We start from the raw sequence: 278,356 nt of genomic DNA, 5'->3' as shown, positions 1-278,356 counted from the left end.
AGTTCTTGTACTAATCATTAACGAGACAATAAAATCAAATGGCATTCCATCCACTGTAATCAAATGGCATTCCATGCAGAAGGCACCGAAGGAAGGAAAGAGACAGCATATGAAGCAATCAAACCAAACTGCCAACCGTAACCATCTTTCTCTCTCTCTTTCTCTCTGTGAAAGAGTGAAAGTACTGTGCAGTTATAATGTCAAGTCGTATCTAGCGAGCTTGCTTGCGAGTTGCTGCTGCTACTGGCAAATCATCGCATCTCAATTCTCAAGTGGACAACACAAAGTAAGCTCGATCCTCCTAACTGCGCGCGAACTTCAATGGCGATGCTGATGCATGATGGCCACCTCTCTCTCTCTCTCTCTCTCTCTCTCTCTCTCTCTGTCCTAGCAGGTAGCAGTACTGTTGGAACAGGAGCCGGAGACCAGGAGGCCTGGCCCCGTGACGCCACTCATCCGCTATCTGTGATTCTGCCGTCCTGACGCCGTTGGGAGGATCATATCACAGTGGCTAGCAGTACTTTTTTTTAAAATAGCATGATGAAAGAAGATTAAAAAATTAAATTTATTAATTTTGGACATCTCAATATTTATTCATAACATATTCACTTAATTATAGAAAAAATAGTAATACTTTCATATTTACACATAATTTTAACATGTAAACCACATTAATATGAACGTAACAAAATTTGTAATGCATCGAGTGAGTTACTGATAAATAGGTATTACAAAGTAACTCACTTTTCAATTTATAGCCTAGAGTGAAAGATAATTTTATAAATTATTACATCATATTAGAGGAATATTAGTGAATTTTTCAGATTTTTGGAATTATTGTGAGGATTTAAAAATTACTAGAAGTTGCAAAAGCAGCACTTTTTAAAGAATTTTAGTTTGAATTCTACACAAGATTTTTAGTGAATATAGTTAAAATGGGTTGCTTATGAATTATAGAGCATGTATAAAAATGCACATATTTTTTGCGTCTTTTTTAAGCTTATGGTTATGTTTACAACGAAAAGTTACTGTACATAACAGAAAATCGGGTTCAATCAGTGTTTGGATGGCAAATAGGTGAGAAACTCCGGTGGCATTTGGGCGTACGCCATTAGATAGGATGGGAAAAAATTCAATTGCCCCTGCTCCGAAGTAGTATTTCTCTTCTCCTACATTTTACCATAGTCAAGTCAGATTTTGATGCTAAAATACATTATAAACAGTAAAAGGCGATGTAATGGCTACAGTAGGCTACAGAGGTGGGGAGGACGTAACACCTCAGCACCAAATAGGCTTAACTATATCCACGCATCAGATAAACAATACTCTCGCACCAACCACTATTATGTTTTCATCCTTGTTTCACGTAAAAAGGTTTATATTTGTCAATGGAGTTTGTGTCTATGAACCTCACAACAAACTAGTAATCTAAATCTGTTTCCCTAACTCTTACACTCGTACTCATACATGTGCCATATGTGGGCTCAATTCATACGGTTCAGATGGCGGTTGCATTCGAAATCAATTCTTAGTCCGTTCCATGTATCAACAAAAGATTAATCAACTTGTTATGGTTTCTAATAAATGGTTGTGGCAACTAAGTCTTCCTCTCAAAATAGTGATTGTCTTGTGGTATCCAGGTAGAGTAGTTATTTTGACCAAAGATAATTTAGTCAAAAGAATCTGAAATAATAGGAGTCATCTGAAATGTAACTTTTGCAACCACAACAAAAGTATTAAATTTTAGAGCAACTTTGCTAGCTCAGTGTGGTGCATTGCTAGAATTGCTCTAGGTATAAATAAACCTAGAAGTAGGCTGACTTGATCTATTAAAATCTTGGACCCTATGAAAAGTTTGTGAGGAGCTTTACATATCTTCACTAAAATCTTGAGCTCAAACCCGTATGATAAATTTTGAATTCATGGGATAAGTTCAATTCATTCTTATCTTTTCCCCAGCTTCAGTTATTCGATGTGCTGGGTCTTCCTTTGACCTAGTGTGTATCACCTACTAGGTAACTAGCCTAAATACATGAGATCAAGTTACTAAATCTAAACCCGCTTTATATTACGGTTAAATAAAACAAATATATCTACACAAGTGATGATCTCAATACTACGATCACTTATCTAAACAATATATCCTTATATTTTCATAAAGCTCTTTTTTGGTCTTGATGTTTAATCCTTTGAGGTATTTGGAACCCCAAGTCCATCTTCTTCATCCACAAGACTAAACCTTTGCACACTAGCAAACCCTATTGGTTCCATTGATCATGTTGATATTAATTACCAAAATATATGTTGACACATTAAACAACATAATTCACCCCCGAATGTTGATAAATACATAGGGCAAGAACTTTGTTCTATTCATTTCCATCGCACTAACACTCACTTTTTCATTAGTTTTGATGTGTCAACTTATTTTACAGAAAAGACCAAAAATACGAATAAATGGGTGCCATAGAAGATTTGGGCAAAACAAGCCTTTCACATATGATTCAGGTAGCCGTATATCCCCGGTAGGGTAGGCTAAGAGCTTTCAACTGTTCGGTCGGCAAAACCCTCGGTCAAACTGCCAAATGACTTTGTCACATTTAGACGACAGATTTTAGTTGTTCGGACGAGAAAACCCACTACCAAATGACAAGATGGCATGGAGGCCAACTGACATCCACCTCTAAGCCGCTCGTCCCTAACCCAGGCTGACCAATGGGAGGCCACGACCATCTTGGCCAACTAGGTTGCCCAGCCCAAGGAGACAAGTTGGTCGGCCCAATGCCAGGCCTACTGAGGGGAAGCCTCATCCACTTAGATCGCTCGGCCCCGAGGCCCAGGTCAACCAAATTTGCACGTGACACCGCCTTCCCGTTAAAACCCTAGGTAGGAACCACCTTTGGTACTTGGCCACCTGGTGGAATTAGGCAAGCCAACCAGCCTTCTTGCTAAGTCAAGGAGATGTTGGCCGCCTGATCCACCACCTCGAGGGATCAAGGGCCGGCCAGCCTCCATGCTTGGTAAAATTGGAAAGATTGTTCTTAAACATTGATCACAACCTAATAATTTTATTGAGTTTTTTTGGTCTAAGTCTTTCTCTAGTTAAACCGCTCTCTCTAAACCATTGTTTTAATTAGTAATAGGAAGTTAATAGAGACAACTGAGGGGAGGCCTCAGCCACTTAGGCCACCCAGCCTCGAGACCTAAGTTGACCAAATTTGCGGGTGACACCGCCTTCCTATCAAACCTAGGCAGGAACCACCTTTGGTACTTAGCCCCTGGTGGAATTGGGCAGGTCGACCGGCCTTCTTGCCAAGGCAAGGAGACGCTGGCCACCCGATCCACCACCTCGAGGGATCAAGGGCTGGCCGGCCTCCACGTTTGGTGGAATTGGGAAGATTGTTCTTAAACACTGATCACAACCTAATAATTTATTGTGTTTTTTTGTCCAAGTCTTTCTCTAGTTAAACCCCTCCCTTTCAACCATTGTTTTAATTAATAATAGGAAGTTAATAGCTTTTTAATTGATCCGTTTGTTTCATGAGATCGATATGGAAAGGCTACAAACGACATGTGCACTTGCGGTTATAATTTAGGTGCATGGATAACGTCAACGTTGGTTGTGTCTATGGATTTCTTCGTCAAGAATATGTGCAGCTTAGGGCCTGTTTGTTTCGGCTTCGGATTATGGCTTTCAGCTTTTACAATCTGAAACTGAAACAAATAAATAATTTTTTATCATAGCTTTTTTACAATTCGCTTGTTGGATTGCAGCAATCTAAGAAGCTGGTTTCCCTCAGCTTTTCATAGATTGTAAAAGTTCATTGTAATGAACTGCCCATCAAAAATTTTTAAATCCAAAATCTAAAAGCTTTTTACAATCCGCGATCTACAAGCTATTTTTTAAAATCCTCAGGTGAAATAATAGGCACTTAGTAATAGGCTATATGTTGTATGATTTTTACTATTTATTTGGTTATTTTAACTTTCAATATAGAGTTCGGATGATATAATATTGAACAAAGATTGTATGCATCTCACAGTGCGTCGGCTGGAACATTTTTCCATTTTGTAAAAAAGACTAGTCTCACATAGAAGAGGAGGAGAAAGAAGATGTCCACGTAAGAAGGCTTGGAGGACGTAACCAAATAGGGGGTGTTCACTTACATATTGTTTCAATGAACAGTCCGCTGTTGGATATGAATATTCCGCACTTTGTGACGAACCTTTGTTCTTACAATTGATCGGCATCGATTTGATCTCTCATGTCGTCACATACGATGTCATTGTCGGCGTGCCATTCGAGATAGGTTGGCTGTTTGCCCGACGCGCGGACACGGGCAAACATGCAAATGCAATGCAACACCCTTTGCTCGTACCTCAACTCTCTCTTGCCAGCCTCGATCGCCTCCTCTCCCCCTCTCTCCAGCGCGCGAGCGACAGCACCCCCGCGCATGATGATGAGCGCTGGCGCGGCTGCCGGATTTGCCGACCACGTTGCGCAGAGAAGCCGACGCGACAAGCTCCGCTTTCCACCACCCACCCACCACGCCATGGCCTTGCTCCCGCCGCCCCCTCCTGACCACGATATCAATGCTCCAAATCAACTCGCCTACCTTCACGCGCCCACGTGGCCGCGCGCCAAGCTGGAGCACCACGACGACGCTGCCCAGTTCACGACCCTGCTGCAGCAGCAGGCTGCGCTCGCCCTCACGCTGTCGCCGGCGTACCAGGGCTCGTTGCAGAGCGTCGTGGTCCTCACGGGGTCCCGCTTCCTGAGGCCCGCGCAGCAGCTGCTCGACGACATCTGCGCCGCCCTGCTGCCGGAGGGTACTATTGAGGGTGCCAGTGGGGGTGTTGGCTCCTTCTCGTTGCTCCAACCGGCCGCGGAGAGACTGGATGGCCACGGACGAGAGCATCGGCGGCCGGAGTTCCGGGAGGAGAAGGCTAAGCTGCTCTACATGCAGGAGGAGGTGAGTGAGTTACGTCATTCGGGGTCCAATCATACCAGTACCACAAAGCACTCTCGGAATTTTGCACACTAGTAACATTTCGGCGCTTGCCTGACTCAGATCAAATGGCTTCCTGTCCTAGAAATTGCTAGTACCATATTTTTGCAATTGGCTCACTAAAAGTCTCTTGCTAGGTTTGTCTGTATCCTCTCTTTTTTTGTTTGAAAATTACCTCTTTTATTGAGCTGACATTTTTAGTACTTGAAGTCAGTAGCACTATATATAGAGGCACGAATTTTCGCTTGTGTTGAGCACCTATTATTTGTGTATAGGAGTAGTCACTTGTTCATGACAAAACTTATGCGGCTTGTAAGAGAATCTGTCAATCACCCATTTGTCTTCATCGAAACTACACCATGGATCATCAGCCTTTCAACTGTCGGTTGCACTTTATTCTTTGAGTCAAATAAGTGCCTGTTTCAAATTGACGTGACTAGCCGCTGTCATTGATAATTTGCTACTCATTCAGTTCAGTTTACTCATGCTTAAAAAATTGTAACAAGTGACAATATAAACAAGGCAACATTGTCAAGTGACTGGAATTTTCTTTCTGTTCCAGTCATGTTTATGTCCTCTGCATTCTGGTTCGACTTCCATCCTAGTTTTGTCGTTTTTTTCTCACTAATTTCGATATAGTAACAAGTTATCGTAAAGCTTCACTAAAATTGCATATTTCTTGGCACACAATTAACAATTTAGGCTAGTATTGTGTAATTTTAGCTGACTGGAATATAAGAATACTGCAGGTGGTAGCAAAATCATTGAAGTAACATATCCAACAAGATGACAATTTCAATCGTCGTAATAAATATCATATACCTGTACATTTGGTTAAGATTTTTCGTTTGTACATTAATTTGTTTGAGTCTTTAGAGCTTTCAGATTTTTCAGTCACCCTTTCCAGGTCTAAATCCACACAGAAGTAATTTTCACCGACAGTAGGATGCATGTTTCGGATTCGGATATAACAATATAAATTGGGAAAAAATGTACCAAACTATAATTTATTATGTATAGCAAAAAACGACAACTGTAGCCATCTGAAACTTGGAAGTATTGTAGGAGAGACGAGGCAATACAAGTAGTTAACGAGTGAGTGGAGGTAAATTTTTATCATACATTTCCTATTTTTTGTAGTATATTTTTGAAGCCCTAAGACAGTAGACGATGCCCTTGGACTCAAAATCTAAACTGGCCAGTCAAATCTGGATTTAACAATATAAAGTTCCTATTATGGTCTACCTTTAAGGTTTTTGACTGATTTGACCCTCACCCCTCTCTCTTTGCTGTAATCATTTGGGCTGAACTAGCTTTATTTACTCCTTTTCATTTCTTGAAAACACATGCGCACAATACTCATGGTGTGTGTGGGGAGGGGGGGAGGGGTAATTCTTACTAGTTATATAGCTAACAATTTTGAATTGGCCCAAGCACCAAAATATTGTGGTGGTCTCGGACTGAACATGATGATATTTATTATCTACATGTTACTCTTTGCTTGAGTTTTATAATTGATAATACTAAACTAATTGGTCCTTTTCAGTGGATCAAGATGTACTAAAGTCATGAATTGCAAAATAAGGTTGCCTTGTATTCTTTCTGATGCATGTTACATATTGCTACCATTGCATATAGATCGTAAAGTTGAAATTAGTTCTACGAATAAATATATACTTTGTTAAATTGGATATCCGCATCAAGCAGTGCTGATGAGAATGTATACAAGTACCATCTATTTTGTTGATAGTCTTATTTCTGCTTATGACATTTTAAGGAGTGTGAATTAGCTAGATGTGCTGACGAACCTAGCTTGCCCCGATTTCATTTTCATGATAACGTGTAGAACTTTAGGAAACTTTTCTGTACAATTAATCCCATTGTATTGCAGGTATGCAAAAGGTACAGGCATTATCGCCAACAAATGCAGACAGTGGTGTCCTCGTTTGAATCGATTCCTGGGCTGAGTTCTGCTACCCCTTACGCATCGTCAGTGCTCAAGGCCATATACAGGCACTTCCGATGCTTAAGGATGGTTATATCAAGGCAGATACAGTACATGAACAGGCTCCTGGGAGAGGAGCTCCTGTCGCTGCCGGGCTCAATCACGGAGCACCACCAGAAGAGCCAGCAGCCAGCAGTGTGGAAGCCGCACAGGGGCCACTCTGAGCGAGCCGTCACTGTGCTGAGGGCCTGGCTCTTCGACAATTTTCTTCAGCCGTAAGCTTGCCCTTCCTCCAGGGCGTGGATGAAATCAAGTGACAAAAGCGAATATTTATCGACTGTGACCTGTGCTTTACGTAGAAAGCATCATGTCAGGTGGTATAATTTGGACATATATGTTGACGATTTCAGGTACCCCTCGGATGAAGATAAGCAGATGCTAGCTACTCGCACCGGCCTGTCTCGGAACCAGGTATACATACTTGCTTATATGGGTTAGTTACTCTTTGCGATGTGGATGTGGTGGGCATGCGTCTCTTATATATTGATCACTTGTTGCTCGATCGAATGGAATCTAATTTTAAGTGGAAGCGCGTGCAGGTGTCCAACTGGTTCATCAACGCGCGCGTCCGGCTGTGGAAGCCCATGGTGGAGGAGATGTACAAGCTGGAGACCCGCTCCTCGGCGGCGGCTGCTGGGAGCACCAACTGCACCCCGTTGGACACCTCTGGAGCGGCCATGTCCAGCGACACCGCACGCACGCTGCCTCCTCCCCCGGCCATGGCCGGAGGCCACCACCAGATGATGGAAGAAGAGTGCATGGATCATGCTCCTCCACCGACTACTTGTCTGTCTGGTTACTAAGCAGTGCTCTGCTTTGGTGGTACTAGGTTCACGTCTGGACTAACAGAGTAATTTTTGGGGATTTAATGGCACCTTGGAGTATATGGCCTTTTTTTTCCGATACAAGGATGACGCATGCATACACGCGCGCGCACCATCATTCAGAGCACATCACACGCACCAACGAGTGCACACCCTATCATAAAAGAAACAGCGAAAGCATCATCATCTGTAAATGCATGAGCAATACAAGTATGAACTTGATGAATGACCGAGGTGGGTGCAAACATGTTGATTTGGAACCTTCTGCCTGTCAGTAAGTGTCATGGACATTACATGATACATGGAGGTGAGCAAGCAGCAAAGGTCCTCCTTCCTTTCTGCCTGAAGCTTGACCTAGAAGAGAAAGAATACCTTTCTGCAGATAAAGGGGATAGGTGAGTCGTAGCTTCCCGGCATGGCATATTCCGGAGGAGCAAGCATGATACTAGTACCTTCCAGATCTTTGATTTTTCCCTCTGCCTTTTGTGTTCAGTAAGTGGAAGCACATCACAAAAGAAGTCATAAAGGCCGAGCTTTGCATCTTGGCAGCACTGCACAATCATGATGGTTAAGGCTGTCCCAGCTGGGCTCTGCAATCTGCAGTTCTGCATTCCACTGACCCTCTCTCTGAAAATTCCATCCGTCCATTCCATATGCATGCTGCCTTGTCAACAACAATTGACAACAGATGTGGCAGCCCTTGTCAGTCTCACATAGACGATGGCTGTAGCAGTGTACTCTACGTAAGCAGCAGATACGAATGAATCACTTTCATGCATGAGACGGTCAATTTTAGCCTCGACACATAAAAATGGCGGCAATATTGTAACTGAAAACAGATCATTTCGGTTCCTTGCAGGAGTGAAGGGAGCTGATATATAAAAGATCTTCTTGGTGCAGAGCATTAGGATTACTGTACATGTAATATGTGCATGCAATGCATTGCTGTCACCGTGCACGGCCAGTTATTAGTGACTTAGATGGCCGGGCCTCATAATTCTAGCTCGGGACACTTTGAGAACCATCACATCTGCAGCCAGTCACAAACAACTGCGAAGTGCAAGCGCATCGAAATGATCAGTTTTCAGTTTCTACTAGCGTCTTCAGAGCTCCTGCCAACGAAGGCATTGTGCACGTACGTTAAAAAGTCGCAGACTTGCAGTATGTATCCACTGGTATGTATTTTCTTCCGCATATGGAGTGGGTTATTTGGAAATTTCAGGATATTTTGTCCAGAAAAGCCATTCATCAAACCTAGCTTAAACTTTTCAGACGCAAATGCAACTCCAAACTTCGTATGAAGAGAATAGCAAAACAATAACGTTTAATGAAGAGAAGTAGAGAACAGTACCGATATATAAAGCATGTGTATTCAGAAATTGTTTTCTGAATTCTGACGGTTGTCATTTCACTCCACACAGTACCACACAAACAATCATATTAGACATCTTGTCTTCGATGTTTTCTTTAGAACCGTGTAAGATAAATTATTTTAAACAATCCTTGTTGAAAGTCATTTGAGAAAGTACATACCGTTGAAGCTACCAGAGATAATCAAGTATCTCATATGGCTTTGTTTCGGATAATATCACAAATGGGCCCACACTAGAATAATGTGGAATATTTTGAGACCGTGCGGGATACTGATGGTCAAGTTTTTCTTGCACAGTTTCTCACAACTACCCGTTAGAAATAAATGTCATGCTTCGTCTCCCGCACGGTTCCTTCTGTATTTGCTATTTCTCCCATGTCGGCTCCTCCACCCCTGTCGCCGCCGGCGCCAGCTCCACTCTCTCTTCAGCACGCAAGTCCACCATGATCACCAATTTTTTGGCCCTCGTTGGAGTCGGTGGTGGAGGAAGAGGCAACCATGGAGGTCTCCTTAGATGAGGCCTTCTTCGACTTCTCCTTCGACGAGGAGGAAGCCAGAGGCGACAACCTTGAGTACCTCATGTGCGAGGGCTCTCCACCGCCATTAAGGTCAGAGGAGGAGACGGATGCTAACAAGGAGGAGGAAGAGAAAGAGGAAGAGGAGGGTGAAGAGTAGGGCGGCCTCCATGAGGAGGTCGGCAGCAACTCAACCTCAGAGGAGGAGGCTGGTGACAGCGATGACAGCGAGGTCAGGGGTGGCGGCATGGCAAGGGCGACAACAGCGGTGACTCCAACAACAGCAGTGCAGTTGGCTCCTTGTTCACCATCAGCCACTCTACCGCCCTAGGTGATGGGTCAAGTAAGTGGCGTAAGCTGTTTTAGGAGTAGTTAGGTGTATGTGACGCATCCTAATCCGAATATAGCCATTCGGATTTAGCATCCTGCTTTTGCAATCTAGATGGGAGGATTTTGTGTCGACCTGAATCTTTTGTAGTGACTAGGGGTGGGCAAAAATACCTAAGACCAAAAACCGAGCCCGAACTACCCGAGACCAAACCCGAATTACCCGAAGACTGAAATTTCGGGTATGAGTCCCAAATGACCGATTTTTTTTCAGGTATGTTCCTCGGGTACCCGAAATATCATTACGTTCTTTTCATTTAGTGTTTCTGGAGAGAAAAAATGTTCTTTTTTATTTGATGTTATACTGTTTTGAGAAGAGACATACACATATATGTTCCTATAGAGCATGTTCCCTCATTTAGTATGTGAATTGTGATACATTATACAAGATTATGAGACTCAATTTTATTATCCATCAGTCAATATGGGTAGTTTAAGACAAACAAATTTGATAAGGTAGTAAGCGATAACTTTACTAAGGGCATGTGGTAAGCTTTTATTTTTTTCCTTTTCTTAATAACTGTTCATAAATATAAAACATCAAACAAAAATAACAAAATAAGTACCATGTAAGAAATTTGAGTATTTTCGGTACCCGAACCAAAATTTTGGATACCCGAATTTTTGAACCATATTTTGGGTACTAGTTTCAGAAGACCGGAATTTAAAATACCCGAAATACCCGGACTGAAAATTCGGGTATATGGGACAACAATGCCAAAGAAGACTAGGATAGCGTAGAAAGCTAAAATGTAGTAATAATGTACAGGTCTTATTTTGTTTATAATGAAAAGATCAGCTTTTAAATTAAATCATCATGTGTTTCAATTCATTCTTGTGTTTAAGTTTAATTCTGTGTTTAAATACACTTCATATGTAGACATGCACCTATATACCTCGTACCTACTTCCAAAGCATTGTTATGTTAAATTTATCTTTTGATTGTGCAGTTAGGTCTTTGTGTTTAAATTTGTAAGTGAGCGTATGATTTAAATTTGTTCTTGTGTTTACATTATCTTGTGCTTAAATTTGTAAGTGAGCGTATGATTTAAATTTGTTCTTGTGTCAACTGAATGCAGTAATAATAGGTTAAAGGGAATATATCCTAGAATCCTGTCATGAACAGGGTTCACAAATTCATCAAAAACCGTTTGAAATTCATAGTTTTTAACGAATTCGGTCCGCACCACATTCAGAATACGACCGCATTTCGGTCTAATTCAAATTCAAAATAAAAAAAAAATTGACAACATTCGTCCATTTTCTACTGAATTTCACCAAATTTGTAATGATATTTGAGAATTTCGGGGAATTCACTGGTCACTGCATTTCGGTGGCTAAATGAATTTGTAAACCCTGATTATGAAACACAAGCTAGTTCAGTCGATAAGAGGGCTCGGTTCTTGAGGGCAACCAAATGATGATATAAAAATAGGAGGTGACAGGGGCCATATTGCCCAATTTTTTTAAGCATATTTTTTTATTTTTCATCTTTATTCAACCTATGGAACCAATTATCACTGACGTCTTGTGTTTGACGGTTCTAGAGTCGAACTGTAGAAGATAACGTTTATCTCCTATTTATATATGTCGGAAATAACTGATCATTATCACTGATGCTATAATTGTGACGGTTTAGAAAACTTCTCGGATGAGGATTTTTGAGCCATAGGAGATGAGCCTATGTGTCACAGTGACATTACTAAAAACAAATTGCACCGACAAAATTAACAGGACTAAAAACTGATGGAAATGGGCCTACAACACTTCGAAATTCACGTGACAATCAAGTCGTTTCATTTCATCAGATCGGGCTGCACATTAGTACGCACATTGGCCTGACCTCCGATTATTTAGGTGTACTTAATTAAGAGCGAAAGCTACGTTACAACACCGATCGGTCGATCGATCGATATCACGGCAAGCTCCACGGTACAAGACAAGAGGACGAATCACGGACGACGACGACGGCTCAACAACCTCGGCAGGATCGAAGGGCACGACGCATTACTGGCTGCTCATGCTAGCTTAATTCTTGCTTGCATGGCTACACGGGCACTGTCCTGTTGTACCCCGCCGATGCCTCGCCGGCGCAGTCGTTCTCGCCGGACATCTCCTCCAGGGACTTGCCCTTGGACTCGGGCACCAGGAACGTGAAGAGCAGTCCCAGCAGGTTGCACCCGGCGAGGAGGAAGAGCGAGTTGCGCACGCCGATGCCCGCAGGGTAGCCGTGGTCTGTCCTGGCCGGGTCCCGGTTCTGCGCCAGGTACAGGAACCCGAACGACCCCACGATGGCGCCCAGCTTCCCCGACGCCGCCGAGATGCCGTGGCAAGTCGACCGCAGCCTCGCCGGGAAGATCTCCGCGGGCACGATGAAAGTGGTGGCGTTGGGCCCGAAGTTGGCGAAGAAGAAGGTGAAGCCGTACATGACGATGAAGCCGATGTGGTTCCCCGGCGTCGTCCAGTGGTGATACGGCACGGCCAGCCCGAGCATGAACGCCGTCATCATCAGGAACCCCGTCACCTGGATGGCGAACCGCCCCACCACGTCGATCAGCGCAACCGTGAACCAGTACCCCGGCACCGTGCCGCACAGCGCGATCAGAGACTGCGCGCGCGCGATGCGGAACAGCTCGTCCAGTGCGCCCATCGTCGCCGCCTTGGGGATCCACCCCACGGCGCTGAAGATATCCTTCTGGAACAGGTTCTGCGAATAGAAGGCGATGTCCAGAAGGAACCACGTCGCGGACGTGCCCAGGAGGTGCAGCCCGTGCCGCTGGAGGAACTCGCCGGAGAAGAGCCCGAAGGAGTTTCTAGCATCCTTGTTGCTGGTGGCCTGCTCCTCGTCAGCAGAGATCTCTACCTGCAGCACCTTGGACATGTCGGCCGCGGCCTGCTTGGCGTTCTTGGCGACCAGCGCCGTGTACCGCGCCGTCTCGGGCATCTTGGTGCGCCAGTAGTAGGTGAGCGCCGCCGGCATCGCGCCCAGCATCAGGATGATCCTCCACACGAAGTCGGCCTGCGGCGGCGTGGAGCCGACGGGATCGACGGCGTAGGCCGGGGCAGGGAAGCGGGTCTTGAACGCCGCGGACACAACGATGGCGACGAGGCCGCCGGCCATGATGCCGAAGCCCTGCATGGCGAAGACGGCGGCGATGAACGCTCCTCGCGTCTTCTTGTTGGCGTACTCGGACATGATGGTGGCGGAAAGCGGGTAGTCGCCGCCGATGCCGAAGCCGAGCCAGAAGCGGAAGAAGCAGAGCGTGGCCATGACGGATGCAGGGGTGTGGCCGAAGGAGAGGCCCGATGCGACGGAACAGAGGACCATGAGCATGAGCGTCATGCCATAGACCTTCTTACGGCCGAGCTTGTCGCCCAGCCAGCCGAAGAAGAGCTGCCCTGAGAGCGTGCCGACGAAGGCGACGCCGTTGACCGCGGCGGATACGTGCGGCGGGAGGGTGCCGGGGGTGGGGGAGCCGTCGACGTGGTAGTAGATGCGGCCGAGGAGCTTGGTAACGAGGGAGATGCAGAAGAGGTCGTAGGCGTCGGTGAAGAAGCCCATTCCGGCGACGACGATGGCGGTGAAGTGGTACCATTGCGTCTTGGCGGCGTCGAGCGCGCCGAGCACCTGCAGCTCGCCCGCAGCCATTGCCGACTCGCCTCGACCTGTCTGGTCCGGCGGCGGCGCGCAGGACACAGGACAGGACAGGAGAAGGCAAGGCTTGATCGATGCTTGCTTGGTTGGTCTGGGCTGGGCGACAAGCGAGGGAGGAGGATGGCCACTATTTATACGATGCGGCGAGAATCTTTGTGTGGCGGCCGAATATTCCACGGTTGCACTCGTCGTTCCCGTTTGACCGTCGGCGCTATTGGTGGCCTGTGGGGTCCACGCCACAGACAGGCTGTTGACTGTTGTTGTAGTTGACACTAGACAGGCCGCGTTTTCTTAGTTTCTTCCATATGCATACAAGAGCTGTTTTACAGTTTACACACGCTTTCTTTATTATATATATTCTTGCTTCTACATACTACTAGTACTTGCCAGGGATGATTTAGGGGTGGCAACAGGTATGCCCCCATTAGGTTTGATCTGCCCACATCATATATCACCTGGCCTTTTAAAGCCTATCTTCTAATCCACACTCTGACCGATTTTAAATTGACTCAATTTCAATAATTCAATGATAGATTCGGTTTGAGCCACTCGAAACATTCTTATCTTCTTACAATAATTACTAAGAACATTAACAATCATCACCCTCTTAAGCAACAGCAACAAGAGTTAATTTGAAGTTGATAAGCAAAACAGTAAATATAATAAACTGAAGGAGACTTATCCGTAATAAGTTTCATGGAACCATCAATGTGACCTTTCATGTTACTAGCTTTATCATATTTTTAACCACAGACTATAGAAAAACTCAACTGATGATCCATAAGCTGCTTTGATTTCAATAGATATCTCTTTTGACTTTGCTGTTTTATTGCACATAGTTTTCAAATCAATTTCCTTTCTCTTAATAGGCTGCTCGCATTTGTCGGAGGGTGAACTCCTCAAGCAGGGATCCAGAGGGACCCCCTTTGAGATTCGGCCGGGGGATAATTCTGAATCCGTTTTGCGGGTGAAATAAATATGAATAAATGAGATGCAAGTGGAATGGAATGATCGGATGCAGAAATGAGTAAATACTCAGGGGATTTTTAGACAGGTTCCGACCGCACTGAGCGTAACACCCTACTCCTGTGTGTATGATATAAATGCTCTGAGAATATTTCTCTGAGTATCTGCTGTGTACAAGAATATTTGTCTAAGTCTAGAGCTTCATGCTCCTTGTTCTTCGGCCGATCTAAGCTTCTGTGCTTATTGCCGGTTGTCGAGAGTTCGATCTCATCCGAACTGGTCCTTTTTCTCCGGGGAGCCCGCCCCGCCTTTATACCTGCCGGGGCGGTAGCGTGCCCAGAAAGGATGGCGTGAGTTTCAAGACGCCATAAATGGAAATCAACCATCATGGGCTGCTGCGCGAGGTGACGGGGAGGGTTGAAAACGCGCCCTGTCCGATCTTGTTCGTCATCATGCTGTTCTTCAACGGACGCCGCGGGGAGGGCCCACTGGGCAGCCACTAAGCAGCCCAGTGTGCCCGCCCGGTCAGAGCAAGTCTGACACAGCACGGCGGCAGGCGAGGCGCCTTGGGCTTCGCGATGCTATCCCGAGGCGCGCTAGATGACGCGCGATGAGACCCGTGCATTAAATGTCCACACGCCTCCCTGCCAGGCCGTGGCAGGGACTGGCAGCAAGCGTGGGGGGAGCAGTTGGAAGTGACAGACCATGCGTCCTCTTAAATGCAGCATCGGGCCTCTCACCAGCTGACACCTCACCACTGGGCCTCTGTGGGGGCCACCGACGAAGGATTTCTCAGGCCCTCGGGGAATCGAGTGCTCGGGGGCCACTGTTCACGGTCCGAGCACTCTCTCCTGGAACTAGCTGTTCGGGTCCTCGGGGAACTGAATGTTGGTGATATGCCCTAGAGGCGATCGAGTTTGCGGATTGGATCTGCTAATGGGCTTTAATGTTGATTAAAGGACCATTAGGGTTTAAAGTCATAATGGGCTTTAATGTTGATTAAATGCCCATTAGCGTGCTCTATATAAGAATAGGCAGGGGCCAAGGAGCATTGAGTTTTTCTGGAAAACAGATCTTGCCACCAAAAACCCTGGCCGCCTCCTATTCCCGAACTCCCTTTGAAACCCTAGCCGAGCGCGCGGTGCTAGCACACCGGCGTACGGCGATTCCATCCTTGTACGTGTGGATACCGTAGAGGCGCTGATCTGCTCGGGGTACTCGGGACGTGCTCAGGGTACTCGGGACGTGCTCGGGGGTGCTCGGGACGTAATCGGGGTACTCGGGACGTGCTCGGGGGTGCTCGGGTCGTGCTCGGGGGTACTCGGGACGTGCTCGGAGGTACTCGGGTTGCGCTCGGGAGTACTCAGGACGTACTCACGAGTACTCGGAAGGTGCTCGGGACGTGCTCGGGATGAGGTTGACGATCGACTACTTGACGCGCACGACGTTGGATTAGTCTGCTCCAACTCTTCTTCCGCTGCACTGCTCGTCAAGTGGTAACGATTCATGATCCCCTACTCGCATGGCTTCCTGGTTGAATGCGGTAGAGAAAATTTATTTTGTGCTAGCGTAGCCTACCCGTTCCCCAACACTGAATGCTTGGGGGTCACTGTTCACGGCCCCGAGCACTCTCTCCCGGAACTGACTTCCCTTGGGTGCTCGGGGGACTCGGGTGCTCGGGGGCCACTGTTCGCAGCCCCGAGCACCCTCTTCTCGGTACTTGGTTTTTCTTGTCGTCAAGGGACTTGAGTGCTCGGGGGGCCACTGTTCGTAGCCCCGAGCACTCTCTTCCTGGTACTTGATCTTCTCGGGTCATCGGGGAACTCAGGTACTCGGGGGCCACTGTTCATGGCCCCGAGCACCCTCTCCCGGAATTTGGTATTCTCGTACCTCGGGGAGATAACCCCCGCGGGATGGCACCACGTGACAATCTATTGTTCTGTTCTGACCTTGGGACTCGGGGACCCCTGGTTCCTGTGTCACCGACACATTGTTTCATAGTCCCCTCTAGAGGGAAAAAAGAGTGAGCATATGAGCAATTGAGTTCATAATAAATGATGGACACAAACAACCTTCTTTTCACCTAATTAACTAAAGGATACTGTCGGTGACATAGGAACCAGGAGTCCCCGAGCCCCGAGGTCAGGACAGCAAAATGCCACGTGGTGCCTTCCCTCGGGGACTATCTCCCCGAGGTCCGAGAAGACTCAGTTCCGGGAGGGGTGCTCGGGGCCATGAATAGTGGTCCCCGAGTACCCAAGTTCCCCGAGGACCGAGAAGAGACATGTCCGGGAGAGGGCGCTCGGGGGTATGAACAGTAGTCCCCGAGCACCCAGAGTTCCCCGAGGACCTGAGAAGCCCATTGCCGGTGGACCCTACAAGGGCTCAGCGGTGAGGTGTCAATTGGTGAGAGGCCCGATACTGCATTTAAGAGGGAGCGTGGCCTATCACTTCCAACCACTCCCTCCACGCCTGTTGTCAGTCCCTGCCACCGCCCGTTAGGGAGGCGTGGGGGCATTTAATGCGATGGGTCCCATCGCATGTCATCCTGCGCGGCTTGGAGATATCGTCGCTGGGCTTGAGGCTTATTGCCTGCCTCCCCTGCTGTGTCAGGTCCGCTCTGACCGAGCGGGCATGCAGGGTGGTTCGGCGGCTGCCCGGTGGGCCCCCCTCCTGCAAACGGCTAAAGCCGTGCGTAATGGGCGACAAGACCGGTCGGGGATGCACTTTTCAACCCCTGTAACGCCGAGCTGCAACCCATGATGGTTGCTTTCAATTTATGGCTCATAGGGACTCATGCCCTCCTTTCTGGGCACGCCAAGCCTCCCTGACGGTATAAGAAGGGGGTGGACACCCGGAGAAGAACAGGTTGACGAAGACAAGCAGACAAGCTAATGAAGATAGGACACACAAAGCTCGAAGCCGAGCAGAGGTTCTCCAAGATCGGAGCTCTAAACTTAGACAGAAAACCTTGTAACACAAGAGATCCACAGAGAGGTATTCCCAGAGCATTTATAGCATATACACAGGAGTATGGTATTACGCTCCGTGCGACCCAAATCTGTCTAAAAATTCCTTGAGCATTTACTCCCATTAGCATCCGGTCATCCGTCCCGCCTACATCCCACATACTCTCATTTAATTCACGTACGAGGTAGATTCAGAATCATTCCCCCAGCCGAATCTCAAAGGGGTCCCTCGGGATCCCCGCTTGAGAAGTTCATCCTCTGACAGATACATATATGGAATACATGACATCATGAAAATAATGGGAGACATACAGACACATAATGAAACTCCACTTCTATTTTGCAAATAAATAAAACGTCCATCAGCCCATCCACAAATACAAGTAACAGCTTCTTATTGCTGACTTCAAGCTACAACTTGAAAATCAACTATATCTTATCTAACTCCAATTTCGATTTCTAACAGCCGAAAGTTAGCGACCAAATCAAGGAGCTAGTTGGCAGACTAGCAGTTGATTGCAAAACGTATGTGCAAATAGGGTGAGGTGAGCCACTCACACTCACCAATGGAGACAGGGGGCCCGCGCACGATGGCCTCGGCACCGGCAGCGCCTAGGCCCACCACCGCCCTGCTACTAGTGCCCATGCTGTTGCCACCCACGCCACCGCCATAGCCCGCGCTGCTGCCTCCCGCTCCGCCGTCGCCACCGCCGTGTCCAACGGTCCCGCCCTCCATATCGATGTTGAGCTACTTCTAGGTTTGGTAGCCGCCAAGACTGGGAGTGAGAGATGTGGAGCCGTCGTGTTCGTTCCTGGGCTTGGGAATGGGAACCGGCATGGGCCTGGGGCCGGTGGGGTGCAGGGGTGGCCAAGTGGGACATTTTCATGCGGGCAGTTGGGCCACATCTCGCCGGTGGGGTGGCTTGTTAGGTTATTTTCAGCAGCATACATCTTGAGATTGATACATACAGACATACTAGTATATATACCAATTTTTTCACAAAAATTTAGTATACATATGAACACCCATGACCCTAAGTGGGCCCGCCCTTATATGCACCGCATAATTGGCCTATAATTGTTGTATTTGGAATACGTTCCACAAGAAAAAAGGATTATTGGACAACAATAGTGTCAATTGAGCTACTGATTGCTTGAGAGCGGAGAAATATGAAATGAATTACTCTATCTAATCACAAATATAAGTCTATTAGAATATTGACGCGGTCTCGAATATGATATTTTGACTAGCAATATTTATGGAAATATATCATCTTAAGTAGAAATAGTTACATATTTTGACTAGCATTCCAACTGATGTTGACTTAGGAGATTCTTAATTTTCCGAAAGTAATGTTGAACTCAAGTAATAGAACAGAAAGGGCCAGCGGCAATATAATGGAACGAAAGATTGAGCTCGAAGCAAAGCATTAATCTAGTGACGGACACATTCGCGCAGTATCTAAGTAGTATCGAAGAGCACTGTCAGTAATTAACAATGATCGATCGATCATAATAAAGTGGCAACGAAAGGGCCGGCTAGCTACTTGGAGATATATGGAGAATGATGTAGATGCATAGCACAAGCATAGGGTTGGAGTACTTGGGAGGGAGCTGTCGTTGCTGTTGCCCCCATGGTGCTGCACGCTTTAGTTTCTGTCCTCACAATGTGCTGCCCTCCAGCGGCCACTTCACCGAGACGCCACGTTCGATGGTTTTCCCTTGCCCCCTTTAATTAATTTTACCTCGCCGATATTTTTATTAATTTCCCCAATCGATCTTGATTAATGATTATTCTCAGCCCGCCTCTTCATTTCCGTAGAGGTAGATGCTGTGATGTTAAACAATGCAACTGATCATTATGTTGTCGATTGCAATGGACTATATATTGCTTCAATTCATTCTCTATTTTATTGTTTTTTTAAACGAATAAGTAAGAGATATGCCTATTATATTAAAAAGGACTTAGGCTCAGACGGGCAATACGTTGACATCACCGTTTACAACACCACCTAAAAACACTCTCGGAGAGAACATCAATAATGAGCTACCATTATCCCAAATGAGCTACCATTATCCCAAATCTCAAGCAAGTTAGCTAGAGTACCAGTAGTAGTTTGCATTGGTTTGTCAGAGGAGTGATGCCGTGTGCAACTGAACCCTTGAGGTTGATGAAGAGCCGGTTGACGGTTCCTTACTGTTTCATATATATTCTATATATGTGCCGATGGCAAGGGCATTTAACTATACGTACATATTTACTTATATTCCGGAGTATCTGTATTGCAGCATAAAGCTGAGAGAGCGCACTTGGCCAGATTCTGCATATAGCATATGTGGATCGGCTTTATATGGAGGGAGAAGGCTATGGCAAGCAAGCAGGACCATTTTCATAGCAACGTACGTACATAGATCTAATTAAGTCGCCATCTGTCAGCAACCTTTCGTTTCAGCCATAATCAATCGTCTCAGAGATCTCTTTGGTCGTCTCGAGCTTACTCGATGGATCCATGAAACGTATTCGTGTGCTTCAGCCTGGCTAGCTGTGCAATCAACGGCCACGTTCACTGCTACACAAACACTCAAGACAGATGGCTTTTAAGCCGTATTCTAGACGGTTTCCTCTCCGTTTGCCCCAAAGTGTCTGTCATGACCCCTCTAATCACAGTCACTTTATATTAGGGTTTGGGAGGCTTCTTATATTACGGTTTAGTAGGAATTATATTGTAGACGATTTCTAAGAAAGTTCGTCTTTGATATATAAGATACGGTAGACGGTTTGAACGTCAACCATCTCTGCTATCAATATATCGCAAACGGTTCTGAAGCCAAATTTATATTACGGTTTGGTAGGAATAGTATTTTGGAATTTTGGAATTTGCAAATACATGCGACCGCTTTCAAAATTGAAAGATCTACACTCCTGTCGCTTGTCATGACAGGAGGAGTCAGACGCATGGCATGTCCCTATCGCCCTTGGGATGGGCGACAACAGTCTGTCGTCCTTCCAACATGTGACATGTTTTTGGTATAAAAGGCTGCGTCGGCCTCCCACCGATCCCTATTCTCATTTGCTTCTTGCCCACCGACACGAGAGAGAGAGAGAGAGAGAGAGAGAGAGAGAGAGAGAGAGAGAGAGAGAGAGAGAGAGAGAGAGAGAGAGAGGAGGGGGGAGGGGAGGGGAGGGGAGGGGAGGGGAGAGCGGCAAAGCCCTGCCAAAATCCATCCATGTTTGAGGTAAGGATTCTAATCTTAGTATTTTTTTTTTTTTTACAAACCAGTTACCTTAGCCATTAGATCTAGTTTCGGATATAGGTTAGGCATCGAATCTAGGATTTGGTGATATTAGAGCAATGTTAGCATATCTACTTTAGGGGTAGTTATACTGTTATTAGATCTAGATTTTTAGAGCAAGGTAGAGTAATTGTTAGATCTAGGATTTGATAGTCAAGCTTAATTAGTTGAGTATTTAGGGAGTACAACATTTGAAGTATGTTTTATTATGTTCTGTTGTTGTAGATGTAGTACATATAGTTGTTGTAAGCTAAAATAATAGCATAGTTTTTTGTCAATTATGGGCAGGTATGTCGGATAATGGGATAAGTGGTATTTTAAGATTTTTTTTAGAAGGGGAGATTGTTTATAGTCTGTAAGGGGTAGATCTATTGGTGTTTCACTCAGTGGACAAGGGTATAGCTAGACCAATGAAAAATAGTTTTGGGGCATTGTACAGCTGGTTAATATAGTATTTTAAAATAGATCGCGAGAAACAAGAACTAACCATTAGTGTTGTAGTGAGCCGTGGAAGTGAAGGTGTTTACTGGGATCTTTTCCGATAACTGTTACCTCATATTGGAGGAGGTGCCTGGAGCGGGCAACTGAGAATGGTTGATCACTTATGTTGCTTGTTCAATGGAGGTACAGAGAGAGGGTTGGGGAGTTGCAAGCTCGAGGTACTATGGAGGAGGATGACAAAATGGTGGTGCATGAGGTGGAAGAATCGGAAGTTGGGTAGTCCTCGGCTGATCTGATGGAACCAATGAGTGAGGCAAATGAGGGGGAACTCATCTCAGATATAGTTGAAGTGATGGAGTGAGAGGATCAGGAGTACGAGGAAGCTCCTGAAGATGACATCTCAGATGATGAGGATGATGTTCATATCCCTGCGAACTAGAACAATCCTAATTTTGCAAACCTAGTGGTCAATGAAGTTGATCATGTGTCGTATGATGGGGACTGGATCAGAGAGGTCGAAACCAAAGGGGAGTATAGACTCAGGATAGAAGAAGCACGCTAGAGGCAGAAGGCACGTCTGGTGCAGCACGAGGAATGTTAGCGGTGAGCACAGTAACGCAAGCAGCAGACTGAGGAGCTTCAAAGGCAGGAGGAGGAATGTCGTCTCCAGGAGGACATTTTAAGGAGGCAGGAGACCAAACTTCAGAGGTGTGAGGAACTACTTTAGAGACGTGAAGCTCTTCAGTGTCATAAAGAAGAAAAGAAGTGTGAAGCGACACGTGAGAGAAGGGGGAAATATCATTTCTCCACGCAGTAGAATCCTTGTTATATCCCCAGCATTATAATATTTAAAACCATGCACCACAAACTTTGTAATAATTGTAGACATTTACTTTTGCGAATAAAAATATTGGCTTCTACTCTCCTCTTCATACAACTTAAATTTTTTGAAGTAGTTCAATTTCTCAGAAAACACGCAATCTTTGTAGAACTGCAGTTGCATAAATGTAGGGCCAATACTTGTCGTCCATTGAACAAACGACAGGTTCTTGTCATCCGTTGAACGGGCGACAGGTATGTGTTGCCCATTGAAAAGACGATAGGTACGACCTGTTGCCCGTTGAACGGATAACAAATTCTTGTTGCCGTTGGACGGGCAGCATGAGTATAAATTTGTTAATTTTGAAAACGGGTGCATATATTTTAAAATTCTAAAATTTAAAAATATATAAATAAAAAAAATCAGAAGTAGCATGTGCACAGAGTAGTAGAATTGAGCACTTCTCGGGCCGGGGCCCTGCTTTTATCTTGGCTCTAACTAGGCCAAGCCCATATATTGAAGTTGTGGTACTGTGATATGATGGGCTTTCTAACTGTTTTTACACATCTAATACCTGTCCGGCCCTAACTTTGCTAAAGCTATGATCATGCCAGTTGGGCCAAGCCAAAATTAGGAGCTTTTGTTTCTTTTAGGACTGTGATGCAATGTAGGTAGTAGGTTCTAACATGATGTGGTATATCTATCTCTCGCGATAAACCAAATTCCTCGATTGGAAGAAGCATATATTGTCGAATGAAGGTATACATATGCAGTATCGACACGATCGATGACACCTAATTTTACGGAGGAGGGCGAATTTACCGGCTGATAAGAAAGAGAGAAAGGCAGGGCCATCCAGCTTTATGCACGCGCACGCTACTCCGCGTACACACCACTTGTATCACCAATTTTATTTAACAGCGTGATGAGTGTGCACTTTACTTTGTGGGCTTACCTACCTGTCGAAATTAACGGCGTTCAGTGAGAGCCAGTGATCGATTTAATTTGCTAAGAACAGTAATCTAGCTAGAGGCTGGAGGTAGCAGCTTGCTAATTACACTAGCTATAGCTGTATGACTGGAGAAATTTCATCTACACTACGGTTGAACTGATCGATGCTGAAGGGTAGGCGCGCAGCAATTAATCAATGAATGACGATCCGTCAAGCTCACTTGAAACAACAATTATATTAGTGAATATATTACTCATCACGTCGTGTGGGAAAGTGTGTGTGTGTGTCTATATATATATATATATATATATAGGAAAACTAGTATGTACTCCTGGGTGTATGTACTCCCACCTCTCATATACCACTTTTACACGTGTGTCCTATATATATATATTGTGAATTACTCATGTCATGTACGTGTGGGATAGTATTATATTGTTGCATGCACGCTGGAAAATAATTCTATGAGACCAGATTGCTGACTTGTAATTAGTACTTCACTGGCCGGATCGATGCATGCTCTTGTGTTATTTTGTCATATGAATGCTTAATGAGTGGTGTCGCGGGAAATGAAGCTGGAAACTTTATCTTCCTTAATTTGCTGTGAGAATATCTGAATATGCATGCATGCATGCTTGTGCAACCCGGCCGGCCGGCCCCAGGTCAGCATGTATGCATCAGTAACGTGTCACAAATATAATGGACTGTTCCAGAGCACTGAAACATAATATTTACATGACAGCGATTTAACACAAACGCAAGTCGTTGTTTTAGGAGCCAGGTGCCCGATCCTTTACGACCCTCTTTTGATCCAACCAGCAGAATACATATTGTCTGCTGCCTGCTGGCGGTGGATGCGGAAAAGATGATATCGCAAATCGGCCTAGAAAATGATGTCGCAAATCTTCATTCTACATGCACTACTCTAAGTCAGTCAATTAATGGGAAAACACACACCAGGTGTCCAAACACCGGTTGGCTGAGCCTGGCTATAAATCTCCTCGTCCTTACCCGCCATTTCTGCACACGAACAGAGAGCTGTGGAACATCCTATACAACGTACGTCGCAGAGAGTGAGGGAGTTTGCAAGGCAGGCAACCAAGGATGAGGTGCGTCCTGTTGATGTGGTTGTGTCTTGTCCTCATGGCTGTGGCCGCTGCCGACGACGGGACGGCGACGGACCCGGCGGGTGCTGACAAGCCGGAGCCGAAGCCGGTTATTGCTCCAAAGCCAAAGCCAGAACAGCCAAAACCAACGCCTCAGCCCTACCAACCCAAACCATCGCCGAAGCCAGAGCACCCGAAGCCCACGCCCCACCCCAACCCAACTCCAGAGCCCACGCCGCATCCCGAGCCGAAGAAGCCGAGGCCGCCGCCGTACTCGCCGGGCACGCCTGGCAACTGACCAAATCGATCGATCGATCAGCTGCCTGCCTCGTGCATGCATCTCCATCACAAAGCGGATGAACCTACTAGCTGCATGCAGACACCTTCGAATAATATATAAGCGGTTTGTGTTACGCATGTATGTTATGCACGTGTACGTGCGTGACTACGTACCCGCGCACGTACGTATGTATTGTCCATCACAGTGTGTAAGCGTGCTTGTATATATATATTGTGTGGTCACCTATCAATAAAAAGAAACATGAATACATGTTTGTCTACTTAATTTTGTCGCTGTGTGCTTTCTGGTTGATATGATGCGACTGTTGCCCATATCTCGACATGTACATCGACGCGGACCGAATCTCTACAAGATGTTTAATAATTTATGAGAGTGAAGAAACTGTCGGCCGCCTTTGCTCACCGCCGGGAAATCCAGAGGCCGAGAGTATCCCGTAGGTAACGCGTGTTAGAAATATATTACATGTGTTATCAGTATAGGGAAGAGCTGAGAACTGAGCATACTCGGTTAGCATCCTGTAGTGGTTTTGTCTATCCTGTGGTTGTGTTGGAGGAGCAGCGACGGGGCTTGGTGGGCCGCCGAGCTGGACGCCGCGGTGGGCTCGTTCGACGGCGGCAACAACCTTGGCGACGACAGCGGCAACCACGACCTCCTCGGCGGCACAGACGGCGTCCGCGACCTCCTGGGCAGTGGAGACGGCGGTCACGACCTCCATGGAGACAGCGGCAACGGCCACGACCTCCTCAGAGACTCCGACGTACTCATGTGGGCGTGGGTGTGCGTGTGTGTATGCAAGTGAGTGTGTAAGTTCCATTTGTATTTAAAAACAAAGCATAGGCAAGGGCAACTGAGTTCATTTCTGTTATGGGCCTATTTTATTTCTTTGTTCGTCAAGGCTGCAAGATATATGGGCCTTCCCTCTTAGAATGGGCCCATATGATGATGCATAGCACTAGCACTCATCTCTCTTTCAAAGAGAGAGAGAGAGAGAGAGAGTACTGATCTTTCCAATTTGCATCTGGATCTACAGTGTACTCTCAACAGAAAAAAAAAAAAAGAGACAAAGTACTGTCAAGTAAAGCTTGCTTGCAAAAGACTCCGACAACCACGGTCGTTTGGCGGTGGCACAGACGTGCAAAAATTGCAGAAAAATGAAGAGAGATGGCCGGGTACTGGATCTCGCGACTCAGCATCGTGTAAAATTTCTCTCTCATTCGATCGATCCTATTTTTTAAGTATTTGGTTGGATAGATAGGTAGATGAGTGGAGTCCGAATACGTCCCGTCCCACTACGTATTGCTGCTGCTAGCTAGAGTGATACTGTACTTTATACGAGTGCGGTAGTGGGGCCTAGCCCTTGCTGCAAAAGTTGCGACTGTACCTACCTAGTGCTCCGCATGGCGATAATCTGGACACGCGTCCAACGATGGTTGGCTTGCCGTGCCTATAAATGACCCATGCCATCCGTCCACAAGTTACCACGCACGGCTGCCATTGCGTTCGCGTGAGATCAAGCTCAGAGTGCCAACGATGAGGTCCCTCCTCTCTCTGTGTTTCCACTTGGCCCTAGTCCTTACACTGGTCGTCAGTGTTCCTGCTCTGGTTGATGGAAGGGTGATTCGCCCTAAGCCTAGACCAAACCCAAAACCGGAACCCATACCTACACCACAACCAAACCCAAAGCCAAAACCTGAACCAGCACCGCAACCAGATCCAAAACCCGCACCGCAACCTGACCCAACGCCAAACCCTGAACCAAATCCACAACCCACGCCTCAACCGGACCCAAGCCCAGAACCTATCCCTGAACCTGAGCCCCAACCAGAACCACCCAAACCGGACCTGCAACCAAACCCAGAACCTATTCCTGAACCCGAGCCCCAACCGAAACCGTTAAACCCGAAGCCAGAGCCCCAACCTGAACCACCCAAACCGGACCCACAACCAAACCCAGAACCTATCCCTGAACCCGAGCCACAACCGAAACCGTTAAACCCGGAGCCAGAGCCCCAACCTGAACCACCCAAACCGGACCCACAACCAAACCCAGAACCTATCCCTGAACCCGAGCCCCAACCTGAACCACCCAAGCCGGACCCGCAGCCAAACCCAGAACCTATCCCTAAACCCGAGCCCCAACCGAAACCGTTAAACCCGGAGCCAGAGCCCCAACCTGAACCACCCAAGCCGGACCCGCAGCCAAGCCCAGAACCTATCCCTGAACCCGAGCCCCAACCGGAACCACCCAAGCCGGACCCGCAACCAAACCCAGAACCTATTCCTGAACCCGAACCCCAACCGAAACCGTTAAATCCGGAGCCAGAGCCCCAACCTGAACCACCCAAACTGGACCCACAACCAAACCCAGAACCTATCCCTGAACCCGAGCCCCAACCGAAACCGTTAAACCCGGAGCCAGAGCCCCAACCTGAACCACCCAAACCGGACCCGCAGCCAAACCCTGAACCTATCCCTGAACCCGAGCCCCAACCAGAACCGTTAAACCCGAAACCAGAACCCCAACCTGAACCACCCAAACCAAACTCACAGCCAAACCTAGAATCTATCCCTAAACCTAGGTCCCAACCGAAACAGTCAAAGCCAGAGCCACCACCTCATTTGCCGCCCCTTGGCACGGCCATGGAAGCGAACTGAGAGTAGAATGTATGCGACCTATCTAACTCGCTCTTGACTATGACCAAGTAATAATATTTGTGCGTGCGCGCTATATATGTAGTACTACTCTCTGTGCACCTGCGTGTGCTCGTGTTTTCCGTGTGTCTTCATCACCGTGCATGTGTGTATGCATGTATGTTGTGCTAAGTTTGTGTATCATTAATGAATAAAAAGGAACAAGTCTTACATGTGTTGTTGACTTGTTTATGTATCTGCAACTGTTGCTTTTTGGCGAGACTGATATTTTTTTTATTATTATGATGATGGGAACTACAAAACTACCGTATATAAATTTTATATCTGATTATGATACCATATCTATATATCTATGGACCTTCTTGATATTCAGAAATCTATTCATATCAGGAAGAGAATATCTAGAAATATGAAAACTCTCGATACGTATTTAGATATCTCTTAAACGAGGAGATCTATCTTTATATTTAAAAATGACAGGATCCTATTAGTAGAGGAGTCCAGATTGTACATGAGTACCTCGCTAGCCAGCGCATGCACAAGATCGATCGATTGATCGTTCAATATCCAATCAGCAGGCCAGTGATCATCTTGTATATATATAGAGAGAGAGTTACGCCACTAGTTGTTTTCCGTCGGCGCCCTTGAGCATCTCCTGCAACACCTGATCATCGAGGTACTCTAGCTCGATCACTGCCGGCCGCTTCCTCCTCCTCCTGCTGCTGCTGCCAGGAAGACGACGACCCTCGCCGGGGAAGTTGAGCAGGGCGAGGTGCCCGCGCATGGCGTAGACCGCACGGTCGTACGCCCGCGCGGCCTCCTCGGCCGTGTTGAACGTGCCGAGCCAGACGCGCACGCTCTGCCATCTGGAGTCGCGAATCTCCGCCGCGAACTTGCCCGACGGGCGGCGCCGCACGCCGCGGTACTTGGTGGTCTCGCCTCCGTCCTTCCCTGATCGTCCCATCCGCCACCCCCTCCATCAAATCTTTTATATATATATATGAGTGCGCAGTGATTAAGAACAACAATATAACGAATATGAAATTAGTTGTTAATTAGTACTGCGCGCGTGCTCTATGTTTGCTGAATTAATATGTTCAGGTCTTGAATGCGTTGTCTTAATATGGTCTAGGTTTTCTTTAGAGGTTGAAATATTTTCCCTTCGTACATCGAGAATCCTTTTGATAGTTACATCAGGGATGTAAACTAAATTAAGCATATATAGCTGATGTGGTGATGGATAGAATCATATACCGTGTAATAAGTAATTAATAGCCAATGTATCTATGGTTAGTCTCGTGCTCGAATTGCTAGATTGAATAGTTTAGTACAAAGATTGTGTTTGGTTCGGTTTCTGGTGGCTTATGCTTATGAGAAGTCAGAAACTGAATCAAACAATCCAGTTGTTGAGCTGGTCAGCTGGTTTCTAAGCAAATGAATTGAAGAACTGAGCTTTGTTGTATGCCGATGATTTCGTGACCTTCCTCTCGCCATGCGTCCAGGATATGGTGCTCATCAAAGCCATTCTTGATGCTTTTGCGGCTACATCTGGTCTTCACACCAATTTGAACAAATGTCAGTTATCGCTAATTCGATGCTGAGGCGAAGATTTCATGACTGCCAACAGCTTGTTCCCATGCCAGGTCACCGAGTTCCAAGTTAAATATCTTGGAATCCCTCTGGACTTGTCCAAGCTGCAGAAATGTGACATTCAACCGCTTGTGGATGCAGTGGCCAACAGGCTCCCCACTTGGAAGTCGGGCATGCTTACAACAACTGGTCATCTTGTGCTCACCAAGGTGACCCTTACGGCGATCCCTATTTACATATCCATTGTGACTGCCTTCCGCCATGGGCGCTCCAAGCTATAGACAAACTCCGACGAACATTCCTTTGGCGCGGTACCGATATGGTGTCTGGAGGTCAATGCTTGGTATCTTGGCCGCGTGTCTGCCGTCCGATGTCCCTCGGTGGGCTAGGGATTCTCAATCTCTCATACTTAGGCTTTGCTTTCCGCCTGCGTTGGGAATGGTTGCGCTGACTGGATGACTTGAGGACATGGGTTTCTCTGCCTTCCAAAACTAAGCGCGTTGTGCATGATATGTTTGATGCTTCTCTCTCAGTCGAGCTTGGCAAAGCTCCAAGTCCTTGTTTTGGACTGATAGATGGCTCTCTAGCTCTTCTATCCAACATATGGCACCTAATTTGTTCAAGGTTGTTCAAGGCTGTGGGTAAACGTATTGCACACACACGCTTGGTGGCCGACGCCTTGAGCAATCGGCGGTGGGTGAGGGACATCAAAGGATCCCTCACAGTGGCCATTCTCGTCGAGTATATCTAGGTTTGGGATGTCGTGGATCATATCCATTTGTCCGATGCTCTAGGCCAATTCATTTGGAAATGGTCGTCCAATCAGCGGTACTCTTCCTCCTCAACTTACAGTGCTTTCTTCCAGGGACAAATGGTACTCCCATGGGCCAAACAGCTTAGGAAGACAAAGACACCTGCTAAATGCAAGTTTTTCTTTTGGCTCGCGCTCTTTGGTCGTTGTTGGACAAATGACCGTCTTTAGAGGCACGACTTGAGAAACAGAGGCCCTTGCTACATTTGTCACCAGGTGCCGAAAACAATTCAACATCTCATTCTCGGTTGTGTGTATAGTCAAGAAGTCTAGTTTCATCTTCTGAGGTCGGCAAACCTCCATTGTTTCACTCCGCAGGCCGATATGGAGCTTGTGGATTGGTGGCTCCTGAATTGCAAGTGCCTCCCTAAGGAAACTAGGTACGGATTTGAATCACTCATCGTTCTTGGCAGCTAGTGCATCTGGAAGGAGCGAAATCGACAAGTCTTCAACCAAATGGCGATCTTGCTGGGTGCCTTATGTAGGTCGATCATGGACGAGGACCGTTGCTGGGCACGCGCTGGCAACAGACGTTTGTTGGAGCTTCTGCAGTCTTAGTCTCGTTTTCTGTTGATCGTGCTTCTTGCTTCATGTAATTGCTAAGTGTTTCCATCGGCCACACCGAACGGCTTGTCCGCGGCTCTGCTGTACCTTATACTCGTTCTCATTCTAACTTTTCTCTTAATAAAATAACACGCTAAGACGTGACCTTGAATAAAAAGGAAATGAACTAAAAGTTGAGAAGCTGATTGAGATAATCTTTTCTAGTTTTTAGTCTGTTGAGAAGCTAAAAAGTTATTGCAACTAGCAAAAATCCAACAGCCAAAAACCAGAGAAAAAAAACCATAAAGTCACATCCCAGCCAAACATATTCAAATTGTGGGAGATGACCGATGGCCGGGGTATGTATACAGATAGCTGTAGGTTAAATATAAGATAATAATGTAATGGAATTGAAATGGGATGTGGCCCTTGTCGCTACGTTGACTACTAGTACAGATATATATATGCACGTTTGGTTTGACGAATCTAATACGTTTGTGACCCAACAGCAACAAACGATGTTAGTGATTCCGTGCTGCATGCTCTCCGTCTAGCTCAGCTTCAATTTTGAGCCAGAGCAATGCACCAGAAAAGTTTTCGTTTCGGATTCGATTCGATTCAAGTACAGTATATAATATGTGCAGACTGCAGAGAAATGGAAGCTCAACTCCTTTTTTTTTCCTTTTTGGTTGGGCTCTTGATTTTTCTCTTGTAGAATGTGCATGGCAAAGAGCTTCACTCCGTAGGGCTTGCGATGTTTGTGCCGGAAAATATTTCAATTAGGTCTGATACTGGGCCGGGCCGAAGTGGCCGGAAACTATTCCAAATCTGTTTAGAACCTGGATCTGGATATTCCATATCATTCTTTGCAAGTCCCAGCAGGCAAATAGTCCAGCGCCATGTGAGTTGAAGGATCCTGTCCTGGAGCAAGGGGCAGATCTCGACAGGACAGGAGGGCGGCGGCGGAATCCGGCCACCGGACGGGGAGACAGGGAAGGGAATCGGGTGGGGATTGGAAAGGGACCAACGACGTCGTAGGAAGAGGATAAGTTATGATTTATAAAAATTATTTGATTCAAATCAACGAGATAAATCTAAACTAATTTATATCTAAATATGTTCAAATCTTATTTAGTGTGACTACTCTGGTGTAACCAAGTTTTTTCGTCCTAAGTTCTAATCCTAATAGCTATACATATAATTTTAAGAAAGATAAATATGAAAGATAAAATGACGTAATATAAAAGTGCGAAATATAAATGAGATAGAGAGTATAAATCTAGCACGATAACTTTTTTCTGTGGTAAGGGTGATTTGTCTCTCACTGCTAATCCACGTTTGAGCCTCTCACAAAGACTAAAGTCCATGATCGGATAACTCTGCAACTCTTAATGTTAGAGCTCCTCATACACCAATGGATATCCTACTAACCCCACCTAGATGCTCACCGTCGTCTTCATTAAGGTAGTAGTTTTACCAGTTTCGTATAGGACATTGCTCCCACTCATAATGCTTGTCGGTGCTTCACAAACTTAGTTTGAGGGTTCCGCAAGACTCACCAGCGTCAAGCTGTCTAGATGTAGCAAATACCAAAAATAAAATTGTGGATTACTCACTTGATATAACTCTAGACTAATCACCTAACTAGATGCACACTATACCTAAACTAGCACTAATCAAGTATTTAATCTTATACTAATTGCCTTGATCTTCAACTTCAACACAAAGGTGGTTATGAATCTCTCCAAGATAAGTATGTGTCTTCCTAGAGCTTCAACAACCTCAAATAGCCGGTGGTGGAGGTATTTATACAACTAGCCCCAATAACTAGCCATTTGAGAAAATACGTCAAAATCCCTACTCACAGCATCATTGCGGTCACCACTGTCGGAGGATGAACTCCACAAGCGGGGATTCGGAGGGATCCCCTTTGAGATTCGGCCGAGGAATGATTTTGAATCTACCTCGTACGTGAATTAAATGAGAGTAAATGAAATGCAAGCATGATGGATGATCGAATGCTTGAGGAAATAAATGCTCAGGGGATTTTAGACAGGTTCGGGCCGCACAGAGCGTAATATCCTACTCCTGTGTGTATGCTATAAATGCTCTGGGAATGCCTTTATCTGGATCTCTTGTGTTACAAGGGTTGCTGTCTAAGTTTAGAGCTTCGTTAGCTTGTTTGCATCTGTTGTGCTTTTTGAACTTGTCTCGGTCTTCTCCAGCTTGTAAGACTTGGTCGACTTGTTCTTCTCCGGGGTGCACCCCCTATCTTTTTTATATCCCATCGGGGAGGCCTGGCGTGCCAGAAAGGATGGTGCGAGTCCCAAGATGCCATAAATATAAAGCAACCATTATGGACTGCAGCTTGACGTTACGGGGAGGTTGAAAATGCGTCCTCGTCCGGTCTTGTCGTCATCATGTCGCTTTTTAGCGGGTGCAGCAGGGAGGGCCCACCGGGCAGCCACCGAGCAACCCCACGTGCCCGCCCGTTCAGAACAAACCTGACACAGTAGGGCGACATGCGATATGCCTCGAGCCCAGCGACGATATCCCGAGGCGCACCGGATGACGCGCGATGGGACCTGCCGCATTAAATGTCCCCACGCCTCCCTGCTAAGCAGTGGCAGGGACTGACAGCAGCAGTGGGGGGAGTGGTTGGAAGTGACAGGCCACGCTCTCTCTTAAATGCAGCATCAGGCCTCTCACCAATTGACACCTCATCGCTGAGCCCTTGTGGGGTCCACCGGGTGATCGGGGAACTCTGGGTGATCGGGGACTACGGTTCATAGCCCCGAGCGCCCTCTCCCGGATATGCCTTTTCTCGGTTCTGGGGGAACTCGGGTACTCGGGGACCACTGTCCATGGCCCCGAGCGCCCTCTCCCGAAACTGTGTCTACTCTGGTCCTCGGGGAACTCGGGTACTCAGGGACCACTGTTCATGGCCCCGAGCGTCCTCTCCCGTAACTTGCACTTCTCGGATCATCGGGGAACTCAGGTACTCGGGGGCCATTGTTCATAGCCCCGAGCGCTCTCTCCCGAAACCACCTTCTCGGGTCCTCAAGGAACTCGGGTACTCAGGGACCACTGTTCATGGCCCCGAGCGTCCTCTCCCGGAACTTGGACTTCTCAAACCTCAGGGAGATAGTCCCCGAAGGATGATGCCACGTGGCACTCTGTTGTACTGGTCTCGGGACTCGGGGACCCCTGGTTCCCATGCCACCGACAACCACCATTTCTAACAGTCAGAAAGTAGACCGTTGGAACCTATCAGAAATTCATTGCATCACGTGGTGACCCCACCGCATCATGCGGTGGCCTTCTCTTCTGAAGCCTGAAACCTTTTGGAAATAAAGTATGTTGCACTATCTTATAGTCACTGCATCATGTGGTAACTTAACTTTGGATCTCCTTGACTTGCAACCTCTCTGCAACTGATATACGGTGTACCATCATATGGTCCACCGTATCATATAGTGCAACCGCATCATGCGGTGAATTCATCTCCAAAATCTAGAAATCTTTCTGCTCAATTCGCCCATATTCAGTGTATCATGCGGTGAGTAGAATTCCAGGAGGGGCTTGTCCAATTCAATCTTTCTCACATCCTAATTTTTGCCGCTTCCCTTTCTTAATATTTTGGATCTTCATTCTAGTCTATTAGAGCTAGTCAAGTCTAGTGTGTATTACCTATTAGATAACTAACCTAAAGACACTAGACAAGCTACTAAACTCAAACCTCTCTTCATAGTATGATCAAAGAAAATAATTCTATTAACACAAATCATATAATCAACACTATGATCACTTATCTAAACAATAGATTCTTATATGTTCGTGAAATTCTTTTTTTACCTCGATGATTATCCCTTTGAGGTGTTCGAAACCACAAGTCCATCACATAAGATCTAAGGGATTGAACCGTACATATTAGCAAATAATGTTAGTTCTATTAACTATATTGATATTAATCACTAAAATCATATTGATCAAATATTAAAGTCATTGATGTTTCAAAGACAATGGGGAGGAGATAAGAGCGATGGTGGGAGAGAGAAAGCATGTGGGGTTAGTGGCTAATTAAAAATTTTGACATACGGGTCTTACTTAATATTGTAGTTTGTGCTAATAGTTATACTATTTTAGAGGTGATCTTTTATGCTATCTTTAGATAAGATGGAGGTAGGATGGCAGTTACCCATATCGGATTTCACACCAGATGGAGGCGGGTTCAGGTGGGAAAATAGTCCCGCAGGGGCATCGGATTGGGCCTTGAATTGAATCGGGTTTGGGATCGAGGGATCGAGGCTGTGTTTGCCTCTATGGGCCCCAAAACACGTCGACGGGCCCAGGAGCGGAGAAGCCCAGTCGGGCAGCATGCGCATGCTGCCCCACGCAGACGCGTCTCGTGCGGCCACCATCTGTCCGTCGCCTGGCCGCCCGTCGTCCGTTCGTCTGGCCAGCTGGTGCCCTCGTCGCTCCCTGGCCGCTAGCCATCGTTGCGCCCCACCCGTCCGCTCCACCTCGCCTGCCCGACCTTCGTTGCCACGCCTCGTCGCCCGCACGCCCTCAGCCCTCTCCCCCCGCACTGCTCGCGTTCGCAGTGGCTGTCGAGCCCGTGCGCAGGTCCCCTCTGGGGCCGGAGGTTATTTTGCACCTGGTATCCAATTCGGAGCCAGATAGGATTTAAAAAATTAGATTCCAGATCGGGTCTGTTCTAGTCAAAACCGATAGAAACATACCCGGTACCAACCTTAGATGGAGATGACACGAAAGCATTATAGCTAACACTTAGCTATAACCGTTGAAGATACCCTTATTTAGCTCCCTAGTCTGTCTCACCTGGCCGTAAAATCCGAGCAAGCATCATCACCTCTCTTATTTACACTCCATCCAAGGATGGAATCGAGAGCAGTCCGGTCAACAAATGGTCGAAATGAGTGGACTTGTAAACGCGTCGCTGCTGTGCTCTCACATGGAGGCGCTGGAACGAATGGAGGACCAGATTTGCTCAAGTCAAGCCGCGTCTCCAGTACTCCACTCCACCGCACCGGCCGGCCCGTCTGTCTGAAAGGACCGCGTGCGTTTGGGGTCCCAGCAGAGCATCCATTGCATTCCCAAGCTGCAAAGTCTCCGCCGCCTTCGTCTTCCTGCAGCTGCTGGTCGTCTTCCTGCAGCTACATGTACACACGCGCGCTGACCGACACTCCACTCATGCCTGCAGTGCAGTGCAGTGCAGAGCATCCTTTGTCAATGCCAGTCCCCTGCCCATTCACACGCCCGCCCGCGTTCCACAACCACAACAATATAATTTCTAATCGATTCAACGCAACCACCGGCACCATCCATCTCTTGCTTCACTCGCAAGCACAGCAACCACCTTCCATTCCATTGCTGTTGCTGGCTCATCGCCTGCTTCATCCATGGACGCAACGGCAACGACGTCTTCTCCTTCGTCCTCCTCTCCCGGCACGAGCTTCCTCATCCTGTCCGTCTCCATCGTCGGCATTCTCGGCACCTCCCTCCTCCTCCTCGCCTACTACCTCTTCCTCACCCGCTGCGGCCTCCTCTTCTTCTGGCGCTGGCGCCCCGACCACCACATTACTGCTGTCTCCTCCGTCACCGTGCAAGAACCCGAACTAGTGCCGCGCAGCCGCGGCCTCGAGGAGGCGGCCATACGCCGGATACCCACCTTCCGGTACCGCAACAAGTGCCCTGAGGTGAAGGCCAGCGACTGCGCCGTGTGCCTGGCCGAGTTCCGCGACGGCGAGAGGCTCCGTCTGCTGCCGCCCTGCCTCCACGCCTTCCACATCGACTGCATCGACGCATGGCTCCAAGCCAGCGCCAACTGCCCGCTCTGTAGGGCAGCCCTCTCCTCAGGCTGCCTGCCTCTCCACCACCTCGTCGTACCAAGCGCCGCCTCCACCTCCGCAGGGCAGGACCGGCGTGGCACCCACGACATAGTGATAGATATCATTTCCTCGGCCGCCGTGGACGAAACCGCTGATGTGCCTCCTGAGACTGCACAACGGAGGAATGAGCGCAACAATTGCTGCAGCAGCAGCACCAGCTTGGGTGGAGATGGGTGCTTCTTGGGCGTGCAGCAGCCGATGCGGCGGTCGCTGTCCATGGACTCTTGCAGCGACAAGCGCTTCTACCTCGCTCTGCAGAGGATCCTGCAGCAGCAGCAGCAGCAGCTGGCCTCGCCGGTTTTCCGAGAAGAAGAAGAGGACGGCAAAGCAGGAGGGGAGAGCAGCACCGCGGGCAGCGGCAGGTCGAGGAGGCTGCGGCGGTCCTTCTTCTCCTTTAGCCAGAGCCGGGGCTCCTGAAGTGCCACTCTGGCTCTTCAACTCTTCATTAGTGCTCCATTTCTCCTTTTCTTTTCCCTTGATCGATTGGTCCGTTTTGGACTGAACAAGAGTATACGTAAATTATCAGCTGTGATGTTTAGCATTTGTAAATGTTCCTAAAACAACGATATTATTTGAACACCATCTTGTAAGCAAACATCAATAAGACCAAAAGGCACATCCGATTCCTTACTCATTGGATAATCAAAGAGAATTGGTAGCTAGGTACCTATGCGGAAACACATGCCAATTTGGCCACTCTGCTCCTAAACAAACACTGAACAACCCGTGAGGAGGAGGAGGAAGCTCGCCACATACATGATTTTTTTTATTTATATATTTCTTTTCAAAATTTGCAATATTTATATGTCTATTTTAAAAATTTATATATCTAGACATCTGTCGCCGTTGGATGGGCAGCAAGAACATGTCGCCCGTTGTCCACGTAGCACGAGGTGAGCCTAGTTGGACAACTTTTTAAAGGCACACCGATAGTAATGCTCGGATGCCATATGAACTGTCACCCGTTCAACAAGCGCATATATTTACAAATTTCAGAAAAAAATATAAATAAAAAGGTCAGACATACATCAGGCCAAGGATGGCACAGTGTGAAAAACAGACCTATTCAGTTGAGTGGGCTGCACTAAAAAGGGCATATACAAGGCCTGCTTGGTTTTGTACCTATCTTAAAATTAAAACACGTGATGGGCTTGGATGGGCTGAGGTCTCCTTTGCCATTTAGATCGGCAAATAATAAAACCGTCCCGATCCATTCCATGCTATGTTAGGCCTGATTAACGTTAAAAGTTTGATCTTGTGGTTGGTTGGTTGCAGTCCATTCTTCTTCTTCACGCAGCTATACAGACTTGTACATTCTTCAGAGAAGAGGTGTTCCACTACACATGGAGATGGAGTATATTTATTCATCCCACAATGCATCAGAGATTCAAAGATCACACAATCACTTACAACGACGACCGGACGGACGGCAGGCAGCTAGGGTAGGGAGGTCACAGCTGCTGCTGCTGCTGTCGATACAGCAAAGTGGACGAGCTTTTTGTCATGCCCGTTCCGGCGCGTTTCTTGAGCCGCTAAGCAAACTCCCCCAAGACAAGATTTCAGTCAGTCAAAGAGGCCTGCTCTTGTCTTCCGGCACGGCTTAATACTTAATACAAGTAGCTTTCTTCACCTGCCTGCCTGTGGTCAGATGACCAAAGCAACCTCCTTGGCTCTACTTCAATCCATCGCCATCATCAACATGGACTAAGATTACGCGTTTGAAATTAAGTTTCTTGAGATTTGCCTCCATCCAAATAAGCCAAGCATGCTGTCTCTGTCCTACGCTAGCTCACCAGTCTGTTTCCTCTACGTACTGATGGCAACAAAACAAACAACCGTGTAAAAGCCAGCAACTCACCGGCCGGCCAAGAGAAGGAACGACCTGACCTTGCTGCGACGTGCGTACCTCCGGCAATGGCAGTCGTGGGGGGCCTGACATGTTCCCTGCACCAAGCTCAGTCGGCCCTGTGACGACGTGCTCCAACGGTTGGCAAGGGAGTAGCTGGAGAACTGGTTCCTGGATTTCAGCAATCTTTCTTGCAAGACTTGCCTCACAGTGCATCAGCATGCATATATGTCGAGAATTTCCTTCTAACTTTTAAGCAAGGAGATGACCAGAATCGCTTGTCTGCCAGTGAAGCTTCTTAATATAGACTGAATAGTACTCATATCAGCAATATTTAACAGCTAAACGGATGCTTAGCCTCGAATGGGTTAATCAAATGAAAGGCATTGATGAGCAAGACAAAGAGAATTCCCTATGTTGGAATTGATCTCGATCTTATCTCCTAATGTCCCTAATGTGCACCCTAACTGATCGAGAAATAAGGGGAGACCGATCCCCCACATGCGTTCTAATCGGGAGCGCAACCAACTCTTAGTTGTGGTCCCATCCCGCGCTGTGCAACATAAATAGAAGGAGGGTGACAACGCATGTGCAAGGTGCATACGTGCTAGGTTAATAGGTTTGACACCTCCATATTCGCAACCCGATCTTGATGTGCGTAGCAGCGGGGTGAAGGCCGCCACCGCATCATCATTGTGGTCAACGACTCCATCATACCGGCACCGCATCGACACGTCTACACCGACTACTTCCGCACCAGCTAACATCGTCGACAACCTCAGGCTTCACCGATCAACACATCTTCGCCGACGCTCATCACCTCACCGTCAATACCCATCAAGATGACGTCACCGAATTTGGGTAACCAATCATGCTTCCGCTCTAATGTTTCATGTTTGATCCTAGGGCTGATATCATATTAATTAGATATTAGACGAGAATTAAGTATAACACCCTACCCTATCCTCCTGAGATACAGGATGTCTACCAATCATGCATACACGTGCACTGTGGGGCTGTAATCTGTCAATCATCTTGACCAGTCTCCCAGTAGGCACAAACAATCTGCTACACTCCACTCCAGGCAACTAATTTGGTGCATGCGTGCAGTTAACTCTAGCTTAAATTCTTTATAGCCACTGCTTACTCTAGTGCATCCTAATACTGACAAATTTGACCACCCAATCAAAACCCCATGCAATCAGTTGCATCTGATGTTCACATTTCAACCCAGGCGACAATATTCAATCACAATGATATTGTTAACTTCTTGGCCTGTTAGTGGTGGTTTTCTGCTCTTTCTTCTATAACCATTACATTGTCAGTTCTATAACCATTACATTTTTTTCTGCTCTTTCTTCTATAACCATTACATTGTCAGTTCCACTATGTGCTTATACTACTGCTGCAGTCAGAAATGTATTCTACCTTTTTTTTCACGAATACGCAGGAGGATTGCGTATCATTGAATTAAGAGGAAGAAAAGGTTTTGAATACAAACACAAGCGGTAGAACATACACGCTCTGCGGCAAAAAGAGGCCGCAATACAAAACAGATTACTCGCAAAATAAGCAACCTAAATGGCGTGCGCCCGCTGCAATCCATAGGTCCACATCCACCTTGATGCGCTCGAGAACCTGCAGCACCGTTGAAGAACAACGATCAAAGAGTTTGGCATTGCGCTCCTTCCATAGATACCAAGCTACCAGCATAAAGATGTTGTTGGTGCCTTTCTTCGTCGCCGTCGACTGCAGGGAGGAGATGAGAGACCACCAGTCTTGCAAAGAAGAATCCTGACGGAAAATGCAAGAACGCCGAGCCCACGAGAGGGACTCCCACCAGATGGATTTAGTGAAGGAGCACTCGACCAAAATGTGATCCGCAGTCTCGAGGGCTTGATCACAGAGCCAGCAGGAAGACTGAGCATCAAGACCATGCTTGAGACGTATGTCCGTTGTCCAAATACGCTGACGGATCACAAGCCAGATGAAGAATTTTACTTTCAGGGGCGCCCAGGATTTCCAAATCCGATCTGCGCCTTCAAGAGGAACAACGCCTTAGTGCATGGCATTGTACGCCGACCGCGCAGAGTAGGACCCATCTGCAGTCCAGCGCCATATGTACTTGTCTTCCCTTTGCTCATCCAAATGGACCTCCAAGAGACGCGACCAGAGTACAACATATTCAACAAGAGCCTGAGCTGATAACGCCCCTTGGATGTCACAGATCCACTGCCGGTCGTGGAGAGCCTGCGCGACCATCTGTGAGTGGGCAACACGGCTGGTGACCATTGCGCAGAGCACCGATGCCAAGGATTGAACAGACTTCCTGTCAAGCCAGTTATCCATCCAGAAAAGATCACGATCACCATTGCCAAGTTCCACTTTGATTGATGCGTTGAAGAGGGCACGGACCTCCGGCTTGACGTGCAATTGCAGCGCGGATCAAGCGCAATTCGAATCAACCTTCTGCAACCATAGCCAACGAATACATAGCGCATAGCCAGCCAGCTTAAGATCGAGCACGCCGAGGCCACCAAACTTCAAAGGCCTGCACACCGTGCCCCAAGCAATTGCGCACTTGCCCTGCACCGAGTCATCATTCCCTGCCCAAAGGAATCTGCGACGAATGTCATCAATTTCCTCAATCATCCAAGTAGGCAGATGAGCGGCCATGATGATATAGATTGGCATAGAGGAGAGGACGGATTTCACAAGAATTAGATGCCCACTTTCCTTAAATAAAGGCCCTTTCCAAGACGGAAGCTTGGCGGCGAGGCTATCCACTAGGGGGCGAAGCTGAGATCTCGACAATTTCCTGATGGACAACGGAAGGCCGAGGTATTTGATTGGGAAATTCATAATTTGGCACCGGAGGATGCCCTTAATACCTTGCAGAGCGGCCTCACAACCATAGATTGGAGTAATAGAACACTTATCTAGATTTTTCCTAAGGCCGGACGTTGCCCCAAAGATGTCCAAGATATGCTTGATCGCCGAGGCCTCATAGAGCAACGGCGAGACGAAGATGATCACATCGTCTGCATACAAGCTGCATTGATGCTGAATTGCATGAATTACATGATGACCAATCAGTTGAAGAAGACCATCAGCGCTGGAGATAGAAACTCTTGAAGATCCCGCATAATGCAGTGGTCAGTTGAAAGTTGAAATCACCAACATGGCAATCTTCGAGAATCACAGGGCAACAAAATTCTATGCTTAATTCATGCCAAATAGATCATTTCCTAATGTCAGCTTGCACTAGGAAACATGAAAAGACATATGAGTTCATATTATGTGTTCAGTGTGTTCTTCTGCAGTAAACCAGATACAATGCACCCATTTATGCTGATAATGTATAGATGGAGACATTACAAACATTTTTCAATATGTTGAGCTCATCCAAAACAAGTGGCAACAGAGCCATGCACAACACAATTACTCTGATTTTGACTCGGAAAACTGATAGTTGAGGTTATATATGCTTCGCGTATTAACAAAATCGGCACAAAGTTTGGCTACATGAGCAAAACAAATGGCCACTAAAAATTTCAGGGCTTGCAAAATTAATAGTTCCATTGTGATGAAAATTTGTAGATTTTTAAGCAATATTTTTTAGTAAGAAAAATTAATAGAATGTACAAATATCCTTGCAGCACCCATGAGCTCCTAGAGAAAAATAGAGGAGGGGGACATACTAAGTGAGTATATGAGCTACTCACTCTCATTCTCAAGCAACCGTAATTTGTTATCTTTTCTCAGATTAGTTGCCACTAGTATACACAAGTTATCCTGACAGCACAATTGCAAGCAAGTCAGAGTATCTAGCTTGCTTGTTATGAAAAATAAACTTGTTCCTCTCAGATCAAAGATTCCGCACTGTTAGAATAAGGCTAATCGGCTTAATTGGTGTCACAGGAAAAGAATGAAACCAGATAATGTTAACACTAGTTTTTCATCATATGTTCAATCTCATGAAATGGTTTATATAGTTAATAATTCTAGCTAATCCAATTTATCATGTATTTGTTAAAAAAAGTTATCATGTATTAGACGCTCCTCCATTGCCAATTAACAGCTCATGAAAATAGTCAAATGGACAGTTCATCAAAGTTATGGACTCGAATTCCTTTGCTGTATGAGAAAAGTGATGCATATGATGATACTAATAATACTAATCATCAGTAGCAAAGTAATTGCAAATGATGGCACGCAATCATAAAGCTCTGAGAACAATATTGCTTTAGGATGGTTCCATCCTTTAAGCCCCAACTCACCGACCACTTCAACTGGTTCCCTCTCCAGACTCCAAAGATTAGGCAATAATGCTTGCATTACTAACTTACAATCTGGGGGAAAAGAGTTGCACGTGGGTCTTTTCACTAAAAATTTGGTATCTAAGATGAATTAGACAATGGAATTTTTGCATAGAACAGAACATATATTGATGATTGTTTCTCCATGCATCATTTCCCCTTAGGTGGTTTGCTTGCCCATGGACAACAAGGGTTGTAGACTTGTAGTGATGTAGTACCATACTATTCCAAGAAGAATGAACACAAAAGATAAGATTCCGCATTGTTGAGGTTTGAAACTGTAGCTTGTAATGCCAACCTAGTAGACTAACAAGTTCTTGTTGCCTAGTTTTGAATGATGTGCTGTAATCATTTATTTGGTTCACTTTGCGTATTGTTCTTAATTTTTGGATTTCGCAGGTCTGGCTACTGACGTACAGCATAATGAGTAAAAAACAAGTACCTAGGAAGTAGAAAGATGTACTTTAATCAAACCAAACCGAAAGAAAGTTGTGCTTATGGACCCTGAAGGCCAATCCACAAACAAGTGTTCTCTCCGTTTAAAAATAGTAAACCTATTTATTTTAGTTTAGTCTTCGAAGTTAAATTTTAACTAAGATTTTCTCACAAAATATATTATTTATAGCTACAAAACCTATATAATGTGAAATCATTTTAAATTATGAACCTAGTTGTATAATTTTTGTACACTAGTGTCGGAGAGTGAACTCCTGTCGCAGGGATCCCGAGAGACCCCTTTTTAGAGATTCGGCCGGGGGATGATCCTGGAAAAGCTTGTGTGGGAAATAATCGGGAACGGAAATAAATGCGATGGCTGGTGGGAGACGATCACCCTAATGCAAGGAAAAGTGGGTACGCCGGGTTTTAGACAGGTTCGGGCCGCACGGAGGCGTAACACCCTACTCCTGTATGAGCGCTATATTTATCCTTGAAGGGGATTCTTCAAGGAGATATCTGGTTCTAAGGGGAGAACTGTTTACAAAGAGCTTGAGGCTCTTCTGTTCTAGCTTAACTTGAGCTGGTTCGAGTGTCTGTCGATCTATCTTTGGCCTGGTTCGTTAGAGATTGTTGGTTGTCTGGTCTCTTGGTCGTCTTGTGGTCGGGGGCTCTTGCTCTCTCCTCCCTTCTTTAGTGTTCTCCATCCTTTCCTTTTATAGGCGCGCCGACCTCAACATATCCTGAATGGGAAAGAGGGGACGTGAATGCCAAGGTGCCACGGAGAAAGGCGTAATCATTTCATCTTGGCGAAGTGACAGGGGCGGTGGAGAGATGCGGCGCGCATTCGACCACCAGCCGCTGCGGGAGCCTCGGGGCGCCATGAAAGGGGCCCACCGGGCAGCCTCAGAGGTGCCCGGTGCGCCCACCCTGTCTTGTTCTTCTGCCAGGGCAGGGTGGCAGGCCGAGCGCTTCGATTTTGGCAACGTTATCCCGAGGCACCTGGATGAAACGGAACGGGACCCGTGCATTTAATGGACCCACGCCCCCCTGCCAGTGTATGGCAGGGTCTGACACTGGGGCGTGGGCAGTTGAGAATATCAGGATGTCAGGATGTCAGACCGCGCGTGCCTATTAAATGCGGCATTGGGCCTTTGACTGGATGACACCCTGACGACGGGACCCTTCGGGTCGTTGAATGATCTTGCGCGAACCTTCGGGGCACCGAGTCCTCGGGGGCTGCCACGTGCAGCCCCGAGCACTCTCTCCCGAGCACTTCGGTGGGACCTTCGGGGCACCGAGTCCTCGGGGGCTGCCACGTGCAGCCCCGAGCACTCTCTCCCGAGCACTTCGGTGGGACCTTCGGGGCACCGAGTCCTCGGGGGCTGCCACGTGCAGCCCCGAGCACTCTCTCCCGAGCACTTCGGTGGGACCTTCGGGGCACCGAGTCCTCGAGGGCTGCCACGTGCAGCCCCGAGCACTCTCTCCAGAGCACTTCGGTGGGACCTTTGGGGCACCGAGTCCTCGGGGGCTGCCACGTGCAGCCCCGAGCACTCTCTCCCGAGCACTTTGATGGGACCTTCGGGGCACCGAGTCCTCGGGAGCTGCCACGTGCAGCCCCGAGCACTCTCTCCCGAGCACTTCCTTCTTAGTATTTGGGCTCTGCGGATCATCGGGGAACTAGGGTGCTCGGGAACCAGAAGCGGCGGCCCCGAGCACCTTCTCCCGGGACTTAGCTTCTACCTACCTTGCAGGGTGGTGATATGTGGTGGATAGCCGGCCTGGCCTCGGGACTTAGGGACCCCTGGTTCTAAATACACCGACAGTAGCCCCCGGGCCCGTTGGTAGCCGATGGGACGGAGACTGCGAATGGGCCATTCGTCGTGACCGAGGCCAAGGCTGGCGCGGATGCCATGTGGCAAGCTTTCGAGGGGTGGCCCTTGCGGACCTAGACCTCAAGTATGTTCCAACCGGAAAATGAGTGGACGCGTGTCCACACAATTTCCGAAGGGTATGATATCCATCCGGGCGGCACGCGCGGTTGCCGCGCAGATCGAGGAAAATACGCCTGGCAATCGCTGACATCGCGCGATCGGCGGGAGATTCGCCTGACAGTTGCGCCGATCGAGGCGACGCTTCGCCGAGCGAACCGTTCGGGCGGCAGTTTTCGAATTTTGAGATATAAAAGGGGGAACGGATCTGTCCGTTCCCCTTTTTACGCTCTCTTGCACTTGCCTTCTTCGTGCTCCGAAGCCCTCAGGAAACTCCCAGGCGACCGGAGCATTCTCCCTTCTCTCTCTTTTCATCACCAAAAAACATCCCCCATCTTGCCGAGATGACGAGGGTTGGAGGAGGACGACGGGACAAAACTTCGGACAGCATCTTGCCGGAGTCTCGTCTGAGGAACGAGGAGGCGGCGGATAAGATTAGGAAGCTGCTGGTGCCGGAGGGTCAGGAGGGTGCTGTGGCGGTGAGGCCGGCGACTCTGACGCCGGCGACGACTGTTCCTGGGCGGACCGTCCTCTTCACCTCCTTCGTGGCGGCGGGGCTAGTGCCGTCGTTCTCCGCCTTCTTTCTGCAAGTGCTGGAGACGTACGGCATTCAACTGGTGCATCTAAGCCCCAATTCCGTCGTGGCGTTGGCGGTCTTCGCGCATCTCTGCGAAATGTTCGTGGGGGTGATGCCGTCGGCGACGCTGCTTCGCCACTTCTTCGTCCTTCGGCCGGTGAGGAAGAAGAGGGGGCACTCCACGGCGGACGTCGCGGGGTGCTGCAACCTTCGGCTCCGGGAAGGCCTGGGGGACCATTACATTCCCCAGGTGATGCGCAGCAAGTGGGAGGAATGGCGACGGGACTGGTTCTTCGTCGACATCGACCCCCACGAGCGCCTCGAATTGCCAGAGAAGGCGGCGGAACCTCGGCGATCAACGTGGGAGGCGCCGCCACCAGAAGATGCGAGACTGAAGCCGGTGCTGGAGCGCATTCTGGAACTGCGCGAGGGCGGGCTGACCTCAGTCATGGTGGTGGCGGATTTTCTGCGTCGTCGGTTGGCGCCTCTGCGAGAACGGGCCCGGCCGAGCTGGTTCTACACCGGGCCGGAGGACATCACCAGGACCCAGATTGGCGCGAGCTGGGATCTGGGGGCGGCGGAACTGCGGGGGATGACAAGGGTGATCACCGGAACGGAGGATATGAGCTGGGCGGAACTCCCGTGGCCGGAGATGGAGCTCTGTGCCAACCCCAGCCGGGTGGCCATTATGGCGGGGCTGCCGGAGTTCGATGCCCAGGGGCCCGTGGACCGGCCAAGAAGCCGGAGTCCTGAGGCCTCCGAACTCCCCGGGCTGGAGGAACTACTTGGCGATGAGGTCGCTGGTAGCTCGGCGCAGGCTGGTGAAGGGGTCGCCGCAAGCGGCAGCCGCCGTACCAGAGAGGAGGGCGCCACTGAAGTTGTTGAGGAGTTGGCGCCGGGAGATCGGGGAAAGCGTCCCCGGGCCTTGATCCTAGTGCCGGATTCTCCGCCGTCACCGACGGCAGCGGCGGCATTTTCGGTGCTGGAGCCGCGCCTGGTGCGGATGGGGCCTGCATCGGCACCCGCGACCCGCACGGCGGAGACCGAGACCCGTGCGGCGGCACCCGTGGCCCGCACGACGGCGCCCGTACCCCGCGCAGCGGCTCAGCCGAGCCCCCAACGGAAGAGGCGGCGGGAGGAGTCAGGACCGACAGCGCCGGACCCGGACATCAGGCTCCCAGCGACCAAATGGCGGTATCGGTGAGTCTTCTTGCTTGCTTTTCCATGGGCATTTCCGGCCCGAACTGAGTTTTGACAACTTTCACTCGTCTCCCGTAGGCCGGCTGCAGGCGCTGCTGTGACGGAGAGAGAGCAGGCGCCGGGGCCAGAGCCGAGCCTGCCCGCTGCAACAGCGGAGGCCGGCATAGGAACGGCGGAGATGCCAATTGACGTGGCGGCCCCTGGGAGAGAGGCGGAGGCGGCGGCTGAGAGAAGGGCGTCGGCGGAACCTACCCCGGGCGCGGAGAGCCCGGGGCGGATAATGGTGGAGGTGGATGTTCTGCCGGGGCCGGCGGACAGGGCGGCCGATGCGGGAATGCGGCCGCTGTCCGAAACCTTGGCTCCGGCGGAGCCTACCCCGGTCAGGCAGAGCCCGGGGCGGATGGCGGCGCAAGGCCCGGCGGAGAGCTTGGCCCCCCTGGAGGCATCCTGCGGAGAAGCCTGGGCCCCCCCAGTGCCCGGCCGGCCTGTCGATCCCTTCCTGGCCGCCATTAAAGGCGTCCAAGTAGCAGTCGGGCAGCTGGGCGCAGTGGTGAGGGCCAAGGAGGGGGAGCTCGAAGCCGAGTGCGCCCGCCTGGCACTGGAGAAGGCGCAGCTGGCGGGCGCCCAGGAGGAGACCCGTGCGGCAGCCGCGCGGGAGCAGAAACTCCTAGAAGACATCCGCGCGGAAGCCGCGCGGGAACGAGAAACTCTGAAGACCGCGCGGGCAGAGGCCGCGCGGGAACGAGAAGACACCGCCCGCTTGGCCGAGGCGTCGAGGCAGCAAGCTGCCGAGGCCCTTGCCAGGATGGGGCAGGTGCAGGAGAGGGAGGTGGCTGTCGCAGCCCGGGAGCAGGCCGCGGAGGAGCGGCAAGCCGAGCTGGCCCGCCGGGAGGGTGCGGCCGAGAAGACGCGCGCCGATCTCCAGCGCTGGGAAGACGATCTCCAGAAGATCAGAGAAGAAATCAAGCGCTGGGAGGAGGACGTCTCCGTCCGGGAAGTGGACAACGAGCTATCGGCGTCGGATCTTGGTGCCCGGGAGGATTCGGTGGCCCAGCAGGAGGATGTGTTGGCCCGGCGGGAGAATGAGTTGAGTCGCCGAGAGGGCGAAGCTGCTGCTGTGACGGCCGCCGCGGCTACCAGGGCGGAGGAGAATGCGAAGCACGAGGCGGAACTGGCCGAGCGCGAACGCGCTTTGTCCGAGATGGTGGCCAAGACGAAGCAGGCTGCCGTCCCCACCGCGGCTGGCGGTGCTCCCGGTCCGGCCGGGGACCAGGGACTCGAGGCACAGCTGCGGGCCGCCAAGGAGAAAATCGAGACTGCCTTTGTCTCGCGGGTCAACCTCGAGCATATGCTGGAGGACATACTCCGGCGGATGCGACGGGCCGTGGAGAAGGGTGGTCTTGGACGGCTTGTCGACGACAAGAAGGGCGACGGCCCCGCACGACAAGTGTTGGGGCTGCAGCAGGTCTGCGAGCGCCTCGAGACCCTGCCCTGGGCAGTCCAGGAACTTGCTGCCCGGGAGGGACGTGGCTTGGCACGTGCCGTGGCCGAGCACGTCCTGGCCTGCTACCGAAGCAGGGACCCGAACTTCCCACTGGAGCCGGCGCGGGAGGGAGTGGTCGAGGCTGAGGGGGAGGTCGCCCGGGCAGCGGTCCGGAGCACCGCCGCTGAGGTGGCGGCCGGCTTCAGGCGAGAGGTGCCGCCGCCGCCAGCCCCCGGGGATGACTCAGAGGATTCAGCCGACGCTTCTGCCGCCGACTAGATCTTTTGTAGCCTCTTTCCTTTTGTTTGTAGATGTAGGAGTGAACCCTTAGAAAATGCCTTGGGAGTATCCTGTGAATATTAAATGGCTGTTTTTCCCTGGGCTCGCAACTCCAGTTTCTCTATGTGTTCGATGCTTCTTCCGATGTTTTACTTCGAAGTCCCGGGGAGTACTCAGTCGGGCCGTTCCCGACCTTCCCGTCCCCGAGGATGAAGTTGTCTTTGATCGCTGTTACTGGCACAGTCGGCCTTCAAGCTCTCACGAATCCGTATTGCCTAAGTTAAGAACAAAAACAGAGACTTCCTTGTCCGGGAGATGGATTGATCCCGCGCGGAACACGCCGTGCCTGATGAACACTTTTTCACTTTGCGACCACTCAGTTAGTAGAAGGGAGACGCGTGCGGGCGAGAATGTGACCAAGAGTCCTCGCGGTCCGGTGGTGCCCGGGCTTTAAACGGGCCAGGCCGAGCACTGACAGCCCGCCCCCGAGACCTGAGCTCCGGACTACCCGAGTAGCTCGAGCGATAGGATTACCCAGGGCACCCGAGGACTCGGTAGTGCTCGGGGTCCTTAAAAGCGGACCGAACACCACGACCACCACGAAGGGCTTCGGTCAGACGTTATCGCGAGCACGCTACTCTTTTCTGCAAACCGTTCTGTCGTTCTGGGAAAAAATAGTCACGCGGCAGGGTTTTGCGTGCGAGGAGGCCACCTCGCCGAACAGATTAAACCGCGAGAGCCCCCGAGAGTGACTCGAGGACATAAATTTACTTAAAGCAGACTTGTCTGAATATAACCACTCACCGGACAGCTGTCGGCCTTCCAGCTCATCGATCCAGGAGGGATGTGCTTCCGAGCTCGGGTGCCCGGGGACTCGATTCTTTCAACGGAGTGCCCGAGTGCCCAGAGGCATACGAGGCTCCTAGTGTCGGGTGATCTCGACCACCCGAGCCTAAGTGGTAGGACCACCCGAGGACCCTTGGGGCCGACCAAAGGCCGGGGCATTAAAGCCCTCGCGGCCGAGCTGCTTACGATCGCCAGCCTGTGACTTAAGAGAAAAAATAGGATTTCTTTGTCTGGTGCGCTCTGCCAGTGCGGTACTTGTTATAGACTGCTCTCGTTTTCGACCCGAGACCTCTCGAACACCCAAACCGGCGGACAAGAGCGGGCAGAGGCATAACCCAGAGGTCCTATGGTTTGGTGGCGCCCGGGTATGACAGACCAGACCGAGCACCGACAGCCCGCTCCGGGGGCCCGAGCTCCGGACTACTCGAGCAGCTCGAGCGATGGGATTACCTGGAGCACCCCGAAACTCGGTAGTGCCCGGGAGCCTGTCATGACACCGAACACCACAGCCTACCATGGCGGACGTAAGTCAGCGGCGACTGCTCGCATGCATACCGATCGGGATTCTTTTGTCAGCGGGGAAAAAAAAGAGAGAGCGAACTTTTTCTCGCACAACCGAGCTCCTCACCAGACAGATTAAACATACGGAATCCAGAAAAAGTATTTTGACATAGCGATTGCTTATTGAAAAACTTAATGTGCAATATTTACAAGGTTGGGTGACAGCGACTTACCCCACGGGGCGAAGCCTTCATACTGCTCGGGCAGGGAGAAGCCCCCGGCCTTCATACTGCTCGGGCAAGCAACGCGCTCCCTGGGCTGGCCTCACTGAAAGCGAGCCTGCGCCGAGGCGGCACCCGACGTGGTCCAGAGGCAGACCTGGCGGCCGGGGTCCCGACCACCTGCTGGGGGTCGGAAAGTACGTCGGCAGCGGCGGCGGCGCTGATGGGCCCATCGCCTTGATCCCCTTGGGCGGGAAAAACCGCACGCGTGGATGGCGGCTGCCGCGGGTACGCAGCAGCGACGGGGCTTTCTTCGTGGGGCAGCGTTCCGTTACTGGAAGTGGAGCCGGAACGCTGGAGACGGTGCCCACCGGCCATCTTTTCCTGTGGAGAAAAAAGTGAAACAAACAATCCAGGGATATTCCCCCCTACCTGGCGCGCCAGCTGTCGGAGAGTGAACTCCTGTCGCAGGGATCCCGAGAGACCCCTTTTTAGAGATTCGGCCGGGGGGATGATCCTGGAAAAGCTTGTGTGGGAAATAATCGGGAACGGAAATAAATGCGATGGCTGGTGGGAGACGATCACCCTAATGCAAGGAAAAGTGGGTACGCCGGGTTTTAGACAGGTTCGGGCCGCACGGAGGCGTAACACCCTACTCCTGTATGAGCGCTATATTTATCCTTGAAGGGGATTCTTCAAGGAGATATCTGGTTCTAAGGGGAGAACTGTTTACAAAGAGCTTGAGGCTCTTCTGTTCTAGCTTAACTTGAGCTGGTTCGAGTGTCTGTCGATCTATCTTTGGCCTGGTTCGTTAGAGATTGTTGGTTGTCTGGTCTCTTGGTCGTCTTGTGGTCGGGGGCTCTTGCTCTCTCCTCCCTTCTTTAGTGTTCTCCATCCTTTCCTTTTATAGGCGCGCCGACCTCAACATATCCTGAATGGGAAAGAGGGGACGTGAATGCCAAGGTGCCACGGAGAAAGGCGTAATCATTTCATCTTGGCGAAGTGACAGGGGCGGTGGAGAGATGCGGCACGCATTCGACCACCAGCCGCTGCGGGAGCCTCGGGGCGCCATGAAAGGGGCCCACCGGGCAGCCTCAGAGGTGCCCGGTGCGCCCACCCTGTCTTGTTCTTCTGCCAGGGCAGGGTGGCAGGCCGAGCGCTTCGATTTTGGCAACGTTATCCCGAGGCACCTGGATGAAACGGAACGGGACCCGTGCATTTAATGGACCCACGCCCCCCTGCCAGTGTATGGCAGGGTCTGACACTGGGGCATGGGCAGTTGAGAATATCAGGATGTCAGGATGTCAGACCGCGCGTGCCTATTAAATGCGGCATTGGGCCTTTGACTGGATGACACCCTGACGACGGGATCCTTTGGGTCGTTGAATGATCTTGCGCGAACCTTCGGGGAACCGAGTCCTCGGGGGCTGCCACGTGCAGCCCCGAGCACTCTCTCCCGAGCACTTCGGTGGGACCTTCGGGGCACCGAGTCCTCGGGGGCTGCTACGTGCAGCCCCGAGCACTCTCTCCCGAGCACTTCGGTGGGACCTTCGGGGCACCGAGTCCTCGGGGGCTGCCACGTGCAGCCCCGAGCACTCTCTCCCGAGCACTTCGGTGGGACCTTCGGGGCACCGAGTCCTCGAGGGCTGCCACGTGCAGCCCCGAGCACTCTCTCCCGAGCACTTCGGTGGGACCTTTGGGGCACCGAGTCCTCGGGGGCTGCCACGTGCAGCCCCGAGCACTCTCTCCCGAGCACTTTGATGGGACCTTCGGGGCACCGAGTCCTCGGGAGCTGCCACGTGCAGCCCCGAGCACTCTCTCCCGAGCACTTCCTTCTTGGTATTTGGGCTCTGCGGATCATCGGGGAACTAGGTTGCTCGGGAACCAGAAGCGGCGGCCCCGAGCACCTTCTCCCGGGACTTAGCTTCTACCTACCTTGCAGGGTGGTGATATGTGGTGGATGGCCGGCCTGGCCTCGGGACTTAGGGACCCCTGGTTCTAAATACACCGACAACTAGATATTCATATAATTTGATTAAATGTTAGTCAAAGTACACAAAGTTTGACTTTTTCAAAAAAAAAAAATACGCCTACTATTTCTGAACGAAGGGAGTATGTGTCAAATCAACCATCATTAAAGGTGATTTATGAGCTGTACATTGAGCTTTCAAATGATGAGAAAGAGTTAAATAGTAAAGTCATTTTCGTGACTATTGATCCAAAAAATAAAAAAAAAGAGCATATTTATAATGCTCTCTTATAAGGGAAGAAAAGAAACTTTCATTTATAAGCGAAATACATAGGCAACTAGAATAACCAGTAGTTTAACAATGATAATTGGAACCAGCTAAGAGAAAGGATTGGCATTGGAGAGGGGAAAAGGCATCATTAATTATACTTTGTTGGGCCTAAAGCACAGTTTAGTTGGCAAGAAGATAATGATAGTAAAGGCTAAATACATGCCACTGGTGTGGCAGGTAGTGACTACTTATTATTTCCTTTCCTTTATATACTTCCATTAGTATCCGGAAAGTGGCATCCTGGGTGTGGGGAAGCTTATTATTATTGTTTTAATTTGCCAATATCAAAGTACTACAAATTCGGATGGAAGAACTGCACCAATATTAAACATCAAGAATAACAGAAGCACCTCAAATTACATAATCAGCCGTGTAGCCTCCATGAGAGAAATACTAAATAAAGTAACTGATGTTAGTACTATGATAGTTCCAAGAAAGAAAAAAAAACAATGCCAAGGTCATGAAGCTAACATTTGTGGTAAGGTTTAGGGAGTAGGCAGCCTAGTAGAGTAGAACGAACATCATTAGAGGTCCACCTGTTTGGTCACATAGGTGGCTCGTAAAGTTGATGGAAAGTGATTATCTAATTAAATCATGTGATATATCTCACAAACTAAATCAATAATTTTGTTTGCCACGTTCTTTTTTAACATAATATCTGGCATATTGTGCCTTTTGGTTCATTCATTTATGAAATTTATGTCCTTCTCATTGAACTAGCAAAAGGGGATAAGATTAAGACACAACTTGCATAAGAGTAAAGTTTAACAATTGCGTATGCATATAACAATCAATAACAAATGTTCAGTTCAGTGTTATGTCATCTGTCATTTAACCACTTTGGAAGGAATCTGAAGGAGCATATAGAGTTGGAAATGAACATGAAAGGAGTGGAACAACCATGCTTAAAATAATGAAACTTGTAGTCCACTAGGGAGACCATGAAGAATTAATTATTCAACAAACCAAGCTGATCACAGTATTAGTTAGTTTCTATAAATAGGATAGAATGATGACCTGATGATTCATAGCATAACATCAAGGAGTAATAATAAGACCAAAATCAGCATCAACAAGAAGACCCAAGATGGCAGGCCTTGGTTCACCATGTGGCGCGTGCAAGTTTCTACGCAGGAAGTGTGTGAAGGGGTGTGTATTTGCCCCATACTTCTGCCATGAGCAAGGGGCTGCACACTTCGCCGCTATCCATAAGGTCTTTGGGGCGAGCAATGCCTCAAAGCTCCTAATGCATCTCCCTATAAGTGACCGCTGTGAGGCTGCAGTCACCATGTCATACGAGGCACAGGCCAGGCTTCAAGATCCCATATATGGTTGTGTTGCGCACATCTTTTCTCTGCAACAGCAGGTAAGCAGATTCTACATTATTACTCGTTTCAAAAAAGAAAGTTCTACAAACATGAGGTGCTTGGTTCACATTTGTTGGAGAAAGGGAGAAAACTCACTCTGGATGCACCCTCATAAAAATGTGATATTGTTTGGCAAATAATGAAAATTCTAAGTCTCACAATGAAATAACACATGGAGAAAATTTAACTAGCTCGCATGAAAAAGTATGGAAGTATCATAAGAAGAACAATTATGAATCGATAATTTCATGGATGCAGCTAAACATTAAAGTGTGATGTGTTATCAAAGACACATCTTGCTGTCTTATGGGCCTTCTTCTTTGCTTCTTTGATAATGCATAGTCTTCATAGTTCTTTAAAAAGCTCTCTATCAAATTAGATCACTGCATACACTTCAAGGAAATCAAGACTGACATTGTGTATTTCCTGTGACATTTCATAGGTGGTCAATCTGCAAGCACAACTGGAGTCCTTCAAAGCTCAAGCAACACAAGGGTACGGAGATGGATCTTTAACCTCAAACCCTCAAAAAGAAAACTGCGAAAGATTAACACCTTATATGCAAGACGGGCAGCTCTTTTTCCACCCAACAATGCTAAGCAATTCTTCAGTAAAGAGTGAGAACCAATTATACTTTGCAAATGACTGCTTCACTTCTGCATCAACTCGATATTCTGAAGGCTATGAACCAGATTTATGCATGCCTGACTACAAAAACAGAAATCCTTCTAGCACCGTGCAAGGGACTGGGTATCATGACATGGACGACCTTCAGTCAGTAGCCTTTGCCTATCTCAACCAGGCATGACAAGATGTGCATGTCGTAGTTATTCTACAGGCTGGAACAGTTTTGGTTAAAATAACTTACAGATGTGGATCAAGTTTTATAGCATGGGCATTGAATTACTAAAACAAGCAGAGTGATGATGTAGCTATTCTTCTCTCAAAATAGCTAAACTGTCAAGCTGCATTATCATAGTTTAGTATTCCTAGTTTCTGCAATGCTGAAGTTCTGCAGAGGCATCAAATTGGAGTTTCTTTGTTCTCTATTCATTTACAATAGAAATTTCTACAGTAGGGGTTCCCCTACTGTATTCCCCTGGAAAAAAAATGGAGTTGGTTTTTTTATTTAAAAATCTCATTTACTGCGAGCTAAATACAACATGTAAGGAAATGGATGATAAAGGTGCTGCATTTTGGTTTGTTACGTAGAAATCAGATGGTAGATTCACTTGAAATGAAGAAAAGTAAGTTTGCTGCTTGTAAAACCCACTAAATTGAACGTTGTTGGACTCTGGAACCAAGCATCTTCAGCCATTTCTTATCATTTTCCATAAGATAATAATGGTAGCGATAAAGTATTGTTATGAGGACCAAAAATCAAACACATTATCTCCAACAAAATAATGGGCAACTGAAGGTGGACTCAAGTTTTTTTTTTTTTCTGAACAAGGGCATCAACTGAAGCTATAACACCCCCTATGCTTGTGCTAGCATGATCAGCGAGATTCATGGTTACATGTTGATCTCGTTCATCACATTATCCTGCAGTAAAGCTATGTGTCTTCTTTCCCCAGTCTGTTTAGACTTTACACCCTTTATCACCTTACAATCGTATATGTCATCCAAGTTAGTTACTGGATGTTCAAAATCAAGAGCTGGGAGTTAGGTCTTCTGAGTCTCTTCTTCAGAGGATGAGGAAGAAAAGGGCCCATAACAACGACAGTGCACAAATTACTTTGGCACTCATTTCATATGCCATATGTTGTCGCACCTTTTCTTCCCCCGAGAACACACTCCTCTCTCCTTTCGGAAGAGCAAATTCACAGCTATGGATTAGCATTTGCTCTTTTCTAATCGAGATCAAGCACGGCACGATAAAGGGAGTAAAGCCCAAGGCACTAAAGGCAGCTTCAGGTGACGCGATAACCAATATCCTGAACTAAAACTAAAAGAACGCACCTTGTCCGTCGGATCCCAGCCAGTACATCCTTGAAAGCAACGCATGGAACCCTCAAGAGTTTAGAGTCCAAGCCTGCAAGTGCGACAGATTGACGCACTGTTCTATTGCTTTGTAGCATATCATCGAGCAGGTGTTGGGCATTAGCCGGTGTGTTAGTGGCGGTACGGCAAATGCGGCACCATAGGATAGCATTGTGGTCGAAGGTGTTGGCTGGCGCAAGTCTCTTTTGGGCTTAGGGGGTGTAGGCTGCTTTGCATTGCCGCCGGCGCCGTCGATCGCTGGAGGGAGGGAGGGAAGGATGGATTGGCATTGGCTGCTCAGAATTCAGAAAGCTTCTTCTTCGTCCCGCATAGAAATGGGCCGCCCGCAAGTGATGGGCCCACCGAGCCCAGCCCAGCCCATACCAGCCCAAATCGGTTACGTCTGAGCCCACTGACCAGATACCCTTCGTCTTGCTGCGGAAGGATCTCATCTCACCACCCACCCACCACCACCTGCACCGGCCAGCAAGGCAGGCAGGCTCCATCGGCTTCTTCTCGCTCGCTTCCGAGTTCCGATGAAGAACTTGAGGAGGTGAGTGCGGATCTCTAACCCTAGATAGCAATCTCCATGCTATATGTCTGTTTGTCCGTTGAGCTCTCGGCTGTTATTAGCGATCTGCCTAATCCAACCTCCCAACCCTTATGCATTTTACTCGGCTGCGATGCGCGTGATTGATGTAATAATTTTTGTGAGCCTGCGAATGCGGTATTTGGTGCCAAATAATTCTGTCCCTGCTAATCTGTGTATGTACCCGATGCTGTTTGCTTCAGCATTTGGTGCCAAATATACCTTTCCACTTGCTTCCCCGGGATCCGATTCCCAACCTGCTTAGTACTTCCTTTTGTGCTTCCCTTTTCTCTTTCTGCCTTCCCAATCAATCTGATTGTTCTTGTGAGGCACCGAACAATTCCCCAATATCATGCCTAGTGGCTGGTGTGTTGGAATTGGTAATGCTTTTTACCCAGCTGTAGGCCCAATGCTAGCGCTGAATTTATCTAAGTGAAATGTGTTACGAAATTGCCATATCCATGTCTTCTTTGTGCACCTTGTATGCTCCTTCTCCACGCTACAGTTTGGCCGCAGGACTCATTTTTCATTAAACAAGTTGAAAAATAAATGCTGCCTTTTTTCCGCTCCTGGCGGAGCATAGGCAGCTATGTTGAATATGATAATCATCCGTTTTGTCCCCTCCCTTGGTTTAGCTTGCGTGTTCCTGCTGTTTTATTTTATTAGATTGGAATGCATATATTCAGGAATCTGGCTGAGTAGTGTCATTGTGTATAACTGTTTTCGTTAGTTTCGCATAACTTTCCCAACATATGTCATTTTTCAAGTCTGCAGTGATATCAACTAATTGCACATGCATACTCATTCAGACTGTCATTGCCAGTGGTCTACTGGTTGTTTAGCTTCCCTACTGAAAATTTTCGTTTGTGTTCCTTCAGTTTGACTATTAAATTACGATCTAAATCTATTTCAAGCAAATCAACAGAGTACCAACTAGCAAGTGGCCAAGTGCATACAGCATGCCACTTTTTTTCTAGAGTAACTTGCATTTTTTGCTCTTCGTTCTTTTCTCAATTTACCATATGATTTCTCCTCCTCTTAATTTCGTTAGTGGGCTTCGCGATAATGGCTTTGCACAAAAAATCCCCTTTTGCCATTAACAATCAAAGGAAAAGGTTTGCTTACATGTTATTCGACAAGATCCACAAGATATGAGATTATGGGATTAGGCAGTCTATAAAAATATTGTATTTATACAAAAGTGAGAAAAGAAGAGACATATACGGTAAAGAAAAACTACTCCGTTGTTCTATATCACTTATGTGGTCATTGGAAGTAATTTCTGATCCGACTAAAATAGTAGATAATTCCAATACTTTGGTTGTTAGCAAAATGGTAATAATGCCTATTTATCCATTTTGTTCTTTGCAGGGACTTTCGCAGCCACAGGGCTGCTTTATTCGATGGCATTGAAGAAGGTGGGATAAGAGCTCCAGCTTACTCTTCTCGTGAAATTCATGAGCATGAGAATGACCAAGCTATGGACAGTTTGCATGATAGGGTCAGCATTCTCAAAAGAGTATGTATGCTGTACTTCATATATTTGGCAGACCAATTCAACATTGAGCAAAGGGACAAATTGTTGAGTATGATTGATGGATCGCATTCTATCATACGATAACAATTGGAGATGTTTGAAAAAGTTTTAGTGTTTTACTCGATGTTGATAATAAATCATTTTATGTTATATCCATAAGTAAAATTGGAACTTTTGTCAAGCTGATAGAAAGATGTTGGACTGAATTGGCAATTGGTAACAAATTACTAAATATTTATGATGACTTATCAGTTCTATAGCTTGGCTGAAGCAATTAGTTTGGCAATTGGCATTTTCCTATAGATATACTAGTACAGATTTCGAGACCACCCAGCTGGTATATGGCTTGTTTACAGTGTTACTGCCATGGAGATTGACATGGAATTAATATTAGTACATGAAATTGCATCAGTAAGATATCATGTTCTCATCTGGGATTTATGCATGCAGATCTTAGAAAACTGCATTTTTGTGTGTGTTCTACTACCTCGTGTTTACACATTTTATTGATGTTGTTCTAATCTGTAGTACATTGTTCAGTTTCGAGTATATTGTGAATGTGCTAGATCTTCACTGTGATTTGTCTGAATCTGTTGTATCTTCAGTTAACTGGTGATATACATGAAGAAGTGGAGAATCATAACCGTATGCTGGACCGAATGGTACTAGTCTCCTTCCTGCCACACACAATTTTCTTGTCAACAGAACTCTGAGAAATTAATTTGCGGTTCAGGGTAATGATATGGATGCTTCCAGAGGATTCCTTTCTGGAACAGTGGATAAGTTCAAGATGGTAAGGATTTCCTTATTTGCACATGACTTACACCTTCCAGTGTTGTGTTATTCTCACAGCAACCTTAATTGACAGGTTTTTGAGACCAAATCTAGCCGCAAGATGGCTACCATGGTTGCATCCTTTATTGCCGTCTTCTTGCTCATATATTACCTTACCAAGTAGCAGCATGTTTGGTTTTGCATGTGATGATGTATATTGCCTGATTGTAAGATGCAATTTTCTGCACTTAATGACCAGAGCACTGGTAGACGATTGTCAAAAGAAGAAAGGGCACTGGTGGATTTCACAGTTTTCCTGCATTGGTGTACTGTCTCAAATAGGTGATTGTGAGGTGATGTTCTGTTGTGATCTCACACAGTTTTTCTGATACATGGATGTTATTTTTTTTTCGTGTCCTTGCTGGGAGTTCGGATTAACTTGTCAGTGCTGTCTGATGGTGGTTGCGAGTTTTTTTTTTTTTTCAAATGTGAGTTGGTCGTGGTGAGTGAATCGAACTTAGCTGGTTGTCTATCCGGCACGATGATGATTTGTTGCTTTGCGTTTACTGGGATTGCGACTCGACGATCGCTGTTGCTGTGCATGCGCCTATTTTACCTCACGACTCCAGGTGCAGGCTGCATGAGATTACCTAGGCAGATTGGTGTGCTACGCTATGCCTATGGAGGTTTAATTGAATATCAAAACATTGTTACTCAGAGCAAACCTATTATCAAGGAGAATGAGATCAGGTCTTCAAACTTTCTCGGTTTTTCAATACATACACATTCAGACAGGATTATCATTTTGATGCAAACACGGCATTTATGAGAGTCTTGTGTGACATCTTTCAACAAAGTATAGTCTATCTACACATATCGGGAATTGGTCCCATGTAATATCAGGTTGTTAGCATTGCTGGGCAGTTAAGGCATCGCTACATATCGAGCAAAGAGTGATAGAAATATTTCTTTGAGAAGCGAGGAGCTTTAAAATGGAAATAAAGCCTATGAGAACGTTGTATTTGACCACTCAATATTCACGATGCTTCATGCATTTTCGTACGACAAAATACACCTACACATGAATCTTAGAAATAGATAAACTATTATACTTTATGCAAGTCAATTTTAAAAAATAAGAAGCCTAACATCCTTTAAGTAATCACTATTAATCCGTAATGACAAACTAAAGATGGAAGATGGCGAACAGCTCATAAAGATGGAGGAGATCGACATCCATAATGACAAATTAAAATACTATCCTTTTTAGGACTAAATACTACCTAGGACTCATGTTCTGAGAATGAACCACACGGTAACCTATCTATAGAAAGTCCTACATGCGTTTAAATGATTTTAAAACATGAACACAACTATGTGGCAACTAAATTCCTATAAGAAGGTGAGGGCTAGGGCCCGGACGGAAGGCACGACCCACCAATCGATAGGGGCCACACGTGGTGCACCGTAGAAGCACAAGGGTACAATGATTCGCTGGCGCACGGGTCCCATTGGATCTTAATCAGATGGCGGGGCTACTGTGCTACAGTGACCTGGGCGCTCGAGAGGCTGCTGGTTCTTGGCCAGAAAGAATATGTAATAGATAGATGATGACTCCACAAGTTGTAGTGTGTGTTAGACCTCAAATAGTGAGCATCCACGGGACGGGAGTAGATAGATTACGTTTCTTTTGACGTGTCATGCTAACCGAACTTATTTATCTTCTTAATCCGATGGAGCTGATCAAAGAAAAGGAAGCGTGAATTAGGACATGTTTGGTAGAGCTCTAGCTCTAAGAATTTTTGGAGCTAGAGTCGAAGGTACACCCGCGTTGTTTAAGTAAGCTATATTCTTTTCATTTTAAACTAAAATAAAGACTTGCACTATTTTATTTTAGCCTATAAACTTTAGATATGAAGCTGAGAGCGGAAGCATGTCAAACAGAGACTTATTAGTTGATGATGGAGCTTGGCTTGTACTGTTTGTTGTGTGCTTGCCACCAATAGGACTGGACTGGACCGGACCACCACCATTATATTATTAGCTAGCCACTGGAATCTGTGCCCTTTTATTTATTTATATTAATTAGCAGCTGTCATTAAAGATAACCAAGATACTCCTCTTTCATCTCCTTTATACGGGCCGTCCACAGTTGAGTAAACTAATCACCTTATCACCCCTCCCTTTTGGTGTTGGGTGCTCCATGCATGTATCGCAACCTAGCTATACTTCTAAACTCACCAACAAAGTTTTATCCAAATCCACCTCGTCCGTAAGCTATTTTGGTAGTGCATTTTCCATTAACTCACCCTCTTTACACATTTATTTAGCTATTAAACATATTTACGACCTTTCTTGATTACTTCGCACAATCTATTAATCGTACATTTGTTCAGCTGATCTGTTACACAAATTTGTCCTTTAATTTTCCTTTGTGTTCACAAGTAGAATTGGAACTAATTCAGTTTAGCCGTCGAGGTTGATTAAAAAAGCTCTTTAGTTAAAGAAATTAAGATTCTCGGAAGTGATTGGACGGTAATGAATGCTTGGGTGTATGCAAGTAAACAGCCTCTCCCTTCTGCTGTTAAGCAAGTTGAATGAAATATAATCTAGAGGACTTTGAGGTTTCATCAATGGTGAACATGCAAAGCATATGTCTCTGAATTTTTCTCATATGTATTTCACATATGTGGCATTTACTTTTTATCCTGCTAGGCTTTAGGTGACAAAAGGAACGTTGAACTGATCCGAACTTAAAAGCGAGATAAATCTTCCATATTACTTTTACATGATAAAGAACACTACAAATCTAGCATATAGTAGGAGTTAGAGAAATGCAAGACCACCTGCAAACATACCTATATCTACCATTTTCTGCCCTCCAAATTAAGTGCCTCAAGTTTTATGGGAAGGATATATATTCTTCAATGATCACAAGATGGGGGCGTGGCAGTTTGAATTTTAAAAATGAATTTGTGTTAATCCCGAGATACATTTGCTGGTGCAAGTGAAAAATGCATATAGTATTGTAGATGTTTGTATATATGAGATTTACATGTTTCCGTATATGGACTCGTTCCGTATATATATATGTCTCACTGGGATACTTGATCTTTTGAATTGTGAGAAATTAGGTCCCATGCGACACATGCATGCAGGTAGCAAAGGAACGCTGGTCTCCAACATACTAACCTCCTAATTCCTACCTAGAGCCAGGTAAAAAGTATGCCTCACCAACAACACATCAAAACATCTTAATTATTCTTAGCATTCTGAAGCAGCTAGAGATCAGTGACTCCTACACACTACCTAAAACAAACAAGGGCCTAAATGGTTGCTTTAGATTTTCACCGAGACAACATTAAGATTTTTCCTTAAACCTGATCTGATAAGCACGACTCAGGAATTGCATCTCTCTTTGGTCACGAAAGTATAAGGCAAAAGTATATTTTTATAGTCGAGTTAGGTGGTATGTAACTATGTGCATACGGATGTATATATGACAGCAGATGGTTGGACAGGTAAAAAGTCTTCTCTAGTGCGATCTTAGCGTATCATACGCACTAAATGTTGCGCTGGAGCTAAGAAAACAATTGTTGAAACTACATTTGTGGTCCATGTGTATATACAAACACATGATAGGTTGTATTTTTCTCATGGGTTCACCAATCATGTTGCTACAACGGTAAAATCATGTGTAGCCTCCAAGGGTGTCCATAGGCTCTTCGTCTTCTTGTCCTGCTCAAGTCTTCTTCGTCTTCTTGTCCTAGCTCCCTCTCTTTTAAATAGTGTTTCATGCTTGTACACATACATACATATTCCATGTCTACCAACTTGTAATAATATAACAAGTGAAATACAATATAATCCACCCCAGCCCTTACATCACCCTAGCTACCAGCTGCAATAAGTCTTCTCCTCCATATATAGCACAGGGAAACACCAAACCACAAGAAAAAGGAGCCGCAAAAGCAAAATTACAAGAGGATCGAGGAGAGGGTGGCAACTCTCCTTTGATTTCTTTGCACCTCTCGAGGTCAGATCTTCGATTATTCAAGACAGCAGCGCCCTATGATGGTACAAAGTTTCTCAATATATAGTCTTTAATTTCTCTTTGCTGCTTAATTCTTCCATCCAATCGTCAAACACTAGTGTGCTAGCTCGTGTACTACTTGCTGCTCGGATCTTTTGAGCAAAACATGCTTGGATCGATCTTGACATGGAGGTCGATCGGATAGCTAAGAAGCTTCTCTTATTTGTCATCTGCAAATTAAAAGGCGTCGAGCGGAGAGATCAGGGACACGCATGTAAGCCGCTGATGTATCGATCAATTGCCTCCAAGAATAATCAAGGGGTAGATCGAGCTGAGTCCACCGCTGCCAACAAGCTAAAAAACCCTAGCTAGCTAGAAGAGAAGCTGGCGAGCAGGTGGTGGGACGAGGGGCGGCTCGACCTGCCGGAGCCATCCCTCGGTAGGAACCAACAACAAGACATGGCGGCTTCTTCTAAGGTCGACGGCACTGACCAGCCGACGAGCGGCGGGAGTGGCGACGACCGCGAGAACGGCACCGGCGAGCCCCGAGAAGGCGCGGTGGTGACTGGCAACCGGCGCCCCCGCGGCCGGCCACCGGGCTCCAAGAACAAGCCGAAGCCGCCCATCTTCGTGACGCGGGACAGCCCCAACGCGCTGCGCAGCCACGTGATGGAGGTGGCCGGCGGCGCCGACGTCGCCGAGTCCATCGCCCACTTCGCGCGCCGCAGGCAGCGCGGCGTCTGCGTGCTCAGCGGGGCGGGCACCGTCACGGACGTCGCCCTCCGCCAGCCGGCCGCGCCCGGCGCCGTGGTGGCCCTCCGCGGCCGCTTCGAGATCCTCTCACTCACCGGCACGTTCCTCCCGGGCCCCGCCCCGCCAGGCTCCACGGGGCTGACCGTGTACCTCGCAGGCGGGCAGGGGCAGGTCGTGGGCGGCAGCGTGGTCGGCACGCTCACCGCGGCGGGGCCGGTCATGGTGATCGCGTCCACGTTCGCGAACGCCACCTACGAGAGGCTGCCGCTGGACGAGGCCGAGGAGGAGGCTGGGCAAGCGCAGATACCTCCCGGCCCCGGCGGCGGGCCGCCACTGATGGGCGGGATGGCCGAACACTTGGCGATGCCAATGTTCGGCGGCGTGCCGCCAAACCTCATGCCGGGGGGTGGCACTGCCTCCGGTGCGGGCCTGCAGCTCGGGCACGAGGGGCTTGCATGGGCTCATGCACGGCCGCCGCCGTACTAGGAGGATCCATGATCGATCGAGTAGGATGGAAGAAGGGAACGATCATCATGCCGGCAAGGCAACGGTTGAATTCATATATGTAGAAAATAATCGGAGGAAGTGAAGCATATATTGAGCTTGAGCATGCAAGAATCGGAGCTGATTAATAAAAGGCAGCCATGCCATGCCATGCTCTTATAATCTACTAAGAAGGTAAAGTATACTAGCTAGTACTGCATGTGGCTGTGCCAAATGTCAGTTCATCGAGATCGATGAACTGTGATGTTTTCTTTAATTAATTATATGCATGAAAAATAGATGGATGCTTAATTATGTCTCTTTGATCCTCATCTCTATGCACGTGAGGTTTCGCTTCAATTCGTTGTTATTAGTTACCTCCAACGTAAGTTATTATAACACTGTTTATCTAATTGCGGTATGATGCCAAGATAACTAACCTCGAGTGAATTAAGGCTTAATAATTTTGCTAAGGAGACGAGCTTCATCTAGCCAATTAATTATACCCAGCATTTTGTGTGTATCCTCTTATGGAACCTGATTTCATGTATTGATATGTTACAACAAAAAGATCGATATTTAGGGCTCGCATGCATTTCTTTTCTAGAGGATATGCCACATTATGCCTTCTTATCTGACCAAAGATCATCACGCTATAATGCACAGTAGATGCTTTTAGTTCCAAAGTTAGTTGAGAAAACATCTTGCTACATATAATATTTAATATATGCAGCCGGTAACTAATTGGTTTGAATAAACTCGATCGATCAGAAAGAGTATCTCTTGTAAAACCATGGAATGGAAGCGTAAATAGTTGCTGATGAAGCATCTAGGACTGATCATTTTGGAAGACATCATTTTCAATTGAGCAATATAATGGAATGAACAAGTGCATGCACGCGGCCGGCCATGCAGGACAGGACACAATGCAATGCAATGCTTGATCTTTGGGATAAATTAGGGCAATAACTTAACGAAAGTTTGTTTATTAAACTACACTGGTCATGTGGGTCACATGACAATCACATAATAAGCTGCTGGTAAACTGCTTTTGAGTTATCTACTCCTACTTGTGTACTTAATTTTCACTGTATGCACTGCACGCTGCCGCGGTTTAATTGGCGGACTTGGTTTTACATGATCTCCATCATCTGAACGTACGGCACAAATATAATCAGAGTGGGTCAAGTAAAATAATTAAGGTACCACCGGAGTTGAGACCTATTAGTATTTATATATACGATGGAGTACGTGCAGTCAAAGAAATTAACCGTATGTGCCGCGCCAAGTTATTAAACTCTGCAGCTAGCTAGCTAAATAAGAGATCATATCCATAGCGGACTAGCGGTAGTACTTCTGTAACACCCCGGAACCACCAATATTCGAAGTGCTTCTATCCATCCAGATGTTTATCAGCTCTAGGCAAACCTGTGGATATAGGTAAAACAGTGAGATAGAAATTTTAAATACGGATTGGTTCTATTATCATTATGATCATCATGTTAACCTCAAGTTAAAAATAACAGCACCTACTCAAGTATCACGCTAAGCGTTGTCATGATTCAAAAATAAGCATAAGTAAAAAATTTATAGATTGCATGCTGCAATTACACAAAACTAATTCTACAATGAAAAACGTGGGTATCAACATCATCAAAATTATAAAACTTACCACACAATTAAACTGGACATCATCTTAACACATCCTAGATCATAAAACATCTTGAACTATATTAGAATCATCGTCAGACCATATGAACAATATTTAGCCACATATAACATGGGTATCACCACAAGGCTAAACAATATTTAGACACATATCTTCAGAGAAAATGAAACTATTCAAACAATTTACATGCAATTTCTTATCATAATCAGATAACTTCTGAGACATCAATAAATGACTTCCTTGCGTATAAAGGAAACATTCAAGCCACTAAATTATTTACTTACATATAAATGCATATATCATGATCTTCTTCATCCTTACCTCTTCTCAGGTAACATAAGGGTACGTATCATATCCCTTCTCGAGTAACATAAAGTGTTATACCGGTATGGCCGTGAACAATGCGCGACATAACTTTCAATGCATGAGATGCATATGACATGCTTCATACATAAATAAGAAAATATAGCTTCTAGCATACGTAAATTACATACTTTGTGGATTTGCAATGAATGCAATAAGTCGACAGGTGCATAATTATGAAGTACCTCCAAAACATAATTAGCATAGTCATATAAAAGAGTAAAATTGAAAGGACAATGATGTCGTCTAGAGGGGGTGTATAGGTGTTTTTGCAAAATTTTGTCCCCTTTTGATATATGGTCTAAATTTGCAGCGAAAATAAACTACTGGTTTTTCACAAGCGAAAAACCTAAATATGCTAGACTCAACTAATGCACAATCACCCTAAACAATTGTGAATATTACAATCATAAGATACGACAAAGATTATTTAAATCTAGTAACATATGCAACATAATCTAATTGGAAATTCTGAAAGTACTTGTCACTGGATGTTACAATTTTACTGTTCACCATATATTTCGACGTTGTTCATCGAAACTTCCGATCAGTGCAAAACAACGGATTTGAATATTATGAAATTAACTTAATGCACATACAATATAAGCATACAAGTATGGATATCAAGTTAATGCACAAGAGTAAGAAAATACAGAGACAAATGATTTGTTACCAAAGTTCGGATATTCACCGATACCCTACGTCTCTATTGAGGAAACTCGATCACACTTGAGACGGGTCTTTTTCAACATTTTCCTCATGAGATTGCACACATGCACTCCTCGCCTCTACTATAGCCAACTCTTCCTCTACTCCGAAGATGGTGAGTTCTGCAACCACTTCCGGGCCTCCTCATAATCTTCACTTGAGAAGATCACCGGTAATTCACCATCGAGCCATCTAGGAGACTATTGTCTCCAAGAGTAAAAAAATTCTGAACTCGCCACGATCAACGCCAAGTGCTCAAATACACGTAATTAATACGACACGTGCAAGCAACACAAGCTCCACAAACCTCACACACCTCACCCGAACATCAAGTTCTAACACCTCTCACAAGCACCACAAAGGCAGCCAAGCAACCAGCCCCACGCAAGGAGGCCAAGGGGTATTTATACCCCCACTCTAAAAAACTAGCCGTTGGACTCAAATTGCACATACCAGAACTTTCGATCCCAAGAATCCCAACGGTCGAATTCGGGCGAAACTCACTCCTAGATCTGCTAAAAACCACACATCGAAACTTCCGATCCCCATATCAGAACTTTTGATTAAAAACCATCCGAACCCGAGAGCACCAAATTTCTAAAAAATCGGACTTTCTGACTCACATTGGAACTTCCGATCCCCAGATCGAAAGTTTTGAAATTAGCACAACAGATCCTCTGAAAAACACTGATAACTTTTGATCCCAATGTCCGATTTTGACAAACTCTACGAAAAGTTTATTCAGAGGGCTACACACCGATATCAATAGCACTTGAATCTTCCTTTCAAAACTCTCACCAAAGATTGAATCACTTATAAGAGAGAGAGGAGAGGTGAAAAGTTGCTCTAAATATTTTTCACAAGACAAAGGGAGTAGCAGCCGACTTAGGAGAGGTGGAGGGGTATTTACAGAGTACCCCAAAAAACTAGCCATTAAGTGCTTTTTCAGCCCCACATTGGAACTTTCGATATACAGATCGTAACTTCTGATCTATGCAAAGTAACAGCATTGACCTACTCCATCCAAACCAAAACTAGAAGAATACACATATCGGAACTTCTAACTTAACATATCGAAACTTCCGATTAGCAAAATACTTCCATCCTGAAAACCCAAGGTTTTGACAAAACCGTTCAGTTCTATCTACATCAGAACTTCCAATCACAGAATCGAAACTTCCAACTAACAAAAGAATTCTAACCCGAGAACTCGAGGATTGAGACAACCCGGACATTCTGATCTACATCGAAACTTTTGATCACAAAATCGGAACTTTTGATTAAATTGAAACCAGAAATCCAAGAGCCTTGAGAACCCAAAATATCGAACATTCTGACTATGATCGAAACTTCTGATTGAACCAATCAGAACTTCTGATCTTTCCAGAACTTTTTCAACTCAAGTGTCCATATTGTGAAAAGTGTCTCTCATTCTAAGGATAAACTTTGAGCACTAAGTTCATGACAAAGCCTTCAACGTTGCATCCTTCTTAGTAGTACGACATTCATATACTGAATATAAAATAAAATTCTTATAACCATAGGAATATCAAAGCGTTGTATTTTTGGCGATCACCAACGTTGTTTAGCTTTTATCATTTGTAATTTTACCTATTCAAATACTCATTGAATATATTAGTCCCTTAATTGCTTGTCGTCAATCATCAAAACCCATATAGGGCCTTGATGCACTTTCACGAAAACTTCTATTTTCATATCATCTTCATTTGGTTCACCACCAAGACATGAATCGTAAACATCAAGTGTATATGTTATCCACTAAGCTTATCTTGATCTTGTTCTACCAACTTGACATATTGAATATCTCAATTCAACTCATGCCTTCTAATAGAATATAACTCCAACTCACTCTCAAACACAAAACATATGGGTTAGTCCATAAAATCAAATTGACAACTTTATACCTTAAGTCACTTAATCTTTACAAGTGACTTAGCCTTCATTATTTATTGCTAATCTTCATATGGAGCCTAACCTCACTCACTCTTAAGCACATATCACATGGGTTAGTTTATAAAACTCAATCGACAATCTCATACATTTAGTCACTTAATCTTCACAAGTGACTTGGCCTTTACGCTTATCGTCAGTTTTCTTGAGCTTCTCCTTCATCTCATGAGCATCACTTAGAGCTCATTTATCTTAATGAATTTATATTGATCACATGGCATTCCTCAGTGAATCCGTACTCAATCTTCAATGCATCACCTATGGAACAATATACTAATAAATCTCAACACAATTGTTAGTCCATATATACTATCATTAATTAGTAAAACCATACTTAGAGACTAGATAAACATTAAAAAATATCCCCTTATATCAAATCATCACCTCAAAGCAATCAAAGAGAATGCATAACAAAGGGTCATCAAGTGACCATCACCATAAATCATACATACGCCATCACAATGCATTAAACATAAACCCATGATAATTTAGAACATTATTATTTAAGGTGTGGGTTTCATTTTATTGTGGAAATCTTAAAAGAATATAAAGGATTCACCTCCTTCCAAACTACATCAACCGCGTGCATAAAGATGCAATTGCTATGCATGTGCTATGGCATGCTCATTTTAACGATACTCAGCACTACAAATTATGAACATCATCTCTTTCATGACAATGGAAAACATGCAACCATCCTAATCTATGTAAGATATCATGAAAGTATAGATCTCAAATGTAAATGGTATGCATGTGGTATGTTGTATATGCCACCCATAACTATCGCATAACTTAAACTTCAATTTCATATGTGAGACAAAAAAGTAAATGTCATCTTTTGTGCAAAGACGTGCTAATGAGAAGTATCTCACCCACATTTAACTATAAGAACATCATTTAACTTAGTAATCATGCTAGAGTAGAAATAAACTCATAATTTTCCATTTATGAAGGTCATCATGCATGCTTCATTTTAAAAGTGGAGGTAGTAAGAATAATAAGTCATAGCCATAGCAACCACCTGTATGTTTACTTGGCTTTTTACCAAAGATGATGAAAAAGCCTCATCTAAGCACGATCGAAGGCACTATCACCTGTACAAGCATACTATCAGCACCAAAACATACTAACACCGCACGAAACAAATACAAGCTTCCTACGTCCAAAACCCCCGCATATAGGGCAATACCGAAGCTATGAAAACATTATCTACCACTTTACTTGCATGATGTTGGATGGGAACTTCCTCTAGCTAGGTCGAAGACCGACCAACAGAGAATTTCACTAACTAAAGTTCATCAGACAACAAGATTGTTTTATCAATTACTCCTAATATGCTCATAAAAAACAAAATAAAACCAGTGTCATTGAAAAGATATCAACGGGACCTACGACTTCCATTTTAAGCTTATGGATGAATTTGACACAAATTAAACCTTAATTTCAGTTAAGTTACTACATGCCAAACAGATCACAAATCCCAAACTCCGGTGGCAAATTCTTCAATCTAACTTAATTCACCATCAACTAGGGACTAATTAGATATCACCTTCGTAGCGAGATCATGAATAGACGACGAATTCAATCAAATTTTATGGAAATTCCACTTCTCCCCATCTTCTCTTCTTCCTCAACCTCCTTCCTCCTCCTTCCTTTCAATCCGATCCAACCCAAATACGGCGAGAACATCGGCCCAAGGCTGCATCTTGGGCTATATCTTGGCAAAGGCCCAACATCGGCCCATCCATCCAATCCAATCCGATCCGATCGCTGGCGTGGGGTGGGGATGGGATGGATCTGAGCGCACCAATCTACCAAACCAAGCACGGACGGCTCCGATCCATGGAGAGCGACGTGATGGCGGGACTTAAAAGGTGCAAGGATTGCCGCTGTCCATGGAATCCATCCTCTCCCCCTCTCCCTCCACGCAGCTGCAGCTGCAGCTAGAGTGAGCTAGACCAGATCACGAGCGGAGGCAAGAAGATAGGAGAGCCCAGGTGGGTAGTTGCTACCTAACCTGCCAAGCAACAGGCCCGGCGCGCCAACCGCAGCTCTGCCTCTGGCTTCCGCGCAAGCAATAAAAACGCAGCGAGGGAAGGCCGACACGCCTGCAGCACCACCACGCACGCGACCTGCTGCACCCTAAATACGCCCAGGAGGATGGGCGAGGTCCACGACACGGAGGCGGCGACCCCGCTCCTCCCCGCCGCCCACCATGACGACGACGAGCCGGCGGTGCGCACGGCGCGTGACGCGGCGCGGATGCTCTGGGAGGAGTCCAAGCGCCTCTGGGGCATCGGCACGCCCATCGCCGTCGGCACGCTCAGCATGTACGCCGTCAGCTCCATCACCCAGATGTTCATCGGCCACCTCGGCAACCTGCCCCTCGCCGCCGCCTCCATCGGCCTCTCCGTCTTCGCCACCTTCGCCCTCGGCTTCCTCCTCGGCATGGGCAGCGCGCTCGAGACGCTCTGCGGCCAGGCCTTCGGCGCCGGCCAGGTCGCCATGCTCGGCGTCTACCTGCAGCGCTCCTGGATCATCCTCATCGCCTCCACGCTGCTCATGACGCCCTTCTTCGTATTTGCCGAGCCCCTTCTCCTGCTCGTCGGCCAGGACCCCGACGTCGCGCGCGAGGCCGGCAGGTTCGCCCTCTACATCCTCCCCTCCGTCTTCGCCATGGCCATCAACTTCCCCACCGCCAAGTTCCTCCAGGCGCAGAGCAAGGTCACCGTGCTCGCGTGGATCGGTGTCGCGGGCCTCCTCTCCTGCGTCGTCCTCAACTACCTCCTCGTCGTCGTCCTAGGCTGGGGCCTCGCTGCAGCCGCAGCCGCCTACGACATCTCGCACTGGGTCATCGCGCTGGGCCAGGCAGCCTACATCATCGGCTGGTGCAAGGACGGATGGAGGGGATGGTCCATGGCCGCCTTCCAACACATCTGGGCCTTCGTCAAGCTCTCGCTCGAGTCGGCTGTCATGCTCTGCCTCGAGATATGGTATATGGGCATGATCACCGTCGTCACCGGCGACCTCCAAGACGCGCAGATTGCCGTCGATTCGCTTGGCATCTGGTAACTTCTTTAATGCTGTTCGTTGCTTGCAACTCCCTTTTTCTGTTTCGCTCCATCTGGATTTGGTTGTTAGTACCAACTACCAACTAACTAGCTAGTCGCTGACATAGATTGTCTCCCTCTTCTGTTTTTGTGCGAATTTTCAGCATGAACATAAACGGATGGGAGGGTATGATCTTCATCGGCCTCAATGCTGCTATCAGGTTTAAATTAATTGCTTCAACTCCTGTTTAAGTTTGTTTTCTTGCTTTGTTCAGCAGGGAGGAAGTTAAAGTAATCTACTAATCTACTGGCAGAAAAGAACCTGAACCACTGAAACCAACCTGATTGCCAATTTGGATTCCTCAAATTTTGATGTGGAAACTTGCCAATTTGGATGCCTCCATTGCAGACTATAATAGCACAACGGAAAACCTTGCTTCTTGCTTTGTTCAGGGACGAAAGTAATCTACTTAAAAATGCATGAGAGTCTGAACCACCGAAAAAAAAAACCCAAACTAGTCGTGTAGTGTTGCCAATTTGGATTCTGTTGTCAAATTTCAGCATGGAAACTTGCTAATTGTTGCTAATCATACAGTCTGGAGTAGCAAAGGGCCCTGTGGTGCAGTCGTTGCGCCTTACCCGGCTACTTGCAGCGTTAAACTCTGCTCTGTTCTTTCAGTGTCCGGGTCTCCAATGAGCTTGGTTCTGGGCGTCCAAGGGCAGCAATGTACGCTGTCATAGTCGTCGTCGGCGAGGCGTTGTTGATTGGGATTCTGTGCATGGTCTTGATACTGATCTTCAGAGATCACTTATCCATCATATTCACTAGTGATGTCAACCTGCAGCATGCCGTCTCCAAGATTGCAGGCCTGCTTGGTTTAACCATGGTGCTCAATAGCGTGCAGCCTGTGCTTTCAGGTACGGTCCTCCATTTACAACGATCCCGTTCATCTATGGAACAAAGAATTTTAGATGCTGTCATACTAATCGAATTTTTTTGTGTGTTTTTCGATCTCGTTTGCCTCTAAGTGTTTAATATCTTATAACTGATAACCTACTGATAAGTAATTCTTGCTGCAACCGATTATTATTGTGCACGTCTAAAACTGATGCCATGTATGCATTGCTGATTCAGGGGTTGCTATTGGAGGTGGATGGCAAGGCTTTGTTGCTTACATCAACCTAGGCTGCTACTACGTTTTTGGATTGCCCTTAGGCTACCTTCTTGGCTACCAGTTCAACTTTGGAGTTGGGGTAATGATGCCAATTTTAGCAACTGCATGTTGCAATCAGAATTTAATTTGTTTGTCCAACATTGGATCAAATTGGTGCGACACACACATGAATCTTTGTAATACAGTTTTCATGACATTTTTTATTTCCAATAATCGCAGGGGATTTGGTCTGGCATGCTTTGTGGTATTGCGCTTCAGACGCTGATTTTGCTAGTTGTGGTCTGGAGAACAGATTGGAAAACAGAGGTAAGAACTTTCAGGCCCTGTTTGGTTCTCAGATTTGGGGCCGGTTCAGAATTGGTTCTCAGATTTGATCACTGTTTCCTGCAAACAACAACTTTCAAAATTTTCTTGAAACGTGTTGAAGACACTCCTTAAGACTTTTTGAGGGAGAACGTTAGTTCTACTTTAGCCGCCTGACAAATGCATACAACGCTATCCCTGCAAAATATTTGAAAGAAATATTTGGGGTTAATAGATTGGTTGTTCGGTAGGCAGCAAACTTAACAATATTTAACAGGTTTCTATATTCGAGAAAATATTTAACAGCTTTGAGTATAGATACACGAGTGACATAAATTATTCACAATCTCAAGCAAATAAGCAACAAATTCAAGATCCACACCATAATGACTTTTCCAGCACTTCATCTTTCCGAAGCACTATGTTTTAGCTACAGCATATTTCCTTTTATGTTTTCTTTTTTTCTTTCAGGAATTCCTCGTATGATTTTAGATAATGTAATTAAAATGTCAACCTTTTTTGTTATTTTTTATGAAGTAGTGTCTTTTAGAAAGAAAAATATGTTTTCTTAAGGAGAAGTGTTGTGTTTTCCACGTTGCTCATCTTCATTTTGACAAATTGCAGGCTGCACAAGCTTCAAGTCGTGTGCAAAAGTGGGGCGGCGCTGGCGCTGTGGCTGATGAAATCAAGCCTCTCCTGGAAGAGAACTAGCATAGAGTTGATGAAAAAAAAATCCCCTGTTGCCCCATGACACTCTGCCCACCTTAGTACAGAGATGTTCTTTGAGGCTTATTTGAATAAGCATGAGCATTGAGTAACTCTTGTAATTGAAATTGTTTAGATGTAGTTATGATTTCTTAGTTCACCTTATATGGACATGAATAGCCTATGCACTGTTAAGAAAATAAGAGAGAATGGCAAGAAAAAGAGAGAGACGCATCAAGTTGATTTTATTTTCCCGGTAATTTCGATTCACCAATGATTTTGGAATGGACTGATATTTCTTCCCTTTTTTCTCCATGAGGTGTATACTGTGCACAATGCTAACTAGGTTGAATTACTGTGTGTTCATGAACATACTTGAAATACCATGTTGTCTGACCCCTGAACTAGATATATCAATGGTTTTTTTTTTCATTGTCTTCCTGACTTGAACTAGTGCAGCTGTGAGTTACTTGCAATGTTTTGTTGGCAGTTAGCACAATGGTGCCAGGTATTGTTCATGCTCAGTTGGCAGTTAGCACAATGGTGCCAGGTAGCACAATAGTCAGCTGAGAATTACTTGCAATGTTTTACTGGCTCCAAGAATTCTTGTTAAAAAATAGAGATTTAAATTACTTTATCTTAACTTATAAATATGGAGCTATAGACTGGAGCTCTACCGAATAATATATTTGAAAAGAGAGTAGAGAAGAGATAATGTATATATAGTTATGATTGAGTAATATCTTTGAAAACTTATCTTTGTATTTTTGTGCTTGTATCTACAATTTTCTGTGTTGATCGTGAGAGCCGCATGCAACTTAATTTTATAACTTACACATCACACAAGTGATTCACCAGCCTGGAAACTCATGACGAACACACAAGGATAAGTTTTCTGTTTTTTCTTTCCTCGAAAAGATATCTTCTTTTCCTTGGATCCGGAAAGAAAAAGAAAAGAGAGATAAGATATCTCCAGTCAGTACTCTCACCGACGCGTGGGCCCATCCCATCGCCAACTTGTGAAATAGAAATAGTCGACGTTCTGCTTGGCTGCCTCGCTGCCGTCCCCAACCACTTCCGTTCTATCTTCGCCGCCACCGGCAAGCTCTCTGCCCTCCTCCACTCCACTCCGTTGGTACTGGGAGTGCAGATCCATCCGGTGACTTGGATTGATTTCTTCGCTCGTCGGTAAGGATCCCCTGACCTCGCTGCTCACTCGGATGGATCGATCGATTCCCCCCTGTTCTAAGAGTTAGTGATTTTCTTCTGCAGAATCCCACTTTCTTGGCTGCACCGTGAGCAATCAAAATCCAATCTTTTTCCTCCCCTCTAATCCGCCCGCTCTGTTCTGTTGCGATTCGATTTGTTTTGCTTGCTGCGTGTCAAGGAGGAGTACTAACTGATACCTGCCAGTTTAGGATTCGACGTGTGGGATTTGATTGAGTTGGGATGGCTCGTCGTCTCATTAGCCCCGCAGCGGCGTGCCGAGGCTGCGGTTTCGTTAAGGCCGGGTTTCTGGGCGCGTTCTCCTCCTTCCATGTGATTCCACTCTCCCTCTCTAAGCTCTAGTCCCTACCTTCCTCTTTCTCTCCAGTGTTCTCCTTCCACTCCTCAAAATTTGATTGTTTGGATTCTAGTTGTCAGACGAAGCTGGCATCATGTAATATTAGATACACCATGGATGGAAATGTCGTCGCCAGCTTTTTGCAGTGTAGATTTCAAGTTAGATTAGATTGCTGCTCTTGGTCGCTGTGGATTCTTAATCCATGTGTGCTATTAATAGTAGTCTTAAATAATGTCTCCGTGTACATGCCTCTGACATAAAAAAGATAAACTTATTGTGTTCTGGGCGTCCAATTAAGTTTTATATGTTGCAACACACTCCTTGTAGTTAGTGATTGGCTAGTAATTTCCGTCCCTTTTTGGCAGTATCAAAGCTTGCCATCGTGCTCATCAAAGAAGAGTTCTTCGGTGAAGAATTGCTCTAGCTACCGTGCTAATTTAAGGAAAGAGGTAGGATCCCTCTTTCCCTGTTGTTTTTAGATTATTGTTAAAACTTGTTGCATGGCATTACACGTGTTTAATTATACCTTTTTTGTGTGGTATGACTGGCATTGCTTATAGATTTCATTTTTCCCTGTTGTAGGGTTCACGTTGGATAAGATCCGACCCTTCCTTGTCAGTAAATGTTAGTATCATCTCGCATGCCCAACGATTTATCATTAAATATATACCACCTCCAGTCAAGTTTACTTGATGTCTCATGCAGGAAAACAGCCTGTTTTCCTGCTTGAAACGTCAAGTAAACTTGACCAGAGGGAGTACATTTCTGTGTACAGAGTACATGGTGGGCTGTTGGGTTGGAAAAAACTTTGTGTTACTCTGTGCTAATAAAATATTCATGAGTTCTATCTTTTGACTAGTAGATTGAAATGTAGTACACAATAGTGTGTTTCTTTAATTAAGTTAACTCTTGGCATACAATGCGCCCTGATGTCTCTTCCATCTGTATTCTCCTTACTATTTCCCTTATCCATAACTCAGAGTGTAAAGATTGTTGGCAAGAGGACATCTTGTTCTGTTGCAACAGAGCCGCCTCTTGCTGCAACTGAAGAACCAGAGATGGATGCTCCAAAGGAGATATTCTTGAAAGATTACAAGAAACCTGATTTTTTGTTTGACACGGTAACTATGTGCCTTTTCTAATTGCTCCCCTGCACAGATTCCAGTATCTGAACTTTTGTTGTTGAAATTCTCCAACTGTTATGGCCTATGTGTGGTTAGCGGTTTGGAATCCATTTCTATTGAAATATATTTGTTTTAGACATCGACGCAGTTTCCAAAATACACCTTTGACCACTATTTTTTAGTAATGTATTAATACAAGTCGCAGGTAGTAATATTTTGGAAATACTTTCGATGACAAATCTACCAATATTTTCTCATATGGCTGATCTAGATACTTTGTGTACATAAGTGTTCAGAGTCATGCATCCTAGAACAGCATTTTTTGAAATGGGGCTAGTGACTAGATTGATATGCTAACCTGTATATCTTGATACCCATTGATTTTAAGTTCTTTCTGTCTTGCTGGGTTGATACTATCACGAACAATAAACATCTGGATTTTATGTTTCTTCCAAATTGACTGTTGATTCCTTTATATTTGTTATCTTATCTGTATTATGTTTTTAACTTTTTACTGTCACCTGATTCAACTGCAGGTGGATTTGCAGTTTCAACTTGGTGAAGAAAAGACCATAGTTACATCTAAAATAGTTGTATCTCCTGGTGCTGAAGGTCAAATCTATCCTTGCAACTACACTCTCTTAAGTTAGAAAATTAGATCAACTCTTCTGTACTTTTTTTGGCAATATATTATAATATCACTAGAGTGTTAAGTATATATCTAGGCTCGTATACTTTTGTTTTGCCATTATTTTTCTCACTTACACCATGGGAAGGAACTTTGCAATGTCTTAGATGAGCTTCTGGACTCCCTAGCTAATTTTCGTAGTAATATTTTGTTGCAGGCATCTCATCTCCGCTAGTTCTTCACGGGAGTGACCTAAAGCTGTTATCAATCAAAGTCAATGGCAATGAGTTAAAGGTGATAATTAGTTCACATAAACTTTTCTTGCGTGTTTAGATGTTGCAAATTGCAAGATAGTCACAGAGCATTCCGACCTCTTTTTCATCCCTGTTATGTTACGACCATCTCTCCAATCATGAGTTTTGGTGAACTTCGAAATTTGATAATCATCTCCCGACCTTTGATTTTTTTACCTTTTCTTGACTCTTATTTGTAGAAGGACATATAGCATCTGTTTGGGGAATGTGTTGATGGGAATATTACAAGATTATTCAATAAACAGTGGGCAGAAACCCTTTTTATTTGTTCAACTATAGAATAATTGTAAATTTGATAGTCATAATTCTCTTATTTCTGACCCAAAAAAGTAGATCAGAAGCAGGCTTGCACCTGATAGAATTTTGTTGGGATTGTGATGAGATGACAGAGGCACTTCCAGAGATATAGTTGTTATATAGTAACATTCAACAATAGCCAAAAGATTGCTTGTGCGTTGTGGCGTCCAAATTGCTTGCTTCAATCTATGTTTTCCTGTCACACATGGATAGTTATAACTGAAAATCTACCTGTGAATAATTGCAGTGAGTCAATGAGGTAGCATCTATTTACTGCTGATCTCTACTCTGAAAACGGTTCTAGTCTGGTGGGGGACAAATCCTGGTACCCCCACAGTGACTAGAACCCCGCTGACTTGATACATGTAGTCTTAAAAAGGTTTAATGGTTCTGTAGTTTTATTTTACTATTTTGTTTATCACCTGCCTGCATCTACTGAATGCTAGAGTGAAGATTATACCGTCAATTCACGCCATCTGATGCTCTCAACACCACCTGCTGGTGTGTTCAACTTGGAAATTGTTACGGAAATATGTCCTCAGCTAAACACATCTTTGGAGGTACTGACTGCTTTTCATAGGGCTACAGACTTTAATCTACTAGTTATAGTCTGGACTAAAGGCTGTGGTGTTTTCTATTTTAATTTCTTGTAAAATTTACAGGGCCTGTACAAGTCGACTGGTAATTTTTGCACACAGTGTGAAGCAGAAGGGTTCCGGAAAATTACCTACTTTCAGGTATTGTGTCCTCTACTTTCAGTAAAATTACTCTATAGATTGATGCTTTGGCTGTCTCCATTGTTTATGAATCTCAGATATCATATATTGAACAATTATATGTTTGTGTTCTGATATATGACATCTGCATTAAATATCATGTTTTGTATCTATTAAAGACTATCTTTTACCTTCTGTTGGTGTTTAATCAGTACATGACTTGTATTTGGAAATGTTGAATGTTATCACAGGATCGCCCAGATGTCATGGCAAAATATACTTGTCGTATTGAAGCTGATAAAACTCTGTATCCAGTATTGTTGTCCAACGGGAATCTTATCGAGCAGGGAGATCTTGCGGTACACTAGCTTCGTAACGCAATCATCAGAGCTAAGAAAGGGATAATCACTGTATGCCACTATTTTTATTTTCATTTATGTTTTTGGAACTGTAGGGTGGAAAGCATTATGCATTGTGGGAGGATCCCTTCAAGAAACCAAGCTACTTGTTTGCTCTAGTTGCTGGTCAGTTGGAATGCCGGGAGGACTCATTTGTTACATGCTCTGGCCGCAAAGTAACACTTCGAATTTGGACTCCTGCCCAAGATTTACCAAAAACAACACATGCTATGTATTCTCTTAAAGCAGCTATGAAGTGGGATGAGGAGGTTGGTCCAGATTCATCTGTCCCATATTTTGTCTACAGTTTCTTTAGTTAATCAGATAGCTGATGCAATTTTGCCTTTTGGTTTGTGCCAACTGCCAGGTCTTTGGTCTTGAGTACGATCTTGATTTATTCAACATTGTTGTTGTTCCTGATTTCAATATGTAAGTTCTTTTTTCTTATCTGCACCAGCATGTTGCAGTATTTTTTGTGGAATGCCGTTGCCTTTCCTCTGTAGGAGTGTAGGGTGATCTTGTTGAACCTTTCTTTTTTGCGATGGATGATCTTGTTGAACCTCCTGTTTTAATTAAATGTTAACAAGCCAGTTGCCAAATTCTAATCTAGCATGAGTCCTAAACTGTCTGTACTGATAAAATAACTCTTTTAATTGTAGGGGAGCGATGGAGAACAAGAGCTTGAACGTAAGATTTTATCTTTGCTTAGCAAATATTTGCACACTGATAAATTTCTGATACTCTGGTTTTTCAATAATAAACAGGTATTTCAATCTAGACTTGTGTTGGCATCACCAGAGACTGCCACTGATGGTGATTATGCTGCAATTTTGGGTGTCATTGGTCATGAGGTACATACATTTGTAGATATCCTTGATTTTTCTTGATGTGATTACCCAATATTTAGTGGATTCAGTTGTACTTACTGCTTGTTAATTTTGCAGTATTTCCACAACTGGACTGGGAATAGGTAACTGTGTACACAATATCACCACTCTGGATGTATCTTTTATTTAATTTGTATCCTCAAAGTTGTATTCAATTCCTTCATACCTGATTGAACATTTTTCCATCCTTTTTGCTCCTTTATTTATAATTTTTTTGGAACCCATTAATTAGTTCTTTGCCTGATTGGATTGCAGTCATCATATCCTTATCTCTATAATATTGCAGAGTAACTTGTCGTGATTGGTTCCAGCTAACCCTGAAAGAAGGACTGACTGTCTTCAGGGATCAGGTACTCATGCAGTATGTAGGCCTAGCTCTCTCGCTCTCTCACAGAGAAGGAAGCTAACACTCGAACACAGGCTGAAACTCAATGCTATGTAGCACTTGGAAACACAGACACTGTAGAGAAGCTAGCAAAACATTGGCACTAAACAAGCACGAGAGAACACAGGCACAGCCGGGGGTTTTATGGCTCTGTACTCCAGAGCTTTCACTTGTATTTCACTTCACCAACACACACACACTCCTTAACACGAATACATGGACCCGTATTTAAAGACTAGCACACACACCTGGTGATCACCCTGGCCGTTCGGCTGATTGCGCACTTGCCGCATGAACCGGACAGAGCCGAACTGATCAGCTGCATGCTAGACACGTACACACACGGTGAGCCACAACACCCACCTCTTGACTCGCCCATCTCTCCTGGACTCCAGGCCATGTGTGCATGAAACTCCACGATCTGACGTGCATGTAGGATCACTCCACTCTTTCCTGCATGCCCGTGCTGACCTCTTCCACACACCTGACTTCAAGCAGTGCGTGCACACATCTGCCGACGCGCCGATCCGCGGACTACGCACGCGCTCCGTGCTACACTTCAGTTGATCGACTCTACGCCATGCAACCACACCCTAACTATCCTGGACACGACTAAACATGATAGACAAAAACATAAAACAACAAGATTAACTCTAACACAGTAGACCATGTTTTACCTGCTGCAAGTTTAGTTTTTCATCTTATTTGGCTAACTAAATTAGTTGTGCAGGAGTTCTCGTCAGATCTCGGGTGTCGTACAGTAAAACGCATTGCTGATGTCTCCAAACTCAGAATCTATCAATTCCCTCAGGTTTTCTCCATCTGCATTCTGTCACTGCATTCCAGTTTAATTGTTGTGGAAATTGAAATAAACTGCAGCTGTATGATTTATTTTGATCACCCTGTGACTTTTCCCCTGATATCTAGGATGCTGGGCCTATGGCACATCCTATCCGCCCCCATTCATATATCAAGGTGATAATACTCAATTATTCAGTTATTTGAATATATTTATTGATTCTGTAACTTGTAACTACCATAAAGGTCTGGCGTGTAATTTATTTAATTTGACTGACAGATGGATAACTTCTATACTGGTGAGTTTCTTTGTCTATAAAGTTTGCTGCATACTGTGAGATGTACAACCTCATCAACTGAATATCTTCAATCCCCCGTTGAACCACGAAACCTTATCTGATGAATCATCTCCATGACTATGTTTGTGAACAACTTTGCAGTGACGGTACGTATTTTTCATGCTGTTTCTTGTTAATCAAACACTGATAATGTAATGATCGTAACACTCTTAACATTCTTTTTTGTTGTTGTCTACTTCTTCATTCAATCGCTCTGGGATTTCATCACAGGTTTACGAGAAGGTTCGTTTATATAATATTTTTCGTTTACAGTTTCCGCGCCTTTATAGAAAATCACAATGAGATGTGACTTGGACATGTACTTGTTATAGGGTGCTGAAGTTGTCAGAATGTACAAGACCTTGTTCGGAGCATCAGGGTTCCGAAAGGTAAAATTCATGGAAACAATGCTGATGATCATACTCTAGTATACATACCAGTCGTTTTGGACAGTGGCACGATCTCCAATACACACTATTGACCGTTTTTTCTAATTATATGCTAGTAAAAATCATAAATGATATGGAATTACTTTTTATGGTAAGTCTAGAGATATCTTGTACAAGCTAAATCACTTTTTCTGTATATAAGTGGTCAAAGTTTAAGATTTTTTATTGCACTTATTTTGTGAATCTCCTGCATATGTATTTCAAAAATAAGAGGTGTTGTTGCTTACGTATACAGAAAAAGATCGAGACACTGCCCTATATTGTTAAATCCCCTGCATATTATATTTTCCATGGGATATATGTCCTTTTTCCAGTTTTTTATTGTACCAGTTCGTCTTTTGTTGCAGGGCATGGATCTTTATTTCCAAAGGCATGATGGGCAAGCTGTTACCTGTGAAGACTTCTACGCAGCGATGTGTGATGCAAATAATGCCCAGCTGCCAAACTTTTTACAATGGTAGTAGATATCACATCTATCTTCAGTCATGTTACAAGTTGCAAACAAAATCTTATTGTGAAAGAGCCATCCAATAGGTACTCCCAAGCAGGTACACCTACAGTCAAGGTAGCATCTTCATATGATGCAAATTCTCGGACATTTTCTTTGAAATTTAGGTGAGCCTCCATACTCTCCAGTTTTGAATTGCTTATTTAACTCTAAAACTTAGGAATAGTTCAATGCTGAGATTGATCTTCCATATCTCTCGGTTTTATTCTTTTTGTTCATGATAGTGGTACATGGACTTTGCATGCCTTGATACTTCCTTTTCTTCCTTTAGTCGCAATTTCTGAAAGTGGTACATTTCTAACTAAATCCATCTGCTTTTTTTTCCAAAAAAAAAGTCAAGAAGTGCCATCCACCCCTGGGCAGCCGGTGAAAGAACCAATGTTCATACCTGTGGCGGTTGGGCTTGTTGATTCCAGCGGAAAAGATATGCCCCTAACTTCCGTTTACAGTGATGGAATGCTCCAAACACTCTCTAGTGATGGCCAGGCAGTCTTCACTACTGTGCTTCAATTTAAAAAGGTAAAAGTAAATTGTGATTCTCTTTCTTCAAGATTTCCCCTAAGTAATGATCACTCCATAGCATATTGTGTGGTTAGTTTTGGTGTCCGTTCCTTCATTCAATCCTACGCTATACTTCGCTACAATTGCCACCTTAAACTCTTTTTTTTGGGTGGGGGGGGGGGGAGCCATTTTGTAGGACTGCAAGTTTTGTGTATAGGTTAAGATTTGAATCCTAGTCAAGATATGACCTGTGGTTGACACTCACATTGGCACCTAGTTGTAATTTTCTGTTTGCATCAGGTATTAATTGTTTCTTGATATTCTTTTCTGATATTCAAACTTGCTTTCATTATTCAGAAGGAGGAAGAGTTCATATTTAACAATGTAGCCGAGAGGCCAGTTCCTTCCTTGTTGAGGGGATACAGTGCTCCTGTCCGTCTTGATTCTGATCTGAGTGAGAGCGACTTATTTTTCTTACTTGCCAATGATTCGGATGAATTTAACAGGTTTGTTCTGGATTACCCTGCCAAAGATATTGCTATTTTTATTAAAGAGTTTAATCTAACGATTTGTTCATTCCCTAGATGGGAAGCTGGCCAAATTTTGGCACGAAAGTTGATGCTCAGTCTCGTAGCCGACTTCCAGCAGCAGAAAACACTGGTCCTAAATCCAAAATTTGTTGATGGACTTAGATCAATCCTGTGCAACACAAGCTTGGATAAAGTAATTATTCTTTTGGGCCTTATTATGATTCTTTTTTTCCTCGAACACACATGAGAGCTGCATGTCATTGTATTAAGAAGGGGAATAAAATGGTCCGGTTACAACACATAAGAACAGAACAAAACAACAAGAAGACGCTAATTACTCACTAGGCCCTATTATGATTTACGGCACCAATTCCAATTACAAAATGGCAATTTTGATTTCCACAGGAATTCATTGCGAAAGCAATAACTTTGCCTGGTCAAGGGGAGATTATGGACATGATGGCAGTTGCAGATCCTGATGCAGTTCATGCTGTGCGTACTTTCATTAAGAAGGATCTTGCCTTCCAACTCAAAGACGATCTTCTTGCAGCTGTAAGTGGCACCATCCAACAACTAAATTGTCTGAGAATGTGGCCAACTTTGCATTCCTTTCCCTTTCTTTTTTGCACATTTGCGTTTTTCGTTACTACTGTTATCCATAATACCCTTTTCTTGTAACAGCATGGTTTTACTTGTTCTTCTTAGGTGACAAGCAACAGAAGTTCCGATGCTTACACATTTAACCATGATTGTATGGCTCGCCGTGCATTGAAAAATACATGTCTTGGTATGTTTCTCTCTTTTTCTAGTGTGCTCCAACTTGGGAATTACATTCCGGACAATGTGGCCTTACATATATTTCCTGTTGTTCCTTGTAGCGTACCTTGCATCTCTGGATGAGCTGGATGTCACTGAACTTGCATTGCATGAGTACAAGTCTGCGACTAACATGACAGAGCAGTTTGCTGCACTAGCAGCATTGTCACAAAATCCTGGCCAAGTTCGCGATGATGCCCTTTTGGATTTCTATAACAAGTGGCAGCACGACTATTTGGTAAGATAGATGCTGCTCATATAAGTGCTGATTCTTACTAATAATGCAATAGCCTTAATATGCACCAATGTAGCACACTAGTTTTTATATTAAGTGGTTATTTGAATACTTGTGTTTGTTTTTATGCTTTGATAGGTTGTAAGCAAGTGGTTTGCTCTTCAAGCTACCTCGGACATTCCTGGGAACGTTGTTAATGTTCAAAAGTTGCTGGCTCACCCCGCTTTTGACATGAGGAATCCCAACAAGGTACAGGGGGGGATGCTGTTAGCTGTAGCTTATCTCACATTAAAATTTGAGTATGAAGTTTGAGGACCTGACTGAAGATTTGCTCGAGATTCAGGTATACTCGTTAATCGGGGGATTTTGTGGGTCACCGGTGAATTTCCACGCAAAAGATGGATCTGGGTACAAGTTCTTGGGTGAGGTTGTTTTGCAGCTTGACAAGATAAACCCTCAGGTTAATTGGGCTTAATGCATAAAAACATTTTTTTCTCCGGTCATCTTGTTTCCGCGTAATGTTTGATTTGAGCTAACACATGATATTCTTTGCTGGATCTGAAAACAGGTGGCCTCACGCATGGTTTCAGCGTTTTCTCGGTGGAGGCGATACGACGAGACAAGACAAGCTCTTGCTAAGGTCTGTGTCTCTCTTCGTGCAATAGGGCAATAGCTATGTGATAGGTTGTTGGTCTAATAACACCTTCCTTTGTGAATTGTGATGCATTGCAGGCCCAGCTGGAGATGATCATCTCGGCCAATGGACTCTCTGAAAACGTGTACGAGATAGCTTCAAAAAGTCTGGCAGATTAGTTGCCTTGTCATTTGATGAACATGGCTTATCAAAGTCAGTCCTACTTTGATGAACGGTTTCAGGGTACTTAACTGAATACAGTAGGTTCATGTGGTGGCAAAATAAAGTGGCCTAATTATGTTGGTGGGGTTTGCATAAAGCTGTTTTTCTCGATTGCTCGTTACCCAGGCTGATGATTGTTCGCGTCAAAACAATCAAATAAATAGTAAGCATAATTATTGAGCAGGCAGGATGGTTCCCTTCTCTGACGTTTGAAATCTCCGTGACAATTCTGGAGTTTTCCAGACTCGGTTAGGTTCTAGCAGTGTCTCGGTGGTGCTACTACTCTCTCATTCTCAGGGTTAGGAGCAGAGAAGAGAAGACTGCACTGCACTGCACTGTACCTCAGGAAGCTTTCTGGTTTTGCCACCAGATGTCTAAATAAACTTTTGTTGAATTTGGAACCTGAACAATTAATTGACTGACCTCGCACCGAACTTGTCTTCGTAAATTGATTTCTTTCGGACAGCTTTAAACGCATGTGGACTACAATAAGCTCTTTGCGGAGCTTAGATCTCTCTAATAGGTGTATGTATAAGATACAGTGTGTAGGAGTGTGTATAGAGTGTAACGTCAGTTCAAATACTACCGTTTGTAACTCGTTGAGGCTAAAAAAAATTAATTTGTGATGTTTACAAAAAAAAATTCTGGTGGTGGGAGGCGCAATTCTCGCCGTGGTCCGACCAGGCTCCGTGGGGTCAAAAGTGTGATCCCTCTCTTTTCTGAACTCGTATGGCGTGGGTGGGGTGCAGTGCAGACGCGGCTTCGCGTGAAAAGCGTGTGGTGTGGTGTGGTGCCCACCACAGACAGCATCTCTCTCGGGAATGGATTGGTACCATCATTGATCCGATCATCTCATCTATATTCTCTTTATTTTATTCTTATTCTAATTTCTTTCTCAGTTCTCATTTTTTTATTTATTTTTAACGGCTTCTTTTTAAAAGGATTTATAAAAAAATCACATTAAAGAAAATAACCTTAAAATTTCTTTATAATAAAAAGCTGTTAAAACACTGAAGAAAAAAAAATTATAAAGAGATTCTAGTCAGAAAAAAAATCCGTAGCATTTCCTAAGATACTTCCCCCTCTAATCTAGAAACTAACGACGAGCAATAAATGAGTACTCTGCTCGATGCCTCGATTCATGGGATGGAACAGCATCTATCTATCTATCTATCTGCTGCATTAATCTGGTTTAAGATAAGCAAGAATTAAAATTTTGCTAGCTAGCAGCAGGATAACCGATAATAAGTACGTAATTAATTTCAGAGTCCCTTAACCCGTAAGGAAAAAAAAGAAGAAGATACTGTACTCCAGCAAGAATAGAAGAAGAAACAGACAGGAGTCGGGTCCATTCAAAGGCAACGGCGGGAGGAAGAAGAAACCGATGACACTCACCCAAGTGGCCCACCACCCATTTATATATTATTATTATTATTATTATTAGCACTAGAGCAGTAGGCCCCGCCCCGCCCCGCTCCCTATTAAACACCTCCTCCCACTCTCTCCCCATCATCATCCACAACTCCACAAGGGCAAAAGCACAAGAGAAAAGAGGATCGAGAGCGAGAGACAAGCACGCAGCGCAAGCAAGGAAGCATGGCCTCCCGCTACGAGGTTGAGGTCACGGTGGGCTCCGCGCGCGACCTCAAGAACGTCAACTGGCGCAACGGCGACCTCAAGCCCTACGCCGTCCTCTGGGTCGACGACGGGCCCAAGGTCTCCACCCGCGTCGACCTCGACAACGGCGACAACCCCGTCTGGGACGACAAGCTCCTCGTCCCGCTCCCGCCCTCCGCCACCCGCCTCGAGGACGCCGTCCTCTACATCGACGTCGTCCACGCCAACGCCGCCGAGGGCGTCAAGCCGCTCGTCGGATCCGCGCGCCTACCGCTCCGCGACGTCCTCGACGACGCCGGCCTCGGGGGAAAAGCCTCGCGCTCGCTCCGCCTCAAGCGTCCCTCGGGCCGCCCGCATGGACGCCTCGACGTCCGCGTCGCCGTCCGCGAGGCCGCGCGGTACTACCCCACCCCGTACCCGGCGCCCTACGGCAACCCCGCCGGCGGCTCGCGCGATCCCTACTACGCGGCCCCGCCGCCCTACGCCCCTGCCGCCGCCGGGTACGGCCAGCCGGCGTACGCTGCGCCGCCGTCCGGGTACCCTGCCGCTGCTGCGGACGCCTATGGCTACGGAGGAGGCGCTGCGCCGGCGTACGGCGCTGCTCCGGCTGTGGGCGCCGCTGCTCCTCAGAAGGGCACTGGGAAGATGGGGATGGGGACGGGGCTGGCGGTGGGTGCGGCGGCGGGGGTGCTGGGCGGGCTGGCGCTGGCGGGAGGGGCGAGCTACCTCGAGGACAAGTTCGAGGAGAGAGTGGCGGAGCGGGTGGAGGACCAAGAGGAAGCCTACGGCGGCGGAGGGTACGACGACGACTACTAGGATCAAGTCCAGTCGGGACTGAATAATCAAGATTGTGATTTCCTTGTTTATTTGGCAACATTAATTTCCGGTTGAGTAATCTCGTGCTGCTTTCTGTTCTGGAGCTGCACTTTCCTAAATAATCTCGTGTTTGAGGCATTCAAATTTAGAGTTTTATATTTTCTAAAATATTGTTGTTTTTTTATAGCTCTTAGTATATAACGGTGGTATGCGTATTTTTTACTATACTAGTTGAATGCAGGTGCGTTATAATAGGAGTCGAAAATTTGCACACGATAATATTGCTGATTAAGTATAGCGAACAGTTACTGTAGATCTAATAGCAGCTATTGATCAGATGGTGTATATCATGTTTACCTAGAGTCCAAATCTAATTGTGATCGAATTTTGTAGAGCACATAACTTAGAGCCCTCAGCTGCACACTTTGTTTCCTCTGGTCTAGCTTTATAATCTGTCAACCATCACCATAATCACGAATAAACCACAACAAGCATCAACAATTGCAGGCATAAACAGAGGGATTTCAGGCATAAACAGAGGGATTGCAGGCATAAACAGAGGGAAGGCACTCTCATATGGGCACATAAAATACAATCTGCAAACAAAATATGCTTAGGCACAAGCAGAGGGAAGACACCACCTCACCTTGAGGAAATCTGTGAGCGACTGGAACAGCCATGCGGTAGCATTTCTGACCTTCCTAACCTGCTCGTCCTCTAGGCCTCCCTCACCCCTATCATATGCATGATCAGCCTGAATACCACATCCTTCCACTCCAGCGTCTCAACCTCCTCGAACCTCCGCACCACCTCCCTGAGAGATATTCACCTTTTCAAGGATTTTTCAACTTCCGAGAGATTGTCTAACTTATCCAGAGCCTTTCTTTGTCCGTACTGCTAACTGCTTTAAATACCTGCCGGCAGTAGCGTGCCCCGAATGGGATGGCACGAGTTCCAAGGCACCATAAATGGAAAGGACGTCATCATAGCCTCTGTGCGAAGTGACTGGGGGTTGAAAATGCGTCCCGCGCCCGGTCATCTGTCGCCATAATAGCACTGGCAATGGGCGTCGTGGAGCGGGCCCACCGGGCAGCCGCAGAGTGGCCCGGCGTGCTCGTCCTGTCTTGTTCTCCTACCACAGCAGCGCTGCGGCAGATTGAAAGCCTCGGCCCTTGCGACGTTATCCCGAGACGTGCCGGATGGCACGGGATGGGACCCGTGCATTTAATGTCCCCACGCCCTTCTGTCAGAATATGGCAGGAACTGACACCGAGCGTGGCGGGAGCAGTTGGAGCTGACAAGCCACGCGCGCTCTTAAATGCGGTCTCGGGCCTTTCGCTGGCTGACACCTCATCGCTGGACCCCTGTGGGGGCCACTGTCAGGGGGCTTCCTGGGTCGTCGGGGAACCGAGTGCTCGGGGGGTCACTGTTCACCTCCCCGAGCACTCTCTCCCGAGAATGTCCTCCCTCGGTCCTCGGGGAACCGAGTGCTCGGGGGCTACTGTTCACCTCCCCGAGCACTCTCTCCCGGGCATGCTTGTACGGATCCTCGGGGAACCGAGTGCTCGGAGGCCGCTGAGCGCAGCCCCGAGCACTCTCTCCCGGAACTTCCTTCAGTGGACCCTCGGGGTACTCGGGTGCCCGGGGGGCTACTGCTCGCAGCCCCGGGCACACTCCTTCCGGTACTTAGTCTTCACAGATCATCGGGGAACCTGGGTACTCGGGGACCACTGACTGTGGCCCCGAGCGCCCTCTCCCGAAACTTAGTCTTTTTTACCTCGCGGAGGTGACCCAGCGGGATGACGCCACATGGCGGATTGGTGGCCTGACCTTGGGATTCGGGGATCCCTGGTTCCTGATTCATCGACAATAGTAACAGTAACAAATCAGGTAGTGGTGGATGAAGCACACGCAACATCTATGAGAGACGAGCAAGACGTTGAGGATGTGTAGGAGATACAATCGAGGCGTGTAGCCAATGTGGGGGAGCACATCTCTAGCAAATTGAAGAGATGTAGAGGGAGGATCAGAAGCTCGAGGAAGCTATTACCAATGAAGAATCATCTAACGAGGAGGAAAATGTTCTTGTTCCTGTATAGTGGAGTAATCATAAAATTTCAAAGATAGTGGTTAGTGAGGGTCATTAGACACTGTGGGAATATCATGAGAACAAGGTGTTATAGGGTACTATATACCTTACTAAGGAGATTGTTATTGATGCAATAAAATTTTGGTCGTTGTCTTTTCGGAGGCAGTTAAATGTTGTGAAGTCAAGCAAAAGAGAGTACGACGTTAAGTGTTTGGTGTCCGATTGTTCGTGACGGTTGCACGTATTCAGGGGGAAATGGGTTGACCACTGGGTGTGCTCAATAATTAGGAAGCATAATTATCATATCCAGGAGGAGACCTCGACTCCCTTATTGCTACGAGGCCTATCAGGCAGGTTGTTCCATCGGACAATCTGACCTACTCTAGAGGCCATGTGAGGGCGAACCAGCGGCGGTGGCGACGGGACCATGATGATAGGAACAATCGACGACAGTAGGGGAGATAATAGTAGGATTTTATCTTTGTTTTTTTTAACTTAGATATTTGTTTCATGATGCATGTTTGATTCACAAACTAGTCTAGTATATTCGAACGTGTCTAATTTTTATGTATTACATGTGACGACTAGTATCTTTTTAATTAAAGAAACCATCTTTTATGACCGTATATCTACTTTCTATGTATTACAAATTTAAATATTACACTTACATATTAATATATTTTTTAATCTCATATGACATCACTCTAGTAGCTTCTGGTAGTGAAGTCATATCATGCTGCCATCTTTTCAAGAGATCCGACGAAGACAGATCATGTATTTAGCCGATACGAGTTTTGGGGACGGAGACAAGGGCAGTCGGGCCCCGTTGGCATCCCTAGTCCAACCCAATGTACTCTCTCTCCCTGCTGTGGTACATGTTAGATGGGCAGCCCATATAGGTGGCCTGGGAAGGAAAAAGTGGGCCCAAGGAGAAGGAGAACGAAGGCCCGTCAATTTCTGTTGGGCCAATTTCTGTTGGGCCATGCAAAAACGAAAGTGCGTGGGCTGAGGTGGGTGAGCCGATGAGCAGAACATATGCGTCCAAGGTAATTAATGGCATATTTAAGGTGGTCACATGCACACCGGCCGTGACTAGTCCTGCAGTCCTGCTGCTGCTGCTGCAACTGCAATCCAGCCCGACCGGCCTTGCACTTGCTCCGATCCGACCCGATCCATACATTAATATACTCCAAGAGTATGTACTTTTATATACATCTATATAGTTTTTCTATATATATATATATATATATATCTTCTTCCCTCCAACTTCATCACTCCGCCAATTCCATCAATGAATTAATTCAGCTGATATTGTATGATCGGTCGTCTTCTCTAGCTTTATGGAAAAGAAGACAACAAGGCTAATTAAACTTGGTTGGTTTGCTTTCTTCTTCCTGATCGGTTGTACGTACATCAATTCCGCACGATCATATCGGAGGCTAATTAAACTTGGTTGATTTGCTTTCTTCTTCCCGATCGGTTGTACGTACATCAATTCCGCCCGATCATATCGGAGGCTAATTAAGCTACCTCATCGCAAGGTACAGTACTAGGCTCTTCACTGCATTCTGCGTGGTTGCTGTCGACCGATCGCTATCCATCGGTCTTAATAAGCCGCGGCGCTAGTACCGTCCATCTCCTCTATCTCCTCATTCTTTGGAGTGAATTACATAAAATTATAAGTATTAGGTTATATTTGCTTTCTATATATTTATCACTGGTTTTCTCCTATAATGTTAGATTTCTCCAGAGGTTGCATCGCCCCTCACACTTCACCTACAGTATCCTATTTCTCTTAAGGGTGCATCACCTCTCACACTTCGTCTACAGTGTCGCATTTCTCTTGAGGATGCACTACCTCTCGCACTTCACCTACAGTACCAGGTTTCTTCGGAGGGTGTGTCGCCTCCAGTATTTCGCCTACAGTGCCAGGTTCTATAGAGTGTACCATCTCCCGTATTTTATCTACAATGCCAACTTTCTAGCGGTTGCGGCCACCCATACATCGCCTCTACCGCTATCTACCATGGAGGTTTCCTTTGTTGCGCTATCTTCATACCAATGTATTATGCGAGAAATGTTTTTATAAAAAATCGGTCACCATCTTGGTCCTCCTTACAGCGTTGCTACGGGCAGTCAACTCTGGACGATACCAGTCCTCTCTACCCTCCTATCTAGGTGCTCGTCATTCTCCTCCCTCCTGAAATTACATGATCATATTGTGAATTTCATATATTTAAATATCCCTTTTGTTATACTATATTTTTTTAATTCTTCTGATTACTATATGCCAAATTGATTTTATGTGTTTCAAACATATGTGCAGTTGCTAGTATAAATTAGTACATGTAGTGACCACACATACATACATATGTGAAGTCTTTTATGTACTCCGGATATACATACATTTAAAAAAATAAACTATGAATCCAATCAAAAATATATACTCCTGAATTAAGTACATACTAGTTTTCCCTTTTCCCGGGAGTAGGACGATCCATCAACACCACTTTGGCAAAATAGCTTAATTAAGCGCATATTTTGGGTACAGATTAAATTGTTGTACAAGAGCTTGAAAGAAATTCCGATCGATATGGCACGGCTCATGACATGGTACGTTGTCTCTGCATTTCTCATGCGCCGCGCGATATGATCGACACACAAGCATAGCTGTCTTTCTGTATAGGTAGGTATAGTATTCACTCGATCGATCGATCGAAATTAAGCCACCAGAGCTAGCTGATCTGAGGTGAGCTGGTTTTTTTCCGAGATTTAATATTGGACCGGACCCTGCGTGAATTATATATATTGCACTCTGTGACCTGTGCATGCGTACCGACGTTAATTTTGGTTGCACCGCGGCCTGCCTACAGAAGTACAGATCGATCGAGTACGTACAGGGTGACCCGCTACTGGTAACCCTGCACTCATGCTGTTGCTGCTGCCTGCAGACTCTATATACATGCATCCTGATCCATGTAACATGCACGCAATGCAGGCACTAATCTCCTACCTACTTAATACTCCATCGATCGGTTCAGATGTGCATATATACAGTAGCATGATCAGTAAAATTTGAAGTTTGATTAAATTTTAACTGATCAATCGGCTATGTCGGCTCATATCTTATTTATTTTGTTAAAAAAATAAATAGCTTACGCCTAATTGCATTTACATGCGAAAAGATAACACTATTTCTCTTGTTCCCAAGCAGACAGACATTCAGCAGTTGGTACGTTGCAAAAAGTAAAATTATTCCATAATGGCTGAAAAGCAACAGCATATGCACAACGCCGATCATGAATATATGAGAAACTGTGGTAGACTGTGATGGCATATCTAATAATAAATTCGTCGCAAAAAAAAAAGTTAGACTACTAAATGACATGTGAAAAGATATAAAACTTAGACTACTACATTAAAGCTATTAGTGAGATTGTCTATAATATTATCTATTTGTGACATGTATAACTCTTATAGGTAGTAGCTGTTAATATTGTTGGAATTGCTCTGAGGTCGCTAACTTTCTCATTAGTTCACGTGCATAGTTATGCATTGCTTCACTAAAGGGTCATGCTGAGAAGATGAAAAAGTTCTATGTGTATATAGTACTGCATGCATACTGCTAGTTAATACTCCGTAGATGCTAATTGCTAAATGGTCGGTGATCGATTTATATTGGATTCGAATGGACCATTACCTGTTTGGGCTTGCTTTAAATCATGCTGTTCCCATAAGTGAAGATTGTGGAGTATATAGTACATCTATATAGCTACGTGAAATTCATTTTTATCGTGAAGTCGTCACGAGAATTTTGTTGCTCCCATACATTTGACGGATGGGAATATGGGCTGCTGGGAGTTGAGAAAACCGGACTCTCCTTTTTCGATCTTTTTGCCCTGAAATTAAATTAAAGAAGCTGAGATCGAGGGTGAATGGGAGATAGACTGGTAGCATGTTCAAACATCAAACTGATCATTCCGCGTTAAAATATTTTAGGCTACGACTAAGCATGTACACAAGCATTGAGCACTTTATTGGCACAATTTTGTTGGTCCTGCACATTTGCGTTGGGTCTACGTAAAGTGTTTTCCTTTCTTTATTTATTTTTGCTATTACAAGGTGGCACATACATAAGCACAACTATACAATCACACCACTGACACCCGCTAGTGCACCTCTATCGATCGCAAGTCTACAAATTTAATTACCATTGAAAATACTTATATGTTTGTAAATTATGAGCACAAGATTTGAATCCTAGCAGGTAGAGTTGTACTCCAGGGGCCTCCATCCCAACGTAACGTGGTTCCTTAGAAAGAGAGTTTAAATCTAAGTCCTTAGAATTTAGTGAAATTTGAATGAAGTCTTGAAAATTCCAAGAGTCACCCCGTTTTATCATGGGTGTGTTTGGTTCCCCGCATGAATTTTGTAGAGCTGTATAGTATAAGCAGGCTAAGAGAAGTTGGTTGAGCGGAGTTATATTTGTTAAAAAAAAATTTGGTTGGTTAATTTTGTTTGAACAGATCGAGTCGAGTTTCTATTTAGTTGACTAAATCTGAGACCGTGTGAGCGGATGTAAAAGTTGAGATTGGAATGGTTACTCGTATGAAGATGATTTTATAACACTAACAAGATGATTTCTCTTTTTTACACTACAAGAGAGAAACAAGCAAAATGTGTTTTTTTCTGTTTCTGAATCACTTCATTCTCGTTTACAACCGACATCCTCTCTTCAGAATCGGAATCCATCTAACTAGATAAAAAATTGCACAAAGTGACTCTTATTCATCGAATAAATGTTTCTAAGGAAAAACTATAACCGAGATGTTTCTAGAGAAATCTGAAACCCTAACAAACGGTCTTTGTTGTGAATGACTTGGTGTAACCTAAAGGCAATAGAATTATAATTTTTGTTGTAGTTGTGCGTTGTTATAATTGAGGCTTCCGGCAGCAAGGATCCTAGGATATATAGGAGTAGTATGTTGATTTGCACTAAGACATACTCCTAGCTACTCTATGTTGCATCCAAGTCCTTATGATGCTGGAGTGAGTTGAGTACACTACGGCAGCTAGCTAGGGTGGCGCTTAATGACGTCGGTCGTCTAATTATTCATGGCCTCCCCCTTCCAACCGAACCATCTACCCTAATTCAATTCGACTCACCTCCGATCGCAATTAATGGCCGACCCACCACCACCTTCTCCCTCCCTCCCTATATCACTCACCTACCTACAGCTAGCTAGCTCCTCACACTCACTCAGCTTCAGCTTCAGCTCCACCACACTCACTCACAGAAAAGAGAACACAATGGCCGTGGAGAACCAGCCGGCGCCGGTCACCGTGACCGCCACCCGCACCGTGGCTCCCGCCACCAACAGGTGCACCCTCGCCACCTTCGACCTCCCCTACATCACCTTCTACTACAACCAGAAGCTCCTCCTCTACCGCACCCCTGCCGCCGCCGCCGCCTTCCCCGACGCCGTCGCCCGCATGACGGCCGCGCTCGCCGACGCGCTCCGAGTCTTCTACCCGCTCGCCGGTCGCATCCGCCAGGTCGCCGATGGCGCGCTCGCCGTGGAGGGCCACGAGGGGGCGGAGGTCGTCGAGGCCGAGGCCGAGGGCGTCTCCGTCGTCGACCTCGCGGAAGGGGACTGCGCCGAGGAGGCAGAGAGGGTCATGCAGCACCTCGTGCCGTACACCGGCGTCATGAACCTCGAGGGGCTCCGTCGCCCGCTGCTCGCCGTGCAGGTGAGTCATCCTCAGATCTTCTGCCCACCGCCTCATCTTTGTCTATATATGCAGAATGCATTGCGTTTGCATGCATCAGGAATGACATCGATCTCATCTCCACACACATCATATCCTCTAAGAATCGAGCTGAAATTTTGGAATTCCAAACAGATCCCGCCCTATGTAACACTCAACATCCTCATCTTCACAATTCATGGGATGGGAGTGGGATCAACACTATTGATCTGTCTGGATAAACTGTGCTTCGGAGCTTCTAACGCACTGTTGCTGTTGAAATTTGGTTCTAGTTTTTATAATATATTTTTAGCTTCTTAGTACATAAAAATTAAAAAAGATAGTTAGAATCTACTTATCAGCCTTTTTTTCATTTTAGCCACCAGTGGCGGACCCAGGATTTAGCGATTGAGTATTCAGTATTAAAAAAAATGTTCAATCCAAAATACGAGAAATCTATAGTAGCGTAAATTTTAAAGTATAAATTGTTCATAGTAGAGAAGTTTTAACTAATTAAAAGAAATTACAAAGCATTTAAAGAAAATTACAATTTAATTTTGTGTTCCTTTATGGCTTGGAAGCGTTTAATGATGTCACTATCCTTAACTTGCACAAAAAATTTACGCTCAACTGCTGATTGCCGAACTGGGCAGTCACAACATAGATATCATAAGCTTTTGATGTTTGTTGCTATGTGGGCTCTTTTCAGTTAGGAAAAAATGCAAACCCCCCACCAAAAGTCACTTGGATTTTAACTTTCCCCTCCAAAAATTGTTTTTTTGCAAAAAAAACCCTAAATGTTTGATTTTGTTGCAAAAACACGCCCAAAAATTTAAAAAAATTTAAAAAAATCACAAAAAATTCTAAAAAAAACTAGAGACAATTATAAGACCTTTTGTGAAATTTGTTTTCAAAAATAATATCCTTTGCATCATATTACATGGAGAGTAAGTTTGAAAAAAAAGAAAAACGTGCAACTCATTTATTAATTCGAGTTAAATGCATAGTTAATTATTTACTAATTCAAAAATTATGAAACAGAATTTTTTAGTCTTCTTACATGATCCTCTATCTTGTAAAAATACATGAAATCTTGAAATAGTTATTGTAACGTGCAGGATTGAGTAAATGTGTTGCAGATAGATTAATTCATAACTAATCCATAACACCCCTAAAATTAGTGAAACCACTTTTATTAGTTTACTGAAACAATTATTTGTGTAGGAAAAATAATGGTAGACATGACAAAGTTAAAATAACATGAGTTAATAAATGAGCTGCACATTTTTCTTTTTTTTTCAAACTTCCTCTCCATGAAATATGATGCAAATGATATTATTTTTGAAAAAAAAATTCACAGAAGGTCTTAGAATTGTCTTTAGTTTTTTTAGAATTTTGTTTTGAGATTTTTTATTTTTTTGAATTTTTAGGGGGTTTTATGCAACAAAATCAAATTTTTGGGAATTTTTTTGCAACAAAACAACTTTTGGGAGGGAAAGTCAAAATTCAAGTGACTTTTAGGGTTTTTTTGTGATTTTTCCTTTCAATTAATAGGTCGAGTGGAGGATGGATAGTAGCTTGAGCTCACGATTTGCTGAGTGGTCTGATGGATTGAAGCAGCAAAGATATATATACGTAGTATTGGTGCTATATACTCAATTTTTTTGCAAAAAAATTAGGTATTCAATTGAATACTCATGCATCATGGTGGGTCCGCCCATGTTAGCCATGGTCATTTTTCCAGTGAGCTAAAAGCTACCGTAAGTTGGAACCACAAACCAGCTATTTAAATAGCTTCTGACTTTTAAAAATAAAAAATAAAAAAAGCCTATTTAAACTGGTATGCCTTCATGTACAGTAAAATTCAATTAATACACAATTTTCAAATTCTGTGAAATCTACTCCATGTAGATCTGAAGTAATCTTGTTTCTAGTACTATGTACCGATCCCCATTGTGCAGCACGAATGAATCTTAAAGGTATTGAACGCACAGCTAGCCCGTATTTAAACCAGACCACCTACCAACAAGACATGAGTAATTGGACTGCTGTACATTCAGAAAGAAATTTACATAAACCGATCGGGAATAAAAATATGACAGCCGCTATATCCGAAGATGTACGAAGCCTAGCTAGTAAAACCACAAAGTTACAGATGTAAAACTTGTTATCTAGGAAATTAAGACAAATCAATGGAATTGCAAATTAGTTGGTCAAAGAAAATGTAGCATCCGTATTGGTAGAAATAGGCGTAGCGTCCGTTTAAAAATTTGGTGAATTAACAGTGTAAACTTTTGGGTGTTAATTAGTGACTGTAGGCTGTAGCAGGGTACAGGAAGAATGTGTGGACTTTTAGTATTGTTATTACTGTTGTGCAAATTAAATTCTTTTCCGTCGCAAAATACATACATGGACACACAAATTAAAGCTGTTTGCGTGCTCAAAAAACTAAAAATAAAATTAGAATTCGGTTGGCGCGCGTGAAATGGATGAACCACTGATCGAATTGATGGCCGGTGCAGTTCACGAAGCTCAAGGACGGGCTGGCGGTGGGGTGCGCCTTCAACCACGCCGTGCTCGACGGCACCTCCACCTGGCACTTCATGTCCTCTTGGGCGGAGCTCTGCCGCAGCGCCAGCGGCGCACCGTCGGTGCTACCCATCCACGACCGCTCCCTGGCGCGCTCCGTCCGCGTCCGCCTCGACCTGCCGGCGTCCGCGGAGGCCCACGAGAAGACCGACCCCAACGGCCCCAAGAAGGTGCTGGTGGCCCGCGTCTTCTCGTTCCCGGAGGCCACCGTCGGCCGCATCAAGGCCGTCGCGAACGCCGCGCTGCCGCCGGGCGCCAAGCCCTTCTCCACCTTCCAGTCCCTGGGCGCGCACATCTGGCGCGCCATCTCCCGCGCGCGCGGGCTCGGCCCCTCCGACATCACGGCCTTCGCCGTGTTCGCGGACTGCCGCTCCCGCCTGAACCCTCCGCTTCCGGCTGCCTACTTCGGCAACCTCATCCAGGCCGTGTTCACGGGCGTCCCCGCGGGGATGCTGCTGGGCGGTCCCCCCGAGCTGGCGGCGGGGCTCCTGCAGAAGGCGATCGACGAGCACGACGCGGCGGCGGTGAACCGGAGGCTGGAGGAGTACGAGGCGGCGCCGAAGCTGTTCCACTACAGCGACGCGGGTCCAAACTGCGTGGCGGTGGGCAGCTCGCCGCGGTTCAAGGTGTACGACGTGGACTTCGGGTTCGGGAGGCCGGAGCGCGTGCGCAGCGGCGGGAACAACAAGTTCGACGGGATGGTGTACCTGTACCCGGGGCGCGGTGGCGACGGCGGCATCGACATGGAGCTGGCACTGCAGCCGGAGGCGATGCAGAAGCTGGAGGAGGACGGCAACTTCCTGCAGCAGGCAGCGGCCTAATTGGGTATTTGGGTGATCGTACGTCATGCATGGTCGATCGTTACGTTAATGGTTTGGTTTGAGTACTCTAATTAATTATGGTATGCAGGATTGCATGATTTGTTAATGATTGTTGCTACAACTTGATACTCCTTTAGTATAATTCAATTCAATTGAATTGAATTGTAATATTGTATGTGTTGCTTGCTACTCCTGGCTTATATATATATATATATATATATACGTATATATATAGAATAAAAATCTTGTGTCACTAAAAAAAATTATGAGATCCCTTGACATGTTAATAACATGTGGGTCATATATCCACATGCTATTAACACATTTAGTGACATATAAGAGAATAGTAAAATTCATAGTGGTATAAGAGAAATACTCTCTCTCATGTAGAGAGTGTGTGTTGCCAGGCTCATCATGTACTACTACTGGATTTGGGTTGGATTCTCAGTACAGATATGTTTGCAACACCTAAGTATTCCTCCCTTCGGTCAAAAAGAGTATTGTTTTATTTGGTGTTTGTTACTTAGATTCTGTTATGTGATTATTAATAGTTGACGAGAGGGAATACTTTTGGGTATGTGTTTTGCTATTCTAAAATCTCAAGTGGATAACATGCATATACTGTTAGATCGATCAAGCATTTCCAGGAAGAGTACGTAGGTCTAATCACAAATGATTAGGCTTTACCGGCGCAATCTGCCTCTCCTTAATCGAGCGAACAAATAAAGAATTTGATCATCCAGAATTTGATTAAGAGTTCTCGAGATCGGTTGCTTCACATAAATTCCTGATGAGTAAATCGCAGCTACAACCTGCAGATTGAATGGACAAATAAAGAAGGGCGTATGTAACAGTCATGATCTTAGTACCAACAATTAAGTGTAGTCAGTCCTAAATGAAAATGGCATCTGATCATTGTATGCATGACGTTGGAGCTTAAACAGACTATCGTGTCAACAATATAATTCGACTTGATGAATCCGGTACTATCATGACGTTGTATCCCGTGGAGTGTTATGGACCAGATCACCAGACCATTTCTCTTCTGGTGCAGTTTCCATTGCATTTTATAGATCGATCATAGATCAATAGTTTCTGACACGCTATATATATATGGCACCTGACAATCTTCGGACCTGTTCTGAAAATCAGCCACTCTTCTCTTAAATATACATGCATATGCAGTGTAGAGGGCTAGAGTATCGGATGGGACGACAAGGTATATATCTATCTCTCTTCGTTTCTGACAAACAAAGATACAAAGCATTGCTTGTTTGCTTAGACGGAAAATCACTTGCTTGGCAAGCAGCTGCAACCATTTGCATTCTCCCTCAATTGCCGAGTCCAACATTTCACAGTATATGTAGATGTAGGGCTCTGAATCGATCTGCAGGGGGAGATATATGAAATGAAAAGGAGCGAGAAATCGCTGTCAGTAATTGAAATAACCACCACACCGCAAGCGCAAATCCACCAATGCCGTTTTGCTGGTGGCATTAGAGGCGCAGCGAAAATGCATCCGTGGACAAGATGAATAGAGCCAGGAATCATCATTACAAATTTGAGAGTGTAACACGACCTTTGTTCAACTTTTGTTCAAATTTGAATTAAGTTGGTTAACTATATATAGGAGGGTTTTCGTAAGACGGTGGCAGATGTGTGGAAAAAGGAACACAGGAGTAGTGGTAAAATAAGATTAGAAAGTTAAGACAATACCTACAGAGTTAAGCTAAAAATTATCTGGGAACAATTAGAAAAGAAAAGAAAGAGCTGCTACTTAAACTTCATTACCTGGACAAGAAGGCAGAGGTTACACCATTGCTACCACAAGAGATGGAGGTTAAAAATCATCTTAAAACAAAGACTAGCTCAGTTATTAAAGGAGGAGGGGATTAAGTGGCTTCAACGCTCTAAAATAACTAAGTAGCACCAAGTGGATGATAATATCAAATACTTTCAATTGGTAGCAAATTGACAGCATAGGAAAACAAGAATTTTCAAACTTGAACAAGATAAGGGATAATAGAGGGAATGGAAAATTTGAAAAAGTACATTACTCAATACTACAAAGGCTTGTTTGGTCCACCTAAGAAGAATGATTTCACCATGGATGAAACATGCTGAGACGACATCCCTCAAGTGTTCGAAGGGGAAAATAATTTGGTAACTACACCGTTCATCGAAAAAGAAGTTAAAGAAGCAATTTTCCATATAGAACCTAATAAAGCACATGGCTCTAATGGCTTTCATGCAAAAAAATATCAAAATTTTTGGGAAGTAATTAAGGGTGACTTGTTGCTTTTATTTAAAGAGTTCCACTCTGGTTCATTGCTTCTTTTTAGCTTAAATTTTAGAATAATAACCTTGCTGCCAAAACGTAATCAAGCAAAGAAAATCCACAGTATAGGCCTATCTACTTATTAAATATCAGTTTCAAGATTTTCACTTAAGTTTTGACTAATAGAATTACTCTAGTAGCTTAAAAATTCATTAGACCAATTCAAATCGCCTTTTTATCTGGGTGATATATTATGGAAGGTATGATAATCTTACATGAAACGATCCATGAGATGTATAGGAAGAAATTAGATGATTTTATTCTTAAATTAGATTTTGAGAAAGCTTACGATAAGGTAAAATAGAAATTTTTATAACAAACCCTAAGAATGAAAGGATTCTCTCCCGAGTCGTCCGGCCTGCCCTGTCCCATCCCGCAACATTAATTGTTGCATGATGGGCTCGCATACGCAACAGGGCGGGAGGTGGCAGACGTGCGTGGGAAATCGGCAATGGGACAGGGCAGGCCGGACGACTCGGGCGCGACAAGCAGTGAGGCGACCGATGGATGGGACGGGCATCGCAGTGCTCCAGGGCATGCACAGCGCATGCGCATCCTGTAATGATAGCCTATATTGATCATCTAGGGAGGTATGAGTCTTTTTGTTGGACTCACATGTAAGATTTCTATCGCTTTGGAATATAAAGGGGGATATCTTTTGGAAAGACGGACTCCTTGAGAAAAATACACAGGATGTAGGGCTATTACCCCACGGGGGACCTGAACCTGGATATCTCTGGTGTTCTTGAGCAACATACACACACGCACATTTCACAGGCACACCCAAAACGCAGATCACATACCCGTCATCTAATACACTCCGAAATCATTGTAAGGGATTCCCTTGACAAAAAGTCAATGATGATATATGACACTACTTTCAAACTAAAAAGGGTCTGCGAAAAGGTGACCCCCTTTCTCCAATCTTGTTGAATGTGGTTATAGATATGTTGTCCATTCTCATTGAGTGAGCTAAAGAAGAGGTGCAGATCGCGGGAGTCATTTCCAACCTTGTTGAAAATGGCCTCTCTATCTTACAATACGCTAACGATACAATTCTCTTTATGAATCACAATTTAGATCAAGCCAAAAAATATGAAACTATTGCTATGAACTTTTGAACAGTTATCGGGCTTGAAAATAAATTTTCATAAAAATGAATGGTTTTGTTACGGTAACAACAAAGATTATGAGGCTGCATTTTCATAATTTTTTGGCTGTAACTCTAGAACGTTTTCTTTTAAATACTTAGGCATTCTGATGCATCATAAAAGTCTTTTGAACAAAGATTCAAAAGAAATCGAAGAGAGATTCTAGAGAAAGTTAAGTTGTTGGAAAAGCAAACACTTATCATACGGGGGTTGTCTTGTTCTTATAAATTTGGTTTTAAGCAGCCTTGCTATGATTATACTTTCTTTATTTGAAGTGCCTAAAGAGATTCTAAAGAAACTCGATTACTACTGTTCTCATTTCTTTTGTCAATGTGATGGGCACAAGAAAAAATATAGACTTGCAAAATGGAGCATTCTTTATATGCCTAAGGATCAAGGAGGAATGTGTATCCTCAACTTAGAATTGCCAAAATAAATGGTTGCTTAGTAAATGGTTGTTTAAGCTAATAAATGAAGAAGGGTTGTGGCAAAACTTATTAAGAAATAAATATATGAGAAACAAAAAATTTCTGAAGTGGAGCATAAGCTTGGAGATTCCCAATTTTGAACTGGTCTTATGGCAGTCAAACAAGACTTCGTCAGGCTAAGCTCCCTTAGCTTCAATAATGGGTCTCAGATAAGATTTTGGGAGGATGTTTAGCTGGACAAACAACTCTAAAGCATCAATACGCTTCTTTATTTCATATTGCGTACAAGAAGCTTGCCACTATGCGGATGTGTTTAGGATCTGACCCCTAAATATTGCTTTTAGAAGGACACTAGTAGGAAATAACTTGATAGTTTGGAATGACTTGATTCTTAAGTTGGTGTTTATACAACCTAACGGCAATCATGATGTGTTTTAATGGTCCATCAACATGAAAGATTCATGGTCAGATTGATGTATAAAGCTTTGATGAGTGAATAAGTCATTCTAGCTACCTTGTATCTTTGGAAGTTAAAAGTTCTACTAAAGATTAAAGTGTTTTTATGGTTCCTCTTTAAGCAAAACGACATTGGGAAGGTACTACCACATGTTGTGACTGCTATCACGAGGAAACAATACAACATCTATTTTTTGAATATCGGTTTGCTAAATTTATTTGACGGGTGGTTCAAGTTACGTTTGGCATTAATCCACCAACAAGTGTCTCTAATATGTTTGGTAGCTGGTTTAATGGGATGAGTTAAAAGCTTAAAAACCACGTTTTGGTTGGAGCTAGTGCCCTTTGTTAGGCTATTTGGTTAAGTCGAAATGATGTAGCCTTTGACAAGGCAAAAATTCATTCTTCCACGCAAGTTCTTTTTAGGGACATATACTGGATTCGATTTTGATCTTTGTTGCAGAAGGTGGAAGATCGGCCTCTTATAAAGGATGCATGATAAAGATCGAAAGTAACAGCGGTGGAGATATATGCTATATGATTGACGGTTTAGTAATAGCCTCTATGATTGATCTCTTTCAATAAATGTTGAGGCCACTTATGTTTTTCCATAATTTATTTGGATTGCTGGATGTTATGTCAAACTTTGTAATAATGAATGGCTACATACATAACTTTGTGCAAAAACCAGGATATGTTTTATTCCTTCATCTAAACAAACACGACCTGCATTGGAAAAATGAAAAAGAGAATTTTTTTTGAGGTACAAGAGGAACTTACGCCATGTGTACCTAGGTATGACAATCGTGTATAACGAGTACGAGTAGTGCTTACCCATACCCATGCCTGGCAGTTTTTGCTCCGTCCACGGGTATACCCATTTACCCGCTGGTTGGGTAGTGCTGGCTTAGCTCGGGGTTGGCAGCGGTGGCATAGGGCGGGGTTGGCGGCGACGACGCGGGGAGGGACTGGGCTGCTCAGGGGCGAGGCTAGGTGATGGTAGACGGGTGGCGTGGTGGCGTTTGGCGACGGACAGGCGACAAAGAGTAGCCAGTGACGTGGGCTAGTGTGAGTGGCGGCCGGGGGGGGGGGGGGGGGCGTTGGAGTTGGACTGTTGGAGTGGTTGGAATATTAGAGTTAGGGTAAGTCGGGCCCACATATCATATATATTGACGAATAAATAGGTTTCATGGGTATGAGTAGCGATTTATGTCAATGAACATACCCGCGGGTAGCAAATAAGAAACAAACCTAACCCTATTAGAATATTTACCCATGGGTAAACGGGTAAAACCACCATATCCCTATGTGCACCACTACCCAACGCTCGTGATTTTGAGGCCACACTATCATGCATGTTTCTCAAAGTGTGACTTCTCACTTGCTTTCAAATAAAACAAAATCTTCCCAATCTTGACGTGTGTCACCTTGTCTCATGATCCTCCACCTTGGCTAAGTCTTTCCCGCTTCCTCCTCCACGTCGGCAATCTTTTCCGCTTCCACTTTCGTGGATAACCTAATCACTTGCACCAACCCCGATCACCTTTGACTCGTATTGATAAACCATCCAATGCTTCTTTGCCTCTCCGTATGTAAGGTGTGGATAACCTATGACTTCACCCAATATTCCGATCATCCGACCCTAAGCATCCCCACTTAGTCCTAATCCTCATCATGAGACAACAATACACTTTTCTCCAATTCCACAATATAGCATCCACCACCTTTCACCAACTCCAAGTAGGTACATAACCTTCTGCATGCATTACATATAACTACATTCATCATACGCAATTCCATACAAAATCATGCATTGCAGCAATAGACATGCCCATACAATAAAAAAATAAATCCGTATTTCAACTCAAACTTCAAACCATATAATGTCTATCACACTCATCACCGATATTAAACAGCGACGAACCTTACAGTAAGACAAGATAATACAATCGCCCTACCTACAAGGCCAAAGTGAAGTTCACCTCTAAAATCTTTTCATGATCCGCCACTAATATTAAGTCATAGTACCTATGACTTATCAGCATTCCTTTCTTTCGTATCTTCCTCTTCTTCCCGTGGACTTTGCATTGCATGCGAATGCATACAACTCCTTTTTCGAATGAAACTTTAGGTAGGGGTCTCCCCTCTTGACTTGTAAAAAAATTTGGATGGATTGCCTAAACTAGATAGAATAGAAAAGCTCATTCGAAAGAGACCCAAAAACCTGCTGGGCCTGCCTCTCTTGGTGTCGTCGTCTTCTTCCACCCCAGCGCCGAATCTCCCTCCCTCTCGACTGCTCTTGGATTGACGTCCACTGGAGATTCATCCGCACTGGCCACTGGGGATTGACTTCTTCATCATCTTCTTCTGCTGCTGCGGCGGCTGCTGGTAAGAAGGGAACCCTATCTTGCTTGCTTGCTTCGATGGATTTTCGAACTATAGCCCAGCCCATCCCGATCCGTTTCACTATCTTTCTATCCAGGCTGCCCCGTTACCCGTTCTTCCACTGCTCGGCTCCACCATCCATACGGTCTGCCGGCGGTTCCCATCCCAAATCCACCCACCGAAACCCTAAATCGGCTGCTGGTTCCGACCTCCGCTCATCTCGCCGGCTCCAAGGAGGAAGGAGCGCTTCTCACGTAGCCGTTGTCCCCGTCCTTGGCCATCCATCACCACTGCCGCCTCCTTCATCTCTCCTCAACTGGAGTGTGGAGCGACGTGGGGGGCCGCAGATCCACCCGACTCGATTTGATTACCTCTTTTGTTGGTAAGGAGTCGTAGCCTGCGTTCCCCAATCGGTTGAATCTCTCGCTGTTTCAATCTTAGCTTGTGAGAGGTAAATAGAGAGAAGAGAACAAAGGATGGCTGAATCTGTATGATTCTCCTTGTTAATTAATCATGGTGCCTGCAGTTTTGTGAGAGCATCGTCCTCGTCCTTGTTTTGTTTTCCAGCATCCCGCCATGTGTCTTGTATATCATTGTAACAATAGCAGTAGTATAAATGTTGATGTCGTTGCATTGGTAAAATACGTGGGCGCCAGAGCATTCAGATCATTCATTCTTGTATATCACTGTAAAAATAGCTTCGTTCTCGTCCTTTCTCTAGGTATGATGATCAACTTAAGAGGTTTTCTTGTTCCAAGAAATATCCGTGACCGCATTTGTTATGAATCGTATTTGAGACTATCCGTATCTGTATCCGAAGATATCCGTATTTTTTTCCGAATACGATAAAAAATATGAAAACAAATATGGTAAAGGCAGTATCTGTCTATATCAGTTCCGTTTTCACTCCAACTTACTGGATTTCCTTGCTGCTTAGTGAAGTAGTTATCTAGTCCATCCATACATTAGTGGTTTCGGTTAACTTTGATTAGGCTCTTTCTACTTCTTCAAAAGCGTGCGCAAGATCCATCTTTTTCAGGTCCACAGCATAGCACTTGAGAACCAATTGCTAGCGCTAGTTGTTTTTTCTTCACAAAGCAGCATGCCCCCATGCTAACTTGACCCCTGGGTTTAGGGTTCCAAACCCCAATTCAGCGGCTACCTCAGTTCAGTAATTGTGTCTGCCTTTTTCCATTATTACCGCTGCATTTTTTGTTTCGTGGCAACTGGCAATTGGGTGAAAATTACATTTGGCTCCAGTGTTTTCCTAATCCCTATGGTAAAAAGAATGTGTCTTTATTACTATCTTTTTCTATTTGCAGACTTGGAGAGTGCTTCTTACCATGTCTTGGGACGCAATCGAGAATGATCCTGGTAAATTTGTTTTCTGTTAGGAATCAGTAATACAGCTGATGAATTATGCATTTTAAATCTGTTTCCTCCGCAACGCATGTTTAGTTCCTCCATGGTCCTGATCAGTGCCTTCTGACCATCTGTTCTGAAAAAAAAAAGACAACTTTATGATTAGATGTATTATAATTTATAAATAACTAGATGTATCATAAAGGATCCATATCATTGTGTTCATTGAATCACCAAATGCCATTTTTTTTCATCTGATGCTGATACTTAGGCGTTCGGCCCATCATGTATGCGTATGACATTAGCAAGTGTTTCATGTCACACTATTATTCTAAGAATAATTTTTTTATAGTGCTACATGAGGCATTTAAAATAACTATGCTAATTTCTAAACAATCTATCCTGAAAAATGATGTATTAATAAATTAATGTTAATTCAGTAATGAAAGTTTGTTGCCCTTGCTCTTAGTGTTGTGACTAAGTTTAATAAGGATAGAGGATTGAAATGTGTGTACCAACACTTGTTGCACCTCTACAAAGTGCCCAGGTGTTTTGGGACATTGTATTAGAGTAACATAATGGTCCATCTCAATTTAGACTTCCCGGTATTTCTGCCTTTTCATTTTGGGTTTTAACAAGAAATTCCTCTCATATTAATTACTCTCTCTAGCATTTGTGATTGGAATGGAGAAAAAAATATAGAGCCTAGACCTCTCTTGCTCCACATGATGATATGTGTTAACTGGTCCAACAGTACACTGATAATTTGTATTCTCTCCTTACAACTGTTGGCCTTTTTTTTCGGACGATGGAGGAACAAACTCGTGACCTTTATATCTTGTTATACAGGTGTTTTTACTGAATTACTGCAACAGATGCAAGTGAAGGGTCTTCAAGTAAGTAAATAGCTACTCTCACTCTATGCTTTTAGTAAGGGTAAACAGTTAGCAAACAGTCAATCCACGTCTTAGCATGTATAGGGTGGGATTGGGACCCATATTTATCAGTACCGAAGTGAGCATATAATGCATCTTTCCTGTTCATAGAATGGATTAATTAGCAATTATCCACACCAGCATTAGAAATGAGAATATCTGACAAAGTTTTGCCTGCTAAATACTAAATGACAGATGTTCCATGCTACATCTTGTGATGAGAAACAAATATTTGTACTACAAAACAGCCTACTTATTGTAGACGGGTAACTGGGGATAACTAGATCGCCCTGCCTAGCAGGCTCTGATCTTTACTTTGTTTATTTCTTGCTTGATTCTAATGCACAGCTATTGCCAACTATATATAGCTGGCCAATTGAAGAGTTCTAATCTTAATCCAACTAACTATTAAACCGAATCCAACTCTATCTCCTAGCTTATTCTATCCTAAGGGCCCGTTTGGCAGAGCTCCAGATTCAGCTTCTGAGCTGAATCTGGAGGAGCTCTGCCAAACGGCAGAATTTGGCTTTAGCTCCCTGAGTGAATCACTTCTCCTGATTCACTGAAATGAACTAGAAGCTGAGGAGCTGAAAAAAGTAGCTTCTCCTGAGGAGCTGACCACGCTGATTCTCCTGATTCATAGAGTTTATCCTAGAGAATCATTAAGAATCACTTTCAGCCACAGAATCACTTCCTCAGAGAATCAATTTTTTTAGAGAATTTGAATCAGGAGAAGCTCTGCCAAACAGGCCCTAAATTACCAAACTTATCAATCCTGAAATCTAACTATTCCAAAATTTAAAAGGAAACTAATTATTCTGAAACCTAAAAGGAAACTAATTCTCTCCTTCCCTAATTAATTCTCTGCGCCTATATCATTTCCCTCCTTGCCATGAAACAGCTTGTCCTCGAGCTGAATTTCTTGTGCCTAAGAATCAACCATTATCGTTGTATTGGTATGCAACAATATCTTCTTCTAATTCCAGAAGAAAATAAATTTCCTTCATTGAACATTGACATAGGTGATCTTTAGAAAATGGCTTAGGATAGTTGAAGCATAATCCCTTTGCGCGGCGATCAGCCATCTCATGTGTAGTTAGGCGGTGCATGCGTTGTCCAACAACGGAGGTGGGAGAAGGAACTGCAGGAATTTGAGAAGATTGACGACTTTGCTGACCTTCATGATGGACTACTGGAGATAACTGCAGACTTGCTGCTGCTGCTGCTGCAGATGTTGCCGCTGCTGGTGTGATTACTGCTGCTACCGTTGTGCTAGAACCACCTTGAGAACGGTTTTCAGACTCGTCGCAAAGGCGTTGTTCATATGCAAGTGCCAAACTCATGGCTTCCTCAAGATCAGATGGATTTTGAATCTCAACATCGGTGCTAAGAGGTTTTCCAAGTCCCACAGTGAATAAGTTGACTTGTTGCTTAGGCACAAGGGATGGAGTAACTCGAGAAAGAAGGGCCAAAAACTTTTTCTGATATTCATGCACTGAATCCGTCTTCCTGAGAATCACTTAACTGTGTCATGATCACGTTCAAATTGTATATACCATTGTTGAGCATCGCCAGTCATATGATAAGAAGCTAGCCATACCTTGTCATTCTTCGGTGTCTGTTGCCCCGAAAGAATTGCTCACAACGGTTCAACCAAGGCAAAGGATCTTGCTCCCCATTGAAATTGGGGAAAGTAAGCTTAAGAAAGCGAGGAACGCACATATCATCATTTGAGCTTGCTGATTTGCCCTTGAAAGGACCCTAGGTGGCTGAAGAAGCCAAACCTGAGGTGCTGAAATTTTTCTCCCATGAATCCTGACGAGCCTCGATTGCTTCAACTTTCGTCAAAAGTTTATCCATCATCGTGCCGAGAAGTTCTATGGTGTAAGCGTTGTCACCCATGATGAGGAGTGCATGCCGGATGTGTGATCAATGACGGGGCAAAGCGGTGGTGGTGGAGCGGCGATGGTGGACAACGACACAACGTGTAGTAGATCAGCGGCTGCTACAGGTAGAAACTGAACAACTGCGGTGGCGTGGTGGTTGGCGCAGGAACATTGGCTGGTTTAGCGGCGGTGGTGTGGAAGATAGGCGCATGAACAAGACTCGTTATACCAAATATTGTAGACATGTAACTATGGATGACTAGATCATAACGCCTAGCAGGCTCTAATCTTTAATTTGTTTATTTCTTGCTTGATCCTAATATACAGCTAGTGCCAACTATATATAGCCAGCCAACTAAAGAGTCCTAATCATAATCCAACTAACTATTAAACGGAATCCAACTCTATCTCATAGTTGATTCTATCCTAAATTATCAAACTTATCAATCCTGAAATCTAACTATTCTAAAACCTAAAAGGAAACTAATTATTCTGAATCCTAAAAGAAAACTAATTATTTCCTTCCCTAATTACTTCTCTGCGCCTATATCACTAATAAACATCTGATTCCCTTTAAAACGTACAAACGGCCCTTCATATCTGCATGGACATCAAATTTTAAATTAACATAATAATGGATATGTTACCTATACCATGTAAGCGGCCTTTATTTGGAACAAAGCCCTCACTTAAGCCTGCTTTTTTGCATACTCTTATAGTAACATAATTTCTCCTTTCTTCAGCTATTAGTCCATGTAGGTTTTTGGTGTTTTTTTTTTCAGGCTTCTAATTTTAGTTCCAACTCATGAATGCTAAAACTGCATATTTAAGATAGAGTGATTATAAGTCACAGTATTGTACAAGAAAAATGTGTACCAAGAATGAGGCTATGCTTTTGCTTCTTTTTGTGAAACTTGATTTTTTTTTTTTTACTACTACGAAGTGGCAAAGTATGATATGATATGCTGTTTTTCTTGACAGGTTGATGAACTTTATTCACTTGACCTGGATGCTCTCAATGATCTTCAGTATGTTATCCTAATAACATCTAGCATTACCTTGAATTCCATTCTTTTGTAAACCAACAATGCCAAATTTCTATTGGTGTTTGGTAGGCCAGTTTATGGGCTCATAGTGCTGTACAAATGGCGACCTCCAGAAAAGGATGAGCGTCCTGTCATCAGGGATGCAATTCCAAACCTTTTCTTTGCTAACCAGGTCAGAATCGTTGATTTGTCGAGTGTACTGCCACACTTACTCATATATATCTTTCTATAACCAAGAAAATTCCTTACTCGCAGATAATTAACAATGCATGTGCAACCCAAGCTATCCTTTCAGTTGTCTTGAACTCTCCTGGCGTCACCCTTAGTGATGACCTGAAAAAGCTGAAGGAGTTTGCAAAGGACTTGCCACCCGAACTCAAAGGATTGGCTATAGTAAATTGTGAAAGCATTCGTATGTCTAATAACTCATTTGCTAGGTCAGAAATCCCGGAGGAGCAGAAATCATTTAGCAAGGATGATGATGTTTACCATTTCATAAGCTATGTTCCAGTGGATGGTGTCCTATACGAGCTTGATGGACTAAAAGAAGGACCCATAAGCCTGGGAAAATGCCCAGGTGGTGTTGGTGAGGTGGGATGGTTAAGGATGGCCCAGCCTGTCATTCAAGAACACATTGACCGGTTCTCTCAGAATGAGATAAGGTTCAGTGTGATGGCTATTTTGAAGAACCGGAAGGAGATGTACACTGCAGAGCTCAAAGAACTTCAGAGGAAGAGGGAGAGCCTCTTGACCCAAATGGGTGATCCTTCTGCCAGTAGGCACGTGCCATCTGTTGAGCAGTCGCTAGCAGAGGTGGCTGCTCAGATCGAGGCTGTGACAGAGAAGATCATAATGGAAGAGGAGAAGTTCAAGAAGTGGAAGACGGAGAACATCAGGAGGAAGCACAACTTCGTGCCGTTCTTATTCAATTTCCTCAAGATCCTTGAGGAGAAGAAGCAGTTGAAGCCCCTGATAGAGAAGGCGAAGGCAAAGCAGAAGTCATACAGCCCCAATCCTAGGTGAAAGCTGCAATGTCTTTATTGTCTATCAGTGAGCTATTACGCACTTTTAAAGGATGGCTGCTTCTAAGGCAAACCTCCTGGTTTCTTGTATAGGTAGCTGAGTGGCCTTTGTTTTCTTGGCCAGTGTTTGAACCTATGCTTATTCCCAGTTTTAGATATGGCACATATGTCTACTTAACTATATTCAGGTGCATCTTGAAGATCTCAGGCGAATGCCCCCGTGGAGTTTATCCAGTCACTGTATGGGAATTATGCATGCATGGTTTCTTGGTTTCCTGTCAGACTGATGGTGCCCTTTGCATGACATCTGACAAACCTTCTTTCTGAAACATAGTACAAACTGAAATTCAAGAATAGGTTTCAATTTGTGTCGTATCCTATGCTTAACACGCCATATCAATTGCACAAAAGAAGTTCCTGTCAATACCAAAGTGTGCCTTTTGACTAATGCCGTTTCACTTGCATACAGCCAGTAAAAAGCATAACCATACTAATTTTGTTGTCTACTTACCAAATCCTTGTCAATATTAGTATACCAACCCTTAAACTTGGAGCCAGTAAAAGTAATACTAGTAGTCACTCTGGCTGCTATATATATACAGCACAAATTAAATATGGCGAATCATTAAGTTTGAAGAAAAGAAAATCTGTCTGGTAAGAGCATCTCTAAGAGGCAACATATTATGCTATTTATAAGTAAATTTAGAGATTTTTAACTAAAAACACACTAACAGTTTTCCAAACATGATCTTTATTTTTACTATTCCCCTAAACACACCCTATCCTAGTTAAATCTACCAAACGAGTTTTGTTCCCAATCCCTTCCCCCCTCGTCTGGTTCCCACGCAGGACTTGTCTTCCCACTCCCTTTCATGCGCCAACCCGGCACCCAAGCGGCGACCCCCGCACTCCTATCACACGCTCCGCCTGATGCCACCACCCTCCTGTCGCCGATGCCCCTAACCGTGACGACCCCACCCTCCCGTCGTGCGCTGTCGACAACCCCGACCGCGACGACCCTTGCCCTCCCGCCACATCATCAACGCTCCCAACCGCGACGACCCCTGCTCGGCCTGCACCCCCTCCTCCTCCTTTCTGCTCAAGGTCAACCCCTCCGCTCCAAGGTCGTGCTCCGCCGGCCGCCACCACCCCGCCCTCCCGCCGCATGCCGTGGACACCCTCGACCGCAACGACCCCTACCCGGTCGCACCCCCTCCTCCTCTCACTCCAAGAGCACATCAAAAGCAGGTAAAATCAAATAGACAAAAAAGTGCTCTTGAATCTGGATTGGTTACTAGAAATATACCATCTGGGATATCAACAATGCATAGCATGGTGTCTTTGTGGTTTTGTGGATATCAACTCCTGTAGATTTTCAGAGAGATGGCTGACCAAATTACATTCAAATGGACAGCTTAAGCTTGTTCTACTACCATAGTCATCTTTATGGCACCAAGGACGGTCTTGCAGTGTAGGAGGTTTGGAGTTTGGACTTGAGCGCATATGGATTTGAACTCTTTTCTGTTATGTCGCTGTCACCAAGCTCAATGGCTGCTGTTGCTGTCATCATTAGGACTCAAATACAAAGGCAATGCTAACGTTTTGCACAATAGGGATTATTTCGGTTTATTCTTTGTCCTTAGGGAAGCTTGTGACTCTTTGTTGCTGATAACTGATAAGCAAAAAATATATATATGAAAGAAAGGCTCACACATCACTCCATTGCTTTGTGTAATGGACTGATATGTGTAACTGCTCAGGGGATATGCATGGCAAAGGGCACTTCCAAGTTGGTTCAACTGGATATTACAGTGATTTTTAAACATTATAGTTAAGCCTATCTCTTGCAGTACCGTACTATTAGCTTGGCATTGGCTGTTATAAATGAAATTTATGTGTGCATGTCTGCTTTGATATTGTATCGTTTTCTGTTATGTTAAAATATATGCCCAGTTGCATAGTGATCCTGCATATTGTTTTAAAACAATTATCATTTTTATGAATTTAATAGAGACTATGGACAAAAGTAGTTATTATACTATCTTATCATAGTGGTCCTATATATATATATATTGTCTATTCTTCTCCCTGCGCTAAAAATAGCTATTTAACACCCCGGCCGCACCGCCCCACCACACCAACCAGCCCAAACCACCCCACCAACCAGGCACCCAGCCCGCAACAGTAATTTTACGGTTGCGGACAATAATTTTACGGTTGAACAATGTGTTTTTACGGTTACGAACACTGTGTTTTACGGTTGCGAACAACAATTCTACGGTTGCGGACAACATTTTTTTACGATCACGGGTTGATCGGGGCACGGGAAGGACTGGTCGCTAAATAACTATTCTTAGTTATTGTAACCGTTATTATTTGTTATTGCAATCGTTATTCTTTGTTATTGCAACCGTAATGCATTACTTATTGTAACCGTTATTCTTTGTTAGCATGCAACCGTTATTCTTTGTTATTGCAACCATAATGCATTAGTTATTGTAACCGTATATAGATTCATTTTTTTTACCGATTAACGTTGTCATAAACCGCAACCGTAAAAAACACATAGACGCTTCCCGCACCGTAAAATCTCGACCTCTGTGAATTTAAAAACGAAACCACCCCCTCTTTCCTCGTATTTCATTCCAGTTTCCATTCCACGTCTCTCTCCTACCCAACTCTCTCTCATACCCTATGCTCAGATCTAGATCTAGATCGGCGGCGGCGGTGGGTGACGATGGATGCCGACGGCAGGGACTACTGCCGTGCCTCCGCTCGCAGGTAACCTCCTACTCCTCTCGCTCTTAGCACCGTGCTTTCTTCCATGGTCTCGAACGTCACTGATGGATGAGTCGACGATCTGTGCTGTGGTAATTAATTAAGGTGGTGTCGTTGATCGAGAAGCTGCAAGAGAAGGAGGCGGCAGAGGGCGGCGATGGCGCGGCCGTTAACGCCACAGAGTTGCTGGCGGACGCGAAGGCCTCTCTGGCCGCCGACGCCGATGAACAGCCGGCGGCGGACGCGGCGTTAGAGGCGCAGCAGGTGAAGTCCGAGGACAGGCTGAGCACGGGCAGCAGCGGGAGCGCGGTGGTTGATGCGGACGCGCTGCTCCGCGCCGGTGGCTGTCTCGCTGCCGCCGTCGACAGCAGCGTGGAGTCGTACTTCCCCGGCAGTGACGACCAGTTCCACGACTGCGCGATGAGTCCCTTGGACCACGGCGCGAGGGAATTCCAGTCGGGGGAGGACGACGGCGCTTGCAACGACGAGGGCTGCAGCTACTACGCCGACGACCCCGCCGCCGCTGCCGCCCTCTTCGCCAGCCAGGCCCACCACCACGTGGACGACGACAACGGCCAGATCAGCTGGTGGATGTGGAACTAGGCATCCTGTCCTGCACCGCGCGCCAAATCTTGTGTTGAAAATCATGCCTTTTCTTTCTGCAACGTTGCTGTAATGGTGAATCACTAGCTATGATCATGAAGAAAGTGTATGCATGCATATTAGGGGTAAAATTGGGTAATTAATATCGTTAATCCCAATCAGTCTGGTGTATGAGAAGAGATCAAGAAGTTAGCGGCCTGGGGGAGAAATAACGTGTGATATAGCTGCTAAAACCTAATTTACGGTTACGAAGACCAAGCATTTTCCTTTTTATGGTTGAAGGAATGCTATTTTTACGGTTTGCAATATGTGAAATTTACTATCGTGGAATGGAGGCAATCGACAATCACTAAACAATATTTTATGGTTGCAACTGTAAAACACATTGTTCGTAACCGTAAAAATATATGTGGCCTTCTATTTGATTACATTGAGGTATGAATGTATGGTAATCTTGAATCAACTGCTTTTATGTTCTAAACCTGATGTGCCCTAGGTGCAATAACAAAGAATAACGGTTACAATAACTAAGAATAGTTATTTAGCGACCAGTCCTTCCCGTGCCCCGATCAACCCGTGATCGTAAAAAAATGTTGTCCGCAACCGTAGAATTGTTGTTCGCAACCGTAAAACACATTGTTCGTAACCGTAAAAATATATTGTTCGTAACCGTAAAATTATTTTCCGCAACCGTAAAATTACGGTTGCAGGTTGGGAGCCTGGTTGGTGGGGTGGTTTGGACTAGTTGGTTCGGGGCTAGTTGGTGAGGTGGCCCGGGGTGTTAAATAGCTATTTTTAGCGCTGCGCTAAGAATAGCAGCGCCCTATATATATATATATATATATATTGTTCTAAAGCTTAGGTCTCAAACAGACGTCACACCTTCGATCTCATCTAATCATCCAGATACATGTATACAAAGAAGAGAGTGAAACGTTCCAAGACACCAGGGCTATCTATTTTCCCCATATAATTATTGTTAATATTGGTCTCCATGATGATATTATAGGTACTTCAGTAGATCAGTTTGAAGTTGTGAGTGAATTTCCAGTCTCAATTTTTTTTTTGAGTTTCAATAAACTCATAAAGCTCAGACGTATTCTTATGGGAAGGTTCCACCTTTTTTCCTACTTGATCATAATAAAGTCTTCTGATCCTTTCTCATGTTCATCTTCAACGATCATGCTATGCATAATTACATAAGTTCTCATAATTTGTCCAAGTGTGTCTTGATCCCAAAATCGCGTTGGTCCTCGAATAATAGCAAAACAAGCTTGTAAACCCCAAATGCTAATTCCACATCCTTCCTAACTGCTTATTGTACTTTGATGAAATATTTTTTCTTATTGCCTAGTAAAAATGATATTGTATTTACAAATGTGACCCATGTAGAATATATGCCATCTATAAAGTAATATCATATTATATAATTGTGATCATTGATGGTGTAATTCACTTTTAAAGCGTGACTTTCAGCTAGCTTCACAAAGAGTGAGGAGCGTTGAAGAACATTAATATCATTATGAGACCCATGTAAACCAAAGAAAACATATAAAATCCAGAGATCTTGTGAAGCGACGGCTTCTAGAATGATTGTAGGCTCATGAATATGGCCGCTGTATATACCTTTCCACGTAGCTGGGCAATTCTTCCACTTCCAATCATACATTTTACGGATCCTAGCATTTCTGTAAAACCTCTTTCCTCCCAAAGTGCAAGTAATCTTAGCAGTATCATTCTCATTTGGTGATCTCAAATACTCGTCTCCAAATACTTCAACAATAGATTTGACAAGTCTTTTTAGACTATCTATAGCAGTAGTTTCTTCGATACAAATATAATCATTAGTAGCATCCGCTACTACTCCATAAGTTAGCATACGGAATGACGCGGTAATCTTTTGCAAACAACTTAACCCAAGTTTAACGGCTACATTTCTTTTATGCACAAAGTAGTCATCATGTTCTTCGACAACACACATTATGCGTAAAAAAGAGAACGCCACATTCTAAACATGCTCAGGTATGATAATAATGAGCCATACATATCACGATCTACAACAAAGAAAAAAATGTACTGATTGCAAACCTGCATCTGAACAAACTAGGGCCGCTCGTAGGATCATTCGAGAAGTTGTAACACCCTGCGATTTAGCATTTAGAATTATAGCAAAATTCACTCCCTTGTAAAAATTTTCTAACTATTAAACTAGTACAAAATCAAGAAAATATATATTTGATGTATATATACTCGTATGTATATATTCAAATATATTATTTTAGCTAAATATTCCATAGATGACTAAATTAATTTCTAATCTAATCCCTGCATTAGATTGACCATATGAATTTTGGTTTAATTGCTTTTATGGTTCTTTGAGTGGAGATTTGAATTTGAATCTCTCTCAAATTCAAATCTATTTTCTTAGATTCAATTCAGCTAAAATCCAAATTGAATTCAATTCTTTTGAATTCAAACTTCTGTCAAATCATGATGTTTCCAGTTCAAATCTTTTTCCTAATGCAAATACCCATATTTTAATTAATGCCAAACTCAATTTCGAATCCAACTTTAATTATTCTTTTTTAATCAATCTCAAATCCAAAACCTAATCCAAATAAACCTATTTGAATTAGTAACAAATCATATCCAAAGCCGGATTCATTCAAATCATCGCCATTTTTGTATTCGAATGCAAATTCGAATCATTAGAGATATATTCTTTCGTTCCAGTTTGATCTTCAAATTCAAGTCATTCAAATTGAATCATACAAATCCGATCCAATTAAAACTCATTTCAATTTGAATGATTACAAATTCATTTCAATTCAATTACATTCTTTATAATTGACATTCAAACCCTTCTCTCTCTGTATCTCTCACACAACACCAGACAAATCCATCTTCTCCTCTCCCTGATCTTTTTCGCTCCACCACCAACACTGGCCGAGTTCACACCAGAGCAGCACCGGCATCATCTCTCGTCGATCTTTTCACCAGCAGCTGAAACCAATTTCCTCTCCTCCACTCTCCCTTCACTTGCAAGCAATCCTCCTCATACACACAAGCCTACACATACGAGCATACACACACAACAGCAGCTCAGCTTCTCCTCCGTGCCTCTGCTCATCCGCCCTGTCCAGCCACGTGCCACCGTCCCAAGACCGTAAACTCCTCCGTGCCGTCAGCCAGTCGTGTCATAGCCCCTTAGCGAGCTACCCAGCCTCAACCATCACGCCGCCGCCTAGCTGAAGTGCCGCGTCGCCGCCGCCCATGCTGCCGCTCGCATGCGAGGCGTGCTGTCCCGCACGCCAACACGCCGTTTAGCGTGCGCCGCTGCTCGCTAACCACCACGTGCGTCCTTCGCGTTGCCGACCACCACAACACAAGAACGACCATGCCCCGCTGTCGGTGGATGAACTCCACAAGCGGGGATCCGGAGGGACCCCCTTTGAGATTCGGCCGGGTGGATGATTCTGAATCTACCTCGTACGTAAAATAAATGGGAGTAAATGAGATGTAGGTGGGATGGATGATCGGATGCTAGAGAAAATAAATGCTCAGGGGATTTTTTGACAGGTTCGGGCCGCACGCAGCGTAATAACCTACTCCTGTGTGTATGCTATAAATGCTCTGTAAATGCCTCTCTGAGGATCTCTTGTGGTACAAAGATTTCTGTCTAAGTCTAGAGCTTCGTAAGTTCTGTCTGTCGAACTTCTATCACTTTACTTCGTAAGGCTTGGTCATGAAGAACTTGTGTGTTCGAGCACTTCCTCGACCTTTTTCCTTCTCCGGGGAGCCTGCCCCTTCTTATACCCCGTCGGGGCGACCTAGCGTGCCCAGAAAGGAGGGCGCGAGTTACAAGGCGCTATAAGTAGAAAGCAACTATCATGGGCTGCAGCTTGACGTTACGGGGGGTTGGAAACGCGCCCCCGTCCGGTCCTGTCGTCATCATCCCACTTTTTTAGCGGGTGCAGCAGGGAGGGCCCACCGGGCAGCCACCGAGCAACCCCGCGTGCCCGCTCGGTCAGAGCAATCCTGACACAGCAGGGCGGCAGATGATATGCCTCGAGCCCTGCGACGATATCCCGAGGCACGCCGAATGACGCGCGATGGGATCCGCCGCATTAAATATCCCCATGCCTTCCTACCAGGCAGTGGCAGGGACTGACAGCAGGCGTGGGGGAGTGGTTGGAAGTGACAGGCCACGCTCCCTCTTAAATGCAACATCGGACCTCTCACCAATTGACACCTCACCGCTGAGCCTTTGTGGGGTCCACCAGCAAGGGGCTTCTCAAGTCCTCGGGGAACTCTGGGTGCTCGGGGACTACTGTTCATAGCCCCGAGCACTCTCTCCCAGATATGCCTTTTCTCGATCCTCGGGGAACTCAGGTACTCGAGGACCACTGTTCATGGCCCAGAGCGCCCTCTTCCAGAACTGTGTCTGCTCGAGTCTTCGAGGAACTCGGGTACTCGGGGACCACTGTTCATGGCCCCTAGCACCATCTCCCGAAACTGTGCCTGCTCGAGTCTTCAGGGAACACGGGTACTCGGGGATCACTGTTCATAGCCCCGAGCACCATCTCCCGGAACTGTGTCTGCTCGGACCTCGGGGAGATAATCCCTGAGGGAAGACGCCACGTGGCACTCTGCTGTCCTGGCCTCGGGAATTGGGGACCCCCGGTTCCCATGTCACCGACACCCACCACACCAACGTCTTCACGGTGAGCCTCTCGCTCCCCATCGCCCCTGTGCTCCTCTGTGTTAAGCCACACGTGTTGCCGTCATGCGCCACGCCATGGCCAGGCCACCACACCATCCCGGCCCTTCCCTATCGCCTCTCCTGTGCTCCCGTCACGTAGCTCTACCGTATTGTGCCACACCGGCCCACGTGCTCAGCCACGCGTGCCTCCGTGCTGCCCGCCCACGCCGTATCGCGTCGCGTTGCTCCATCGACCCGGCCTTCCCTGCCCGCATGCCGCCATGACTTTTCTCGTCGCCTCCACCTCCTCTGTGCCGCCATCTCCGGTGAGCTCCCTCCCTCTTCCTCGGCGCTCCCTTTCTCCTCGATGAGCCCTGGCCACCTGAGTCCAAGCCATTGCCGAGCTGAGCTCCGCTCGGCCAGCAAGCCCCACCACCAGTCTCCTTCCTCCCCCGGCCAATCGCCCTCCGGTCACCTCCCTTCCCTCTGGCGCCTCCTCACTCCATTCCTGCGTCGCCTCCCTCTCCTCCGCTCTCTCTCTCTCTCTCTCTCTCTGAGCCTCACGCACACAGGCAACACCAACTGGCCTTATCTCTTTCTCCCTCTCTTACACGTGAGCCCTACCACTTTGCAGTCCATAGGACCAGTCCACGGTGGACCACACACTCAAACCCCCCTGGTCCACCAAATCCATGGCCCGTGGACCGAGCCCACCGACAGCACCGCTCCCTCCGGTCTACAGTGCACCACACTCACAAATCTCACACTTCATAAGTTCAATAGACCAAGTCCGCAGAATAATGCCCTTTTCCAATTTCCAGGATATCCTTTTCGGCAAATCTTCTATCAGTCATAACTCCTCCGTTTCAACTCCGATTTTGACAATTCTTTCCTTGATATTCCTCTAAAATCATAATCTATCTCCCTGCCAATTATTGCAATTTTTGGGAGTTCGTTTTATTTTCTCATGCGGTATTTAGTCTTGTGTCATAGTGTTTAACTAGAATTAGTTTTATCTTTTAATAAATGAAGTCGAGTTAGTTAATTCAGTAATCATGCTTAGGTTATAATCATAGATTAGTCGCATATGTTAAATCTAGCATAAATATAGCTGTAATCATCATGTTAATTAAAGAATAGTTTTTAGAATAAACTAAAGGATTAATATCTTATTTAATGCTTAGAATAGATTGATAATTCACGCTTTAATCCATAGAATTTAATCTTGGTTTAATTAATGTAATAATATTAACTAGTGTAGCTGATAAATGAATAAATATCAGTCATTACATTATAATAGAATAATTTAACATTAGTAATTAATTAACTAATACCATTTTAATAATTAATTAAGTAGTTTTAAAGAATAGTTTTACCTAGTTAGATTAATTAGATAAAATGCTTTTACCATATAGTTTATAGCTTAATTAGTGTGACAATTAAACAACACTAGGTAATTAAGATTAATTACTTGATAACCTTATAATAGTACTATAGATTAGAATAATTAATCTCGACACTTAAGCAATATAATCACCTAGAGTTATACTTACGTATATATGTATACATGCTCACATACATATAGACGTAAGTATCACACATACGTTTATATCGGTACACATGTACTCACCTACACATAGAAACTCCAACTGTCGTCTTCCGACAGTTAAGCTATTAAATGCTCACCTAGTCGTTTATAACTTGTTTTGGCTTTCTCTTAAGTATGAAACAACTAAGTTAATAACTTAGTTTCGCTTCACTAGATAACCTCGATAGTCTCTATATATCAATTTCGCTTAGCTTAGAGTTGCAGATCATCTTCTTGCTAGGTTAGCTTTCAATGTTTTCCTCGATCATTCTTTCTTTCGCTTTGATGTTTTTTTTGGTTTTGTTCTGATGTTCATTTTCTTAGTCAATGTGCGCTTTTCGTCATTAATTTGTGTATGTAGGCTTCAAGCTGAGGATTTAAGCAAGAACGCGAGGAAGGAACTAAAGGCGAGGCCTGATGATGAAGAACCTAGGAAATCCGAACGACAAGACCAATCATGAATTGACCTTCGTGAAGGCAAGTCCAATCTCCTTGATCATATTGAACCTATGATTTCAAATAATCTATATGATCAACTAAAACTAGACTTATTATCGCATGTGCTATGTATTGCGCTTTTCTAAACTGCTTGTAGTAGTTAAGCCTATCAAACAATTGTCATGCCTAAAATATTATCATCCAAAATACATATAACCCTAGAAATTACTTCTTGTTATCTATATTAAAGTCAGACAACTCTTTGATATCTAGCATGTTTAGGATTGAATACATTTCCCTGGAGATGTCGCTTTCAAAATACGTCTCTGCGGAGACATCGCTTGATCGTTATCAATGTTAACTCATATACCATGAATCCTTAATGGTTGTGAATTCTATGATGGTGGTGACATCCTTGATGTCATGTGGGATATGACGGGTGGTGTGTAAAAATAGGCAAAAACTGTTTTGGCAGGGGTAGGTAGAGTAGTCCTTCGGTCGAGGATATTCTTGGAGGCTTAAGTTACCTTTATGGTATTTATTGCTAGAAGATACCTACCTTGGTTGTTTAAGTACCGAATCTTGTGCCGTCATGCTTAGCAACCCCTGTGCAACCTTGTGTCATGTATGGGCAGGACTAAACTTTTCTTTCACCGGACTGGGTTGGGCATCATACTAGGAGACTGAGAGCAACGAGGAGTCAAGTGACTATCTGTCCCTCTATTTGAATGTGCAGAGATCGGTAAGTGCTTAAAAATATAACCTGGTATTTAGTACAAGGCCTCTATTACTTGGAGTGTATTGTAGAAAAGCTCAGTAGGAAAGGTGCTTGAAGTGTCTCAATATGATTCGTTCCTCCGTTTGCAATGATTAGAGGCTGAGCATATCACGTGGGTACAATGTACAACCTCTGCAAAGTGTAAAACTATTCGAATAGCTATGTCCACGATCATGGACATGCGAAGACATGATCACACTTGATTAGACTCTGGATGCGTGTGTCGTGATGAGTAAGTGTGTGAACTAGATGTCCATGTGATGAGGTTGCTGACTCAATCCGTTAGGATCTGTGTGGTACTAGAGATACACCTGATGTGATGATAGGGATTGTGGAGTGAGATATAGCCTCTCCCAGGACCGAAAACCCCCAGAAATATTTATTACTTGGTTTTTCTTATTCAAATTATTTTAAAAGTTTAACAGTAGAGAGCCCAATTGAATACTTGTATAAAACTGCTTTACGCTGAAAAATATACCGTAAAGCTCTATCCTTGAATCATCTATTATGCATCTATCAATACTTTAAAGTAGTATATGACTTGTTGAGTATCTTCTGTACTCACTCTCGTTACTTTCATATTGTTGAGATGGAGATCAATATCAACCTAAATGAAGTTAAAGAGAAGAAGTCTAAGGTTGTGTCCACACCCGAGTTGCTTATGGCATTGGGTAGCATCGTTTGCTTCGCTTCGCTCTGTTGTAGCCTCTTTTGCCTGGCTGGTCTGTCATGTATCCTTGTTCATCAGACCATATTTTGCCCCTTTTAGGTAATTATTTTATTCAAAATATGCTTTTGATATTGTTCTATTGAATTTCTTGCGCATCAGCTACTTGATCCAGAGATTATATGTGAGGCATCGGGAAACCTGAGGTTAAGATCTTGACAGAAGTAGTCTTGATATAGTCTTAAATGTCTTGCTTCTCTGTTCCAATGAACTACTTCATACAAGAACAGATTCACCATGATGCAGTTTATTATCAAGCTGATATTGATTTTGTGCTACGTGTGCTACAATAATAATAAATTCATCTTCATCATTTGATGACGACGAATCTAAAACCTCTTGTACGAGGAAGCTACAACGGCTCCTCATCCAACAGACCAATTTCTCCTTCCCACAAATAGTTCACGTGGTGTTTAGAAAGACGCACGTGCACAAGTCGCTCCAGGGTTGCGACAACGATGCACGCAGACGCTCCTACACGCCATGTTCACAACGACGACGACGCACGTAGGCGCTCCTACACACCGTGTTCACAATGACGGCACACTCAGGCGCAAGCCGTCCGATGCCACATGGCCGGCCGTGGGACGAATGGCCCGTCCAACGCCATGCACACAGGCAGAATCGCATGCCAATCACGTGCAGGAGTGGCACAGGTGGAATCATGCGGGCGGAATCGGCCATGGGACGAATCGCGTGCAGGAGCAGCGCCCGTACAGGAGCGGCGGCGGAATTGAAGAAGCCAAGTACAAGATCGGTTGGATGTTGCCATAGTTGACGCGAAAACGTGGCACGCTAAAATATCAAGCACTTCGTCTGTAATATCCAACGAGCAGCACTCAGGATGCTCTGATCGTGACGTTGCGTCGTCGGATCTTCCTCATCACCTATGCTCGGGAGAGACCTCATCAAAGTGCGGGTGATCGACGGCTTGTCTTTGGTTGTCGAGATCAAAAATAGGAAGCAATATAGATGGAAAAAGAGAAAAGGACTACATGAGCTAGGCAAAAGATGAAAGATAATATAAATTGTATTTGATTGATTGGTTGATGTCCTCAATCGGTCATGACCCTCTCATATTTAAAGGGCAATATATCTTAACCGTAAGAGATCAGGACTCCTAATTCAAACCGAACAAGACTTACAGATATGATTCGGCTATACCTACCTGATCTCCAAACTTTCTATAATAAACATATATTTCCTATTTGAACACGTAAAAACTACCATATATCTACCCGAATACGTTTTAATGTAGTTCGGCCTTCTTAGATTCGATCAATTCTTCCATCTGTTTGGAAACCAACTGCAGCAACAAACCATGATCACTGGTTGTCTGGTCATTGGTCATGACCACTGATTGTATTCACCTATCTGAAATCACTATTCACTGGCCTGAAATCACTGTTCATTAAGCGGATGGTACTGTTCGCCTGTCGGAAACTACTGTTCATCCGGTCATGGTACTGTTTACCTAGTCACCCACTAAGTAAGTCGTCACTGCAATTACCACTCTAAACATCAAATCTTGTCATCAACATCTGTATGGATGAATTTTAGAATATAGAGTTATAAATTAAGTATCTGCTAAAGGGGAGATTTTAGGAATAAAATATTTTTAAGATACATTCTTATATGAATATATAGGGAACCAATTTTAGAGTGTATTCTGAGATGTTCCAAGTATTCAGATAATCTCCTTGCTGCTGTGGAAAATGGACGCCTTCTGCTAGCTTTAGGTTGATAACAAGGCGTGCCCGTCACTTGTTACTGTTCTGGAACTAGTTAAGGGAGCGTGGCAGCAAACTATATAATGCTTTCTCATCTTAAAATGAAAAACTAATGCTTTCTCAGAGGAATACTATCTTAACTATTTGTGGGGCAAAGAACAGCAACATCCTGGTTAAAGTCTTGCACAACATGTCCTATATTATTTGTATCCATGCATTTTTATTCCACCAGCCAGTCCAACACACAAATTGCAATAATTTATTGGTAGATCTGGAAGGAGATGGGCCCACAGGTCAGGGACTCTGATTTGACATCTGTTTATGGCTTAAGATAGGTTGCTGAGCTTCTGCCTTGGAGAAGCAAATAAAATGGATTGAATTTATCAACTCCCCACACGACCAATAAGCAACAGTATATATTTCCTCCAAGGGACCAGCCTAGTTAAACAAATATTTGAACTAGGTCATGATTGGACTAAAATACACCAACAATTCCTGTTCTTGGCCATAAAAAATTGGGGGAGAGAGAGAGGTGGGGAAGTAGTTTATTCGACAGAGGGAGAGAGGTGTGAAAGTAGTTTATTTATTCTATTTCTGACATGCATAGGAGTAACAATGTGTGACATCTTTCGGGCTGGGTGGCATTTGAGGGAGGCTTCATGTAGGGATGTTGTTAAGTGCCCACGCCTTCCTTCCTTCCTTCCTTCCTTCACAATTGAGTAGTCCTTCTCCTCCCTTAGCTTCTTCCCTCACAAAACCTCGTTCATCCCCTCTTCCAACTCTGCCTTTATCATTTCCATCCATCGAATTCAATCGATTTCTAGCTAGGTCGATCGATTTCATATCGCATGCGTAGTAATTACAGGTTTGCAGCTCAACCGATCGCAAGCCAAGACACAGAGAAAGTAGCTAAGCCTAGCTAGGTAGATAGGCGCGCAATAGCATGATCCCAGGAGGAGCACGAAACCCATACTTCCTGCAGAACCAGCAGCAGCAGCTGTTCCATGCCCTCGATGGCATGGACGGCGGCGCCGCGTTCATGGGCGGCGCCGAGCCGGCGGTGTCCGAGTCCGACACGAACTGCCACACGCTGCTCTACAACCTGTCCGTGCTCAAGGACAAGGTGCGGCAGCTGCAGCCGCTCGTCGGCCTCGCGATCGCGCACGACGGCCCTGGCCCCGTAGTCGCCGTGTCCGGGGCCAGCGCCATCATCCAGGTCATCATCAGGGCCGCCTCCTCGATGATGTACGCCTTCCAGCAGCTTTGCACCCACGGGCAACCATCCGCTAGCACCGCCACGCTGGAGGATGGCAGCATCACCGTCGGCCATGCCAAGAACGGCACAGCCACAGCGGAAAGCGGCTGCAGTGGCGACCAGGCTGCCGTGGCCATGGACCATGTCATGATGCAGTGGCAGCACCACCACGGTGGCTACGACAACCGTATGCACAGCAAGACGACCGTTGCAGCGGCTGCGTCATCGCAGGCGATGGGGATGGAGGAGGAGGCCGGCGCGATCATAGAGCTGGACGCGGCGGAGCTGCTGGCCAAGTACACGCACTACTGCCAGGTGTGCGGGAAGGGGTTCAAGCGCGACGCCAACCTGCGCATGCACATGCGCGCGCACGGCGACGAGTACAAGAGCAGCGCGGCGCTGGCGAGCCCGGCCAAGGCCACCGGCACCGGGGGAGACTCAGCGGCGGCGAGCAGCAGCAATAGGTCCTACTATTCGTGCCCGCAGGAGGGCTGCCGGTGGAACCGGAAGCACGCCAAGTTTCAGCCGCTCAAGTCAGTGATCTGCGCCAAGAACCACTACAAGCGCAGCCACTGCCCCAAGATGTACGTCTGCAACCGCTGCAACCGCAAGCACTTCTCCGTCCTCTCCGACCTCCGCACCCACGAGAAGCACTGTGGCGACCACCGCTGGCTCTGCTCCTGCGGCACCTCATTCTCCCGCAAGGACAAGCTCATCGGCCATCTCGCGCTCTTCGCCGGCCACCAGCCCGCCGTGCCGCTCGACAGACGCGCCAACGTCAGGAGGTCGTCGTCATCATCAACGTTGGCGCAGCTCGGTACGTGATGGCATATGAGACATGATCAGGAACTGCAATGTACCGTCTGTCAGGTATGATATATATGTATCAAGTATATGTCCATGCGTAAAAAAATGCATCCAGTGAGTTTGATTATATTGCTGTTATTTAAGTTTATTGCTGTACATATAGGGAAGTAATTACGAAGTTAGTGTGTACTGGATATGTTTTGGCTAACTCAAATTAGTGGGTAATTGTACTCCAATAAGAAGGCAAAATGTGACTGGCTTAATTATTTACTGTAATTAACTTTGCAGATTTTAGGGCCCAAGACTATTTATAAATTCCAAATAAAAGTAGTTTGCTATATATATAAATTTCATGTGTTCAGGAATGAGCTTGTTAATTAATTTCAGTTCAAATTTCAAAGGAAAAATAAGGAATGAGTTTGTAAGTTTGGCAAGTGTATTAATTCAGTCCGATAAAAAAAAGAGTGTCAATTCAGTGGAGACGATGAAAGTTTGTTGTACTTCATTGGAGAGGCGCACGGCAGGTGTCATCATATTCATGGGCCCGGAGCTTAATCGGTTGGGCGTTTTTACAGGTGATTCTTACTCTCATCTTGTCCAGCTATCAAGGTTGTAACAGTGTAGAAAATTAAATGCGTGTTTGACCTAGAGTTTCCTTATTTCCGGGAAAGCTAAACTGGCTCTCCGCCTCCTCTGGCAAGGATTTTCCTTCATCATATAGCATCTAATCTGTCTGTCGCAGTGGCAACAAGGAAAACCATACAGTGTATGTGTGCCCAAAATCCGTGACGAGTAGCAGCAACCTTTTTAGCATTTGTCTACTTCGGAGACGACTTTGGCTGTTAGCAGAAATTATTTAAAGGTACGGTACATGCTATATGTCATAAAAAAAGTTAATCGAGTATATATTTTCAAATATATAAGAAGCTGTGTTTATGGCAGTTCATGAGGGCGTTGTGTTTTAGTTTGGTTCGTTAGGTTGGGGAACTAGATAATTGTACTAATAGGTTTTGCACGTTGGGAATCAGTTGTTGGCATTTTTTATAGCTCCAAATTACGTTAGAAATACCCTCAGCCATATGAGAAAGGTTTTTAATAATAACAATAATCGTTAGCCACGCACAAATTAATAATGAAATAACTGTAGATAAAAATGGGAGATTTTATAGACTCTCATCTCATCCAGCCACTAGGGGTAGCATGAGCAGTGTATAGTACTAGTCGAAGTCATATGTGAACCTTCTTTTATTCGGAGTATCCAACGGAAAATGGGCCTCTATCTACAGGTCATGGGCCTCTATCTACAGGTCATGGATACTTGGACACTAGAAAGTAATTCCATTACATTTGTGATGGAATCCGAGGATACCTCGGTATGGAAATATATAACAACATATGTAATTTTTGCTGGAGAAAGATATTATAGCAGAATTAATTTTCAAAAGCATGCCTTGGCCCCTAGCTAGAGGCATAGATAACACAAAAACTATTATTGGTAAAATAAGGTTAATAGCACCCAGTTTGCTTATTTAAGTGAAAAACAACACATATATTTTTTGTATGAGTACTTAACGGCGAAGCGAGCACATGAAATTATGTACGTTGACACTCTCAGGGGTAACATGGCACTTTTTCCCATGCAGTACTATTTTGATGGTTGACACTTGCTAGAGAAGATTGAGGATGCATTTGTCTACTTTTCAGGAAAGGTTATTTTTCAGATTTATGCATGGCTTTTGCTATGACAGCAATTAGTAGCAAAGTTTCTTTGCAATGTTACACTACGGACCCGATTTTCCCATTACTATATATTTACTTCAGTTGTAGCCGATATATTGAGCAAGATCGATCCGAAAGGGATTTGAAAGAATTCCACACGTCTGCAAAGCATTTAGCTAGCTACTTTGTCATTCTCCCCTTTAGTCAGGTCTATAATCTTAAGAGAAGTGCCGTCATATCTAGAGGATTTGCCCAATTACCACTATTTATATTGGTGTTTTAATAAAAATATTATCTCTCTCATTGACATATGAAACCAGATATGTCAATGACATGTGGACTAGACTGCTAGAATGGTAAATCTTTGAACACATCTAAATTAGTGACATACAAGCAATTTTCCTATCATATCCCAAACTTCAATGAGGAAAAAATAAAAACAAGTGCGGCATGTTAAATTGATTAGAGAGTAGAAGTAACACGACGATTGAAGTAATTAATTGCCATATTAATTACTAATTTAATTTCAAAGAGTGTTCAAATTCCTAAGCTAACTACTATCTCCGTCTCAAAATAGATGACGTTTTAGAGTTGAATATAAGTATTAAAGTGAGAGATAAAATAACCATCTTATTCTCTTTTAATACCATTTATTGTATGAAAAATGAGACTTATATTGAGAAAGTCACTTAATAGAGGGACAAGATTGGAAAACTTATGCTAAAGTATCTTAAAATCGTAGAATATCATGTATTTTGAATATTATAGAAAATAAAGAGAGTATATATGATCAACGTGCATGCGTGCACAGGAGCTATATATAGCCACCCATACGTTTTAACAGTTCCAAATTACATACGCCCTGGAGTGATTATTAGTGGTTTCTACGGACTTGAAATTAACCATGAGGCATGCATTTCGTGCTGAAAAGTAGAGACTGTAACGTTGCCGCTTTAATCTTGCAGGCGACGCTTGATTCGTTCTGACGTCGTTGAGAAAGGCCGGCGGGGAAATGAACCGTGGGCTGACCGACGTGATATATGCTTCGGCTCGGTCATCGGTCAGCCGGCATGTCATGTGGGGTCACAAGTACAAGCTGCGCAAGAAGAAGTCGACCAGGGACCAGTCCAGTTTGGCAACCGGCGTGTCAGTTTCGAGTTCAAATTGGTGTCTGCAGTTTGTTGAGTTTTAGGTAGATTGGTGTTTGTTAGGATCCTCGTAGAAGGATTGGTTTGTTAGTCTTGGTTAGGATTTGGTTTGGCATGCAAGCTAGAGATATATTTAGGGCTGGCTCGTGCATGCATATAAGCACAGTCACGGCAGACTTCGGAGTGTAAGCAATAGAATCAAACTACCTCATATGTCTTCTATCTCCTGCCTCCTCGGTGCGTCTGCCAACCATGGCACCTTCGTCGTGCCATCGATATCTAGGGCCATGACCAACGACATCCTACGACTATGCATTACGCCACGTTTCGCCTACCAACGTCTATGCCCATGACAATATGGTATCAGAGCTGGTATCTAATCCCATGGAAGCAAAGATAGATCGACGAACTCACCAAGACAGTCACGGGCCTTGTGTCCATAGTGGCGAGCCTGTCCACCAGGGTCGAAAAGTTGGAGTCGGTGCTGGAGAGGGAGCCGCATCATGAGGGCAATAAGGCCAGTGACATCTTGGGGAAGAACCATGAGTCCTCGGCGCACTCGAACAGGCATACACCTCTAAGCCAAGACCAAGAACAGTAGACTCCCCCGTGCTTTTACAAGCTCGATTTTCACCGCTACAATGCCAACGAGGAACCCTTGCCATGGCTAAATTGCTGTGATCAATTTTTCAAAGGAAAATGCACGTCAAAACACCGGAAGGTGTGGATAGCATCGTTTCACATGACGGGTGCAACCCAGTTGTGGTACTACCGCCTCGAGATCATGTTCCTCAGGCGTTTTGTCTTGGTTTTCTTTGACGATATACTCATATACAGCTCATCACGGTCGGAACATCTCCACCATGTTCGTACTGTGTTGCGTGCTCTATAGGACCACCACCTGTTCTTGAAGAAACCCAAGTGTTTGTTTGGCGCCACGTCTGTAGCGTACCTCAGCCACGTGATCTTAGCTGAAGGAATCGCGATGGACCAGCAGAAGGTGGAGGCGGTGCTCCAATGGCCCATACCATCATCTGTCCGTGGCTTCCTCATCTTGGTGGGCTACTACCACCGTTTCATCCATGATTATAATGTTCTAGCAGTGCCACTGACCAAGCTCCTCCGCAAGGAGGGGTTCACGTGGACCGACGAGTGTACCGTTGTGTTTCACACGCTGCAACGTGCCCTGACCGTAGTGCCAGTTCTATAATTGGTAGATTTTGCCCAGGACTTCATCGTCAAGTGCGACGCGTCTGGCTCAGGCTTCGGGGGCGTGCTCCACCAGGGCGGTAGGCCGGTGGCGTATTTCAACAAGCCAATTGCACCTCTGCATGCCAAACTTGCAACATATGAACAAGAGCTAATTGGATTGGTGCGGGCCGTGAGGCATTAGCGTCCGTACCTCTGGGGTCGTCGGTTCATGGTACGCACTGATCATTATAGTCTGCGTTTCCTATTGGACCAGCGCCTGGTGACCATCCATCAATACCAGTGGGTGAGCAAGCTCCTGGGCTTTGACTTCACCATGGAATAGAAGACGGGAGCTGCCAATACTATCGCCGATGCCTTGTACAGGAGGGTCACTGACCATGGCATTGCCATGGCCCTGTCCGCGCTGCACTTCGACATGTTCGACAACATCAGGTGGAAGATCGGCATGGTCGACGAACTAACGATGCTATGCACGACTATTCTAGAGGGTAGGAAGCTAGAACAGTGGTAGGTCGTGGATGACCTCATCATGTTTGCCGCCCGAGTTTACATGCAGCCAGATTCACCACTCGTGACGAGTCTCCTGGCCAACATGCACAGCATGGGCCACGAGGGTGTCTAGAAAACATTGCACCCTTCGTAACACCCTAATTTTCCCAACAGTCGCACCTTCTCTAACACCCTAATTTTCAACCTTTTGGAAATAGTAATAAAGTATTCTTTCCTTAGATTAGGGTGTTAATCTTTGTCTAAAACTTTAGGATAACAAATTATTTTCTAAATTAATAAATTAATTTAGGTTATATTAAAGTGTATTGCAATCGTGCTAGAATAGATGCATTAGGGTATTTATTGTGTGAAAAATAAGATTTTGAAAACTTCGAGCGCGCCGTTTAATTTTTGAAAAACTTTGCAAAATGTTTCTAAAAAGAAAAACCTCCTTTTCTTTCTTAGGCTCTCTCTTTCTCCTTTTCTTCTTTTTCTCCCTGGCAGCCCACCCTTTTCCTCTTCCTTCCCGGTCCAAGCCCGCTTCACCCCTCCCTTCACCTCGCCTCCCGTCTGGGCCGACTGAAGGCCAGGCCCAGCCAGCCGCGCTAGCTACTCCCTTGTTGGCGCGCCAGCAAAAAGCCGCCTCCGCCCGTGCTTAGCGCCCGGGTGTCACGTCTCCTTCCTCCTAGCACCCGAGTTCGAGCTGGCCGAGTCCAAGGTGGATACGCCAGCTGTCGCCGCCTTCCTGAGCCTGTATCCCAACGGAACCCCAGGTTTATCCGCAAGCCTCGCGCGTGATCTCCCGCCTATATAAAGGTCCCCCCCTCTTTTCCCATCTATTTTTGCAACCCGATCTCCCACCGCCTGCCATCATTGTTGCTCGGCCTAGCTCGCAGCTGGCCGGAATCCATCGCTGTTTGCCATAGTGGAGCCGCCCACAAGTTTCTCTGTCACCTGTCGCGCGCACTGGTGTCGTCGGCTTCGTGTTTTGGCCACCGGAGCATCTCCCTGTCACACACCTAAGCCCCGCGGTGATCTACACCGCCGCCAACCACCGTCTGGTGCCCTGTCGCCCGAGGTATGCACTCAAACGGGTTCCCCGTACCCCTAGCTCTCTCCACTGCTACTCGTCGTCGCTCCCCGTGCCCAGCAACGAGGTCTCCGTCTCTCTCTGGTGAGTCCACCGCCGCTTGTTCCCCTCCTGCCACTATGCTACTAGCCAGCCAAACTTAGATGCGCTCCAGGCCGTCGGATCCGAGATGGACGGCCTAGATTATAAGCAAAAATACCCATTCACCCAACCAATCACGTGATGACACATCTCACCACATAGATCCAGTCAGCCACCCTTGCCATGTCACTCAGCCACGTCAGCTAGCTTTTATCCAGTCAGCTTTAGGTTTATTTTAATTTGGGAAAAAGTGACACTTTTGCACTTTAGCCCTTGGAATTTTCAATAATCACCTAAAAGCCCTATCTTTTTACAGTATAGTCCCTAAACTTTTCTATAATTTACAATTAGATCCCTCTATTTTTGCAAAAGGTCCCTGTCCTTTCTATTGTATTCAAAACAACTCCAGTTCTTTTTCAGATTTAATCTTAACCTTGTTTATCGCATAACTTTCTTGTTTTAGCTCTGATTTAGATGATTTTCACGCTCACGTGTTCGTAGTGACGTGTACTATCTTTTAGTACCTTTTTGTAGTTGTTAACTATTATTTGATGTACTGTTCTTAGTTAGTTTTGTTGTGTGTTTTTTCGGTGTATGTCGAGAGCAGATGAAAAGCAGTTCGAGAATCTCTAGGACAAAGTTTTTGAAGAGTGTAAGCAACAAGTTGGAAGAGGCAAATACCCTTGAACATTTTGATCCTAATTTTTTAAACACGTTCTTTATTTCAAACATGCATGCTATTCATACTGAATCCTATTTACTTGTAGTACCCTGTTTCATATATTCTTTATCGCCTAATTGTTAGTAGTGGTTATGATGGGTAGCTTATGCTTAACTTTTCACAAGGGTATGGTTGGATTATTGGTTAAACATGACTAATGAACTATGCAACTATGAGTTGAGAATTTTGGTAATGATATAATAATATGGAACCTTAGGCCTTGAGCAAAATAGTGTTGTTGATGATGATGGCTATGTAGTTGGTTTAGTGGTTGCTCAAGTGATTTAAGTAAGGACCGGTTCATAAAGCGACAACCCAAGAAATATCGTACTAACCACAAGACTTGGAATGGGACATGCCTGACCTATTAATTAGTGAATTTTAGTTTTTGTGTGTGCCAAATGGAAGAGTGGATGTGTGGGGATGGCTAAGGCTGGAACCATTTGGTTAGCGGTATGAGATGTATAGTGGAAGGGAAGGGTAAAACTTGCTGAAAACTACAAGGCGCAAAAGAGGGTTTTCTGGGTGGCGTGAGTACCACTTTGACTACGGTGAAACCTAGTGGGCGTACACATACTGGATGAAACTTTGTATCGGCCTTGCAGTAATATTTCGGGTGACACACCATGGGCGTGTGTTAAGTGGTTCACGGAAGCGGCAACAAGGAATTCACGACTCATGGGGAAAGCTGGATAATCTCTGCAGAGTGTAAAATTTGATATATTAGTCGTGCTCACGGTCATGAGAGACTTGGATCCTCATATGATTAGATAGATGGGTTTGATTTGGTTGGCTAGTTTGGGAACCTGATGTGGGATTCAGGGAGTTGGGAATACCTGTGGAGATGTTTTTAGAAGTTAGAAGTCTAGTGATGATTTACCTAGTTAAATAGGTTGCTTTTATAACTCTTACGTTAGCTTAGTTGGCTTTTATGCAAATTTAACATGTTATAGTCTGCTCTTTTATTTAAACTTGCATGTCATTTATTTCCTACACTTACGGAATACGATATGTACTCACACTTGCTATTTTTATCCAAATGTACATCAAACGTAGCTTAGACAATGAAGAAGAACTAGACTACTACGCCGATGAAGATGAAGATTGCTAGGCTAGTGGACCCTCGGTCTATTGCATGTGTAAGATGAGAGCTTCGCTGTGTTTTGCTAGTGTTCTTTAGTTAAAGGCTTTGAAGACTTTCTATTTTGTTTAAGGTAAATGTTGTGATAATAATCCTATATGTGATACGCTGATGAAGTCGTTGCATGTATGAAACTTGATCCTAGTATACATGTGGTTTACATCCAGCGTTTCATGTATGAAACTTAATCCTAGCATACATGTGGTTTACATATGGTTTTATCCCTTTACAAAACCGGGTGTGACACCCTCGTCCAAGACTTCGTACGTGCCTGCAATGTGTGGCAGAAGAACAAGAGCGAGCACATGCTTCTCGCCAGTTTGTTGTAGCCCTTGGAGGTGTCATCTGTTGTCTGGGCCGACATCACCATGGACTTCGTGGAGGGGCTACCGCTTGTCAATGGGAAATCGTTCATCCTCACCATCAACGATCGATTCTCCAAATATGCCCACTTCGTCCCCTTGGCACACCCCAACACGGTGAACTCCATTGCTCGTGTCTCCTTCGATGAAGTCATACGGCTCCACGGGATCCCGAGCTCCATTATCAGTGACCGCGACTCGGTGTTCACAATCGGGTTTTGGACGGAACTATTTTGACTGGCTGGTGTTAAGCTGAACCTCAGTTTTGCTTTTTACCCCCAGTCGAACGGTCAGTCAGAGGTGGCAAACAAGATTATCGCCATGTATCTGTGCTGCCTTACCTACGATTGACCTCGACAGTGGTTACAATGGCTACCATGGACGGAATTCTGCTACAACTCGGTGTATCAAGCGTCCCTATAGTCCTCACTATTTAAGGTGGTCTATGGCCGTGACTCGCCATCAGTCTGAGCTTATGAACCAGGTGTAGCTCTTCTGCCAGCTGTGGACAAATGCTTGGCGGAACAAGACAAGTTCCTCTCGGAGACTTGGGAACGTCTGGAACAAGCACAACAGCAGTACAAGCACTTCTACGATCGGTGTCATCGGTGGGTAGAGTTCACCTCAGGATAGTGGGTTTGGCTCCGACTCCTCCATCGCCCCACTGCCTCTTTGGACGTCCGCGACTACAGCAAGCTCATGCTTAAGTTTTATGGTCCCTACAAAGTGGTGGAACGAGTAGGCGACGTCGCCTACCATCTTCAGTTGCTCGTGGGTGCGTGTCTGCACAACGTATTTCATGTGGGCCTTCTCAAGTTGTTCCATGGTTTGCCGCCGAAGTCGAGCTGCTCATCGAGTGGCAAGGCCGTCCAGCGGCCGACGTGTCACGGGTTCCACTGGAGGAGTTCCGCAGCCAGTATCTGGCATTCTAGCTTGAGGATGAGCTGCTTGTCCAGGGTGGGAGAGATGTTATGTGGGGCCTCAAGTACAAGCAGCGCAAGAAGAAGTCGCCCATGGACCAATCTAGTTCGGCAACTTGCGCGTCGGTTTCGAGTTCAAGTCGGTTTCCTGCAGTTTGCTGAGTCATAGGCAGATTGGTTTGTTAGCATCCCTCATAGAAGGATTGGTTTGTTAGTCTCAGATAGGATTTGGTTTGGCAAGCAAGTTAGAGATATGTTTAGGGCCGGTTCGTGCATGCATATAAGCACAACCACGATAGACTTTGGAGGGTAAGCAGTAGAATCAAACTATCTATCTCCTACCTCCCCGGTGCAGCTGCCAACCACGGCACCTCCGCCACGCCATCGAGGTCCAAGGCCACGACCAACGACATCCCACGACTACGCCTTACGCCACGTTTCACCCACCAACGTTCCTGCCCGCGATCGAGCCTCTGCTCTTCTCCCTCCCGCATCCATACCATACTAATTACTATACGCACGAGGAAGCGAAGCACTGCAGCGACCATGGAGATATAGGCAGGTGGCGGCGGTCCGATCCATGGCGACTGTCCCGGTTGAGGCGTCACCGGCCGGCCGGTGATCTCTGCCGTGCCACTTTGGGCACGCACGGCCGCCAATTGCTGCCTAGCTAGCCACCAGAAAGCTTCAGAAAATTCCACTTCAGCTAGATGTTAATAATTAATTTTGATGATCTTTTTTTTTTTTTGCGAAGAATTGATTTTGATGATGAGCGCACGAATGGGAACGGCAGCCCCGTATCATCATCTTATCTGCTCTGCTCTGAAAAGTGTAGAGCAATAGTAGTGTAGGAGTACGTATGCACTTAATTAACAGGTCAAAGTTGACGAACAGCTAGCTACCGTTTTCTAATTACCTAACGAGAATTTATCATTTACGCAATGAAGGCATAATTAGCTAGGTAATTGGCTCTACAAACATAACATAATATATGGACGTCACCCGATGAAGGAAATGGTCTATCGGTTTCCCCTGTGACTCTGATCAACAGACAGAAACAGCTCTAACCTTTTGTCCAAAATCCCCTTCACACCACGTTGCAATGCAATATATATAATTCGATCGATCACTGCGTATTGTGCCTGATCAGAAAACTGGTCTGGAATTGTCAACGCTGACGTGAAGAAGGAAATTAATTAAAGTCTATCTATCACCGCGTGACTTTGCCTCCTCTTACATTACAGGTGACTAACTGAATTAAGAGGAATTATAATTTTGCCACCTTTATTCACTGCAATATATCCACGCATGCTGTTCTTTCTCAGTCTCGATCTTTTCCTCACAAACAAGGTGATGAGAGGGCCAAAAAAAGAAAAAGAAACATTATATGGGCAAGTAATTTAAGTAGCTGTAGCTCAGGGGTGGTCATTTCAATTTGTTGTTGTCGTCCTGGTCCTCTTCTTCTTCCGGCCATTCTTCCTACACATGCTTGACAGTTACGCAGCGCACGTTTTGTTAATACCTTGTTCGCAGCTGACGATTAATTTAAAGAGATACTGTATTGGTTGGCCTTTTGACTGCTGGCATGCATTTGACCCACAAAAATAAGCGAGGACATTGCATTGCTAATACAATTAATTGGATTATCCACTGCTAGTCTTTAGCTAGCGTGATTGAATCGGCAAGTATAGTTAGTAATTAACAAAGCAAAGCATGGATGGATGGATTAATACAACAAGCTTCATTATTACCAACTCTATCAAGGAAGCTGCTGCTGCTGCTGCTGTATCAGTATCCAAGTTCCAATTAAGTTGCTTTACCAACTGATCAACTCTACTACTGAGCAGGTGGTTGTCAAATTATATAGCCCCTTCGCATTGGTTAATTTACTAACAGTTACAGGGCTGGAATAGAGATAAAACTGCATGCTGTCGACATGCATGCATATGCTCAGAATGTATATAGCAACAAATTGTAATGGATGCATGGTTTGATCGATAGATAGATAGATAAATACTGAAAGCAAGGGGGGCAGTTCAAGCTGATGAACATGAACTGTCCCACTGGCCGGTGGGGCCGCCCGTCCAAGCAAAGCAACTTCCTTCACTCGTTGGCGCGGAAAAGTCCACGGTCAACCATGCAGATGCAGCTGGGAAATCCCCCCCCCCACCCGGACTCGGCGTGCATTTTAACAAACTGCCCCCTCACTCGTTAGTAATTTGCAATCCCGATAAGCAAGACGCTTGTTTGTCAGGCATGTCCTTTGCCCCGAACCCACCCTGAAAAGAAAAGGATCAAAGCCATTATGCTTATGTCTATATTGTGGACGACAACACAACAATATCGAGTGCAAACGAAAAACCATTATGTTTATGTTCCCCACCTAGAGTAGAGTGCAAAAAATAAATCCAACATAGGATTCTTATTTAACTAGTTAAATATCTGTACATTGTAACGAAAATACAAATATTAGATACAATAATATCAAGTACAAACTTTAAGTATTGAGATACAGATGCGCTATGAAAGTGCTGTCGGATGAATATATTGGGAACGATGTCGTATTTTAATTTCAGATGGGATAAAAAAAAGAAAGAGTTATCAACTAATTTCTCTCTTAATTTCTTTATTTATTTAAATTAGTAAAATGAATCTCATTTCTATAGCCGGTAATAAAAGAAGAAGGATGGAGGCCGAAAGTGGATAATAAAAATGGGTAAATTATTCAATTTTTAGACGTTTTTATTAGACGTGAGGAGAGTAGAAGGAAAAGGTGACGTAGGAATCAACTTATGTTTTATATAACAGAGATTACGGGAAAAATCTAAAAATAGGCAATAGATGTAACCGTATTTGCTAAAATAGATAACATATCGATATATTTGCAAATCTAGCAACTGTATTCGACACCTCAAACACCAAAAAATCGATTCTGGTACTTGAAGTACCGAAAACTCCTAACATAAGGTGCCAAAAACTCCTAGTATTCAACACCTGAGGTGCTAAATACGATAAACAATGCTATATTCAACACCTTATGTGGCGAATATAGACTGACCCAAAGCGACAGTCGCATCGGTCGGTGCTTTCAGCGCGACAAGTCATGTTGTGTTGTTTCGTTTTTGCCGCCTTTTTGAACGTGTGCGTTGCCGTGTTTCGCTATAAAATACGAGTGTGCTGCGGTGTTTCGCTATAAGGAGCCGCATCGCGACCAGAGAGCAGACGAGTAGCGCGAGCAAGGGAGAAGAGGAGAAGCAGCATGAGGTGAGGAGTAGCAGCAGCGTGAGGAAAAGAGAATCAACCTGAGATGAGGAGGAGCAGTAGCACGAGTTACAGTAAATACTTAAATTATATATTTAATTAATACTTGTAACAATAATAGTAATTAGAGTAAGTAGATTGTTTAATCATCTCAATTATATTTGTATAATTATTTGTTTAGTTTGATTATATGAATTTGATTATTTGCTTAGTCAGTTTAATAGTAATTATTGTGAATTGGTATAATAGTAATTAGCGTGAATTTGTATACTAAGTAATTATTTGCTTAGCGTGAATTTGTATACTAGTAATTATTTGCTTAGTCAGATTAAGTAGATTCTATAATAGTAATTAGCATGAATTTGATTAGTCAGTGTAATTAGATTATTAAATTAGTTTAATAACATGATGGCCTAGTGATAACACTTTGTGCTAGTGGTGGCGTAGGGTGGTGGCCTAGTGCATGCATGCTCTTCATAAGTGGAAGTAGGATGTTAGTGCAATAAGAGAAAATAGAGAAAAAGAAAGGGCAAAGGATAAAATATAATTTCCACGAAGATTCAAGTAATTTGAGTTGGACGGGAAGATATGATAAAAATCACAATGCAACAAAAAATGTCAAATTGAATTTTTTTAACTAAAAGTGATGTGTGCATGTTTAATTAGTATTTAATTCAATCTATTAAAGTAGTGGTATGCACAAGAACTCTTGCCCTTAGTTAAAGAAAAGAAGCAGCTATGAAGTCAAATAGAGCAATATTTTCAATGTCTTCTACTCACCGTAGACTAGTCTCTTTCTCTCTTCAGCTCACTCAGCATATAGAATTTAAATGATCATATTGTATCCTTTCTTATACAAATAGGCCTTCAACAACGAACATAGCGAAGACGTTCAACAATGTTCTAAAGTAGTACGGGACCTCCTATTGTATGCTGTCATTGAGTTCACATTCTATAGAACAATAGACTACTTTTGAGACCGTGGTAATGTTGCTATGAATTGCAGTGTGCGGTTCGCACCTAAGATGGAGGAAATCATATCCAGAAGGAGGCATAACGGATTACTGTACGTAGCATTGTACTTCATGATCGATGCATTGAGAAACATATGGCTTCCAAAGATGCGGTCCCTCAACATCGGAAGCAGCTACAAAACGATCGAGGGTCCTAAGTGGGTACTTTATCCCCGAGCACGACGCACGGATCCTGTAAGGCCTAGAGCTATGAGATTGCAAGGTGATATGGATAAAGAAGTTGTTGACGACATACGTAAGTGCAAACTTTGCAAACAATTTGGTCTTATTAGGAGGACATACCCGACCCGACAGTAAACTATCAAGCCACTATTGAACATTAGTGTATTAGAGTTGTTGCATTTTAGTTTGTTGTTTGAAGTTATTCGCAATCATGGTTTGTATTCTAAATTTTTATTCACCTATTAGTTGTACTACTTATTTTGTTATATATCGTTTGGTACTGGCATCATATACGATATTTTTTTATTGAACCATGAAACTTGTTATTCACCTATTTATTAAACCATAAAACTTGTAAAATATTATAATTTGTTATTCACATACTTATTGAACCATGAAACTTGTAATATATTCTGATTTGTTATTCACCTACTTATTGAAACATGTAGCTTAAAATCATTAACATGGCTCATTGTGGTCTTCCCAAGCTTCTTTAACTTCATGGTGTATAGCACGAGTGGCCGAAATTGTGACTGGAGGGCTTATCGCATCATATTATTGTTGTGACTCAAACTTATGGATGACCCTATGCTTCTTGTTATACATGAACAACGTGGAAGCATATTCTCCTGAGTGTATATAAAGGTAGTTCAGGTACCGACAGGTGGTGCCAACACCTCCCCCACGAGACGTCGGTCGGGCGCACGAGTAAGTGTGTTATTGTATGTAGCATTAGTACATTTGGTGATCTATGTTAATAAATTATAACTGTTTCATTCGTGTATATGAGGAGCGCACAGGGGGCGGAGGTATGCGGGACTGGGCATTAGTGAATGTCGAGCACCTATAGAGGTGGACGGAGTCAGCCGCGATGGATGTCATCGTTCCTGATGGGCAATACGATGACGCCGCGTATGGGAGTAACTTTCGTGCTATCGTCCGCGCACACATGCTACCTTACTTAGCGGATTTGTACAACCGGACCCCAGATCCTTCCCTAAGGATTATGCTCGCCTTCTTCATGTTGTGGTAAATATTGTGGTACTTATAACAATTTTTATTAGTTAAACCTCTGTATTACTGACATGACCCTCATATTATACAGACCGAAGAGGCGTACGAGATGCATACACAGGTGGAGGGGTATGACCTACCAGCTATAGACCTGTCCCGTACCTCCCACAGCAGGCTCTCGTCCAATGCTCGTGACGAACCCATTCGGGTATAGTCGCGAGAGGCACCTTCTGCTTCAGAGCGTCACGAGAAGTGCACGCAGACTCCTACGCCCGAGCAGTATACACTTGGTTCACAGGCCCCAAAGTGGACACAACCTCCTCAAGCTACGCTGACACCTCCGCCTACAGCATCGACTCATCATGAAGACATCGTTGATTGCATGCAGCAGACGTCTGACTAGAGCGATATGCATGATTTTGACTGAGCTGCTACAATACAGGCCGCCAGCTTCACCGAGCTCCTCAGCACACAATACCCCTAATATCTGATACACCTGGAGGTTCACAGTGGTACCAGTAAGACGAGCCTTTGGCATATCAGACTTCGTCGGAGCACGTTCTAGGGGCGTCTACACTGCCGTATGAGGATCCTTCTTCATGGTATATGCAGGGCAGAGTTAGCGGATTGCGTGCAGCGTCGTCGTCATTGAGTCGCTAGTGCAGTTGTTCGGTGCATTTGTACTTGTTAACGACACATAAATTATTAACTTTATTGTCGTAGTCATTCCTATTATGTATTATTCACAGTATTGTTAATTTAATTATTTTTAGTTTATATAATGTTTGTCAAATAATTTTGGCACACAATTTATGTAATGTTTGTCAAATAATTATGACATTTAATACTTGTTTAATGTTTGTTAAATAATCAGGGATATGTGCTTTGGTACAGAGCTATAACGTTGAAGTGAATGATTAATAAATCTATGGCGGGATCTTTGAGTACAAGCTTTCCATGAACACCTACAACGATCCATATAGCACTTAATGCCTCATTGTAGGTTGTGCGTGAAGGGAAGGATGGTCCCTTCAAGAAGAGTAACATAATCCAAGGCATGGCCAAATGAATGCAAGACCATTTTGTTCTGCGTTAACCGCTCCGCTCCAACATATAACCACCGAGGATCTTAGGGCCCTCTTGCTCGAACAGCGTCAAACGTATCTCAGGGTGTGCGAACTGGCCGACAATTCTTCTGTTCTAGGTTTCTCTAGGAGGCAAAGAACGATGGTGATGTTGCCCGACCAGTATGTATCTCACATTCAGGTTCGTAATTTCCTATGTGCTCACCATACTTATCTTTTTTCCATTGGTTCGAATACTCCTCTTTTGCGTTAGGCGTTCTTGGAAGACGCACAGTTGATCAACAAAGATATCACAAACTTCTTAGTGATGTATATGCTCTTCGGCGGGGGTATCATGTCTAGTTCGCGTAGAAGATGGCGACGGTCAGCGAACTTAAGGGGTACATGGTGTCTTCTACTACTCATCCAAAAAAATAATGAGGACGACGAGGATGAGGATTTCATACCCCTAATGCCTCGACGCTCTAGCAACAATACAGGAGATGGTTCAATGATCGCTACAAGAGAATGTTCACGCACCACATCGAGATGGCATATAACCGACAAGAAAATAGGATGTGCTACTACCGTGATAGCTCAAGATGACGATTACGACGATGATTTCATGCCACAATAACCCCTCCCTCCGAGGACTTCATCTCCGGAGGACATTGATGATCTTGAAAATGATGGTGAATTTACTGGTACCCATCCTTACAACTTTCCATTACGGTCTCAGAGACAACAACCATCTTACGCTGATAGAATTGATTGGCACAGCTGGCATTGTTTCGCCAATTTGCGTCGCCACTTTTCTCTGTCATCTTGACATGATCTAGGTATTCAACATCTATGCACTACGATGCAAATGGCAGGTAAGACTATTTGTGAACTATTTGTCTAATCAATTGATGGTAAATTTATTATATTAATGTACTATCCAAGCACAATTCTTTTCAATATATGAAAGGTATTTGTGAACTTAGACTTTAGACATGCCAATGTATCACTAGCACCTCGGGGACTAATATTAATTGTGACTCTAAAATCAACAATGTGATTGTGTGAACCGTTAACCTCGGGCTATACCTGCTTTAGGATGAATACTTAAAGTAGGCTTCGACTTTGGATTAAGATCAAAGGGATATATATTACTTCTACACTAACTCAAAATCAACAGCTTTCATAGGAAATACGTTCATAGAATTCTATACCTCCATGCAGAGACAACAGTAATTCATTGCTAACTTTTGCAGAATGAAATGATTACACCAAGTAACAGCTTTCACAGGAAATCTCTGCCAAGTATCAATGCCACAACTTTTTCAACTTTCACAAGGAATCATATGCTCTAGCCCCTAGCAAATCCCATGCACTCAGTTCATGCAACATCCCATAGTCAACATAAATAACTCCATCCTCATCCATAGATAGACCACTCCTTCCCCAGCTCTCTTAACTGCAATATATTTCTCAGCTCCACCAAGCCCACACAAGAAATATTGGGAAATTTTCATCCCCTACGGGGTCGAACCGCCAATGTACTTATGTGGTGACCCTTATAGGCTTCGCGAGTCCCAGAACATATCCGACATCTATGGTCTATACTTCTTCATGTGTGCCAACTACCAGTATGATAAGCCTTAACATGGACCATACGAGTACCTACTGGTATAGCGACGCATATCACTAATATGACACTTTTTGTATGATTTTATGCATTATCTTACTAATCTACCCTCTTGTTTTATTTGTCAAGTCTCCTCCGCCTATACGTGACTTAATAGAATGGCTGGACATGGAGCAAAATATGCACCAAAAGCGGTGGGTCGACATGAGCATACGGTGGAGGAGAAAAGTGTATGAATGCTAGGAGTACGAGCAACAACAGGAGGAACTATGGCTCAAGCATCAGGAGGAGGAGCATATGAGGAAGGTAGCCAAGGAGTGCCACGGCTGAGGCACACGAAGCAGAGAGGGAAAGGAAACGGGAGAGCGCCCATCGCGCTAAAACGAAGGGCCCCGATGCCCTACAAAAAGGCAAATATTCTAGGTGCACTTAGTAGAGAACATCTATTATAATCTGGTCTATTTTCATTTCCTAAGGCATGTTTGATTTAGCACGACACACTATTAAGTTAGTCTTTATGTGTACCGTACATATCAACGTTTGTTATCGTCATCTCTTTATGTTTAGGGTCCATTCGCGCAACGACGAAAAATCTCATATAATGTTTATCAGTGTATGTAACGTCTATATCAGGTTATATGATAATCGTACATCACAACTATTATTGTTCAACAAATTAGATTTTGTATCCTCCTGACGTTATTTCCCTGAAAAATTACCTACACAAATGCATTAGATGAATAATAAAATATCGACAAAATTACGACACACTTACTCATCCAGTTCATTTCTTTATTTATTCGCTTGTGCCCTGATAAAACTAAATTGTGCTATAAAATCAGTCCGCTCGTATTTTATAGCGAAACATGACAGCGCGTGGGTTAAAAAAGCGAAAAAAAGCGAAATGATGCAACCGTCGCTTTGGGTCAACCTTTATTCGGTGCCGAATACAGGAGTTTTCGATACCTTAAGTACCAGAATGGATTTTTTGTGTTTGAGATATCAAATACAGATGTTAGATTTACAGATACACCAATATATTATCTATTTTAGTAAATACGGTTACGTCTGATACCTATTTTAGTAAATAGGTCTATTTTTGCCCAGAGATTACAGCAGGAACAAATTTTAAAAAACTTGCGGGAGGAAAATAACCATTCCTCAGGGTGAATGACGCAAAAGGTAAGTTCCCAAAGACAAAAGAGGCCAGGTGGGCTGGAGTGGAGTATTTTAATTAATTTTAAACCTGGGATATTGCGGTGGTGTACCGAAAAGGCCCCTGGCCTTTCTTATAGCCCAAGCCACACCTTCGTCCCCTCCTCTCCTCCCCCAAAACTTTCCCCACTCCACTCCAATTCAATCCAATCCCGAACCCTAGCCACCAGGTCCGGCGGTACATGACCCACCTCTCCTCCTCCTCCTCCGCCCCAGCGGCGGAGGCCACCTCCCTCGCCCCAGGGTTCCGCTTCCACCCCACGGACGAGGAGCTCGTCTCCTACTACCTCAAGCGCAAGGTCCTCGGCCGCCCGCTCAAGGTCGACGCCATCGCCGAGGTCGACCTCTACAAGCTCGAGCCCTGGGACCTCCCCGCCCGCTCCCGCCTCCGCTCCCGCGACTCCCAGTGGTACTTCTTCAGCCGCCTCGACCGCAAGCACGCCAACCGCGCACGCACCAACCGCGCCACCTCCGGAGGCTACTGGAAGACCACCGGAAAGGACAGGGAGGTGCGCCATGGCCCCAGGATCGTGGGGATGAAGAAGACGCTCGTCTTCCACGCCGGACGCGCACCCAAGGGCGAGCGCACCAACTGGGTCATGCACGAGTACCGCCTCGAGGGCGAAGAAGCCGCTGGGATCCCACAGGTATTCATCAATCGCCCTTCTTACTTCATGCTTTATGTGATTTGTTTTTATTTATCGGATTGCGTGGATTTTTTTAAAAAAATTTCCTGCGACGTTGTTTTGTGTGATACTAGTGATAATCACTCTCGATTGCTGCACTTTCCCCCACGGTGTTTGTCGAATCGGTGTCTAAGTAGTTAGATTGTCGCAACTGCTAGTCACAACCTTTACCTGATTCCAGTGAGAATGGACCTGTGCGGATTGTAATGCGATTTGACTAGTTTCTGGGTTATTTTCTTTACTAACTACGAGGTCAAATTTACATCTTTCGTTACTGATTATATCTTAAATGCATTATACTGATACAGCTTTTTAAACTTGTTTGCACAGGACTCGTTTGTGGTGTGCCGGATCTTCCAGAAAGCTGGTCCAGGTCCACAGAACGGGGCACAATATGGGGCACCCTTCGTTGAGGAGGAATGGGAGGAGGATGACGAAGATGTTGGTTTGCTTCCAGTGGAGAGAAAGGCCGTTGGTGACCATGAGGTTCCTGGTGCTATGGAGAAAGGCTATCTACAAATGAGTGATCTCATTCAGGTATAGCTGCAAGCATTCAACTTGCATGCTTTTTTTATTTACTGCTTGTTATAGTACAAAGTATGTGTAGTTATTTTATATCAAATCCTGTAATGCGTACAAGTCAATTTGAGGTACATGCTTAGGGCTTGAGTTGTACTTGTTGTTGTTGACCTTCAAAACCTGAAGATAACATAAAATGGAGGCATATTTGCTATATTTCTGAAAGTATACCATTGGTTCAGTTAAATTGCATGACACCTAAAAAAGCGATAGATACTGTACATATCTTTTTCTTAGATAAATGCCCCTATTTGTATGAATTATTCTGATAAATCTTGTCTAGAAGCCCTTAAAATGGTTTGTTCATATGCAGCTTTGTGGGATCTTTGTTCTTTTTAGTGAAAGCCTTTGTCATACACTGAATCCTTCCATCTTAAAAGATGCCACCTTTTTACTTTTATTAAAGTACACATCATAACCTTTAGATGTGTACTTTTATTAAAGTACACATCATAACCTTTTTACTTTTATTAAAGTGGACATGTTAGCATCCTGATACTTTGTTCAATGATATGCTGCTTGATAGGCAACAGACACTCGCTATGGATAGGTTAGAATTCATTTATTGAATGCTTTGTTTTATTCTTGTGTCACAGACTATGCTTGTTAGCAATTTCGATAGATTGATTAGAATAATTTTGAAACTTTATGTTTATCTGGATTGCCTGGCATTGGATTTCTTGTTGGCTACCTTTGTAATAGCTATGTCTAGAGGAAAAAAGATGCAAAATCATGCAAGTAAGGGCCTGTTTGTTTGGGTTTCTGTTTCTGGCTTATCTGAAAAGCTGTGCTTTTGGTTTTTCTGAAAAGCTGTTTTTGGATTTTAGCTGTTGGATTTTACAACAATTTTTTTCTTCTCAGCACACTACTTCTCAAAAAAGCTACTCTCAACTAGCTTCTTAGCTTCTAGTTCATTTTCTCAGAAACAGGTTTCTGGCTTCTATAGAAGCCACTTTTCTGCAAACTCGTCTGTTTGGGCTTCTGGCTTCTGACAGAAGCAGCCTGAAACAAACAGGCCCTAAGTATGACCTGTAGAATTGTTAAACAAAGTTGTACTTATGAGTTAACATTAAAGAAGTGATTGACTAGTTTTTTGAAGGAACGTGATTGACTAGTTAAATTATAGATCAGCACATTTCTCTTATCACACTTCTTCTAGGATGCCAGTTGATGGCATGTCTTGCTATGCACGCTCATCAACAAAAGGGGTCCACAGCTGTGGAAAGCGCATTCTCTACTGAACATGGCTCTTGTCACGCCTCACATTTCTGAATTGCTTGTATATATTGATTAGTGATATATTATGCTCTTAACAGGGTTGCTGGATTTCTTTCAACAATTGCCTATATCTTGTTGTAACTTGTATTTATGAAACTGTATCCTATGTTGTCTAGCAACAACGCTGACTTGTTTTGGCCTTTTGACATCTTAATATTTTTCTCAGGATTAGGTAGCAAGTTATATGAGATCACGACCACAAGAGTCATGATGTCATAGTATTCATGTCTATGAACATTAAAAGGTTGGAATTTGGTGTTGTCTTCTATCTTTAACTTTATGGTATGAACTTCACACCATGTTACAGATGATCAAACAGAATTCCTAACTACGGTTCCTTGAGCGTAATGGTGTTTTTTTGTAAGAAAGCATTTGTTCAATCTAAAAATGAGCTTACTATCCATCCATACAGGGTTCTCTTAATTTTTGGCGTAAGTTATACTGTATAGGTGATTCTTTTTTATGTTTACTCTGTTTATTTAGGTATCAAATATATACACTGGTATATTCGCTGCTCTAATTATGCTGTTATTTCACTTTTCAGGGTTTGGGTGATCAAAACGGGAACGGTACAATTGGTTTGCCAGTTTCTGACACTTCAAATAATAGCAACCATTCTGAAGATGTAGTTGGAAATTCTGGGGACATTTTAAGTGACCCAAACCTTGGCTCTAATTTTCCGCAGTATGTTGAGCCTGGAGAGCAAAATAGCTTAATGCTTAACGGAAATATGTTGTCTAATGGCGACGCCGGGGATTTTTTTAATAGTTCGAGCCCCAATGATGGGTTCTTAGAGCTGAATGATTTTGTAGATGCTGCAAATCTGGAGTGCCCTTTGGGCAATGATTCCACTATCTGGCCTTCAGACGGTTGGGCCTGGAAAACACCTGACTCTTTGGAGGCTGTAAATGAGGCCAACAATGAGATCCCTCCACTCCCTGGTGACCAGACTTCCCAGTCAGATTTGTTGGAACAGTTGTTGCAGTCAATACAAGAAGATTCCCATTTGGGCTCAAGTATCATTGACCCCCTGCATTCTTCTTTAACAAATTCAGTTATGCCAGAGGATGATTCTGTGATGTTCTATGATGCGCCATTTGACTCCACCATTTGTGATGACGGTTTTAGACAGCTGAATGGAGTTCTTGGCTCCCCAGCAACCAATCTATCTGGTATTGACATGGTGGACGATGGTATCCCATACTATGATGCCATGGATGATAATTTATTTAATGATATTCTGGGATCCATACAGCAGGCAGCTGGTAGCAGTTCCCACGCTTATAATGGTTCGGTCCTTACCCAAGAGGTATGCAGTTATTTGAATCAAGAGATGAACTTGCTGCATTTTGTGCATATCACTGATGTGTTTACTGGTGATCACCCACAATTTTCTACTTTTACAGGTCAACAATACCACCTATACATATAGTCCAACTCAAAAGGTTTTAGAACCTAATTTTGTAGTTGGTGCTCCATCATCTGCTAGGTTACCTGAAGCTGGTAGTCAGTTAAATTGTGTTGTTTTACCAGGTAATCTTACTATGGAAAAGTACAGTAGGTCAGCTGTATACTTGCTCATTAGCGATGATCCATGATGGGAAATGAGCATTTCTCGTACCTCTTGCACCAGGAACTTTTGTCTTAGTTGTATTTATTTGCCCTCATATAGCAAGATTGAAATATTAGACCATTTTGTGGCCTTGTCAAGAAATTTAGCTCAGTCTTGCTTAATCAGGGCAGGGTTATACACAGCTGGCATTAGTTTGTACCTGTAGTTGAAAATTGTTGATAAGTTTTTGTATTTTGCACAGATGACCAAGCTAAGAGTAGTTCTATCGGAAAGCGATTTGTGAAGATGTTGGATTCGATCTCCGCTCCCCCTGCTTTTGCGGCGGAGTTGTCGGGTAACCTCCGCAAGTCCTTGGCTCCTATTTCTGGAGCACGGCCCAACACCTTCCATGTCTCTGCTGAAGTGATCAGTATAGGAAGTTTATCTGTCGCTTCTCGCCCAGACAAGTGGGCCCTGCAAAAGGATCAAGGCATGGAGCTACTCTTTACAGGATTTGAGCCTAATGCCCGTATACACTGTGGGTGCAACACAATAACCGCAGTACTGCGTGGTGGCTTCTGCCTCTTCCTCTTTTCGGCAATAATGCTCTTGGTGAGCTACGAGGTGGGCATGTGCATCTATGGCAAGTAGCCTGGTCTGGTTAGGTTAATCTTATGACGTTAGGTTAATCTTTTGTGTATTTGAGGCAGACCGAACTGGGGACCTCCTGCTGGCTTAAGTTTTAAGTTTATTGCATTGCATGACATATCCTCTGCGTGTTAATGCTGAGGCTGTTATGTTAGCACAAGCAGTACGGTTTTGCAGCTCGAGAGCTAATGCTGTATGTATGAATTCCCCTAGTGCTATTACTAATAGTATGTGAATTGCTTCTCATCAGTGCACAATGATGCTATCGGTCATGTTTCTGGTTGCAATGCACAATGTTAGTGCAGAATCCTGTAAATATTTTCTAGATCTGCAATGGATTGAATCAGTATGCTGTTGCAGTATTGTTGTGTTGGTGTTTCATGTTTCAAAAGATGAATGTTAAACGCAGTGCATGACAGATGGAGCGTGCAGGCTCGAAGTTGTGATAATGATAGTACATTTTGGCTTCTGTTGTTTTGTTCAGCATCACATTTCGCTACTTTATTAGTGAACAAATGTTGCATCATAGTCCAATTTCTATGGCATAATTAATTATTGAATATACATACATTTAGATAATGCAAGCAGCTGCTTCTCTCAACTATCTGCGTGTGTTCCCCCGGGAAACTGTACTGACATACTCAAGACACAGTTAGTGTAGTAACTATACTACATCTCTCCTGGAAGCATGGTATCCTCCGGAAGATCACAAAATGCATTACCCTGCATTGCACGAGCAAACGCAAAATCAGTCATCTCAGACACAATTTCTCTTGTATGTCGTTAAACTATTTTTCTTGGTGACTTACCTCTCCTGTAAGATGGGCAACACATTTCTTCTCAGCAAGCAATTCAGCTTCACTCTGAAAGAAGTACAGGGTCAATGGTTAAATTAAAATCTTCATGTTGCTTGTACTCTGCAGCATATTACTCAAGGCGCGCGATTCCTACAGCCCTTAACCTTCTTAATCCGTCCCCAGAGGAAATCGTCCATTTCCACATCACTAACTAGTTCATAGTCACCATCCCCCTGTAGGAAGAATTTCGTGATCGTTAGAGTGGTGTCTAGTCTTAGGAACAAAATAATGGGGGCCATTGGATCCTAGATCATACGTACCTTCGACCTACATGGCATGCTGAACACGATGTCCTCTGATATCCCATAAGGATTTCCAGTCGTATAAACCTATGTTTTTGTCATTGCTTTTTGTTTCAGATGCATATCAAACAAATGAACAATGAACAATCCAAAGGTCTCAAAATTTACCCCTGAAGAGAACCAATCGCCTTCTGGGGTAGGAGTTACAAGGGACCTAATAGCATCAACTATCGACACAGCGGTTGATGCAGCTGAAGATCTTCCCCATTTTTGGATGAGCAAACCTCCACGCTGTTTAAATATAGGAATGAAACGAATGTTGATACAACATTGCCATAATTTCTCGAATGACAGATAACTGCAAATATAGTGCAAACAGGGCGAGGCATACCTTTTGAACTGTTTTGGTGAATTCTTCTTCTAACCACTTGGTATCCTTAATGACTTCTTTCACTGGTCTCCCGTCAATTTTGGCATTCATGAAATCAGGAACCTACTCAGGGTAAATAAGTATCAACAAAAAGAAGAAAAAACTGTATGTGCAAAGTAGTCCGGTCATTTTATAATCATATAATCACCTGAGTTGTCGAATGGTTCCCCCAAATAGTCACGTTTGATACTTTGTCATAAAACACACCTGCTTTTAGTGCTAGCTACAAAAAGAGTGAGTGATTACTTAATCTATTTTTCTGTTGAGAACAAAGTAACAAAAGGAAAGAAATAGAAACGATTCAACATGGGGCACCTGGCACTTGGCTCTATTTTCATCCAACCTCGTTAATGCATGAAAATTTTTTGCTGGTAGGTTTGGAGCATTCTTCAAGCATATAAGTGCACTGTATGCAGGAGAGACCTCAAGTCAGACATGATAATAGCATAAATTGATAATACTTGGCAAACATAAAAGTATCCGTACTTAGTGTTACAGGGATTTCCAACAACTACGACTTTCACATTCTGAGATGCCACAGCGTTTAGTGCTTTCCCCTGGCACCATTAAAATGTCAGAGCATAACAAGAACACAGTCATTCCATAATCATTTGTGCACTGTACCAAAATTTATGTTAGGTTGCTGATACGGGTTATTAGCAGGTTCTACGCTAAGGAATCCCTAATTCAAGGTTGACGTTTCAAAAATGCTTCTAATACTCTTCCTGAGAGGATTTCTTACAACTTCATAACAGAATACTTGACAAGAAATGAGGAAATGAAATGCAAAAGAAACCTGATCAGCAAATATTTGACCGTTGATATCTAGCAAAGCAGCTCGCTCCATTCCAGGGCCTCGGGGCTTAGCACCAATAAGAAGGGCCCAATCTACATCTTCGAAGATCTCATAAGGATCTATACCAATGCTGACTTCCCTTAGCAACGGGTACAGCGAATCCTCCAGTTCCATAGCTACTCCTACGGTTGTAATTTTAATAGCACATTAGGAACAAGGGATACATATTCAATGTCACAGTAATCCATCAATATCTGAGAGTACAGCACTGGAAGTCGTAAGTGCATTTTGGAATTTAGACTATGCAGCAAATATAAATTGATTCTGCTTCTCAAAACTCTGGGCAGACAGAAAAATGGAGCTACCTTCTAGTGCTTGTAACGATCTTTCTGAGCCGAGTAACTTAAGTGCTATTGGTTGGTCTGGTCCAAATACCTCACCAGAGGCAAGCTGAAATTTTTTCAGCCAAATGAATGGTCAACAATACTGCATCTTTGTGCTATGGAAAAATGTAAAGACAAGATAAATTAATATGATTATTCACATTGTAACAAGCACAGGGAATACAATAATACAATAATGGAAGTGCAACCACACGTCAGTGGAAGTATAAAAGGCAAAATAGGAGTCCAATTTCGGTTTATACATTTTTCTTAAATTACAGTAATGACCAGCACAGCATAGTTAGGATCGCATGTAAAATATGATGCAACTCCAAGTTGCACCAATAGAATCGAAATCATGAGTAGTATGTATGTATATTGTAAATGAACATCTTGGGATCATTGTTCATTACTAGAAACAAAGAAATGTATGCTAGTTGACAAGATTCTACACCCTACGCCTCTAGATACACAACATGAAGACTTACTAGAAGATTGCTTACTTTGAAAAGCAGATGATTTGATATCATCCCCGCCGCACCTGACACAGCAATATTCACTAACTTCTTCCAGGACTTTGTCTTGTCATCCTGTGCCCCATTCAAAGGGAGGGACGACAGATTAGTAATACAAGCAGCAACAATGCATAATTAGGACAATCGCACCCGACTCTCCAGATGCACAAGCGAGGAATGCTGATGGATCAATTCAGGAAATTAAACGTTAATTCAGAGAGCCGTCACATGTCAACACCATTCTGTTGTATCGCTATGAAATGACTTGATCACAAAGTTCTAATAGTAGGTGGCGTGCAGTGCTCTTCATGACACTGGCATTTGACCTTACGCTGTCTTGTTGTGTGTACTATAGATATACAGTATTCTAGTAACAACAAACTACTAAACTCTTCTTTTAAATTAGAGTGTGCAATGAAGCACCGAATTCTTAAATTTGACCACCGACCCCGAGAAAATGGATTCATCCACACCAGCAGCGGTAGCTTGAAAAGGAATTGTTTCAGCACCAACCCAAGCAGACAGCGGCAGAAAGTAGCCCAAGGAACATTTCAACAAACACATGGTGGGAGGGTCATGGGAGGCGGCTCGAGACTGCTCACCGCCTTGAGATCGTAGGTGGTGCAGAAGACCCCGAAGCACTCCCTTCGCCCCGCCGGCGCCTCCACCGCCGCGACCGTCGGCGGCCCGTCCTGCACCTGCCTGGGGTGCAAGAAAAAGCCACACGCTTAATTAGCTCATCGGTAGTTCTAGCAATTGACATATACTCATCAGTAGTCAGTTGACGGAGCATCGACAGTTGACATACTACTCACTTGGCCGCGTCGACGGAGCATCGGACGGTGGCGAGCAGGGGCCGGCGCGGGCGCAGGAGGAGCTGCACGGAGCGGCGGCGCGCGGCGTGGGCGTCGCGAGGGGTCGGCGATCCGACTGGGGAGTAAGCTGTGGAGAGGTCCATGAGGAGCTGGAAGAGTGGATTGCAGGAAGTGAAGCTAGCGGAGGGAGTGGAGGAGATTAGAGCACGTGTTTGGATTAGGCCACCTATTTATAGTAGCGCGTGTCCTCTCAAAAAAGGCTGACCAGTGACACGTCGGACGATAGCGATGGTTCGAGGAGGGAGGGACCCTCTTCTGTCACGTCGTCTACCTCTCGCTCCTCTCCTCTGCTCTGCTCTGGCCTTTTGTTTCTGCTGCTGCCATTCTTGCTACCACAGTACAGTACAAACTACAGCAGTTCCTCAAACAAAGGTCCCCCGATCGAAGCAAATCAATGTAATGGATCGAGAATCTCCATCATTTTCCTTTCCCCCGCAGCGCTGCAAGACATCTTTCTTGTTGGACATATTCTCGGAGCATTTTACTACATGCATGTTTCTCGTTCTCGTATATGCATCAATGCATCGTCACCGCTAATTCAATTCGCAGCTAGTTAAGATCAATCACTTGTCATTTCTTTTGGCACACACATATATATATATTTCAACAATTTAATTCGGCACCGGAGGGATCAAATGAGCTTTGACATGAGATGCGATAACGTGCATGCATGGATGACTTCGTCTCCTAAAAGTTCTTGGGCGCCTGGTACGTGACGCCGAACTGCCAGTCTTTGGGGAGGACGTGCCACGAGGTGGCCTTGCGGTGGTCGCTGGTCATCACCCGGAACGTCAGCGACTCGCCGGTGAGGTCCTCCCCGGTCTGCCACAGCTGTCCCCAGTTGCGCTTCAGCGGCGTCCACTTGACGCGCTTGTTCCCCTTCACCGTCAGCGCCGCCACGTCGCCGGCGCCGCCCACGTTCGTCGCCATCACCATGTTGAAGTACTTGTTCCCCGTGATCGTGTACCGGATCCCGCCCTGCTTCACGCACGGCACCCTGCATCGACCATGCATGCATGCATGTTAATTAGTGTTAGACCATCCGATCCACCGCATGCAGTTCGTGGTGCATCCATGCATGGATGAACGATCGATGGACACAGATAGGTACCTGCGGTAGGAGATGGGAACGATGCCGGCCTTCTCCTGCGCGATCTGGAGGTACGCCGGCATGCTGAGGTCGAAGTGCTCCCGCGGCGGGTTGCACCACCCGCCACTGTCGCCCGACTGCTCGTAGTTGGGCGGGCACAGATTCGTCGCCGTCACGACCAGGGCCGCCGCGCCGGGCTTGCACCCGTCGGGGCTGTCCACGCACCTCACCTCGTAGCACCCGCCGCAGGCCGCGCCGTCGCCGAACAGCACCGTGCTCACGGCCACCGTCTGCACGCCGTACCCCTCCGCCGCCGTGTCCTTGTACCCGCACGCTCCCGCCGTGGTGCCGGACCCGTCGCGCCCGCCGTAGAACGTCGCGTGCGCGGGCTTCCACGGGCCAGCCGTGAACTTGCCGTGGTTGTGGTGCACCTGACGCCCGCCCGGCGTCAGGGGCTTGGCGCCGCCTGCCGCCGCGACATCGGCCAACGCGAGCCCGAGCAGCAGCGACACGAGGAGGGGCGCCGTCCACGAACCAGACATGAATGACACTTATTCTAGCGTTTAGAAACTACAGCGACGAGACAGAGACGTAGACGTGCTTATAAGATACTGCATGATTTGGCCATTTTTAGATTGCTGCTGTCTGGCTGTTGATCGAGCAGCTATTCCTGCGCGATGCAACTAGAGGCCTGGAGCAACCCAAGGATCCATGACCATCCCAAGAGAAGAAAAACTTTCAACATTTCACAGCTTGACAAGAATCAGACCAACGGCTGACACTGCATGAAATTCCCTGATCTCCTGCACGTAGAAACCATTAACCTGTTGTTCATGGTCTTATGCTAAACATGGAGTACATAGAAACCATAACATCTAAAAAATCTGACAGGAAGAGCACATGGAGCGACGTCCAGTAATGCAATAACACAGAGATCTTCAGAAGTTTTAAAAATAACTGGAGTACAGGTAAAACATCATAGCGATAAACAGCTGATGTTCATAGATAGTGCTTCATAGATCGATAAGGATATGTGAAAACACTTATTTGCTCAACTAAACATTATTTTTCTGATATAACCGATCGGCAAAGGCTACTAAGCACCCACACGTGGTGCAAATCCATGTAATACAAAAAAGGCACTGTCCCAAGCACGACTGAAGACGGGCTAGCATGGATGTGACAGTGACACTCCAAACTTCAAGACAGCCAGCGACCTACAATGGAGTCAGGCCAACAACACCTGCGCAAGAAACACAGTGATTAGACAAATGCGCTTGAAACATTGCATAGAGCAAATATTCAGCAATGCCTGCAATGATAGGTAATGGAAGAACTGAAAACACTTTGGACTGCACACGAATACTTCAGGTAAAACTGTTGCAGTGGCTTATTTCCGTCATCATCGCAATGGACACTGATCAGAAATTTCGATATCTTTCTCATTTATACTTACGTAAAATTACTATCAAATATCCACATTCATAGAATCACAAATATGTCAGAGAGAACACACCGCATGCCAGTCTTCCACCAGCATTTCCAGTACTGAGGCTAAGCTCATGGCCCCCTAAAGGCAACGGAAAAAAAATATTAAAGATCATGTGTTAACTGAAGATAAAGAAAATAAGAAATGCGAGTAAATCTAGACATACCTTTCCCCAAATCATCTTCAAGCTCATGAACGACAAATGCTCTTCCAACAACTGAATTTGGGCCACTCAAAGGAATCTATGTGAAAGAATTAATAAAACTAAGCAAACTGAATGTTGGGCCATAAAACTCGTATGTGTGAACTTATGTAACGTAAAACTACGATCTGTCAAATTTACCTGTTTATCAACAATGGTTGCCTCAGCTACACCTACATTGCCGATGATAAAAATAAGACACACGGGCCATAAACGAAGTCAACATCCAGAAAGGGAAATTGGAAGTGAAATCGCAAGTATACAAATGATCGCTACAGGCCATACCTTCAGCGTTGGCAACAATGTTTCCCAGGTCACCCGCATGACGTACTTCATCTTCTGGTGCACCGTGTGTCATATTGTTTGGATTAAAATGTGGTCCTGTAAGATAAAAATTGCTTTGTAAGTAGGTGAAACTTGGTAACTTGAGCAACTAGATGACTGGATTTATTGAGGATGCATGAAAACTACAGGGTGAAGAAGCAAAAGGAAAGAATAGCACACAAAGTTAGATGGAAACTTAACAGTGTTTACAGAAGAAAGGCAAAACTTGATAGTAGGTCAAGTATGGATGCATCACATTTGTGAACCTAATTGAGATCAGTAGACAATTAACCTGTTGATATGCACCCATTGGTAGTATCACCAAACTCATGCTGCAAAAACGAACAATCGTGTCATCTGTACAAGTCAAGAAGTTCAGATTGAAGCTACTCAAAAGAACAACACTCACGAGGTGGAAGCCATGAAGTCCAGGAGTAAGTCCAGTGAGACGGACGTTCACTGTTGTAGGACCTGTTATACAAGAGCAATATTCAGAGGGGCAAGACACAACCAGCTGTCACCTTTCAGAAGCAAAATGTATGTGCACTACTGATGAAAAGTCATATATTTTCATAAGAAGTCAGTCAGGAATTGCATAAGTAAAGGTATCAGCAATCAATCAGCTAAGCTCAACTCTCTGGTTGGTATGTGAACTGAGTAACAATTGGCGTATTATATCTAGTTGAGCGAGCTAGTAGAAGTAAAGAGCATAGCAGACAGATTTAGTCATTATAGTACATTTACACCATGACAGTGCCAGTAATAATAGCACTCTTCGAACTGAATTAGCAATTGTTATTATTATTATTTTGAAGGCAAGTTTGCAAGTACTAGAACATCAGTGAATTGTTGACAGGTGTTGCAAGGCTAGTTCGTTCAGTCCTGCAACAGTGCAAAACAAATGTTTCATCTTCCATCTCTCTCCGATTTAGTTTCTAGAGACCCAAATTTTAGCTAACCATCACACGAGCGCCCTTGAGAAATGTACCAAGAAAGGGGTAAAGGAGCCCCTTTTGGCTGATGTGCCGAGCCAACAACCGAAGCCCCTAGAAGGTCGAGAGAGTAGCGGGTTGCGGGAACGCACCGTCGTCCTCCTGCGTGAGCGTGACGACGCCCTCGACCTCGGATGTGCCCTTGAGGACGGCGACGGCCTTCTTGGTGGCGTCGGCGAGGACGAGCGCCCTGGCAGCGGCGGCGCCCCCGGGGCCGGCGACGAGTCGGAGGGAGTGGAAAGGGCGAGCAGAGGACGATGGACTGGGGAAGAGGGCGGCTGCCGGCGCGGCGGCGGCGAGGATGAAAGTCTGAGCGGCCATGGCGGCGGCGACCACGGCTTGTATGCGGCGATAAGGTGGGCTCTGGTTGGGTCGGCTCTATTGTAGTCCAGGCCACACCTAGGGCCTTAGGGCCGCCATCGCTCACCAGATCCGATGGATGTCGATGTGCCGCGTGTGGCTCAGCTCGTGTCAGTCGTGCACTCACAGACTCACTGCATGCTCCAGAACAAAATCAACGCTAGTTTAATGAGGCGATACACTAATAGCATTCTCGCGAAAACCTGGGCTTAATTCTAACTGACTGTTGGGCTGGCTGACGTCCTACCGGCAGATACGACCAGGTTCTCGAATTCTCACCTTTTTCAAAAGAGGCCGGCCCGTTGAAGCCCAATAGTTTCTCCACCTTTTATCTTATCCGCAAATACTTCTTCTTCACCTGCTACACAGGGCAATTGGGAGCGGGACGAGCATAGGATGTTCTTGTGCTAAGTAACAGTAATATATGTGTCGAATATCTAATTATGGTATATACGTGTAAGAAATATATCATATAAGATTAGGATATTACAACGCGTATTAAAAATTTTAGATATCACGAAACCGAATTAGCAATACCTAATGTAATGGAGAACATTAGGCTATGTAGGATCTCACTTGACATGTCCCACCTCTCGGCATGTATCCACTGGGCGACGGGAGTGGGGTCGCAGGACCAGCATTAGCATGGGATTCTTGTGCTAAGTAACAGTAAAATATTATATGTCGATACGGCTATAACAGCTGAAGTCTATGTCCTTCGTGACGGACTCTTCAAAGGTTAAGTGGGTGTAATAAAGTGATTACCAATTTGAACTGTATTAAGGTGGTGGAGACTGTTGGATGGTACCAAAGATCCGAGATTTTGCAACCATATCATGCCTGTCGATGATCACGGGAGCAAGAAGTAGATTTTCAATTAACCCCATGAATATGTAGGACCTGCGCATATAAGTTGATATACAGTTTATAGTTTTTCTTTTTTTACGAGTGCATAGAAGTTGATACGCCGATACGATTTCACTTGTATGTTTTATTTGATTATGCTTACCAAGCACAACCAAACAGTAGCAGACCCAGGATTTCAACAAAGATGGTTCTAATTTGGAAGCACTAAATTTTTCACCAAATTTTAATATAAAGCTACCAAAAGGACAATATTACCAATACAAATATATATATATATATGAAAATAGCATAGTTGAAGAAATCGAGCACTGAACTACAACACTTGGTAAGAGAAATAACCACTAATTGTAATTGATGAGCAAAACAATAGATGTAAAATGCATAGGGGTTTTTATCCAATACACGCCTTTGCAACCTATGAAACTGACCTCTCATATTTGAAGCTCCATCATATCCTTGATCTCGCAATTGAGAAATAGATAAACCATGTTTTGCAAACATAGAATCCAAAGTTTTTTTTTAAGTGAAGATGATGTAGTATCTGTTACATGCTTAACCCTAAGGAACCTCTCAATCACATGCCTTTGCTCATTGACATACCTACAAGACAAAAAAAACATATTAACAAGTGATAATAGATGACAAATTAAATCTGAAATGTTCATGCCAAGAGAGTCACAAACCTCAAAATCATTGTCATTTGCTCTTTTATTGATTTATCACGAGACTCATCAACAAGCACCGCAAAAAAGACGCCCTCCCATCTTAGAAATAATAGCATTCCTTGTCTCATTTGCACAAGCCTTCACCAAATCCTTTTGCATCTTGTGGGAAGTCATTTGATTATTCCCAGGAGCATTCTCACCAAGTACACTTGCAGTTTTGGGATCCTTCCCTTTGTACAATTCCACCATCTATAGCAAGTTTCCTTTATTGCTTGAGCTTGAAGACTCATCATACCCACAAAAAGCAAGAGCTTGTAAAAGGAGAAATCTTACAAGTCCTAGAACAATAGCCAAGCGAGCTTTATATTGCTCCTCCTTCTCTGTACTTTTCTCCGACCACACATGAGCCACACTTTGTCTCTAATTTTTGAAATCAATGGCACGCTTCCTTGCATTATTGTGAGCATTATTTGGTCCCCAACATAAGCATTAAAAGATTCCAATGCATTCTTTCATTTATTACAACCTATTTTGGTGAATGTATCACTCCCAAAGTAGTCCATCCTTGATGGTTTGAAGAGATAACAATAAAAGCAATAAGTGACATCTTGATATACACTATACTGTAACCAATCAAATCTTTCGAACCATCTTTTTACAAATGCCCTCATTTGTCCTCCATTATCTTACCTTGAAAAATTATGATCAATTGGTTGACATGGACCCATAAACAAAAATGTTCTTCTAGCTTCATCTCTAACATTGGAATCAAACTCTTCAATTTGCGTTTGTAGCCCCAGATCAACGGCAATATTATCCATATTTATCTCGCTCTCTTTTGCTCAACACGACTTTCTTTAGTTACTAAACTTTTTGGACATCTTTTGAATAAAATTTCTCCATCTTTAAATCTCTATAAAAGTACAAATTAATGGTGTATAGAATAGAATTAATGATGTAAATCTCTACAATAGAACAATATATGGAACATAATTGAGGGAGCAAGGAATTTACCAGAGGGAGGCAAGGAGAGACTGAGTGAGGGACTAAGAGTGAGGTCTGAGCCTACGAGGGAGCATTCGAGCTTGAGCGGGGTGGGTGGGTGGGTGGGCGACTGGCGGGGGCCCCGGGCCGCAGGGCGACTGGCCGACGGGGGTGGGTAGCTGTCGGAGGATTAACTCCTATCACAGGGATCCCGAGGGACCTCTTTTTAGAGATTCGACCGGGGGATGATCCTGAATAAGTTCGTCGGAGAAATAAATGGGAATGAATGCAACGGCCGGTGGGGGGGGTGTCGACCTAGTGCAAGGAGAAGTAAAGGCACCGAAATTTAGACAGGTTCGGACCGCACGGGGGCGTAATACCCTACTCTTTTATGGATGCTATAACTATCCTGAGGAAGTCCCTCAAGGATGTTGCTGGTTACAAGAATGTTGGCCTAACTAAGAGCTTGAGGCTCCTTATTCTTCGGCTAGAACTGTGCTCAGCCTTGCTCACAGTGTCTCTCTTCGTTGGTCTGGTTCGTTGTGTGGTTGGTGTTCTCACGCCGTTGTTAGTCTTCTTCGGGAGAGTTCTTGTTCGAGTTCCTCTTGCTTCTGAGTTGCCGGCTATTTTAAGTACCCGCCGGCCGAGACATGCCCCGAACGGGAAGGAGGGGGCACAAGTTCCAAGACGTCATGACTGGAAAATGCGTCATCATTTCTTCTGGGTGAAATGACCGGGGTGGAAAATGTGTCGCACGCCCGGTCACCTGTCACCATAAACGCCCTGGCAACGGGCGCCGTGGAGAGGGCCCACCGGGCGGCCGCAGAGCAACCCGGCGTGCCCGCCCTGTCTTGTTCCTCTGCCACAGCAGTGCGGCAGACGGAACATCTTGATCCTCGCGATGTTATCCCAAGATAAACTGGATGACACGGGACGGGACCCGTGCAATTAATAACCCCACGCCTCTCTGCCAAAACATGGCAGGAACTGACGCTGCGGCAGGAGCAGTTGGAGGTGTCAGGCCACGCACGCTCATTAAATGCGGCCTCGGACCTCTGACTGATTGACACCTCATCGGCGGGTCCCTCGGGGGCCTTTCTGGGTCGTCGGAGCACCGAGTGCTCGGGGGTACTGTTCGTCCCCGAGTACTCTCTCTCCCGAGAATGCCTATCCTTGTCCTCGGGGTACCGGCTGCCCAGGGGTACTGTTCGCCTCCCCGAGCACTCTTGCACGAACCTTCGGGGAACCAAGTGCTCGGGGGCTGCCACGTGCAGCCCCATGCACTCTCTCCCGGAACTTGGCTCTTTTGATCGTCGGGGGACTAGGGTGCTCGGGGGTGAGCGGACACCTCCCCGAGCACTTTCTTCCGGTACTTAGACTCCGTGGATCATCGGGGAACTGGGGTGCTCGGGGACCACTGACTGTGACCTCGAGCACCTTCTCCTAGGACTTGATCTTTTCTCATCCTACAGGAGAGACCTCGCGGGATGGCGCCATGTGGCGGATGGCTGGCCTGGCCTCAGGATTTATGGACCCCTGGTTCCTGATACACCGACAGTAGCCGTCAAATAGTTGTTGTGGGTGGGTGGGCGACTGGCGGGGGCCCCGGGCCGCAGGGCGGCTGGCCGACGGGGGTGGGTAGCCGTCAAACAGTTGCTGGTCGGTAGAGGGGGGGAGGAGCGGCGTTGTGGCATGCGGCGAACAGCTGTGGAGGGTCACGGGGTGGCTGGCCACCGGAGGGGTGGGGAGCGGCAGCCGGCGAGGGTGGGCAGCTATCGAGGTCGAGGGACGTGGCCCACAGGGCAGCAGGATTGGCCAGCGGGGCCAGGGGCGACAGTAGCCGTAGCCATTTTGGCGGTGCACGACGGCGCGTGAGCTGGAGGTTGAGCCGTCAAGGTGCCAAACGCGGTAGCTGAAGGTCGAGGCATGTGGGCTTTGCCAGTTGGGGGGAAAGGGTGCTAAATGGGCTCGAGGGGTGGTATCCCTTACCCACTTAGGCCAAGCCAATGCTAGGGGCCATAGGCCCGCCCCTGCAACCAAAGTTGACATGTGCTGGTAATATTATACAGTTAGCTTATAGTATATGCATGGTAGTGCACACACTTTCAGAAAAGCTCGACTAATACAGATCTGTTTGGCACAGCTCTAACTCTAAATTTTTTTGAAGCAGATCATCTCTAACACCATAAATTCTTGTAGCTAGAATTGTGAACAAATTAAGGATCTTTTTAGTTGAGACATCTTATTCTTATTTAGACTGAAAATATATATTTAAATTATTTTATTTTATCATACAAACTATAAATACTACGTGAATCTCGAAGTTAAAGCTATACCAAACAGGATACAAATAATATTTCAGCAAAAAGAAAAATGATGTAAATAATTGTCGGCAGTAGCCGGCAGAGTTCTCTATGCCCATGTGAGTTGCGATTGGTATTCGGTAGCTCCACTCCATCTTAGTGAGCTGAGTCATCTCCGATTATAAATTTATATTCGATTCTTCAAACAAGACCAACCGCCAAAATCATCAGGTGGTAAGTAAGTTCGTCATTAAACTAACAAAGTGTGCATGCCGCACCAAACACAGCATGTGCAGTATCCCTTGCCATTGTCGCCTTCATTTGTCTGTAGAAACAACACAGACCAATTCATGTCTTGTTTTTTTCCCCACTTTTAACCATTGTTTGCTTGTTCTGCAGTTGGCCTTTGTGGATGAACTGCTGGATGCCGGTGCTTGTCAAAATATAAATGCTTCCAAATATTGATTGATCGATATCTTCTCAACAGGAGTAAATATAATCAACTAGCTAGGGACACCGATGTTGAGGTTGAGCTTGTCGGTCCATGATTCTTGCAGAAGAGAACAGAAGAGGGAAGCAGAGTATATGGGCAGAAATTAGGCGCAGGAGAGCTTTCGTGCATCATGGCCTTTTGATCACATCTGTCGTCCTCTTCTTACCAGTTTGTGCGCATCCATGTCTTGTTCCTCCTCCACATGGGCACTGTGCCACTGAGTAGGCTACTTAACTTGCTTCCAAACCTGAGGAATAATGTGCTGAGTTTCCATTAGAGTTTTAAAGTAAAGCTAGGGTGCTTCCTAATCACATGTCAAAAGGCAGGATTTGGAATGCAGAGCTGCTGAAAGAAAGCTGAAGATGTGGGCTGTGTGCACTTGCAGACTCCCCAACCCAACCTAAAGAGCAGAGCAAAGCAAAGATATCTTTGCTTTCCCCCATGTGGCAGCGGCATCTTTGAAGAAGCTATACCTATCATCTATACACGAGATGCTTAGGAAATGATGCAGGGAGAAACACCTTATTTTTCTGATGCAGCGGTTATATATAGTTCGATTGGAACCATCCTATGCATAGCGCTGTAGCAGTAAAACCTTACTGATATTAGTATTCACTTTGCATGGATAAACCAATTAGACCTAGAAGAGGATCTTGCATTCTTGTGTTCGCCACAAGCATATTTTATAGCTTTTATCTAGTTCACTTTACTTTTGTTAGATTAACCATCTGAATTTGGCCTATACATGAAACAGATCATAAAACTGACAGATTAGACAGAATAGTATTTACGATCTCAAGTCAGTGATCACATTATACTATATTTAAGTAACCTCACACCACATGAAAAGAAAAGCTAGTACCACTACTATTACTGTTAGCCCTCACCCACGCTTTAGCATTATCATTTTTGAGACTATTTTCACCGCTTCCTTCCGTGGGTCCGATTTTTTTTAAAGAAATTCTCGTTCTCTTTAGTATTTCAATATTTTTTTATAATCTTTTTATAAAGAGATTTTTTTTCTTCTCTATATCAGGATTCTTTCTTCTTTTATTTCACAAATCTTTTAAAAAAAGAATCTACTAGAGATAAGAGAAAATAAAAGATATAAAAATGAAAAAAAAAATTAGAAAGAAAATAAAATGAAAAGAATATGATTGGAGAGGGTCGGAGGAGACTTGGTTCGTGGAGATAGAGAGAGAGAAGAGAGTTGGAATGGAAAGGCGATGGATGGAGCACAGCAAAAGGGATGATTCCCTCTCGCCCCGGAGCCTGAACAACCGAAGACGGGAGAACAGAGAGAAAGCAGAAATGAGCCGCTACGACCCAACCATTTTAGCATCCCAAAAGCCCATCGAAAAGCCAGCACCGCGTGCCAACTGCCAATACGACCGCGTCCTCACGAGACCAGCAGCAGATCTCTCACTCGCATTGCTTCATCGTCTTCCTCCTCACGCTAACTCTTCCATTCATTCTTCACGCACACCAGTCCGTCACCACCTTTCGTTCTCTTGCTTGTTGGAGGGAGTTGTTGGTGGCAAGGGCACGAGGAGGAGGGGAGCCCCATACCTCGTCAGCAACAGTAGCGGCTCCTGTCCAGTCGTGCACCTACATGCTGCTCCTGCATTATTGCCATCTTGCCCTCCCAAACCAATCACACAAGCAGCAAACCCCACCTCCAGCTCCCTCCTCTTCGATTTGATCCTTCACCATTCGATTCCACTCTGCCAAGGTTCGTACGAGCTGCCATTCCTCAGGTTCTTCTTCTTGCCATGCTTCCTAAAGATCGTGTGATCTGATCCGGGTGCGCCGGCGCCGACCATTGCTCCGGGTCTGGCTCCTCCAGCCGGGGGAGGGATGGAGGGGAGGCCGACGCGGCGGCGCGGCACCGGCACTGGCACGAGCCCCGGCCGCAACAAGGTCTGGGTCGAGCCGCCGGGCAAGAGCCACCACCACCAGACCCCGGCGCGGTCGCCGCCCCCTCCTCCGGCCCCGGCGCCGGCATCAGCGAAGAGGGTTGCGGTGGTGTACTATCTCTGCCGCAACCGCCATCTGGAGCACCCGCACTTCATCGAGGTGCCGCTCGCCTCCCCGGAGGAAGGTCTCTACCTGCGAGGTCAGTCCACCACACCACGCTCCAAGCCTTAATAAAGGCGCCGCCTTTTGGGGTCCAAAATCCAAATCAACAGAACCGCTGTATGTACCAACGAGCTGATACGATTCGCGTTAATGGCGTTGCTGCAGATGTGATTAACCGCCTCAACGTGTTGCGCGGAAAGGGCATGGCCGCCATGTACTCCTGGTCCTGCAAGAGGTACTACTGCACTTGACGCTGGGGATCGAATGGGGGAGAAGGAAGGTTAAAAATCCTACCTTTTTTAGGCTCCAATAGTACCTGCTTGGTTTGATCCGTGCTGCATCACCAGGAGCTACAAGAACGGCTTCGTGTGGCACGACTTGTCCGAGGACGATCCGGTGCTCCCTGCGCAGGGCAACGAGTACATACTCAAGGGCTCCGAGGTCCTTGACCGCATGCCACTGCCAGGTATTCTACGAATTGCCACACTGGGGTTTCAGGGGTGTTCATCAGATCTTGGCTCAATCTTTGTTTGTACTTGTCTTGTTTTAGATCGGCAGCAGAATGGCGTTGGCAACGCAAAGGTCGAGAGTCTCAAGCAACCGAAGGAAGAGTCCCCTCAGTCGCGGGGTTCTCAAGAGGGATGCTCGTCGTCGTCATCTCCGTCTGCCGTCGTCAAAGAGGTCTCATCCCTGACTCCTACTCCACGGCCGCAGCAACAGGCACAATCGGCATTGCTGCCGTCGTCATCTGCTTCCACCAACCGCGAGGGTGAGCAATGCCGGACTCCACATTCAGTTTCATCTGGAAACCAGTCCCCTGAACCTGCTGGGAGAAATGTTCCATTATCAGAAGCAAGCTCCGGAGGACCTTCAGAGTACAGAGTTTGCAAACCCATGGGAGCGCAGGACGCGTCCACACAAACAGATGATGGTGAGAGAGATGTTCCTGAGAAGCATACTCACATGGCAGGGATGTCCACAGAGGATGGTATATCAGATGCTGAGATTCAAGAATGTCATCAAAGGAGCTCGCAAGTATCACCAAAGGGACCCGAAATCGTTCAAGAATCGCCACCGGTGTGTTCGTCCGATGCTTCTCCAGGTGGCAGAGTTGAGACCTTGGAGTCCCTGATAAGAGCGGAAGCCAGTAGGAGAAGTAGCTTTAGGACGCTGGAGGAGGAACATATGTTTGGTCCAATGGGTGTGAAGCTCAAACCAGCCAATTTTCTGATGCAGCTGATCACCTGTGGGTCTATTACTGTGAACGATCACCGAGGCTTTGGGTTCATCCCAACATACAGGCCTCGGTTTACACAAGTTGAGTTCCCTTCTCCAGTGTTCTCCACTCCTATGGCACTGCAGCACCTTGACAAAATGCCCTGTAATGCAAGAACGATTGGAATGAGAACTCCAGAGTCTGAATATTTCAGTGGTAGCTTGGTCGAGACCAAGAAGCAGGACGAGTCCGGAAGAAGAATGAGCACACTCAAACGCTCATCATCTTACGACGAGGATAGGTATATAATACTACCAAAGATTGTTCTGAACTTCTGACTATGGTGCCAGTATGAATGATGCATGATTATATCTTCAATTCTTGATAGTGTAGCTTGTTTTGCCATCTTCTGATTGGTGGTTACTGTCATAAGGCCCTTGCCAATTTTTTCTGCCTTTCTTTGTTCTGTGTCATGCATAGTATCCTAAACTGGAGATAGAGAAGAAGATAAGAGACTCCCAACAATAAGATGCTTGAAAAATGGTGATAATGTCTTTGTGCAATTACTTTTACATGTCAAACTGGACTTTGTAACTGCAGCGAGCCAGCGAGTCACTGAATTGTGTACAAGCTAGAAATTGGCAGACTATCACCTTGTTGAATGTTCTGTTACGTTGCTCAAGCAGTTCCATTCTTTAAATAGGGTTCGATATTTTTCAATGTCTCTGGGCATACTAATTTTTGACCAAACACCTCCTTCAACATTTTCCAGAGTTTATAGAGCATCACACTGCAAAAGTGATACGGAAAGCTCGGTTGAGTCGGGCAGTTTCAGATGTCTCCCACAGACTATCAAAATGATATCATGTAAGCAATCGAGAAGTGGAACAATACTCTCCCCAATCTCTGATGTCAGGAACAGCTCTAGTCAACAAGAATATAGTACTAGATCCTCGCAGCTGGGTCCATCACTGGGTAAACTGTCTTCCTCGAGAGTGGAGTCATTCCACGAGGAGGACATGATCAAGATCGAAGAAAGTTGAGTTGCCTCTCATTGTTAACATCTATTCGTCTATTGATTTTGTTTCTAAATATTGAAAAAATACACTTTTTAAAACTGCAGGCTTCCTTCTGGAGCTCGGGTTATAATCCAATCGGTACCTTTGTGTGAAGAAAGTGATGACAGCAATGAATCACTGTAAGGGTCTGTGTTACATATATTTCCCCTTCTTTTTCTTCATTTTCCTGTGACCGATCTTCGTTGGAGTTTTGGTGTATGCTTGTGTCATAGCTTTTGGAGTAGCTTCAAAGTTATTCATTTTGTGACCTGTGTGAATGTGATAGTCAACATTATCCCACACCTTGAAGAAGAGAAGAATTTATTTTGCTGAAATTGTCTGCTTAGGTATCTCAGTGCAATCTGTTTATTGGCTTTATTCCTTGAGGTAAATAATCATGGAATAGTATCTCCTATGATAAATTTGTTCCTTTTTAAGTTTCAAGTAAACAAAATCAACTTTTTTCTTGGAATGCAAACAAATACAAACTTGAGAGAGTTATAGACTTACAGTTTCACACTTTTCTTTCGGTACTATCCTAAGCTCAGCGCTGCGCCACAGTAAAATACATCTCGCAATATCTTGATTGGTTCTTCTAAGGCTCTAAGTAACATGACTAGGTATCCTTTTGCCAGCTTGGCAGGATTTTTTTTTTCTCGAACACGAAGGACAACTGTGTATCATTGTATTAAAGAAGAAGCCCATAGATTATATACAAACTCACCCCATACACTAGAACCAACACGTCATAAAAACATGCCTACAACCTGACCAACCATGCTCAACTATCCCGGCCACAAGGCCCTAAGGCCTTTGGCACCAGCCACGCACCAAAGTTGTGCCTCGTCTGAGACATTGCGTAGCACTTCCTGAACCCTCGGAGAAGCTCTATTGAAAACACAATCATTTTGGTGTTTCCAAATCCACCATGCGCCCAGAATGATAAGTGAATTGATCCCCTTCCAATGAGGTTTCTCAACCCTCCGATGCACATGTCGCCACCAGTTGGCGGGATCTTGATATTACATTACTGGACCACCTGTAAAGTTTCCGTTATCTAGTACATATGAATGCAGATCTCAGTCAGAACTGGCAAATGGCAATGCCTTTTCTTTTGTTCTTATGTGAAATACTTAAACCTGTTCTCATGTTGAACTTGCTGCATTAAATCGAACACCAGCCTCATGGATGAAGCCCTGAAGGCAACGAATGCTTGTTACTCATTACTCCTCCATGTTGGATGGTGGGTATCTGAGCTTTTCATAGGCTGTTACTGTCCTTTTGTGGGGGTCCGGTCTCTGGATTGGACTGTACGACCCCTTTAATTTGACTCTTATCAGCTGGGCACTATTAGTGGTTTTTCCTTGAGAGGAATCACCCAGGTTGTGGAGTGTATTATGATATAGTGAAGCAGATATGCATTAATGCAAGTTCTGTTTGGCTCTGGAAGTATTCGATCATTATTACTGGTATGTTTGTTTCCTTGTCTTTGGATTATGGTGAATGTTTGCTTCCATTTGATTTGTAGTACTGCAGAGTGCAGGAACTGGGTGTTATCTTGTGTGTGTGTGTTTACCCCTTTGTGCTGGAGGCATCGTTGTGGCAGCTACTGCTTCCAGACGAGAGTCACAACTGGATTGAAGCAGCAGAATTGAAACTGCATGCATGCTGCAGAGGAGATGAGCAAAAGCAGTTGCTGCTGCTTCCTGCTTGTTAAATACTAAACAGGAGGGAGGCAGTTTGTGACACCAGATAAGATGAGCCGGGCCCTGTAAATATAGCCTTGTAACCCAGCCATGGCTAGAGATGGGCCTTGTAGTGGAGAGAGCCCACTATATTTGAGCCCTGTACATGGTGATGCTGATGATCAGAACAGGAGAATAAATTGATGATTTGCCACTGAAAACAATGATCCTTTTAATTATTATGTAGCTCATGTCAATGAAACATGAGATTTATAAGGTAGAGTGGCAAATAAATGAAGTCACTTCGCTCTTTTCTTTCAGAAAATTTGGAGAATCTAATAGAATAAATTCAAGTCGGAGCTGAGGTGGTCGGCCGCTTCTTGTTCCAGAAACTCTCCTTCGGGGTGTCGAGATTCAGAAGCCTCCTCGGAGCTCATGCGCCTGCTTCTTCTCCGCTCACCCGCCGTGCTTCAGTACGTATAGAAATCGCTCTGTTTGGACGGAGTGGCATCTTGGGGAAGTCTGGTTCAAGTTTTCAACAAGATACTTTTGGATCAAGCTGCCCAAACCCAATCAGGCTCTTAATGGTTTTTCTTCACCAATGGAATTTTGCCTTTCCCCCCTAAAATCTACTGAAATTTCTCATCTTATTAGAGTATCTTCAAGAGTCTCTTTAAAATTTACTCCCTATGTCTCCATATAGATATGTCTCCATGTAGAGAGTTTTTCTAATAATATTCACTTCTTAAATCACCTTCATCTTCAACAGATTCTTAATACCTCATTCCCTATATTTCTTTCTACTTGTCACCGATAGTGAACCCTACCATCATCTCTACATTTTGCACCATATCCCGCCTAGCCACTGAGACAGAATGTGTGACCAGAACCCGCTGTTGGACTTGCCGGCACGCACGAGAAACACGACAGAGCTTGAGCTCATTCCCCCATAGCAGCCACCATTTTCCTCCCTGAGCAAGAAGTCTCCCCTCCATGTCTGCTTCAGCTTCTGATAAGCATCCTCCTCCACCTCACTTTAGCTCCCTCTCTCGCTCTCTGTTCCCCTTTCTTCGGCTGCCTGCCACCACCATGCACTAATCGCCTTCTCGGCCGAGTCCCAACTCCCCATTTCCTCCCTCCTCTGCATCCTTTTGTACCCACCTGCACAAACACACTCAACCGTAGCACAAGCACATCACATTGGCACCCCAGATTTTCCCCTTTGCCTCAGCCGCTGCTGTTCACCACCCAGTCGAGCTTTCTCCTCCATCCCCTCCATCTCGAGCTGCCTCTCCTCCCTTTCACCCCCACCTGCAAGAAATCAGGATCCCACACAAGCTGCAGCACCAGACCGCCGCTCAGCCGCGCTTGGTAGCCGACCATCCCTATCACGACCCCTGTTCCTGGTTCGGATCCGGCCTTCCGCTACCTTCGCCTCCTTCTACGTCACCGGGCTAAGCCCCAACTCAGTCCCGAGCCTCTGTTGGCGAGCCACACCAAAGCTTGAGCTCGACGACAGCTTGAGCAGGGGGGAATCCAGTGGAGCTTGAGCTCGTGTCATGCAGGGGAGAAGGTTGGGAGGCTCAGCCTCACCGTGGAGCTCATATTTCGTCGGCGGACGATGGTCGATTTAACGGAGGCGAGCTTCAGTGAGGAGGGAGAAAGGAGGGATGAGGGAGGAAGCTGCGGTCGAGCGGGGGAGAACCCAGAGGAGGGCTGCTATTGGGCGGGCGGCCGAGCGCGGGACGACAGGTGGCAGAGGCAGGCGAGTGAACAGGTGGGGTCCAGGGGCGCTCGAGTTTTTTTTTGGAGCAAGGGGACACTCCCTAGAAATAGATAGTATGAGGGGTGATTTTGGAGCTTAGTAAATATTAGGAGTGATATTGAGGAGCTGTTGGAGATATGTTTTAAGATTAAAATCCCCATACTTAATTATAGGAAGTCATTTAGGAGATGTTTTGGAGATGCTCTTAGGGCCCTCTCAGGAAGGCGGCATTACAACGGTGCTCTTGTTTAAAGAATATACAAGTTACTCTGACAAGGTTATATGGATCACTATTGTTTCCTCTTGTCTTGGGAAATACTTCTCCATCTGGTCATAAATACGTGTCGTTTTGGTTAAGATACGGTTTTCAATGCATAGACTTGATCACTATTTTTTATTAAAATATATTTATAAAATTCATTGAATTTGTGATATTACGAAAATATTTTTCAAGTCAAATTTACACATATGATTTTAAGATTTTCAAACTAAATATTTTGAAAACTATTGTTAGCAAAGTTTTAAAAGTTTGATCAAAACTTTTATAAAACAACGTATATTTATAACTGGAGAGAGTATATATTTATGCCAAGTGCACTTGTGACTTCAATTTGGTCCTGCCCCACGCAGCGCTGGCTGCAAGGTGGTAACTTCAACACATTGCCGTGCTCCCGTCCTGCTGCTAAAACAAGCAGCCCAACAACACATTGCCAATTGCAAGAAACTGGCATATGTGGATTCTGTTAAGAGTGAAGCATATGCGGAGTTCAATGTCCTGATGACAGGTTTCCTCTGTTTTTGGTGCTCTTGCCCTTAACTTGTGGGGTCTATGAAGTTCAGTCTGAGTGGCCTTCACGTGGTGGCAAAGGCCAAAGCTCTCGACTTGTCAATGCGGCGGTTGATAATGATGCTATTGTGCCGTGAAATTCCAATCAAGTGGGTAATAAGAAGATAAAACAAGCAGCAATACATATATCTCTGAGTCTCAACCAAATCAAATAAGCACACGTGGAGCTAGCTCGATTTCGGAGCTCAAGACAAGACTAGCTTCATTATGTGGCAATGTGTGACGGATCCGATCCGAGTCCAACCACAACTCCGATTAGGTTCCTGCAATGCAATATATAAATCCGCTGTCCGACACCGATTCTTCTTCTTCTTCTTCTTCAGCGAGCAAGCGATCTATATAATGCCGGCCAGATGCCAGTCCCAGGGTATTCTTTCAGCAAATCTTGGGGGCTTGCTCAACTCAATTCAAGAGACGTGAGATCGATCGAGATGGCCGCCCGCTTCTTGCTCCACAAGCTCAAACTCTGCTCCACGAGACTCCTCGGCGCTCATGCCTCTGCCTCTCCTCCGCTCACCCGCCCTGCTTCGGTACGTATAAAGTCTCTGTTTCTCCTCTTCTCTCCTCTCGTTTCTTTTCTCTTCTTTTTTCTTTTCTTTTGTGAGTACATCAATAATTCATTGTCTTTTTTTCCTTTCTATTATTGAAACGATCCCATTGTTTTTCTCTCTAGTCTTAGTCTTGGGGAACGAGTACGGATTGGATTTCTCTCAACTTGACAATATGACTTCAATTTGGTCGCAGGCTGCAAGATACCTCAACACGTTGCCATGCTCCCGCGCTGCTGCTAAAACTTTTTCGTCCACCATGGATGAACTTCCTTGGAGAGCTCAAATGCCAGCTCAAAACCCTACAAGGGCAGCTCGCGAAGCTGAATGGGAAGCTGAGAAAACAAACTGGGAAGCTGAATGGGAGGCTGAAAGGCCAACTTGGGATACTGAATGGGAAGCTCAAAGGGCAGCTCGCGAAGCTGAATGGGAAGCTGAATGGGAACCCTTCGAGAGCTGAAATTTAATGGCACCTAGCAAGCAAGAAATTCTACTGCTTGTTTCCATATTTTTGGTTCCACCTCTATAACTATCCTTTTTATATTCGTTTTGTACTATGTATATTGATATATATAGATGTAGAGCACAGCATCAATTTGGGTGTAACCTTTGTATATTCTAATCTATCTAGTATTTCAATAATGGAACAATTTGCTAGGTACCATCGTAAAAATCATACAAATTAGAAAATATTATCTGTGTGAGGATGACATATGGACCATAAATCCGTATGTCATCCTCACAGCTGATGTTATTTTTCAATATAAACATTTTTGTTATGGTATCACCTAATTTTGTTTTCAATGAAATGTAAAGAAGGGGAAACTTTGAATCAGCAACATTGTCAAAGGAAAACCAGATTAGAGCAAAATGAACCCAGCTGGTTAGAGCAAGATTCTTGTCACCTTTGTTTTCCTTTGGGCCATTATTAGTTATATCAGCTAGGTTGACTGTTGGATAGTACATCAGCAAAGTTGGTTAGCTTGAAGCCTTGAATGACGATAAGACAAGCATAAAACAGTATGCAGTTGTATGCAGTCGTCTAATGAACATGCATACTGTTTCTATCGACCACACTTACAGGAAGAATGCATGAAATTTGGCAAAAGAAAGTCAAGCAACGATCTAAAGGTTAGTAAACCAATTGTTTCTTAAATCATGGGTATACTATATTGAAGAGTATGCCGCAAATTGTAGAGCCAGATATACTGCAAAAGGGAGTTAAATATACAAAATGAAAGAAACTACAAAAAAAACGATCACCAAAATGCTTGGAAGAAATTTAGTTGAAAAGAACACAGACAGCGCAAGGATCAGTAAAAGAACCTTGGACTGAAGTTTATATTTCAAATCAATAATCTCCTGCTGTGTGCATTGCTCAGGGGGATATGTCGTGTAACATCCTACTTTACAACTAAGCCTATTTATTTGAAAAAAATAGGAAATTTTGGCAGTATTTCCTCTATAGAGAGGTATAACTGACCAAAAGAAATATCACAGGCAGGCAGAAACAGATATAACCAGCATATATATAGAGTCCGCCACGACGCTACCAGCGTCATACCACAACATAAACAAAAACAAACGACGGACCATCAGACACACCACTTGTATACACCGGTTGAGCTATCGACATCGTGATAAGTTAGTGTGTGTAGCTACCGAGATCCATCCCCAAAATGCACGTCAACATCCAAACATACCTGTAAAGAAAATACGGGTGAGATTCGAAAATCTCAGCAAGTGAAAAGTACTTTAACAAAAAGCTATTTAGCCACAGTTGAATGTGCTAACAATTCTAAAAAAAAAACTAGTAATGAAACAGACCGCCAACACTAGGAAAAACAGTTATGACTAAGCAAGTCCAACGATAATATTAAACATTTTAATATTCGGTTGGTATAAGCCTTCAGAGCTGCATATATATCTATATACAAGCTAACTAAAGGAAATAAGATTTGATGTGAATAATTCATTGAATTTCACAAGAAGACATAACCATGCATATGATATGCTCTCCTCACCTTTACCCCTCCACGAGTAACGTAAGGGTCATGTACATGATATGCTCTCCTCACCCTTACCCCTCCTCGGGTAACGTAAGGGTGTGCACATGATATGCTCTCCTCACCCTTACCCCTCCTCGGGTAACGTAAGGGTGTGCACCGTATCCCTCCTCGGGTGACATACGGTACTGTACCGGTACGGTCGCGGCCAGAAGACGACGACAAATTTCCAATGCATGAGATGTATATGTATGACGTGCTTCAAGCATAACCAACATAACTTCCGGAATATGCTTGAGACTTCAAAAAAAACATTGCATACAACACTAATGAACAACTGCAGAATGGCATATCGTGCCTACTGCACTTCATAAATCAATCATCGAGTAAATTTCTGGAAACGTAAACAACATAGTACCCAGCTCAGAATCAGTCATTCAGATTAGATGAATGCACTGTAATTAAAGAATGTAGGCAACCCAATATTAGGTTAAAGCATAGTCATACAATACATTCACTTGCCTTTACCGATGATGAAGAAAATTCGATCAAGAACGCCCGAAAATAGTACCGCCTGTACAGGCATACTATTAGAACTAATATACATTTAAAACACATAAAATATGAAGCGTCAATTCTACGTCTGAAAACGTCGCGTATACGCCTACATTCCGAAAAACTGAACAGACAATTGTATCACATGAAATGATACACTATTTTCAATTCAGAGTCGAACTAAAATCTCACTAATTAGACTTCGCTCTGATGATCGAAATAAATACTTCGACTCGGATATCGTATCTTCGAATCAATAATGATTATCGAAACGAAACAGACTATTGATCACATGAAATAATACGACAGGAATTTGATTGATTTGATTTAGTCCAACCACAAACATCTAAGAATTACCGAGGAATCACCTTCGAAGGATTGACGACGAATCAGACGGAAATCCGAAATTTCCAACTTTTCCCCTTTTTCCCTTTTTTTTTTCTTTTCTCTTTTTCTTTTCTCTTCTCTTTTCTTTTCTTCCTGGCTTCCTTCTTCCTGCGCTGGCTTCTTCAGCCGGCGGACTGGTGCTTGCTTCTTCTCAGTGGCTGGCACAGAGTGAACACGACGGCGGTGCAGGCGCGCGACGTTCGTCAGCGGCGCTACGGCGTCGTGCTGGCGGGAGCGACGGCGGCCGGCGGCGCAGCACCCGGCGGCAGCAAGCGGTCAGCGTGGCGGACGGCAGCGCACGGCGCGACGGCGGCGCAGGCACGCGGCGAGCAGCGGCAGCGACGGCGCGCAGGCCGGCGACGCAGGCTGGGCTAGCCCGGCGGACGGCGAGCAGCTCACAGCAGCGACGGGCTCGGCGCGCGACACAGAGAGAGAGAGAGAGAGAGAGAATGCAAACGCGTGAAGAGTATCCAGTACTTATCCCCTTTTTTTTATTTTTTTTTATTTCAAAACAACGAACGGTCTAGATTGATTAGACTTGCTACGGGTCACAAAATGCCCGGAACGGACATATGAATAGCAAAACAGGTTCGTCTCGATGAGATGAACGCAACCACGGTCTCCGATCGGCCATACGAGCCACGGATCAAAAAGTCAAAAATTCGGTCAAATCTCTCTCTTTTTTCGTTTTCAAAAATTCAGTATTACATGTCGACTTTTACTGAGAGTTGTTGCTCAAGGCGAAGAACTTTTCTTGTAAATAGTTGATTTCCGCATTCTGCAATTAACCAAACTTTTGGTTTGAACTTTTGCCAACTTACAGATTTTAAACTATCAACTGTTAACTAAGCAAGAATGAATTGGTATCTCTCCAAAAAGTTCTCTTCATCTCAATCTAGAGCCTATCTCCCCTCTTCAGAATCCCAATCCCCTTCAAGCCATGGCATTTGGCGTCCTAATGCACAATGGTTATCCTGTCTGGTTGTGAACTACTAACGTCCACAATAACAACAGAGAACACCTTATGAATAAGAAAAAAATCATTGCAAATTAGTAGTACAATAGGCAGGTGATGGACCTGCATTGAAAAATCTGGTGCTGAACCAGTAACTGAAGAATGATCCCCACTGGCAGATCTTAATTGATTGATCTCATCCAATGGGTCTGGCAAAGCAGATGATAGACTCTTTCGCGGTGCCTTCGTTTTGGACAAGTGTAGAACTATCTTGTGAAGTGCTTAACTTCTGAAGTATACAGAACTAATTGGTGTTCCAATTAAAAAGCATGACTAATAACAGAAACATTAATGTAAAATATGTACAAATGCACGGTAGTTCAGTGATGAACTAATGACCACTTACATCGCGCTTGCCGCTGCTGCTGCAGCACCGCGCTGGCCACGGCTGAACCATGAGTGCGCCATTGAACACGCATCATCTTGATTATGCTTTGCTTGGTTCAGCTTTCATGAGCACACCACGATTACCATCAACGTTTGATGCGAAAAAAAATAAGGGTCAAATTTCAAGTAGCTTGACACTCACACTACTATGCTGATCTGTAATGCACCTTGTGCGTCCGTTTTCAGCCCGCAGCTCAGCTCCCGGCCCAGCCCATTTCTTCATCGCAGCCCGGCCCATCTCCCCCTCTCTCTCTCACTGATAGTCGGGCCCTGCTTGTCAGCATCGTCACCGTGCCCGCGCTCACGCTCGCACCCACGCCCGCAACCGCCGCACCGCGTCACTCGAATTCGTTGGCGCACGTCCAGCCCCCGTGCCCACGTTCCCCGCAATGGCACGCACGCCTCTGCGCTTTAAGTTGTGCCCGCAGCCCTTGTGCCTCCCCCACCCTGTACTCCCTCTCCAGTCCCCGAGCCACCATTGCCGTCGCCGAGCACTCCTGCGCCGCGTCCGAGCCCTCTCCGGTGCAACAGAGACCGTCATCAGCTTCGCCGAAGCACAGGGATCCCATTTCACCGCTTATCATCGCCGTTCTGCCGCCGCACTCGTCTTCTCGCCAAGCGTTGGTAAGTCACGCCACCACCTCGCCGTCGACAGGCCTAACCAATGCATCCCGCGACCAATTGACCGTCTCTCCGGCACTACAGAACCCTGTGGAAGCTTCCTCGCCCACCAATTTCACCCCTTCGTCGCCGTAGCCGAGATCCCGTCGAGCTCCGACCTCCGCTGCCGCTCTTCTCCGTCGCCAACCACCGTAGAGACCTCTCCGGCCGTCGAAATACCCTTGGCGAGACTCCCCGCCTGCATCTCGTTCGATTGCGCCTTATTCCGTCGCATTTGGTAGACCGTAGCTCGGTATTGCACTTTGCTGGCGATGCTCCAGCGAGACCGGAGGCGGCGCCGCCATCCTTATGTCGCCGCTGACTGTTAAACCTCCCCAACCGCCAAGAGCCGTTAGATCATCCATCAAAGGCCCAGATTAGATCGGCCAAACCCCATATCCCTTCGGTCTACCATGGACCAGTGGACTCAGCCCACAACGCCGGTCCACCGTCCCAGTCATCATATGGCTGACGTGGCACAATGAGGGAACGAGGAAGTGTAGCACTTTAGTATAATAGACTAGAAAATAGCACGTCTTTAGCGTGCCGTATGGCCCATCGCCATGAAAGGGGAGCAGATACTATCAACATAAACATTATGGAGAAAAGTATAGGGTATAGTTTCTAAATCTTTCTTTTTAGCTATCCCCATTGCTTTATCTACTGCTTTCTAGTCTTGTTGCCCACTGAACCGATAGCACCTCCTTGTCCCTCTTTTTCTGGTATATGCATGTCCTGTTCTGCACACATATCTTCATGAGTCTGCTTCTGAATTTCATCTTTATCACTTTCTTTGCACTCTCCAGTCTCCTTGTCCTCAGACAGTGTTATCCCTAGAGACACCTTTTTTTACAAACTGTTTAACATATTGTATAGGAACTTTCCATAGGAAATAAGTTTGTTCTATAGGATGTTGTGCCATTTTTGGAACATCAATTTCTAAACCTATTATTATACAACCATCCTATGTCAATACATTTATGAATGATGTGTCACACCCGTGTTCTCCTAGAAAATAAAAAAAAAATCCCTCTCTCTCCCCGTGACCCGGGGTAGCTCACTGCTCCGCGCCGCGTCGCTCGTCCCGTCACTGCCCTCTGCTCTGCGCCGCACCGCCCGTCCCGTCGCCGCGGGTCACAGCCAACCTCGCGTCCCGCGCCTCGCCTCGCCTCGCGCCCCGCGTCGCTCCCTCAAGCCCCGAGCCTCTCCTCACGTCTCGCTCCGCCATCGTGCCCTTGCCGGAAGAAATTATTGAACAATGTTTCTACTCTGAATCATTTTTTAGGTTTCAGATACTTATTGAACAATCATTGCAATATGATCAAAAGAGAGACAACATCATTTCTCCTACATTTTGCTAAATTGTTACAGACTATTTTAATGAAGGTTCCTGAATACCGTGCAAACAAGGGTGTAGTGTAGGCAAACCTTAGAGAGAGACGCTCAATATATAAGTGCAAGATAATATATTTTACCCGTAGAAAGGCATGGACATTAAACTGGTGACACAGATATTCCAGATGCCTCCCAATCCTAGTGCAACATTGGTACCAAAATTCTTGAGATGCAATACTTTCATGGATTTCAAGTAAGACCCTCTATAAAATATCATGAGCTCTGTTTTGAACTATAATGGAAAGCACTAACCAGAGTAATGCACAAAATTGCTACATCCTGTAGGCTTTCACGACATATAATCCTTGATGCGATTGATGCAATAATTGAACACCTACAATTTTTAACTCTCATAAGTAACCTTCCCAAATCGATCTCACAAATATTGGACATAGCTGGAAGGCCTCAAATTGTTGGGCTTTGTATGCAATGAGTTTTTTCAGTATCAACTCATCTATCAAGTCAATCTATCTCACACCAAAAAATGGTGACAAATTCATTTATCAGTCCATCTATCTGACTGAATATGCAAGGAGTAGGCACAGATTCAACAGGAAAAGCAAAAATTGGTACTAAACATTTACATGGTGAGCTAGCAAGTGCTATGTAACATTATTCAGAAATCGACGCACTGTATAACCCTGTTTAACACATTTAAACTTCTGTTTGTCTATTCATTGGGAAACATAGTTCAAGATATTCAGGGTGTATAGCTCAGTGGTTAGTGTCTTTGCTAAGCAGTTAAACTGATACTGCAGCCGGTTGTATGACAAGCACCTAAGAGAGCACAACTTGTGTAGACTTTTTTTCCCATAATCTCCTTTAACTGCAACCTAACCTAAAATTTTTCCCTTGATTAATATAACAGGAAGTTCTAGTGCCAGTTTCATAGCAGTTCAGAAGTGCACAGTTAACCAATCAATAATCGTGTTGCCAGGTCTATTGGCATTCATCCCAACTTATATGCTTCAATCAGGTTAATTATGCAGGCTTCATGCCTTTCTGCTTTTACCTTTTACTTGTGAACACAATTATGCCCCGAAGTGCACTAAATTCAGGCTACTCAGGTTCTATCACTTAAGCTCCTTAAAAACACAAATGACCAACATAGAGCATGCACCATGACAGAATGCGCAAACACTCACCCATCTGAGGTCGCGGCAAGCAGTGTTCATTGGCTCCGAGTGCAATCACCCTCCAAATGAAGCCTTCCTCAGTACATCTACAGTGTTCAGCACCAGCTTCGGCTGCATATCAACAACAGAATCACCAACACAATATGTCGAGTTATCAACTCATTTCTCGTAAAACATCACAAACCCGACCAAACCAGCACCAAATCTACCTGGAAGAAAACCTCCTCGGCCACACCCGACAGAACATCAAGCAACAGGCACGGTCAGTCAGTGGCCGAATTGGCCAGTGACCGTGACAATCTTCCGGTTCTATTCATCTCCCTCACCGCCTCCTTCCTCCACCCCTCCTGCATCCTGAGCACCTCCTTGGCCACCCGCAGAGCCCCCATTCCCTCCTGCATGTACGCACTCTCCTAGCAGTTGGCCACCTCCCCTCAACAATGCGGAAAGTGGCGTCGTCCTGGCGGGCCGAGGCGAGTATGACCCTCTCGCCTAGAGTGCTGGCACGGAGGTGGTAAAGAACAGAGGCGAACAGAGAAGATGAACGTGGCTGCTTTTTAATCGATGGCGGTGGGATGGGGTGTCGCACGATGGTGGACGATACAGGGATTACATACAAGAGAAGAAAGGCGCCGATCGACGCCTGGATGGATCTCCACTGCGCGCCGGCGAGGGGATGAAGGAATGAGGAGAGGTGGGCCAGGATGTACATCGGGAAGACCGCAGATGGATCCCGTGCATGGGGTTCCCACCCGCCACTTCCTCCGGATCGAGCGTCAAGGCCGTCCGTGGCCGAGCGATGTCACCTCGTGCTCTCCTGGAATGGGGCGGCGAGGAAGCGCCGGAGTCCGGCAGCGCCTATGTCAGGGGAGGCGCGTGCTGCGAGGGCGCGTGGAGCGGAGGCACTGGCGGTGAGGGCTCGTGGAGCTGAGGCTGCGGTGGCGACGAGAGCGCGCGTAGGAGACGGCAGAGCGGGGAGGCGGGAGGCGGCGCGGACGCAGAGACGCCGCTGATCTAGGGTGCTAAGAGGCGAGGAACCGTGGCGGCGGCGACGAATGGGACGAGAGGAGAAGAGGGGCTGCTGGGCAGCACGGAGACCGGGACCCCGACGGCGGCTTCTGCTCCTGCTGTGATCAGGGCCGTCCCTGCGGCAGGGCGGGCGGGGAGACCGTCCCGGCCCCCCGAAATCTAGAGCCCAAACAGGTATCCATATCAATCTAGTCTAAGTCTATAAGCTGCACAATTTGTTAGCAAGTAACAACTAAACCAAATGAAACATCTAAATCTGTAAATAGCTGAAGGTCTAACGTTACATTACTTAGTAATCTAACCTAACCAAACCATGAATGATATATCCTTTCCAAAATAACAAAGTATGTGTGCAACCTTGATCGTGCGATACTGTAGTTATACTATCGTGGATCCTAGTCAAACCGATCATAATTCCTAATAGCAACAACATCAAGATCTTTGCATGTTCCCCTCCCCTCCCCTTGACCTCTCTGTATCTCCGTCCAAAATAGTGTGTCTTCATTAGCTCATCTGATCCTCCTCCTCCCAAATCTCAAGATCAATCGTCCAAAATTGACGAAAGACTAATCCCTAACCTCGATCGTGGTATGTCATTGCTCGCATGTTCCCCTTCCCTCTTCTCATCTTGATCGCCAGCGGGCATGGTAACTATGGTAATCCCCAGCCAGATGATTTTGTTTATTTAATTTAATTATTTTATAGCTTTACACTAGTTGTCAATTATTGATGACTTTTTTATTTCAATTTTCAGAACTATTTATACTCAATTATCACTATGTGATAACAAAGACATCTAGAAAGCATGTATCTAGTAGGGAAAAAGGAAAGAAAAAAAAAGAAACGAGATGATAGTCACATAAAAGAGACATTGACAATTTTTTTAATGCTCAGAATATTATATTTGTAATTAATATATAAATATTTTAATATTTATGTTCAATGATCCCCTATTTTAATTTTGCTTCGGACCATCGAAATCTCAGGATCAGCCTTGGTTGTGATTCTTCCCGGCTGGAATCGAGGAGATGAGGGGTGACGCTAGGAGCAGCGATGGTAGGTGCATAAGAGGACAACAACGTCGAGAAGCAGATGGGATGGCGAAGGGGATGACGTAACGACAACGGATGCAGAAGGGGACAACAGCGCCGAGAATTAACGAATGAGTGAGGGAGCAGCCAAAGAGGTTCCTCGAACTCTCACCAAAGGGACGCTGCAGCACCACATATCGGAAGGCCTTAAAACGCCGGGGCTTCCATTAGACGGTGCAAAATGGATGTGCTGGCGTGGAGCCCCTCATGAGATGAGAACGTGACCACGTTTAGATTGAAGAGATAGCGAAACGAACGAGGGAGCGGCCAGAAGAGGTTCCTCAAACTCTCACAAAAGAGACGCTGCAACACCACATATCGAAAGGCCCTAAAACGCCGGTGCTTCCATCTGACGGTGTAGAACGGATGTGCTGGCGTGGAGCCCCTCATGGGATGAGAATGCGACCGCGTTTTGATTGAAGAGATACGCAGATAGATACGGCACGGCAGCTTAATTAGCTAGGTGATGTAATACATTAATCAAGCACGCACGTACTGATGTACCAGTAATTAACAAGCCTCCGTGAACAATCTTGAGGTACATACACACGATGCATGCATGCATATAGGATCGGAGTAGATAATAGATGCATGTTCCAAGCCCAAACGATGCAATCCTAGCTGGAGTAGGTACGATTACGAAGCAGGTCGTAATCAACCAGTCATGATCTGCTCGCTCACCACACTAATGCATGCATGCATGCATACTTATATAATATAATGTAGCAGCTGCATACGTGCGTCAAATTAACAAGAAAAACTAATACTAATTAACAACACTGGATCGCTCGACCTCGACACGTACGTGCGGCGCCCGGTGCCTGGATGAATATAGTGCTGATCGAGGGGCAGCTAGCTTGAGCGAGCAATCGTTGGTACAGAGCTTCTCCAATATAATCTCGATCCATGACGACTTGGATCGATCAGACGTTCTCCGTGGACGAGGTGGAGGAAGGCAGCAGGAGAGGCTGCGTCACGGACGACGCCTGCTTGGTGCTCCGGATGCCGACGACAGAGGCGGAGTCGCGCTCGCCGGAGGCCGCAGCGGCGTCCTTGACGAGGCGCGCCCTCTCTTGGTTCTTGCCCCAGAGCACCAGGTAGAGGCCGATGATGATGAACACGGCGCCGATGATCCCCCCGAGGTAGAACTTCTCGCCGAGGGTGAGGGAGGCCATGATGGCGACGACGAGCGTCTGGACGGGTTGGTACACCGCCACGAACACCGGGCCCCCGCGGTCGATGCACCAGATCTGCACCGCGAACGCCACGCCCGACGCGATGAAACCCTGCAAATTAAAGGCCATCATTGATTTGTACAGCCTTGCCTTTTCATCGATTTCATTGTTGCACCACTCAGCTAGCTAGCTAGCTTAATTGTTTTACTTTCTGCATCAGAAATAATCAATGAGGATTACTTACGGCGTAGAGGATGGTGAAGAGCTCGGAGCCGGAGTGGAATCTCCATGCGTCGGCGTCCCTCTCCATGAAGGCGGCGATGATGAGGAACTGGATGACGCCGAAGAAGCAGGTGTAGGAGGTGACGGAGAGGCGCGCCGGGTACTTCTTCAGCACGGGCGCCTGCAGCACCAGCCACCCCGACCACGACAGGCAGTGCCCGATCAGGTACACGCAACCCAGCGTCCAGTTCTTGTCGTCCTTGCCCAGCTCAGGGCCGGCCATGAGCTTGTCGCCGCCGGCCCCGAAGATGGTGGGGCCCTTGTAGAGCGTGATGACCGAGGCCCCCGCGACGCACGCCAGCGTGCCCGCCACCTTGGCCACGCCGTCGCGCCGGTCAAGGCGGACCTTCTCGATCCTGCATATATATTAATGCATGCATGCATGCATGTCAGATCCAATATAGAGTCGTTTCTATTATTAATTGATCAATTCGTCCACGTACGCATGCTATGTATATATAGCAAGCACTACCTACCTGAGCGCGGCAGCCATGGCGAAGGTGATGGCCGGGACGGAGTTCTGGATGGCAGAGGCGAATGTGGGCGACGTGTTGTCCAGGCCCAGGAGGTAGAACCCTTGGTTCGCCGTTATCCTAATTAATTATTGCCATATATTAATCATCATAATTAATTAGCTAGGATTATTTAAGGCTAGCTAGTTATAGATTAGCTACTGGATCGATCATGCATGCATGTCTCTAGCTAGGCTAGCTTACCCACAGAGGGCGAGGAGGAAGAACTGGATGACGAAATTGAGAGTCAGCTGGGGCCTGTCCTTCCTGCAGCAGGGAATTAAGGGATCCGGATTATATATAATCATTCATCTTGCATGCAGCTCATGATCATTGCCGATCAATAATAATCGGTCGATCGGTTGGTTGGTTGGTGAGCAAAGAGGAAATACGGTACGTACTTCTCGAGGAAGTAGGCGAAGGGGACGAGCAGGCAGAGCGCGATGATGTTTCGGTAGACGGGGAAGACGAGCTTGCTGATGCCCATATTGAGCGCCAGCCGCGACACCACGTGGAAGCCCGCGTAGCCGAACTGCAGCGCCAGCATCGCCACATGCAGCTGCGCCTTCTCCGGCATGCCGCACACCCGCCGCCCCTCCATCGCATCCGCCATTGCTTTGCTTTGCTTTGCTTTGCAGCCGCCGGTCAATCGACAAGACGATAGATGGAAGAAGCTGAGGCGGCCGGCTAGCTAGCAGTGGGGATCGGATCATCGGAGTGAGCGAGCGAGGGGGTCTCTATATAAGGGCAGGGCAGGGCAGGGCAGAGGCGGAGCTGGGGAGGCGGCCCCGATCGATCGAGGGTAGTGAATTCATCAGTGAGCCCCGATCTCTGCATGCGATCGGGAACGTGGCACTCCAACTGTCACTGTTTTTCTCCTTGTCGTACGCCCACTCCACTTCCTCCCTTTTGCCGGACAAGCTTAATTTATTACTCAACAAATTAAAGTTACCGGGCATGCACTCGAGTTGTTCACCCTAACTTTACCACTAGCTACTCCGCAAGATTAGCGTGGCGGGGGCAGTGGTCACGGATCCCAAGACGAAAGGAGGAGGGCAGCTCGTCTGCGCAGCGTTGTGAGAAGAGAGAGAAAGGGGGTACGACTTGTTTGGATGTGGAAGAAAGTAGCCGAACCATCCTTGGATTTGAATCCAACGATCTAGAGTGTTGACTGAAATGGTTTCTATTTCCAGTCGCCTAGGCATGAGTCACTACTTGTAAGACCAATTTGAGGATGATGTAGGTATATTCCCCTAACAACTTTCTTTACCATATAGTGCACTCATATAATGGTGATAACCATCTTTTCAACTTTCTCGGGGCAGTCAAGGAAACCAATGCTTCCTAGGCCACTGATGTGCCATTGCTAATTGCCGGCCTCCCACAACCGGTCCGACTGCCGCCTTGGCCTCCCTCTAAGTCCGAGGGTATGGTGAACCCTGGGCAATAAACTCTATCCCGATCCTGATCCCTAACCCTAAAACCTCACCGCAGATGGAGAAGAAGGGAGGGTCCGCCGGAGCACAAATCATGGAGCAAAGAAACACTCGGTTGAGATTTTAGCAAACTCGTTTGTACCTTATTGGTATATTAACCCAGACAAACATAAAAAGAGTAGTCAGTTTGAGGTTTAGCAGATGGTTAATTAGACGGGATGGATGAAAGCAGACACTCGCTAATCAATTTAGTGCAGCATGCATACAGATGTGAATTATTGAAGCTAGCGACAGAGTATCGGTATATGTTGATTGGCGATTGCGTGGTTTCAGTAGTGTGGCGTCGCTTTTGCAAGAGGTGAATAGACAGCAGCTGCCTTTCCCTTTGCTAGTGGACTGGTTTGTTTGATGGCATCTCCATCGATCCATCCATATATCGTTTGGCGCCACTCCACTAACCGTGTGCAGATACAGATACAGATTGATTGATAGAAAGAAAGCGATCGAGGATGGAACGAAAGCAGTCGCGGAATAATGGAAAAGCAATTAGATCTGCCTTAGGCTAGGCATTACATCTGCCTTGGTTAATTTGTTGCTAATTTTATTTAGGATGCATGCGTGCTCACATAACTGATACGTCACTGTCGAATGCAGGTTGGGGCGCCGCGCCTGCCTGTGATTGTTGTGTAACACCTTTAACCTGGTTGCAGTACGTACCAAGCATTTGTGCATTCATATACACATTTTAAGAGAGATATATGGATTATTGATATCTGCATATATATATATATGTGTGTGTGTGTGGTTTTAATTATCTCCTGTTTGAATTAGTGTTTTGGAATTATCAAGACGGATGCATGTATGATCTGCATGCTGTTGCAATCCATGAACATGCATGCTGAACACTTCAAGTATGCATTGCTATTTTCCAACAGATCCAGTGACGGATATATATCTGAAAGTGCTGGAGCAAGCTCTAATATGAGTAGTTGAGTTTGGTCAAGACGTGTACATGCTGTTGTAGTCCAAGAACAGGCAAAGCTAGCTGCAGCTCTGAATTATTATCATAGAATTTGTTAGAGAGCTATATATATGAAATTGAAGCTGCCGCCCCAAAATAGTTTTCTTGCATACGTCTGCATAAATATATAGCTGGAAGAGAGCGCTTAATAATTAACTTTTCATATATATATCAAAAGTGAAAGAATTGATTGTCACCTTATTATGTGTGTTAAAGGCTAAAACGATATTAAAAAGGGACGGAGGGAGTAATATCCAAGCGTGCACCCTCCACTACATGGATCTGCTAGCTGCTTCAGAAAAGCAGGGGAAACAAAAAAGAAAAAGAAAAGAATGCAAAAGCAAGGAGAAAAGCTGCAGATCGAAGAGGAGGAAAAATGCTTGGACCAGAGAGAGAGAGAGAGAGAGAGAGCATGCATGTCTGGCCACAGTGTCTTTTCAGAACATCTCCAAATCATGTCTTTTGTTTATCGGTGATGCCACTACGATCGATCGAGGTGGTACACACACCACTGCAAGTCTGGAACTGCAAGCCCCACATCGATCGATCTATTATACAGGTAGCTAGCCACTGCAAGTTAATTTGCAAGCTACCTAGCTAGCCCCACATCGTCTAATCTAATTATACAACTACGCACCTTTAGTTTGCACGCACTGCCGTATATTCCATCGATGGGCTGGCCAGGTGCTGCCTGCCTGAGAATTGAGATCGATCATATCGATCGCTAGCTTTTCCTGCTTTCCAGGGACATCCTGCTCGCTCCAGCCGCGACAATGTTCTAGCTAATTTTCTTTTCTTGTCTTTTTTCTATTTCCTTCTTCCGATGGAATGAATGCATGGACAATGGTCATTTGTTACTCATCCGGTAACTATGAAAATGATGAACTGAATCTTATTGCATGCATGGACAATGGAGTATACTAGCTAGCTAGTAGTTGTTGCAATATCATATAAATAAACTAGATATACTCATTTATCACTATGAGTATATTTATATATTCATTCTAATATACTCCAATCTAAATTAGATGGATCCGTCAATCGATGTTAATCATAGCTAGCTAGCTTACTAATGGACAAGTGCCAGCAACTAATTACATGACTCGAACTGGATTGATCACTCTGTCGTCAGTGGTCCTAAGCTAACTCCTAGCTTGTTGCATGCATGCATGCTTTGCCACACCATCGTCTTGTTCAGTAACCTCATTCCGTGGAATCTAGCATTCATCCATGCATCCATCTTACTTGCATGCATGTGGTCTGTTGTTGAACACCACTCCAGAACCTGAATTGCATAGTCTGTAGTGTTCACCTTTATGAGAGAAATGAGAATCAAGCTACTAGTAGCTAGTACGACTAGTATGTATGTATATATATATTCTTCTCGATCGATGGAGAAATTGATGCAACAGCAGGCAGATGTAATCTAGTCTTGATCTTGATGAGAGATGAGTATAGGTTGAGGCCGACAAGCAGGCATGGATGGATGTGGCAGCACTAGCAAGAGCATGCATGTCGATCTACCAAGAGCCATCGATGGATGGATCCATGCGCGCACCACCAACGACGCATTGCCACTGCTGGCCGCGTCACTTTTTATTTTTTATTTTTATTTTTTCCTTCCGTTCCATTGCAGGCGTTGCTTTGTAGGAGTAGTATATATGCTGCTTTGAATTCCCACTCCTCCCAAAGTGTTACTACGTACATACTTGCCATTTCACTTGCATACGTGCATGCATTCAGGTCGTACCAGCTGGGAGATTTCTCATGTTCAAATAAATTAATCACTGTAATTTTGGCAGTCATTTGTTCGCTGATTAGTCACTGCTGATGCAAGCTTCTGTGCTATATAAGCCGTCACTTCAGATGGGGCCGGCGGGTTGATCAATCAGTTGGAGTGTCACACTGCACTTATGATCGAGCTCTTAATTTGGTATATATGATTACCATGTTGTTAACTTGATGTATCCATGTTTAAGGTACCCAGCATGCACCACATAACTTTATGCAGCTCTTAATTAAGTAGAGAATTATGAACTTTGCATCTGCAATGATGTAAAGATACATGCATATGTCTGCCATTACACCATTCATTCACAACTTTATGTAGGGATTATTTTAGACCTAATAAGCAGATATTTCCTGACCCCATGCCCCCATTTGTACCATTCATTAGAGGTACATCCTAACCTTAATGGCATGCTTTACTGTAGAGTAATAGTATAGTACTAGGCAGCTTTTGATTTGCCTGATGCACGCCCTGGCTCAAAAGTCAAGCTAGATCACATCATTGCTGAAAATCGATGTCCATTATTATGCAGTTAGCTACTATACTTTTCAGACAGATTACTAACCTCAGCAGTAGTACGCTGAGGGAGACTAATATAGTATAATTAAAAAAGGCTTGAGGAGTTGAGCAAGGATGCGGATGGAAGTATCTAGGGCACAGGGGGTTCACTGTGCAACATGCCATCCATGCAGCAGAGTCCAAGTGAGAGAGAAAGAAGGAGGTATCCCCCTCAAGCTCAGACAGCTTGGATCCATATGCTTGACTCTCCTGCACGCGAACAGCAGCAGCTAGTAGCTAGGAGTACAGACTAGACTACAGAAGCGATCGATCAACGAAAGACCAAGCGATCCGGCAGCAGGTAGCCGGCCGAGAAAGAATAGGCAGCAAGTACCAAGCGGGAGCGCGACATGCGTGCATGCATGCAGACCGACTGCTGCTGCATCCCAACAAAACTGCAGTCAGTAAACACGAAAGCAAGAGGCCATTGTTCAATTTTGAATTCCAAGCTAGTACTACTGTAGTACTCGATTGGCACTCGATCGAGCCTGCCTGCAGGGCAGTGCAGTTCAGCTTCCTCTGCTTCGGCAGCATCATCGTCATCGATCTCCCTGAGATTCTCGAGGCAGGCATCATGGCGCTGGACTGGAGTGTGTGTATATATATACACGTTTGGGAGTATTAATTTGACTGCACCAGACATCTCATGTATATACTCTGTATTAATTATAGTGGTAGTATTTACCGGCTGCAGCCCGGAGAGTTCTCAAAAGCAACTATCTTATCACTACCATAAAATCAATAAAAATAGATAGAGTATCGCAGATAGTTTTTTTTTAGTCCGTTACTGATAAAATACCCATATACAATTACTAAGATAGACGTGTCTTGTTGAGGGTTGCGCTTGACAATGATATCGAGATATACCTGACGATGGACATGTGATCCGCGACCTAGGACCGTATGTTCTAGCTGCGTGCGTGTGATGAACTTAAGAACACCGAAGGTTATCCAGGTTTGGACCTCCCTGTGGATAATAGCCCTACATCCTATATATTTTTTGATATGGATCTAAATGAACTGGATACACTTACTTTCTTCTCCGTGTGTCTCTCCTTTTATATATCCGAAGGAGAGAGGACTTACATAGTGACCCAAGCTACACCCAGACCTAGCTAACCTATGCCCATCATTACGGCGAGTGGTTGCATTCCACTTGCCCTGTCGGTCTGCAGAGTCTGTGCCATTGCTCCCACGCCTATGTCATCCTTATCGCCTAGTCTGCCAGGACCTATCCCCACGCACCGTCTGCGCTGCTGCAAAACCTACTGCCACGTCTTGTCAGGCCATCCCATAGTGTTTGATGCTACGGGACGGGAGACGACAAGCCTATACCGGCCACGCCTAAGTTCGTCTGGAAGGAAGATCTGGGTAAGAGAAAATACTTGAGTGAAAAAGTATGTAATGAAATTAGACTGATTAGACATATGCGTGTCTCACAATCAGAGAAAACTAGTCGGGGTTTCCCTTTGAGACATGGGGATTGGTCAAAGAAACTGGTCGCGTGGTCGCTAGCTGGACGTACCGGGGGACCATGATCCTGTCCAATCATAATGTGTAGAAAAGAGTGATATTTGACCGCCGCAGGTCCCCTGCTAGAGAACCGTATTTTTCTTTACACTGACGGTAGCCCCCAAGCTCTCTCGCAGATATGGTAGACTGAGCAGTTTGTTATATGGTCGTGGTCGGACCCAGTTGTACCATTTGGGCCCCGGGTGAACATGAGTTCGTCCAAAGAGTGGTTGGCGATATGGTACACTTTCGTGGTTGGCTCAGAAAACCACATCCCGAGGGGAGGTTAAACGTCTAGAGATAGAGAATCCTAGGAGAGAGAAAAAAGGAAGGCGTGTGCGTGGGAGAGGATCGTGGGAGAGAGAAACTTTAATTGCCACTGGACTCGAGAGGATTTTGGTTCCCCATGCGGCCTCTCAAATTCTGAAATAGTAGGGCTCGTCAAGTGTCCGTTGAGATCTCTGTGGAGGAGAGAGCACTGGCCTATTTGTACATCGGGAGGGATGACGTCACTCGGGATGGCCCTGTAGTTGCCGGGGTGGTTTTCCCCCAAGGCACACTGTCGGAGAGTGAACTCCTGTCGCAGCGATCCCGAGAGACCCCTTTTTAGCGATTCGGCCGGGGGGATGATCCTGGAAAAGCTTGTTGGGGAAATAAGCGGGAACAGAAATAAATGCGATGACTGGTGGGAGACGATCACCCTAATGCAAGAAAAAGTGGGTACGCCGGGTTTTAGACAGGTTCGGGCCGCACGGAGGCGTAACACCCTACTCCTGTATGAGCGCTATATTTATCCTTGAAGGGAATTCTTCAAGGAGGTATCTGGTTCTAAGGGGAGAACTGTTTACAAAGAGCTTGAGGCTCTTATGTTCTAGCTTAACTTGAGCTGGTTCGAGTGTCTGTCGATCTATCTTTGGTCCGGTTCGTCGGGGATTGTTGGTTGTCTGGTCTCTTGGTCGTCTCGTGGTCGGGGGCTGTCGTTCTCCTTCTTTTAGTGTTCTCCATCCTTTCCTTTTATAGGCGCGCCGACCTCAACATATCCTGAATGGGAAAGAGGGGACGCGAATGCCAAGGTGCCACGGAGAAAGGCGTAATCATTTCATCTTGGCGAAGTGACAGGGGCGGTGGAGAAATGCGGCGCGCATTCGACCACCAGCCGCTGCGGAAGCCTCTGGGCGCCATAAAAGGGGCCCACCGGGCAGCCTCAGAGGTGCCCGGTGCGCCCACCCCGTCTTGTCCTTCTGACAGGGCAGGGTGGCCGACGGAGCGCTTTGATCCTGGCAACGTTATCCCGAGGCACCCGGATGAAACGGGACGGGACCCGTGCATTTAATGGACCCACGCCCCCCCCCTGCCAGTGCATGGCAGGGTCTGACACTGGGGCGTGGGCAGCTGAGAATGTCAGGATGTCAGGATGTCAGGCTGCGCGTGCCTATTAAATGCGGCATTGGGCCTTTGACTGGATGACACCCTGACGACGGGACCCTTCGGGTCGTCGAATGATCTTGCGCGAACTGCGGATCATCGGGGAACTAGGGTGCTCGGGAACCAGAGGCGGCGGCCCCGAACACCTTCTCCCGGGACTTAGCTTCTTCCTACCTTGCAGGGTGGTGACATGTGGCGGATGGCCGGCCGGGTCTCGGGACTTAGGGACCCCTGGTTCTGAATACACCGACACACACAGTCTGGAGTCTATCGTCAGGACCCAACAGCGTGAAGGTCTCTACAGCCCCCGAGCTTGTCTTGATCTTGCTTCATGGTGAACACCCCACGTTAACCCGAGTCCTTAGAGCTAGGCTCATCAGTTGCGGTGGATACAACCATGGGTAGCCCAAACACACTATAAAATTTACCAAGATACGAAAAACACGCCCCCTACCTAGTGCGCCAAATATCGAGGGTTGCCCCTGATAGTGATATTGGGGTATACATGACAACGAGCATATGATCCTCGACCTGGGGCCATATATCCTAGCTGCGTGCGTGTGATGAACTTAAGAACACCGAAGGTTATCCAAGTTCGAGCCTCTCTGTGGATAATAGTCCTACATCATGTTTATTTTTTATATGAATCTGAATGAACTAGATACACTTAACTTCTTCTCCGTGTCTCCCTCCCTTTATATATCCGAGGGAGAGAGGACTTACATAGGGACCCAAGCTAGACTTAGAACTAGCTAATCCTTCTAATCTATGCCCATCATTACAACGAGTGGTCGTATTCCACTTGCCCTATCGATTTGCAGGGTCTGCGCCATTGCTCCCACGCCTGTGTCGTCGTTATCACCTGGTCTGCCAGGTCTCATTCCCACACGCCGTTTGTGCTCCTGCAAAACCTACTGACACGCCTTGTTAGGTCGTCCTATAGTGTTTAATGCTACGAGAGGGACACAACAAGCCTGTGCTGGCCACATTTAGGTCCGCCCGGAAGGATGACCTGGGTAAAAGAAAAACACTTGAGTGAAAAAATATGTAATGAAATTAAACTGATTAGGCCCATACCTGTCTCGTGACCAGAGAAACCTGTGTAAGAGACCAATATATTATTTTGGCTAAGTATTTCAAAGAGCACCAAATTAATTTCTAAACTAATCCATGCAATAAATTGATCATATGCATTTTAGTTTATTTGTTTTTATGGTTCTTTGAGTGGAGATTTGAATTTCTAAAATTTGAATCTATTTCTTATATTTAATTTAGCTGAAATCCAATCAAATTCAAATCTTTTGAATTCAAACCAAATCCGGAGGCTTCAAGTTCAAATCCTTTTCCTAATTCAAATACTATTACTTGAATTAATGCCAAACCCAATTCAAATCCAAACCCAAATTCAAATAAATCTACTTGAATCTCTTCTAAATCAATTCCAAACTCTTTATTCCTTCTCGGGCCGTCTCTCTCCCTTTTCTCTATGCGCAGCCTGATTACATGGCCCAGCCAGCCAGACATCCCCCAGCCCCACTCTCCTCTCCCTCGCGCTTGGGCCACGACGTGTGCCGACCTAGGTCCCCCCTCCCCTATGCGCTCGCCTGGCCCAACACACGTGCACGCAAGCGCCATCCCACCACCACCCTCTCTCTTGCGCGCCACGTGGATAGCCCAACCGGCATCGTCTTCCTCCTCCAGCACAACCTCATGCGTTCCAAAAGTCCCCTCGCCATTAAGGCACCGACAACCTTCGTTGTCCTTCCGCCCTCTCTCTGCTTTCTCCGTGCTCTCGCTCTCCCTCCCTTTCGCTGACAGAGTGCACACAAGTAGAGGGATAGCTCGACGCTGCGACACGATTGGTCGCCGTGTGCGGTTGGCCGACGGTCGCACTGCCACGCGCGCTGCACAATTTCTGGTAGGTGTCACCATCCTGTTTGTTGAGCCACACGTCTCATCATCGCCTCTCTCCCTCTCCTTTCTCTATAGAAGATGAAGCATAGCTTCCCTTCCCTCTCCCTTTACCCCTAAATCTGTCATCGTCCAAATCCTTCACTGCCATTGATCCCTAATGCCGGCAGCCAAGGAGAGAAGGAACACCACCTGAGTAGCATGAAGGCCATACCAAACAGTCATTCCCCGGTCAATGGTTGTGTGGAGCACGTGTTGCAGAGCCAAGTTCACCGCACCACTATCATGATCTTCATCGCTGTCAGCTTGCGGCCACCCTCGTTCTCTTTCCCATTTTGCTCAGTGGCCTGCTCTCACCCACCTTGGTGCAACTTAGGCTAGTTAGGGGCGTTCTCCTCTGTCACCGCCGTGTTGCTCGATCTGTCAGGAGCTGTGTGGTAATATAGGTACACCAGACATAATTATAGGAATTGTGGAGTTAGGTATAGTCCCTTCCAGAACCGAAAACCCCTAGATATACTTTATTACATTGTTTAAGATGTTTCAAAGTTATCAGTAGAGAATATAATTAGATATCTGTATGAAAACTACTTTATGCTTAAAACTAAATCGTAGTAATCATTTATGCATTTATCAAACCCCTTATAACAGTATAAGATTTGCTGAGTATCTTTTGTACTCATTCTTACTATCATTCATATGAGGAAGCAGATGCTGACTTCGCTAGAGATGAAGGTGTGGATGAGGAGTAGATTAGTGCTCGTGTTCGCACCCTAGCTGTATGTAGCTTTAGGTTGTTGTTCCGCTGTGCTTTTGTTGGCTTGTTGGTCAGGCTTGTAATATACTCTATGCTTTAATACCCTTTTGTATTGTTGTAACCTTAATACTTTTATATACGATATATGACTATGATGCCACAATTGTTATACTATGTGTATCAACTACTTGATCCAGGTACTGATATATGAGGCATATGAGATCCTGGGAAAGGGGTATTACAGAAGGGTACCATCATGGAGCCAGTTTATTCTGTGAATCGTGTTCTATTGTATTTTATTCCTAATAAAAATTTCTCTATTGATGTTCATCACAATAGAGATATTTTCGTGAACTGCAAGACGGGTTTGAACCGTCATCTCTTACTTAATAAGGGCAAGAGATTTGGAAACAATATAGTTTAGTTCTGGCACATGACTGAATTAGTCAGGATGGAGCTTGATCCGGATGATAGCGAGATGATGATTGAAGATAATACTTTTACTGAGAGTATGGTGAAACGCTGGCGGCTAAGATGATATCAATCATCTCATCCTTCTGGATGAAGGCGTCAATGATATCAATCATATCATCCTTACGGAAGACTAGACGATATAATTAGGGAATATGTATTGTTTTATATTTTGAACAATGTGTGCTCCTGAGATTATATATAGAGAACAATATATTCTTATATGTTATATATATATATATATATATATATATATATATATATATATATATATATATGATGTTTTTATGTATGTGTCTATAATGTTCTTTGCATATTTATATGTGATGTATGCCATATCATAAAGATAGCCAGAAAGCAAATGGTTTCTGGGTGGAGAGTCTCATTGACATTTAAAAAAAAATAAAATCCGTCCATGACATTTTATATAGACGGGTTTGAACAAAAATCGTTTGTGATCCTTTATACATATAGGCGGTTTTTTTAGAAAAAATCGTCTGCGTGTATTGCGAAACTGACATGTGTAGCTATATTACAGACACATCTTATTTAGATATGTCTATATGTAACTCTATTACATACAGAGTTACAGATGCATATCTTATTTAGACCCGTCTATATATAACCGTCTATAATAAACTCGATATCACAAACGTTTTTACAGAGACGGAATATATAAATGCTTATGATAGGGTTTAAAATTTATTTTTGATAATATATTCTGAGGTAGTGTATTTTCTTGGCTACTGCATATACTATCTTGCAGTAACCCGGCCAACATTGCAGTTAATTCACAAGCTAATATTATATCTACACCAGTTCAAATTAACTTATGACGGAGATTTCCAACAACAGATAAAATGGAAGCATCCATCTTAATAATGCTACTAGCTTGGAGTACACTACTTGCAGCGAGCGATCGAGGACGTACGTACGCTATATCTGATGAGTTTGTGATGCCGATGGATCGGAGCTGCTGATGAATCTGCCAATAGTAGATCGACACAAAGCAGGCAACATGTTGTAGATAGTGGTACTGCCTGTATAAATCGACATCGACCGGCCGAAGACATGACAGAAAACTAACATGATGTATGCATGTCTGTACGTGGATGGATTCTCTGATGACAGACGTACATGCATGTATCACAAACTCACACGCGCCCTCCATGTTGCGTTTGCCACTGATCTAGTCAAGCATGGCACTCGCACAGTGTCAGTCTGCGACCTCCTTTATTTCACCACCCAGTTGACAGAAAGGCCAAATCAAATAAAGCATCATGCAATGATCCAATGACAATTTAATTTGCTACATCACGTGTCGATAAGCTTGAAAAGAACTACTCCACTCAGCGGCGGATCCACTGGGGCTTGAGCCTCTGAGTCTTTCTTACAATTTTTGGATATAGAAGAGGAAGAAAAAAAAATGAGGAGGAGAAAGAAGAAGAGAAAAAAGAAATGAGAAATGAGGAAGGAAAGATTAAACCCTCCCTAAATGTTTGCTTTGGATCCGCCATGCACCTCCACTATATAGCCGCTAGTATATAACTATATATCAACTATCCATGAAGTAATTAAGAAGGTTATGATGAAATACTTATCTGAAGATTTGAAGCTTCATATATATGCGTGAGATCTCAGAACCAATTGATATCCCGGGTGACAAAAGTAGTTGAGAACCGATCGATTAATATCTGCTGATATGTAGGATCGTTGTTTGCCGTGTAACATCTAGATCAATCGATGTGTACACATTTAAGCAGTGTACATGTACTATGTAAATTATGATCTCTCATGGACAAATTAATATTGTCAAGAATCATGATCTAGCTAGTCCGGAATTATGATCTCTCATGGACAAATTAATATTCTGGTACAACTGCACTTTTTTTTACCAACTACTATCTGCTGATACTTAGAAATGCTGTTTGTCAGGTAACATCTCGATCAGTTGATGTGTACAAAAGTGGTGGTGTACATGATGTTACGATGGATGATCCCTCATTGACAATATTATCATGAATCACGATCTAGCTAGAAAGGCCGGAGTCGTGATCTGTGAAAGAGAGCCAGCAGGAAATTTCACCTTCAAATGGAGGAGCTAGCAGGGAATCGATCGAATATTCATGTGTACTGCTTACTGCTAGCTCTTGTTTTGAAAAGGTCGCAAGAAATGGCGTAGTGCATGTTTTGCACTGCCATGAGTGCAATCTGATGTCACGTGGTTGAGCTTGAGCCTGCTTAATAGAGTAGGATTGGCTAGCTACAAGATCGCATCTAAATCTCAGCTGGGATAATGGATGGGATGGGATCGTAGACTAAAGAATAGGAGGAGGAGGAATCTCTAGTCTCAACTTATCTTTGCTGATAAATAAATAAATAAATAAATAAGGAGTTGTCAGAAGAAGCAAAAAAAAAAAAAAAAATCTTGAGATAACGCTTGAAATCAATCATGAAGGACAATCGCATTTGAGATAATTATCTGAAAGTAGTGCATAATCTTGTTCATCTCATTTTTCGATTGACCTGCTGCTGGTTGATCCAAATTAAAGGTGAAAAGTGTATAAATATGCTGTCAAACACATGCACCACCGTTGGGTTCAGACACAGCAGAAAGGATCGATCGATAGGTTGAAGATCTGGAGGATAATATATATCTTAACAGTGGGCGAATCCGAACGACCCTAGCTAGCGTTGGAGAGGAGATTCCTCGTCGTCGTCGGTCCTTTTCCAAAGAGCGATGTGAAGGAACGGAATGATGGCAGAGGCGGATCGGATCATGCATATCGATGCAAGCAAGCGCATGCTTCGCTTTGCTTTGCTTCAGTGGTCGTTGCAGTGCGCAGGTGTTGAATCGAGAATCGAATCGAATCGAATCGACCGGCCGGAGGACAGATTCAAAGGTGGGAATGATGCGGACTCCCGGGTGGGAGGCATGCCGGCACCACCACACACGTCGTTTACACTCGCTGCATTATTGGATTTCCATTGTTCATATCATCATTTCATCCAGCTAATAAGTACACTCACTGCTGTATTGATTTGTAGATATGATAGATCTTTCTGAAGTTAATCTTTCTGCGAAATTATCAGTACTAATAAGCAATCAGTTTTAATTTTAATTTTTTGAGTTGGCTGGACCGCATGCTCGTTTACTGGGCCGCAATGTTTCTGGCCCATAGGCGCCCCGGTGAAACACGGCCCATTGGGCTTCTACATTTGGGCTGGATCAATGATCATCTTGTAGGCTCCATAGTCGTTCATGACGGGCCGAAACTTCACCAGCCCATCAGGTTGAACAATTATTTTAAAATTGCTTAATTCCGCTCAATAGAGGGAAAAACCAGAAACTAAAATTCCCTCAAAAAACAGACTTTTTATATATAAAAAAATATGAAAAGCAAATGATACACAATTAATAACTGGTACGTAGTACATGAAAAATTAGCACACAGATGCATGGATGGATTCTCGTTGTCCGAGAAATTAAATTACATATAAGCTCAGGCAGCCCATGTACAAGTTACTCATCAGCAGACAGGAACAAAAATATAGTTCATATTTATATAATAATAATAAATTGATTGAAAAGGCAGGAAGAAACAAAAGCAAATGTGAGACGCCGATGGACCGAATTATATATATATTAGACAAACAGACTAGTAAGTAATCAATTAATCAATGAGCTAGGTGGAATGAATTGAAGAAGGTGATGGAATTAAGCAGGCCTGTGGGATGCATGCATGGATTAGGAAGCGACGATGGACGACATTGCATGATCAGTAATTAATATATATATATTGGATGATGGATGGATCAGAAGACCTTGGCGACGTCCTTCATGAGCCCCGGGTTGGCGTTGCAGAAGGAGATGAACTCGTTGAAGTCAATGAATCCGTCGCCGTCGGTGTCAATCTCGGCCATCATGCGCTGCACCTCGTCGGCGGAGGTGGAGCCCAGCGTCCGCAGCGCGTCGGTGAGCTCCGACAGCGAGATCTTGCCGTCGCCGTTGGTGTCGAACCGCTTGAAGATCCGCTCCATGTCCGCCGACGCCGCCATATCTCGTAGCTAGGTAGGTACTCCTAGACGATGTATCTCTCTGCTGCTCGTAGCTCGATCTGCAATCACGTACGTCGTTGTGAGCTAGCTAGCTAGCTCTCGATCACTGCCTTAGCTCTACTTGTGCTTCGTCTTCTCCTCCTTCTTCTTCTACGTGCTATATAGCGATTGATCGAGAAGGGATCGTGAAAGGCCGCCTTATTTGTAGTGCACAGCTGAGCTACGTTGGTGGAGGACCGGGACCGGAGAAGAAGAAGAGGCCAGGAGAAACTCTCGGGCTACCTTCACCTTCACCTTCACCGGGAAGAGAAGACCACCGGAACCGCTCAACTCAAAGCCCATGCATGTCGGGCTATGACGGCCCATAAAAAAGAAGCCCATCAGCTGCTTCCTCGAAATAAAACAGAACCGTCTCGGACGGCCGGACCGTCGTCGTGTCGTGTAAGCTGCGCAGCCTCAAGCTCAGGCCAATGGCGGCGATGGCGATCCCCGCAGCCCGCCGCCTCCTCGCGCCCACCCGCCGCCACCGCGCCTTCTGGTCGGCCTCGTGGAGCGCCGACCAGGCGGCCGCCACGGCATCGGCCCCCTCGTCACCTTCGCCGGACAAGAAGAAAAAGGCGCCGTCAGGGCAGCACCGCCTGGCCTCCGTCATGGACGCCGTCAACGAGCGCAAGCTCCCTCCCGAGCTCCGCGGCCGCGGCAACGCGGTCAGGTACTATCTCCAACCCTGATCCCCTCGTCCGTACCGTACGAGTCCCTAGCAGGAAAAATTGTAGCTTTATCATTATATTTGTTGCTTGTGCTCTTGTGCGGTGGCAATTGATACTTAAACTTGGACTTGATTTATCCTCCTGTAAGAACCAGTGGCCATGCGGTTTTGGTATTTCTGTGCAATTCCATTCACCACATGTTATGATGCTTCACCAGGACCATGAGCTAGCTGATTAAACTGGTAACAAGGAAGAAAATTCACCATGTGGACACTTCAACAGTTTGCACGCAAATCGTCATTAAAAGACCATATAGACGTGGTACAGGCTCTGAACCACAAATATAGGAGGTGAAACAACAAACAAGTAGATATTTTCTCTTGCAATATCATGCCAGGCACGTAAATTTAATTCTGCTGCTGTTTACTTTATTAACACTATAGTATTATATCTTGTTTCTCCTGAACTAGATTAATATTTTCTTTTGTTTAGCTTCACAATTTTAACTTCCACAATTACCTTCTTTTGAGAAAATTTTGCTCACATCAAAAGCTTGTCATGTGGGTTAAATCAGTATGCAATTCTAAGGTCAGCTTATCGACATGTTGTTGTAAGACTGATCATCAATCCAACTTATCATGTATGATTTGTACACTTTGCCATGCTGTTATCCGTACCTTTACTGTGTAAATGATAATGTTGCTCCAAGCTAACCTCTATGGCGATGATGGTCAAATTGTTGGTCGTTTCGATGTTACATTCGTAAGGCCTCTATATCCTATAAATAGTGTGCAATATCGATTAAAACCTTTTGCCACTGGTAATTTCACCTCGCTGGTCCTTACCACTCTGATGGATTATCAATGGTGTTAGCCGAGAAGATATAGGTGGTTCAAACCTCATTCTGAATTCCATATCTGTAATCTGAAGCCAAGCAGAAATAAGCCAAGCCTGCAGATACAGTCATCATTCAGTTGATGTTTTTCTCCTTAGCATGGTCCGAGCTCCATTTATGCATCCTTGGTCTGGAATCTGTAATTTAAGTTTTATTCAAGAGATTTCCTGAGTTTAACTGATGCACATGCACCCAGCAAGTTTGTAATAGCTACCTCTCACTCTCTCAGTTTGATTACTCTTATCATAGATAAAGAAACATCATAATCAACCTAGCCAATGATTCTGCGGACTATGCATTTGGATCTCTCGTTTTCATTGTCAGTGCTCGGTAGATGCTTCAGCTAATTTTCTAAATTTAGGACCGGACAAATGTTCAGGCTTGTATCTCATTGATATCTGCGGCGGTCAAAGGATGTAGCTTTTCCCTAATTTGTTACTTTCTTGCTATTTTGCAGGTCTGAAACTGACATAGTAAATGTTGTGGAACAAAGAATATGGCATTCAATGGAAGAAGGGCACTTTGAAAATCTACCAGGGAAGGGCAAACCCCTAAACCTGAATTCAAACCCTCACGCCGATCCTGCCGAAGACACCCTTTACAGGATACTTTCGAAGAACGGTTGCGCCCCTGAATGGATTGAGCTGAATAAGGAAATCCGTGGCATGATTGCGCGCTGGAGGTCAGCATTAAGGAAGGCTTGGGCAAACCGCTCTGAAGATGACGGTTCTAACTGGAATCATGACTGCAGGATTCTCCAGGAACAAATTCGCCAAATAAATGATAAGGTCCTACTCGGCACCATCTCCCATATGTATCCTGATTAGTAAATATATCAAAATGAACTAAAATGGAGTTCCATTTTGCAGGTTTTTCGATACAATCTGATAGTGCCGTTTGGACGCCAAATGTTTGCTCTGAACTGGGACAAGGAGGTGGCCAAATTGAAGCTGAAGTAAGAACAATGCACTACGCTTCTAGAACACACTTTCAGAGGCTTGCCCTGGATTTTGTAGGATTGACCTGTAACTTAGCATATTGAGTAGGTGATACTTGAATAAAAGTATCAAGAAAGTATAAATAGTCACACTTAGGCCCATGAAGCAATGAGAATCTATATGTATGTCATATGCACAACCTAAACTGATTTTCTTCAATGGAACTGAACACTGACTACCGAAATTCTGTGGCATGATATGTAAGTTGGGGTGATTCAGGTAGCCGTAAGCCATTTTCAACAACCGCAATGGAGCATGCAATGTATGTTTTTTTAAGGGTTACATGCACGTTCCTGTAATCATGCTGTAGCAACAAACAAAGAGAAAGGGGTTGTGTTATAGTAATAAGAAGCAGGTCAGATCAGGTCAGCCCATGAGTGACAAGTCATAACCGAGGAGACTGTAACACTTTGCCTTTAAAATTTGCTTACAGTCCAAACCACCGAGTGAGTTTGTATATGCATATCAATCTCTTATACTTTTATCTTACTTCTTAAAAGGGCTGATGGGGTATTACATTCTCCCCTCCCCTTTCTCCCCTTTCAGAGCTTCGTTAAAACCACAATTGGAACGTGAAGGCTTATAAGTTGGGGTATTATATTCTCCCCTCATTTTCAGCTATGCTACGTCCCCTCCACGGGCTAATACGTATATACTCACTCAATGAAAGCTGACTCTGAATACCATTTGTAGTACCCTGTCTCTAAAATTTGTTTACAACCACAATCCACCTGTGGGATGGGTCTGTATACACGTAGCATATCTTTTACACTTTCGTTTTCGCTTCGTGTAAAAGGATTAACCTGAATATGCTATGATTGAATCGTAAAAGCTTATAAGTTGAAACTAACATTTCTAAACTACTAGGTGCTACTAAATCCATTACACCCGTTAATCCACACGGGCCGCCAGAACCACTAATAAACCGGGCTATTACATAAATTGTACTGTCACGCAATAAATTTTGATTTTTGATTGGACCCTGTCACCGGAAATACAGCTGCAGCACTGCTGTTATATATATAGTCAAACAGCTCTATCTCCGTGTACTCATTTCTCTCTCTTTTCTATCTTTCCTGTCTCATGAATGCTATCATCACCAATTTTTCTATGTGAAAAGAAAACTGAATGTCTTGCTTGGAAGAAGAAAAAAAGAAAACTGAATGTAAGTATAAACTAAAGAGAAAAGAATCTTAAATTGGTATCAGCCTGCAGTGTAGCATCATCATCTTCTAGTGGGCAGGAGATTGTGTAATGTCAGCCAGCATCTTCAGTGCAGGGCAAGGGTTGTCTATTGGTACCTGTTGTCAGCAAAAGAAAAGGTGAGCATTAGATTTTAGCGTCCCATGAACATTTTTTTTTTTGGAAACGTGTGCACATCCATAAACATTGAAGAAGGCACTGCACTGCAGCACTTCACCTGCCTGTCCTTCCTACATCTATCACTGTTTGTGCATGTGTGCCTGCCCCTCTCTGCTGTCTCTCTCATGAGACAAGCAGAGGCAGCATTTCTTTCTTTCTTTCTTGTGGATGCATGTGGTGGTGCTGATCCATGAAAAAACTATCTCACCAACTACATGAATGCACACTCTTTCCAGCTCATGCAGGATGGGGCCTGGCCAAACTCTTTCCCTAATGGCTAGTGCTGGACAAATCTAGTCCTAGCAGCTATAACTCTATCAGGGTGGATGATGCGTCACCTTCTCAACTCAATACACATACAGCTTGATCACAGCAATTTGCCGCAGTGACATGTTTATTCAATTAAATTCAATGCTAACTTAAAGGAATGGTGGTGCTAGGTACTTACCATGTGCCCTGCTCCTAGAATCCAGTAGAACTTGAGGTTCTTGTAGGATTTAACGAAGGCTTGGGTGCCGGTTTGCCCTTCCTTTTTGCAGTAGATGGGCGTTCTGGGTGAGCTCGTGAAGTTCTTCAAGCCGTCCCACCTGATAAGCAGCAGCCATGGATGAACAAGGTCAGCTGTTCACAGGTGATCAGAGAGAGAGAGAGAGAGAGAGAGAGAGAGAGAGAGAGTGCAGAATCCTGCACAAAAGCTGCGCGACTTACTTGAGTTTCTGAACCCAATCCATTGTGCCTTTGGTCGCGCAGATCAGGTCAAGCTGCAAGATCCAAAATTGATCACACACGATTGATTTCCTTTGGGCGTTTGCAGACTCAGCAAGTTGTTTGCAGAGTTTATGAAATCAGCTACACATGCAGAGCAAAGTTGAGAACTGAGGACAGACCGGGCAGTCACATGTCAGATTCAGCAAGTTTTTGTTCTGACCTGTGTCTTGTACGATAGATTCAGGCTTTGCAGCTTACCCAGTAAGAGAAATAGAAAAAAGGAAAGTTGCATCGAGACAAAGATGCATGGTTTCGAGATGCCCGTGATTGAGCCTAAAGGATATGATATCAGATCAGCTAGAGATTCAGGCTGGTGAATGAATGATACCTTGACTTGAGGTCACGGACCGGGCCATATGGTTGGTTATCCAGCCAAGGCATCATGTGCAATATTCCTTGAGATCACAGCACACGTACCGCTCGATGTGGCAGCTTGTGTGATGATACTAGCTACTCCTACTATTGTACGAGACGCTAGATAGGACGTACAGATTAAGAAAGGGGCAAGATTTGCATGCACATGCTGACAGATGTGATAAGCAGAGCACTGTGCCGTTCATCTGTCAGATGTGTAAGCTTGGGTCTTCGGCTGCTAGCAATTGTCCAAGAACATGGTATAGACATCGGCAGATTGTTCATACAGACGGAGGGTGCTGTGCTTGTGGGCAATCATTAGATTTACGAGAAAGAATGGTCAGTCAGTTTCAAGTTTTTGTACCTGTCCGTTGTAGATGGTAACATCGACACCAAGGTTCAGGAGTTCATCAACCTGCATCACTCAAGTTGAGCACAAGGTTGAGTTGAGTAATACTAGTCCAATTTCTTCAGTTGTAGCTAGTGTCAGCAGCAGGCAGAGTCGATTATATTACCTCGTGTATTCTGGGCTTCATGAAGTCTTCTGCGAGAGCGTCAAACACATCGCCGGACTGTTCTCCCCAGCTGCATGCAGCCCGCGAATTGTTAACGTCAGATCAAAATGCAGCCTGAACAAGTGAAGCTTTCCAATTACGTAAGTACCTGATGTTCTTGGGGATGATACCGAGCTTGTCCTTGATGACCGTGTTCATGAGGCCGTCGAAGCCGCCCTCCCTCGTGGCTGAAGCGGCTGCCTTGGAGCTCAGGTAGCCGGAGTAGCCTTTCTTCGTCCTGAACGACGCAAGCGACCGCTTCGTCGTCGTGATCGTGCTGGTGGCGTCCTCCGACGCGTCGTCCTTGAGGAAGTTGTAGAAGTTCTGCAATCACCATCGAGGAAGTTGTAGAAGTTCTGCAATCACACGGTAAAGAAGAGGTGCAGGTGCTGCGTACGACGGAGTTGGAGTTGGCGAGGACGACGCCCTCGAGCTCCGACCATGACGCCTCGGCGTCCGCGTACTGCTCATTATGCAGCTGCTCCTTGATCTTCATCGCCACACTGCATTTTATTCATCGACCGATCAGAAAAAAAAAGAAGTAACAACAACTAATCATGCATGCTATTGCTAGTGGTTCCATTACCTGTTGCATTGTTGCAGGCCGTTCTCGTCGACCCGGGACATTTGGTACAGCAATGGCCCCCACGACAACTGCATGCATGCATCGGTCATTAATTAATTAGTGAAAACCTGTCACTAATCATGCATTGACTACGAGTACGGCTAATCACTTTTCTTTTGCAGGCACAGCTAGCAGAGTTATTTATAGCCAGATCCAAATCAACAGTACACAAGCAGAAGCAGAAGCAGCAGCATCTGATCTGAGTCTGACTATATATATCTCAAGGGGTTTGGCTAGAAGAAGAGAAAAAAAAAACAGTCTGGTGATCTACTCGATCTACTCACCACGAAGTCCAATGGTGAGATCCAGCTATCTCCAAGGGCCACCCCTGCATTCCGTACGCAGATTATACATCATGAGTACATGCATACGTAGATGAGTACATGCATATGTAAAAAAATATTTTTTTTGAAGGGCAAATTAAACTCCAATTGTAACAACAGGGAAGACTGACCGGCGAGGTTGGCGTGGAGTCGTCCCTGGCCGATGGCCTTGAGCGCGGCGAGCGCGGTGGTGACGGCGAACTTGCCGCCGTAGGACTCGGCCACGATGTAGAGCGGGCTCCCTTGCAGGCGGGCGTTGTCGCGGTAGAGGCTGCAGAGCAGCGTCGTGAGGTCGCGCGCCGCCTCGGCGTCCGTGTGTGCCATCAGACTCTTGTCGCCGCCCTCGACGAAGCTGAACCCCGTGCCCACCGGGTTGTCCTGCACAGGTCGCCATTGCCATCCGTTTCAACAATCTTATCTGCTGCCATTGCACAGGATAGTGATACTGATTGCATTATGATTGAATTGCTACTCTACCACGAAGAGGAGGTCTGCCTTGGCGAGCCAGGTGGTGGCGCGGGGCTTGAGGTCGTCGTCCAGCGGACCGATCTCCATGAAGTTGCCGTACCCGACGCCCGACGCGCCCTGCATGCAACCCATCTACTTGTTACTACTTTGAGAGCAATCCAATTCCAATTCCAATCCATCACCGATCGAATCGAATCGTGTAACCAAGATTGGAAGATTGCAACGGTGGTCGGTGGAAGGAACTACTGACCGGTCCGCCCTGCAGCCAGAGCACGGTCGGCCATGGCGTGGTGCCGTTGTCCACGCGCTGCGGGCTGCGGTACAGCCACCAGAACATGTGCGCCTCTGCAGTACATGGTCACGGCCGCCGGCGGCGGCGGCGGCAAGAAGAGGACGAATCAGAACAAGGAGAAGAGTCAAAAGTAATTGTAAAGAAAAAACGAACATCGAGCAGACGAGCTTACTGGGTCGGACTTGGACATAGCCCCACTCCTCCGACCCGTCCGGCGTGCCGGCGGCGTGGGAGGGCGCGGCCAGGGAGAAGACAGACGCGGCGCAGTACAGAAAGAGCAGCGCGAGGAGCTGCCTTGGCGCCATTGCGGTGAATTTTCCTGTGACAAGGACGCTACAGGCTCTGCTTTCCTCTGGTCACCTATCAAGAAGGAACGAATTCAAGACGAAAGCGAGGGGAAGCGGCTTACCGGGAAGGCTGCCTAGCTACTCCTATGGATGGATTGCTTGCGTGTATACTAATACTAGCTCCTATGGATTGACGATTGATGTTGACGACGACGACGACGACGACAGCGACGGGTAAAGAAAGAAAGAAAGAAAGATAGAATCTGGGGGAAGCTGGAAAAAAGAGTAGAGAATCCAATTATGATATGCGCTGCTGGCTTATCTCTTTTGCCGTTTCAACGCATGGTTTGTTCAGTAAGATCTTCAGGTCGATCAGGTAAATCTGGTCTCTTTTGCTAGTTCGTTAACAATCATAACAGATCGAGTCATGGTCCAGTTGCAAATCAAATCTGAATCGATCAGTTTGAGTTGAATTCAACTGCCATCTCTACCTCTCATCTCCATCTCTCTTACTTCTCTTTATTTACCAACCGACGATGACGTTCAATCCGAACCGCACGGCCGGATCCGATCCAACGGCTGTAAGAACGTTCAATCCGTGGATATATAGAATAAAACCCCTTTTTCTTTTCTTTTGGGAAATTCAAGGGCCATGGACAAGACGAGTAGTTTTTTTAAGGTTTTCCAAGACCCAAATGAGACATACAATTAAGTCAGGTTTGATATATAAATGTGTAATAGCCAAAAAATCAAGTGTTATCAGGACTCCAACACCGAAAGTTTTTATTTACACCAAAACCACTAAAAACATTAAAAAGAATTGATTGTAACTCCAATATATATAGACAAATTGTAACTTTCTATATTGTTTCAATATTATTTACAAGAGGAGTATATATATGCATTGCATGCTTCGATATTGTTTGATCAACACTAGAGCTACTATACTTTCGTGCATGGGGATCATTTGGGCCGGGATTCTCCAGAGTCCATGGGCCTACTAGCCCAACAACACCATCAAATGCAGCACGTGATGCATCCTGGCCCGGTTAATATCCAGTTAGGGCTGTTTTACTAGTGACTACTCCCTGCCTCTCTTCTCGGTGACAGCGACTTTTTTATTTATAAATTTTTTATTTCTGGAATTTACAAATACGTTAGTCCGTTCTAAAAAGTGAGAGATCTATAAGAGATAGCTCCACGTGCTATCAGTCTGCCTTTAAAATGCTACCTAATTGGACTCACCTCATGCGTGCCATGTAGATCTATCGCCAATGGACGACATATGTATGGATCTGTAAAAATTTAAAATGGACACATAAATTTGTAATTTTCCGGAAAAATATAAATAAAAAATTCACCATGCAGCCTACTTATTTAATTTAAGCTGAGAAAATCGATAACGATTGTTGTGCTTAATCACTTGTATTTAATTTCAGTTGAGAAAATCGATAACAATTTTTGTGCTTAAGTACTTGTATTGTCAGAGGAATTGAAGGCACGTACTGGATGGGCAGATTTAGTTGTTCTGGTCCATTGAAGGAGATCGAATCCGCTAGAGGACTCACCTGCGAAGAAGAAAAAGAAAAATAGAAGAAATTAATTTTGATTTACAAGACCACAAAATAAAACAAAAAATTATACTCCTAACTAGAAAATCCTAGCCACAAAAATGCCATAGAAGTTGGGAAAAGGGGGTCTTATTCTCAACCATGTCAAAACCCACTAAAAAGTTGTGACAAGAATCCAAAGGAAGGTTCCGAGGACCCTTATGATGCATGTAAAATACTCCATCATATGGAGTACCCGTTCTTTCTAGTTCCACGACAATTAAATTTTAGCAGTGCTAAAGATCAAATTCAAGATCGGAATAAAATGTTGAGAAATACAGGAATTTTAATATTCCTAGGCTTTTCTTTGCCTGTTTTGCTGATCTTTTGCCTCTGTCTGGCCAAGCCCATGCGGTGGAGATCGTATTGGGGATCAGCTCAGCTAGGGCAGAAAGAGAAGAGCTGAAAAAATGAGAAGGGAGAGAGGGCTGGTAGCGCAACCCCCCCCCCCCCCCGGAATTCCTTCGGGGGTCGGGGGTGCTGGAGGGCGAGGTCGCAGCTACAAGAGGGTCGGCTCCTTCTCTCGGGTGTGCACAGAGAAAACCTTCGCTTCTCCCCTTTGATCCTCCACTGATCTCTCTAGATTGGTTGTCATCTCTGAGCCAGATTGGAGGGTGGCTCTGATCGTGGCTTTGGTGCTTTAGTATTCGGAATGATTTCTGATCCTTGCTTTGGAGCTCCTGTGTTGTTGCTTATTGGAGCTGTGAGTATCGAGGCTTACTCGCGCGCATTGATGTGGTACTGTGAGGCTTTGTATCTTCGTCTTCCTCGTCGGTGGCAACGGCGGCAAATAAAATTTATAGGACAACGGCTTCCTTGCCATGCCTAGCCTCGATTATTGATTCATTTGCGTGCATTGCACTGTGAGTATTCAATATTCACATCTCTTTCTCCCTCTTTATTATCTGGATGGTTTGATTGAATATGAAATGCTATGTGATGATTGAAATACACTGAATTTGGGTTAGTTATTTGAGTACAATAGGTGTTGATCTGTGCGATTCTCTGATATTTTGATCGGCATAGATAGTACTGAAGGTTGCTTTTTTCCCATTCTATTCAATTCCTGTTAGTTGGTGGGTTGATACAGGTACTAAAAGCATATTTATGCTGATTAGACGTGTTTTACTTCCCTACAAGATGTAGATGATGGATTCGTACTGATGAGGAACGAGGTCTCTGCAGCAGTACGTGGGGTAGGACGAGTGAGCTTGAAGTTGACTTCCAGCAAGACTCTTGTCCTGGAGTACGTGCTGTTTGTACCTGCCATGACCCTTAATTTACTCAGCAAATCAATGCTATGTCGGTAAGGAATAATAGTCTTCGAGTCAAATAAAGTAGTGATGATCAGGTGTGGGTCATTTGTAGTAAAAGGCTATGACTGCGAAGGCATGTTCCATATTTCTATTTTTGATAGTTCCGCAAACATTTTCTATTCTTCATATTCTAATAAGAACATTGATATTTGGTATTCTCGTCTTTGTCATGTTGATAATGAAGCAATAGTACGCTTGAGTAAGATGGATCTTATTATCTCATATAATTATGACATGAGCCATAAGTACGGGGTGTGTGTGCAAACTAAGTAGCCCCACAAACCATTTCACTCGATTGAGGGGAGAAGCACCACACCATTTGAGACGTTCCATTCTGATCATTGTAAGATGAATGGAATGTTGATTAAGGGTGGCAAAAGATACTTCTTTACTCTAATAGATGATGCTACTAGGTTCTGCTATATATATTTCCTTAGACAAAATATGAAGCATTAGAATATTTTAAAATCTATAAAGCTGAGGTAGAAAACCAAGTGTGGTAGACAATAAAGAGATTGAGGTCTGATAGATACGGGGAATATATTTCTATATATTTCTCTAAGTTCTATGAAGAAAGTGGCATAATCCATGAGTTTACGCCACCCTACTCACCACAGGCCAACAGAGTAGCCGAGAGAAAGAACCGAATGATTTGCGACTTGGTTAATGTTCATGGGATCTTTTTTTGTCCTGTTTTGCTGGCCCTTTGCCTTTGTCCGGCCAAACCCATGCGGTGGAGACCATATTGGGGCTCAGCTCGGCCAGGGCAGAATGAGCAGCGCTGAAAAAATAAGAAGGGAGAGGGGGCTGGCGGTGGCTCATGTATAGTCGTGACGGCGCAACCCCCCCCCCCCCCCAATTCCTTCGGGGGTCGGGGGTGCTAGAGGGCAAGGTCGCAGCTACAAAAGGGCCGACTCCTTCTCCCGAGTGAGCATAGAGGTAACCTTCGCTTTTTCCCTTTGATCCTCCACTGATCTCTCTCGATTGGTTGTCATCTTTGAGCCGGATTGGAGGGTGGCTCTGATCTTGGCTTTAGTGCTTCGGTACTCGGAGTGATTGGGTGGTGGAGCTCCTATGTTGTTGCTTATTGGAACTATGAACACTGAGGTTCGCTTGCACACGCTGATACGGTGCAATTTGGCTTTGTATCTCCGTTTTCCTCGCCGGAGGTAACAAGAGCAAATAGGATTTCTGTGACAGCGGCTTCCTTACCGTGCCTAGCCTCAGTTATTGATTCATTTGCGTGCATTGCACTGTAAGTATGCAAGATTCACATCTCTTTCTCCCTCTTTGTTATCTGTACGATTTGATTGAATATGAAATGCTTTGTGATGATTGAAATACACTGAAATTGGGCTAGTTATTTGAGTACAATAGGCGTTGATCTGTGCGATTCTATGATATTTTGATCGACCAAGAGCTCTTGTTGTGGGTTAATATAATGCACTTCGATGGGACAAGTATCTAGCGAGAGGCAAAGGCAGTCAATGTATAAGCCTGAAATGCATGATGAATGATCACTTTGTTTATGAACTGTTGGATCTCTCTTGCAAGATCATGTTTATCATCTATGGCATGCTATGTTGTTTTTATTTTATATGTGGGATTATGTCAATACTCATATTGTCGCACTTTACACAACATAAAATGCCACAGAATATAGATCGGATTCAAACCTACGTATATATAGATCAGAATGAAGATGTTGCTCGCAATCTGGACGCCTGTTGTTGCCCTCAAAATTACCATGGAATTCCTGCACCCAAACATGCATGCACTAGCTAATAAACAGTGTTTTTTAAAATTATTCTACCAAATGCATTTGGATTATCAATGGATGGACCTGGTTGTTTATTGGTTAATTTGGACAGATTAATGCACGGTCTTAGCTTAGGCTGCTGAACTCGGTAAGTATTCACTCATAATTTCTTTTTCGTGGAGATTAATTTCATTACTAGCTAGGTAGTGTCAAGCTAGCTTAATTATATACTGAGGCTCACGAGGAGACATCTAGATAAGCATTTTATCTATTATCTCATTATTTTAAGAGAAAATGAGTCATCATGTTCGCTCTCAAGGTCACAAAATTATCACGTTAATCTAAAAAGATAAAAGTATCTAGACCACTCATTGTTATGATAATCTAACGGTCTAGATTAAAGTAAAGAGTCCATATCAAATACGATTAATAAATAGCTAAATTCAAAATTTAAAAATATGCAACATTAGTGGTTTGATTTCCATGCAAATTGGGAAGCAAAATACCTAAACTAAGAGTACATGTAAAATACAATTAATCAATAGTTAATATTCAAAATAAAAAATAAGGAAATCAATAATTCAATTTCCATACGGATTGAGAACTAAAATGTCTAAATAAAGTGTCCATGTAAAATACAAAAAAGAAAATGATATACACCATTGATTGATATGATCATCTACAGTCTATATTAAACCAAATAATCCATATCAAGTAAAATTAATAAATAGCTAAATTTGGAATCAAAAAATGAAAAATTATCACATTAATCGTTGGAAAAAAGAAAGATCCACGTCGTTGATTGTGGTGGGCCCAAGTTATAACGGTCAGATCTTTGCTTGATTAATTCGGGCGTCCATAAATATGAAATCTGTAGTAGAGATAGAATCTATTATATAATACAAAGCTAGATTCTTATTGATTCAGAAACAAGTCCAATCTTTTCACCCTTGACTCCTAAAGCAACCTAGATCATGAAACGACAGTCTCTTCGACCAAGAGCTCTTGTCATGGGTTAATATAATGCACTTCGATGGGACAAGTATCTAGCGAGAGGCAAAGGCAGTCGATGTATGAGCCTGAAACCATCGCAAGCTGGATAGGCGATTACATTGGCACAAAGTCGTGGTCGCAAACTTGTCTAGGGCGAGAGAATAGCACAAAGCATATGACATGCAAAGCTTTTGTCGCCTAGCAAACTCGACTCCCACCTTGGGTCGCATGCTTCCTCAGCACAACCAAATCGTAGAAGTCACAGTCAAACAAATCTAATTCAAGGTGCAAATTGCAACAAAACAATATCAAATAAAGGCATTGATCCTCGTTGCGCCCTCAAGAGCCATCGAAACATCTTCATCAACAGGATCAAAGGTCAATCGATGTTGCGACGACCTGAGAACCGATAGCCGTCAGACGAAAGGAGCAGCGTACGCCTTGAATTGAGTGCCCATGGGCGAATGGAGCTTTGCCAACCTAGAGTCGCACACTCGTGGACGAGAGTGGCTGTGATGGCCTGAGAACCGATAGCCAGCGGACGAAAGGAGCAGAGCATATCTTGAATCGAGCACCTGTGGTGAACGAAGCTATGCCATCCTGGAGTTGCATGTCCATGGATGAGAGCGGCTGCGATGGCCAAGGAACCGCATGCCAATGGATGAACACGTCGTTAGTTGGCCTCGGAGTCGTGTCCCAGTAGACGTGCGCGACGACAGCCCCGGATCATATCACCGATAGGTAACCTTCACAAGCCTGACTGAGGTGAGCTTAGGAATCGCTGTCAGAGGGTGAACTCCTCAAGCGGGGATCCGGAGGGACCCCCTTTGAGATTCGGCTAGGGGATGATTCTGAATCCACTTTGTAGGTGAAATAAATGGGAGTAAATGAGATGCAGGTGGAGGTGGAATGATCAGACGCAGGAAGGAGTAAATGCTCAGGGGATTTTTAGACAGGTTCGGGCCGCACTGAGCATAACACCCTACTCCTGTGTGTATGCTATAAATGCTCTGAGAATGACTCACGGAGGATCTACTGTGTTACAAGAATATTTGTCTAAGTCTAGAGCTTCGTGCTCCTTATTCTTCAAGACTTGTCGATGTGTTCCATGCTTCGGTCTGGTTCTTTGTCCTCCTTCTCCGGGGTGCCCGCCCTGCTTATATACCCGACGGGGTGGTAGTGTACCCAGAAAGGATGGTACGAGTTCCAAAGCGCCATAAATAGAAAGCAACCATCATGGCTGCTGCGCGAGGTGACGGGGAGGGTTGAAAACGCGCCCCTGTCCGGTCTTGTTTCTCATCATTCTGCTTTTCGGCGAGTGCTGCGGGGAGGGCCCACCAAGCAGCCACCGAGCAGCCCCGCGTACCCTCCCGGTCAGAGTAGGCCTAACACAGCAGGGCGGTAGGCGGAGTGCCTTGAGCTCCGCGACGTTATCCCGAGGCGCGCCGGATAACGCGCGATGGGACCCGTGCATTAAATGTCCCCAGACCTCCCTGCCAAGCCGTGGCAGAGACTGACAGCAAGCGTGGGGGGAGTGGTTGGAAGTGACAGGCCACGCGCCCCCTTAAATGCAGTATCGGACTTTTCACCACTTGACACCTCACCGCTGGGCCTCTGTGGGGACCACCGGCGAAGGACTTCTCAGGCCCTCGGGGAACTGTGAGTGCTCGGGAGCTACTGTTCGCAGCACCGAGCACTCTCTCCCGGATATGCCCTCTCTTGGTCCTCGGGGAACCGAGTGTTCGGGGGCCACTGTTCACGGCCCCGAGCACTCTCTCCCGGAACTGACTGTTCGGGTCCTCGGGGAACCAAGTGCTCGAGGGGCCACTGTTCACGGCCCCGAGCACTCTCTCCCGGAACTGACTTCCCTTAGGTCCTCGGGGGACTCGGGTGCTCGGGGGCCACTGTTCGCAGCCCCAAGCACTTTCTCCCGGAACTTGACTTTTTTTGTTATCGGGGAACTTGGGTGCTCGGGGGGCCACTGTGCATGGCCCCGAGCACCATCTTCCCGGTACTTGGTCTTCTCGGGTCATCGGGGAACTCGGGTACTCGGGGACCACCGTTCATGGCCCCGAGCACCCTCTCCCGGAACTTGGTCTTCTCGGACCTCGGGAAGATAACCCTCGAAGGAGGACGCCACGTGGCACTCTGCTGTTTTGGCCTTGGGACTCGGGGACCCCTAGTTCCCATGTCACCGACAATCACCCATTCCTCGGTCGATTTGATCTAGAGGGGAGAATAGGGAAGGGGGAAGGGAAGGTGAAGAAAGACCTGTGGTTTCTTTGCTAGGGCAAGTCTAGATAAGAATTGCATCTCGCTTCTTCCCCTTCCTCTCCCGGTGAATGCAAGAAGCTAGCTATGGTAGGCACTGAGCAAGAAAGTAGCCATGGTCACCAAGTAAGCAAGCAACAGCACCAACGTTGTGAGTACAGGTGGTTGCGCTACAACGCTGTCGAGCTTACCAATCCATCCACGACAGTCGATCTCATCATGGCGTCTGTGCTGTCGCCCAATTTGAAGGTTATCCCTTTCCTTCCATCCTTCTGCTGAGATTAAAGGGCCAAACTACCTCCGGAACAACCCAAAGCAACGCAAGAAACGGAGCTACACAAGCAGGAATAAGTTTACCGAATCTTAACCAGCCCATTTGATTTTGATTTTGTCTACGATTCGTGTGGTTTCGATTGGGAGTTTCAATTTGTCTAGAAAATTTCTATTTTCCTACAATCTCGGTGTGCTTCGCTGTTGCAAGGCCCTCCTCATGGTCGTTGTGGGAGCAGTAGCAAGCTCAAGAGGAGGTAAAGAATCAGCGTGAGCAAGAGAGATAGTACTGTAACTTATGCAAGTTTCAAGTATCTGATATATCTTTCTTAATACACTATGTTAGCTTCACACACATCGAACAAGGGATACCACAAAACTCCAGAACACAATTTGTCTGGAGTATTTGCTTACAATTTTTCCCCATATTTAGTGCATAATCTTTTTGGTACAATCACAATTTTTCTGGAGTATTTGCTTATAAAATAATCTCTGTACCCCAACCAATAAGTAACCAATAGCAGCAGCAAAAGAAAAAAGCAATTGCACGGACAATTAAGAAAATATATGCGCTGGAACAAGGGGATGTTAACGTGATCAACTTTGAAGAAGACATTATTTGTTTTATATTTCAGACAATCACACACAATTAGAGATCCTATTTTGGCTCTCTTGAGTGGGAAAGGAAATCCTTGCTTAGGTCGGCAATTTTGATATTAGAATTTTGCCTAGCAAGAAAATATTTGGACTAAATAAAATAAAATAAATAATATTTGAAATTGGGATTAGAATAGAAAAAAGAAGGATACATATCAAATATAGTCTTAGAAAAAAAATCAAATTATTATAAAAATTAAATACATAAAATTTCTAGTTCTATATATTGTTGTTCCGCACGTGCCATCTCGCTGCATATATGGGTATGGTGGATCAAGGTTTAATTTGTTTTATGAAACACAACTGGGACGCAGTACAAGTACGGAACTAGAACTATATTTGCAGGCTATATAGCACACAAGTTACATTGCAACATATACTAGCTCCATTTTCCTTCAAAAAAAATAATACTAGCTTGTAGCTCCATCCTTTTGCGCTGGAGATCGATCGAAAGGGATTCGATTCGATTCCATAATTCCGATATCATCCCGTAGCTAATTCAGTTCGGTGGCTAGCTACAACTAGACCAAGGAAGGAAGTGATCGAAAAGATTGATGTTGTGACAGATGATGAGGATGGTATGGAGGCGATGGACCGCTCGACGATGGTTGTCATGTCGTAGGTGGTCCTAACGAAAACTTTTCTCCATTCCATCCTTCATTTCCTGCTGCACATAAAGATGCATGATATTCACTTCTGCATGCGGACCTGAGTGAATCTGAATCGAACCGAAGCAGAAATGTCAGTCGGTTAGTGGTTGTTCCGTCAGTACTTGGATCATACAGTTGCATTACCTCGTTGTGTTAATCCAGTTCGGTTATGTCTAGCTGCTGGCCTGAAAGTAAGAACTAAGAAGCAATGGAATTAATCTGTCGACTGCCGCTGTATGTATGTGTCAACACAGTCCGGTTTGGTTGCTTGGAAGACAGCGTGGACATCTATCTAGCTATCTACCTGCTTTGCTTTGTGCTTGCGTTTGCGCTTTGCACTTTGCACTTGCACGCAGAAACTTCAAACTTGTCAGCTGTGTTTGTTACTGAGCCGAGTACTTGAAACTGAAAGAATCAGCTTTTGTTGGGTGCAGGCATGGACTGGAGTGGAATTCCAACCCATTCCATTCACATTCAGCAGGTGCTGTCCTCTTTGCTGCTATTCCTAGCAAGTCAAAACCACTGCACGTCTGCACTGCACTGGTAGCATAGCAGTAGAAGCAATCAGTGACTCATCGTCGATCGCTGCTGCTAACTCCTAGTACAGACTGGTGCAGAATCGAATCCATCGCTCGATCAATCAGTCATCCATCCTCTCTCTCTCCAGTGAAGCAGAAGCAGAAGTAGAAGCACTTTTCTCTGCTGCTGCGAATCTGCATCGGACGGAGCAACCGGCCCCACCAGTCAGAGATACCGCGGGAGAGAGAGCCTGCTTCGGACTCAAGACGAAGAGCCAAAAAAAAAAAAAAACCCTCCCGACACACCACGCCAACGAAGCCCAGCGAAACCGAAGAAGCGAACACGAAAAGGAAGCCAAGGGAAGCAACGAAAAGGCCACGCTACCTTCCAATCCCCCCTCCCCTCCCCACCCCACCGGCTCCTCCTCCTCTTCCCCTTCCTGACTTCCTCTTGCCCGGCATTGCCTTCTTGCATTGCGGCGGCGCTGGCGCAGGGGCAGTCGAGAGGAGGGGTGTGATGATGCGCCGGGTGCCCGAGTGGCTGGATACGCTCCTCTCCACGCGCTTCTTCCTCGCCTGCCCCGCCCACCCGGCCTCCCCGCGCAACGAGTGCAACATGTTCTGCCTCGACTGCCGTGGCGCGCCGCCGCCCGCCTTCTGCTACTACTGCCGCGCCCACCGACACGCCGCCCACCGAGTCATCCAGGTTTGATTCGATTCTTGCCTTTCTTTCTTTCTCTTCTCTTCCCATCTTTGCAGTTGCAGTTGCAATTCTTGCAATGCGGCCTGCTGCAAAGGTTGCGCCACCCGATTCATTCGCCCACCCGATTCTGTTTCAATCACAGATACGAAGGTCCTCGTACCACGACGTCGTCCGCGTCTCCGAGGTCGAGGACGTCCTCGACATCACCGGCGTCCAGACCTACGTCATCAACAGCGCCAGGGTCCTCTTCCTCAACGAGCGCCCCCAGCCGCGCGGCGCCGGCGCGGCCGCGGGCAAGGCCGCCGCCTCCCCCTACAACTGCGAGATCTGCGGCCGCGCGCTGCTCGACCCATTCCGATTCTGCTCCCTAGGATGCAAGGTACGAGAAAAGATTGCGCCTTTTCTTTCGTTTCGTTCGTTTCTCTTCTTGTTCTCTTTAATGCAATACGATACTAGAAGGAATGGAATGGCGTTCGATCGAGGCGCCCCCAACGGCAAATGCCTAACTGCTCAATGCGGTTTCTGTTCTGTTCGGTCACGTTTAATTCGCCGCCCCGCCCCTCCTCCGTGCAGTTGGTGGACACCAAGAGGAGCAACGGCCACGCAGCGGCCACCGGCAACGTCGGCGAGGCCGGCGGCGCCAATGAGGCGGAGGCCGGCGGGAGCAAGGACGGCGCCGCTCGGCCGCAGGGCAGGCGGCGGAAAGGGATCCCCCACCGCGCGCCCTTCTGGTCCTGACCGCCGACGGAATCCATTATCGGTCGCCACCGGCAACAGAAGCAACAGGTAGCAATCGATCAATGGCGCCCAGAACCAGAAGAGAATCAGCATCGAGACAATGGCAGCAACGGGGGAGCGAATGGAGGAGGGGAGCACGCAACAAGAATTTGACGGCCTGGCCGGCTTCGGTTGTACTTACATACCAAAAGAAAGAGAGAGAAAAGAAAAGAAAAGATACTGCCCGCCCAACTAGAGAGAGAGAGAGAAGCAAGCGAGGCAGCCCCAACCACCGGTGCCGGGGCCGCGCACGCTGGACTGCAGTAAGCAACATGTCTGTCCCCATCTCTCTCTCTTTCTCTCTCTCTCTCTCTCTGAGATAAATTCTAATTAGGATCAAATTGAATGGTTTTACATTGCTTACATTGGTCCCTAATTGCTTTTGTTCCTGTAAAAATCGTTGTGCATTGCATTGCGAATTATTATTCCTTGGGTCGGGGGCAAGCTGAAAATAATGCTGATGAGAAAGCAAGGGCATCCATCCTGTCCATATATACTCCTAGCTGAGAGCATGAGAAAAGCAGGCCAGGCGTGTAGGAAGGAATACGAAAGGAAAACGAATGACTGTCTTTTTGTTTGTCTGTCTCGTGCCTGCCCAGCTATTAGCGACAAATTAAGCTCTGCATGATTAGTTTCAGCTTCATCAGCTTCCTAATACAGTTGAGTATAATGCTGCTCCTCTCTCTCCTCGATCCTCCTTTGTTAATTCATTTATTTATTCATTCATTATGCAACGTACTCTCTCTCTCTCTCTCTCTCTCTCTCTCTCTCTCTCTCTCTCTCTCTCTCTCTCTCTCTCTCTCTCTCTCTCTCTCTCTCTCTCTCTCGTTTTGGAGCGAATATGTATAGATAATGTGCCTTTCTGGCTTGGCACGGCAAGGGCATATCTGCTTTTTTTTTGTTTCTGATGAAATCAAATCGAATGAAATGAAATGTGTGGAGTACTGATTACTAGGCTAGCAGAAGGCCGGCCATAGTTGCCCACATTACATTGCAGGTGGATTATGCCTAATATATTAAGTATCTGCGGCTAATGAAGCTGATTAATTGACCATATGCATGCCTGAGTAGTTGGGTTGGGTTTGTTGATCGATGAGATGATATGAGCTACCACTACCAGTATAGTACTCGATCTCCAGCGAATGAATTGAATAATACGGAGGAAGATCAACCGGTGTATAGTAGTAGGGCCGAATTGAAATTGAATAAACCCAAATGCCAGACCCCAACTATCTATCAATCACCTGCAACATGGACTGACTAGTTGCTCGCTACATGACTTTGCCTTTGCCTTCCCTTGGGTCCATCTCCATCAGATTCTCTCCTTTCTGCCCTGAATTGATGCATGCATGCTCGCTTGATGATGCATCGATCCACACTAGTTTATATTGATCGATGATCATATCCATCGACGCAGTTGGAAATCGAATTGCGCATTCGTCATTTCTAAGCTAGTCTTCTTGGCTAAAGCCAATGCTTTCGTTTGGTTTGGTTTTTGGTCCCCCAGACCAATAAAGCATCATGAATTGATGGTCATAATGCGATCTCACAACTAGTCTTCCATCCACTTTTTATTACATATATAATAGTGTGGCACGTACCATATGCTGGTTGGTATTCCTTCAATTCGTTTTTTTTCTTCTTCTTTGCTTCAAATTCCTTCGAATTCGTTTGAGAGCGGATACGTTGCCTGATCAAAATATTGTTGGTCCAATCGGAAGTGTCTTCATGACCCATGGGCTTAGAGCAGAGGGAGACCGTATTACAACGTTGCTGCTTGCATGGACCTTCTCAACTTGTAGCCCGCTAGTGGGGACCTAACAGGCCGCTGCAGCCTGCTTTAGATAGTAAATAGTGGGCTCAATTCCAAATCCAAAATTTTGAGCTCTCTCTCTCTCTCTCTCTCTCTCTCTCTCCGAATAGGGCTGGAACTATATTGATTTTAGAAGAAATACATCCCTATATTACATAGAGGTCCCTGAGAAATAAAGAACTTATAAAAATAATACAACCATGTCCTCTTCTTCACCTCCGGTAATCTCTGCTATTTTTCACCTCGCCTTGTAGCAGCTGAGCAGCAGATCTGAGTCTCTGAACGAACATCGGTGGTGCCCTCGTTGAAAGAGGTAAATGATCAAATTTGGCGCTACCTTTCATGGATTCACTGAATCAAGTAGCACAGAAAACAAAATACACGGCTAATGGCGATGAAATTGCCGACCTAGAACAACTACCCACACACAAGCGAATGATGTAGTTCTCCAACCCAACTGCAAAGAGATGAAGAAAATCCAACCTCCCACACCTTCATCGGAGTTGCCGCCATTGCTGGAGAAGAGGTGGAGGAATCCAATCCTACATGGTTGTTGCACCATCACAATCACCATGAGAAACTCTAGCAAACAATATATTTATTGGAGAAAAAACAAATTCTACTAGTAGATCTATGAGAAAGACAGAACCCCGCTCTTTCTCACCACCGACGGGTTATTAGAGGTAGAGGATGAGAGAGGCCAAGGGTGTTGGCGGTGCGGAAGCCCTAGGCCAAGTCAACGGCCGGCCCTTTTGTGAAAGACCCTTGATATTGAATGCCATGCAGGTACTCTTTTGAAGCACCTTCTTTCATGAAATTCAGCTTCTACTCTGCCTTCCAGGAGTGTACTTAGAACTTCAATATATCCAGGGATTTTAACTTTTTTTCCTTCCAAAAACAAAATGATTTTTTTAAAAGAAATAAAGGGAGAGTGCACTTAGAACTTCAATATATCTGAGAATTTTAAAATTTTCTAAAAAAACATAATTTTATTTTTTAAACTTGTGTTAATTATATTAACTAACGCCTGATAAGGCAAGCTACCGATGTGTATGGCGTATGGTATATCTTGGCTTATGTCGATGCGATAAAAAAGGAAATCTAAGTCGGACATGCATGATTGTATATACAAATACAGTTGAGTCGCTCTAATTGTCAACTTTGCTTATGTTGATACCTTGCACCTCGGGCTAATATGAACGTTCACGAACTTCATATGTATTACGCATCACACACAGTCGGTACGGTTTGGGGCAACCTAGCTAGATGATTAACTAATTATTGAGTAGCACAAAAGTTGCATTGAAGCTTAATCACATAATTCAAGAAATAAGACATAAGTAAAGCAATGCATTAAAGTAAAGGAGAGTGTCTATAGGTTATAGCTATATTATGTATTGTGAGGTTTATATATATTCTTGTACATGTCTAAATGATGTGAAAAAATATGTATAAGCGATAGTTTGTTACACTGGAAGTGGCATAAGCTACTAGCAAGTACTTCCAATGTTAGAGATAGTAGACGTATTTTTTAAGAAAAAATAAATTTTATGTATTTTGACTACAATTGAATCAAATTATAAAAATATCTAGTGTATAAAAATTATACAACTAGTTTCACAATTCAAAATAATTTCACACTACATAGTTTTTAGCTATAAATGATATATTTTATAAGAAAATCTTAGTTAAAATTTAATTTTAAAGACCAGATCTAAAAGAAATATGCATACTATTTTTGAATGGAATGAGTATGACTCTACTTATGAGCTGATCGAGAGTAGTGGATCATCAGCTAGAGCTAAGCTTGCTGGCTAGAGGCGGCAGCTTCCTTGACTGGAGGAAGGTCTTGTGCTTGCCCTCAGCGGACGCGAGGTAGGCGAGGAAGGTGGCGAAGTCCGTGTCCATGTACCGCCGCGGGCTGCGCCCGTCGTCCACCAGCTCCGCCGCCGGCCCGATCACCCGCTCCGCCGGCACGCTGTGGAACGACGCCACCGAGATGCGCGGCCGCGTCGAGTTCACGCGCACCCGGTGCAGCACGCTCTTGTACCGCCCGTTGCTGTAGATCTGCATGCGGATGCGCGCGGCACATCAAATCCAAATTCAATGGCAAAAATAATGTCTCGTTTATATAAAGGAAAAATGAACAACTTTAAACCAAACAGAGTAATATAACTAATTAAATTGCTTGCTGGGATCAGGTACCTAGCTTAGGTTTGGTTTAACTAACAAGTCTGCTTGATTTCTTTTTTCGAAATGAAGTCTGCTTGATTTCTTCTTTGCTGTATATGCATATGATGTACAAGACCAGGCTGAGCTGGAGAAACGTCAATATATAACTAATTCTACTAGCTTATCTAGCTAGTGTGTGTATATATATACACGTATACATACATATATATAGAAAAGATAGTTTGTACTCCTATATATATATATATAATCTAGCCAGCTCACTTCTTTGACTTGTAATATTTATATACTGCCTCGTTCAACATTTTGTCCCCAATAACTAACTAAACGGTCTTATCTAATTAACAAGCCTAATTTGTAGAGGACGTTCATCCTTAAATATTGACCGACGATGGCCCGCGGCGCATATACTTTTTTGCTCAAAAGTCAAGACATGCACCTAGCCTATTTTTAATTTGTAAGGTCAATTTCACTTTCAAGCAAAAATGATTGGCTCCGATATGATCGATCGCGTACTGCCGTACTGCATGCCACATCATGCAAATCCGTACGTACGTATTCCACTACTGTGGTACAGTACTGTCAGCTGGTGGTACCGTACGTACCTCCAAGTGATCGCCGACGTTGACGACGAAGGATCCAGGGACGGGGTCGACGGTTAGCCAGCGGCCTCCGTGCATTACCTGGAGGCCCTCCACGCGGTCCTGCAGCACCAGCGTGAGGAGGCCGTAGTCCGAGTGCGGCGGGATCCCCAGCGTCAGCTCCGGCTGCGGGCACGCCGGGTAGCAGTTCACCGTCATCATCTGCGACGACCCCGCAGCCAGCTCCCCCAGCACCCCGCCGCCGCAGGGGATGCCCAGGGCCTCCAGCGCCGCCTCCATGAGCTCCATGAACAACCCATGGTTCGCCGTCACGTACCTGGACGCCACCTCCCTGCATGCACGTACGTAATTAATACGTATAATGCACGCAATATATACGATCTACGTGCGTACATACGTACGTACGTACACGATGGATGATGAACGCATGTACATACGTACGTACGTACCTGAGGTCTGCGGGCTGGTGGGGCCATGAGGGGACGACGTCGTGGAGCGGCTGGCAGACGAGCTTGAGGAAGTCGCGCCAGCAGAGCACGGCGTCGTTGGCCTGGTTGAAGCTGGTGCCGTACCGCACCGTCGCCCGCACGTCCGGCGACATGTACTGCGCCCGCTCGGCGAACGGCAGGTCGAAGAACCGACGCGCAACGTCCAGCATCCCGCCGCTCACCTCGCTCTCCACACCATGGTTCACCACCTGCACGTGCACGTACTATACGTGTCATGCATTCATTCGTGTGCAGATTAAACGCACTTGATCAAGCTAGCTGACGTCATCTGAAACATGCATGCATGCAGACGTTGCCATGCTCGGTCGATCACCTGAAAGAATCCGTATTCCCGGCACGCGGCGTCGAGCGTCTCCAGCACGGCGGCGCGCTCGGCGGGGTCGCGGAGGCTTGCGAGGTCGACGACGGGGAGCTTCACTCTGCCGAGGCCATCGTTGTCCCTGCCCGGGCGGTCGGATGCCGGCAGGACGAAACTGTCTGGCAGCCTGGTAATGCCGCTGTCGCTGAGGTGCCTCACGCCTTTGAGGCAGTACGACTCGCGCTCGCTCCGGCCGTCAACAACGGCGCCACCGCTGCTCATGACGTCGACCATGGACGCATCTGATCCTTCCTGCTCGGCGGCTACTTCTGTCTTGACGTCGTCTTGCAGCAGCTGGCGGTCTCCGGCGTTGGCCATGTCAACTATCGCCATTGCCGTAGTGGCCAAGCTCATAGTCTTCTTAGCTAGCTGGAGCACAGTAGCTAGTTTGCACTAACAGCTCGTGGCTTGGCTTCCCTCTACCGCTCTATGGCTAGCTACCTTAGAGATTGGCATTGTGCAATTGCCAGATATGAGCAATTTATAGGGGAAGATCGACGAAGGCGAAGGCGATGGAGAGACAGCAGAGAGGACTGCTCTGCATTGAAACCGGACAAGGTTTGGTTTGGTTTGGTTGCGACTCATGCATTGGCTCGCAAAGCTAGCTACGAATCGCCACGGCAGGCGAATGGCGACAAGTGTTGGTTGGTTTGTCGCCGAAAGGACGTGAGCTACGGCGGCGATGCCTCAATTAATAGATGTCCTAGACCTCTGCCATCCATCTCACCTGATCCCTTGCCTCTCCTGCACTTGCCTAAGACAAACAAGATCGTGTAGCCTCTTCTTTTTGCTCCGACGAAATGGTACCGCATGATATCGTTTTGGACACTTGTAAGGGTTTGTTTTGGAAGAGGGGTATCACTCTATAAAATCTTCAGGATTTTTTTAGAAGGAAGATTGTCAGCCGCTGTACTACCTAGGAATTTGCTTCTCTTTTTCAGTTTCCCGTCTAGGAATCGTATATATGGATCTGAAATTTTGTACCATGCGATTTTTTCCTGCGATTTCAGCGCATATTCGGCAGTACAAGAGGGGGGAAAGAAAACAACGGAGTGCTATTGTTCCCTGCCCTTGGAATGGTGTGGGTCTTTTTGGTTCAGTGTAGCTGTCTGCAAATCAAGATGCCCAAGGTCCTTTTCGTTGTGTCGTTTGCTCCAGATTCGCTGCATTATAGGACAAACAGGCCTTAGCTAGAGGCAATCAACAAGCTCAAGGTTTCATCTCGGACCCGCTTATTCACTCCTTTCCACCACGCAACACAGGATTTCATCTCGAATTTACTGAAAGCAACTTCTTTTTTCCAGGATTATGTACCTATTGGGAGCATTATATTATCACATTGCAGGTTTACATTTGCATTGCGTACATGATGGATTGACTACTTACACCGCACCCTTTTAACCTTTCTCCTTCCTCTACTGTGGAAAAGGAAACACACCCGGGCCGGCCTGACGGGCTTATGCAACTCTCTCTCTCTCTCTGTGTGTGTGTGTGTGTGTGTGTGTGTGTGTGTGTGCGCGCGCGCGCGCGTGTTTTATTTTCTATGCATTGCTCATGTATGTTTTTGGCCGGGAAAATAGTTCTCTCCTGCATCTATCTGCAAACAACGGTGCAAGGGAAGCCGAGCAGTCTCTTTCGTTTGGAAAGCTCGCATGCTATCGCTCCAACAGCAAGTTGGTGATGCGGCCGCTGAATGCCTCACGGTTTGGGCTACGTGAGATGAATGCCGTTTCCTTCCGATTACCATGGGCGCCGAGAAAGGAGCGAGCGACCGGTTTCGCTTGCAGCAGTTTCTTATAGTCGACAACAGAGCACAGGGTTCTTCCTTCCAATCAGCACTCCTAGCACATCCGAGCTGTGCATGCGCTTGGTGATGCCACTGTCTTACAATGATAATGTCGTGACAGGCAACAACAGAGGTTCAGCACTCCTGGTCCATCAGAGCAGACCAAGTCGAATTGACAAAGCAAATAGAATTGACAACACATCAAATCAAATGATGTCGCAGTTTCCTTTCTCACCTTACATTTTCATTTTACAAACACATCAAATAGAACCGCACCCAGGTACACAACAATCTAAAACTGCAACTGTCATCTCCATAAACTCGGACCAAATCCATATGGTGTTCTCTGAACAAACCTATCATCGTTAAGCTGCATCTGCTGAGCACCATTGATACCGTACGGGTGAGGGTGAAAGCCATTGATCACTGGATGCTGGGCTGCTGGAGGAAAGCCATTGATAACCTGGCCTTGGTGCTGCAGTTGAACAGGATTTAAATGAATGAAATTACCCTGTGGTAGGCCTACCAATCCCTGATGAGGATGATAAACTGAATGCAAACGTGGTCGTGACAACTCATAAGCATGCCCTGAAGAGGTAATCAGATGCTGAGGCATATGAGCAAACTGAGTACTTGGTTGGGTGGCAACAACTGGCCGATGCATCTGAGGGATAAAAACAGTAGGAGGCCGTGAACTAGAAACAGGAATATAAGCAGCCGGGACAGTGTGTGCAGTAGGCTTCACTCTCTTCTGTTGCACATGACTGTTTCCCGAGTCAGGTCCCAAGATGCTTTTCTTCTTAGCATCTTTCTCAACGGGACAAGTGACTGGCTTATCCTGATCAAGGTTCTTCCTCTTATCATTTTTCTGCCTAGGGTTAGTGCTTGTCTTATTCCGATTAACGTCCTTCCCTTTAGCAATTTTTTGGTTGACGTTAGTGATTGGCTTATCCTGGTTAAGGGGCCCAAACAAAAGGGCCTTCAGCTTGGGCGCATCAATTTTACCCATAAAGAACTTGCTCAAATTAGAAACAGTAACCCTTAGGTATTCACAGATTTTCTGCATCTCCTCCTTCCCCACGGATCTGGCGAAATTCTGAGACTGGTCCAAGAAGTCCTCGACCTGCATGAATTGTTGGGGTAAACAACGTTCTGCAGCATCCAGTGTAAAGTTAAATCCAGATTCATAGGAGACTTACACTCAAGTTACTGACACCTCTTTCCCAGGTCTTCGAGATCCATAATCCTTCAAAATTGCTGGCACAGAGCCCTTGCTCCCATAAACCCTCCACTGAGACTAGCTGCGTGAGAGAAAGCCAAGAGTACATGTAAATGAGCAGAATGAGCTACAACTTAAGATGGGCCCATGAGGAGATTGAATTATACCCAAAAAGAGTGCAATAGTTAAATCCAAAAACATCAAAGCATATGCCTATGGGTCCAAACATGAAATATTGATATGCAACAAACATAAATAGAAGGTGAACTTTAAACAACTCACTTTACTCATTAGTGATGCAAAAAGTTCAGCAATAGATTCTTTATTTCTGCTCCCAAAACCCTCGAACAGCGAGACACTCCTCTCAATACTTGCAAAATCTGAACCGTCTGCAAGAGGATAGAAACTATCTTACTAGTATCTATAGCCAGATGAGAGCAGGATGATCCCAGAAAATGCAGTAGCAAGGAGAATGACATGTGCTCAAATTAAGGGAGTACCTTTCAATATGGCAGAAAATGCAGGTAATATTGGAGGATGCCGGGTCTGCAATCCACATTGTACAATTAATAAGTGCATGCATTTCTCTCGTTGTTCAAATATAAAAGAGTGCTACTACTAACAACTCTCATATACATTCAAGCCACAAATCTATAATGAAAAATTCCATATGAACAGTGCCACTACTAAAAGTAAAAAAGTAAGTTTACCTGTAAATGGAAAGCAACTAAAGAAATAATTGCCATCGAGCTCATTGTTCGGTCTTTGGGGCTATTAACATCATGTGCCTTGGCCCAGAACTTCATCTGCAAAATAAACATTATGGTTGTTGTCATATCAATTATATGGGGAGTTTCATGTCAGTTAGCATCTCCATCAAAACCAAGATATCAAGACAAAGAATCTAATACCAGATAACACAGTATCCGAAATCTATCATCAATTGATGAAATACATGTAAATATCATTGATCTTGACATGCCATCTTTGTTTTCTACTGAAATATCACACTCTACACCAGTTCCCTGATCAATAACCTTCAGTACAGGTACTCTAGCAGTTACAATAGGTGAAACACCATAACAACGACCACTTCCTGAAATAGGCAATATAAGAGATATATAAGACAAGGAAAAGACAACGCACTATGTTGTGATCCTAGGATAATTAGGGGGATAAACATCCGCCAAGAAGATAGCCGAGCGGTGTCGGTTCCAATTCCTAACTTATCACCTTCTAAACTTATCTCTAAGGAGTCATAATTCAATCCAATTCCTAACTTATCTCCTACCAAATTTATATCTAAACAAATCAATTCGAATCCTAACATACCAATAGATTTTTTTTTTCACAAAGGAGGCCCACACCCCCAGCCACAAAGGAACTGAGGAGCGCCTCCGGGTGGGAGCACTAGGGATCGAACCTAGATTGCTCCCCTGGGGGCTGCCCTCAGGAACCAACTCGGCTCGGCAGCCCCTCAAACATACCAATAGATATACTAACTAATCTATCCTAACCTCACTGATCTCGTGTTACAGTGACGCGGCTACTGTTCACGCACGTGGTTACTGTTCCTGCACATAGCACACTAACGTTGGCACTGAAATGCTTCTGCTAAGCGCCTTGTCACATTTCCAACAAGTACAGGAATGGAAAATTTGCTGGCATCTAACATGTATCAGAATGAAAAAAAATGCTGGATACATTAGCCTCACTTTTTCCCTCCACTACACCCCTCCCATATCGATCCTATTCCACAACCTTGTCGCAGAAGAATCCTATTGTACAACTGTCCAAATAATACAGTAATACACAGCTGCTGCTGCCAAGCTGAGGTGGTCATCCCAATTTTATGCGATTACAGTGATTTCACAACTCACAACAACAACAAAATATTTCAGGGAAAGATTAGTGCAAATCACCTCTATAGGGTATTGTACAACTGTCCAAATAATATAGTAACATGCTAGTTTTTGTAAGGGTGATGTACAACTGTCCAAATAATATAGTAACATGCTAGTTTTTGTAAGGGTGAATCTGAATTAATGGATTTTGCCGGAGTAAATATTGAACTCAATGTAGAAGCCAATCTGAGGTGAATAAAGCATACGCATTACACCTTTAAATCTTCCTTCAAAACAGTTTCAATACTCACATGATGGCATCACTGTGTCAGAACTTTCGAAAAACCGTTTCACATTATCTGTATTGTGTCATATACTCGTATTACTGCACATGTTGGTGCGAGCTAGCCAGCTAGGTAGCAGATCAGTTTCCACTAAACTGCACGACCAGCTTCTCTAATTACTACTGCTGCAGTTATGTTTCCTTAGATGAACTTTTATGGTCACTTCAAGATTACTTGTACGTATTAGTTCTGACACATTCCCTTGTCCAAATCTATTATTTCCAATCCTTAATTGTGCAAGTAATTCAGGTAACAGATTAAAAATGAATATCTAACAAAATCTGGTGTGCATTTAAAGGTTAAAGGACAAACAAATGCTATGAACAATAATTACTCTGATGAGAATGTAGAACTTTTGCAAGCCTCCTAATAGCAGAAATCTTGTCCTTGCGAGGAAACTGATCCTTGGTATCAGTATTAAAGTTGACAGAGAGGTCAAGGTCACTTTTAGGAGTAAATAGATCCATTGTGAATGATCCAAATGCTTCCACAACTGGAAGCCCATTCTTTTTACCTGAAAGGAAGCACCAACCGGGAACAGGTCACATCATCATGCAAATCTGAAATATTCTGATGGAAAGAAAAGACTTCCTTGTAAAGGTGGTAGATATGCAATTTGGCACAACACATGCTGGACACAGAAAAGAGGTGTGCTTTGGCTGGAATTTAACACAAACTAACCCATGTTCCAACAAATTCCCCGAACCGTAACAGGCCATAAATTAAACCAAGTTCAGATTCCAGAATGCACTTTCTTGTTTCTTGATGCGCTATCATGTAGAATACAAAATTTGCTTTAAATGTTTTTCTGCCATTTGAAGCATAAATATTTTTCTAGTACACTAAGCTCGTGCGATATCCATAAATGAGGTGTATGGCGAAACCCTATTCTGCTGTCGCAAAGTTATCTAAACTGTCATGTGTTTAAAAGAATGAGATATTATTGGTGCGTGACTCAATAGCATGCCTGATTGCACATGTGCCTATGGCTTACAAGATAATAGGCGTTCTGCAACCATTCATGAATGTGGTAATTTCAAATCGTATATATGTCTACAAAATTTTAAATTTAAATAGAGACCAGGCATCATCGTTAACAATGATCGCAAGAGCACATTATGAGAATACAAGTCCTTCACCCCCTGATGGCACACAAAAGATCTCTTACCAAAAATTTGTTCAGCAATTTTGTTGAAGACGTCGACCATAAGATGTCGGTGCTCATAGTTCACTGGCTCTGGTCGCAATGATGCATACATTTCCTGAAGTAAACCCTCTAGAGTTGGAAGCAGAGCCGGATCAATGATTAATGCCTCTGACTCCATCTCACACCTTTCTGCATGGCTGTGTAGTGCTAGATGTAATCCAAAATTTAGATCAAGTAATATCATTTACAACATGTATATAAGGGTGTGTTTGGTTGGAGGGATATCCCTGGATGGAAAATGGCCATCTAATTTTTTGAGGTGTTTGGTTGGAGGGCAAGCTAGATGGGATGGCCATCTAGATACAATATTCTTCTGATGCTGGACGAGCCTATCCGCAAAAAGCTGCTGGACAAAGCCATCCATATTCTAGGTGAGTTTTATCCCTGCTGATGTGGCATATTCTTGTTGGGTAAATACATTTTTTTGTTAGCATGCTTTAAATGATATCATCTCCTAAACCGTTTATCTCATTTGCGATCCAATTGTACCATTGTATTCTTTGCAATTAAATCAACAAAACAAGATCTCACATGATTATATCTTCCCAACAGTTTGGCAAGCACGGTAAGAAATATCTTCCCAACAGTTTGGCCTTTTGCATGCTCAGAGAGATGACATATTTGTGCTCTTTCAAAACAAAAGAAGCTCAATTTGTAATACTCAAAGCAGCAGAAGCGACACTAAACAAGTGGCTCTACAGAATGAACCTACTACTACTCCCAAGAAACGTAACGAGATACACTTGCGCGAAATTGGATCCACTTTCCTGATGCAAACGATAGAACACAATGTTTGGTTGTACTCGACCATCCAATAGGAAATTGAGAGATCAAGACCAATACTGGACAGAATCGAGGCTTCATAAGCTTGTTGAGATTTCACAAGGGAAAATGAAAGAGTGGTGAAAGGAAGGTTCTTTTTTTCCCCTCGTTAGAAGAGGAATGGACATAACCGCGTTAACAATGCATGTTCTATCTACTTTGTTCTACTCAACTACTCATATATTGGTCACTGGGGAGCAGCAAGAGTGGGGAAGCAAAACAGGTGTAGAATCGGGAGCAGACGGGGTAAGCAGATAGATGGATAGATACCTTCGGAATCCCATGAGATTGCCACGCTGGGCCTGCAGTGAAAAGCAGAAATTTTTCATCTTCACCATGATACAGAAAGCAGCGCCATCACAGCGATTCCTCGCAGAGGAAAGCATATCGCAGCAAAATACAATTTTTTCGCATATAATCTAATATGAAGCTACAAACAAACACCCGACTAGAATCTTGCCTCCGCAGCTCCAATTCCGCCAAAGAGAGGGAAAAGCAACAAAACAGTAAGAAAAAAGGGGAAAGAGAGAGAAGGGACGAGGCGAAGAACGAACCTGGGGAGGTGGTCTCGGGGAGAGGAGGGCCCGGCTTCGAGCGGGGCGGGGGGCGAAGCGGCAGCCATGGAGTCGGACTAAGAGCGCCGGCTGGCGGCGGCCGTCGGGATCTGCAACAACGGCACGGCGGTTGGGCGAGGGTACTCGCGGCCTTATGCACAAGTCTCTGACGAGTGGACCCCGCCGCTGCAACGGAGGCAGGAAAAAGGCCTGCCTCTCCGACACAGACTTGAGGGCCTTGCTGAGCGTGACCACCTTGGAGAGCGGCGCCTTCTTCTCCACCTTGGAGCGTGACCATCAGTTGGTGGGTAAGCAAACGGGGCTGCCTCGGTTTTTGCCAATCCACCGCGCGCGCGGGAAGGCGTTCTGATGCCCGCCAATTAGTATAGTAGGACATATTCATCTCGGAGCTGCCTATTTGCCTTGCCTCGCTGGTATACTTGCCACATTGGCAGAATAATCAGTACATCACCATGGTTAACTGGATTTCGAAGACGAAGAACATTTAACATCTTCGATGGAACAACAACAGTATAATACTATGTATACCCACATAAAATTTCAAACCTTCAAAACCTGTCCCTGAAAAGAAGAAGGCCACATGGCCAATACAACACTCTCATGGTTGAGTGCATGCCTTATGTAAAAGTATTTCTTTATCTAAAAAAGTTTGATCTGTTATGATCAGTTTATTTGTTTGATCTACTTTGTAACCAGCGTATCTCAGTCTGTTGTAACCGATTGCTGATTCACAATCTACCTGTAAATTCAAATGCTATTGCCGGTAGATACTGCTCATCGTCCGGCATCAGCCTATATAAAGCAAAGGCCGCCTAATGTTTGAGGTGCGTCTATCAAGGATTTGCTTCTTACAATGTGTTCAAAAATAACGGGTTACCTTCGTGGATCAAAGATCGAACATGAATCGAGCCACACGTAATGTATACAGGTTTAGGTTTCCGGTTGGAGTAATATCATATGTCCTGTATGAATGATTATGTGTATGTATTCACTCGAGTACAGGTAATATGGCTAAACTATTACAAGGAGTAGATCGGATCTAGTCTAACCTAGGGCTAAAGTCGCCGAGTTTCTCCTACGCTAAGGTCTTGATACCTACCTCCAATCGCCGAGAGAAAGAGAGTATCTTTCGGGGGTCTGGGTCCCCCTCTTTATATAAGAGTGATGTACCATCTCATATCCAGTCGTAGTTGATAGAGAGTTATTTTTCTTGTCGTCTAAGTAGATAGATTTGTCCTGAATACTAGTCTTATCGAGATGGGTAAGCAATCGAGACCTTCATAGTATACACCTTTTAGATTTCGGGCGTATCAGATACCGCGGATTCGGTTCCATAATATCCAGAGTTGTTAAGTATGCTTACGGCATACTACGTCCGTATATGGTATACTTCTTATGAGTATATACCTTATAGTTAGATATTCGACAGTAGCCCCCTAACTCAACTCAGTAGAGAGGATTTCTACAAGCAACTACTTGAGTACCGCCAAGTCCAAGCCTAGTTGAGTAAGGTAGATTGAACTCACAATCAAAAGAATCGAATAAGAAGAAACTTTGTTCTAAGTATCGAGTGGAAACACTTTTAAGTCGAGTGCCCTGCTGTTATCCGCACTCGAGACTAAATAAGGGCTAGTAATATCGACTTCTCGACATCATTCTCTGAGTAGAGTTAAAAAATCTTCCAAAATTTGAAACAATAGGTATATTCGCATTAAATTCTATCAAACGGGTATGCAGAGATTTGCACAGCACCATCATACCACTTTTCACGCCGATCGAAGTGCCATATTTTTTATCCGAAGCGGAAACAATTTCCAAGTCTCATCTTGGTCTCATCTTGAGGCAAGGCCTATTTAATTATCTGAGGGGAGAACTTCACTATCATTGTCTTAGCCTCGTTGCCTCCTCTGCAGTCTCGCCATTCGAATTCATCCACCACTGTTTACATTCTACTCAAAGACTTCATCTTTCACTTTGGATCTTATGGCAAAAACTCCCGATTGGACGACTTTGCCTTTGGGGGTGCTCGACACTATCTCCAACAAATTGCGGCATCCAGAAGATTTTGCCTTCTTTCATTATATCTGCATCTCATGACATGGAGTGCGTAGGACGGCGGAATTTGCTCCTTGGATCCTGAAGAGACCGTTCGTGCATGAGGATGGCTTGGTGGAGGTCCATTGCCTGGGAAGTGAAGCAGTTTTACCTTTGTTTTCAAGGTTTAGTCAGTGACAGCTAGCAGATGATTGGGGCCTCGAACGAACTCTTGATCGTCATCGAGCGAGGGCGTCAGATCAAAGGTAGGGTAATTAACCCGATGATTGGATGGTTCTGTAATCTCCCATCGCTTTCTCATGATGTGTTCTGGGTACTTGGAGGGGTTCATAGTGCGGAAGGATGAAAAATTATGCATCATCATTGTTTTAAGGATGTCGTACTTTCATCTTCAGATGATGAAAGGAGTGCATGTTTATCTTATCAATGGACCACCACAGTGGTTTCAGATCTCTAGTGGCAAGTTTTGGTGGCATATTTTGGATTTTTTGGATGAAGTGGCTTTAGGAGATCCATCGGGAGCTATGGTGACATTGGAACAATCGATGCTCGAGTTTGAGATCTGGCAACCTTGTCTGATTGGTTCTCGATTGCTCCTGGTCGAGTCTCACGCATTTTTCCTGAAGGTTAGCGAACAAATTGATGATCCAGCCGAGAACAATGTATTGATACCGATTTCCCTCCACACATTCGGTGATGACATTTGGGAGCTACTAGAATAAGAGGCTGTTCCTTGGGTGAAAGAAAGATCAATTCTATTGGGCATAACCTTCAAAGCCGTACCATGAGTACCAAGAGTTACCAACCCTGATCGAATTCTTAGCTTCCACCGAGTGAACTCAGCTTACCACCGGGATGATTATGATGTGCTTGAAGGTTCCTATCATGACGAGGTTTCCAGGACCATAAAATCCCTTGAGGGGAATTTCAAGTGGTGTTCTTGTAAATGGATATCACCGAAGCTTTCTCCTTAGTCGAGTAGTAGGCTTTTTGGTATGCTTTTGTCTGATGGTTGCAATGAAATATTGCTGATATTTTGCCTATCTAACATGATATTATCACTATTTCCTTATCGATGGAATAGAGTTAGCATGAGTAGGTGCAATCTTGATTTGTAGGCGTGTAGACCACCTTCAAGACTTATTGATTGAATATTTATTGATATCTGAAAACTCAACTAGACAAATGATTAGAAATATTGGCCCTCGAGTAATCACTTGAAACAACCATAAGAATAAGGAAAAGACTTAGTGTAAAACTAGAAACATAAAATAATGATGGCCTTTTGTAAACTTTCACTGACTTGCGCGCTTGACCAGTGTACAGACATGAACAAGACAGAGAACACACATGGGATCGACTAGGCCGCACGTCGCGTCGAGGCCGAGCGCCGCGCTGAGGACGCGCACACCGAGGCCGCACGCTTGGAGGAGCAACATTACCTTGATGTTGAGGCCGCAGCCGCCCGTGCCCTCGAGCTCACCAACTCCTCGGTGGCCCTGCACTCATAGGCCATCGTCGTGCAAAACTTTCGTGCAATGGTCCCCATCATCCTCAACACCAGCTCCAACTATAGCTACTGGCGTGGCCTCTTCCTTAACAACCTCAGCAAGTACGCTCTTTCTAACCATGTCCTCTCCGACGACGTTCTGGACGATGAGGAGTGGCGCCGCATGGACTACAACGTGAACTCGTGGATCTACACCATGGTTTCTCCCGAACTTCTTGAGATCATAATGGTCCTCAACGTCACTGCTAGGGTGGTGTGGCTTCGTCTTGAGCAGCAGTTTCTCGGTAACCAGGAGACACGCGCTCTCATCCTCGACGTCGAGTTTCAAAACTTTGTCCAAGGGGATCTCTCTGTGGTGGACTACTGCCGCCGGCTCAAAGCAATGGCCGGCGATCTCACTGATTTGGGTGAACCGGTCGCCGATCGAACACTCGTGCTCTCCGTTCTTCACGGCTTAAATGAGAGGTTCTCTCATTTGGCCTCAATCCTCAAGTGCCAGCGGCCCTTTACCACCTTCATCGACGTGCACTCGAATCTTCTTCTCGAAGAAATCACCATGCAGAGCAAGCCTGGAGCGCCTTCTACAGCTTTCATTGCCGGCACTGGTTCGGGCTCCAAGCTCGGCCAACCTGGAGCCAACCACCAGGGCTCCTCGTTCGGCCACGACACAGGCGGTGGTTCGCCCAGCAACCCCGACACCCAGTCCAACTCCACCAGTAGCGGCTGGTACATCTTCGGCGGTGGAGGCTCAAATTCTCGTCGTAACTGCCGGCGTGATCGATGTCGCGACAATGGGGTCACCGGCTCCAATTCCACCCCTAGCAACTCCCGTTTGGGAGGCTCTCCCCCTGGAAGCCCAACCCAGTCTTGACCTTCTCTATATAATCTATGGACCGGAAGCATCCAGATGTGGCCCAGTCCGGTGCCGCTCTTTGCTGGTCTGCTTGGGCCCCGTCCGTGAGGCCAAGCTGGGTCGTATCCGCCCACCAGACAGCAGTAGGTTTTCTTCACTGGCTTTCCCCAACAGTCAGTGCCATTCTCGGGCCCTCTTTAGCAACAATCGGCTAGGCCCATGGTGCCTGCCCTCAACACTGGCGCCTATGGCTTCTAGGACCAGCATGAGCTCGCCAACTCATTCAATACCATGACCATCACCCCACCTCTAAGCGGTTCATGGTACATGGATTCGGGAGCATCTGCGCACATGTCTTCTACCAACGGTAATCTTCAAGTTTCCTCCCTACCCACCCCCTCTACTCCAACTAACATCATCGTTGGCAACAGGTCTCTCCTTCTCGTCATGGTTGTTGGTTCTACTTCTTTTTCTACCTCTCAACGTCCTATTCATTTATGTCACGTTCTTGTCTCTCCGCATATTATGAAAAATCTCATTTATGTCCGTCAATTCACTACTGACAATAATAGTTCTGCTGAATTTGACCCCTATGGCCTCTCTGTAAAGAATCTACAAACCAAGAACATGATCATCAAGTGCAATAGCTTGGGCCAGCTCTACTCCATGTTTGCATCGTCGCCTCCTTCGCATGCACTCCTCGCTAGCACTCCTTCCTCTACTGTCTGGCATCGGTGTTTGGGTCATCTTGGTCATGAGGCCCTCTCCAAGCTCACCCCCGTTACAGGCATCTCATGTACTAAATCAGAATCCCTTTGTCATGCATGTCAACTTGGTCGCCATATGCGTCTTCCGTTTCCTAGCTCCAACTCTAGAGCCGTTCGGAATTTTGATTTAATACATTATGAGCTTTGGACTTCTCATGTTGCCAGTATCTCCGGTTATAAGTATTACTTAGTCATTCTTGACGATTGCTCTCATTTTCTTTGGACGTTTCCTTTACGACTAAAATCTGACACTTTCTCTACTTTGTCGCATTTTTTCTCCTATATCTCTATGCAATTTGGCTGCACCATTAAGAGTGTCCAATGTGACAATGGCCCGGAATTCGATAACTCCTTTGCTCGTTCCTTCTTCCTCACTACTGGTGTCCAACTGCGTCTCTCATGCCCCTACACCTCCCCACAAAATGGTAAGGCTGAGCGCATCATTCGTTCTATCAACAATATTGTTCGCTCCCTTCTCTTTCAAGCTAGCATGCCTCCCTCCTATTGGGTAGAAGCACGAAACACCGCCACCTATCTCATCAATCGCCACCCCACAAAGACACTCTATTTTTCTACACCCTATTTCGCTTTACATGGTGTCCAGCCCACATACGCTCATTTACGTGTCTTCGGGTGCAAGTGTTACCCCAACCTCTCCGTCACTACTCCCCATAAACTGTCACCTCAGTCTATCCTCTGCGATTTTCTCGGCTATCTCTCGGATCGCAAAGGATACAGATGTCTCGACCTTTCTTCCAATCGTATCATCATCTCACGTCCCATCGTGTTTGATGAGTCATCTTTTCCCTTCTCCGAGGTGTCTTCCCCACCTTCATCCGACTTTGATTTCTTGACCGAGCTCAACACTATTTTGCCTACCTTCTATACTAACCGTGCAGATACACTCGGAGGTCCCTCCCACGGTGTTGCTTCCCCTGCTGGTTTCCCACCACAGGTTGGCACTACACCAGGGGGCGCTTCTACTACTGTATCAGGCGAGGCGGGCCTTTCTCCTGCTGCCCCTGCCGGCCTCTGGCCGCAGGTTATTGCTAGCAGGTCATGGCCTGGTCGCCCACCTAGTTCCCCCCCTGGCTGGCCAAACTCACATTCCTCCAACCCATCCAGTGGACGCTTGCACCAGCCCAGCTCGGGTTGGGCCGATCGCTGCCACGCCCCAGGATGTCAGCCCAGCTGGTGGCGTTGATCCACCCCTAGCGCCTGTGTCGAACGAGCTACAGGTGTCCACGCATACTCAGGCGATCGTGACTATTTCCCAGGCGCCATGTCTCGCGATCCCTCTTTCTGGTTCGGCTACCCCCATGACTCGGGTTGCTGCCAGTCGAACCGGCAAGAAAGTTGCTATCTCCATTCCACCGGTGACCAACCAGCACCAGATGGTCACTCGCGGCAAGACCGGGTTTCGTTTCTCGGTTAATCGCATGAAACTTCATGCCTCCACCCTCTCACCAATTCCTAAGACGTACCGCGACACTCTGTTGGATCCTAATTGGCGCGCTGTTATGACTGAAGAATTTAAGGCTCTCCAGGCAAACAACACTTGGGATCTCATTCCTCGACCTCAAGGTGCAAATATTTTCACCGGAAAATGGGTCTTTCATCACAAGTTTCGGTTGGATGGTTCTCTTGATCTCTACAAGGCTCGTTGGTTTCTTTGTGGTTTCACCCAACGTCCCGGCATTTACTTTGATAAAACTTTCAGTCCTATCATCAAGCCCGCTACTGTCCGCACAGTTCTCACATTGGCTCTCTCTCGTGCCTGGCCAATTCATCAGCTCGACGTGAAGAATGCTTTCCTATATGGAACGCTTTCTGAGACAGTCTACTGTGCGCAGCCCTCTGGTTTTGTTGACCTTGCTTGGCCTGATGATGTGTGTCGATTGAACAAGTCACTCTATAGACTCAAGCAGGCACCTCGAGCATGGTATAGTCGATTTGCATCCCACCTCCTGTCTCTTGGTTTTGTGGAGGCCAAGTCTGACACATCCTTATTCATTTTTTGGTGTGGTTCAGATACTATCTACCTGCTCCTATATGTCGAAGATATTGTCTTGATAACTTCATCTCTGAGTCTTCTTCGTCACACTATTGAGACTCTTTAGTAGGAATTTGCGATGAAGGACCTCAGACCTCTTCATCATTTTTTGGGGATTACGGTTAATCGTTGTGATGGTGCTCTTTTTCTCTCACAGTGACAATATATCCTAGATATCTTGGAGCGGACAAGGATGTCAGCATGTAAGCCCTGCAACACCCAGTCGACACACATGCCAAGCTCTCCAGTGATGGTGCTCTCGTGGATGACCCGACTCACTACCGCAGTCTGGCAGGTGCTCTGTAATATTTGACCTTTACTCGTCCAGATATCGCTTATGCCGTACAACAGGTCTGCTTATTCATGCATGACCCTCGTGAGCCTCATCTTAATCTGGTGGAACACATTCTGAGATACCTTCAGGGGACTCTTGATTATGGTCTTGCTCTTCACTGCACCTCCACCACTGTTTTGACTGTCTACACCGATGTTGATTGGGTTGGTTGCCCTGACACTCGGAAGTCCACATCTGGCTATGCGGTCTTCCTCGGAGACAATCTTATCTCTTGGTCGTCCAAACGGCAGAATACAATATCCCGATCCAGCGCTGAGGCTGAGTACCGCGCTGTCGCCAATGGTGCTGTGGAGGCTTGTTGGTTGCGCCAGTTGCTCATGGAACTCCACAGTCCACTTTAACATGCCACTGTTGTTTATTGTGACAACGTCAGCGCGGTCTATCTCTCCAGCAACCCGGTCTAGCATCAGTGTACCAAGCATGTGGAGATTGACCTACACTTTGTTCGTGAACGCGTCGGCCTCAGTGATGTCCGTGTTATGCATGTCCCGACGTCCTCTTAGTACACCGACATCTTCACCAAAAGGCTGCCCATTTCGGTCTTCCAAGAGTTTCGCTACAGTCTCAACGTTCAGCAAGCTCCCATCTCAACTGCGGGGCAATGTTAGACTTTCTGCTCGTTCACACGAGCATCTCTTTGAATTCCCTCTTTTACATCTTCCTATGCATGCATGAATGCACGCACTGCATGTTCACGCTCTTTTGCGTGATAGCTTGAGTGATATATATTTGTAAATTGTAACCTTGAATATTCAAATAACAAAGATTGTGTGATTCATTCCACTATCATCGGCAATGGATATTGATGAAATTATTGACCATGGAAAATTGTAATGCGGCCATATCTTATAGAAACTGAGTATTGATGAAATCATTGATCAGTGAAAACTGCAGCACGTCCATCGCTTATCTTTTTTCCTCGATAATTATAGGTTGCCAATTTCCTGGCTCGGTTCAAATCAATCCCCAGCATTGTCGACCTTGACAGTATGAAGGTTTCTGGTGACGTCTGGTTCGGCTCTGGAATTATACTCGAGGTAAACTTCTTGTAATTGGATGATCATTCTTTCTCCTTGGTTACCATCTCTGGTGCTTAGTTTACTGGATGACTTGTAAATTGACGTGATGCTAAATTATCAATTGTCACCGTCCATTCTGATCTCGTATCTGCTCATTCCACTCCATACTGGCTCCTTCTTTGATAGTTGTGGCATCTATGTTGCCGAAAAGTGCCTGAATGATTGTTGGTATGCTATCCGCAGGGCAAGGTGACCGTCACTGCCAAGTCTGGAGTAAAGTTGGAGATTCCAGATGGAGTTGTGCTTGAGAACAAGGTATGAGCTTCATCTTATCAATCTGAAATTCCCAATTGCAATGTATTTTGGTGCGCCGTGTGACACATGGCTTTTGCTCACTCCAGGATGTCAATGGCCCCGAGGATCTTTGAGCAATGCCTACTCGGCACCAGTTTTCCCGAGGACATGTCACGGGAACCACCCTAATCACTCCCACTGAGTTTTGTCCTTTGTAACTGCCATGTGCATTACGCTGTGAGGGTCTTGTTGAGCCCGTTTACAGAATAATTGTAATCATCTTGGTGCGTCTGTACTTGGTGTTTTTTGGTGCGCCAGGGACGTATATTTTTTATCAAGTGATGCTACCATAGTTTTGCGTTAATGTAGATACGTGCTTTTGCAATGTACTGCTGAAAAATCTTTTGTTGTCATCATACTGACGGTCATGATCTTATAAAATTTGCTTTCGCCGAGAACGGTCTTTTTCCCGTTCAAGTCTCTGAGACCTTGGCAGGGTCGGCGGCTCTCATAACGCCGCTCTGCTCAGTCGTATTTCTCGTAGACTAGCGTCACTCGCAGGATGATAAGATCTAACGTCCGTCGGAGGACTGGTTAACGCGGCGTCGCGGCGAGCGGGCAGAGGCGCGGGCGGGCAGCTGAGGAGAAGATGAACGCGGCTGCGCTGCAGGCTCTGGACGGAGGTGGAGGAGTTTTTTTATTTATATGTTCTAAATAAAAAAAAATGCAAATCTAGAACCTGTCGCCTTTCCAACAGAAAATAGATACAGGTTTGTGAAACCATGAAGCCGACAAGAGCACAGCTCAACGCATTTGAAATACTGATTCTTCTTACAAGATTATTTGCAGCATTAGTAAACCATCTATACTTGTACATTTATTCCAGTTATACAAGCAAACAGTAGCTGTTTCCGACGACAAGTACAAGAGAGTTTTTGAGCATCAGCCACGATTTCAGTACACCAGATGCTCAAGATGTCTCCAGTAGCTGACCAAAGAACAATCCACATGATTTTGTCTCTCTGTGCAAAGCAGCACAGAGGAGAAAACTGAAAAGGATCTGAAAAATTGCCCGCTAGCTCCAACAGACCAACAACACTCGTTTATTGAGCAGTTTCCTCAGCATTGCTAAGCTCTTCAGAAACTGACACTTTATTCTTAGCCATTATGCTCAAGCCGCACTACCATGAATCACTCTCACAAGAAATTGCTCCTAACAAATCAGTTTTTGCTTGCCAACACATGATGAAAACGCCTACTCATCGGTGACACACCCTCTTGACGCTGGAGCCACGAGCTTTATGTACTGCAAGAATAAATGGAAAAGAAGTCATATTAAGCGTAGAACCCAGGGTAATCTTATGTGAACAGGAGCTTTAATGTTTAAGCTAGCTACTGTACCTTCCAAAGTGCTCCGCGGTTGACCTTGTATGATGGCGGGCTCCATTTCTGCCTTCTTTCTTCCAGCCGCTCTTCCGTCAGATCAACATCGATTACCCTCTTAACAACATCAATGGTGATTTTATCACCATTCTGGACAAGACCAATTGGGCCACCTTCCTGAAAAATAGTTCCTTTATGAATAATACTACACTCTGCAATTATTTACTCACATCTTCAATGTAGCCAGAACCAAACAAAAATTGAACGGGCATGGAAGATAAGTAAGGTGGAAATTAAACAGCTTCAATTAAGTTAACTAGCAACGGTAGAGTACCACAACACAGTACCTGTGCTTCAGGACATATGTGTCCAACAACAAACCCATGTGACCCTCCAGAAAATCTACCATCGGTCAGCAGGGCGCACTCCTGCAACGAATATTGAACAATAATTAAAAAGTAATCAATATTCAATGGTCCTAAATTTTAGCCAACCTGAAGAAAGCAAGATTACCGCCTGGCATGCATGCTGCTAGGTATCAAATATACCAAAGTACCAGAAAGTTCAAACATAAAGAGCAGTTCAATGTTGATGTTTTTGAAGAGCTAAGAAATCTAGTCCTTAGCAACCTTAAACATTCATTCAAGCATTTCTGCTGCTTTGAAAAACAATTTCTGCAGCTGTGAAAAACATCAGAATTATGAAGCAAATGACATGGAGTAGATGCTGCATTGCTGCCTTCATGTATCTGTCGCACTACTACTCAAGAGGTGAGAGGTAAATATGGTAGAAACCTTGTTTCAGTATTACTAGTACAACTAAGAGCAGATAAAAACTAATGGCTAACCAATGCCAAGCTATGAGCTCAGCGGTACCTTTCCAAGACCAGCACCCATTATTGCACTTGTTGGAGTCAACATTTCAGGCATCCCTGGCCCGCCTTTTGGTCCCTCTCCTCGGATCACTACTACTTTTCCCTGTTGTAACCGTCATGGCAATAAAATAATTTGTTATAAGAACACAAGAGTCGCTCTAGGGAACTAGGTATATTCCATGAACAATGAGCAGAAAAGGCAATTGTGCACCTAAAAAGAGGAAAGCGCTAGTGACAATGTCAGGTGCAGAAAGTACTTGTATCACACATATTATTACCTTGAAGTTCGCTGGATTTTCTGAGATAGCAGTAATCATGGATTCTTCACCCTCAAAAACTAATGCAGGGCCTGACATTTGACCAAATACCAGTTAAATTCCACACGTAATATGGAGGCTTCCAAGGATTGAAGATGGAAGCAACCAAATTCACCTGAGAAAAACAGTCCTTCTTTGCCAGTGATTTTTGCTACAGAGCCTTCCGGTGCAAGATTGCCATAAAGTATTTGTATATGGCCAGTTGATTTAATAGGATTGTCAAGTGGTCGTATTATTTGCTGTGTGCCAACAAAAAAAAAAGGAGTTTTACTATTCCAAGGAGTTAGATGATAAGCCTGAAGAACTCAGAATTGATCTTTACCTGCCCTTCAGACAAAGGAGGGAAGATTTTAGCATTTTCAGCTAGAGTTTTCCCAGTGACTGGAACAGGAAAGAAAGATCATGTTATTACTTATTAGTTATTACACATAAAATGGAGCTCCTATTTTACATGATAAATGGTTATTGACTATACTCACCAGTCATGCAATCTCCATCAAGAAGACCTTGCTCCAGAAGATAATGAATTACCGCAGGAGTCCCACCAATCTGTAATGTTAATACATAAAGAGATTATTGAGTATGGAAATGATTCCAACAAGAATGTATAGCAAACTTGTGGCTTATTGTTAAATTCATTCGTTGATTAATTTTAGTCTTTGGATTTTCTCTCATCGTTAGTTTAAGCCCTTAAACTTTCTCAGAGCTTCACATAAGCAAATCACTTAAAATGTGTAAGCACGTGGAAGATACACCATAATGCAATATCAGTGAATAGAAAAGCCAAAAGCCAGCACACTTAAGTTTGATTGGATGTTTGCTCAAAAGAACCAAGAAAATTTTGTGTGCATTTACCTTATGCAAATCCTCCATGACATATTTGCCACTAGGCTTAAGGTCCGCAAGGAAGGGAACCTGATCGCTGACCTTCTGAAAATCATCAAGAGTCAAGTGCAAACCTACAGACCTGAAAGAAGAAAAACAATGAGCAAAAATCTACCTAAACAGTTAGGCAAGGACAAGATGATGATAACTCACCGAGCAATTGCTATCAAATGCAATACAGCATTAGTTGACCCACCAAGTGCCATGACAATGACCATTGCATTCCGTAGTGACTTCTCAGTGATAATGTCTCTAGGCTTTAAGTCAATCTTTAGCAATTCTAAAAGATACTTCCCAGCAAGACGGCATTCCTCTAGCTTTAGTGGGTCTTCAGCAGGGGTTGAAGAACTTCAGTACATAATGCCAAAAGAAAAATGATTAAGAAAAGGTCAATCGATGTACTCCAAGCGAATTGATGTAGAAGAAAACCTTATTTATTGCTTGAAAATAAACAAGGAAAAGATTCAAGATAATATTTTCACCTGTATGGAAGGCTCATGCCCAGGGTCTCAATAGCAGATGCCATCGTGTTTGCTGTGTACATACCACCACATGCACCTGCCCCTGGGCATGAATTGCGGAGCACGTTCTTTCTTTGCTCGTCGCTGATTGAACCACTCACAAATTCTCCATAGCACTGCATCGAACATCAAAATAAGTGCTTGCATATAAGAAGCAGAGTTGCTGAACAGCTCAAAGGTGATACACATACCTGGAAAGCAGATACTATGTCATAAGAATTGCCCTGAAAGTGACCAGGCTGCATTGAAAACATCTGTCAGAAAATTGTCGGTAATAACAGAACAAAAAAAGTCATAAAAAATTAACAGATTTAACACTGATTTAGGACACCAAAACATGCATGGTGCCAACCACATTAACCTGGATTTCTAGCATAAATAACTCAGTTATCGCTGTCATAGCACCAATTCTATGTCCCAGAAGGCGGTTCATTCCGTCATAATTGTCATTCACATATTCAAACCAATCAAACATTCTGTTGAACAATAGAACATTTCTGATTAATACACTAATATAGCAAGAGAGCAGGGCAGCATTACCTTAATTGTTCCACCATATACCATGATACTAGGTCGATTAAGCCGTCCCATTGCCATTATTGTACCTGGCATCTGCAATGCAAAGCGTTAAATCCAGCTGCAACAAAGATCTCAATGTGCATAATTATTCTAGGACGCTGATAGTACAAAGCTGAAAAGCTCAACTCCTTCCTAGTTCCAAAGCTTGCAGTGAAAACACATGTCCAATCACCTCAGCGCCCATTCAAACAACAAAGTGGGTACAAATTTCAGCAAACACATAGGAAAGCTCGTATTTTTTTCAGCAAAGACTGCGCCTTTTTTGTTGCATCCAGGAACCTAACTACTGAGAGTCTGAGATGGTTGTGAGCGGAAAGGAAAGCTCCAAAAAAAAATTATAGGAGAAAGCTCCAGTTTTTATTGCTACTTTTTCTAAACCTTTCTAGCACTCAGCTTTAAAATGCATCACCAACCCCTAATGAACTCAATCTCCAGCACAAAGTTAACTATCCGAAGGATGCACAAATTTCAGAACACCAAATCCCTCATCTGTGGCTCAATAGTTCAGTGGCAACAGAGTGGAACTCACATTTTTGTCGCATCCAGGGATGGAGATGTTGGCGTCGTAGTGCTGCGCGCCCATGACGGTCTCGATGCTGTCAGCAATGAGGTCGCGGGACTGGAGGCTGTAGCACATGCCCCGGGTTCCCATGGAGATGGCGTCGCTGACCCCGACAGTATTGAATCGGAACCCCACCATGCCGGCCTCGCGGACGCCGTCGCGCACGGCCTCGGCGAGGCGGAGCAGGTGCATGTTGCAGGTGTTCCCCTCGTACCAGACGGAGGAGACGCCGACCTGCGGCTTGCGGAGGTCGGCGTCGGTGAGGCCGACGCCATAGAGCACGGCCTGTGAGGCGCCCTGCGACTTGGGCTCGGTGATGCGCGCGCTGTACTTGTTGAGCTTGGCCTCGTCGGAGACCGCGGTGGCGCGGACGCGCTGGAGGCGCCGGCTGCCGGGGGTGGGGCCGGCAGCCGGGAGGGAGGGGGAGGTGAGCGCCAGTGATTGCATCGCGGCGGCGGCGAGGTTTGGAATGGGGTTTAGGGTTTTTAGGTGGCGAAGAGTGAGAACTGAGAGGCGACGGGGTGGATGGATAGGGACAAGTGGACGCGTGCGGCGGGAGGAGGGGGAAGCCGACGAGCCAGCATGCCCAAGGTCATCATAATATAATCCGTTTTTATCGGTCAAAATTCAAAATTAGGTAAGCAATTTGTTGAAACGTATTTATCGAAATAGATAATATATAGTTGTATTTATTAATTTAGTATTTATATTTGGTATATTGTGTACTGAAAATAGATTTTCAGTGCATCGTGTACCAAACGACATTGTTGCTTATATTCGGCACACCGTGTGCTGTAAATAGACGATGTGTTGAATACGGTACTGTTGCCCGTATTCGGCACACCGTGTCGAAAATAGCTTTTCGGTACACGATGTAGCGAAAATTTATTTTTGATACACTGTGCGTCGAATACGGATGCTAATTTAATAAATACGACTATATATTATCTATTTCAACAAATACGCTTATATATGTTGTTTATTTTTAGATTTTTGCTGTCTTTTGCCTCGGCCGGATTATATTATGGACGGTCTATCTCTCTGTCGATAGATTGTAGCAAATGAGAAGGTGACATATAATAAAAGAAAAAAATTGACAAATAATCCAACAATAAATCTGTCGGATCTAATAGCCTTCTTAGCAGGTAAAAACAACAAACCCGAAACCCAAAAACTTTAATAACCCAGTAGCGAAAGATCTAGTACATACATCAGTCAAAAATTTGAGAAAGAAAAATTATGTCTATCGATATGATTTCAGCATCTGAAACAGATACGTCAGTCATCAATCACCTCTGTGTGGTTGAGCAGTTTCCGACGAAATTTCTCAACAGTCCATACTCAGTATCATCCCTGCGTCCAAAAACTCCAATATATAAAGGGATGTGCACTCAGAGCTGACTGATTCCATATTAATGTGAGCTTGTACACATATGCACCTCATTTAGCCTGCTGATTTCACCCAATTGACACCTCGATAGTTCCCCCTACAAGAATAGAAACAGAATAACAAGACCATAGTCATCAATAAAGAAAACTTGTTAGAGGTGTAAAAAAACACAAACATAACCGGTGCAAGCAATCTCACCAGCAAAAACTAAAGAGGAGCATATTTCATGTTGCAACTGGACAACTTTTCCACAATGCACTAATTTTGGGTGTGATTAATCATGGTAGCAGAATTTTAAAGAGCAATATGAGATAAGCAGCAATAGCATACAAGAAGATACAAAACATAAATACACAAATAAACCTAAAACACACAGAATAGTATACAATGGTCAAAAAGACAAGAGTATATCAAAACTCCAGTTGATCTAAAATTGCTAACAATCACATCAAAACAAGCAAATATAGTATCTAAAGACTCTCTAGGTCTTTACACAAATATTTGATATTCTTGATTATATGTGCTTTGGCGTTTAGACTTAATCTGATTGTTACTTTCATAAAAGACACTCAGAGTAGATAAAATCTCCCGAGTAGTACGGAGGTGCTGGACCCTATCAAACTCATTCCGACTCAGGCTTGTCAATAAAATATTTCTGGCCTCGATTTGAATCTGAGTCGTACGAGTAGCAAGAATCTCATAGTTAGAATCAACTATTTCTCATATTACACTTCCTTAGCTTAGAAGATAAGCCTTCATGCACACCTTTTAGTATGAAAAATCTCGATCATCAAACAACCACTTCTCTTCATGTCGCCTACAGATCACAAAGCCAGTTAAGGTCAACAAGTGATTAAACCGGTTATGATACCAATTGTAGGACCAAGAATGACTAATAGATACGGGTGAATAGGCGTATCAACAATTTTTTTTTGAAATTGATGGTTTTCTCCTATTTTGATCACCTAACGCACCTCAAAAACTAAAGCGAAAGTAAATAGAGATAAACAAAGAAAAGAACCAAAAGCTTGTGACTTCATGGATGGGATATGAACATAAAGTTCTATTTAAGACCATTACATGACCCTAGTCACAAAAAGCTCGTAACTTTGAAAGAAACTCAAGAAGATAGCCACCGGGCGAAAAAAACTCTCCAAGTTAATGACTTGAGGCAAGAAAATGCAAGACCTAGATTTGTACTATTGTACCCACATTTTATGCCCCTAGCAATAAGAAGAATCACTTCATAAAGGTGAAAAAACTACAGCTAAAAAAGAAAACGAAAATCACAATCGAAAAAGAAAAAGTAGGAAACCAATAGAGAAAAACTAGAAGGAGATAAATTCAAACACAAGAGTAAACAAGAACTTCATTATTACAGAGATCAGCCCTATTTTAGGCGGATTACAAATATTTTGCATACAAAATCTCACACCTAATACATATGCTAAGCATTCATCTCTCTACTCTAAAACTCTAGCACAAAACTCTCATATGGATAGCACAAGTGGCTCAAAATAGCTGGTTCATTCTCTCTCATAGCCCTACCCCTCTATTTATAGACTAGAAAACTCTTATTACTAAAATACATATCTCTTGTAGTACACTGTTATCTACCATCGAAGATATTTTGATCTATTTCTTGTTCCGTCTATCGAACGATCATGACGTCTTCACGACTTAGCTTTGCCTCGATATAAGCTTCGCGATGGTGTCACATACTCCTCTAGTCCTCCCACGATTTTAATACCCAATCGTGAAACCTTTGCATGTTTCTCAAAGCGTGTCTCGCTACTTGCTTACACCTTAAGCAAGCGCTCTGATGTCGACATGTGTACTCCGTCTTGCGATCCTGACCGTCGACAAGTTTCTCCCACTTTCGATCCCTCGGGCCACCTTGTCACTTGCACCGGCATCCTTTTCGTTTGACTTTGTCAACATGTCGTCTTCATCCTCCGTTTCATGTTTTACTTGACATCCACGTGTATAGTTAGGATCATCCTTGACTCCATCTAACCTCCTTGATCGTCTGGCACCAAGCACCCGCTTAGTCTCGATCATCTACTGTCGATCGTCAAGTTGCATCTGTCACCTGCACACTATGAGATAAGCAAACATATTTCTCCAACTCCAATTCCAGTTAGTTCATAATCAAAATACTTAAAACAAGCTCAAACAATCTAAAACTTAACTAACCAAATTGCCAACCTTAACAATTACTCATTATATATAAATTAAAACACATTTCAACTTGATTTCTTACAACCTAATAACAATTGTTATTCTCAAGGGTAACTTGGATATCGACATGGGCGTAACTACAATCTATCCAACTTCACCTCACATCTCATGTACACTGGTACTTTTCAAGGGTCACTTGGGTGACTGCCTCACTGAGTCAGGCTTGCTGTTATTGCATTTTCAACTGAATGGCGCACTCAGTGCAACCTTCTGAATGTAGGGTGCAGCCCTGTGACACTGATAATCTACTTAAATGTTTCCTTGCAAACCATGCCTCTTACGTGATACTTACCTTCTGTTCCCTTTCTTCCATTGCGCTTATGGTATGACGATGCTTCCTGTTTACACAACTAGTTTGTAGCAACACTCTCCTTCCCTTTGTCAGTAACTCTTCCCGTGCTAAATTGTGTAGTTTCAATGTCTGGCAAGTACATCATCGCTGGTTTGGTTGGCTCCTTCGCCATCGCATATGCTTCCGACGTCCTAGTGGCACAGAAGGTGTTTGGAGGTAAGGTTGCCTGATCTCAAGTTATTACCACTGCAAAACACCTCCCCTCTTGTTAATGTTTGTATGACATGGTGACCAGGTACAACTCCGAGGACCGTGCCCGACAAGGTGTGGTGGCAAGCGACGGACAAGAAGCTCCAGGCCTGACCTCGGGTCATCATGAACCCCATCAGCCGCCAGAACTTCATCGTCAAGGATCTCAAGCCCTGATTGGGTAGGGGGTAAAGGAACGCTGCACAATGCAGATCGCGAGCATTGTTTCTTATTGGATTTAAAGTACCGAAAATTGGATTTGAAGTTCTGATTCTGAAGTTTCAATTCCAGGCTTAGGTTGTGATGGACCAAACTGAACATGCTGGTGGTTGTAGCTACAAGAAGCTGTCCATGCTGTACTCCCAGACCAGCTCTTGGTCTCAATAAAACAGTAGTATTAACTTTTGTCTAGTGCAGTCTGGTATCTTCTGAAGCAGATTTGCTTTAGACATTGTCATCCTGTGTGATTGTCTTCGTGCTGCATCCTCTACTTTGTGCCTGTCCTCTCTGGTGTGGAGTGATATGTGTCGCGCACACACACACACTGGAATATGTACCTTGTCTACTGATGCAAAAGATTTGGGGCAGTTGTTTCAACCCCAGCGCTCCCAGTGTGAAGCTACAACTAGCCACCTCTTGCAAGTTGCAAGCACCTTGCCGTTTTCGAGACCTTTCTTCTGTGAATTTCCGTAGCTATTTAGAAATGCACGCTGTTAGTACTTTGGTCAAAAGATGCGGTGATCTGATTTGCGATGACACGGCCACGGCTGTAATTTTTATCAGATAAAAACAGCAGAGATCTCCATCTAGGAAGATTTGGCGTTTGACCCAACACAACGAGTAGTTTTCATATCAGGATTAATCTTCGTTTTTATGGGGAAATTTTAGCTGAGCGTTGCGCTGCCGAGGAACAAGGTTCAGTTAGACAGTTACTGACTCATGAGCGGTTCAGACAAAATGTTGTTCAGGGCTCCAGGCTTCGATCTGAAGCTAGCACCGACAGCATAACACAGGTTAGGCTATGGTCTACGCAATGGGAGCAAAGGTTAGGCTTTGGCCTCCTTTTAACACTGGATTCTCATAATCTCGCAATTTTTCGCTAGAAACTTCACCTTCAGCGAGCTCGATGTTTTCGGAGTGAATCTCCTACGAGTTTTCAGTTTACGAGAAGTAAGCCTCACCCTGCAAGAACTTGTTTCTCTCTCAAAAAAAGGAGAAATCGTTTATAATCCTTTTTTTTCTGGAAACAGATTAGTAGAATAAAAAAGTTACTAGTTGGGATTCGCTGATGTGACGTGTTCATCGGTGCAATACATGGGCGGTGGCGGCACGCAGCGCGCGGCGTTCCATGACCGGCCTCGGTCCCTTTCCATTTCTGCCTTTTCTTTCTTCCACCGACCTCTCTGCGCTCTATAAAACGGCCACGCTCCCCTGTGTCGCCACGCCATTGCTTACCACCTCCGCTTCTGCACACGTCGTCGTTCTGCGCTCGCATAGGAGCAGTAAACTAAGGACCGGGAGCAGGGGAAAGGACCGTACGGATAAGCTCGTACTCTCTCTCTCTCTCTCTGATCCGTCACTTCCCCGTCGTCTTGCGCAGTAGATAGTAAGAAGCTGCTTGCTGCGTCATGGCCGCGCGAGCTCTCGCCGCCGTCGCCGGCCGCCGGGCGGCCGGGCAGAGTGGATTCCCCGCTCTCGCCTCATGCAGGTAATGCGCAGTTCATCCGAATCTTTTGTGAGTTGATGGAGGCATTTTGATTGGCAAGTTCGTTTTTTTTCCCTGGATCTTGCAACTTTGCAAGCTTGCTAGTGGTAGCCAGCACCGAGTTCTTCTTCGTGTTCTGTCTCTGTGCGTGGAATGCCTATGTGAATCTTGATCTTGACAGGAGAGGAGGAGCTCAGGGTCACTCGAGTAGCAGCGCCCACACCCAAGCTGAGGAGCGGAACGCCGACCATGACGCGGCGGCGGATACGGTCACCGCGGAGCAGGTGGAGACCGCGCTGAACAGCAAGAACGTGGAGGAGATGGTCCAGGAGGGACGCGCCGCGACGGTGCTCCCGGAAGAGGTGGTGGACGACGCCGACGCCGCGTGGGTGCCCGATCAGGAGACGGGCGTCTTCGCCCCCGGCGCCGTCACCGACGGCCCGCACGAGCAGCCTGGTCGGCCGTTGCCGTCGGTACTGGACCAGGCAGTGTTCGTCCGGGAGGAGGACATAGAGGACGTCGAGAGGCCAAGTGAAGGAAACGTGTGATCGATCTAGTCGGTCTTAGCTCAGAGGCTTGCAGAGTAGTAGCAATAAAAATAAAATGAAGTTCTATGTATGATTTGAAGTTAATTATATTTGTTAGAGCTCTAGTTCTGAGATCGGTATATAATTTAAAGTTTATAAGATAAAAATAAAATAATTTAAATATTTATTTTTAGTTTAAAATAAGAACAATATATCTCATTTAAAGACAGTATAATTATCCATAGCTTTAGCTTTAAAAATTTCTTAACTATAGAGAACTAGCTCTAAAAATTCTTAGAACTAAAATTCTACTAAACAAATCCTAAGTTTTATTTCTTCCTGCTAGAATAATCTCGTACACTCTTCTTAGAAAAAAATACAAGGTTCTAGTAATAACCAGTGCAGAGCTCCATGGATTTGCATGTCAAGCTTTGCCTCATGTTCAATTATCAGTACGATATCTGTTGGATTCAATCTGTGTCAAGAGCAGTTCCGGTTCCAGTTTTATTTGAGTTAATGTTAAATAAAATTGGTTACATTACCGTGGATTTTCTGAGATTTGACATCACGTTAGATATGTTCATCGTTGATTTTCGGAGAGCAGGGCATCAGGCTGTATGCGTCATGGAAGATTGTGAAATACTATTACATGTGCAGGACAGCATACATGAGAACTCCAGAGCAGTTTTTCCCAGAGAAAAAAAGAAAAAAGAAGAAGAAAGAAAAAGATCTTCAGAACAGATCACTGCTCTGTAACATCAAACCTATACCATGAAATCGACCATTTATGTCAAAATAAACAAGGTTGCTCACAGACTTGCTAGAGGATCGATAATGTTATATGCAAGTACTGGCATTGTTCTTCTCATAGCCAAACTCATACCCGGTCACAGGGGTGCCCATGCGTTGGCGGCCGCCGCCGCCTTCTGATATGTAGGATATGTAGGTTTCCCTTTTTCTAAGCTTTCATATAGTCCCAATGTGTGTAGATTTTTGATATATACTTTTAAGGATAGTTTAGATCTCTAGCTGTATTTCATGTTGATGCTTTTGAAACATTTCTAGTAATGAATGAAGTAGTTTTTAAAAGATTTGTGTGATTGAAAAGCCCTCGACCTTGGATAGGCTGAGAGGCCCTCCCAAGGGACAATACCGCGTGGCAACATTCTAGCTTGGGCCCTAAGGGGGTAAGTTTTGATGGATTATGGTCTCTCGTTTGGTGAAGTAATTTTTTTTGATAAATTTCATCGTTTTTTCTGTTGATTATGCAATACATGCTCAGATAGCACGATAAAAAAAAACTGTTAAGGTCAACGGCAATAACCAATAGTAATGATAATTTATAGGTGATATATTAAAAGAACTTGTGCTTCCCTTCTGTACTGTATCCGCTCTCCAAATGTCCTGTCCTCTGAAACCACTGAAGGATCCCTGAAACTGGACCATGTAAACTGATTTGGTCGTGTAGGCACCATGTGTTGTCCATTTCCACATGATTTGATCCGGCTGATGAGAGAGTTGTACTTGTTGTAGCAAATCCCAGAGCCGCACAAATTTTGCCATTTCTCCGACCTCCTTCATTCGCCACAGACCTCTAGTCCATTGCTGATCAGTGAGAACCTCTCTCTCTCACACAGTTCGGTTCTTTCTCCATGCAAGTTTGGTACTATGTCCCTCGGTGCAACTGCATCACAGGGCGGTATCATTCCGAACCAAGGACGGTCTGGTTCAGTCCACGCATCTGATCGAGTTGGCCGGAACTGCTCGGAACACGTGCACGACGCCGTCGATCTCGATGGAGCTGCAGCCGGGGTCCTTGCTGATCTTCCTCTAATCTCATCTGCCTCCTGACCCGCACCGCCCTGCCGTGCCGGCCCCTGGACGCGTACATGTTCGACATGAGCACGTGGTCCCTGGCCGCGCCGTCGTGGTCAAGCTCCGCCATGCGCCGCATCACCCGCTCGGCTCGCTCGACGTCGCCGTGCGCGCGGCAGGCCGCAAGGAGGGAGCCCCGGACGAGCGCGTCGGGCGGCACTGGCATCGCCGCGACGAGCTCCTCCACCTCGTCCAGCCTCCCCGCGCGGCCGAGCATGTCGACGGCACAGCCGTAGTGCTCGATGCCTGGCGTTACGCCGTAGGACCTCCGCGCGCTGAATCTCCCGGAACAAAGCCAGCGCCTTGCCGTGCTCGCCGGCGCGGGCGAACGCCGAGATCATCGTGTTCCAAGAAACGACGGTCTTCTTCGCCGGCATCCTCCTGAAGCACCGGTGCGCCGCCGCCACATAGCCGCACTTGGCGTACTTGTCCACCAGTGCGTTCCTTGCGACGACATGGAGGGCGACCTTCCAGGCCGCGACGCGCCGGTGCGCCTCCCTCCCCTGCGCGAGGTCCCCCACCGCCGCGCAGGCCGCGAACCCCGCGGCTGCGGCCACCGCTTCGACGGCCACGCCGCAGTCGTCCTCCATGGCAAAGAAGATCTCCATAGCCTCGTCGAAGAGCCCCAGCCTCGCGTGCCCGGTCACCATGGCCGTCCAGGAAACCACGTCCCGGCCGCCCGGGAACCAGTCGAACAGGACCTGCACGGCCGCGCGATCGCCGCAAGCGAGTTAGAGCGCGATGAGGCCGTTACGGACGGTGCGCTCGCAGTCCAGACCGAGTTTGGCGGCGTGGGCGTGCACGGCCGTCGACTCGTCCAGTGCCGGGGCGGCCGCTGACAGCGCCTTGATGTGACGTCCGTCTTCGCAACTGCTCCCGCGCTTGGCACAGCGCCACAGTGGTCGCCCGAGATCGCCGCCGCCCTCAACCACATCCGTGAATCCCGTAACCACCACCCGCGTCTATATAATCCAAATCAAACCACCCATCGAACCTCCTCTCACCATACCGCGCCCAAAGCCTCACATCCCGTCGAGTTTCCTCCACCCGAGAGCGCTTGCGCCGCCACCGAGCTCCGCCACACCCCGTCACCGTCGTCGAGCTACTCCAGCCTTCCCCAACGCCGCCCGAGCCTTTGCCCGTGTTCACCGTCCGCACGTCGACGTCCCCGACCGATCTCCATCAAGTTCCGTTGCCGCAATTGAGCTCCTGCGACCGCCGAACCTCCGCCGAGCCTGAGCGCCATCGCCGATCCTCCTCGAGCTCCCCCGACGTGTTGCAACCCGTCAAACGAGTTCATCGTCAATCCCCGATGACCATCGATGTCCGAGCTGCGTCGCGCCATTTCCGTCGCCTCCGACCGTCCTCCGTCGTCGCTCGAGCTCGCCCCTGTCGCCCTCACGCCGGATAAGAGTTAGGCCCGACCTCAACTGTCCGATCTGGCATAGACGACCACGATTAGATCCAGCCGTACCCCTTCGTGGGCCAATTAGATCGCGCCACGTGTCCCCCTGGATGATTGGGATTATGTGAGCCATGTCAGCCGCTAAGTCAGCGCGCCACATGGGCGATTTTGTCCGACGTGACAGTCCAGTCAGCCGATCAGAGCCGAGTCAACAACCCGGTCAGCAGTGACGTTAGCGCTTACGTAATAACTCGGAATTTCCTTTAGAAAAATAATTCATGAAATAGGTTGTACAACAATCTCATAGAAAAACCCAGCAGGAAAGGTGATTGAAGTGTCTCGGTATGATTCGCTCCTCCGCTTGCAACGGTTGGAGGCTGAGCATATCGTATGAGTAAAGTTGTACAATCTCTGCAAAGTGTAAACCTATTCGAATAGCCGTGTCCACGGTCATGAACATGCGAAGGTAGAACTTTTTTTACTTGACTCTGGTGCGTGTGTCTTGATGAGTGAGTGTGTAGACTAGATGTCCTTGTGATGAGATTGGTGGCTGAATCCGTCAGGATCTGTGTAGTGCTAGAGATACACCCGATGTGATAAAAGGTACTACAGAGTGAGGTATAGTCCCTCCCAAGATTGAGAAAAACACCAGATATAGCTTTTTAACTGATTTTAGACTTTTTAAATTGTTTTAAAGTCAATTATAGATAATACAATTGGACACCTGCATAAACTACTTTACGCCTAAAACTAAACCGTAAAGCCTTATTCTTGAATCACCCCTTTATGCATATATTAAACACCTTGAATTAGTATAGGGCTTGCTGAGTACCTTCCGTACTTATTCTTGTTGTTCATTCAGATGAAGAAGTCGATGCTAACTTCGCCGGATGTGAAGGCAAGGATGAAGAATAGTCTTAGAAGTCGCGCCCGCACCCTAATCTGTTTGTGGTTTGGACTTTTGCTTTTCCGCTGTGTTTTGTTGGCCTCTCGGCCACGTTTGTAATATTCGGTATGGTTTGTAAACCTTTGTACTCTGTAACTTTAATAATTATGTTCAAAATTTAATTATGATACTACAACTGATATATTATACGTATCAACTATTTAATTTAAAACCCGGATCTAGGGTCCTACACTCATGGCCCTCCTGATTTGCGACCGTAAGGGGAACTAATTCCAAACATCCACCACCGTGTTCTTGTGGCTCCCCTCGTCTCACCTGCTCAATCGTCATATTATCTATTGTCCAAGCCAAGCAATTACCATTGCTCCACTGGCTCTTAAATCATATTCTATAACACAACACATCATGTGAGTTTACAGAGAGATTATGATAGAAATATAAACTGCAACATACAATTATACACCAACATGCATCAATATATATAATTAGCCCAGTACAAATGCTTGCCTCCAAATTAGAAGCAATAGAATGAGAAGGCCATGAATATAGTCGATTAATGGATGTCCTAATAGGACTGGTAATAACAGCTTTCTCTCTGCGTTTCGAAAATAAAAGCTTGCTCTTTAACCACCCTACCCTTCAATTTGCATTTGCATGCGATATATAACCAGCAAGTTAATCCCCTATGCATGCATATATGGATCCAAAGAAGCGTGGCAAAACTTGTTACATTCTCATCTCCTCTATATCCACCTAGCTGCTATATATATCCAAGATGAAACTGCTATGATCCACCAAACGAATTAGGCAGCTTGCACTCATAGAAGGTACATAGGTGTAGGCTACATTCATCCGAGCAATCGGCGGCGTGCATAGGTGTGGTGTAGCAGCGATGGCTCCGCGGCGACCGAGCATGGGGCGGCAGAAGATCGAGATCCGGCGCATCGAGAGCGACGAGGCGCGGCAGGTGTGCTTCTCCAAGCGACGCGCGGGGCTCTTCAAGAAGGCTAGCGAGCTCTCCATCCTCTGCGGCGCAGAGGTCGCCGCTGTCGTCTTCTCCCCCGCCGGCAAGGCCTTCTCCTTCGGCCACCCCTCCGTCGAGTCCATCCTCGACCGCTTCCTCGCCTCCTCCCCTGATGCAGGTGCCGGCCTCTCCTCCGCCGGGGACCGGGCGGTCTCCGAGCTGAACCGCCAGCACGGCGAGCTGCGCGCGCAGCTGGAGGCGGAGAAGACGCGGCAGGAGCGCGCGGACGAGACGATGCGGAAGGAGCGCGCGGCGAGGAGCCCCGCGATGGCGTGGATCGACGCGGAGGTGTGCGCCATGGGCCATGACGACCTGGCTGCGTTCGGAGCCGCACTAATGGGCGTGCAGGCCGCGGTGGCGGCGAGCGCCGACCAGCTACTGCGTGACGCGCTGCTCGTCGGCCGCAGGGGGCGTCCAGCGGCCCAACTTGCCGGTGGTGCCTTCGACGTCGGTGCGTTCGGTGTCGGCGTGCAGTCCACTCCGGGATTCGCCGGAGTCGACCTGCAGGGGTTCGGGCACGCCATCCTCGGCCCCTCCTTCTAAAGCATCCAATGCATGTGCCCTACTCGATCTACTTGTTTCATGCATGCATGCATGGACGCGTCGTGCTTTGTTTGGTTTGGAGATAACATCACAACGCTTCGCTGTATGTTTCTCCTATTATATGAAGATCATTACGTATTGTTCTTACCTTGCTGCGCTCCATCTGTTAGCAATGATATTCTTGTTTAAGCGGCTCTTCAAAATGGAAGCATTTAGCTAGCCTTGTTTTTTTTTCTCATTTTTTAGAATTTTCTCTGCGCTGCTTTTGCAAACCAATTTCATGGTTTTTAGCCCCTAAGGGTTACTACCACATCTCTGTAACGTGCAACTAGTTCAATGAACGAAAATGGGGGAATCCACACTATTTCAGTAAATTAGGTGTCTCAAACATTATTGCATTGCGAAATCTCTTTTCAAGGTGTAAACAAACAAAAATATAACGCTCCGTTGAGATCGATTCGTCTCGTCAACCGTGTCACGATTGTTCATCATGCCCAGAAACACGGTCCACTGTGCAATGACTGCACCACATACATATTATTGCAGGATACAAGAGGGAAAGGGAAGGGCTAGTCAGGTTCTTCTAGTGTTACTTATGAAACAAAATATCTCCTACGTACTTTTGCTGCAATTCACCATATGCACAACAAATTAGAGCTAAAAAAACAAATTAAGCTAGCCAAATGTCATACTGTCGCAATACAAAATCCAGCCTGTAGCAGTAATATTTCTAATCAGTTGTGAGTGAATGCCCTTGTCCCTTGTTCTAGTTATGAATGAACATCCTGCCTTTGGCTTCCGATTCGCATAGCTGGCTAGGCGTGGGTGTCCATTAAATTGTTAAATACTCCCTGTGTTCTAAACTAAATGCCATTAAGAATGCGTGCATTCAAACATTTATAGCTTTCATCACAAATATATTAAAAAATATTAAGATTTGATACATAAAAACTGTTGCTATAGTAAATTTTAGTCGTGAAAATACTTTTCAACTAATATTATTTTTTAACTTTACCGTCACGACCCCAACAAGACCCGTCATATTGTTATAGAAATTAACTTATAACCATGTAAGACTATAATTAAATAGAGATGAGAAATGGATCGTTACCATTTTACTACCCTTTGTTCACATTTAAGAGGTATTTTATATGAAGATGAACATTTTACATGCCAGTGAAATACAAATATTAAATTAAGGTTCTTGCTACGCCCAGTCATTTCCTTTTTACACTCGACTTAGTCCATATTTTATATGATGCAAAAAAATATAGCAACAAGCAAGATTAAGTATGATAAATCACACTCAGCAAACGGGTATATGATATTAGCAAAACCAACATAATGTGTGGAAGCTAAGATAATGTTGTAACTAAACCAATATGCAATTAACAATAGTACAAACAAATAATCAATAAACTGGTGTCACACATGTCCGTAAGCTTCCCTACTTAGGAATCATATGGGTGAAGTTTCACATTTTTACACTCTATAAAAGTGTACTCCGATATCAACAACATCGTCTAGAACACCATACATGTTTAGAAAAGCAGAGCTCTTTATCCTCCAAAATATGATATGCACACACCTTAGGCCGTTGATAGTTACGGATCGGATGGCTGGAGAAGGGAGGAAGTGATGCTCGTGGCCGCATTGGCATGTGAGTCCGGCGGGAGGGTGGGGACCCATGTGTCAGCCACGTTTGACTCACCAGCGTCACTAGATGGCTGTCTATGTGGGCCTCACCCATCCACAAAAGATTAACCCTGCTACTAATAGTGCGATAATGGGTGGACACTAATGTTGAGTCTAGAAGTTTAGCTGGCTGTAGTGTACACCCATTAAGACTATGCCCAAGAGATTTTTATCTTCAACGATTTCACTTAACGGTTTTTGTTACGAAAGGATTCTCGAAGTCATTTCTTTTAGCGATTCAACGGTTTTCCTTCACGATTCCCATCACGAAGGAATTCTTAGAGTCATTCCCTTCAGAATAGGATTATCTCTACTTTCCCTTCGTGATTCCCCTCGAAGGGAAGCTGTTGAAGATGAGAGAAAATAAAGAAAATGGAAACGGGAAAAAGAATTGGGAAGGAAACAAAATAAAGAAAATATGATTGGAGATGGTCTAACAATCTGATCCCATGCATTCCCACCATTAATCTCATCTTTAAACACTTGAACATGACATGCTCTTCCCCGCCCCCCCCCCCCTTTTTTTTTGGTCTCCAGACAGGCTTCAACATGATATCTTATACAAAATCATTTACGTCGGTGTAAAAAATAAGGATGCCCTATTAGGGGTTTACATCGGCAAATACCGGCTGACAGTAGATATTATCAAGACTGTGGTCTCACCACGTGACTAGTTACCTGATTGCAGAAGGAAATCTCACGACTAGCCCTTACTGGTCGTGAGACAGGTACCCACCTAACTAGTCTAATCTCATTTAATGACATCCACTCAACTATTTTTCTTCTCCAAACACCTCCTTCCGGTAAGCAAAGTCGTGACCGATGTAGAATGTGCCCCATCCCGTAGCATGCGTGTAGGCAGGTGTGGTGCCGTTCGATGGATGGGACAAGATTTGCAGGACGGCCAGACAAATGGGCTGGTCGCGGGACAAGTACTTTTCTAATTAGTCTAATCTCATTTAATATCATCCAATCAAATATTTTTCTTCCGGCGAGCAAAGTCGTGATCGGTACAGAAATATAGTGCCCCGTCCCATAGTATTAAATGCTACAAGGATGACCTTGCAGGCTGTAACATCCCAAATTCTTAAACATGTCATTAAGCACTCATGAGCATCATTAGCATCATATTTAATTGTTTTGAGAAATTTTTAACATGCAATTTAAATTAAACATAAATGGTTAAAATTAATATTAAGTGATACATTATGAAGGAACTCACAAAATTACCATGCAGAATAGGGTTGGAATTAATTTTAAAAATTATTCCATACATATGAAGAATATTAATGAATTTCTCAAATTTTTGAGAATTAAATTGAAGCCTTAAAAATTAAAATAAGTTAAAAAATTACAACTTTGAAGAATTTTAATTGATGTTTGGCTCAGTCTTTTTGTCAAACTAGTTAAAATGGGTTGAAGTGAGCTCTAATTTATTCAGAAAAAGTTAAAGAAATTTTAGATAACTTTTAGACCACTAGAGAAATTCAAGAAAATAAATGAAAAAAAATAAATGTACCAGTACAAACCAACACCAAAAACTAACTAGCTTTCTTCTCTCTTGCCTACTGAGCTCATAACCGTTTGGACACTCGTGATCGTGAACAGAAATATCTCTGGGCAGGTATCACAACTCCCTCTGCCTGGACACAAGCATCATCCTCAATCCTGATCTCCTCTCGGTTTCCTGCTCTCTCTTGCTCCCTCTCTCACCAGAGCACAGCAGCAGCGCAAGCAGGCCTTTTCTATTTACTCTGTACCATGATTTGGTAAAGAAAAGAGAGACATGAGTAAACGAACAGATACACTTGCTACTTTTGTCACTAACCTTGTCTTTCAGTCAGCTTTGTCTCATTACCGATTATGCATATAAAATCTATTTTTCCTTAAAAACATAAATTATTTTTTTTAAAAAAATTAGCTGATAATTTTATTATCTTTTTAGATTCTATCTTAAATCATGACGTATTCTCTCGTAGGATATACACATCTTCATACTTTAAATTTATACTTAATATTACTATATCTAATTTTATTTTTTCGTTGTAGCGCACTGTAATGGTAAATTCTAAGTGCCAAATTACAGGAAAATTGGTAAATAATCAATTTCCTATAGCAGTTCTCTGAAGTTACATGATGAGTGATATGGTGGCTCACATATGGAGCTCATTTAGACTATTTTTAACTATATTTTCTTTATTTTATTTTTTTATTTTTCTCATCGTTTCTATTTTTTTTATTTTGTCTCATCTTTAAGGGCCATCTTCAACTATATTCTTTTTATTTTGTTCCATTCTTGATTTTCTTCTCTGTTCCTATTATTTTTATTTTCTCTTATCTTCAACAGTTTTTCTTCAAGAGGAATCGTGAAAAGAAAGTAGAGAGAATTTCATCCTAAAAGGAATAAACTTGAAAATCCTTTCGTAACAAGAACCATAAAGGAAAATCGTTAGAGCGTTGAAGGTAATAAAAACCCCTTCACGACGGGATTTTCGTCCCCGAAGTGAAGTCTTTGAAGATGGTCTAACAGCTTACTTTCAAAAGATTCGTGAAGTGAAAGAATAGAATCCCGTTATAAAGAAAATAATTTTAAGAATTCATTCGTAACCTAAACCGTAAAAAAAAATCGTTAAAACTATAAAATAAATGAAAATTCTTTCATAAATTTTTTTTAATCCCTCACGAGAATCGTTCTTAGAGTTGCTCGTCAGCGACCACGTCACCGAGACTTAAGTAAGAGGATCTCGTTCCTCGCCGGCAGCCGGGGTCATCTTCTCATCCCCTTTCTCGTGCCACCGATTTGTGGTTCCGGCTGTCATCCAGCACCTCGCCGGCAGCCGGGTCGTCATACCACCCCTCATCCCGGCACCCCAGCCCCCTCGTCCATCGTTAGTCAACTCGGACCAATGCTCCTTGCCTGACCGCGCCGCCGAAACCACTCTCCAGCACGCACGTCTAATTCCACCAAAGTCTTCTCTCCCAGGCCTAACCCTCCCCATCCCCCTCCTCTTCTACTGGTTCTGGACTGGAGTGGAGATCCATCCGGACTCGGATCGACTTCTTCCTTTGCTGGTAAGGAACCCCGAACCCCGAACCCCTCACCTAGCTTGCTCCGATGGATCGATTCCTTTGTTCTAAGAGTTAGTTTTGCTCTTGGGAATCTTCCGTTTCTTTTCCTGTGGCTAAGAGCAACCAGTTCCAAATCTTTTTTTTCTTCGCTTCAGTCTGTAAATTCCTGATTTGTTTGCCATGTTGTGGATAACTAAGCTAACCCATCCATGGTTCTCTACTAGGTTCTTCTTCCTCAGCTGGCGCAAGATCCGTTTCACTTGGCCGCCCCATTGGACTACCCAAGGTGAGGGTGCAACGCCCATGTTCAAGTACACAACTTGTATTCAATCATGGTGTCCTTTGCCCTAAACTAGTACTACTGATACCAGCTTATTTTTTTCCAATTTTTTTTTACTGAGCCCCCATGAGAGAGTTAATTTTTAATAAAGCTGCCATCTTTGTTACAAAACTTCGCTCTTTTCTGTCAAATTTCTGATGTGGAAGTGTTTTGTTAAAGGGACTTGCATAACACTAAACCAGATCATAAGAAGTCAATCATTGGAACACGTTACATGTTTTAGCTATCCTTGATGCTTACTTTTGTTAACTGTTTGTGCATAGCAGGTTGATGATCCTTGGGTGAGTCAGAGGATAGAATAAGGGTGAATTGTGGTTGATTTTTCATAGGATGGAATCCTTGTGGAAACTGACCTACTTGCTCGAGCCGGCATCACTTGCTCTCATTGGCACAGCCATTTCTGTGGCCTATGCATCAGCATCACGTGCTCTGGACTATGGCAAGGAGATGGAGAGGAACTTGGACTTTTCAGAGGCTTCCATCACATTGAATCGTTCACAAGCTCTAATGATTCCCCTTGTGAGCTCGTGCAGTCTGTTGCTGATGTTCTATCTGTTCTCATCTGTATCACACCTCATGACGGCTTTTACTACTGTGGCCTCAGCGATGGCACTCTTCTTTTGTCTGTCTCCATACATAACCTACCTCAAGTCGCAATTCAATCTAACGGATCCTTACGTGTCGAGGTGCTGTTCAAAGTCATTTACCCGGTTGCAAGGTTTGCTGATGCTGTTCTGCATAGGCACGGTGTTAGCCTGGTTGGTATCAGGGCATTGGTTGCTAAATAACCTACTGGGGATTTCCATTTGCATAGCATTTGTCAGCCATGTGAGGCTTCCCAACATAAAGATCTGTGTGTTGCTTCTTGTCTGCTTGTTTGTGTACGATATTTTCTGGGTGTTCTTCTCAGAGAGGATTTTTGGAGCAAATGTCATGGTCTCTGTTGCCACTCAGAAGGCATCTAATCCTGTTCACACAGTAGCAAACAAACTCAGCCTACCTGGATTGCAGTTAATTACAAAGAAACTAGAGCTTCCAGTGAAGCTCATCTTCCCCAGGAATTTGTTGGGTGGGATTGTTCCAGGAAGCAGTACTGGTGACTACATGATGCTTGGCCTTGGAGACATGGTAAATTACTTACATTGCAATTTTTTGTTGCAAAGATTTTGTGTTATGATTTTAATTGGATTCCTAAGCCCACTATAGAATAAGTAGCCTTGGATTCTACTTCTAATACCACAAAACTTATGCCGAACTACCCACTATATATCTTACCTCTGTGTATGAACTCTGTTCTGTTCCAGGATAAGTTAAACACCAACTGGCATGTCAATTTATTATCAACTTAGTAAACATTGTTTATGCTAGATGGAACTGACATTAGAGATGAGATGACAACAGCTTGTGAAGATTCACTTAAAGAATTTATAGGCTAGGCTGAAGCAATGCAAGAATTTGTTCACTGTGAACTTCAGTTTGGTAACTTTCTTTTTCAGTTTCTGTCACTTTGTGGTAAATAGTTTATCAAGGCAGTAAGCCACGCACGGGCACACAGCACACTCCTCAATCAGCTTGATAAAGAATTAAGTTTGGTGTAGAATAATGCACTGTACTATGGTAATCTGTACCAATTCTATAGCTAGCTGGGCAGATCTGCTTTGCACGTAAATATTTGCTTGTTTTGCTCTAAAGCTCTCAATTCTGAGATAGAAGTGAACTGAGTCACAGGTGTGAATTGTCATGTTACAATTAGGAAAAGTATGTCTGGCCTTACTAGTTTTGATGCATAAAAATGCTGAATGACACTCATAGCTACACTCATGAATACTGGATCACTTTACCCAAGTGGCGGCTAGGCTCAAGTGGTGGTGGCTCAAGTGGTGGCTAGCGGCGGCCGGAGGCGGCGGAGTACCACGGAGAGAGGGGGAGTGCACGGGGAGAGGGTGGGGGCGTCGGTGGAGCTCGATGGAGCGGGGGAGGAGGACGATGGGCTCGACTGTGGTGCTCGTTAGCTTGGAGGGTCGACAGCGTGGCGTGGTGTCGGTGAGGCGCGGAGGCGACGGTCGAAGGCGGGGAAGACGATGCAGCGAGGTGGATTCTGGCAGTTGAGCGATGGCCTCGGCCGGGGAATCGAGGGAGGATGCGGAAGAGAAGCTCCTTGGAGCTCCCCTTGGCTCGACTGCGGCGGAGAGGGCTCGATCGCGGTGGATTTCACAGCGGCGGCAGTGGAGCTCGGGTAGGGAATGGAGAGAGAGATGGTCGGAGCACCGTCGACGGCGGCCGGCGGCGTTCCATGGCGGCGGCTAGCGGAGGGGTGTGGTGTGGGAAGGAGAGATGAAGGGATGGCTAGAGGAAGAAGAAGCTGACATGGCAGCCACAGTGGCAAAAATTTGGTGATGTGGCAGCTACGGTGGCGAAAACCACCATTGAAACCGGCTTAGGGGGTTATGTGATTCGGTATTGAAATTTAGGGGGCTAAATGGATGGTTTTAAAGTTTAGGGGGTTAACCGGACCACTGGCATAGTTCGGGGGAGTAAAATGGATTTCTTCCCGTAGATTTCATCATCATGTAGTTAGTGTATTTTAGGCAGCATAGCTGCTGCTGTTTATCGATTCCTTGTGTATTCACCATGAAGTATATTTCAGATAAAACAGCATGACTACTAGTCTCCAAGATATGCCTTCTGTGGTCAAATCACAGCAAGTTGAGCTTCTCTCTGAATGCTGCATTATTCGTCAACTTTGCTCGTGCTTTTAAGTAACCCGTATCCATACTCATGATTCATATTATAATCAGTTGTATACCTGTTCGCTGTGATGTCTGTAGGCCATTCCAGGGATGCTTCTAGCTCTTGTGCTCTTTTTTGATAACCGTAAGCATAAGGATGTGAATGTTCCATCAGACGTGTCTCCCTCAAAACGGCGGAATTACTTGTGGTATGCCCTAATAGGGTATGGCATTGGCTTGGTAGCTGCATTGGCTGCTGGGATCTTGTCTCAATCTCCCCAGCCCGCCTTACTGTACCTGGTAGGTGTTGCCAATGCTTTTCAAATATTATTAGCATTTTGTCCTACTGAGCCATGTTTTTCATTTCTTTTTTCTTTTTGCGAGGAGAGTCATGTTTTTCTGACTTGGCCGCAATGCATTGCCTATCATTGAATCATGATTGTGCCAGTTTTCAAGCTATGGTGTCGTCGCTCTGACAGAGTTTGTAACTTTCAGGTGCCATCGACGCTGGGGCCTGTCATGTACTTGTCATGGTTAAGGAACGAGCTATGGGAGCTGTGGGAAGGGTCAGGGTCGATTCTAAACGAGAAGGCTCGTTTGTTGGAGGTCTGAGATCTAAGGGGACCTTAAAAATCTCAGCCGCCTGTGATGTAACCTAATTAAAGATACTGCAGTTCCTCATACCGAAGGGGAATATTTTTAAGCTATAATGGTCTAGTAATGTAAGGTTATACCCTGTTATCCTCGCAAGAGGAAACAGATGTATCACTTAACTGCCTGTAATAGAAAGGTTCATTTCATTTCTTAAACCCTCCGATTCACTCATGCTGGGCTGCTTGAACGGTGAGGCAGTGCCACCAGTGATGAAGTGACGTAGTGTAGCTGTGTTAGTTTGCAAGATGATGACGATGATGTGGTGCCGTATAAAATAAAAATTCAATACCCTATTTGTTACTTGCTAGGATCTCAGTGTGTACTCTATATTGTCATGTTACTAGCTAAATTGGTGTTTGGTCGAATTTTAACATAATAATAATGGGGTTTCCGCAGCATTTGCTGAAGAGTTGATGGTAACCATTCACAGAGAAGTAGCAATACAACCTTTTTTTTCATATTAAAGCAGAATTTGTATAGTCTGTACATGAGCGAAAAATGGTGACTAACATAAATAGAGCTTGTGTATCCTGTAAAAGATCAGAAGAGATGAAGAATGTCTGAGCCCAGAAAATAGAGCTTGTATATCCTGTAAAATGGTCGTTCCTGCTGATGCTGGGAACGGATAGCCTCCATCAATCTGGTGTACTTGGCCAGTGGTCAGGCTCAGCCTGCTCCAGTTCGTCGTTCCAGAACACCAAAAACGAGATGAGTGATGAGTACGGCTAAGCCAAACAGTACTGAAACTTTTCATGCTTCTTCACTTATAACATGAGCATTGATGAAACTGAAGAACCTCGGCTGTTGTTAGGTGTAAACGAGCGGATGGTCAGTATTCTTGGTCTCACGATAGATGAAGGACGTTTAGAGTAGTATAATTTTTTTTTATTATGTTATAAAGAGGGTTTAACAGTAGTAGCTTGATCTAGTTAAGTCTAGATTTTATTGAATACACACTTATAAAATTATAATACTAGATAGCTCATAGAAGCCCATGAACGAATTGAAAAGAAGATAAAACTTAAAAAAAGAAGTTTGAATTGGATAAATTCTGAAAAACTTTATATGTCGAACGGTTTGACGCTAAGGAGCTTGTACACGTCGGAGTATTTGTTCAGAAGCGGGCCTTAATAATTGTACACGCCGAATGATCTGACGAGGTTAAGTTGGTTGCGCTGCAGTATTTTCAGAAGAAAGATTTCAAGTTGTACTTGTCCGATAGATTTAAGCTCACTAGCACTCAATCTCATTTTTAAACCCAAACTCTCAAATCCTTGCTATAATTAATGTACTAGAGGAGTGAGAGGACTCTAAAGAGGCTATGGATTTTTTTTTTGTCTTGGTTCAGCAACACTGGATGAAGGAGAGAAGGGGGTATTTAAACCTAGCCCCAAAAAACTAGTCGTTCCAGTACTTTTTGTACTGACCTGAAGTATCCGGATCATCCTTCGAAAGCGCCACAGAGACCTCTGTCCGGAGTCCTATCCGGAGGGTCCGAATCTTCACCATATCCTGGAGTATCCGGATCAATTCGGAGACTCCAGGTTGGACACTCAAGTCCAAACAGAGAGCTTGACTCAGAGTCTAACTCGGAGACTCCGGGCCACTGACTAGAATCCAGAGTATCTGGGACAACTCGAAGACTCCGAAGTCAGTACTTAGGTTCTACGCTAGCACCCCTAGCCAGAGTCTTACTCGGAGGTTCCAGCAACCCGGAAACTCCGGTCAGCCAGACACTCTGGGTGCAAACAAACACTAAGACCTTCCCGGTGACCGTGGGGTGATTGTGTCTCTCATATTTGGTCTAAAAGAGTCATTTGAGTACTAAGACCTCTTCAAGTTAACCTAAACACATCTCTCTTGATAATACAGCATTCCTAAACTCAAGTTCGAGAATAAAAACAATTTAAATTTAACGAGTAACTACATGCCGCTTCTCTTTTCTTTTTGAGGGACGTCAACATTGTTTAACTTCTCTAATGAGACTAAAACTTGTTCATAACTTCAATAAACACATTAGTTCCTTAATCGTTTGTCATCAATTATCCAAAACCCACATATAGGGCCTAGATGTACTTTCAGGCTACGCTGGAGTATTTTTAGAAGAAGGATTTCAAGTCCAAGTCGGATGGTTCGGCGTACATATTGGATGCTTCGCTGGAGTAAAGTACAGAAGATTTTTCTGTTGAGTGGAAAATGGACTGATACACGCCGGATGGTCCGACACATATATGGGAGACATCGTGGAAGTAAAGTCAAGAGGAATTTTCTTTGGTTCAATAGAAGTTGGACTCATACATGCCGGATGATTCGGCGTATGTATCTCATGCTTCACCGGAGGATTCAATGCTTGCAATGGTTAGTTTTGGGTGGACGGTTCATGCTCCACAGGCAAAAGAGTGTACTAGAGTGATTTGTAAAGTTCTTAATCAAAAATTAAAGATATCATTAGTGCAAGGAGAGTAGCAAATGTGCATCTAGTTATAGTCTAAGCTTGATTTGGGATAAGTGAAGCTATTGGCTTGTTACTTTTGGTGATTGGCAACACCTAACTGATCTTGGTGATTAGAAATATTTTGGTGAGTTCTGTGAGTTCTTGTGGAAGTCACAAGAGGAAGCTTTGTGTTTGGTTCGAAGCTTGTCAATCTGGAGATGAAAAAATGGCTATCACAAGTGAGCACTTGAGTCTTGATGACTCAAGGAGGAATGATATTTTTAATGGAAAGAACTAGAGAGAAGTGCCAACTTTTCGATATCTCAAGAAAAAAAATCTAATGTCTTCTTATCCATCCTTTTACTTTTCCATATTTGCTTTGAATATTTATATTCTTGCAAGCTAATATTCCGCCTTCACTTTGTGTTGTAGTTTGCATGCTTTCATGCTTATAATTCTATATTTTTTCATTATAGTTACATTACTAATAATTTAGGATAAGATTGTTTACTTGTTCTAAGTTCGATTAAAATAATTTTAATTAATAGTCTAATTCACCTCTTCTTGAACATTGGATCCTTTCACCGTATATATAACTTTATTAACTCTCAATAGGAGGTGCTTTCAACTTTCACAATTATACAAGGAAATACGTAGCATGCATCTTGAACCTACTGCATATTTGTAGGTGGTAATAAGTAAATAAGTGCGATGAGGTATGCAGTAAGCTAATTGGCTACGTCGTTCTTTCCAAACCTACTTTCCTTCCATTATTAACAATGCAAATGTTCCATGCTGAAGTACACGAAGAGAATCAAATTGCTGCAACAAACGCGTAGGTTCAGTATACGAGTTCCAGTTGTTATCCAAACACCACAAGAAGTTGAACCAAACAATAGTATGTAGAAATTGCAGTGTTTTAATTCCATATGCTCATTTCCCTAGCACCAGTATTTGCAGACAAGAGGAATTGTGTTCATTCCCGGCTCTGATTGCAAGCTGAAGTTCCAAGGCAAACAGAGAGTAGTGTACAGATACTGTTGAGACATGGGTTACCATCTTACAGACAAGCCCAATAAAGCTTTACACCGACTAATCAAGCTACCAACTTATGAGGTAAGAGAGATAACTAACAATTCCTCACACAAGGATCAAGAAAGCATGAAGACCAGCAGAACAAATCAGCAGCAAAATCACGGATCCGCAAAGGCAAGCAAGTATTAATCGAATCCCTTATAAAATCAACATAAATCAATTCAATCCCTAACAAAATCAACATAAATCAATTCAATCCCTAACAAAATCAACATAAATCAATTCAGGTTAACTAAACACTGTTGATATAATGTTTTATCAGCAAATCCAGGCTACATATTAAAGAAAGCTCTAGAACAGTCAATGTGTTTCTTTCTGTCAAGCTTTGTCATTGACATTCTGCACCTGGTGAATGTCAACAAGCATCACAATTTCTATGCTATGAAAATCATCCAAATCAACAAGCTTCCATCATATCTCCGTTTGTAACCTGGCAGCTACTCCACAACTCGACTAGGGTGTATAACTTTTTTTCAGAAATATGGAAAAAAAGAAAGAAAAGAGGCGTTGTTAAGCCCAGTAGGAAAGCATCACACGCCCGACACGGTGGACAAGAAATCATCAGCGGTTCAAAGGCCCAGTCCAACACGGGCATAGCTTCCTCTTCTAGTCTCCTCTCCTCTGTTCCACCCAACCCAAGACCCCAACACGACGCGAGCAAAACATCTTGTGATTTGCAGCGATGGCGCCGGTGGTGGTCCCGAGATCCGACAGGATAGTTCGTCGGACGGCGATGGTCGGCGCCGTCACTGCCGCCTACTTCCTCCTCACCGCCGACTACGGCCCCAACTATCCCAACCCCGTACGTATTCCTTTACTAGGACTCTCCTGCAGCCCTGCATGCTCTTGTAAATAAACAAGCATACCTAGTTTAAGTGTTGTTAGTCTTGATGTTTTAATGCGGTTATTAACCTAGATTATCTTTGTTAATTCTTCGCTCGGATAGAGCAATTAATTAGGCTAAACCAGTTAAAAAAAGATTTTTTTTGTCATTATCTAAGAAAATATTTTTTGGTGGGGATGATACTGTAGCGCGGCAGCTCTTGAATTAGTCTGCCCGTTTGTTGTTCATATTCTGGTGCTTGTCACAATGATAATCTGCACACCTTAATTTTCTCTTGCAATGGCCCATGCATCATGTAGTAATCAAGTACTAGTTCAGTAGACCCTGGATTGATCCTGGCTCACTTGACTTGTGAGCATGCAACATCATGCTCTAAGCTGACCACAAGGATGGATTGGTGCATGTTTGATTGGTTTGCCTTGGCCGGTGACGAATCTAGTGGATGATAAATTCCAGCAAAAGCTAGTAACTGCAGTTCCTAAGAATGGTATAATAAACTGAAATATAGTAAAATTCAGTGCGTAAACTGAATTTTAGTAATGAACAAAATAAAAAGAACTGAACAATTTAGTATCAAGAATGAGCTCTCTTCAGTTATTTATGTTATGTAACTCTTCTTTCTTGCTTGTTTAATTTTAATTCTCCACATAGCTTCGGTTTTACGTCAAAGAAGAAAACACTTCAGTTTCTATGAGTGCTAGCGCTCTTCCCAATTTTAGATGTTTCGCTAGATTTACTGCTTTATCTTGAATGATGTCACGGATACATTATAATTTGCTTATTCTGATTTCTGACAAAGCAGATTAGGAAGGCCATGGAATCATTGGAGCTATTCCCCCAATCAGACAGGAATGTTGATGGGAACAAACAAGGGAATTCGGAGCCAGATGGTAGTAAAAAGTAGTGCGCATGCATCATATATGTAGCTAAGCTACTGGAGAGCATGGATCCTTGACGTGCATCCTACTCTACTGTGGGCATACACATCCTACTCTACTGTGGGCATGCACACCCTACTCTGTAGTATCTCCATGCTTCCAGAGCTAACAGTTTCCCCTTGTTTTTTTTTTTTTTTGTTCTTCATTACCCAACCTGTTGTCATGTATCCAGAATTCCAGATGCTACCGTGAACGTGTCAGTGATAATCGTTTCACTTCATTGTATTATACCAGCCCGGGGTTTTGGAGCATGATTCATTCCATTGGTCTGGCCTGATGTGTTTTCTCTAATTCAAACCACTTGAAATGCAATGCAGTGGTTAATTTCTGCTTGGCTCACTTTCAGCTTCAAAGCTTTGCTTTGAGAAGAATTAGATCGAACTGTCCTATCTAAGACACGAATCTTAACTATTGAACCAATGTCTAGTTTTTTTTCCCCAATAACTAGTTTGATTATTCAGCAGTCCAGTCCGCACTATTTGAAGATCCATATGTCAAGTTCAAAGATTTGTCAACCGCCAATTATGCTTGGTTAGGTTATCTGCCTACTTTTTGGGTTCCTCTCAACTCTCAACATAGCAAGTTTATAACCTTGCTACTCCTATATCCACTAGCAATTGCACACATAAAATTAATTCGGATATAGCAATCTGAAGAAATAAAAAATATAACATAATAAAAAAAGAGATTTACATACATGAAATTCACAATATATTCACGTAATTTCATAACATTGCTACTCCTATATCCATAGGAGAGAAAATATTGGAAAAGATTATACTAATTAATATAAAGACAACGTTTTGCTGGATCTTAAAAAAATTGGAAAAATATTGTAATATTGTATCCTCAGGACGAGAGTCTTCATTATAAATTGATCTCAAATATCTCGGCAACAATGAAAAAATAGACAACATACGTCGGTGTATTTGCCAAAATAGATAATATACCGATGTATTTACAAATTTAACGCATGTATTCGACACCGAAAACTCGTTTCCAGCAACTGAGTTACTGAAAAAGTGTCGGTCCCACTGTTTTTGGCATCTGAGGCGCTGAATATGGTACTGTTCACCGTATTCAGCACCTCAAATGCTGAAAGCATCTTGTATTCGGCATCAAAGCCGAATATGATGTACAATGCTGTATTCGGCATCTCAGTTACCGAATACAGGCCGGCCGTGCCATGGTTTGTCGTGTGTCATTTCATGTCACATGGTGATCAACATCTGAGGTTTAACACAACTTTGTTTCATCAGGCACAAGTGAATAAATAAAGAAAAGAACTGAATAAGTAAGTGTATGTGTCATTTTGTGTCATCTCTCTGTATAGAGTGCAGTACCTATTGGTAATAGTGGTGCTGAATAGAATGTAGTAGCATAACTTTGTTGCATCAGGGCATGAGCAAATAAATAAAGAAAGGAACTAGATGAGTGAGTGTGTAAATTTGTTTAGACGTAATTTTGTTGATATTTTATTATCCATTTCATGTATTTGTTTGGGTAATTTTGTAGTGAATTAATGTTTGGAGGATACAAATTCTAATTTATCAAACTTTAACTGAGCTGTGGCATCCCATGAATCTAGGACATGGAGATGCCTACATCCTTCTTATCATATTACACATCAAACCTACAAGATGCAGATGGTCAATGAAGTTTGAATAGCACTACAATATTGAAGTGTTGAAAGTGCATCTAGCCCCTATGTGTGGTTTTGGTAATTAATGACAATACCTATGGACTAACAATGGTGTTAAGTTTGTTAGTAGGTTGTTTCATAAGTGATGCATGGATGAGAGATATGCATGAGCTCTAGGTGAATGGGGAGAATGAAAATGCATCAAGATGAATAAGCTCTAGGTAATGCTCGGGTAAGTGATGACAATACCTATGGACTAACAATCATATCGAGAATTGCTATTAGGTTATTCCATAGGAGATGCATAAATGATGAAGTATGGATTCTTTGAGAAATGCCATGAGTCCAAAGAATTGCATCAAAAGTCATTGAGATTTTGGTGATGCTCATAAGAAGAAGAAGAAGCTCAATAAGACTAGCAATAAGCTTGAAGGCTAAGTTATTTGTGGAGATCAAGTAACTAAAGGTATGACTTGTCAATAGAGTTTTATGGACTAACCCGTGTGCTATGTGTTTAAGAATGAGTGGGGTTAGATTCTATATGAAGATTGACAATATGCATGAAGGCTAATAAGTTACTTGTGGAGATCAAGTAACTTAAGGTATAAATGTTGTCGCTTAGGTTTTATGGACTAACCCATGTGCTTTGTGCTTGAGAGTGAGTTGGGGTTAGGATCCATAAGAAGGCATAAGTTGAATTGAAATCATATATGCCAAGAGTGAAGAATAAGAGTGGACTCCATATTTGATAAAATGAATTCTTTGAAGATGTTGAATACGAAGTGGTTTTCTATGGCAAGACGGTAAAGGGCAAGCAAGACTCGGCTGCGATGGACTATCCGTGGTGAAGTGCAAGCAAATGGCTTGGCGTCGAAGGACCAAGGTGGTGGTGAAGAGCGAGTAAAGACTTTGCGCTGATGGACCGTGCAAGGCTATGGGAAGCTATGGATGATTCACATCAATCATATGAAGAATCAAGAAGAGATGGAGTGAAGATTTTATGGAAGTTGGCAACCCTCAAAGGTTTGAAAGTAAGAAGCGGTACTTGAAAGTATTCAAAAGGCTCAACTTGGTTCAAATGTGTTTTATCTTTGAAATTGAGTCTAGGTATGCCGCACTATTAAGAGGGATACAACGTGAGCTAATTGTCGCGTCTCAGTGCTCAAGAGTTCCCAACCAAACCCAAAGTGAGAGTTTCTTGTTAAGAGTCCAAAGCGGAAAGTGTGGAAGTGTCCAAAATAGGTTTTGAAGTGTTCCTAATTTGATCCTATGTGTTTTAGGTCATGAATTCAGTTGGGATGTATAGCCTTCTGAATAAGCTTTCCATAGAGTCCAAAATCGTCGAAATCAGACTCCGGGATCAAAAGTTATCGCCGTTTTTCAGAGGTCAGCTGTGCTGTACTCGGAGACTCCGGTGAAGACCGGATTCTCCGGTACCTGGAGTGGCCGGAGACTTCGGTGTAGGCCGGATTCTCCGGTAAAGTCCAGAAAGGAGCCTAACGGCTAGTTTTTTGAAGTGGGCTATTTATACCCCACTCACCCCATCCTTTGGGGCTGCTGCAAGGGCACGAAAGAAACACTTTTTAGAGCCAAAAGAACTCCATTCCACTCCATTCTAGTGTGTGATTTGAGAAGAAAAGTGAGTTGGGTTGAGAGATTGGAAGATTAAGTGCAAGTGAGCTAAAATCCAATCTTGAGCACTTGAGTTCTTGACAAGAAGTTCTCGAAGCGTTTGTTACTCTTGGAGGTGAAGCCTCCTAGCCGGCTAGGTGTCGCCGGTGAGCTCCCGTGCTTGTGGTGAGCCGCGGAAAAGTTTGTGAAGGGCTCAATTTTGCCTCCGCAAGGAAAGAAATCAAGAGTGGATCGAGGAAAGTGGTTGAAAGAGACCCGGCTCGTTGGAGCTTCCTCAACGGAGACGTAGGATTCACGGTGGTGAATCCGAACTTCGGGAAACAAATCTTGTGTCTCCTCTCTTGTTTCTTTACTTTTGAGTTCTTATTCAAATCTCTGTGCATATTGCTCGATCTACTTCTTTGTGTGTATTTGGGTGTAGGTTCTCCATGGATCTACTTGGAATCATCTCCGGAAACACACGACATCACTTGGTTTGAGCTAGAACTCTCTACCCATCCTTTATATTCAGTTTCGGGCTCAGTTCTATACAGAATCCGGAGAATTCGGACTTCACCGGAGATTCCGGACCTGTACAACCCGGAGACTCCGGTCTTCACCGGAGTATCCGGTGAACAGTAATTTCAGACATATGAACAGTATTTTCAGCCTTTTTCAATTTAAGTTTTATTGTATATCTCTTGCTAGATTAGAGTAATTTTTGTCACCTTAGGATTGTAATTTCCACACTTATTTAGGGTGATTGTGCACTAATTGAGCCTAGCATATTTAAGGTGATTGTGCACTAGTTGAGCCTAACATATTTAGGTTTTTCACAAGTGAAAAACCCGTTAGTTTATATTCCGCTGCAAGTTTAGGTCAACGATAAAAGGGGACAATTTTTTGTAAAATGCCTATTCACCCCCCTCTAGGCGACATCATTGTCCTTTCAAGTGTATTGCATAACAAATAATTACCTGCCCTCAACATAACCCTTTCACTGCTCCTTTGCTGGTTGTGAAACTACTAACGGAATGCCCCTAATTGGCAACCCGACCAGCATGGCCATGTCCCTCAATGTTACGGCTATCTCTCCGAAAGGAAAGCGGAACATGTGCGTCTCTGGATGCCATCGGTCAACGAGACCTGTGAGCAGTGCCTCCTCAATCGTCGGGAGAGGTGTCCTGCTACTGGCCGCCATGGAAACTCCAGTTATCATGAGAGCAAAAGGTAGTAGTCATGCACGTGCGAGTGGCTTGTGGAATCAAGGGTCTAACACCTTAATCGTGTGGACACTCCGGGCTCGCAACGGAAGCAACTGCAAGAGGTTTCCAATACAAGTACTGAGTTAGTAGCAAATTATCGTGGCAATTAAAAAGCACATATAAATATGGTACTTGCTGCCCTGTGAAAATCATATGTCCCCTACGGTTCTCATCGTACCGCTACTGAAGAATCTCGAAAAGACCACCATAAACCATGACATTGATTTCAAGCTTCATGATTCAAGAAATAGCTGAACAACAAATTAGAATATATTACAAGCTTCATGGTTCAAAAAATAGGTGAATAACAAACTCCATGGTTCAATAAAAATACATCGTCCGTTATGCCAGTACCATACGATATATTATAAAATATGTAATACAACTAACAGGTGAATAACAATTCAGAATACAAATCATGTCGACGAATAATTTCAAAGAACAAAATAAAATGCAACAACTCTAATACAGTATAGTATAATAGTGGCCTGAGAATTTACTGCCGGGTCGAGCATGTCCTCTTGTCATGGCCAGGTTGTTTGCAAATTTTGCACTTACGTAGGCCATCAACAACATCTACTTCATTCATGTCACCTTGCAGCCTCGTGGCTCTAGGCCTGCCAGGATCATGCGTCATGCTCGGGAATAAGGTACCCACTTATGTCCCTCAATCATTTTGTAGCTGCTTCCTATGTTAAAGGATCGCATCTTTGAAAGCCATGTGCTTCTCAATGCATTGATCGTGAAGTACGGTGATACGTACTATGATTCGTCATTACCGCCCATGTCCCCGCAAGTGGCTAAGTCATGCGAGCACGGGATATGATGCGGTTTTGTCTTATTACATGTGCACTTCACCTCGTAAGGCCCAAGTTGACATTATTGCACAGTGTCCCCTGCGCTATACCCTGAAACATATTTACGGTGGCACATAATCTCGAATTCATTGTTGGTCCGGTCGTAGATCCTCGTCCGATAAAAGTGTGTCTTGATCCTCTTTCTGGATATTATTTCATCCATCTTAGGTGCGAACATTATGTGCCATCATTGAGCTCACATTCTATAGAATGGTGGACTACTTTCGAGACCGTGGTAATGCTGCTATGACATTGTATGAGTACAAAGCACATGTATTATTCCTTCTCATCTTGAACAACGTATGCATAACGACCGAGCTATTTGGAACAAGCTATGGCCGCACACCCTCCAAGACAATAGTATGAGACTGTTGGTTCACACGCAAAAGGCTCATAACATGTGTTTTCAGGCCATCTAGGTCAATAGGTACCTCAACTAAACTCTCTATGTGCTGGCAGTTTAGAATTGTTACGAGCCTCCCGTGCAAAACAGCGTGGTATTCTCCATAATAAATATGAAAAGTCATACCATATCTGCTAAACAAATGTACATGTAATAAAATAACTACTTATATATATATATATATATGATAGTTAACAATGTTAAATATTTAAGTAATTAAAAATACTAATTAAATCATCAATATTAAATTCAAATGTAATAATTAAGATTTAAGATTGAATTAAAATATTAATTAAACAGCCTTACACTACTATCCATCCATCATTCACATCACATCCCATCACTGACTACCTCTCTGGCCATATAGTTGTTCGATGCGCATCACTATTTTAATGGATTGAATAAAAATATTAATTAAACAAGTGCACACCACTATTAATTACAAATATCAATTTGACAATTTGTTGATGCATTGTTATTTTAATCGAATCTTTCTGTCTAA

General features: G+C 44.9%; 33 protein-coding genes and 1 long non-coding RNA gene across 53 annotated transcripts; 21 read left to right on the top strand and 13 right to left on the bottom strand.

Annotated features, from left to right (window-relative positions):
- Window positions 1-4,346: 4,346 nt before the first annotated feature.
- Window positions 4,347-7,905, top strand: LOC133895238 (BEL1-like homeodomain protein 8). Its single transcript, XM_062335391.1, has 4 exons — window positions 4,347-4,973; window positions 6,901-7,229; window positions 7,365-7,425; window positions 7,554-7,905. The coding sequence occupies exons 1-4, from the start codon at window positions 4,347-4,349 to the stop codon at window positions 7,815-7,817; spliced, it is 1,281 nt and encodes a 426-aa protein (XP_062191375.1). The 3' UTR covers window positions 7,818-7,905.
- A 3,953-nt stretch (window positions 7,906-11,858) lies between these two features.
- On the bottom strand, window positions 11,859-13,858 carry LOC133896432 (inorganic phosphate transporter 1-6-like). The gene has a single exon (XM_062337039.1). The coding sequence runs from the start codon at window positions 13,759-13,761 to the stop codon at window positions 12,160-12,162; it is 1,602 nt and encodes a 533-aa protein (XP_062193023.1). The 5' UTR covers window positions 13,762-13,858; the 3' UTR covers window positions 11,859-12,159.
- A 10,494-nt stretch (window positions 13,859-24,352) lies between these two features.
- Window positions 24,353-25,415, top strand: LOC133895236 (uncharacterized). The gene is made up of 2 exons (XM_062335390.1): window positions 24,353-24,605; window positions 25,138-25,415. The coding sequence occupies exons 1-2, from the start codon at window positions 24,353-24,355 to the stop codon at window positions 25,413-25,415; spliced, it is 531 nt and encodes a 176-aa protein (XP_062191374.1).
- A 692-nt stretch (window positions 25,416-26,107) lies between these two features.
- LOC133895869 (vegetative cell wall protein gp1-like) lies at window positions 26,108-27,476 on the top strand. The gene has a single exon (XM_062336389.1). The coding sequence runs from the start codon at window positions 26,147-26,149 to the stop codon at window positions 27,269-27,271; it is 1,125 nt and encodes a 374-aa protein (XP_062192373.1). The 5' UTR covers window positions 26,108-26,146; the 3' UTR covers window positions 27,272-27,476.
- A 405-nt stretch (window positions 27,477-27,881) lies between these two features.
- Window positions 27,882-28,247, bottom strand: LOC133895235 (ethylene-responsive transcription factor 14-like). The gene has a single exon (XM_062335389.1). It carries the CDS (start codon window positions 28,230-28,232, stop codon window positions 27,882-27,884), a length of 351 nt encoding a protein of 116 aa, XP_062191373.1. The 5' UTR covers window positions 28,233-28,247.
- Window positions 28,248-35,401: 7,154 nt separating this feature from the next.
- On the top strand, window positions 35,402-36,701 carry LOC133894816 (RING-H2 finger protein ATL16-like). The gene has a single exon (XM_062334986.1). The coding sequence runs from the start codon at window positions 35,636-35,638 to the stop codon at window positions 36,539-36,541; it is 906 nt and encodes a 301-aa protein (XP_062190970.1). The 5' UTR covers window positions 35,402-35,635; the 3' UTR covers window positions 36,542-36,701.
- Window positions 36,702-53,180: 16,479 nt separating this feature from the next.
- LOC133894844 (LOB domain-containing protein 29-like) lies at window positions 53,181-55,116 on the top strand. Its single transcript, XM_062335020.1, has 2 exons — window positions 53,181-53,488; window positions 53,932-55,116. Exons 1-2 carry the CDS (start codon window positions 53,210-53,212, stop codon window positions 54,295-54,297), a joined length of 645 nt encoding a protein of 214 aa, XP_062191004.1. The 5' UTR covers window positions 53,181-53,209; the 3' UTR covers window positions 54,298-55,116.
- Window positions 55,117-55,890: 774 nt separating this feature from the next.
- On the top strand, window positions 55,891-58,790 carry LOC133894845 (bet1-like SNARE 1-1). 2 transcript variants are annotated; one of them, XM_062335022.1, is made up of 5 exons: window positions 55,891-56,025; window positions 57,433-57,562; window positions 58,204-58,260; window positions 58,332-58,391; window positions 58,467-58,790. In XM_062335022.1, exons 1-5 carry the CDS (start codon window positions 56,009-56,011, stop codon window positions 58,554-58,556), a joined length of 354 nt encoding a protein of 117 aa, XP_062191006.1. In that variant the 5' UTR covers window positions 55,891-56,008; the 3' UTR covers window positions 58,557-58,790. The 2 variants fall into 2 exon arrangements, with proteins under 2 accessions (XP_062191006.1, XP_062191005.1); XM_062335021.1 differs by having other exon boundaries at window positions 55,898-56,025; window positions 57,433-57,580.
- Window positions 58,791-62,262: 3,472 nt separating this feature from the next.
- Window positions 62,263-64,001, top strand: LOC133895747 (AT-hook motif nuclear-localized protein 20-like). Its single transcript, XM_062336248.1, has 2 exons — window positions 62,263-62,449; window positions 62,650-64,001. Exon 2 carries the CDS (start codon window positions 62,865-62,867, stop codon window positions 63,642-63,644), a length of 780 nt encoding a protein of 259 aa, XP_062192232.1. The 5' UTR covers window positions 62,263-62,449; window positions 62,650-62,864; the 3' UTR covers window positions 63,645-64,001.
- Window positions 64,002-70,261: 6,260 nt separating this feature from the next.
- LOC133895307 (protein DETOXIFICATION 35-like) lies at window positions 70,262-73,898 on the top strand. Its single transcript, XM_062335533.1, has 6 exons — window positions 70,262-71,420; window positions 71,567-71,623; window positions 72,082-72,320; window positions 72,538-72,656; window positions 72,797-72,883; window positions 73,505-73,898. Exons 1-6 carry the CDS (start codon window positions 70,513-70,515, stop codon window positions 73,589-73,591), a joined length of 1,497 nt encoding a protein of 498 aa, XP_062191517.1. The 5' UTR covers window positions 70,262-70,512; the 3' UTR covers window positions 73,592-73,898.
- A 712-nt stretch (window positions 73,899-74,610) lies between these two features.
- LOC133895308 (puromycin-sensitive aminopeptidase-like) lies at window positions 74,611-85,009 on the top strand. Its single transcript, XM_062335534.1, has 35 exons — window positions 74,611-74,773; window positions 74,858-74,880; window positions 75,004-75,124; window positions 75,515-75,598; window positions 75,732-75,773; window positions 76,130-76,270; window positions 76,810-76,885; window positions 77,119-77,195; window positions 77,959-78,072; window positions 78,175-78,249; window positions 78,480-78,587; window positions 78,683-78,895; window positions 78,994-79,055; window positions 79,286-79,313; window positions 79,391-79,477; window positions 79,571-79,596; window positions 79,800-79,863; window positions 80,629-80,709; window positions 80,826-80,873; window positions 80,977-80,995; window positions 81,137-81,141; window positions 81,266-81,277; window positions 81,367-81,423; window positions 81,831-81,940; window positions 82,018-82,098; window positions 82,327-82,510; window positions 82,850-82,998; window positions 83,077-83,215; window positions 83,428-83,574; window positions 83,728-83,809; window positions 83,901-84,076; window positions 84,212-84,322; window positions 84,417-84,533; window positions 84,642-84,713; window positions 84,806-85,009. The coding sequence occupies exons 3-35, from the start codon at window positions 75,035-75,037 to the stop codon at window positions 84,884-84,886; spliced, it is 2,958 nt and encodes a 985-aa protein (XP_062191518.1). The 5' UTR covers window positions 74,611-74,773; window positions 74,858-74,880; window positions 75,004-75,034; the 3' UTR covers window positions 84,887-85,009.
- Window positions 85,010-86,428: 1,419 nt separating this feature from the next.
- On the top strand, window positions 86,429-87,506 carry LOC133895943 (protein SRC2 homolog). The gene has a single exon (XM_062336468.1). It carries the CDS (start codon window positions 86,526-86,528, stop codon window positions 87,360-87,362), a length of 837 nt encoding a protein of 278 aa, XP_062192452.1. The 5' UTR covers window positions 86,429-86,525; the 3' UTR covers window positions 87,363-87,506.
- Window positions 87,507-94,685: 7,179 nt separating this feature from the next.
- LOC133895246 (BAHD acyltransferase DCR-like) lies at window positions 94,686-98,777 on the top strand. Its single transcript, XM_062335398.1, has 2 exons — window positions 94,686-95,202; window positions 97,722-98,777. The coding sequence occupies exons 1-2, from the start codon at window positions 94,762-94,764 to the stop codon at window positions 98,607-98,609; spliced, it is 1,329 nt and encodes a 442-aa protein (XP_062191382.1). The 5' UTR covers window positions 94,686-94,761; the 3' UTR covers window positions 98,610-98,777.
- A 6,408-nt stretch (window positions 98,778-105,185) lies between these two features.
- LOC133895245 (ubiquitin carboxyl-terminal hydrolase 2-like) lies at window positions 105,186-111,856 on the top strand. 2 transcript variants are annotated; one of them, XM_062335397.1, is made up of 7 exons: window positions 105,186-105,370; window positions 105,465-105,749; window positions 106,690-106,741; window positions 107,579-107,625; window positions 110,532-110,578; window positions 110,666-110,768; window positions 110,852-111,856. In XM_062335397.1, the coding sequence occupies exons 3-7, from the start codon at window positions 106,711-106,713 to the stop codon at window positions 111,617-111,619; spliced, it is 996 nt and encodes a 331-aa protein (XP_062191381.1). In that variant the 5' UTR covers window positions 105,186-105,370; window positions 105,465-105,749; window positions 106,690-106,710; the 3' UTR covers window positions 111,620-111,856. The 2 variants fall into 2 exon arrangements, with proteins under 2 accessions (XP_062191381.1, XP_062191380.1); XM_062335396.1 differs by lacking the exon at window positions 105,465-105,749.
- A 1,921-nt stretch (window positions 111,857-113,777) lies between these two features.
- LOC133895729 (homeobox-leucine zipper protein HOX16-like) lies at window positions 113,778-115,207 on the top strand. The gene is made up of 2 exons (XM_062336225.1): window positions 113,778-114,399; window positions 114,502-115,207. The coding sequence occupies exons 1-2, from the start codon at window positions 114,313-114,315 to the stop codon at window positions 114,997-114,999; spliced, it is 585 nt and encodes a 194-aa protein (XP_062192209.1). The 5' UTR covers window positions 113,778-114,312; the 3' UTR covers window positions 115,000-115,207.
- A 10,483-nt stretch (window positions 115,208-125,690) lies between these two features.
- On the top strand, window positions 125,691-130,023 carry LOC133895953 (protein SENSITIVE TO PROTON RHIZOTOXICITY 2-like). The gene is made up of 2 exons (XM_062336475.1): window positions 125,691-127,886; window positions 129,709-130,023. Exon 1 carries the CDS (start codon window positions 125,906-125,908, stop codon window positions 127,040-127,042), a length of 1,137 nt encoding a protein of 378 aa, XP_062192459.1. The 5' UTR covers window positions 125,691-125,905; the 3' UTR covers window positions 127,043-127,886; window positions 129,709-130,023.
- Window positions 130,024-145,369: 15,346 nt separating this feature from the next.
- Window positions 145,370-150,274, top strand: LOC133895340 (uncharacterized). The gene is made up of 5 exons (XM_062335584.1): window positions 145,370-145,934; window positions 146,304-146,510; window positions 148,375-149,139; window positions 149,237-149,363; window positions 149,645-150,274. The coding sequence occupies exons 1-5, from the start codon at window positions 145,470-145,472 to the stop codon at window positions 150,031-150,033; spliced, it is 1,953 nt and encodes a 650-aa protein (XP_062191568.1). The 5' UTR covers window positions 145,370-145,469; the 3' UTR covers window positions 150,034-150,274.
- A 274-nt stretch (window positions 150,275-150,548) lies between these two features.
- On the bottom strand, window positions 150,549-154,266 carry LOC133895341 (malate dehydrogenase [NADP] 1, chloroplastic). 3 transcript variants are annotated; one of them, XM_062335585.1, is made up of 14 exons: window positions 154,069-154,266; window positions 153,856-153,955; window positions 153,242-153,328; window positions 152,721-152,805; window positions 152,356-152,537; window positions 152,046-152,116; window positions 151,875-151,965; window positions 151,708-151,782; window positions 151,521-151,622; window positions 151,298-151,420; window positions 151,148-151,216; window positions 150,992-151,060; window positions 150,840-150,893; window positions 150,549-150,753 (listed from the first exon to the last, which is right to left on the bottom strand). In XM_062335585.1, exons 1-14 carry the CDS (start codon window positions 154,209-154,211, stop codon window positions 150,700-150,702), a joined length of 1,305 nt encoding a protein of 434 aa, XP_062191569.1. In that variant the 5' UTR covers window positions 154,212-154,266; the 3' UTR covers window positions 150,549-150,699. The 3 variants fall into 3 exon arrangements, with proteins under 3 accessions (XP_062191569.1, XP_062191570.1, XP_062191571.1); XM_062335586.1 differs by having other exon boundaries at window positions 153,702-153,955; window positions 154,069-154,117; XM_062335587.1 differs by having other exon boundaries at window positions 153,727-153,955; window positions 154,069-154,117.
- A 537-nt stretch (window positions 154,267-154,803) lies between these two features.
- LOC133896286 (expansin-A32-like) lies at window positions 154,804-155,760 on the bottom strand. Its single transcript, XM_062336861.1, has 2 exons — window positions 155,240-155,760; window positions 154,804-155,125 (listed from the first exon to the last, which is right to left on the bottom strand). Exons 1-2 carry the CDS (start codon window positions 155,758-155,760, stop codon window positions 154,816-154,818), a joined length of 831 nt encoding a protein of 276 aa, XP_062192845.1. The 3' UTR covers window positions 154,804-154,815.
- A 377-nt stretch (window positions 155,761-156,137) lies between these two features.
- Window positions 156,138-158,626, bottom strand: LOC133895343 (superoxide dismutase [Cu-Zn], chloroplastic). 2 transcript variants are annotated; one of them, XR_009905587.1, is made up of 8 exons: window positions 158,318-158,626; window positions 157,643-157,704; window positions 157,526-157,565; window positions 157,195-157,290; window positions 157,051-157,082; window positions 156,874-156,949; window positions 156,585-156,788; window positions 156,138-156,530 (listed from the first exon to the last, which is right to left on the bottom strand). XR_009905587.1 is itself a non-coding variant. In XM_062335588.1 (8 exons), exons 1-8 carry the CDS (start codon window positions 158,544-158,546, stop codon window positions 156,436-156,438), a joined length of 615 nt encoding a protein of 204 aa, XP_062191572.1. In that variant the 5' UTR covers window positions 158,547-158,621; the 3' UTR covers window positions 156,138-156,435. The 2 variants fall into 2 exon arrangements, 1 of the variants encoding a protein (XP_062191572.1); XM_062335588.1 differs by having other exon boundaries at window positions 156,138-156,461; window positions 156,735-156,788; window positions 158,318-158,621.
- A 6,500-nt stretch (window positions 158,627-165,126) lies between these two features.
- LOC133895737 (protein SOSEKI 3-like) lies at window positions 165,127-170,159 on the top strand. 2 transcript variants are annotated; one of them, XM_062336237.1, is made up of 9 exons: window positions 165,127-165,629; window positions 165,744-166,013; window positions 166,142-166,211; window positions 166,324-166,442; window positions 166,527-166,745; window positions 166,827-167,493; window positions 167,965-168,231; window positions 168,316-168,390; window positions 169,787-170,159. In XM_062336237.1, the coding sequence occupies exons 1-9, from the start codon at window positions 165,128-165,130 to the stop codon at window positions 169,965-169,967; spliced, it is 2,370 nt and encodes a 789-aa protein (XP_062192221.1). In that variant the 5' UTR covers window position 165,127; the 3' UTR covers window positions 169,968-170,159. The 2 variants fall into 2 exon arrangements, with proteins under 2 accessions (XP_062192221.1, XP_062192222.1); XM_062336238.1 differs by lacking the exon at window positions 169,787-170,159 and having other exon boundaries at window positions 166,527-167,493; window positions 167,965-168,230; window positions 168,316-168,585.
- A 6,592-nt stretch (window positions 170,160-176,751) lies between these two features.
- LOC133894888 (uncharacterized) lies at window positions 176,752-181,809 on the bottom strand. Of its 5 annotated transcripts, none has more exons than XR_009905543.1 (5): window positions 180,846-181,809; window positions 180,646-180,747; window positions 177,405-177,505; window positions 177,122-177,302; window positions 176,752-176,821 (listed from the first exon to the last, which is right to left on the bottom strand). It is a non-coding gene; the product is annotated as an uncharacterized LOC133894888 (long non-coding RNA). The 5 variants fall into 5 exon arrangements; XR_009905541.1 differs by lacking the exon at window positions 176,752-176,821 and adding an exon at window positions 176,943-177,035; XR_009905539.1 differs by lacking the exon at window positions 176,752-176,821 and having other exon boundaries at window positions 177,110-177,302.
- A 1,524-nt stretch (window positions 181,810-183,333) lies between these two features.
- LOC133896497 (protein WALLS ARE THIN 1-like) lies at window positions 183,334-185,616 on the bottom strand. The gene is made up of 5 exons (XM_062337127.1): window positions 185,127-185,616; window positions 184,930-184,992; window positions 184,690-184,806; window positions 184,176-184,569; window positions 183,334-184,042 (listed from the first exon to the last, which is right to left on the bottom strand). The coding sequence occupies exons 1-5, from the start codon at window positions 185,336-185,338 to the stop codon at window positions 183,680-183,682; spliced, it is 1,149 nt and encodes a 382-aa protein (XP_062193111.1). The 5' UTR covers window positions 185,339-185,616; the 3' UTR covers window positions 183,334-183,679.
- A 13,444-nt stretch (window positions 185,617-199,060) lies between these two features.
- LOC133894879 (polcalcin Phl p 7) lies at window positions 199,061-199,915 on the bottom strand. The gene has a single exon (XM_062335062.1). It carries the CDS (start codon window positions 199,662-199,664, stop codon window positions 199,422-199,424), a length of 243 nt encoding a protein of 80 aa, XP_062191046.1. The 5' UTR covers window positions 199,665-199,915; the 3' UTR covers window positions 199,061-199,421.
- A 219-nt stretch (window positions 199,916-200,134) lies between these two features.
- LOC133894878 (uncharacterized) lies at window positions 200,135-202,549 on the top strand. Its single transcript, XM_062335061.1, has 3 exons — window positions 200,135-200,376; window positions 201,727-202,057; window positions 202,139-202,549. The coding sequence occupies exons 1-3, from the start codon at window positions 200,135-200,137 to the stop codon at window positions 202,226-202,228; spliced, it is 663 nt and encodes a 220-aa protein (XP_062191045.1). The 3' UTR covers window positions 202,229-202,549.
- A 739-nt stretch (window positions 202,550-203,288) lies between these two features.
- Window positions 203,289-207,580, bottom strand: LOC133894877 (serine carboxypeptidase-like 51). 2 transcript variants are annotated; one of them, XM_062335058.1, is made up of 13 exons: window positions 207,186-207,571; window positions 206,972-207,066; window positions 206,731-206,838; window positions 206,385-206,631; window positions 206,215-206,258; window positions 205,892-205,959; window positions 205,703-205,808; window positions 205,415-205,629; window positions 205,267-205,336; window positions 205,116-205,166; window positions 204,338-204,390; window positions 204,078-204,216; window positions 203,289-203,568 (listed from the first exon to the last, which is right to left on the bottom strand). In XM_062335058.1, the coding sequence occupies exons 1-13, from the start codon at window positions 207,316-207,318 to the stop codon at window positions 203,500-203,502; spliced, it is 1,398 nt and encodes a 465-aa protein (XP_062191042.1). In that variant the 5' UTR covers window positions 207,319-207,571; the 3' UTR covers window positions 203,289-203,499. The 2 variants fall into 2 exon arrangements, with proteins under 2 accessions (XP_062191042.1, XP_062191043.1); XM_062335059.1 differs by lacking the exons at window positions 203,289-203,568; window positions 204,078-204,216; window positions 204,338-204,390 and adding an exon at window positions 204,399-204,478 and having other exon boundaries at window positions 207,186-207,580.
- Window positions 207,581-217,651: 10,071 nt separating this feature from the next.
- Window positions 217,652-219,513, top strand: LOC133895751 (protein RGF1 INDUCIBLE TRANSCRIPTION FACTOR 1-like). The gene is made up of 3 exons (XM_062336254.1): window positions 217,652-218,050; window positions 218,190-218,426; window positions 218,621-219,513. Exons 1-3 carry the CDS (start codon window positions 217,862-217,864, stop codon window positions 218,783-218,785), a joined length of 591 nt encoding a protein of 196 aa, XP_062192238.1. The 5' UTR covers window positions 217,652-217,861; the 3' UTR covers window positions 218,786-219,513.
- Window positions 219,514-220,786: 1,273 nt separating this feature from the next.
- On the bottom strand, window positions 220,787-224,945 carry LOC133895778 (probable 2-oxoglutarate-dependent dioxygenase SLC1). The gene is made up of 5 exons (XM_062336284.1): window positions 224,252-224,945; window positions 223,879-224,126; window positions 223,433-223,760; window positions 221,302-222,704; window positions 220,787-221,179 (listed from the first exon to the last, which is right to left on the bottom strand). Exons 1-4 carry the CDS (start codon window positions 224,648-224,650, stop codon window positions 222,429-222,431), a joined length of 1,251 nt encoding a protein of 416 aa, XP_062192268.1. The 5' UTR covers window positions 224,651-224,945; the 3' UTR covers window positions 220,787-221,179; window positions 221,302-222,428.
- A 1,309-nt stretch (window positions 224,946-226,254) lies between these two features.
- On the bottom strand, window positions 226,255-232,405 carry LOC133895571 (protein HESO1-like). Of its 6 annotated transcripts, XM_062335995.1 has the most exons (11): window positions 232,073-232,405; window positions 231,789-231,820; window positions 230,658-230,843; window positions 229,824-230,003; window positions 228,213-228,397; window positions 228,012-228,107; window positions 227,802-227,847; window positions 227,584-227,690; window positions 227,282-227,383; window positions 227,122-227,205; window positions 226,255-226,557 (listed from the first exon to the last, which is right to left on the bottom strand). In XM_062335995.1, exons 1-11 carry the CDS (start codon window positions 232,138-232,140, stop codon window positions 226,390-226,392), a joined length of 1,254 nt encoding a protein of 417 aa, XP_062191979.1. In that variant the 5' UTR covers window positions 232,141-232,405; the 3' UTR covers window positions 226,255-226,389. The 6 variants fall into 6 exon arrangements, with proteins under 6 accessions (XP_062191979.1, XP_062191976.1, XP_062191974.1 ...); XM_062335992.1 differs by having other exon boundaries at window positions 226,255-227,205; window positions 230,658-231,042; window positions 232,073-232,398; XM_062335990.1 differs by having other exon boundaries at window positions 226,255-227,205; window positions 232,073-232,398.
- Window positions 232,406-241,809: 9,404 nt separating this feature from the next.
- LOC133896105 (dihydroxy-acid dehydratase, chloroplastic-like) lies at window positions 241,810-246,709 on the bottom strand. Its single transcript, XM_062336621.1, has 14 exons — window positions 246,088-246,709; window positions 245,520-245,591; window positions 245,171-245,218; window positions 244,941-245,095; window positions 244,612-244,806; window positions 244,429-244,540; window positions 244,053-244,122; window positions 243,896-243,954; window positions 243,689-243,812; window positions 243,535-243,605; window positions 243,258-243,359; window positions 242,730-242,810; window positions 242,401-242,559; window positions 241,810-242,305 (listed from the first exon to the last, which is right to left on the bottom strand). Exons 1-14 carry the CDS (start codon window positions 246,565-246,567, stop codon window positions 242,255-242,257), a joined length of 1,779 nt encoding a protein of 592 aa, XP_062192605.1. The 5' UTR covers window positions 246,568-246,709; the 3' UTR covers window positions 241,810-242,254.
- A 5,050-nt stretch (window positions 246,710-251,759) lies between these two features.
- LOC133896255 (uncharacterized) lies at window positions 251,760-252,651 on the top strand. Its single transcript, XM_062336827.1, has 2 exons — window positions 251,760-252,000; window positions 252,179-252,651. Exons 1-2 carry the CDS (start codon window positions 251,921-251,923, stop codon window positions 252,543-252,545), a joined length of 447 nt encoding a protein of 148 aa, XP_062192811.1. The 5' UTR covers window positions 251,760-251,920; the 3' UTR covers window positions 252,546-252,651.
- A 1,575-nt stretch (window positions 252,652-254,226) lies between these two features.
- Window positions 254,227-255,049, bottom strand: LOC133895234 (putative pentatricopeptide repeat-containing protein At3g13770, mitochondrial). Its single transcript, XM_062335388.1, has 2 exons — window positions 254,707-255,049; window positions 254,227-254,645 (listed from the first exon to the last, which is right to left on the bottom strand). Exons 1-2 carry the CDS (start codon window positions 255,047-255,049, stop codon window positions 254,227-254,229), a joined length of 762 nt encoding a protein of 253 aa, XP_062191372.1.
- Window positions 255,050-257,522: 2,473 nt separating this feature from the next.
- Window positions 257,523-258,278, top strand: LOC133895233 (agamous-like MADS-box protein AGL29). Its single transcript, XM_062335387.1, has one exon. The coding sequence runs from the start codon at window positions 257,604-257,606 to the stop codon at window positions 258,276-258,278; it is 675 nt and encodes a 224-aa protein (XP_062191371.1). The 5' UTR covers window positions 257,523-257,603.
- A 4,430-nt stretch (window positions 258,279-262,708) lies between these two features.
- On the top strand, window positions 262,709-266,920 carry LOC133895446 (signal peptide peptidase-like 1). Of its 4 annotated transcripts, none has more exons than XM_062335760.1 (5): window positions 262,709-263,045; window positions 263,282-263,328; window positions 263,649-264,510; window positions 266,211-266,411; window positions 266,607-266,920. In XM_062335760.1, exons 3-5 carry the CDS (start codon window positions 263,713-263,715, stop codon window positions 266,721-266,723), a joined length of 1,116 nt encoding a protein of 371 aa, XP_062191744.1. In that variant the 5' UTR covers window positions 262,709-263,045; window positions 263,282-263,328; window positions 263,649-263,712; the 3' UTR covers window positions 266,724-266,920. The 4 variants fall into 4 exon arrangements, with proteins under 4 accessions (XP_062191744.1, XP_062191745.1, XP_062191742.1 ...); XM_062335761.1 differs by having other exon boundaries at window positions 263,646-264,510; XM_062335758.1 differs by having other exon boundaries at window positions 263,267-263,328.
- The last annotated feature ends 11,436 nt before the right edge of the window (window positions 266,921-278,356 follow it).

This window comes from Phragmites australis, chromosome 16 (assembly GCF_958298935.1).
Source record: "Phragmites australis chromosome 16, lpPhrAust1.1, whole genome shotgun sequence".
In the NCBI taxonomy this organism is placed as follows: Eukaryota; Viridiplantae; Streptophyta; class Magnoliopsida; order Poales; family Poaceae; genus Phragmites; species Phragmites australis.
Note: the sequence above shows the minus strand (reverse complement) of the source record. Positions and strands in the feature narration are given on the sequence as shown.

Bases quoted from the DNA above. Each gene is read 5' to 3' on its own strand.
- LOC133895737 (XM_062336237.1), top strand. From the start codon at position 165,128: ATGGAGCACAGCAAAAGGGATGATTCCCTCTCGCCCCGGAGCCTGAAC. The intron at 165,630-165,743 runs GTTCGTACGAGC...TGGCTCCTCCAG, and splicing joins TTCGATTCCACTCTGCCAAG to CCGGGGGAGGGATGGAGGGG. The intron at 168,232-168,315 runs TTGAGTTGCCTC...TTAAAACTGCAG, and splicing joins ATGATCAAGATCGAAGAAAG to GCTTCCTTCTGGAGCTCGGG.
- LOC133895953 (XM_062336475.1), top strand. From the start codon at position 125,906: ATGATCCCAGGAGGAGCACGAAACCCATACTTCCTGCAGAACCAGCAG.
- LOC133895571 (XM_062335990.1), bottom strand. From the start codon at position 232,140: ATGGCTGCCGCTTCGCCCCCCGCCCCGCTCGAAGCCGGGCCCTCCTCT. The intron at 230,004-230,657 runs GTAAGAGATCTT...GCTTCCTTTCAG, and splicing joins AATTGCTGAACAAATTTTTG to GTAAAAAGAATGGGCTTCCA. The intron at 227,691-227,801 runs GTACTCCCTTAA...ATCCTCTTGCAG, and splicing joins ATTTTCTGCCATATTGAAAG to ACGGTTCAGATTTTGCAAGT.
- LOC133896286 (XM_062336861.1), bottom strand. From the start codon at position 155,760: ATGTCTGGTTCGTGGACGGCGCCCCTCCTCGTGTCGCTGCTGCTCGGG. The intron at 155,126-155,239 runs GTACCTATCTGT...TGGTCGATGCAG, and splicing joins GTTCCCATCTCCTACCGCAG to GGTGCCGTGCGTGAAGCAGG.
- LOC133895235 (XM_062335389.1), bottom strand. From the start codon at position 28,232: ATGGGACGATCAGGGAAGGACGGAGGCGAGACCACCAAGTACCGCGGC.
- LOC133894878 (XM_062335061.1), top strand. From the start codon at position 200,135: ATGGCGGCGATGGCGATCCCCGCAGCCCGCCGCCTCCTCGCGCCCACC. The intron at 200,377-201,726 runs GTACTATCTCCA...GCTATTTTGCAG, and splicing joins GGCCGCGGCAACGCGGTCAG to GTCTGAAACTGACATAGTAA. The intron at 202,058-202,138 runs GTCCTACTCGGC...TCCATTTTGCAG, and splicing joins TTCGCCAAATAAATGATAAG to GTTTTTCGATACAATCTGAT.
- LOC133895729 (XM_062336225.1), top strand. From the start codon at position 114,313: ATGCTCAGATCTAGATCTAGATCGGCGGCGGCGGTGGGTGACGATGGA. The intron at 114,400-114,501 runs GTAACCTCCTAC...TAATTAATTAAG, and splicing joins TGCCGTGCCTCCGCTCGCAG to GTGGTGTCGTTGATCGAGAA.
- LOC133894816 (XM_062334986.1), top strand. From the start codon at position 35,636: ATGGACGCAACGGCAACGACGTCTTCTCCTTCGTCCTCCTCTCCCGGC.
- LOC133896432 (XM_062337039.1), bottom strand. From the start codon at position 13,761: ATGGCTGCGGGCGAGCTGCAGGTGCTCGGCGCGCTCGACGCCGCCAAG.
- LOC133895343 (XM_062335588.1), bottom strand. From the start codon at position 158,546: ATGGCCGCTCAGACTTTCATCCTCGCCGCCGCCGCGCCGGCAGCCGCC. The intron at 157,566-157,642 runs GTGAGTGTTGTT...TCGTTTTTGCAG, and splicing joins GACTTCATGGCTTCCACCTC to CATGAGTTTGGTGATACTAC. The intron at 156,789-156,873 runs GTATGTCTAGAT...CGTTGCCTTTAG, and splicing joins TGAAGATGATTTGGGGAAAG to GGGGCCATGAGCTTAGCCTC.
- LOC133896105 (XM_062336621.1), bottom strand. From the start codon at position 246,567: ATGCAATCACTGGCGCTCACCTCCCCCTCCCTCCCGGCTGCCGGCCCC. The intron at 244,123-244,428 runs GTAAATGCACAC...TTAACATTACAG, and splicing joins TCATGGAGGATTTGCATAAG to ATTGGTGGGACTCCTGCGGT. The intron at 243,955-244,052 runs GTGAGTATAGTC...TTCCTGTTCCAG, and splicing joins TGATGGAGATTGCATGACTG to TCACTGGGAAAACTCTAGCT.
- LOC133895238 (XM_062335391.1), top strand. From the start codon at position 4,347: ATGCAAATGCAATGCAACACCCTTTGCTCGTACCTCAACTCTCTCTTG. The intron at 7,230-7,364 runs GTAAGCTTGCCC...TGACGATTTCAG, and splicing joins TTCGACAATTTTCTTCAGCC to GTACCCCTCGGATGAAGATA. The intron at 7,426-7,553 runs GTATACATACTT...AAGCGCGTGCAG, and splicing joins CCGGCCTGTCTCGGAACCAG to GTGTCCAACTGGTTCATCAA.
- LOC133895308 (XM_062335534.1), top strand. From the start codon at position 75,035: ATGGCTCGTCGTCTCATTAGCCCCGCAGCGGCGTGCCGAGGCTGCGGT. The intron at 77,196-77,958 runs GTGATAATTAGT...ACTGAATGCTAG, and splicing joins TCAATGGCAATGAGTTAAAG to AGTGAAGATTATACCGTCAA. The intron at 79,056-79,285 runs GTAAGTTCTTTT...TTTTAATTGTAG, and splicing joins GTTGTTCCTGATTTCAATAT to GGGAGCGATGGAGAACAAGA.
- LOC133894879 (XM_062335062.1), bottom strand. From the start codon at position 199,664: ATGGCGGCGTCGGCGGACATGGAGCGGATCTTCAAGCGGTTCGACACC.
- LOC133896255 (XM_062336827.1), top strand. From the start codon at position 251,921: ATGGCCGCGCGAGCTCTCGCCGCCGTCGCCGGCCGCCGGGCGGCCGGG. The intron at 252,001-252,178 runs GTAATGCGCAGT...TGATCTTGACAG, and splicing joins CCCGCTCTCGCCTCATGCAG to GAGAGGAGGAGCTCAGGGTC.
- LOC133895340 (XM_062335584.1), top strand. From the start codon at position 145,470: ATGACCCACCTCTCCTCCTCCTCCTCCGCCCCAGCGGCGGAGGCCACC. The intron at 145,935-146,303 runs GTATTCATCAAT...TTGTTTGCACAG, and splicing joins AAGCCGCTGGGATCCCACAG to GACTCGTTTGTGGTGTGCCG. The intron at 149,140-149,236 runs GTATGCAGTTAT...CTACTTTTACAG, and splicing joins GTTCGGTCCTTACCCAAGAG to GTCAACAATACCACCTATAC.
- LOC133895869 (XM_062336389.1), top strand. From the start codon at position 26,147: ATGAGGTCCCTCCTCTCTCTGTGTTTCCACTTGGCCCTAGTCCTTACA.
- LOC133895307 (XM_062335533.1), top strand. From the start codon at position 70,513: ATGGGCGAGGTCCACGACACGGAGGCGGCGACCCCGCTCCTCCCCGCC. The intron at 72,321-72,537 runs GTACGGTCCTCC...TTGCTGATTCAG, and splicing joins CGTGCAGCCTGTGCTTTCAG to GGGTTGCTATTGGAGGTGGA. The intron at 72,884-73,504 runs GTAAGAACTTTC...GACAAATTGCAG, and splicing joins GAACAGATTGGAAAACAGAG to GCTGCACAAGCTTCAAGTCG.
- LOC133895747 (XM_062336248.1), top strand. From the start codon at position 62,865: ATGGCGGCTTCTTCTAAGGTCGACGGCACTGACCAGCCGACGAGCGGC.
- LOC133895778 (XM_062336284.1), bottom strand. From the start codon at position 224,650: ATGAGCTTGGCCACTACGGCAATGGCGATAGTTGACATGGCCAACGCC. The intron at 223,761-223,878 runs GTACGTACGTAC...ACGTGCATGCAG, and splicing joins CACCAGCCCGCAGACCTCAG to GGAGGTGGCGTCCAGGTACG. The intron at 222,705-223,432 runs GTACGTACGGTA...ATCCGCATGCAG, and splicing joins ACGTCGGCGATCACTTGGAG to ATCTACAGCAACGGGCGGTA.
- LOC133896497 (XM_062337127.1), bottom strand. From the start codon at position 185,338: ATGGCGGATGCGATGGAGGGGCGGCGGGTGTGCGGCATGCCGGAGAAG. The intron at 184,993-185,126 runs GTACGTACCGTA...TCCCTGCTGCAG, and splicing joins TTCGCCTACTTCCTCGAGAA to GAAGGACAGGCCCCAGCTGA. The intron at 184,043-184,175 runs GTAAGTAATCCT...TTTAATTTGCAG, and splicing joins TCTTCACCATCCTCTACGCC to GGTTTCATCGCGTCGGGCGT.
- LOC133894844 (XM_062335020.1), top strand. From the start codon at position 53,210: ATGGCAGGCCTTGGTTCACCATGTGGCGCGTGCAAGTTTCTACGCAGG. The intron at 53,489-53,931 runs GTAAGCAGATTC...GACATTTCATAG, and splicing joins TCTTTTCTCTGCAACAGCAG to GTGGTCAATCTGCAAGCACA.
- LOC133895751 (XM_062336254.1), top strand. From the start codon at position 217,862: ATGATGCGCCGGGTGCCCGAGTGGCTGGATACGCTCCTCTCCACGCGC. The intron at 218,051-218,189 runs GTTTGATTCGAT...TTTCAATCACAG, and splicing joins CCGCCCACCGAGTCATCCAG to ATACGAAGGTCCTCGTACCA. The intron at 218,427-218,620 runs GTACGAGAAAAG...TCCTCCGTGCAG, and splicing joins TCTGCTCCCTAGGATGCAAG to TTGGTGGACACCAAGAGGAG.
- LOC133895245 (XM_062335396.1), top strand. From the start codon at position 106,711: ATGTCTTGGGACGCAATCGAGAATGATCCTG. The intron at 106,742-107,578 runs GTAAATTTGTTT...CTTGTTATACAG, and splicing joins CGCAATCGAGAATGATCCTG to GTGTTTTTACTGAATTACTG. The intron at 110,579-110,665 runs GTATGTTATCCT...GGTGTTTGGTAG, and splicing joins GATGCTCTCAATGATCTTCA to GCCAGTTTATGGGCTCATAG.
- LOC133894877 (XM_062335058.1), bottom strand. From the start codon at position 207,318: ATGGCGCCAAGGCAGCTCCTCGCGCTGCTCTTTCTGTACTGCGCCGCG. The intron at 205,809-205,891 runs GTAATGGAACCA...AATAAAATGCAG, and splicing joins GGCCTGCAACAATGCAACAG to TGTGGCGATGAAGATCAAGG. The intron at 204,217-204,337 runs GTAAGTCGCGCA...GCTGCTTATCAG, and splicing joins GATTGGGTTCAGAAACTCAA to GTGGGACGGCTTGAAGAACT.
- LOC133894845 (XM_062335021.1), top strand. The intron at 57,581-58,203 runs GTATGTATGCTG...TTGTATCTTCAG, and splicing joins GGGTCAGCATTCTCAAAAGA to TTAACTGGTGATATACATGA. The intron at 58,392-58,466 runs GTAAGGATTTCC...CTTAATTGACAG, and splicing joins CAGTGGATAAGTTCAAGATG to GTTTTTGAGACCAAATCTAG.
- LOC133895341 (XM_062335585.1), bottom strand. From the start codon at position 154,211: ATGGACCTCTCCACAGCTTACTCCCCAGTCGGATCGCCGACCCCTCGC. The intron at 153,956-154,068 runs GTGAGTAGTATG...CTTGCACCCCAG, and splicing joins TGCTCCGTCGACGCGGCCAA to GCAGGTGCAGGACGGGCCGC. The intron at 152,806-153,241 runs GTAAGCAATCTT...AAAAAATTTCAG, and splicing joins CAAATCATCTGCTTTTCAAA to CTTGCCTCTGGTGAGGTATT.
- LOC133895943 (XM_062336468.1), top strand. From the start codon at position 86,526: ATGGCCTCCCGCTACGAGGTTGAGGTCACGGTGGGCTCCGCGCGCGAC.
- LOC133895233 (XM_062335387.1), top strand. From the start codon at position 257,604: ATGGCTCCGCGGCGACCGAGCATGGGGCGGCAGAAGATCGAGATCCGG.
- LOC133895234 (XM_062335388.1), bottom strand. From the start codon at position 255,049: ATGGTGACCGGGCACGCGAGGCTGGGGCTCTTCGACGAGGCTATGGAG. The intron at 254,646-254,706 runs GCAAGGCGCTGG...GCGTAACGCCAG, and splicing joins CGCCCGCGCCGGCGAGCACG to GCATCGAGCACTACGGCTGT.
- LOC133895246 (XM_062335398.1), top strand. From the start codon at position 94,762: ATGGCCGTGGAGAACCAGCCGGCGCCGGTCACCGTGACCGCCACCCGC. The intron at 95,203-97,721 runs GTGAGTCATCCT...TGGCCGGTGCAG, and splicing joins GCCCGCTGCTCGCCGTGCAG to TTCACGAAGCTCAAGGACGG.
- LOC133895236 (XM_062335390.1), top strand. From the start codon at position 24,353: ATGGCTGTGGCCGCTGCCGACGACGGGACGGCGACGGACCCGGCGGGT. The intron at 24,606-25,137 runs GCAACTGACCAA...AGCATCCTGTAG, and splicing joins GTACTCGCCGGGCACGCCTG to TGGTTTTGTCTATCCTGTGG.
- LOC133895446 (XM_062335760.1), top strand. From the start codon at position 263,713: ATGGAATCCTTGTGGAAACTGACCTACTTGCTCGAGCCGGCATCACTT. The intron at 264,511-266,210 runs GTAAATTACTTA...TGATGTCTGTAG, and splicing joins TGCTTGGCCTTGGAGACATG to GCCATTCCAGGGATGCTTCT. The intron at 266,412-266,606 runs GTAGGTGTTGCC...TGTAACTTTCAG, and splicing joins AGCCCGCCTTACTGTACCTG to GTGCCATCGACGCTGGGGCC.